The sequence below is a fragment of the Notamacropus eugenii genome, chromosome 1, assembly GCF_028372415.1.
Source record: "Notamacropus eugenii isolate mMacEug1 chromosome 1, mMacEug1.pri_v2, whole genome shotgun sequence".
Classification (NCBI taxonomy): domain Eukaryota; kingdom Metazoa; phylum Chordata; class Mammalia; order Diprotodontia; family Macropodidae; genus Notamacropus; species Notamacropus eugenii.
The window spans coordinates 542,832,875-543,085,705 of NC_092872.1; the positions used below are offsets into that span (position 1 = coordinate 542,832,875).

Sequence of the window (252,831 nt, forward strand, 5' to 3'; positions counted from 1 at the left end):
AACATTCATACCTGTGACCCAGAGATCCCACTGCTAAGCACATTACCTCAAAGATAGAGGGTACTCATATATACCAAAATATTCCTAGCGTCAAAGAATTAGGGGGAAAATGCACATGCCCTTCAACTGGGAAATGGTTAAACAAATTTTAATACATTAATGTAATGGAATGTTACTGTGCCATAAGAAATAATGAATATGAACAACTAGGAGAAGAACAACTAGGAAAAACATATGAACTGATGCAAAAGTTAAACAAACAGCACTAGGAAAACAATACACACATAACGATTAGAACAGTATAAATGGAAAGAATCACAAGAAACCAAACTAACCCTTAATGTCTCTTTGAATATAGAAACGGGGAGGGATAGACTTGAAAAGGAATATGATGCAAAACCAAAAAGAAACTTTAAAAATAAGAGATTGCATTTTTAAAGGTGGGAAACTGACTTGTAGAGACAAAAAGCAGTAGTTGCAGTAAGTAGGTATGAGGATGTCACTGATCTTTTAGACATAATGGGGCTGCTAGGAGCTAGCACACGCAAGCAGACAAACAGGGCTTCTACTGTTATATTCCTAACATTTGAGAAAGACATCTCCTGAAGGAAATGGAAGAGTTCAGAAGGTGCTGGCAAAGATGGCACCATCAATTGACCTTGGGACACAAAATGATCACTTCCTGTATTTGCGGCTGTGATTTTGATCTTGGGTTACTTGGTAGCAAGGCTCCCAATATAAGACCTCTGGAGGCCAATCCCAGCAGAGGTGAAGCACTCTGACAAATACACAGGGAAAGACGCCTAAGGACACCTCATTCCCACAGGTGGGCTGTTCTACTGTGATGCCCCACTCCAAGCAATTATTGGGTGCGACTGTGTGAGTCAATAGGGATATAAAGAAAATCAAAAACAATCTTTATCCTCAAGAAGCTCACATTTCAGTGGAGGAGACAACATATAAAAATCGGGTTACAGTCAAGGTATGTTCAGAACAGATGCAAAATTTCCTGTTACAAGGGAAGGCAGTAGTAATTGGGGGAGACCAGGAATGGACTCACATGAAAGGGATTTGAGCTGAGTCTTGAAAGAAATTATTATTTTACTACTACATTGATAACCAATGATTTGCTCCTCATTTGCTCTAAGTTTTGCTCCTCGGTTTCCTCATTAAGGCCCAGCTCTGGTTAAAATCAGTCTCTGAAGGACATGACTGATTGAGGAGATTGCCCCTAGTGCTCAAGGAACAAGCTCTTCAATCTTGGGTGGGACCCCATCCAACCAGGAGATCTAATTTCTGATTAGAGAATAAACAAAATTCAGTGTGGGCGTGTTCTTATGCTAGGGAAAGAAGCCCCTGTCCTTGTACTCCTCCATGAGAGTTTAGGGTGACCCAGCTGATGAAGGAGAAAACCAGCCAGAGTGGTCTGGCTGGAGATGGATAATCTAGTCCAGATTGCTGAAGGGAGCTGAGTATCATGATCAAGCCACATTCTCAGTAGGAGGAGCTGAAGACTTTTAGCCCACCTCCTCATTAAATGTCCACCAAGCAGGATTGAGCTTCACTTATCAGGGGAAGTCCCTGTCAGAAGGTATATGCCCTATTTAAGGTGTTTCAGAGCCTCCTGTTGAGTTTCTGGTAACTGAGAGAAACCATCAACCATCAATTTATTGATTGCTGCTAGCCTAATTAATGCATTGATTATTAATTACCTAGAAACTCTCTCTCTCAGGGTTTTTCATTCATCACAGTCTTGAAGCCAGTGATTTTAAGAGGCAGGAATTGAGGAGAGAGTATATTACCTCACCATTCCTGATCCTAATGGAGCTAGGTGGCACAGTGGAAAGCATGTGGGGCCTGGAGTCAGACAGACTATCTTTCTGAGTTCAAATCTGGCCTCATACATTTAATAGCTGTGTGACCCTGGGCAAGTCACTTAACCCTGTTTGACTCAACTTTCTCAGCTGTAAAATGAACTGGAGAAGAAAATGGCAAACTTCTCCAGTATCTTTGCCAAGAAAACCCCAAATGGGGTCATGAAGAGTTGGACATGACTGAACAGCAGCAAAACACTTAATATGTTCTTTTTCATTCATGAAGGCATGCAGACATTGACTCATTAATTTCAAGTGCTGCATGACTCAGTAAATGGAGCGGGGAGAGAATTTCTGGATAGGGCTTTGATCAAGTTAATAAGTGCTGACTCTAGGCAGCCCCAGTAAAGAAGAAAAGCTGGTGGTCTCCTCAGGACTACTGATCATCATGGTTGCCTTCTATCTATTATATTTTAACTGTGTGAATTCTTTGTGGTAAAAATCTCCTCAGATTCCCTTCATAAACTGTTTGCTCCTATTCTTTATTTCCTGCAGTCTTAAAAACTCCCTTGGATGGCCACTGTCCTAGGCATTGTGATAAGAAGACAGACTCAGAAAGAAGTATACAGGGACTTCTACTCTGAGGCCCCTGGACGCAACTGACAAGCCATGAGAGAGCTGGACTTTAAGTCAAAAGTTTTGAGTTCAAATCCTAGCTTCAATGTTTCTTAGACATGTGACCACCTATCTGAAGTTCAGTGGAGAAATAATATTAACGCATGTATACATTGTCTTTTTTTGAGAGAAAGCACTTTGTAAACCATAAAGAGCCGCTGAAGTGTGTGTGATTATATTGTTATCCTCCATGTTCTAGGATCACAAAATATTCTCAGGGAAGGATGCAGTGCTAGGTCCAAATGGCAGCAGGTATAAACAAAGACAGAGATGATTAATTTATCTCTCATATCTCTCACAAAATAAAGGGAGAAGTCCATTAGCAGGTGCCTTTAATAAGACAGAGATTACACCAATGAGCTCTTTGCCAAAGGCCTGAGAACTCATTCCTTATGCAAGGGGCCATGGATTAGGCTTTCCAGGATAAGAAACAGCTGAGGCAAGAAGTCTGGGAACCAGGTCTGGGTGGAGGCCAGAGAAAGCCAGGAGGAAGGGACTGAGGAAATTAAGATAGATGCCCCCTTGTTGGTTTTCCTTTTGGACAGCCCGGGGTTGACCCTTGTAGCTTCACCTTACTTATATTTATATATATCTCACATTTATATAACACTCTAGGTTTGTAAAGTTCTCAAGTTTATTTGAGATTTATAGCAAATATGGGAGATAGGAGTTATTACTATCCCATTTTTCAGATGAGAAAATCATGTTGAATGGGTCTATATTTACATTACACAGTCTCAACTAGGCCTTCACTGTGGCAAGACAATCCTTTTACATCTCCTTAATCAATTTTCGAATCCATTCACCAGTGGGATCCAAACTATTCATCCCTTCTCAAACCTCCAATAACTTCTCCTCTCCCCACCCTCTCAGCTAAGAATCTCGTCTCACATTTCAATCCATTCACCAAGAGCTCCCTTTTTTTCTCTCTTCTTTATCTTGCATCACTCAGAAACCTTCCACTAATATCTCCTCCCTCACCCCTGTCTCACAAAATAGCAATTAGCATTTATATTGTGTGCCTTAAAAATATACAAAACGCTTTGCAAACATCTCATTTTATCCTCACAACAACTTTGGGAGGTAGGTGCTATTATTATCCTCATATGTATTTCCTCAACTATAAAGCTGAGGAAACTAAGGCAAATAGGATCTAAGTCGCTTGCCCAGAGTTACATAGCTAGTAAATATCTGAGGTTGGATTTAAACCCAGGCCTTGGGTGATGCCAAGTTGAGCACTTGATCTGCTGTGCCACCTTGCTGCCTCACACAGAGAGATGGCCCAGCTCCTTGCCAAGGTAAATTCCTCTTCTCGTGATTTCATTCCATCCCATCTTCCCTAGCAGATTGCTTCCTCGATTAAACTCACTCTCACTAATCTTTAATCTTCCCCTGTCTGCTGTCTATTTCCCTACTGCCTACAAACATACTCATATCTTGCCCATCCTCAAAACCCCCCTCACTTGATCTGTCCATCCCTGCTACTCTCATTCTATATCTCTCCTCACTTAAATGACAAAACTCCTTGAGGTCATCTATAATAGGTAACCCCATTTTCTTCCCACTCTCAAGTCTCTTTAGTACAGTTTCTGACCTCATCATTCAACTGAAAACTGTCCTCTCCAAAATTACTAACAGTATTTTAATTGATAAATTGGCATCTCCTCAATCCCTCATCCGTCTTGACCTCTCAGCAGCCTTTGACGCTGTTGATCACTCTCTTCTCCTTGATACTCTCTCCTCTCTTGTTTTTCATTACACTTCTTCTGTTCTGGTTCTCCTCCTACCCTTTGGACTGCTCTTCAGTCTCCTTTGCTGGATCCTCATCTGGGTCATTCCTGTTAAACTTGGATGTCCCCCAAAGCTCTGTCCTGGGCCCTCTGGTATTCTCCAACTATACTATTTCATTCAACGATCTCATCAGTTCCCATGGATTCAATGATCATCTCTATGTTAATGTTTTTCAGATCCGTTTGTCTAGCCCCAAGTTCTCTCCTGACTAGTTTTGCATCTCCAACTGCTTATGGGACATTTCAAACTGAATTTCCTATGGACATCTCCAACTCAACATATCTAAAATCAAATTACTTCTCTCTCTCTGAAACATTCCCTTCTTCCTAACCTCTCTATGACTGGAAGGGTACCACCATCCTTCTAGTCATCCGGGCTTGCAACCTAAGTATCATCCTTGACTCTTCATTCTTTCTTACTTCCTATATCCAATCAGTTGTCAAGCCATGCTATTTATACCTTTGAAGTTCTATGACCCTTTCTTTCCTCTGATACTGCTGCCACCCTGCTTCTATCTCTATCTCATGCCTAAACTATTACCACAACCTGCTGCTTGGTTTCCTTGCCTCAAGTCTCTCCCCATTCCAGTATACTTTCTGCTTAGCTGTCAAAGTGATCTTTAAATGCAAGTTTGACCATGTCACTCCCCTAGTCAAAAAACTCCAGTGACTCGCTATTACCCCCAGGATCAAATAAAATCCTGTTTGGCTTTTAAAGACCTTCCTAACCTGAACCTTATTCCCCTCACATTTGCTGTGACCCAGTCACACTAGCCTCCTTAATCTTTTTCTCATCCAAAATTCTATTTCCCAACTCTGGGTATTTTCATTAACTCTTTCCTAAGCCTAGAACTCTCTTCCTCTTTATCTTAACGTCTTGACTTCCCTGACTTCCTTCAAGTGTCAACTAAAATCATTAAGAAACCTTGCCCAATCCTCCTTCATCTTAGTGCCTTCCTTCTGATACTGTCTCAAATCTATCTGGTATTATCTTGTCTGTACACAATTGTTTCAGTGTCGTCTCACTTGATTTCCCGGTGGGCGCCTTAAGAACAAGGGCCGTTTTTTGCCTTTCTTTGTATCCTTAGAGCTCACCATAGTGCCTGGCACATAGTAGGTGCTTAACAAATGCTTGTTGACTAACTGAGGCTAAGAAAGGCTAATACACTTTCCCAGGATAATGTCTCTAGTAGTAATTGCCCAGTGTAGTATTCAAACGTAGCTCTTCCTAATTCTCCATCCAGCATTCTATCTATTATGCTGTCTTGTCTCTCCAAATTATCACATTTGAGCCTCACAATATCCCTCTGAGGGAGGTACTAAAGGTATTATTATTTTACAAAAAACTTAAGTGGCCCAGCATACCGCAGCTCTTAAGTATCTGAGGCAGGATTTGAACCTTGCTCTCCTGGACTCTTAAGTTCAACATTCTACCCACTGTACTATAAAAGGAACTCCATCTGAAGATGCTCTCATATGTAATTGGTATCTAGAGCTGACACCTCTTCCTTTATCTTTTCTTCTCTCCATCCCTTCTGTTTCCTTCAGTCTTGAAGGAAGACTTTGTCTGAGAATGCCTCATTATTATCCCATACCTGCCACACCTGGAAGCTTGTAGTCAGATTATCTGAATTCGAGTCATAATTCCCAATGATTTTAGCCCATTAAACCACTGGCTCTGATAGAATGTTGATACTGAGTTAGCTGATTGATTGATGTAAATCCTTCTTACAAAGCTAACACATCAAACTGTGGGCTTCCTAACTAACTCAGACTATCACCACACTGTACCACCTGCTAACAAGGTTGGCTGAGTCCGACACCCATCCTAGCCTTTGGGAGAGTAGACTTCAAAGAAAAGATGGGCAAGATGGCAGGAGCTTAAAAAGAGTGTGAGAACTTGAAAATGTAATTCTGACAACAATGATTTTTTTATCAAATTGTAGATGACACAAAACTGGGAAGATGTGGTTTGATATTCTTCATATGAGTGATTCTGAACTTTTATCTTTTAATAGCTAACACATTAGATGACAGACTCAGGATCTAAGAAGATCTTAAATGGCTAAATTTAATAAGATCAAATCTAACAGGGATAAATATAAAGTGCTTTCTTGGGTTCAAAAACTTGGCTTTCAAAATACTTGGGTTAAAAAACCAAGTGTGTAAGTACACAATGGGAAGGTATGGGTAGAGTGCAGTTCATTTGAAAAATAGAGATTTTAGTAGACTGAAAACTCAGTTTGAGCCACCAGTGTGATATGGCAACCAAATACCTAATGGGATCTAAGGCTATACCAAGAGTGGTACATAATCCAGGACTAGGAATCATAGATTTAGAATTATTTAAAAAGACCTGCGGGTTTTAGTGGACTGCAAGTTCAATATCTAACAACATTGTAGTATAGAAGACAAAAAAAGTGAATGTCATGTGAAGTGGTTAGTAAAAGCATAAAGTTGATAAACAGATAGATGATAGCTCCACAGATCCGGCTTGAGTAAATCTGGAGTATGGTGTTTAGTCCTGGACCCTTCCTTAGTAAGAATGTGGGCAACCAAGGTGGTAAAGGGGAACTGGAGAGTACACCATACAGAACTAAGGAACTAAGGAATACACAACCCAGGAACTAAGAGTGTTTAGCCTAGAAAAGAAAGAAATGAGAGGAAATATCATAGCTGTGTTCAAGTATTTCAAGCTTTATAAGAGTGATGAATTTCTGGGTGAGGGGGAGAAATATGGTTTTGAGTTGGAGGTAGAGGAAGTGGAGGAAGGGGATAGGCCTGAGGGTAGAGAGCCAGAGAATGCCAAGTTAGTCTTGACCAGCTCAGGATAATGGGGTTTCATGGTGTGGGGGTGGGATGCCCTCTCCAGAAAACACCACCAAGTAGGGGATATGGGAAAAGTCAATGCTCAGAGGAGACAAGGCTGGGCTTGTCACTTAGTTTTCTCTATTGGAAAGATAATGCCCTGGAAAGGGGACGGGGGTAAAGATCACTCTTCCCCTTACCAGTAAAAGTGGCCTGGTATAACAAGATCAGGCTGTCCCCTAAAGCAGGGGGACTCAGGAAAGAGCAGTTTCTGGACATGGCCACAAGATGGTGCAGCCACTCTACAAACAAATGGTACTCAGCATCCTGGGGTCAGTTACGCTACCGGGGAGGAGCCAAATCTCAGACCTTTGGCAGGCCTTTAAAGAGCAGCTAGCTTGCTAGAGAACTGATGATAAAGCATGCTGCCCACCTCCTGACCCAGAGGGGTGATGGAATTAAATACACAGGAGACATACGTTTTTAGACATGGTCTAAAAACCGTGCCTGGTTGGGTTTATCTATTACAAAGATTTTGTTTTTCTTTTTTCCTTCTTGGTGTGGGAGGGGTATGAGGTAGGAAGAAGAAAAAATAAATGCCTGTTAATTGAAAAAAGTTAATTTAAAATAAAAAAATAGTTACCTATATAGGTAACTGAGCCCAAGAGCTGGTAGCTTGAAGGAGATTCTGAGAGATTCCTTGTGAACCCAATAATGTTTGCAGGCCTGATGGCAAAAAAGAAAGAAAAAAAGAAAAAAAGACAAATTCCCCTGCTTTTGTAGATATTAACTACATCCCCTGAGAGACAGCAGGATGGATTCAAGAAAGAACTAACCTCAGATTCAGGATGACCTGTGTCTCAGTCTTGCCTCTAACACATGCTGGCTGTGTGACCCTGGACAAGTCACTTAAGCTCAGTGTCCCCGGAAACCTCTCTAAGAGTGTGAGTTAAAGAACAGTTGTGGAATTAGTTCCTAATAGTTGTGGAGTTCTGCACTCAAAGAGAATCACAAGTACAATCTAAAACACATACATGCACACACAATGTCTCAGCACTGGAGAGTGGCAAAGATATCAACCTTGCTAGCCAGCCCTTGGTGAACTTGAAAGTAGGTATCCTGGGAAGAAGACATTAGGAAGGGATGAGGGGTGGGCGGGGGGGGGGGGTGGCATCTAGGGTCAGGGTAAGTCTCAGGGGAATCACTGAGCAAAAGAACACCCTGAGTAAGACCTGAGAAGAGATGGGCTGAACCTACCCTGACTGTGGCATCAGTGAGAGTTAGAAGGATGGAACAGGAAGAGGGGATTCAGAGCAGCTTCAGACCTGTTCCCAGAATGCCTGTGCCTTGGTCCAGCACTTCACTGGGTTATTGTTGTTGTGTTTGTCCGTTGTTCTCAAAGAGGACATTTCTTGTACCTGTTCCTCACGTATAATTTTCAATCTTCTTTTTGTGTCGTTGCACAGGCTTCTCCCACTTAAGCTCAGTGTCCCCGGAAACCTCTCTAAGAGTGTGAGTTAAAGAACAGTTGTGGAATTAGTTCCTAATAGTTGTGGAGTTCTGCACTCAAAGAGAATCACAAGGCCAATCTACCTAGACAGAATATATGAAAAGAACAGGAAATGATGTATAACCAGGCTTTAACTGTAGGTTGGAACCAGGTTGTAAGGGATTTTAGTTAGATCTGTATTTGATTCTGGAGTTAATAGGAAGCCATGGGAGTTGATTGAGCAGGAGAATTACATGTTAAGAACTGTGTGTTATAATCATCATTTTGGCAGCTATGAGGAGGATGGATTGGAGAGAAGAGAGATTTGAAGCTGTATGACCAATTAAAAGATTATTGCAATAATCTAAGCAAGAGATTAATTAGGATGGTAGTTAAATAAATAGAGAGAAGAGTCAAGAGGAACATAATGATTTTGCCCCAAGATCACACAGGTAGTAAGGAGCAAAACTCAGATTTAAACCCAGGCTCTTTGGCTAAATGCAGGGCTCCTCTCTATTCTCTAAGTAATAAAGGATGGGATGGGAGATTTATATACCAAAGTAGAAGACAAAAATCAAAGCAGTACAAGTACTAGGAATGATGAAGCAAATACTGGGTGGTCCCATGGTCCTTCTTATGATGAGGAAGGGGAGCACAGGATCAGTTTAAAAGGATAATTTCAACTCTCTTTTACCCCCTTGAATGTGTGTTTTGAACTCCCTCTCTCTGGAACTTCTGTTAAGGAGCAGAAATGGAATGCTTACCTATGGCTACTAGAGCAGGTACTCATCTGCGTGAGCCCCAGTTAGGATCTCCCAACCCTGCCCATCTCTTCCATTTTGTATTTCTTTACCTGAATATAGGTGACCAGATAGCAATCCCGAGATGAACGTTTCCAATCTTTGTGGCAACACTGTGTGTTTGAGAGACCAGCAGTCCTTGATTTCCTCAGTTGGTGTTAACTACACAACTGGCATGCAAAGAGATTTTGGTGAGTGCCAAGAAGGAACATAAGCTCTAATGGATCATACATAAGTCAGAAAATGTATTATGTACAGACATGAAAGTATATAGTTCCCCATCCCTTTCCTTCATATAGGCAAGCATAGGCAATGGTTCAGGTGTATGGTGGGATGAATCTTCCAGATGAGAGTCCCAAATTCTGGGTCTCTGTCCTTATATCTGCATTCTGTGGCTGGGCAGATTCATAGAGATCAAATAAGAAGAGAACCTTAGAGAGTAGTAGATCAGCAGGTGGCCCAACTGTGATCCGCTCCCTTATTGGAAAGTCTTGTGTACCTTATATAAATGAATCTGGTGAAACTCCTAATTAGGTACATAGGAACTTCCCAATACATAGGTCAGCTAGTGGTCAAACATGGAATTGTGTCCTTTAGGGCCTAGCAATATAGACCTAGCACCTGTAGGCCAACCCTCACAGGAGATGTCCCTGACAGCTAAACCAATACTTCTTAGAGAAGACAAGCACGAACAGGATATTCACAAACCATCTCTTTAACAATATATTCTAGGATTTTGTCAGGAAACCAAGTGAAGCCCGTTGGCTTATAGTTTGTAGACTCTACTTTTTCTTCCCATCTTTCAAAAAAAATGCCATCTATCTCTTCTCTCCTAGTGTGCTCCTGCTGTTATTTTCTGTGATTAATCAGACATTCCTATAGTGGTTCAGCAATCCTATCTGCTTGTTCTTTCAGCAACCTGGAATTGAGCTTTCTGCATCTGATAGCTTGAATCCATCCAGGGCAACCAGATGCTCTGCTATTCTCTTTCTACTTCTCTTGGTTTTTGACTCCCTATTAGTCATTTTTGATATGTCTTTTGCATTCCAAGAGTTAGCATCCTTGGCAAAGAAAAGAGAGTCAAAAGAGAGTCAAAATAAAAGTTGAAAGTCAAAATAAAAGCTCTTAAGTAGTTCTGTCCTTTCTCTGTCATCTGTTATTCCTTTTTAGATCCTCCTTTGCCCACGTTTAACCATATGCCCCTCCCCCTCATTAACCCTATTTTTGTCTTTAGCATTCCTTGATTGACTCAGATTATTCTGAACCTCAGTGCTTCTGACCCTATTTTGACTCCGAATTTTATTTTTATCCTCAGTTGCTTGTCCTTGCTTTTATCCTTTCTACGTGACTGTTAAAAAATCAAATTTGGCCAACAAGCTCCCTGCACCCACATCAGTCTTTTTAGACAACTCCCTATTTTCCTTCTCATCACAGTTATTTCTCTTTGAGATTTAAATCTTGAGAGCTTCTTATCCCTCTTAGATTGATCTTCTCTTTAGAATTTGAGTTCATGTGATGCTACCCACTCCTTCTGGGAGGGTTCTGAAATCAATTTCCCCAAATTGTACCTTCTCATCTTTGACTTTACTTGTGTGGTGGGGTGACCCTCCAAATCTAGAATATCCTGCTTTCTAACCTCTACCTCTTAGAACCTCTGCTTTCTTCAAGTCGAAGCTCAGGGATCCCAAAATAAGGTCTTCCTGTTGTCCCTAGTTATTACTTGTTTTCTTCTTGAAATTGCTTTGCATTGTGTGGCACATACTTTGTGTATACCACATATATATGGGGTAGCTAGGTGGCGCAGTGGATAGAGCACCATTGCAGGAGTCAAGAGGACCTGAGTTCAAATCTCACCTCAGACACTTGACACTCACTAGCTGTGTGACCTTGGGTAAGTCACTTAACCCCAGTTGCCTCATCCTGGGTCATCCTCAGTCATCCTGATGAACATCTGGTCACTGGATTCAGATGGCTCTGGAGGAGAAGTGAGGCTGGTGACCTGCACAGACCTCCCTCACTCAAAACAAAGTCAAGTGCAAGTCATGTCATCATTTCTCTGATGGCATGGTCTTCTTCAGCAAGGAAGGATGAACACACACACATAGACATATACTTTGTTGTATGGAGGATAGAGAGACAGCTTTGAGGACCGAAAGGTCTCTGTTCAAGTCTTTGACATACACTTACCATGTGATCCTTAACCTTTCAATGCCACAGGCAACTGTCTCACAATAAGTTGCCCCAAAAGTGTCAGTCTGCCTTGGTAGAGAAAGTTCCTCCCAGAAAACTCCCTGTAAACATGAAAGCACAGATCAAGTCTCATTCATCCTCTGTATCTATTTATCTATGTACATGTCAAATCCCTCAAGTAGAAAGTATGCCCGCTGAGAGGTAGTTTCTGTTTTATTTTTGCAATCCTATTATCTAGTTGAATACTTAGCTTGGGTACTTTGTAAATATTTGCTTAAATGAAAAAAAAAAACCAAATCCTAGGATCTGCGCCAGATTGTGCCTAGTTCTCTTTGATCACACGTTCTAGTATGTCTTGATAATATCAAGTATTGATATAGCACTTGAAAGTTTGCAAAGGGCCTTACAAATGTCCTCTCATTTTATCTTCACAACAACCATGGGAGGGAGGCACTATTATTATTCCCCTTTTACGGAGGAAACTGAGGAAGACAGAGATTAAGTGACTGGCCCAGGTTCACACAGCAAGTAAGAGGCTGGATTTGTATTTAGGTCTTCCTGACACGAGGTCCAGTGTTCTATCCACTGTGTCATCTAACTGTCTCTGTTTTACCCCAAGGTTCCTATCATTTCTATGTTGGTCAGAATCAGGTCCCTCCTTCCCACTGACCATCCCTCATTGATTCCCTCAAATTATCATTCAGGCAACTGTAGAAATTACTAGTTGCTTTGCTTTTGGAGAGGCAGAGCTCCAATAGATGTCTAGATAACTGAAGTTCTCTATCCCACTGGACTCACCTGGTATCCATTCAGTTTTGGTGGTTTCTTAATAATGATGATGCTTTGGATCATATCCCTATCAAGAGTTTTCCTGGGAACATGAGGATTTGAGTCCTTCTAGTTCTTATCTTGGTGTCCTCAGCTACCTTGCAAGCACCAAGTTAACAAGACATAGGCCACAGAAGATGTTTAAAGCAATAAAGAATGTTGAGGACTTCTACTTGATTCCATACATCAGAGGTTCTTAATGTGGAGTCAAATATTTTTGAAGCATATTTTGATAACTGCATTTCAATATATTTGGTTTCCTTTGTAATATTGTTTTATTTTAAAATATTGTCTGAGAGGGATTCCATAGGACCCCACAGGAACATCAAAGTAGTCCTTGGCACACAAAAAGGATAAAGAACTCCCGTCATTATTTGGTAAACTTTTTCCTTTTGTGGGTTCTACCTTTCCCAGGAACCTATACACTCAAACTTATAATACCATTCTGAAATTGAGAGCTCCCAAGTAAGGAAAGAACTTGGATCACTACAGGGTCAATTCCCTTCCTCTTCACCCACACAGTCCACATGACTCACAATACCAGTGGAAGGTGAGGCCCTGGTTTATTCTTCCTTCTCATGGCCCTATGTCTCATTGCTCTTTGGGTCTGGTCTATCCTCAGGTTAAGTCTGCAATCCCTGCTGTGCCAACATCTCTTCACCTTTCAGTGCTCCATCATTCTACTACCATGGCCTCTAGGTCTTTACAACATCTCTCTCTATATCTCTCCACTTCTAGCTTCACTATCACCTAGTTTCTCTTGCTTCCAATGGTGTTTGGATCTTTGCTACCACCACTGCCATTGCTGGGGCTACTGTCATTTTGTGCCCCCTCCTCCACCAGATGCCATCCATTTCACTTTCCTCATGAAAATGTTAGTGTTTTTACAACAAAACATTCACCGCCAGAGGAGTCAAACATGGAGCCTACAGGCATCCCCAGTCTCCTGAGCCATATTAAAATATAATTGAGAAATATTTAACAAAGTAAATGCAAATATAATAAAATATAGACAGTGTTACATTTAAAAATTAAGTCAATATTCTGCAGTCATATGTGGATTAGTGGCCTCATTTCTATTGGTCAGAGCCACTGTTCTATCATTTCTAGCCCTTTTGTTACTTAGATACCCAGCCAAAACCCTATGCCATGTGAGGTTTGAGTTTGAGGTTCTTCTAAGAAACATGCTCTCTCTGTCTCTCAGGTTGATTGTTCATCATCTTCTGCCTTCTTCAGGAGGGGGAAGGGTGCTATGGGGGGGTGGGGACCCAGAGAGGGGGCAGTTGAGACATGTCCTGTTTTGAGACTCTTGCTCTGCTCTCTTTTCTGACCACTTCTTGTTTTCTTTGGGGCCCAGGCAATGACCACAGCCTCTATCACAGCTATGGTCTGCTTAGTTTAGGCCAGACATGAGTTTTAATTGAAGAATCAGCCCTGAGCACTTGTCCTGAGGGTCTTGCAGGAAGTCAATACTTAAGAAGTATTAATAAGTAAAAAGGACAGGTGGGCTGGATGGAATGCAAGAGCCATGTATTGAATAGGGCCTGAAATCTCACAAGCACCAGCTTCTCATGGTTCCTTTTCTCCCATGGAACCAGTGAGCATCATTGAGGAGGTGACTTCTGCCTTAAGGCAGCTTGGGAAACAACTACTCTTCTTTTTTTTTTAGTCATTTAAAAACTCTCAACTTAACCATCAACGAAAGCAAATGTTAGGGGTTTTTTCAAACAATAAAAATCATATATAAAACCACAAATTAAACTCAAAACAATAAAAATGTTCACTTATGAAAAAAATTTAAAAACATTAAGAGTTTGCTTTTGTTTCCTTTCTATTTTTATTTTAGAATTTTATTTATTCATCAGCACAGTCAGAGAGCCCCACTATTTTGGGGGAGAGAAATGAAGATCTCATTGATGTGGTTCAGTCCCTTCCTTTGCACTGGCTTTATGTCCCCCATGACAGGCATGCACTTCCTCCTCACCTCTGTCTCTTGTAATCTGTGTTTCTATTCAAGGCAGTCTTCCAATATGAGGCCTTTCCTGATTCCTCCAGTGGTTAAAGGGAAAAAGAAGTGATATATACATTCAAATGAGACAAAATGTATAATTAAATATTAGCTATTATTATAATAATAACTTGAACAATGCTTAGTGCTTGACTCATAGTAAGTGTTTATTAAATAATTTTTGACCAATTTATTGATTGAACATCTTGATTATCATTCCATGCTCTTCTTGCAGTAGGTAATTTTAGATTAAGAAAATATGTTCTTTCTGATCAATCAACCAATCATTTTTTGAGTGCCTAATCAGGGTAATTCTGAGGCATGGACCAGAAAGATACCAAAGCAACAGAAAACATGAGTTCACAGTTTAGTAGGGCAGAAAACACTAAAGAACATGAAACAATGAAAGAGCAATTAAGGGTGTGTCCTACAAGGGTGTTTCATAGACATATGTGTTCTCTCTCAACTGGTGATGTGATAACCCTTTGGGATAGCAGGGAAAAAAAACAACTTTGCAACAAATTTCCTTGATAAAGTGGTATATCCAAGATATACAAGGTACTAATTGAAATTTGTAAAACAAAGAGCCCCATTCTTCAATAGAAAAATGGTCAAAGGATATGAACAAGCAGTTTTCAAAGGAAGAAGTCTGAGCTATTAACAACTATATGAAAAATGCTCAAAACCACTAATAATTTGAACAATGCAAATTAAAACAAATATCTCACGGCCATTAGACTGGAAAAAATGACAAAAGAGGAAAATGACAAATGTTTGTGAGACTGTGAGAAAACAGGCATATTAATGTACTGTTGGTCTAGCTGTGAATTGATCCAACCATTCAGGAAAGTAATTTGGATCTATTCCCCAAAGATTACTAAATGGTGGCCTATCCTTTTATACCACTGCAAGGCCTGTATTCCAGAGTTCAAAAAAGAAGGAAAGGCCCTTATGAACAAAAATACTTAAAGCAAAGCTTTTCCTAGTAGCCCCAAACTGAAAACTAAGGAACTGCTCTCAGATTGAGGAATGACTGAGAGACTAAGGTATATGAATGTAAGGAATTATTACTCTGCTATAAGAAATGATAAAACAGTTCTGGAGGAAACTGGGAAGACCCCTACGAACTGATGCAGAATTAAGTAAGCAGGACTAGGAGAACAATTTATGTAATAATAGCACTAAAGAGAAAAAATACAACTCTGAAGGACTTTGAGGACCTTAGAATTCTGATCAATGCAATGACAAGTCACTTAAAATCCAGAATATTGAAGATGAAACCTACCACTCACTTTTTGCCAAAGATGTGATGAACTTAAAAATACAGAGAGATGAACATATTTTCAGGTATGTCCGAGGTCTCTCACTCTCTTTATTTCTTTCTTTTCAATAGGGTGGGCAGTGAGAGGGACAGATCATAAATGTATAAAACATTAATTATTTTAAAATAATGTGGGAAAAATGCTCCTCATGTGTGCTTTGTGGGGGTGGTAGAGGAGGGAAGCATTTTTCCTCACATTATTTGCTGTGCTATTTAATTACCTTTTGTTTGAACTAATGGATCTTTCAGCTGACTGGTAAATGGAAACACATTGGTAGGGGCCCAAGAGTTATGACCTAAGTGAGGGCTGACCCCCAGAGTACCTAAAACCTGGGTAGTTTTTCTGGGGGAACCCATAGGTCAAAAGGGATGCCCCTAGAGGGGAGAGCAGAATGGGCAGTGTAGTTGGATGGTTAGGGTGGGGACTGATTATAAAGGAACTTGGATATTGGTAAAGTCTTTTACAACACAAAGAGTAAAGAAAATTTTTATGTAACCCCTCTCTATCATAACCAGGTTCAAAGCCCATAAAATGTTGAATGCTTTACTATTCGCTAGTTAGTTTTCTCAAAGACTATAATATATGTGTATTGGTTCATTCTTGTATGACTGTACTCACCAAATTGATTTCCTATATGGAGTGGATGTGAGTCTTCCTCTTCATAGATGGGGTGGATTTGCTTCTTGGCACTGATCAACAGTCCACCCTCCTCCCCAATTCTTCCTCTCACCCAGAAGGAATGTGACCTCAGGCAGACTCAGTTCCCTGACTCCCACTGCAGGGTGAGAGATGGGATCTCTGCCCAAGGTGTAAAACATGTTCTCTGGATCCCAGAACTTCTAATAGTGTAAAAATGAAATGTGCCATGTCAATACTTCTCTTCATTTTTTCTAGTTCTCTGACTCCTTTTCTCTACTCACACTGCCCCTATCTCAGTTCAGGTTCTTATTACCTCTCACCTCGATTATTTCAGTCAAATTTCTCCATAGTTCAGAGCATTCTCTATGTAACCCCTAAAATTATCTTACTAAAGTGCAAACCAGACCATGTCATCTCCTGCTCAACAAACTTCAATGGCTCTTTGCTGCCTCTAGGATAAAAAACAAACTTTACTTTGCCCTTTACAGCTGGCCTCAGCCTACTTTTCCAGCCTCACTATATATTATTCCTCCTCCTTCCCTCTACAGTTCAACCAAGCTGACTTTCTCTTTGTACCTTACCTATGATACTCCATTTCCCACCTCCTTGCCTTTGTACTGGCACACCTGGAATGAACTGCTTCTTCACTTTCTTTTCACGGAACCCACCTTTTCCTTTAAAATGAAGCTCAGGCATGAAGCCTTTCCTGATCCCCTCAACTGCAGGTGCCCTCCTTCCCAAAATACTTTGTAATAACTACTCTGTGCTTATTCTGTTTATATTTGTTCCATATATACTTATCCTCAAGTTAGAATGTAAGTTTTTTGAGAATAGGGACTGATTCATTCATTTTAATTTATATTTGTCTAGCACAGCGCCTGGAATACATCAGAAGTTTTGCTTGTTGCTTCCTTGCTTGAGGGCACATATTTCCCTGACACATACTGCCCATTCATGAAACCTTCTCTAAATACTTCCTCTCATACTCTCTCATTCTAAAACTGCACCGTTCATTTGTACACTGCATTTTTTTCCTTAGCATGCTCCCTTCTCCTGTGTTCCTGCCCTTGAAAGAGAATTTTAGGGATGAGCAACACAGGAGAATTTTATGGCACAGCATCGAGTTCTCTAGGAGTAGATGCTCTTTCCCAGACTCCTTTGTAAATATGTTCATAGGATTGCATTCTGTCATGCTTGGGATAGATTTGCTACAGTCTTTGTCTTTATTACAATCAAGGCACACAGAAACAGAGGGAGCATGTTTCTGTGCTGAATAACCCACAACCACACCCCAGCCCACTTTTCTAATGAAACACAGAGATCTCATCTCTGAGACTGAATAGGGGGATGCTTAAAAAATCCTAGAGAGGGAGAAAGGATGAGGAATTCTCATAATCATAAAGTTATAACTGACTTTGTAGATGATCTAGCCCTTATGGTTTTATAACAAAGGAAACTGGGGCCCAGAGAAGTGAAATGTGACTTGCCTACAGTTATATAAGGTAGTGAATGGTAGACCTGGGATGTACTAATATCAGGTAACGTCTGGGCATGGGCATGATGGCAGTTCAGGCCCTGAGACTCAGGTAGCCACTGGCACTATGGCAAGCGGAATTAGAAATGGCTACTGAGTTAGAAAGAGGTTATGGAAGACACAGGGAAGCTAGTATGTATGCAGTATACCACCCCCAAAAGCAGCTGGAGGGACTGAGAAGGACCTCAAGCTGATCCTTTCTATCACAATAGGTGAATGAGAGTTCTATCTATAAGGAGGACACCAGTGCTGGCAGCCCACATTGCCTTAATTATGGAGCAGTTGTCCCAGCAGCTAAACTCCTGAACCACTTGGATAGGTTCTCTTGAAAAATATTGTGGTGATTTCTTTCTTTCAATAAAGAAAAACCCTGACTCCTGCTCCTTATCCCATTTTGGGAGGCCATCAGCCTCTCATGATATGGAGGACTCCCTGGATGGAAACTCCTTCTACCAGTGAAAATCAACACCAGCTCTGCAATTCTTAATCTCAGAGAGTCATCTGGGGCCCTGAGACATCAAGGCACTTGCCCAGGGTCAGTTTGCCAATGTAGTGAGTACACTCTGGGCCACTATCCCCAAGGCAAGCAGGCTACATCATCCAATCAGGATGCTACAGGGTGACAAGTAGGACTTCTACCCAGAGTAGCATGTGTTCCCTACAGGCCAGACCTTCTGAGAGTAAAGAAATCAATGGTGCCATGTCAATACTTCTTATCTTTTCTACCTCTTCTCTCTACTCACATTGCCACCACTGGAGTTCTGGCTCTAATCACCTTACTTGGATCATTGCAGCAGCCTCAAGTGTTTCCATAGTCTGGTCCACTCTTCACCATCGCTAAAGTTATTTTCCCTAAAGTACAAATGAGACTGCATCATCCCCTATTCAATAAACACCTGTGGTTTTCTATTGACTTTATTGACTCTGCTTCACTTTTATAGCCATTCACAACTGACCTCAAACCTATCTTTTCAGCATCATTGTAAATTATTCTTACTCCTGCACTCCAGGGTTCTAGGGGAAAGTTGGAGTGAAAGGTGGTCTCTTCTCCAATGCTATTGGGTTGAGCTCCAAGTGGTTAGCTTCTCTTCCCTGTTAGCTGCCAGTGGGTAGGCCCCAATTCCATTTACCCAATTAGTGTCAATTAGCTTTTATCAAGGAACTTTGAAGACACAACAAGAACTAAAGTATAAACATTTCTGACCAGAACATCTTGGGCCTACACTCTATACCACTTCAGTCTCTGGGGACAGTGAACTCAGACTTAACTCAGTTATTATATGGTCTCGGTCCCACCAAATTCACACCCAAAGGTGGCATTCTGCCACATGAGCTCTTGTTCAGGTAGGTCCTTACTGAACGTGACTCCTTACTCCTCAGGGCATTAGTGCCAGTCTGGCTTTGAAACCTGGCATGGGCTTTAACTCTCCAAAGCCAGGAATCCTCTTTCTTGACTTTTCAAAACACACAAGTTCAGCCTCTCTAATACCTTCACCTAAAACAGGAAACAACGAGTACAGAGGCAAAGGACCAGGGCTCATTTCATGGGGCCATATGGCAGCCTCAGTGGGAAGGCCTCAGGCCTCTCTCCTTCAAGCATTACTTCTCTCTGGATGCTATCAACAAAGGAGTCAAACTGAGAGAGTGCAGCCAGAGAAAATGGCTAAGGCCTCTGTTGCTAATGCCTTTTTGGAGGCACCTTCAGTTCCAGCTATGAAATAAATCAAAGAGGCTGCCATTTGTCATGCGGTTAGCAGTCTGGAATCATTTACAGAATGTCTACACATACTCCAATGTTTCTCCTGGGGTCTTCCATTACATGTCATCACAATGCTCCCTGAAACGGGCTTTCTAGGCTCCCCACCAGTCTAGATGTACTCTAGGTATGTGCGAGGCCCCAGGTACATGAGTATGTGTCAGAAACAAGACTAGAACCCAGGGCTTCCTGGACTAGAGGACATTTTTCTATCCATATGCTATACTGCCTCACCCTATTCTTTAATTAAAAAAAAAAAAAAGGGCTTGAGGCAAGCACAGAGAACTCCATTTGATTGTAATTTAGAGAGCTGAAAACAGATGAGGGGATTCAAGTGCACTGTTTGTAACTTTCCATTTGATTGTGGATGGGATTCATTTTGAGCTCTTAAATCATTGCCTTTGAGTAATTGCTGAGGTAGCCAAATATGTACATGGGTGGGACTCGCTGACACTCTGTCTGGGGGTGGCTACAGCCTAAAACATGCCAGGGAAACATTGGTTTACTTTTAGGCATCTAATGAGTTGCCTTGGGATCATAGGATCATAGGTTTAGTCCTAAAAGGGACCTTACAAACCATCTAATCTAACCCCTGCAATTTGTAGATGAAGCTGCTGAGACCCAGGCGTTAAATTACTTGTCCAAAGGCACATAGATAATGAGGGAGAATCAGAAATTGAAGCAAGGTCCTCTGACTGAATTCAATGCTCCTTTCACCATACCATCACTGGAGATTTATCAACAAACATTGGGTGACCATTTTGTTGGACATGTTGAAGAGAGAGAATTCTTACATAGCTGGGATTATATTATATGACCTCTGATATCCCTTCTAATTCTGAGAGTCTAAAATTTTTCCAAATGCTGAGTGGCTTGAACTCCTTCCTCTCTTCTCTCCTCTGTGTGACTACCTCTTGCCTTACATCAATGGCAAGGCCACTGGACCACTACACTTTCTTTGCTCTCTGTAACTGTATCTAGGAGTGATCTGGCTCCTCTGGACTCCCTGGCTTCCTTCAGGTTACATCCCAGCATCGGACAAGGTGGCAAGAATGAGAGGTGACACCCAGAGTTTGCAGCTACCTTCAACCCTCTCTGGTACTAAGGTGATCACGAAGAGCAAGCAAAGGTGGAATGAACAGATGGTACTTCCCACCACTTTCATGCTGGAGAATCACTGGGCAGTGTATTGCCCTAAAGGATAGTATGGGTACCCAAATAATCCGTAGCAGCACTTTCTGTGGTAATAAAAGTTGGATACATAGTAGATGTCTATCGATTGGGAATTGGCTAAACAGTAGATGAATATAATTGAATATTATGGACCTTGAGAAATGATGAATATGAAAAATACAGAAAAGCATTCAAAGGCTCGTATGAACAAATGCAAAGTGAAGTAAGCAGAACCAGGAAAACAAGGTATAGACAGTCAAGTGGCAAAGTGGATACAGTGCTGGCCCTGGAGTCAGAAAGACTGTGTTCAGAGTTGGCCCAGATCCTTGCTAGCTGTATGACCTGGGAATAATAACAGCACCTACCTCAGTGGGTTGTTGTAAGGATCAAATGAAATTATATTTGTAAAGTACCTGGCACATAGTAGGTGCTTAATACTTATTTCTTCCCTCCCTATATCTGCCAGAATCGATGCTGAATCCTTGGGATATTATCCTTTCCAGATTATTAAGTAAGCTTCTTTTTTTTATTAAATGTTGATTGGTCCCCAAGTGTCTCATTTTATTCCAATTCTGAGCTTGAATCGCTGAACCAGCTCTGGTTTTCAAGATAGGAAGGCATAGAAATCATTAACTTTATTAAAGGTCTATTTATTTCTCCATAGGGTAATGCTCAGATTTTGAAGGTTCTTAGGCATAGGGTTTTTGTCTTCTAATTTTCCTTTCTCATATGTGTATTTTTTCTTTCTAGCTGCTTGCAATATTTTCTCCTTGACCTGGGAACTCTGGAATTTGGCCACAATGTTCCTAGGAGTTTCTCTTTTTTGGATCTCTTTCAGGCGGTGTTCTGTGGATTCCTTGAATATTTATTTTGCCCTCTGGTTCTAGAATCTCAGGGCAGTTTTCCTTGATAATTTCATGGAAGATGATGTCTAGGCTCTTCTTTTGATCATGGCTTTCAGGTAGTCCCAAAATTTTTAAATTGTCTCTCCTGAATCTATTTTCCAGGTCAGTTGTTTTTCCAATGAGATATTTCACATTATCTTCCATTTTTCCATTCTTCTCTCTTTGTACTGTGATATCATGCTTTCTCGCAAAGTCCTTAGCCTCCATCTGTGCCATTCTAGTTTTGAAAGAACTATTTTCTTCAGTGAGCTTTTGAATCTCCTTTTCCATTTGGCTAATTCTGCTTTTGAAAGCATTCTTCTCCTCATTGGCTTTTTGAGCCTCTTTTGCCAATTGAGTTAGGCTAGTTTTCAAGGTGTTAATTTCTTCAACATTTTTTTGGGTCTCCTTTAGCAGGGAGTTGATCTGCTTTTCATGCTTTTCTTTCATCTCTCTCGTTTCTCTTCCCAGTTTTTCCTCCACCTCTCTAACTTGATTTTCAAAATTCTTTTTGAGCTCTTCCATGGCCTGAGCCCATTGGGTGGGCTGGGACACAGAAGCCTTGATTTCTGTGTCTTTGCCTGATAGTAAGCATTGTTCTTCCTCATCAGAAAGGAAGGAAGGAAATGCCTGTTCTCCAAGAAAGTAGCCTTCAATAGTCTTATTTCTTTTCCCTTTTCTGGGCATTTTCCCAGCCAGTGACTTGACCTCTGAATATTCTCCTCACACCCACCTTGCCTCCTGATCCTCCCAGCCAGCGTTTGGGGTCTGAGATTCAAATGCTGCTTCCAGCCTTAGGGCTTTTGGCGGGGGTAGGGCTGCTATTCAGTGTGAGATTAAGATCAGGTAGTCAGGTTGGGGCAGGGCCGCCTCTCAGGCTCAGTTCCCTCAGGGGGTTTATGCACAGACCTTCCACAATGGATTCAGGCTCCCGCCCCCTTGGGGAACCCCTGTCTGCAGCCGCCTCTCAGCTTCTACCTCCCGGGGGGGAGGGGCCCAAATCATGGGGGCACCCCCCTCCCCTCTCTCACCGACCCCCGTCACCTGTGGGTGGAGGGGCTTGTGCGGCCGCTGGAGATCCCATTCCTGAAGCCTGTTTGGGTCTGCTTCTCTTGGTGCCGTGGCCGCAGCAGGTCTGGGCTGGGCTGGGCTCCGCGTCTGCAGTGCGACGGACCTTTTGCGAGAGGTTTGCAGGTCCCTCTGTGGGTGGAGGGACCCACGTGGCCGCTGGAGATCCTGTCCCCGAAGCCCGCTTGGATCTTTTCCTCTCGGTGCCGTGGCAGGGCTGCCCTCAGCTCCCAGTCCCGGCGCCCAGTCCACAGCATGAAGGACCCCCCGTTAGAGGTTTGCAGGTCCCTCTGGAACAGAAATCTCCCTCGTTCCAATATTCCGTGGCCTCTGGGTGCAGAATTCGCCGTGAGTTACTCCCCTGTAGCCATTCTGTGGATTGTGGATTCGGAGCTATGTGTATGTGCGTCTTTCTACTCCGCCATCTTGGCTCTGCCCCCATATGTGTATTTTTTAAAGAGTTTAATAACTCATTATCTGTCCCTTATTATCTATGATTTCATCAATTCAAGGAGAATCAATTGATCAGACCCCATCTAGTCCCACCTTTACCCAACATCCTGTTCCCTCCTGTGCTTTTGTAAAGACTGCCCCTATTTGGACAATGCCCTCTCTCTCTCTCATCACTTCTACGCTTGGAACCTCTAGGTCTCTTTAAGATTCAACTTTAGTCATCTCCTTGAAAAAATAAAAAAGCCTTTTCTGATTTCCCCAGTTTGTTAGTATCTCCCATCCCTGAGGATTTTCATCTTGCATTTATTTATCCCAGAATATATGACATCTTCCCTCCCCAAGTAGAATATAAGCTCCCTGAGGGCAGACTGTTTTGATGTGTATCTTCAAATCCTCAGCACCTAGTTAAGTACCTGACAAACAGTAGACATTTGATAAATGTTTATTGATTTGATAATGGAGATTGATTTAGGTTGGTCTATCCACATTCATTGGCCCTGTCCTCTTTGGGACCAATAATGCCCATTTTTCAGAATTCCTTTTCAATAGAATAGAATAGAATTGGCTTGGATGGCTTCATTATCACCACATATTAAAGATCTGTATTACTTGCAGGCACTGAGGAGAAGGATAACACAAGCATTTATGTTATGGGTAAGTGCTCTTTGAAGGAAAGGACAAAAGACAGAGCTATGGGGTGAGGTAACTGAGGGGTGGACAGAGATCATGAGATAGAAAATGAGGTGAGGAAAGTCATTAGTTCTCATTCTGTCTCTGTACCATTTCTAGTACAAGGTCTTGCCCGAGTAGATGATTAGTAAATGTTTATTGAATTTGCAGAAGGCTCACTAGTTCCTACTCAAGGGACAATTTGAATGACATTTTTGGTAAGCAGCTTTGGGAAGATGCCTTTGCTACATGCTTAAGCTTGGAAGAAAAACCAAAATCAGAGGCGGGATGACTATTTGGCATTTGGAAAAACCAGGATTTTGCCTCTCTGGCCTGTAGACCCAGAGAGCTGAGCCTGGATATGATGGCAGAGGAAGGCCTGCCTCTCAGTAAAGCAGAACAGTTCTACTTATATATTCTACTTCAGTTTCCAAATTCTACTTGAATTTACATTGGTTTCATTTTCAACTGGATCACTCCATCCTCTTCTCCTGGGAGAGTTAAATAAGTATAAAGAAGGGAAGTGGGAAGCAGGCTAGCAAAACCATCCTCAAAAGCCATCAAATGAGTCCGACACCATCTATAATGTTCCCAAACTACCATCCCCCTCCTTGGCAGATGAAGTGAGAGGGCCACATTTTCTCATCTTCAGGCCAAATTTGGTAATTATAATTACACAGCACTCATTTTCATTTTTATTTATCTTTTCCTTTCTATTGTAGCCACTGTATAAGGGGAATAATAATTTATTAAACACTTCCTATGCACCAAGCACTATGCTAAACACTTTAACAAAATTATCTCATTTAATCCTCACAGCTCTGGGAGGTAGGTGCTGTTGTTATCCCCGTTTGACAGTTGAGGAGCTAAGACAGACAAAAGTTAAGTGCCTTGCCCAGGATTACACAGCAAGAGAGTGTAGTAGGCTGGAAACTCAGGTCTTCCTAACTCTAGGAACAGCATTCTATGCCACCTAGATGCCTTATAATCACTCCGCTGAAATGCATCTAGTCAGAAGAGTATGTTGACTTTCATAACAGTAAGACAGCTTTCAAGTCTGAGGTGCACGAATTACTCATGGGCCTTAGACTGGTCTGTTCATAGCCTTGGCCCTAGAAGATGGGGTAAGCTGACTCAATAGTTTCGGTTGTAGATTCCCAGGAAAATGGAGTCAAATTTAAGTATATGGGGGCAACTACACCATATATAAGGATCCCTGCATGCATATTGACTTGGAAAATCACATATTAACATGACCTATGTTCTATTATATTTCTAATTTATTTTATTAACTATTTGCCAGTTGCATTTTAATATTGTTCAAGCACTACCTGGGAGTGTTCAGGGAGCAGCATGGTTGACATTTCTACCCTAGACTGGGCTTCAGGGACACTTCCCTGATTTTTAGAGAAAGTTAGGCAGGAATCTTAGTAGATATTGCTCCTGCCAAAGCAAGGTAAAATCTTTGCGATGTAAAAGGTAATAAGTTTTAGTAACTTGATTGAGCTAAATCATGATCAAAGGTTTACATCTTGAAAGGTCAAAAAGATACTATTGTCCCTCATTTCTAAAGTTCAATGAAAGAATAGAGAGATAGCCCTGGAGTCAAAGAAATTGGAAATTGGTCAATTTGAGAATCTAGGATTTGAGCCGCGTGGTGAAGGGTGACACTGGGCTTAGTAGGATTAGTTGTTTAAAGACTTTCTGGGGTATGTGGGTAATTTTTGCCATAATAGCAGTTAGACATTCCTTCTGAATCAATTGAGGAAAAGCTTGTTCATATCTTATAAAGGGATAACCCATCTGGCCAAAATTTTACAGCTACCATAGCATATCATTATCTGTCCTTTACGTTCTATAACTACATCAAGGAGGTTGAGAAAATCAGTTGGTCAAAAATCTCCTGCATGTATATAGAGGTTAACAGCAAGTTAGCTAGTGTGCCTGGAATATATAGTGTGTGAGGGAGAGAATGTGTCATCAGCCCTGAAAGAGAACCCAGGGCCAGACGGTGAAGGGCTTTAAATGCTAGCGGAGTTTGTATTTTAGTCTAGAAAAAATTATTATTATTCAAAAAGCTTATTCAAAAGCTCTATAAAATTTCTAAGCAGGGGTGAGACATGGTCACATATCAATTTGACAGCTGTGTGCATGACGGATGGGAAAGGGTAGAGGCCGGAGGCAAGGAGACCATTAGGAGGTTATTGGGTGATAGGTGTCAATGATGAAGTTAATGAGATTTCCAAGGACAAGGAAGACAGATGTGGAGAGAGAAAGGACATGACTTAGCCCCTGATGGGATGTTGGTAGGGGGAAATAAGAGAAATAAGGAAGTTAATAGGAGGTCTCAGTTTAGGGGGAAAGATGATTAGTTTTGTTTTGGATATGTTGATTTTGAAATGCCTATAGAATATCTAAGTGGAGATGTCCTGGAAGCAGCTGAAGATGCAGGACAGTAAGTCAAGAGAAAGCAGAAGGGAAGGGAAGGGAAGGAAATAAGCATTTATATAACACCTACTATTTGCCAGGCAATGTGCTAAACACTTTTTTTTTTTACAAATAATTATCTCATTTGATCCTTACAACAACTCTGAAAGTAGATGCTATTATTATCCCTATTTTACAGTTGAGGAAATTGAGGCAAACAGAAGTTAAGTCAAGGGTGGGGAACCACATGTGGCCTCCTAGGTCCTTGGGTGTGGCCTTTTGACTGAGTCCGAGTTTTACAGAACAAATCATTTTATTAAGGATATTTGTTTTGTGAAGTTTGGATTCAGTCAAAGGGTCACACTTGAGGACTTAGAGGACCACATATGACCTTGAGGCTGCAGGTTCCCCACAATTAGTAAATGTGTTAAGTTGGATTTGAACTCAGGACTTTCTGACTTTAGGACCAGCATTCTATCTCCTGTGCTATTAGTCACCTCTATAATAATTCTGGGATATGTAGATTTGAAAGTAATTTTGTTAAGATGAGAAGTTAGTCTATGGGAGTTGATGATATTAGAGATATAGGCAGAGAAACAGAGAGAATCAAAAAAAGAGTTAGGGAGAGGGGAGAGAGAGACAAAGAGACAGAGAGACAGTGACAGAGACAGAGAGAGAGAGAGAGAGAGAGAGAGAGAGAGAAGGGGGGAGATATATGGAGGAGAGAGACAAAGAGACAGAGAAACAGAGATAGAGTGTAGAGGATACAGAATGGAGCCCTGAGAATACATCCACATGTAGGGGGACAGAATTTGGATGATGATCATCTTTTGAAGGATGGACTGAGAAGGACTGGACAGAGGCAGGAGGTGAATCATTCTAGAGCAGAGAGAAAGGAAGAGCCAGATGGAGAGAGTGGTCAACAGTATTAAATGATGCAGAAAGGTAAAGGATGAACTTGAGAAAATACCATTGGATTTAGCCACAAAGAAATCATTGGTGACCCAGGAGAGAGTACTCTCGGTTGAGTGGTATTAAAAGCCAGGTGACAAAGAGTTGAGAAATGAGTGAGTCAGATTGCTTTTTTGTTTTGTTTTGTTTAGATTGAACCTCCCTATCTTATTAAGGCTGGAGGTGTAAGGGCCATTCACTGGTGCCCTCCCACTGCTGTTCATCATGGACACTTTGACCTTTTTTATTTCTCACCTGGGTCAGTGTAACCCTCCTTAGGTAGCCTGGTGGACTCTTCTCAAAGTCTCCCCCATAGTGGTACTAGATTTAGGGCAACTCAGAACTCATGAGTTCAAGCACTTAGTCATCCTCAGCCTCTTGAGGGTTAGAGACTTTCCATATCAGTCACCACACCTGATGTATAGATAGCTTTTTCTGAGTTTAGGTATGAAAGGGAGGATATAGGGTCTGAGCTTCAGGGAATAGTATGGTTAAATGAAGGGCTTCTTTTCTTTCTTTCTTTGTCCTTCTTTCTTTTTTAAGGAAATGTTTTCAGGCAGCAGGCAAGTAACTAGTGAATAAAGTAAGGTTAAAAACTGGTTAGAAGGGATGATGAAAGGGGCAAGATAATAGAGGAGATGGGATCAAGGGTACAAAGTAGGAGGGTTGATGTTATCAGGGAGAAAAGCTACCTCATCCTTCAAGATTTGAGCAAACAAGGAGAGAATGAAGGGTATGGGATGTGGGTGATGTTCATAGGATCAGAGATTTAGAACTTGAATAGACCTCGGAGGCCATCTGGGTCAACTCCCTCATTTTATAGATGAGAAAACTGAGGTTCAAGGAGGTCACATGGCTTGCCCAGTCATACCAGTGATTAAGGACAGAGACAAGATTTGAACACAGGTTCTTTGACTCTATATCCAATGCTTTTTTTAGACGAGTGACTCAGAGAGTCAAGGACTGGCTTTCAGCAAAGCAAAGTAGAAAGGCATAAGCTTGGGTGAGTCTGTGACAGCCATCTCATTGCTGAGAGCTCTGACTTCAGGGTATATAGTCAAAGAAAAGACTGGGAGTATTTGGTGGGAGGAGGGCAGAGAAAGGGCTACTGTCAAATCTGTGATTACATTAGTATAAGGAACTGATGGTGAGTAAATCCCCTCTTCTAATGCAGATCTGCTGCTGTTGCGTAATTAATAATTATAAGAGATTTTCTTGGAGGATACTGAGAGATTAAGTAATTTGCCCAGGATGTGCCATTATATGTCAAATGTGGGCCTGGAGCCTAGGCTGGGAGGCAGCCTGATATAGTGGAATGAATGATGGATTTTGAGGTAGACAGCCTGGGTTTTAATCCCTGCTTTGCCATTTGTGACCTGGAGCAACCTCTCTGGGCCTCAGTTTCTTTATCTGTAAAATGAGGAGGTTGGTATAAATGACCTCTGAGATTCCTTTCATCTTTAAATCTATAATTCTATGATTTAAGCCTAAAATTCTATCGACTCCCTGAATCCAAGGATAACACTCTTACTCTTTCTCTGACTCTCTGAATCTGAATCTCTCCAAGATTCTACAAGTTGGACTTCTACCAGCTATGAATGATGGAACCTATTCTTTACACACCACCAACAGCACTGGGTTTCATTGCTTTAAATTTTTTTTATACTTATTTAGGGTGTGAGGAAGTAGCTACTTCTCATATTTTGCACATACTTTAAAAAAATATATACTATAAACTTAGTATTAAACATAAAATAAAACCAATTCAATTTCCTTCACAACTTTTTACATTTCTATAAATGAATTCCAACACTTAAGATACCACAACTTTAAAATCATTTCCATTGTCTTCTTTAACATCATTTTTCCACTCATGCTTATTTACTTTTCCTTTTTTCTGGTCATAGTATATAGCCTGTTTGCTTAGCTCTGATTTTTAAAATTTATATTAATTCATAAAATTCTTTATCCTTTTCATCTTTCAGTTTACTCATAGGTCATCTTGACAACAGCCTTTCCTCCCAGATCACAAATGTTGCCCTGGAGTTTAAACCTTTTCCCCTCAGAAACCCCAGCCCTGGGACCCATTGTCTTGAGGTGAGTACCTCATCTGGCCTAAAAAATGTAGGCTAGCTCCAGACATGCTTCACTTTACTCCACAGCTGTTTTCTAACCAGCTATCTTGTTATACTCATCCCCCTCTCCCTGGACCAGTTTCCAGTTCTGGAACAGTAATTGAATTATTAATATCAATACTAATGGAAGGAATATATCAATCTATACCTCTATTGCTCCCTATAAATTTTCAAGTCAAAATAACCCTCTCTGGTCATCATTCCCCTATATCTATAGTCTCCCTCTATGAATATAAGCTTCTATATTATGTATTATATAATAATTACATTATATTATTATTTATAAAATATATTATACATAATTATATTAATATATAAGAACATAAGCTTCTACATTATATATAAATATATACATATATTCAGGGACTACCTTTGCTTTTATATTTATATTCCCAGAAATTTATACACCTTGTAATAGTGTCTAATAAATGCTTTTTAATTCATTCTTAAAACTTGTCTATCTTATTTGCTTATTTGTATTCTCATATTTGTGCATTAAGTTTTTCCAGTATGCTTCTTTGATATTCCAGATAGTAGAGAACTAACTCAAGTGTATAAGAACAAGAGTCATTCCCCAATAGATAAAGCATATGAGCAGGGCATTCTTAAAAGAAGAAATCAAGCTATCAATAACCAGATGAAAAAATTCTCCATATTTAATATGAGAAATTCAAATTAAAATAACTTGGACTCTACCTCATACCCACAAAGTTGACAAAGATGGTAAGTAAAGAAAATAACAATTAATGAAGAGGATGTGTTGAAATAGGCACTTTAACAAACTGGTGGTGGAGCTGTGAATTAGTCCAGCCTTTCTGGAAAGCAACTTGGAACTATATTGAAAAAGTCACTAAATTCTTTTGATGCAATCCTATCACTTTTAGGTGGCTAGCCCAAAAATAAATAAATAAAAGAAAGAGGGAAAGGGTCCATATAGACAAAAATATTCATAGTAACACTTTTTGTTGCGGCAAAGAACTGGAAACTGAAGGGTACCCATCAGCTAGGAAATAGTTGAACACAGTATGGTATGTGCATATCATGAAATATGATGTTACTATAAGAAATGATAAAAGGGATGAATTCATATTAACCTGGGGGAATTCCCATGAACTGATACAGAATGAAGTAAATTGAACCAGATGAACAATTTATACAATGACTATAATATTGTAAAGACAAACCATTCTGAAAAACTTGGGACCTCTGGTCCACAAAATATCCAAACAGGACTCCAGAGGATTAATGATGAATTAGGCTTCTACTTCCTGACAGAAAGGGGATGAGCTAGATATGCAGAATGGGAGATACATGTTCAATGTGTAGATTTGTTTTGTTTGATTATGTTAATTTGATACAAAGATAATTTTTATACTTTTTGGAGGGGAAGAATTGGGGTGGAAATGGAGTTAGTGATGAATAAAAAGAAGGAAAAAAACATCAATGAAGCAGTTTTAAAATATCCAGAAGAGAAAAGAAAGAGATTCAGAGGGAGACACAGAAAAGCAAGCCATCTTTGAAATCAAAGGGTTGATTTTATTATATATTTTTTAAAAAACAAGCTATACTAATAGATTTTTTTGTTTCATATACAGTCCTTTTTTTTTTACATTCTTTGTATGTGGAAATGATCAGGTTTGTTGGTGTATTTCATGTTCATAATAACAAAAATTAAAAGCAAGTAAAATGTATACTTTTTGTTAACACTTTTAGGGTACACTTCCAACAATGGAAAGATTGGGTGAAAAGGTATGATTATTTTTCAGAAATTTACTGTGAACTTCCAGACTAGTTTCCAAAAAGTTTCTACAGTTTTAAGTTCTATCAGCAATGAATGAATGAACCTGTTTTCTACACAACCGCACTAGCACTAGGTTTCATTATTTTAAATTATTTTTTACTTATATTGGTTTGAGGAGGTAGCTCAAAAGGGTGTTAATTTGCATCTCTTTTATCAGAAAGTTTGAGTAATTTTTCAAGCAATTATTATTATCAATTTATATTTCAAACTACATGCTTTTTTAAAAAAACTGCATGCATTTTAATTGGTGAATGTTAAAATAAATTGTGGCAAATGACTTTAATATGATATTATCTCACCCTAAGAAGCAATCAATGTGAAGAATTCAATCAATCAACAAGCATTTATTAAGCATCTTCTATGTGCCAGTCACTGTGACCTCTGAGAATATAAAGGCAAAAGTGAAGTAGTATCTGCATTTAAGGACTTTACATCTACAGGGAGAGATAACATGTACATATATGACTATATGCCAAATAAATAAAAGATAATGGGGGGTGCTTCTGGTGACTGGAAAGAAGCAGTAAAAACATAGAGGAGGCAGCGTTCATCTGAAATTTGGAAGAAATTAGGGATTTTATGACACTGAGGTGAGGAATGAGTACATTGTAGGTGTACAGCTTACACAAAATCACTGAGATGGGAGATGGAATATGATGTACGAGGAACACCGAAAAGGCTGCTTTAGTGGGACTAAAGAATACATGAAGGAAACGAAAATATAATAAAGCTAGAAAAGCAGGTTGGAGCCAGGTTGTGAAGGGTTTAGGTGCCAGAGGAGTTTGTATTTGATTGTCGAGATAATAGGGAACTTTTGGAGGAACATTCAGGGAGGCATGGGAAGATTTGCATGAATTGTTGCAGAGTGAAGTCAGTAGAAGTAGGAAAAGAATACACATGAGTGCAACAATTTAAATGGAATAAACCAAAAAAAATGAAATTAAATATTGTGTAAATATAATGATAATAGTTGACCCTTGAGAAAATCTTACTACTACGACTTACTTACTTACTACTACTACTACTACTACTACTACTACTACTACTACTACTACTACTACTACTACTACTACTACTACTACAGCAGAGATGCAGACTATGGGTGTGCAATATTCCATATACTGTCCAACAATATTATAGGGCAAGAGTTAAGCAGGTTCAAAATTTAAAATATATAAACACTTGTGGAACATAAAACACAAAGTCAACTTTACTAAGTATAACCATTGGTTTAAGGGTTGCATGGTAGTCTCTTCATTGGTGGAAATTAGTTCTTCAGTGCTCCCTGCGTGTGTGAGAAATGGAGTTGGTGAGAGTTTGAGAGAAGAGTGATTGTCTTCTGGCTTCCAGTTTCAAGAGAGAAATCATGTCATTTCAGACTCTGTTCAGGTCCTTGAAGGGAGATAAACACTGGGAATAGGCTGACATATAGAAGAGTCGACATTTCAATCATATCCCTATTCCTAGCTTACTACACTAGAGATACTTGGGGAAATTTCCCCTTAAGAGAAACCTGAGACACACCCAATGTCTCAGTTGAGTTATCTCATTCTCCATGGTCAAACTCATTCACTCTCTATATGGTCCAATACAAATTCTCCCATGTATACTTTCAAAAATTTCTATTTTATTATTGATTTGGATACATGGATTTATTTAGTACGTATGTTCATTATAGAGCTGGCATTTGGTGGTGTCATGTTTAAAAAGTTCAAGAGAAAGAATTGGTTATTAATAATCATTTCTTTCAGTGAGACAGGAGTCATCTCAGATATATAGTTTAGGTCCTTCCATTAAGGGATAGTGATCAGGAGTACAGCTTGAACCTAAAAATTACTTCCCATAGAATAACAATATTTAAAGGAGGAAATAGATATGTCTAGCCTGGTACCCCCCTTTCTCTGAAGAGAGTACAGCAATTAATCTCTAGCACCAACCTTCTGCTTTTCCTCTTTGCAAGAATCAAAGTCTCTTGAAGTCCAAAAATCCTTGGAGAAGGGTTGAGGGAGAAGACCAGAGAGATAGCTTGTCTTGCCTCTCAGTGAGCCATATTTACACAGACCCAGGTAGACACTCACTACTTACATGGGCAAAATAGTACTCATACCCACACATACACACCTCACATAAATAAGAAATAAAAGAACCAAATGAAAAGGATGTCAGTCATTGTTCAGTCAGGTTTGACTCTTTGTTACCCCATTTGGGGTTTTCTTGGCAAAGATACTAGAATAGTTTGTCATTTTCTTCTCCGGCTCATTTTACAGGTGAGGAAAATGGAGGCAAACAAAGTTAAATGACTTGCCCAAGGTCACACATCTAGGAAGTGTCTGAGGTCAGATTTGAACTCAGGACGATGAGTCTTCCTGACTCTGGAATGGGCTCTCTACTGTGCTACATAGGTCCTTTTAAACAGATACTAAGTCAAAAAAAAAAAAAATCACAGCTCCAGAAACCTTCCTCCTGGAGAATCCGTACAGAAAACAGTCAGGAAAACATTTCCCCGAGGGCAGTAAGAGAGGCTAGGTTAGGACTTCAAACCTTACTGGGCGGAGCCTTTTTTGCCTCAAGGAGCAAGGAAGTAAAACTGCCTCTTTATCCCCTCATATAAAACAGATGTCACTTCAGCCACAAATGTGTTTGTCAGTTTTACTGAGCAGTTTTTAAATCTTTTAAAATTTTTAATTTTATTATTTTTAATTTGCAAAAGTATGTTTTCTTTCCCTCCCAACTTCCTCCTCCATGGGAAAACCATAAAAGGAAAACAAACCTTTGTAACAAACATGCAGAGTCAAGCAAAACTAATGACCACACTGGCCATGTCTTTAAAAATATGTCTCCATCCGTATCCTGAATCCATCTGACAGGAGTTGGATAGTATCTTTCTTCTTGGGTTCTCTGGAAGAGTTGTGGGTTATTGCATTGATCAGAGTTCTTAAATCTTTGAAAATTGTTTCTCTTTACGATGTTGTCATTGTAAAAATGTTTCTATTCATTTCATTCTGGATCACTTCATGCAAGTGGTTCTAGGTTTCTCCAAATCCATTCCCTTTAATGTTTCTTACAGGACAATATTATTCTATTACAGTAGTTTTAAACTCTAAAAGAAATGGGACTACTAACTGATAAATAAGGATTCCTGTAGGCCATATATTGACTTAGTGGTAAAATGCTATATTATCTGTTTTTTACTGTTTATTTTGTTAAATATTTCCCAATCACATTTTAATCTGGTTTGGGCTGCATTAAGTGATGTATTTGACACCTCCGGTTTATTACATTTATTTACCATAATTTGTTCAGTTATTCCCAAATTGATTCCTTTTAGTTTCCAGTACTTTGCTACCATGAGAAGAGTTTCTATGGATATTTTCTGCATATGAATCTTTCCTCTTGTCCTTTGATCTTCTTGAGCTTTATGCCTAGCAATGGTATCACTAGATCAAAGTTTGTCCTTGGTTCTCTAAGAGGGTCAATGACATCACAAGAGTGATGACTTGCTCCCGAATTGCATTTAAGTTAGGCAGGGTTGGGCAAAGTCATCAGCCCCACTCTCTCCTCCAGAGTCATCAAAGTCCAAGGCAAAAGTCAAGACACAGTTTAGGAATTCTTTGGCCAGAGTTCCCAATTTGCTTTTTGGAATGGCAACTCAGTTCATCAAGGCATTTTCCTGTACTTCTTCCAATATTTGTCATTTTCTTTTTTCTTTTTTTCGTCAACTTTGCCAGTCAGATGGGTGCAAGATAGAAACTCAGAGTTTCTTTAATTTATATTTCTGTAATTATAAGTGAGTTGGAGCATGTTTACATATGACTATCTATAACCTGGATTTTTCCTCTGAACAATTCATGTTCCTATCCTTTGATCATTTTTCATTTGGTGAGTAGATTTTATTCTTATAAATTTAAATCAGTTCTCTAAATATCTTAGAAATGAAAAAAATACTAGAGAAACTTGCTGGAAAGATTTTTTAAAAAATCACTTACTTGTTTCCCTTCTGATTTTAAATGCATTGGTTTTGTTTGTGCTTTAACTTTAAATTGTTTTATAGTCTGCTTCTGCCTCTCCCCTGTTCCTATTTCTTTCCCTTGTTCAGAGCCAATCAGAGGTTCTTACAATTGCTTTCTTTCCTTTTAAACCCCTCTTCTTGATCTACCCTCTGTGACTGGAGTTTATTTTGCTTTTGATTAGTCCCTCCATAAATTGACCTTTCCTTTTATTTTCCCTTCTCTCTTTTGCCTCCTCTTGCACTGTTAAATGAAAGGTATTTCTGTATAGGCTATGTATATGCACATTCTTCCCTCCTTCAGTCTAGCTGAAATTGAAGTTCAAATGTCACCCATTCTCCCAAGCCCTTTTTCCTTGTGTGTGTAGTATTCTACTTGCCTGCTCTGTTTATATGAGATCATTTCTTCTACCCTTCCTAGATAACTTCACTCTCTCTTTTTTTTTACCCTAGTAAATTTCTTTCCCTCTTCCTTTCCTTTCTTCTTTTAAAGATTGTTAAAACATAACAAAACCATTCCTGGACTCTCTGACTTATTTGATTCCCTCAATAATACCTAAAGATAATAGAGTTTTGATGGAACACTTGCATCATCTCTTCCTATTAGAATGTAAATACTTCATCCTTGTTTGGTACCTTATGATTACTGCTCATAATTACTTTTTTATGTCTGTCTTGACTCCTGTATTTATATTTCAAAGTTTCTACTTAACACTCTTCTATCGGGCATCGTTGGAAGTCCTCTATTTCATTAAAGGATCATTTTCCCTCTGCAGGATTTTATTCAGTTTTCCTGGACAATTTGTTCTTGGTTGTAAATCTAAATCTTTTGCCATTTGGATATCATAGATCATTTTTAAAAAGTAGAAAAAAAGAAATTTACATTGTGACATACCTAACACATGTTGAGTTGAAGTCAGTCAATTAGAATTTAGTAAGTGGTCAGCATGTGCCAATCACTTGAACCACAAATCTCTGACCTCAAGGAGCTGGCATTCTAATGCAGGAAGATAACACATAAAAAGAAATTGTAAAGAGGAGAGACAAAGGTACCTAGCAAGGGAGCATGGTAGAGGAAGTTCTGAGCGCATCCAAGAGAGGAATGGGACATGGCTGGCTGAGCTGGACCTCTCCTCCTCTGGGAGGAGTGGATCCAATCAGAGGAAGAGACCCCCTCTGGCAAGGAGGTAGTGCCTGGAGTCAAGAAGACCTGAGTTCAAAATCATCCTGATACATTTACTACCTGGATGACCCTGGGCAAGTCATTTTAACCCCTGTTTGCCCCTGTTTCCCCATCTGTAAAATGAGAATAATAATAACACTTCCCTGCTCTCTCCCCCCCTCCCCAACCGTTGTGCAGATCAAATGAGATAATATGTGAAGCACTTAGCACAGTGCCTGGTACATCGTGTTTAATATAAATATTAGCTATTATGATTATGAATCCTTCCTCCACATGATGTCCCTGTGAATACTTGAAAGCAGCTGTTAACTTCTCCTGGAGTTTCTTCTTCTCTAGGCTAGCCACGCTACGTACCTCTAATGGATCTTCATATGCCGTTGACTCAAGACCCTTTACCTCATATTTGTCATTCTCTGGACACTGTCTAGTTTATCATTATTCTTCTTAAACCATGATATTCAGAATAGAACACGATTCTGATCATGTCTGACAAGAGAAGAGCACAGTGGGTGTATCACCCACTTATTCCTATAAGAATTACTTATTCCATAAGAAACCCCAAATTTAACACAACCAGAAATGAGGTTGTCAAGCCCCATCACCTCCAGATCAAAGAAAAAAAATAGTGTAAGAAACCAGAAATAGACAGTTAAGTTACCAAAGAATCCCAGTCAGGATCAAGAGATTGTAATCAATTGGTCTGGATATGATAATCTCTACATGCATAGGATTCCCCTGATCTACTGGGTTGGTATTCCTGTCAAAAAAGGAAAGACTATTATTCTACCATGACTTCTTCCTGATGAAGCCAGACTAGCCCTTTGTAATTGTTCCTACCCTTTCTAGATATCCACTGACCATCTCTTTAATGGTCTATTCTAGAATTTTCCAGGGATCAAAGTCAAGCTCCCTTTGATAGACTCTGTCTTTTTTCCTTTTTTTGAAAATTGGGGCAATTTTTGCTCTTCTCTCACCTTGTGATTCCTCTCATTCTCTTTCAAATATTTTTCCAGAATATTTTGACCTCTGTTATGTCATTTATCTCTTTGCATTTTATATTACAGTTATTTATGTACATGTCATATCACCTATGCCAGCTTCTTTGAGGGCACTATATCTAATAGTTCTTTCTGTCTGCCACTTCACCTGGCACAGGCCTTTATATATTGCTGTTGTTGTTGAGTTGTTTTCAGTTGTGTCCCACTCCTTGTGACCCAATTTGGGATTTTATTGGCAAAGACACCGAAGTGGTTTGATATTTCTTTCTCCAGCTCATTTTACCAATAAGGAAATTGAGGTAAACAGGGTTAAGTGACTTTTCTAGGGTCACACAGCTAAGAAGTGTCTGAGGTCAGATCTGAACTCACAAAGACAAGTCTTCCTGATTTCAGGCTGGTAACTTTAGCCACTGTGCCATCTAGCTATCCTTACTATTATACATATTAGGCTCTCCAAAAATATTTAGTAAATTCATTTACCAAACTAAAACTGAAATAGTTCCTGATCTCCAAGAATAGTGTAGTCTATGAATTAGGGGAGGGAGGACAATTATGTAGACATTAATGCAAAATATACATGGTCATTTTGGGAGAAGAGTGCAGAAATTCTTAAATGGATCAGGAAAGGTCTTTTTTGTAGGAAGTAACATCTGAGCTGAACATTGAAGGAAAGCAGGGATTAATTTAATTTTGAGAGTGAGTCCCTTCTCAGGATTTTTACTGGGGAAATTACCTGGAAAAAATTCAAGCTGATCTGATCTTAAGGTCCAAGACTGGCCCAGGGGGCAAAATGAACTTTCTCTTTCTGGACAAATTTGGAAAAAATGAAAGCTGAGCTTTGAGCCTTGGGTGACCCGATTTGTACAACTTTTAACTTAAAGATTGCCTAAGAGAAGCTGTATCCAGGTATATGTAAGATATTGGGGCTGGGAAAATTCAAGTCTTACTGTGATCAGGCATAAACTGAGTTGATGATGCAGAGGAAAAGGAAAGTGAGAACTTCAATTTGGTTGGTCAGTATCATGAGACAGAGTAGCTTGTGGATTTGCAGTTATCTTTTTTTTTTTTATGCTAAAATCTTGGCTGTACTTGTACAGGTATGTATCCTAAACTGTTTGCTGTTCCTAGTGCCTCTATGATTCCATCAATAGAGGCACTGTTTATAATACCAACAGAAGTGACCTTTAGAGTACCTCTGAAGGAGGAAATGGCTGGGGCTGATAGGTACATTTGTTTACAGACTACAGTACCATAAATGGTTATTTATTAAAATGCTAGTGACTCAAAACATAGTAAGGACATTGCTGTTTCTATGGTAAGAATTCCTGCATTCTATCCCATCACGTCTCATCCTTGGGTCACCTCTAACTTTGTTCGTTCAATCATTTCAGTTGTGTCCAACTCTCCATGATCCCATTTTAGGTTTTCTTGGCAGAGATACTGGAGTAATTTGCTATTTCCTTCTCCTGCTCCTTTTACAGATGAGGAACTGAGGTAAATAAGGTTAAATGACTTACCCAGGGTATCTAGAGGCATCCATAGGTTTTTGACCTTTTAGCAGGGTTCTAGCATGGAAAGAAAGTGGGGGGGCAGTGACCAAGGGTCTTTCTTGCCCCTCCATACTTATATTATCAATCTAGAGGTGGAAGGAATCTCAGAAATCATCTAGTTCACCTCCTCTATTTTACAGATAAGGAAACTGAGGCTCAGGAGGTTCAGTCTTGCTCCCAGTGTCACAGTTGTAGTGAAATTCAAAGGCAGAATTAGAAGCCAGTTCTTTTGACTCATGGGTTGGTGTTTTTTCTACAGTATCATGAGTCTGCTCATCTGTGCAATGAACTGGAGAAGGAAATGGCAAACCATTCCAGTATCTTTGTTCTAGTCAGCCCTCCAAGGTGGTAAGTTGCAGAATATTTGCTGATTTGAATTGGTAGAGGGAGTTCCTTTATCAGGAGTTTCCTATACTGGACTCCCCTCTCCAAAAAAAAAAAAAAAAAAAAAAGGAAAACCACAAGAGGCCAGGGTGTTACCTTAAAGAAGACACACATTTCTTGGCTATATTTTTGGTCATAGGTGTAAACTTGCTGGGGGAATATCGGTCACCAAAGTGCCCCCTCATCTTCTCTGTCCTGGGGCCAACACGATTACTTACAGGCACCATCTTCTAGCCAGCCCTCTCCTCTAGGGCCCAGTTTAGAATCTGGAGAACTTCAGCTTATGATTTCTGTCTGAATTTTATTATCCAGCCTCCTTTTCTCTCTACACCAGCAGATAATCCTCTTCTTCCTCTTAGGGAATCATAAGCACAGTCTCAGAATTTTTGGAATTGTTCACCTCTCCTTTGTTTCCTTCAGGAACAGGCTCTAGTCAAACCCAAAGTTTAGCCACTCCTGTGCCTGACTGTGCTAAGACTTTTGAAAGTCTCCAGGCAAATGATCTCTAACCGCTTTGTTCCTCACTCTCTCACCATCCTTCCCTTCCCCTCCCCAACTCAGCCCCCCCCCCCACCCCAGCCCTGCAGCTGTGACATCCCTCAGGGACTGAAGGAGATACTTCAGAAAGTCCTAGACTCTTTGAAAGACACCACATAAAGTCAAAATGCAAGAAAACTTTTTTGTTTAGCATAGTGATTGTAATTTTTGGAATTTCACAAGTCCCCTGTCAATTCCATGAGGCATGTGTGAGGATATGTAGCAAAACACCTGTAGGAGAGAGAAACAGAGAGAGAGAGAGAGACAGACAGACAGACAGAGAGAGACAGAGAGAGAGACAGAGAGAGACAGAGACACAGAGAGAGAGACAGAGAGAGACAGAGACAGAGACAGAGACAGAGAAAGGAACTGGGTTTTAGTGTCACATATATTTAGAGCTCTTTGACTTTCAGAGGAAAGAAATCATGTCAAGGCTTAAGGCTGAAAAGAGTTATCTAATCTAGTCCAGTACTCCCTTCTACAGATGAGGAACATGTATCAAAGAAGAACAGGACTTTCCCAAGGTTATACAAGTAATCACAACTATATCAGCTGACATTTATATAGGAATCTAAGGTTTGTAAAAGGTCTACGCACATGATCTGATTGGTGCCTCCAAATGACCTTGTGAGGGAAGTGCTGTGGAAGTATTATTATCCTTCAGTAACATAATCATCACATAAGTAGAACAGGCTACCTCTGGAGGTAGGGTGCTCTCCCTCATTGGAAGTCTTCAAGAAGAGGTTGGGTAATAACTTGGCAGCTATGCTATAGGGGAATTTGTTTTTCAAGTGTGTGTTGGGTTAGACGGCTTCTAAATTCCTTCCAATTCTAAAATTCTGAATCTTCAATTCCAATTTTACAGATGAAGAAACTGAGGGGCTAAGGTGTTGTTCCATCAACTTAGATCTTATGAGACCTCCAAAAGGCTCACTACCAGTTCAGCTCTCTCATTTTATAGTTCAGCAAACTGAGGCCCGGAGGAAGTTGGATGACTTCTTCAAATTCCTATAGGTACTACATAGCAAAATTGGGATTTCAATCCGAATCCTGATTCCAGATCTAAAAATTTCCCCCCTGCGCTAGACTTGAGCAAGGTTACTCAGCTAAGTTTGAAGACAGGGATAGTTTTGATTTCAAGTCCAAAGCTGTAGTTACTGTAGTTACCAGTTACTAGCTGTAGTAAAAGAGGAGAGATTAGAATCTTCTGTCTCCAGATCCAGGGCTCTTTACATGGCCACCCTGTCCCTTAAGGGATCCACTAAGGAGGGAAGTGGTCTAGAGGGTCCTCCCAATTTTGATATACTTTGACTCTTTGTGAGTTAGCACAGTGTTGGGACTATACATGTTATATCAAACTGAATTTTGGTTAAGGAAATGGTACTCTAAATCACTGTGAGAAGTTGGTTGTCAGTTTTATTTATCTATGTCTTTATAGAAGGGGCAGTTGGCCAACGTCAGGGGTCTTCAGATAGAGATGTAAGAGCACCTCTTAGTATCTAGGAATTGTGCTAAGCAAGGGTTGCAAAGGAAGACAAAATAAAACAAAAAGACAGTCCCTGCTTCCAAGGAGCTCACAGTTTATTGAGAGAGACCACATGCAAACAACTAGGTATAAACAAGCTACAGGACAAGTTGGGGGTGGTCTCAGAGGGAAGGCCCTAAGGTTGAGGAAAGGCTTCTTGCAGAAGATGGGACTTTAGCTGAGACTCAAGAAAGTCAGGGAAATTAGGAGGCAGAGATGAGGAAGGAGAGAGAACTCCAGGCAGTGGAAAAGCTCAGTCTGGAGATGAAGCATCCGGCCAAGGAGGCCAGTGGCATTGAGCTCGGCGGGGAAGGTAAGGTGTAAGAAGATTGGAAAGGCCCAGGAGGGGTGAGGAGGGCCATCTATCAAAAGCTTTGGGAGACAAATAGAGGATTTCATATGTGATCCTGGAGGTAACAGGGAGTCACTGGCGCCCAGAGTCTGCTTTGCAGAAACATTAGTAACCATAAAAAAGGAACTTTTGGGGGTGGGTGGGTGGGATGCCAAGGAGAACCCAGAGCCTGTGGCTGAGGGCTCCTTCTGGCTCCGCTTGGCCTTAATTCAAGGCTGGTCTGCCCGGAAGCTTCTGCAGCAGCCAACACCACCGAGCACCCCGCCCCGGGCTGGAGGAGGGAGGGCGGGTCTCCGGGGAGGCAGGGACCGGGCCGGGGCAAGGCCGGCCTGCAGGGAGGCGGGTGATCACGTGGAGGGCTGAGCTGGGAGCCTCAAGCAGAAGCAGAAGTTCAAACTGTTGAGTGAGGAAACGGCCCCTGTGGCAGGAGCCAGAGCGTCCTGGAGACCAACCGGGAAAGGGGCGGTAGCTGCAGCCACAACCCTGACGTGCAGGGGTCCTGGGGGGAGTCCTGGGCGGCAGGCTGGCCTCCCCAGCTCTGTCACTCACTCTGCACTCCTGCCCAGGGGCAGAGCACCCTGGTTACAGGTGGTGAGTTTGGCGACTGCCCCTGGGGAGGGGTTGGGTCTAGCGGAGTGTGAGCTGCCCGTCCTGGCTGGTGCCAGGAGGGCATGTTACGGATGCATGGAGGCATGCATGTGGGCATCCAAGTAGGGATGTGCGCGGAGTGGATGGGGGACTGCCGAAAGGAACGGACTCCCCCTTCCCCGTCAAGCATCCAAACTGAGTCAGGGGGTGCAGGATTTCGGGCTGTCGGTCTGGTCCCTGTGCCACCCTCCATATCTAGTGCGTGTGTCTGCTGCAGAGAAAGAGTGACTCTCGATCTGCTGCCACTCACTGCTTCACTGCCTGGACTCGGGCAGTTAGAATAAGCCGGGTATAGCTGGGTCCTGGGCACCCCCTGGGGGACAACCACTCCCTCTAGGGGCCGCAATTTGGGGGAAAGGGGGCGCGCCAGTCCTGTTGAGGCGCTACTTGCATTTCGCAAAAGAGGGGAAGGAAGCCGTGCAGCTGTGGGCTGGGTGCTGCTGGCCAGCTGCTCCCCTTCGCCTGTCCTGCTGCGAGGTGCTCCGGAGTGTGTGCGGTGGGAGGTGAGGGGCAGACATCTCGGGTCCCTCACTTTGTCTGACTTCCGTGATCCCTGGTTGGGGCTCAAGGATCACCTTCCCTTCTCTCCCCTTTAACCCTTGGACCTCCTGCGTTGGAATCTTCCAACCTCCTCTCCTGGGGTTCGCCCACCAAGGAGAGCCCCAAACACCTCGATCCATCCTGAACTCCCTGTGTGGTGCTCTCTGCTCTAGACAGACCTGTCTTCCTTTTTCTTTCACTTCTCTTTTGATTATTCCAGCTCACTTTTCTCACTGTTGTGTGTCCAAATTGTGGTCTTCCTCTCCTTTCAAAACTTGAATCTGTACTGTGTGTGGAGCATTGTCCTAGGCACTCTGGACATACAAAGTTTAGTTGCAAAGTCGAGGGAGGAGGGGCTGGAAAGCACAGCCTGTAGAGTCTGGGGCTGCCCCCTGGAGTGGTTTGATCAGGGGCTGGTGTGGACGGATCTCACTCTTCTGTGGCCGTGAAGACTCGTTAGAACAGAGGACTTGAGTTTCTACATTAGTAACACCACTTCACAGTTCGGTCCTGAGATCTCTGTAATAGGTTTCCTTTTCCTCTCTTGATGTTATAAGCAAATGAACAAACACAAAATGGTAAAGTCTTACACAGAATCTTTAACAAGGTGTAATCAAAGTAAGACACAAGGAAGGAAACTGCTTGTGTTCCAAGGACTCCTTCAGGTCCGTATGGAGCTTCGATCTCTTGGGTCTGACTGTCAGTGTCTGCGTCTCTGCTTGTCACTTGTCGGTGGGGGGAGGGGAGAAGGGAATAAGCATTTATGTATCGACTGCTATGTGTCAGGCACTCTGCTAAGCACTTTTTATAAGTATTATCTCATTTGATTTTTAAGGTGGTGCTATTATTGTCCCCACTTTACAGCTGTGAAAAAGGAGGCAGAGTTGTGAAGTGAGGTGCCCAGGGTCACACAGCTAGTAAGTGTGTGGGCTAGATTTTTAACACAGAGGTCTTTCATCTGTCCACTATGCCACCAGCTGTCTCTAGTCAATATGCAGAAAGATTTAGCTCTGCTAATTCCATTTTACATCATTTCCTAAAGTTCTTTCCATATTTCCTCATATGATTCATATTCATCATTTTTGATGGCAGAATAACATTCGGTTAAGGCCTCTGGCACTTTGGACGGGCGCTCTTTGGTGAAATTGTAGAAGGGCATGAACAGGAGTGGCATAGGATGGGGAAGGCATGTATTGTTGGAGGGAACATTCAAATTGCTGATATCACAGATCATTTTGGGTGTAATGTTCCATTATATCAGTATGCCATAATTGATTCAATCTTATTTATTCTTCAATTTTTAGACATAATGTTGTTTAAAATCTTTTTTTTTTTTTTGTTATTTCCAATGGAGCATATCTGACCGTTTTTTGTACAGCTAGGTCCATTCAGTTATTCTTGGGGTTGGGGGATTCCAAGAAATGGGATTGTTCCTGCATATTGTTCTCCAGAATGTTCGCAAGTTTTCAGTGGGGGTGAGGTGGGAGATCAGGAAATATGTATAAATAGGTTCTACCACATTAATGCTCAGAGATGTCTAAATTTCGGCTTTAGAAATAGACATTTTTTTTTCCCCGGAGGATATTATCATTTGACTTCCATAACTATATTCTGGGAGAGGAAAATACTTCAAAAACAACTTCTAGTATTAAAGTATCAGAAGTATTAAGCAACTAGAAAATCCCACCGTTTCTTCCATTTATATCTAGAGGAACTCCTTGTGTTTCATGTCTGTAGGGTTTCTTTAAAAGATGAGAGGAAGCACAGAGTAGTGGAGATATAGCACTTGTCTGGCTCCTGGCCCCTCCAAAGCTATGTGACCTTAAGACACGTAACTCTTCTGCTTTTCAGTTTCCTCATTTACAAAATGAGAATTGTAGAATCATCAATGCCAAGCTGGGAGGGCTGAGAGGTCATCTGCTTCAACCCTGTCATTTTTCAGTTGAGAAGACTGAGACCCAAACAAGAGAAGAGAAATATTCAGGAGTATATCCTTTGACCCAGCAGTACTGCTATTAGGCCCGTTTTCTAAGGTGATTAGACAAAAAGGAAAAGAACTTTTATGTTCTAAAATATTTATAGCAGCTCTCTTTGTGGTGACAAATAACTGAAAATTGAGGAGATGCCCATCTATCAGGGTTTGGCTGAACAAGCTGTAGTATATGATTGTGACAGAATACTACTGGCACTATAAGATATGATGAGCTGGTTCATTTTAGAAAAACATGAAAAGATTTCCATGTAATGATGAAAAGCAAAGTGAGCAGGACCAAGAGAACGCTGTATACGGTAACAGTAATATTGTTCAAAGAACCATTGTCAGCAACTAAGTTATTCTCAGTACTGTAAATACTCAGATCAACTATGAAGGACCTGTGAAGGAAGATGCTATCCCCTCCAGAGAAAGAATGGATAAATAGAAGTATGCATAGTATGGTTTTACACATATTTATAAGCTGCATCAAGTGGTGGCCTTCTCTACTGGGGCGGGGGGGAGCCAGGGAGGGAGGCAGTTCTGAACATAAAATGTAACAAAAATAACTAAAAGACACACTCAGGGGCTCACAGGAGTAAATGACAGATTTGAAGCCAGGTTTCTTGACTCCAAATCCCATATTCTTTGTCCTTCATCCTGTTCTTTACTGTATTCCCTATGGGACTGGGAGGAAAGTGTTTTGAAGCCTGTGGTTGTTAACCTGGCATCTGTGAATTTATTTAAGAAATATTTTGATAACTATTTCAGTAGAATTGGTTTCCCTTATAATCCTACATAATTTATTTTATGCACTTAAGGATATTTTTCTGAGAAGGGGTCCGTGGGTTTCACTAGACTGCTAAAGGGATCCATGACATTGAAAAGGTTCAGAACCCTCGCTTTAAGCATTAGAATCATGGGATTTAAAAGTGGAAGGGACTAACGCCTTTATTTTACATGTGAGAAAACAGGCCCAGATGAAGTGAATTGTCCAAGGTTTCATTGGTTGTAAGTATCAGAACAGAATTTGAATCTAAGTCCTTTGACTTCAAATCTGGCACTTTCCACTATACCGTCCTGTGAGGTGTTGTTATCATTATTGTTTCAAGAGTATGGTCTAATCTTCCGCTTGGACCATTGTCAGCTTTGCTGCTACGTATTGACACATGGTAGCAATGAACAATGAGCTTAGATAGACTTCAGGAGATAGTGGAGGATAGGAGGGCTTGGTGTGCAATGATCCATGGGATTATGAAGAATCCAACACGACTGAATTAATGGACAACATTGTCATATTATAATAGTAGAGAACAAGATCTTGTAAATTCAAATTTCTCCTCTTTTTAAAAAGACTAAAATGTTATGAAGACAGTTATTTCTTTGGAACCTTAAAAAAATCTTGCTACATAAAAGAGTCAGAGGGAATAGAACCTCAGTCTAATTTTCTTGCTATCTCTGGACAAGAGATGACAGTTAATTGCTTGTTTGTTGGGAAGAACATCTACTGTAGACTCCAAAATAAGAGGTAATGCCGAGTGCCTACAGATTTGTGTGCTTTGGATGGAGTCTGGGCTGGCTTCCTGGCAAAAACTAGAAGGAGAAGGCCTGTTCAGACTGGTTCCTCACCAAATAATGATTTGGTTTGCCATCAGACCAGACTTTGAGTATCATTAAAGAATTAGAGGGATTCCAAGGTAATCTGAACCTCATCTGCCAATTTCTGTCTGTCTTGTTTAAAAGGAGTTTTTAATGGTAGGTATTTTTATTTTCCACCTACTTCTGACACATACTTACTGTGTGACCTTGGGCAAATCACTTAAACACTTGGTGCTTTAGGAAGTTATAAATTGCAGAGAAGGTAGTGATCTCCTTAATTGAACATGGCTGTCGAGAACCAGTAGGCGAAGGTGGAGTCTACTGTTTTGTCCCTTTGCCCTAGCATGGATCTGGCTGGGGTCGGTGCTCTTTGGTAGTAATGACGATCTGAAGATCAGAGGGCAGGAAGGAATCTGGGAAAGTTTACAGGGACTAGACCTTTCAGTGTTCTTTGCACTACTTGATCTGGTTCATCCCCTCTTTGCCTTTGGATTAGAAAATGATAGAAATCTGTCATTTTTAAAAAATACTGAGTTTGCCTTGTTAACTGACAGTAACAATAAAAGTAATAATTGGTATTTTAAAACTGGTTTATACACATTTCCTCTTTTGGTTGGTATGGGCCATGGGCTACTGGAATCAGAGCACCTGGGTTCACATTTTGTTTCTGACACAACCTGAGTAGCCTCTGGCAAGCTACCTATGGTCCCTGGTTTTCAGTTTCCTCATCTGTGAAATGAAGTAATTGGACAAGACTAGTGATTCTTAACATTTTTTGGTGTGTCATGGACCTGTTTCTCAGAATAGTTTCTTAAGAGTATAAAATAAAATGTATAGGATTTCAAAGGAAACCAATTACATTGAAATATAGTCATTAAAACACTTAAACCAAGTACATGGACCCCTAACAAGCCTGGTATCCAGATAATCTTTCAGGTCTGTTCTGGATGTCAGAACTTTACAAGAATTTTGTAAAATCAAAGGTGTGTATGTGTTATTATCCCCATTTTACAGATGAAAAAACTGAGGCTCAGGTTAATTATCTTGGTCATGATGACATAGAAGAAACCTTTGGACTGTTTTACCTAGACTCCTTCTTGCTACTGTTAAACTTATCACCAGAGACATAGTTTGACATCCTTCATGTGTCAGAGAGTATTAAATCATTCTGTAGCCTCATGACTAAGACAGCCGGAGCCTTCTCTGTCTCCTTTAGTGGAGGTGACTTTTTTTATTGTTTTTGTTTTTGTTGTCGGCCTCTCTGTTGAGAGGCGTAGCTGACCTCACTTATCAAAGGGATTAAAAAAAAAAAAAGTACTGTGTAATAAGGTTATTGGCCAAACAGCGAGGAACAAGAGCCTCATATGAAACAAGGAGTAAAATAATAAATAAACTCCTACCATTTTTAGCAAAGAACCAAATGAATTAGGAGACAAGTTCCCCTCCCTACCTCGGAATTCTTTTGTTCTATACTCCTCACAGGTTGGTCTGTGGATATTCTCCCTAGGGCTTTTATCAAGGGTTTTCTTCTGAGACCTTGCTGGTGTCTGTGACTGGGAACCTAGGGAAGTGGAAGGAAGGAACCATTTGAGTTAATAAGTAGTAACTGAGTGCTCTCTATGTGAGCTCCAGAGCTGGGACTCAGAGTAATTGTGTGATGTGGTTCTTGCTCCCACAGAATTTTTCTTTCCAGTGGGAAGAGAAACATTGTACAAGGAGCAAATACTGTGATCAGGTGCCAAAGGGGCTAAGTATCAGGGAGATTGAATTAAACTAAATTAACTAATCAATAAAATAATTTAATATAATTATTAATTATAATTGTTGTAATTATAATTAGCTAATTAATAAAATAATTTGAAATAAAGTAATTAATAAAATGGAGGGCTGTGGCTTTGGGGTGATCCATAAATTTCCACAAGAACTACTTTTATGTTCTGGGAATGTTCATCCTTGGTGCCGAATGGCTTCCCTTGTAGGCTGTGACAGGTGCATCTCTTGGTTTTTCCCATTTGGAGTCTTTACTGTAACATGGGGTCTGGCTTTCTGAGCTCCCCACTTCTTGCCCTGTTTCTTCTCCAGTCCATCTTTGTTGTTTTTTTTTTTGTGATGGATTTTTACTCCCCCCTCCCTTTATAGTGGCATATTTCTATTTCTCCATGTTTCTCTCTTCTTTCTTTCTCATTTGGAAATGAACAAAGTGAACACAGATGGGATTAAATCAGTGATTACAGACAGGGGTATTCTGGTAAATGTTTAACAGCTGGATTGAGGGGTAGATGGATGTAGACACACACTTTTAGATTTAATCTGAATTATGAATACTTGTCAGGTATAGACAATTAGCAGAACAATAAATCGAGCCCTTCTTTGTGGCTTTCTGAGGTGTTAATACTCACACTGAAAATTTAACGATTTGCTTTAGAAAGGAAATGGGTTAGATTTGGCCCCAGAGTCATTTCAGTATGCTGAGGGAGAGATTAGGGACTAGACCTGTGATTTCCTTGGAACAGGGAACTCCCAGGTGAGGGGATTCGCTGTCCAAAATCAGGTCACTACTTTCTCTAGGGCACTGAGAATTTAAATGACTTACTCCTTCCTAAGTATGTGTCAGAGGTAGAATTTGAACCCAGGTCTTCTTGGCTTCAAGGCTAGCTCTAGTAGTCATTATGCCAACTTCTTTGAGGCCTGAAAAAAATTGCTCGAAGGAAAAATCCATTCAATTAATCCATCAGTCAACCAACAAACGCTTACTGGCTGCCACAATGCGCCAGCCACCGGACTAGGTGTGGAAGATACAAAGACAAAATAGAAAAGCTCCCATTGTCCCCAAGGAACTTACATTCTTCTGGGGAGACACCCCAAGTACAGTTACACATCTACACAATAATATGGGGAGGAAGACTATATTTAAGACTGAAATTTGGCTGGTTTTTGGTGAGGTTGCTTACTAGTTTTGGTGGGTCAAACAATTTCATTTTTATTGGGAACTCCCAAAGGAGAAATCTCTCTACCAATACAGATGGGCAACTCTGTTGCAACTTACACATTTAGAGAGACTTATGTGGGATTACTGAGAAGTTATGTCACTACCCAGAGGCCACAAAGCCAGTATAGAGCTGAGGCAGGTCTTACTGTCTCTGAGGGCAGTTCTCTTTCACTATGCCAAGTTGCTTTTGACAATTAAAATGAAGACACGTTAATTAATAAAGGAGAAATCCCCATGGTGACAGATTGTTGTATATCTCAATTTCCAAATACATTCTGCAGGTTTGTGATAATAAAATAATAAGTCAGTTCTTTCAGAGAGCAGTACCGCCCTTCCTGTAGGCTTGAGTGCTTTCGGTAGGCTGGTTGCTATAGAGAAGGTTTTTGAAGCATTTTCTTTTATATAATCAACCAACAAGCATTGGTTAGACACCTGTTGTATGCCACAGTTTTGGAGATTGGGGATGCAAAAACAAAAAGGGAAATGACCGTCATGCTCAAATTGTACAAATGCAAAATGATGGAAATAGCCCCTCTACCTTAGAAACAAACATAATTGTCCTAAGAAGTGGCTGGATTATAACGTTTTGTGGTTAACAGGGTTGCTTTGCTTACCCAAAGTTAGGAGATAATCTTTCTTTCATTGATGATTTTTACTGCTCCAACCAGCCTTCACTATGTTGCATTACCACCTTCTATCTCGCTGGTTAGTAACCCTTATTTACTCTGCTGAGAATTTGAACCCTGGAATCCTCCCCATCAGAGACGGTTGTCATCAGTCAAGTCAAGAAGCATTTATTTAGTGCCTGCTGAACCCTGGGTATACAAAGAAAGACAAAAGATAAGTTTCTGTTTTCAGGGAGCTCATAGTCTAATGGGGGAGACCACATACAGACAACTATATGTCCACATAAGATCTATCACAGGTTAACTGGAAATAATCAGGTATGAGGGTGAGATGTGGACTTTAGAGCCTTGGCCTTAAATCAGAGTAACCCATCTTGTCCCATTAATTTCCCACAAAATTGAGTCTGAGAAAAATTAGAGAACATAGCTTTATATAAGACAAGTCTTAGATCAATGACTATTTTCCCTCTTCTTTTTCTAGCCCATCAAAGAAGTAGCCTGGTTTCTCTTTTTCCTCATTTTGCTCGTCTTTTGAAGAGTTTTATTTAAAATGACCACCAAGATCAACTTAGACACACTTCCTGAATATGAGAAAAGTCAGATCAAGCGGACCCTGGAACTAGGAACTGTCATGACCCTGTTTAGCCTCAAGAAGTCTAACCCAGAGAGGAGGACCGTCCAGGTCATCACAGAGACCAGGCAGGTGGCCTGGAGCAAGACAGCTGACAAGATCGAAGGATTCTGTGAGTATCTGCCCAGGAGGGTGGTCAAATGGCATCTTGGAATAAGTCCCTCACTTCTTACCAGCTTTGGCTAGACAGCTTCCAGGCTCTTTGCTGTTTAGAAATGTGGCCTGAGTCAGAGAGAGAAGGAAACTCACCTTGCTGAATGCTTTTCTTTGTCCACTACGGGAGACATTTTAGTACTTTATTTGATTCTTCTAATCTGAAACAGGGGCTCATGGTAGAGGGTAAAAGTTCAGTTTGGACACCCCTACCTAATGCAAGAAACTTAAAGAATATTGGATGGCAGGCCATGTGAAATTTGGGTCAGTGAACCTTTTTCAGATGAAAGGAAGGTCTGTTTTGCTTCCTGAGTTGTAGTGCCAGTTCACATTTTCTTTAAGAAAACTTAGGTTAATGGATTTCACTTGATTGAACAAAGCAGTGACTCATAAAATGATAGGTTTACAGTCAGGATTAGAGGTCCAACTCCCCAGCGTTTTAAAGATGAAGAAACTGATGCCAAGAGAGGTGAAGTGACTGTGCTGTCATCATGTAGGTAGGACTACAGGATTGTAGGTTAAGAGCTAGAAGAGACCTTAGAGGTCATCATGTGACATTGAGACACAGTGGCAAGAGCATGGGCTCTGGAGGCCAATGATATAGGTTCAGATCCCACCTCTGATGGTAACTGCTTGTGTGACTTTGGGCAAGCCACTTAACCTTTTTGAACCTCAGTTTATCAATCTGTAAAATATGGGTGCTGGATGACTTTTGAGTTCCCTTCTTGCTCTAAGAGCTAGGATCCTAAATCCTACCCTCCCAGGTTAAGTGACTTGCCCAAGGTCACACAGGCAGAGAGTTGAGATTTGAATCCAGTCATTCCAACTCCAGTCAACATGCTTTCCACTGTACCTCTCTTCTAAAGAGACACATTTCTCAGTTTTCTTATTACAGTCCATTGTGAAAGGTTGTGAGTCCTTACCCTTAGTAGGAAGTGGAGCTTTGGGTGATGTTTTTGACCATCAGAGGTCATCCTCCTCCTCAGGCAGTACAGTGGGTGGATAGAGTGGTGGACCTGAAGTCAGCAAGTCCTGAGTGCAAATCTTCTCTCTGAAACTTACCTAGCTTTGTAACCCTGGGCAGCTCATTTAACCTTTCTGGGCCTTCGTTTTCCTCATCTGTAAAATGGCACCCACCTCACAGGGTTGTCGGAAGGATCAGATGCAGAACAATTAGATTGCATGTTAAGTGCTTTTCAAGCCTTTCAAGGACTTTCTAAATACTAGCTAGCTATCATTGTTAATACTATTACACTTGACATTTGGACTGGCAGCTGTTGTTATATTTCTGAGTGCCCTTTTGACAGGTTGCAATACTATGGGAACTAGTTTAATAGAGCAAGAGGCCTTAAGGGATTAATTCAGTCAATCAACAAGCCTTTATTAAGCATGTCTTGTGTGTCAGGGGTTTCCTTTTTATTTAGTTCCTCCTTGATGATCTGTGGGGTGCTGGGGTAGTCCCAGACATCTTAAAAGCAGAAGTTCTTTATCTTAAATGTCTGTGTGTGTGGCGGAAGGGGTTGGGGGACAGGCTGTGTGTGGTGACAGTTGATTTGCTACCTAATTTAGTTGATTTATGTCCCTGTTAGGGCATCTTATGGCCAGCTCTTAGGGCTGAGCTTCTTTGCACTGAGAGAGGCAGATGCTTGGGTAACAGACATGTGGGCCACCTCTAGGGTTGCCACAGCAACCTCTTCACCTTGGTGGTCCTCTTTCTAGCTTGCACTGTGTTTGCATGGGCTTGAGCTCACCTTCATGTCATGGTGAAGACACAGGGCAGGCCATCAACAGGAAGTCTCTTGGTTTTGGTTTTGGCTGCTATTGGCTTGCAATCTCTGGTTGCAAGGTGAGGTGTCCTGGGATCCTGGGAGGGGACATTCCGGACTGAGTAATGACTCTGGAGCCAGAGGACCAGGGTTCAAGTCCTACCTCTGACATCAACTACCCGTGTACCATTGAACAAGTCCCTTAACTGCCCTTGCCCTCAGTTTCCTCAACTGTAACAGTGAGTGGAATGGATGAGTAGTGACCCTGAGGCAGTGGTGTGCTGAGCCAATTGTAAACTCTTCAGCAGGAGTATTTATACCTTAGAAATCAGCAGATGCTACAAATCAGGCCTTGCTTTATTGTTTTGTCAATTTTTTTTATACTTAAGAAAGTGATAAAGAAATGTTAATAATGCAAATAAAACTTTAAGCAGTGTCTTGCTTCTCCTGAGAGTTAGTTCCTGAACATGTCCCAGCACACCCTGCTCTGAGTTCTTTGCCAGTGCTTAGGTCTATGAACCTGTGAAGCTGGGGTCTTCAGAAGGTGATACACTCTGTATTCTTGAAGGGTAATTATGGATACTGCTTATTATTTTATGGAAAGTTCTCTTTATTCCTATGTTCTCCAGTGTTTTTAGTAGGAATGGGTGTTGTATTTTGTCAAAAGCTTTTTCTGCATCTATTGAGATAATCATGTGGTTTTTGTTAGCTTTGTTGTTGATGTGATCGATAATGCTAATAGTTTTCCTAATATTGAACCAGCCCTGTAATCCTGGTATGAATCCTACCTGATCATAATGTATTAATCTCGTGATAAGATGCTGTATTCGTTTTGCTAAAATCTTATTTAAAATTTTTGCATCTATATTCATTAGGGAAATTGGTCTGTAATTTTCTTTCTCTGTTTTGTCTCTTCCTGGTTTGGGTATCAAAACCATATTTGTATCATAGAAAGAATTTGGGAGGACTCCTTCTTCCCCAATTTTCAAAAATAGTCTATATAGTATTGGAATTAACTGTTCTTTAAATGTTTGATAGACTTCACTTGTGAATTCATCTGGCCCTAGAGATTTTTTTACTAGGGAGTTCATTGATGGCTTGTTCAATTTCTTTTCCTGAGATGGGGTTGTTTAAGTGTTCAACTTCCTCTTCTGTTAATCTGGGCAATTTGTATTTTTTAAAATATTCATCCATCTTGTTTAGATTATCGAATTTGTGAGCATAAAGTTGGGCAAAGTAGTTTCTAATTATTGTTTTAATTTCCTCCTCATTGGAGGTGAGTTCACCCCTTGAAGGGTAATTATGCCAAGTCATCTGAGACTCATTTCATTAGGGCTTTGAGTCAGCTTTAGTACAGAAGCTCTATTGCTGAATGTAGGCCTCAGGCAAGCATTTATCGAGCACCTGGGGCATGCCAGTGTGTGAAAGCAAGGATTTCAGCCCTGGCTAAAGAAACATGAGACAATGAAGGACAGAGCCCAGGACCAGGAGTCAGGAAACCTGGGTTTGAGCCCCAGTAAATGACCCTACATGAATCTTGTAATCTCTTTGGGCTTCAGTTTCCTCATATGTAAAATGAAGTCCCTGAATTTGATGTACGCTAAGCTTCCTTCTAGTTCCGAATTTCTTAATGGGCGGTTGAGAAAAATGGAGTGGGAATTTTTTATCGGCTTGGCTAAAAATGAATCTCAGGCAGCCCAACCTGGGAAATCCAGCCAATTCTTTGAAAACAATGCTTTACAAAATTTTCTTGTTGTTTCACATTGACACCCTTCCTGTACAGTCCCTTAAACAGAACCCTACCTTGTAACAAAAAAGTATAGTTAGATCAAACAAACCAACACACAGACCATGTTTAGCAGTGCATGCCCCATTATGTACCTGTAGTCCACCACTTCCCTGCTGAGAGGAGGAAAGTAGGTTTTACTCTTAGTCCTCTGGAGTTGAGATTTTAGCACCTAAACCTGAGCGTACTGGTGGCTCTTGGAATTATTTTGTTTTCTTTCTCTAGTAATAACTCTTGGTTCCCTGTATAAGGTGGGAAATTTGGCAGGAATAGCATTATTAAAGCCACAGTTAAAAAGACTAAGAAAACTGCTCCTACATAGACTTCCCCCTTGTTTTTCTAGGGCTTTCAGATTGCTTTTGAGGCTGGTTTTCCTTCTCTGGAGTTGGGGTGCTGCACCTTGCTTTCCTGGGGCAGACTCCGGAACTTGCTACTTTCTCCATTATGAGACAAAGTATTTCTCTCCTTATGGAAGGAGAGCCACCGTTGCGTTAAGTGTGTGAGTGGGGGAGGGGAGATTTTGCTTCTGTATCTAAAACCCCACAGTTTGGGGTGGTGGGGTGGTGGAGAGGAAACATAACTTGTTGTTTTACTGCCTCTCACCTCTGTATCTGCAATAGATGGGCTCTAGCCAGGTTGACCATAAAGTGAAAATCCAAATATTGACCTCCATTTTCCATCTGATTCTCACCTGAAATGGGAGAGGTGTTACAATTCCCTGACTGTGTTCCAGCTGTGTGCCTCTTCCTCCTTCCTCCCCACCCCTCCAAAAGCTGGACCTGACAGATTAGAGCACCAGAGGCTTCTAAGGACAAGGCACAGTATTCTCTGATTGTGGGACCCGAAAGAATGGAGTGGGGCTGCCAGTTCAGCTGGCACTAATGTAAATGAACTTCCTCTGCAAACTGGCCTCCAATAGAATCAGACAGTTAAAGCTGGAAGGGACCTTAGAGGTCAATAAGTCTGATGCCTTTATCCTACAGACAAGGAGGCCCAGGCTCAAGAGAAGTTAAATGGCTTGCCCAAGGTTATAAGGCTAGGAAGTGTCAGAGGCAGGATTCAAACTCCAACTTTCTTGGTTTCAAGTCTGTCTAGCACAGACTCTAAATAATGCCTAATGACTGAGAGACTTTACCAGCCTGCCTTTGCCTTGTCCTGAGGCTCAGGTGGCCAGAGGTAACAAAGTCTTTTCTGTGCTCTGATTTTAGTCAGATGCAGTGTCTCTCATTCTCTCAGTGGATTGACACCACTTTAGTCTAGAGTCTGGCCTTCAAGTAGGAGAGGGAATTGTGGTTAAGGAGAAACAGAAGCAGGGTTTTGGTGCGTCTCATCTCCTGGACTGGATGAGACTAATACAGAAAGAAACACTGATGGACACCAATCACGAGATGACTCAGTTCATTATACGTGTCCATGTGTAACTAAGACAAGTAAACAGGTTCAGTGGGAACTTGCCAGAGCTGAGAGAACACATTTACATTTTATACAAAGCAGGTCCACAATAGTCTCTTTAGTGAGTGGGGACATTATAAATAATATTTTGTTTTTTCCCTAATTACATGTAAAAACATTTTTGAGCATTTTAAAAAAAGTTTTGAATTTCAAATTATATTCCTCTATCCTTCTCCTCTTCCCTTCATGAGATGGCAAGCAATCTGATATAGTTTGTACGTGTACAATCATGTAAAACATTTCCACATTAGTCATTTTGTGTGAGAAAACTTAAAAAAAGCAAGTGAAAGGTAGCATGCTTTGGTCTGTATTTGGTTGACATCAGGTCTTTCTCTGGATGTAGGTAGCATTTTTCCTCACAAGTTTTTGGGATTGTCTTAGATCACTGTATTGCTGAGAACAGCCAAGTCACTGGGCAATTCTTTATCGAATGGTGTTGCTGTTACTGTGTACAATGTTCTCTTGGTTCTGTTCACTTCACATCAGTTCTTCTAGGTCTGTCCAGTTTTTTTCTGAAATCATTCTGTTTGTCATTTCTTACAGCACAATAATATTACATTACAGTCTTATACCACAATTTTGTTCAGTCACATTCCTTCAATTTCCAATTCTTAATCATCACAAAAAGAGCTGCAATAAATATTTTTGTACAAATAGGTTGCTCCCCCACCTCCCCTTTTTATCTCTTTGGGATACAAACCTAGAAGTGGTAATCCTGGATCAAAGGGTATGTACAGCTTTATAGCCCTTTGGGCATGGTTCCAAATGTTCTCTGAGAGCTTTATTTGTCACAGAGAATATTAAATGATTTGTTCTTCCTGTAGCTTAGTTCAGTCTTGAGCTTTCCATGCATGCCACTGCTGATTGGGTTCATCCACGTTATATGTCTAAGCCAGGCTCCCAGATGCTAATGTTAGTTGAGGGTCATAATGAATAGATCATCAACATCTGTGGATAACCTGAACTTTTCCCCCTTCCTTTCCCTAGGCTGCAATCCTTTTTTGCTCAAAGGTATCAGTTCCTTACACCCTGTAGCAGTTTTGGCTGCAGGTTCTACAACTCATGTCCCATTCCCCTGTCACCAGAAATCTAAGCACCCCGCACCTTATCCTTCCAACCCCCACCTTCCCAGGACAGACTTGGAAAGGAAGTATTTGTGTCAGACAGTGATGAGACAGTGTGTGTAAATAGAGGCACCATGGGACAGTGGAGACCCCCTGGGTTGGATTCCAGCACTGTCCCTTCCTCTCTGAGTGAACTTGGGTAAGTTTTTAAATTTTCCTGGATCTCAGTTTCCTCGTCTGCAAAATGAAGAGTCAGACTAGATGACATCAGAGTTCCTTTCCAGCTCTGGCGCTGCTGTCTTTTAAGTTCCTGAGAGCATGATCTAGTGGTATTTGTGAAAGAAGATGAGAAAAGGTGAAAGGGAGAAATGAGAGGAAGAATTAGGGAATACAAGGGGAGTCTATGTTTTCAGTCAAAGGAAATGATCCTTCTGGGCACTGATCTTTATAAAAGAAAAATCTAGATCTCTTATCAAGGTGGGGGCTTTGGGTGTGCAACTCTCTACCCTGATACAGATTTCCATCTCTATGACTTATAGTCTTGGATTTGCTTGGAACATTAAGAGGCTAATCGACAGTATCATGCTAGTAAGTATGTGTCAGAGGCAGGATTGATCCCAAGTCTTCTTGACTCCTAGGCTGACTCTCTGATATGGTATGTCCATATGAGGCTGTAGGACCTCTCTGATCTTGTTAAAGGTGGAAAAATGTATTTCACATATGAACTGTGTACAAGCCAGGCAATAAATTTGCACTTATCTGAAATTGGTATTGGAGCATATGTTTGTGCTGGGACCCTGTTCAGCAGCTGTTGACATAGGCTAGTTTCTTAGTGAATATTTTTAACTTCTACTTAATTTTCACACCTTGTTTGGTTGTCAGGTTCACAAGGTAGGCTTTTCTTAGTAAATTTGTGGCTCATCTTGGTTTTTAGGTGGGTGATGTCTATAGTTAGGAATGGTTTTATGAACTTAGTGCGTTGAAGGAACGGTAGTTTTGGAATGGTAGAACCTTGGTTCTCCTCTCACCATATAATCTTTATGACCAGAGTGACCTTGAAAAAAATCTTATCCTGGACTTCAATGTCCTCATTAGGAAAATAAAGGAGTTGGATCTTTATCTTACAAATCTGAATCAGTTCCTTATGTGTCTTGGAAATTACATCTTTACTAGAGAAGCATGCTGCAAAGATTTTTTCCCCTAGTTAATTGTTTCCCCTTTATTCTGAAATTTAATAGATTTATTCATGCAAAAAATGTATATTTTATGTAACCCAAATTATCTGTTTAATCTTCAGTGATCCTCTTTATTCCTTGGTGGTCATAAAGTTTTCTTTTCTGTAGATTTAATGGGTAATTTTTTCCATGTTTCTCTAATTTGTTTGTGATGTGACCTTTTATATCTAGGTCATATGCCAACTGATCATTGATCATTGGTCGAAGGATATGAATAGACAGTTCTTAAGGGAAGAAATTCAGACTATATGTAGGTAAATGAAAAAAATTTCCCACATGAGTTCTAATTAAAGCATTTCTGACATTCTAGATCTTATCTATCAGAATGGCAAAGAAGACAAAAAAGGAAAGTGATAAATGTTAGAGGGTCTATGGGAAAATAGAAGCACTATTAGTAGACAACCATTATGGAAAGCAATTTGAAATCTTACACAAGAAGTTACTAATTGGTACATGCCCTTCGACCCAGCTATACATACACTGCTAGGTCTATACCTAAAAGAGATGAGAAAAGGAAAGCAAAAATATTTAGAGTAGCTCTTTTTGCGGTGGGAAAAAACTGGAAACTAAGGGGATACCCATCAATTGAGATATGGCTGCATGAGTTGTGTTGTATAAAAGTGAAGGAGCACTATTGTGTGGTAAGAAATGAGGAACTAGATGCTTTCAGAGAGATAAGGAAAGCCTTATGTGGACTGATGCAGTGTGAAATGAACAGAACCAAGAGAACTAAAATCAATATTATAAAAATGAACAATTTTGAGAACTTTCATAAACTGATGAAGGATGATATGAGCAGAGCCAAGAGAACACTTTATATAATAACAAGATTGTAAAAATAGTTTCGAAAACTGTAGTCAGTGCAATGACTATTCATTATTACAGAGGACTGATGATGAAGATGCTGTCTTTTACAGAGGAGTAATGAATTCATGCTACAGAATGATGTGTGTATGTGTATTTTATGTGGGTATATATTATATATATATCTATGTATATAAGATACTTACATATGTACACATAAATAGACATATGCATGTATTCAGCATCTGAGGGTATTTGTTTTACTTAATTATGTAATATTTCTTACAAAAATTTTTTTTCTTTTCCTTTTTTTTAATGGGTTGGGGGAAGGGGAGGAGAGAAAATAGTGTTCTGTTAATTTTTTTTTACAAAATAGAGAGGAGTGGGGGTTCTACAGATGGGAAATATGGCAGGCATTTTCAGATGAGGTCATGTATTATCATTGCTAGTCAGCTGTTTTACTTTGTTGCAAGGGGCCTCTCATGAAGGGGCAATTACGTGTAAATATTCGTAATGTAAAAACAAAGTATATCAGTAAAATTTAGAAGCAGAAATGAAGGGTGTAGTCTAGACAGCCTCTGGGGCCCTTTCAGGACCAGTTCCATGATCCTATAAAATGTGTCCATTACAGCCTCCTGGCTCTTTATTTGGAAAGTCTCTTTGACGTTTTCTTTTTTTAAGTTGTATCCATCCAAGGTGGGGGGTGGGCGGCAGAGTAGAGATTGGAAGACGTTTTCTAGCGTACCAACAGTTCTCATGGCCTTATGCTTTGTCCATGGTTTGAAGACTGATGGTCCACGAAGAGTGAATCAAACACTTGGATTCTATTTGACATTTTAATCAATGAATTGGGTGAAGGCAAAGATGGTGGCTTATCAAATTTGTAGATGACTTGAAGGTGGGAGGAGTAGCTAACATGTTGGATGACAGAATCAAGATGTAGAAAGATCCTAATGAGCTAGGACAGTACACTTAATTTAATCAGAATAAATATAAAGCTTTATATGTAGACTGAAAAGTCAACTCCACCAATATAGGATGGGGAAGAGGGTTGTAGTTAGACAAAGTTCTTGTAAAAAAAATTGCAAAGTTTTGCCCAGCCACCGAGAGCAGCTTTGAAAGACTGTGGAGAACAAGTAAAGTAAAGGTGGAGACGGGAAGTGTCCCAATTGTCCCCCCAAAAGAGAAGAGAACAGTTTGTAAGCTATAATAAGACCAATAAGCTTGACTTCAATTCTTGGTTGGGTTCTAGAAAATACCATCGAAGAGATAATTCATGAACATTCAGAAAAGGAATTGTTGATCACAAAGACTCAGTACAGCTTTATCAATAACGGGTCATGCCATATTAACTTTATTTCCTTTTTTTAAAAGGGTTACTGAACTGGTAGACTGGTGAATGCTAGACATATTACTAGCAAAGCATCTGATAAAATTTTATGCAATACAATTATGTAGTATAATTCGGGGGACTGAGAACTGTCCACCAAGTGTCTGGTCATTAATGGTTGGATGTCAGTTTGGCAGGATGTCTCCAGTAGAATGCCCCTGTGCTTGGCCCTGTGTTGTGTAACCTTTTTTTTAAAATCCATAATTTGACTCAAGGAATGGCTAGCATGCGTATCAGATTTACAGATGATACTAAATCAGAAGAGATAGTTGACAGGATAAAAAAAACTCAACAGCATTAAAATTTAGACTGATTCAAATAAGGTAAAATTTAATAGGGTTAAATCAAGTGTTCTACACTTGGATTCAAAAAAGTTTACAAATAGACATCTAGATGTGATTAGACATCAGTTGGTCTAGAAAAACATCTAGGGTTCTTTAGTGCAAGCTGGTTTATTTAGTATGAGTTAATACTGTGGTATAGAAGCCTAGAAAGATAATACAATATTGGGCATCATCAAGAGAGGGACATAGTTCATGGTGAAAGATCATAGGATTTTATATTTGGGTTCTTCTTGGTGAGTTTATCAGATTGACTAGGGCCACATGTATCCAGAGGTTATTATGAACAAGATCAGCCCCCATTACACTTCTCTTTGCATATTGTTTTTCCTTATAGTATAATGTAAACTCCTTGAAGATAGTGTCTGGTGTATATTAGGCACTTAATGAGTGCTTGATTGATTGATTTTGTCTTTACATATCAAACACCTAACACAGTGCCTAGTATGTTATAGGTTCTTAATAAGTGCTTTGTTAAATTGGAAGCAGCTGGTGGCACAGGGTATAGCGAGTGCTGAACCTGGAGTTAGGGAATCCTGAGTTCAAATCCAGTCTCAGACACTTACTAGTTATGTGACCTTAAACAAGTCACTTAACTTTTCTTTGCCTCAGTTAACACAATTGTAAAATGGGGATAAAAGCACCTACCTCCCAGGGTTATTTTAAGAATTCAATGAGATAATATTTGTAAAATCACTTAGCACAGTTCCTAGCAGATGGTAGGCACTTCATAATTAATCAATAAACATTTATTAAGTGCCTACTATGTGCCAGGCACTGTGTTGCTTATTCCCTTTTCCCCTCTTAAGTAGAGAAGAATAGACTGCCTTATGAGAGGATTAGTGTGAAAGTGATAGTAACTACCATTTTCATTTGCCTTAGGTAGACCACGTTTAGCTTGATGAAGGGCAGATGGGAAGAGGCAAGGTGGTTGTCTTGAAGAGCTGTCATAGAGAGGAAGGAGTTAGACTTAACCTGAGAGGGCAGAACTTAGGAGTATGGGTGGAAATTGCTTAGTGACAAATTTTGGCTTGATGTCCAGAAAAATTTTGTAGTGAATAGAGCTGTCCAAAATCAAGTGAACTGCTTTGGGAGGTAATATGACTGTCTTCAAACAAAGGTTGTATAACCACTTCTCAGATATGTTTGTAGAGGGAATTTTTTTCCCCAGTATGGATTGAACTTGAGGACCAGTGAGGTCCCTTTTAACTTTGAGATTCTTTGAATCTATGACTTTCCTAGGCACATACAATAAGAGAGGATGTATATATATATATATATGTATGTATGTATGTGTGTATGTGTGTGTATTACATGTAGGGTATTATTTATCCTGTGGCATAATATGATGAATGACTCTGTGTGGTGGGGTAGGGATACTTTGTAATAGATTGTTTTAACTGTGTTTTGGTTGGTCCTGAAATTTGTTTTTGGACCTAAGATATCCATATTTTATTTCTTGGCCACAGAGATTAGACAGTTTGAAAGCCTATTTACCGATTTAAATGTTTTCACAGAAGAACTCATGATTTCAAGCCATCGGATGCTATTTAAAATGTCTTAGTCTTGTTTCTAGACCTAAACTGAAATCCTTTCCATGAGCTATCTGGTCATGGTATCACAAATAATTGAATTTGTTCATAATAACCTCTGGATACATGTGGCCCTTTAGACCCTCAAGTATGGCCCTTGACTGAATCCAAACTTCACAGAACAAATCCCCTTAATCAAAGAATTTGTTCCCAGAGTCTGGGCTAATTGAATGGGAATTGCAAAGAGGGAAAGTAAGAGAAAACTTCTGCGTAGTTAGAACTACCCCAAGTGGAAAGGCCTGCCTTTAGAGGACAGTGAGCTCCCCACTCTTGGAGGTTTATTCAGAGGCTGGATGGCCACCTATTGTAGAATGGATTCTTTTTGTAGGTATGGGATGGGACCTGGGGTTTCTTTACAGCTCTGTGATTCTGTAAGTATTCTGGTGATTTAATTCTGTCCAGTTCAACAAGCATTTACCAAGCGTCTGTTACAAATCAGTTAATATGTTTGGGGTTGGAGATAAGGACAAAGATCAAAGTCCCTGCCTTAGTGTAAATCTGCCAGTGTAGACTGTACATTTATTTATTCACTCATTCAAACAATATTTATTGAGCATCTATCATGTACATGACCCTAGAGTCAGTTTTAGGGGAGGGGCAGGGAGAGAGGAAATAAAGATAAATGATCCTTGCCCTATACAAGATACAGAAGCAAATGGTTGTGACATTGCAGAAGAATGGGGTCATTTTAGGTTTTAGGAAACTTGAAATACTCCATGGAGGAGGGGGAATCTGGACTGGACCTTGAGGGATGAGTAGAATTCAGCTACAGAAAATGGAAAGTGGTGTTTCCAGTCATAGGAAATGGTATGAGAAAGGAACAGGGACAGAAAATCCAGGGCAGTTTTGGGAAATGGATGACAAGTTGTCCATTTTGGCTGGAAAACAGACCAACCAGAGGGCAGTAGTGGCAGGTAAGGTTGAGGTTTAAAGGATGAAAATGTGTCAAGCTATATGCCAGCAGAAGGATAATAAACAGTGACCTAATCTTTGCACCTGGGGAGAAACAAAGATGAAGTAAGAGGCATTCAGTGTCCCCAGGAGCTTACAGGCTAGCAGAGAAAGGTAAGCCTTGCTACAGATAACTGCTACAAGATAAAATGTGATAAGTGATGAAGTGTAATGAGAGTTCTACAGAGGAAAGGATCTCTTGTGGGAGGAGAAGGGAAATGAGCCTTGAAAGATAGATGGGGTGATCCTGGCAGTGTCTCCAAGTCATCATCACAAAAATCAGTTATTGTACTTTGGAAATAAAAAAAAAAATTCCTTTCTTTTGGTTTTTATACAAATATTTGAGGTTTTGGGGTTCTGGGCAAAGTGTAGTTTTCTGTAGATGAATTAAAAGAACAACAAAAAAATTGGATCTTGTTCCAAAGCTGCCTCTTTAAGTCACCACCTTATTTCCTGGACCAAACTGAGAAGCTTAGTTGCTCAAATTCTTTATAACCCGCAAATTTAAAAGACTAAGGCATCACTGCTGACAGACCTCTCTGACCTTCCCTTGGCGAATGCTGCTGTCTTGCTCCTTCATGTTTTGGTTCTTAGTATCCTGTAAGTTCCTGCTTTGAGGTGACCCAGCTGAAAGGCTAATTAATTACATTTTGGGAGAAGTGATTTCCAAGGTCTGAAGCCTGGGGAGAGATGAGAACTGCCCTGTCTCCTGATCAAGTAAACAAGGGGGGAGGAAAGAGGCCCCTCTGGAGAACTCCTTGGGTAAGGAGGTCCCTTATTATGAATATCATCATTAAGCTGCCAACTAGTTAAGATGTGGTACAGTGGAATGAGTGCTAGATTTTTGAGCTCAGAGGACCTGTTGAATCCCAGATCTAACCATTACTCTATGACTTTGGGCAAATTCCTTAACATCTTTGGGTCTCACTTTTCTCATTCACAAAATAAGGGGTATGTGTGTCACATTATATGAGCTTTAAAGTACCTACCTGTATTTTTATTTTTCTTTCCAGAGAATATTAGCCAGGACTCAGGGGATCAGGTGAGCCCCATATAGCTTCCATATCTCCTTTTCTGGTCCCCAAAGATCTTCAGACTGACTCTTTGGCTGTTCTGTTGGATCAGTGTTCACATGACATGCTACTCTCTCAGGTGGCCTTGATCCTGGTCAGGTCCCGTGGTGATTGGAAGGGAGGAGGAAGGATTTGTGAAGGAAATTGGTTTTTAGTGGAATGGAAAAGGATAATAAGGCTCTTGGATTTCTGAACTATGCTTGGAGAAACCCCTGCTCTAGGCTGTTTATTAGGGGCTCATCAGATGGTATCTGTGATGAAAGTATGCTGTAATACCAAGAGGTGGAGGGGACTCTGACTCCAAGATCACTTCTCTTCCTCCCTCATACATTAACAGACCTATGGTAGACAGGGTGCTAGAAATTGAGAAAAAGGAATTCTACTTCTAGTTTTACCACTAACTCACTGCAACTGTCCCTTCCCTTGTCTGAGCTTTACTTTCCTTCTTTGGAAAATGGGAGGTGGGGTGGGGTGAGGTGGACTAGAGCAACAGTTTTTAACCTGAGGTCTGTGATCTTGTTTAAAAAATTTTTTTTGATAACTGTTTTTCCATATGGTTTCCTTTATAATTCTGTGTATTTTATTTCTTGCATTTAAAAACATTACTGTGAGAGGGGACTCACTCACAGGCTTTACCAGATTGCCAGAGGAGTCCATGGTTCAAAAAAAAAAGGAACCTCTAGATAGGATGATTTACAAGTTGCCTCTGAGCTTGAGGATTCTGTGATTGTGAATGAATGATAGGTAACCCATCCCATGAGTGTCATTAGGACTTTGTATTGGAAGGTCCAAAGTTGCCTTAAACTTCCTGGCAGCTGAGGCCTGGTGTGGGGAAGGTAGCTACAGTTCTGTCTTTGGGGTCCAGTTGGACTACAGAAGCTACAGAAAAAGAATTAATGGGAAAGATTTAGATTCCATCAGAGAAGAAAGGTCACATAGTGCTTTTGACAATGTAATGGTGTCACCTGAATAGTTTTGACCGAAATCTCATGTATCACAATCCCACTGAGGGATCTTTAAAGATTTGGCAACTGTTTCTTTGGATCTGAAAATGGTAGCATATACACATACATACATATATACATACACATATATGTGTGTATAAATTTTACATATATATATATTTGCTGAATTGGTTTGGACAGGGCAGTGTCTGGTGAAAATAAGCTCTTAGGGGTTTGAAGGGCTTAAACCTGAGTGGGAAACGGGGGGGGAAAGGAGGGGTCACCACAGAAAGAGCCCTTTTAGAGAAGGAAAATTAGGAAAGGACACTTCAGAGAATTAATAACAAACCCAACGACTTTAATAACCATTTCATCTACACTATCAAGTACCTACTGTCTGTAAGACATTGCACTAGATCCTAAAAACAAACAACAAAAAAATGAAATGGTCTGTGCCGTGAAGAAGCTTGCATTCTCTTGGGGTGGGAGGATATAATATGTACACAGGTAAGTAAGGACAAGGTCATTTGAGGAAGGGAGGCTCATTCAGAGAACTGGGAGGAAAGAGTGTTAAAAACAGATCAGAGTGAGGAAAAAGGACTGGTGCTAGACACAGGAGGGGAAGGAAAGGAAAGGAGGGAAGGAAGAATTAACTTACGGACCACAGAGAAGGAAGAGGCCCTTTCCTAACCATTTAGGCCAGTTTGTGGTTGGTCCTTCCCTACTTTATTTTCTTCTAGGTCTTTTCTGGCCTGGCCACAATTCCCTTCCTAGTTTCTAACCTAATCCCTCGCCTATACCAGATTCTCTAGGGCTCCCCTTTAAACTCCTCCCCACCACTAGTCTTTACCCCCCAAATTATTCTCCCACCCCAATTTTGCTACTTCTGTCCTTCTAGGAAACTAAGCTTACTCTAGAGAGCCCTGAGAGAGTTGGTGTTCTCTTGAAGAAGTAGTCGATCCATCCTGTAAGGTTAATCACAGAAGAAGCCCTTTGGTTGTGACATCCTCCTACTTAAAAACCTCCAATAATTTCCCCCGCCTACAGAGCAAAGTTGAAGTTCTTTAAGTTCCAAAGTCTGTCTATAGACACTTCCTTCAGATTTCTCTTCCTCTCTTCTCTTTTACAAATCATCCATTTTAGCTGAACTATTAATTGCTTTTCTTAAACATACCATTTCCAGTACATCTCTATCTGCTTACCTTGGCTCACACCATTTCTTCTGTCATAAATACTCTTTTCCTCTCCTTTTTTCTAAGGCCAAGCTTTTATCCATCTATCAACCTAAGGCCAATTTTTTTAAAGCATTTTATTGATACTCTTTTTTTCCAACATCACTAATACTTTCTAACGGCAGCCTCCCCACAGTGGAATCTTCCCTTGGGACAGCCAAGCAAAGCAAATCCATATATTGGTCATAGTTGAAAATGTGTGCCTCTTTGCGTATTTGTTCTCCACCTTCTCTTTGCTGAAACGTCAGAGACATGTTGTGGCATCAAGTCTTCTGTAACTGAGGTTGGTCATTGTATTTGTCTAGTGTTCTGTAGTCTTTTCAATGTTGTTTCCCCTTTCTGTCCTTTATATTTTCATGATTGTGCTATTAAATCCTGCCTTTCTTTCAAGGTCTGCCTTTTCTATGAAGACTTTCCTGCCCATCCCACCCTCTATGACCATTTAGACCCCAAACTTTTCTAGTTCTTAGCCTCTGAACTATTCTACTTAGGCAATTTTCCTAAGCTACCATGTATTGTTATTTCTCTTTTTAGGTAATGCCTTTGTTTCCCTATCTAGATGGGAGGTGGCATAGGATAATGGAAAGAACAGTGGATTTGAAGTGGAGGAATTAGAATTAAATCCTGTCTCTCCCATCCTGAGTGACCTTGGGCAAGGCAATCAACTTCTTTGGGGTTCAGTTTTCTTAAAAAAACCCAAAGGGGTTGGTAGTGGTTTTTAAGGTCTCTTTTAACCCTAAATCAGTGTTCCTATGATTATAGCTTCCATCCATAGTGGGCAGTCACCAAATTTTATTGTCAACAATGGTGATTTTGTTGGCATTGGGAAACTATTGTGGGCTCTAAAGCAGAAGAATGACTTAGAAAGTTGGATTTTAATAGAATGAGTCAGTCACTGCCAACCTCAGGGTAATGTTGGATCACAGGTGACATAGTACAGGTCACAGTTATCTGGATTTCTCTTTGGATCCTATCTAGAGTTGTAAGGGACTTTAGAATATTTAGTCCAAACCTTTCCTTTTATAGATTAGGAAACTGAGGCCCAGAGAGGTTATGTGATTTGCTTAATCTCACACAGGTAAAGTGTGGCAGAGCTAAGATTAGAACTCATGACCTGTGACTTCAAGTTCATCAGTCTTCCTATTGCAGTGCAATTTTCCCACAGTTTTGACCTCAGAGAAGGGTGCGGTATAATGAGGGCCTTTTTATAAGCATACGAGGCCTAGGTGCTGTAGCTGCAAAGAAAAGTTGATTTAGCAACTATTCCCCAAGTTCATACTATGTACAAAGCACTGTGCTAGGCCCAGGGCAGAGAGGGGGAACCTTTGACCTTGAGGCCACATGTGGCCCTCTACGTCCTCAAGTGGGACCCTTTGACTAAATCCAAACTTTCATTAGTCCAACCATTTTATTTCACACATGAAGACGCTGAGGCCTGGGGAGGTTAAGTGATTGGCCCAAGGTCAAAGAGTTAGCAAATTAGAGGTAGAATTTGAAGCCAGATCTGCTGACTCTATAACTTGTGCTCTTTTCACTAAATAATAACGGGGGGAGAGAAGGATCAGGAAAAGAGGAGGAGGTAGCATCTGAGCCAGTCTTTAAAGTAGGAGTTGAAAGTCTAAAAGTGGAGATGGCATCGGGGGAAGGCCAGGGGAGTGTGGGAACAAAAGAGTAGAGTATATCTCAGGGTGAGAAGTTCAATTTGCCTGAAGAGTAGAATAAGAGACCACGCTGGAAGTCCCTGCCACACGTGATGTACTGCTTGGTTTGAGAGTATGCTTATTAGGAGGAAGCACACATTGTAAAGGGGAGGAGAAAGGCCTCTCCAGATATCAGTGGGAGCAAAGCAATGGAAATTTTAAGATTGTCTCAGAATTATTCTAAACTGAGATTAAGATGTTTATCGTATTCATTAAACCCTTTTGTCCTAGATACACCAAGATTTTAAAAGAAAATTATTTTTTTTCTACAAACAAAAATCAATTTTCAACTCTTATCCCCTTACCTTGCCTTACAGGTTTGAGAAGAGAGGAAAAATTAAAAAAAGCCTAACTCTTATAACAAATATGCGTAATCAAACAAAAATAAATTTCCACACTAGCCATGACCCCTCCCCCCACAAAAACCATCTCATTCCGTACTCAGAGGTCATCATCTCTCTTGTCAGGAGATATGGCATATTTCACCATGATTGACTTGTCCTTTAGAATTATAGTTAGAAATTCTGCACCAACAATTCAGGGGCAGAGAATACAGGACTGTGGTCCCTGGATGGAGGAAACTTATCTCTAATTAAACTTGTCCAAGGAGGCCCTGAGTGCCTTTGTGGGGGTTTGAGTGCATGACAAGGTCAATATGAGTCAACACTTTGATATAGTTGCTGGGAAAGCTAATGCAATCTTAGCTGATGTTGAGAAACTGTATAAGGAACAACCCTTCTGTCCTCTGCCCCAGGGAGAGCATATCTAGAATATTCTACATTTTGGAAAGGATATTATAACATCAGAGAAGGTAGTTGGAGAAGGACTCTTAGGATGGTGAAGGACCCAGAGACCTTACTATTTAAGAATCATTTAAATGAACTCCAGATTTTTAGGTTGGAGAAGACTGGGACTGAGGGTGGGGGTGGATAGGATGGCTTTATTCTATTATTTAATGATCCCCCCCATGTCGAAGGAGGCTTAAACATGTTCTGTTTGGTCAAAGAGAACAGAACCAGGATCACTGGGTAGAAATTTCAAAAAGGCAGATTTAGGTTTGGTGTAAGGAAAAATTAAGATCTATCCCAAAGTAGAATGAACTGCTTGTGGAGGTAGTGAGTTGTCCCTCACTGGCCATCTTGATGCATATAGGCTGGATAGGTAGATTTTTAACATAAAAAGTAGAATGGAATTCTTGTTTAGAAGAATTACGTTGCCCTAGATGCCTTCTGCGGTCTTTTCTAATGTTGAGTTTCTAGGAGCAATGTGACTTGTTCTTTAGGCCTGCTGCTCTCATTTTGTGTGAAATATTCAGTTCTGTCCATTAATCAAGTATTTAAAGTCTACTGTGTCTCAGGCATTGTGCCCTGTGGATTTGAAGACAGAAACAGTATAGATTCTGCCTTCAAGGAACTTATATTCTATCAACTAACATTTATTAACCCTGGATAGGGCAATTGTTATTTTTCTCTTCCATATTCCACCCTCTTTACAATTCCTGCATATGCCACCACTGGGAAAGCTGGTGGTCTGTGTCATGAGAGGTGTTCGTTCCTCTTTTTGGTCTCTATAAATGTTCACTTGGAACTGGGCCTAGTTTGAAGCACAAATGGGCAGAGAATGAGTGTTGAACTGCTAGGCTGTCTACAGTGTGATCAGAGATGAATCACCACTGGGTACAACACCTTGGGGTTGCTGGGAAACACTCTGCCATTGTCCCAAGAGGAAGTAGGTATTTGGAATGAAAATATCCTTTATGAGACTAGTGCTGGCACTGTTTTGTTGTGGTCAGGGAGGGTTGTCTAAACCTAGCTGTGTTGGGTAGGGGAGGTCCCCTCTTCATGCTAGAGGCTTCTCTGGTACAGACTCAGGTTTTCCTGTGCTGAAGGGATTTGGGCCATGCCCCTCTGCTTTTCACTGTAAGGGAATCTCAGCTCTTTAAGTTTCTTTACAGACCTGCGCAGTTTGCTGCGTTAGGGAAACAGATAGGAAGCCCCAAAGGACTAAGAATTAGTTTTCTGTTTTCTTGAAGTTACTTGGCTTCAAGCCCTACATAACTTGTTTTTTTCCAGTTTAAATGGGCATTTTTGAATTCTAATCTAGGAAACCTCTGATAAACAGTTCTGGTGGTTCCCCATTAGTCCATGCCATCTACCCTCAGTCTCTACATAGCAGTGTGCCCAAAACCACACAAGTAAAGTGTCTGTGTTATGTGTAGATATAGAGCACACTTTATAATCCAGTCGGTTTCTTGCATACAACGTTCTCTTTTGGTTCCTGTGCCTTCTTGCTAGCTTTTTCACATAGCAGGAGTGAATCCCTGCTAACCTCTGCCTCAGAGCAAGGACCCAGAAGCAGGGAGCGTGAGACCATACAGATTCCCCCAGCTCCTGGTGCCTTCCCTCCAATACTGCATTGTATTTAATGACTACATATATGCATACGTATCTATCTATATGCACATGTACATATACATACACATGTATATTTGTTTTTTATCCATTTTATGCCATATGTACTTATATGTGCATTTCTTGCACGTGCAAGAATGTAAGCTCTTTCCCAGTAAGGATTGTTTAATTCTTTGTAATTGTACCTCCCGGGACCGTGGTTTCTGCGCCTAATTATGGTGCTTAATAAATACTCAATGCTTGCTTGCTATCTGTGAAGGGGCTCCTTGACCCTGGAGGGCTCTGTGGCTGGAGAAGTCTGGGTAGTGAAGATCATTTCCCTGCAAGATCAAGTACCTCTTTGAGGGTAGAAAGTTTCTAGTTCTTTGTTATACAAGAGGAGTCCCTTCAGGTACACTTTATAAATAAGCAGCATTGAAAAGACCTGTTTCTTAAGATACTAAAAGAAGGGACTTTTTTCATTCTGCTCAACTATCATGAAATTTAATTTAAACTTTGTTTTGCTACTTACTAGCTGCATGGCCTTGGATGAGTGAATTCTCTTTTTTGACCTTTATTTCCTCCTCTGTAAAATGAGTGTTAGGTGAGGTGGTCTTTGAGGACCCTGTGTTCTTAGGTCTCTCCCAGCTCTGACATTCTATGTTCTGTCTTCTAAATCAGAGAGTCTTAACTTGGGGTCTGTGATCTTGGGTTTTTTTTGACAACTGTATTTCAATATAATTGATTTCCTTATTTATATTATAATATATTAATATAATTTTATTATATCAGTGTATAATTTATTAATTATAATAATTAATACAATTATATTAATTATATTTCTATATTTAAAACATTTTTTTTCCTGAGATGGGTTCCATAAGCGTCACCAGACTGCCAAAAATAAAAGGGTGAGAAGCCAAGATCTAGATATTTTGAAGCCATTTGCAAAGGTGACCTTCCGTGTTCTGTGACTTCTCTTTCAGCTGTGATATGCTATAAATTCTGCATGGTGTCTGGTGGTAAACTCTGTTTTATCAACAATGTCTTTGATGAGTTAACAAAACAAGAGAAAACAAAAAACCCACTAGGTATATAAAAGAGGTGAAAGCAGGTCATAGGACAAGTTTCCTTCTTTTCCGGCCAGGCCTGAGTTATGATGTGAGCTAAGTTAGTTGAGGGTTTCAGTTTAGATAATTCGTATTTAACTCAACTTTTACCATAATGTAGGCTGTCCCTTAAAATCTTGCGCTACCTCCTTTTCTTCTTTACAGGGATGGGGGAACTCTGGTTACCCAGTGTTGGGTAGACTGCTAGATGTGAGTGAGGTGTTCATTGGTTCTGCTCAACTGCTTTCCCCTCTTTTTTTAAATTCTTGGCGTCAAGGATGTCTCCATGGCTGTGGGACGTTGGAAGGGCCATGAATGTGACGTAAAAAACAAAAGGTATAAAAAAAGGATAAAATTTAAAGGAAAAAGAAAACAAAAATACTATCCTCTACTTAGAGGGAAAACACTTCAGATATTTACTGCAGTGTTTCAAGTAGTCTGTGCCAAGGAGCTCACTAAACTTCGTATTATTTTGTGTAATGAAAAGGATGTTTGAATCTGCTGAAAAAGGAAACATGGCTGTCCTCTCAACTCAATATTTGCTTAACTGAAAATGAGGCTGTTGATAGAAAAAGTACCTTTACCCAGATATAGCCAGGACCCAGAAACAGGGAGGAAGTACCTAACAGAAAGGAAATGACCTCCCCAGAGGATAGTATCCCAAGGCCAGTGATGTAGGGGCCTCCTCCCCACTTCGTAAATTCTGTCGTGTCCTCTGGGGTACTCATTGGCTTTTGGATTCTGCAGCTAGTTTGATTGTCTTAGTTCTGAATAAACTCTGGGGAGAAGAGAGCTAGAAGACTGTGAGATCCCCAAAGAACATGTACCAAGAGAGTTTTCTTCTCTGGGGACACTGTTGTCACAAAGTGAGTGCAATGCAGGACAAGAGCACTTTCTGTTATTCATCTCCTGCTGTGTGCAGAGCAGTGGTTCTAGGTACTAGGAGACATGGAATACTTAGACGAGAAAGGTCCTTGACCTCAAAAAGCATGCAGTGTTGTAGGGGGCTATCTATCTAGTAGGTGGATGGTTGTTTTTCAGAGGCAGTTTGAACTTGGGAAATGTGTCTGGCTCACTTTTGGGTGGAGGAGGTTCCCCTTTCATGCGGTACAGGGTCACATTCTTCTTTGCTAAAAGAATTTGAGCTATTTTCCAGTTTGGCAAAGAGGATACCCCAGTTTAGGTGGGCATTAGAAATACCTGCTTATTATCTCTTGAGGTATGGCATTAAGCCCTGTTCAGAGCTAAGTCATGAGGGAAGTCCTTGACATCTGAGAATATGGGTTGCAGAGGACTCCTAAATTTTGGATTTTAGGGAGCTCACATAAAGGAGAGGTAGCATCTCTTGACCTAATGTTTTACAGAGGAAATCAACCTATACTTAGAGGCAGGATTTTTATAGACTGACTCAGTGCTGTGGTTTAATTGCTGTTCACTTTCTCCTAACTCTACGCTCTGGAGAGGAGGTTTGGCATCTGCTACTATGGTATTCTCAGCTAAGTAACTGGAATGGTCTCCCCTTTCCCCTAGCCTACATTTCTCCCTACCAGTGACAGCCTAAAAAGTAAAGCATTTTCCCTGGCTTGCCATCCCCACTCAGCAAGCAAGAAGTTGAGAGCTTCCAAGGTTGGTGCTTTGTAGCAATCTGAAATGTGATGCCACCCTAGCCGAGCATGGATTAGGGAACTGACAGGAAGGGAGCTGGGGGGTAAGTGGGCAAACTTATTCAGAATTCTGCTCAGTTCATTCTGGAGTTGGTCTTCCTATCAGACTAAATGATGATGCCTCCCTATGAGTCTGTAAATTTTCCCATCGTCTGTTTGACAAGACCTAACAGGCTAAGCTATGAGAAGGTTATGAACAGTGTTTGATATAAACATAGAAATATTTGTGTATCTGACTTACTAGCCTCCTTCTACACAGCAGCTGAAGCAGGGGTAGGGAACCTGCGGTCGAGGCCACATGTGACCTCTAGGTCCTCAAGTGCAGCCACTTGGATTCAGTTAAAGGGCTGCACTTGAGGACTTAGAGGGCCACACAGGTTCCCCACCCCTGGGCTAAAATAATGACATGGAGGGCTCTTCCTAAAGCCTTTTTGTGCGTTAAATTTTAATAATTCAGGTTGTAGGAATGGTGGAAATGGTTTGTATGAGATACAAATTGATGGACTTGATGATTGTCACATTAGACCTCTCCAATCAGATTCTGTGACCAACACATCCGGCAGACACATAGATCTAGCTTGTGATATCCAAATGTGGTTAATTGAAAGTTGGGACTTCAGAAGAGAGAGGCAAATATGGTGTAATAGAGAAATCAGCTGAGTACTATGGACAGTGATGAACCCTGAGTTAGGAAAGCCCAGATCCTCTCTCTGGCATTTATGATCTCTCTGACCTTATTAGGTAAGTTTCTTAAATTTCCCTAAACTTCATTTTGTTCATCTGTGAAATGGACATAACACTTCTAAGGGCTGTTTTGAGGATCAGATCAGATAATGTATGTAAAGTACTTCAAAGCACAATTATGATGAACAAAGTTAATGAAAGTTAATATAATTAGCAAAGTTAACAAAGATACTTATTATTAGACAGAAATTGAAAACTTGGTGAAATGAGATTGGGATTTCTACTTGAAGGAATAATAGGGTTTTCCAAAATGAATTTTATTTATTTAATGAAGGTTAAGAGGAATATATTTACCAGGAAACCTGGGAATTCTAGTAAATATAGATAATAGAGAAGGGAGAAATAAATTTTCTGAGCCAGATCCTATCCCAGTGAATGGCAGGTACAATATAGGGGAAAATATCCCTGAAAAGGCCAAAGAATTTGCATATTTAAGAAGGGGGGGCAATGGTAATAGCACATAGGGTCTCAGATATCTATACACAGATATGTTGGGGGTAGTAAACAAAATGAACTAGAGATGCAAGGAAGTAGTTCAACCTTATAGCTGTTCCTGAGACTCAGTAGGAAGTGATTTGACTAATGACTAGAATAGGGTTAGGGAAAGGAGTGGGGTAAGGGAAGGAAATAGGCATCTCTGATGAATTCTTGACTTCCTTTGTTGAGGGAGGCAATGTGGCAGAGTGGAAAAAGTGCTAGATTTGGAGTAAAAAAATTGAATCTCACCTCAGCCAGGTATTACCTGTGTGACTTTGAGGAAGTGGTTTAAGCTTTCTGGTGGCCTCAGTTTCCTCATTTACAAAATGAGAGAGGGTTGGACTAGATGACTTTGTCTAGTTTCGCTCCAAGTCTCTGTCCCTATGGAAATGTGTTTTTTTTCATTCCTCAAAGGATGAAGAAGGTGATGAGGACAGCTATTTGTCTGTATGTGATTCTGTTCAATAAGGAGGAACTGCTTGGTGATATGGAGATGATGAAAAGTTTGAAAGTCACCATGTCAGCTTAGTCTGATAAGATCACCCTAGATTTTTTAGGAAAGTTAATTTCCAGAGTGTTTAAAGAAAGGATGGATAGAATTCAAAGACCTTTTTAATAGAAGAAATTAGCCCCAAAAGAATGGGTATTTTGATGGAATGAAAATGAGGAACGATCTAAAGAGACTGATACCGCTTCTCTGGAAGTTTGTTGACCAATTCAAGCTAAAATCATATATGTACCTAAGATAGAATTTTGAGTAGATATTGGAGAATAAACTGAGGTTTATTATAAATACTAAGGAAAAAAATCAAGTCTGGGCCAAATTTATCCCTAGATTGCTAAAAAGAATGATCAGATATGATTACTGTCTGTGATCCTTGAAAACTTGGGAAGAATGGGAGAGGTGCTACTGGACTGAAGATAGGTAAATTCATGAAGGGGAAGATGAAATCCTTAAGCAATAGGGCTATAGCTTTGAATCCATTTTCTGACAAAATTCTAGAAGGCATTATTAAAAGGATGGTTCATGTGTACTTAGAAAGGCAAGCAGTGCTCATTTCAAGCCTAGAAGGGTTAGTTAATTATCAATGGCAGAATAACATTGTTTCCTTTTTTTGGACACAGTTACTGGACTGGTTGTGGGGTGAGGTGAGGAAAGTAATGTCTCTTATCCATAGTATAGATGGAATTGAAGGCACTTGACAGAGGCTCTCAGAGTATTGTTGCATATAAGATAGAGAGATGAGGTCCAGAACTGGTTCAATGATTAGAACCAGAGTAGTGGTTAATGGACAGATGTTAACCTAGAGGTAGATCTCTAATGGAATGTTAACTTAAAGAATGAAATCAGAAGCAAGATTATACTAAATATACAGAGAAAAATTATATTAGAGATGACACAGTTTTGAAAGCATTGAGGGATCAATTTTCTACACATTTGGAGAGGAAAATACTTAATAACTGGAAAAACTAATGAATGACATTATTACTAAAAGGGTGATCTGGAGGATGTCAGTAAATATTGACCCACATGCCTACTTTTTCATCTCTATAAAATTTTTAATAGAATGCTTTACAGATGTATTGAGAGTAGCTTTGATGAAAATATGGTAAAAGAATAGTAAAACTGTCATATAGAATTTTTTTTCTAAAATGACATGTTCCCTATAAATATGTTAAGATTCTAATCTGACAATTTTAACTACAGAGATCTCCTAATGATCAGTTTTATGTTGAACATAAAACAAAGTGTTTACCACTACCATGGAAGATGTCAGTCTCTGAGTCCAAATGGAAGAGGGATTTCCCATAGATAGTAAGGTGCTCCAGATTCTCCTGTTTATGGGTTTCCTTGCTATGGTTTCATCAGACCCAGGATATTAGAGTTTCTAATATGAGATCTATGACCACTAAGAGATTGACTTAGCAAGTCATAGAGAAAAAAAAAAAGGATGAAGAATGCCTATTTCCAGACTAGCAATTCTCAAAGTGTGGTCTGAAGTTCCTGACCTTTTCTACAAGATCAAAACTATTTTCATAGTAATGCTAAGATGCTGCTTATGGTGGGTTCTTAATAAATGCTTATAAATTGGTTTATGGCTTCAATAAAGGCATATATGGCCTGCTTACTACATTTGCAGATAATAAGCTTGGAAATAAGAGCTAACAAGTTGGGGGACAAATTTAGGATTTAAAGAGATTTTGACAGGTGAGGACAGGCTAATTAATTGAGAAAGAGCAGACAATATAAATATTTATGTATATCTATATGTATCAGTATGTATATATGTGTATGTATATATACATTTATATGTGTGTATGTAGATCTCTGTGGGTATATGTATATATACACACATACATACATATAGACACATATATATGTATTTGTATATGTATATCTGCCATGGACCTGTCATTTCAACATACCCTTTGTCCTCTTATGATAAGAATACTCCCTTCACTAGTGCAGGTTAGTATTTCTTCTGTAACTTCTAGTTGTAGAGAGTTTTCTGGGGTCACTGACAGGCGAAGTGATTTGTCTAAGGTTAGGTCTTCTTTACTCCAAGGCCCTTTATCCACTACACTGAGCAGCTAGGTAGCACAGTAGATAGTGCTGGACCCGGAGTCAGGAAGACCTGAGTTCAGATATGACCTCAGACGCTTCCTAGCCATGTGGCCCTTCGTAAATTACTTAACCTCTCTTTTTTTTTTTTCTCTCAGTTTTATCTGTAAAATGGGAATAATGATAGTGCCTACCTCTCAGGGTTGTTATAAGGATCAAGTGAGGACATAATTGTGAAACACTGGCACATAGTTAGTAAGCACTCTATAAATGTTATCTACTATTATCACATGGATGGAATTCATTTCTTTCTAATTTCATTTTTCTTTTATTATAAGCTTGATAAGTATCAATAAACATGAACATTTCCAAATATAAAAAAAGAGGATGGTATATGAAATAGTGAATTTCTATTATATATTGCTTGTTCTCATTTTTAATATCTGTATTAAACTTAACAGACTCTTAGCTCTGCCTTTCTTGTCTGAGGCCTCTTCTGAATTCCATTCTCCTCTCTTCTTTTGTGTTTTAAAAAATGCTTCATAGATGTTCTTTTTGATATATTCCTCCTTTTCTCCCATGCTGGTGCAATTGAACATGCAAATGTATTGTCCTAAAAAAAAAAAAAGGAACTGTGTAAGTGTCCAAGGAGGAAGGCCCGGCTAGATTTTCATTCAGGCGCAAAGGCCTGGAGGTTGTAGCAAACTTCTCTGTCACTGTGAATCAGCTACCTCAGTGGTAGCCACCAAGGCTAATGTGATGTGACGCTGCATTAACAGAGACATGCTGTCCAGAATGGATGGGGTGACAGTCCTGGTGTACGCTGTTTTGGTTTCCTTATCAGTAATATCACCAGATTGCAGTTATAGAAGAAGGAATTAGTCATGAGAACGAATTTTATCCTCAAAATCCTATTTAGGAATGTGAAGCAAATTTTATTGCCAACTTTGTGCTGTCACACACAAAGAAATGTGTGATCCCCATTTTACAGGTTTGGAAACCAGTGCCAGGAGAAGTTCACTGACTTTGTCCAGAGTCAGACTTCAGGTCCCTAGATGCCTGGACTGATGCCTTTTATTTGACCACGTTGCACCAGGGGAAGTCAGTAGAGACCATGAGATTTAACTTTCAAACTGTGAAAGAACATGGTTTTCTTGTAGATAGAAGTGTTAGGTTGGGGGTCCTTCCTTCCCTCCAGTAAACTGAGGGGCAGGATAGTATAATGGAAAGTGAGTTGTCTTTACAGTCAGGAGGACCTAGGTTCATCTACTGCTTCTGAGGAATACTACTGTCTTTCTTTCTATCCCAGAGCTTAACATAGGTTCTGGCACAAAGTAAGAGCTTAAAAAATGCTTATTGACTGAGTGACATACTGTCTTGTGACTCTGGACAAATCCCCAAATGTCTCAGTGTCTTCAGCAACTCCCTTAAGGCTATCAGCCTAAAATCAGTTGCTAATCTACATTGGCAAGGGAGCTTTCTCACTGGGTTTTCCTGTAACCAAAGAATTCACCCCTCACCAAAATCTGAATAATCTTGTGTCAGTCCAACCTGCCCAACAGGACAGAAGTAGTTCTTGGTGCCTATAAGTTCCCTCCTTAACTCACATTTTTATAAGAAAGTAAAAGTTTTGCTGAGGAACCATAATGCGTGTGAAGGCCAGAAATTACCCTCAGTAGAGAATGGTACTTCCGTGCTTCCGGACCCACCCACTCCTCCTTGGATTATGTTGGCAGCCCAGCAGCTCCTCCCATTTCTCTCTGTGGTCACTAAGCTGGCCTTTTGAGCCACAGAGTTGAATTACCCTCCCTTGAGGAAGTGACTTGTGCTGTTTCTGGGCCACAGCCAGTGTAGAGTAGACAGGTCACATGTCTCAAGCCAGGGTCAGTTGTTAGCAGACCATTGGAGTCCAGGCACCCCCAACGGAGATTTCTCCCCATTGTTGCAGAGTGTGGAGGAGAGAGGGATTAACAAAGATTTTTTCCTAATTTCGTGAGTTAATGAGCTTACTATTTATCAAGAAACCTTTTTGGCATTTACTCTTAAAACAACCCCCAATAAGACCAGGATTTGTTAGATTAAACTTGACTTCACTGTTTTGTGTAGAGCTTGGGGACCTCCTTTTGTCTTCTGCTTCCTTAGCTTTGTGCCAACCCGTCATAGGAGATATAATATTTAGAACTGAAAAGAGACCTCATGTATCATCTGGCTTAATTCTTTCCTCTCACATTTGAGGAAAATGAGGTTCACGGAAGTTAAATGACTTCTCCAAGACCACCCAAGTAGTAAGTGACAGATCCAGGATTTGAATCCTACCCCTTTGACTCAAAATTCAGTGAATGTTGACTAAGCAGATGCTTCTCAAACGTATTTTCCTGCTCGCAGACTGGCCTAAAGCACTAAAGAGAGATTTGAATGGCCTCCTGGTTGAACTGGCTTAGAAGCCTATTTTTCTTGTCTTTCCTCCTTAGCTGGTGGGGCCTATTTTAGCCTTGCCCCCTGGGACTCTGTGGTGCCCTGGTCCAACTCCCTTTTTTGGCCTGGTATTCAGAGATTGGTTTCTGTGGTCAGGTGCCGAGATGAACACATGTGTCCTTTCTAACTGCTTCACTGAAGGCTTCCTCTCTTTAGTAGGAACAAAGAGCAGAGGAACCACTCATTTACCAGGGCCAGATTTCCTGTTCTGGCCATTTCTGAAACAATACTGGGCTTTTTTAGGTTGGGGGTGGTGGAGAGGAGGCGGGTAGCATTGTGATGTGTGTGTGTGTGTGTGTGTGTGTGTGTGTGTGTGTGTGTGTGCGCGCCGCACACCCATGTGCATGTGTTTAGGGCGTGAAGTATCTGCAGTTTTTCTGTCCCATTTTTCCAAGACCTGCCTAAATCAGTTAAGTGTGGTTTTTATTTTGATATTGGAATGTGAGACCATCTCCCTAGAGTAGAGGCCTTTGTGTGATAAGAGTGATTATGGCCTGATTATGTACCCTGCCTCTTGATCCACAGTTTGTGTAACTCTGGAGGAATTATATGGAGGATCTTAGAGATGGAAGAGACTTTGGAGACCATTTGGACCAATCTATAAAGGAACAAGAGTCACCACTACAACATAGCCCACAAGTGGCCATCTAGACCTTTGCTCTAAGGCCTCCAAGGGAGGGGGAATACACCTCTCAGAGGGGAAACCCATTCTTCTTTGTGGACAGCCCTGATTGTTAGGAAGTTTTCCTTTACATCACATTTATTTCTTGGGAGGCAACTGGGGTTAAGTGACTTAACCAGGGTCACATAGCTAGTATTCAAGGTCAAATTTGAACTCAGGTCTTCCTGATTCTAGGGCTCTATCCACTGTACCAGCTAGCATCCCCTCTTTACATCACATTTAAACCTATCCTCCTATAATTTCTATCTTTCATCCCTTCTCCTAGTTTTTTCTTTTGGGGCCAAGTCTAATTCTTTTTCATAGGACACCTCTTCAAATAATTGAACACAGCTATCACATACTCTTCCTAAGTATTTTTATAGTTTCATAATGATAAAAACTCAAGGAGATTTCCAGCCGGGACCTCTACTTAGCTATTCTCTTCATTACCTACTTTCTCTCCCTTTTCAGTCTGCACAATAATTACCCCACCAAGAGGCAAGTGCATCTTCTAATACAGGTCAGGTTTGGGTCTAACCTAGGCCTAGATCTCTGCCTTCACTGTTGATGTGGTCAGAAAAATAGGACCTTTTCTACTGCTTCTTTGGTCTGTATGCATTTAGCTTTTACCACAAAAGAGGCTGGCCCTCAAGGAGGAGTGAAGAGCCCTTCCGGCAGTGTACCTCACTTCTCCCCCCTGACCCCAGGTTGTAAGACTGCCTTAGCAGCACAGGGCTTAGGCCTGCCTCTTCCTCTTTGGAAGGTGGGGGTAGGCATGACACTGTCGGTCACTGTGATGGTTCCCTCTGTACATTTGCAGAAGCCACCCTCCATCCTTGGAACGTCCTTCCTTATCATTTCTGCTCATCAAAATCCTCATCTTCCTTCAAGGCTCAGCTCAGGGGCTTCCAGGAATCCTTCTCTCAACCTCCCAGTTGTTAGTACTCTCTCAACTCACCTTCTGTCATACTTATTTGTCTAGATATTGAACAGGGCAGAGATGCTTTGTCTTTGTGTACTCTATGTCTAGCATGTTCAAACATTTAGTAAATGTTAATTGAATTTAATAAGAGAATAGGATATTACCAGATTGTGGCGAGTCATTAATGTCAGACAAGAAAGTCTTAATCTTACTCAAGAGGCAGAAGATTTTTGAGCAGATTAGTGACGCTAACAGGTCAAAGTATAGAGTAGATTATTATGGCAATATTTTATAAGGGATGGTTTGGAGTTGGGAGAGAGTGGAAGCAGGAAGACCTATTAAGAGGGTAGTACAGTAGTCCAAGGTAGGAGATAATGAGGGCATGTATAGTATAACTAGGAGTAAAGGAATAAAGGGGTGAATTTGATAAATGACAGGATAAGAAAGGAGATAGAGAGGGAAAACTCTAAGCTGACCCCAAGATTATGAACATGGGGGACAGAGTGAATGATGCCAGAGGTAGAAATAGTGAAGCTGTCAGAAGAATTAGGCAGGTTTAATGGGAATGCTGGGTTTGAAGTGCTAATGGGACACCCCTGGGCAGTTGTCCTGTAGGCAAAGGGAAGTACATTTTTGAGTGCAGAAGAGAGGTTAGGGATAGAGATGTAGATGTGGGACTCAACTGTACAGAGAGGAGAGCTGAAAAAATGGGAATAAATTAGATTGCCAAGGAAGAGGACAGAGAATAGAGGAAGCCCAAAGAGAGAACTCTGGAGAATGCTTACATTAAGTAGTTAGGAAGAAAAAGATGAGATACACAAAAGGCATGGTTGAAGAGGTAGGAGAATCACCAGGAGAATGCTGAGTCTCTGAAGCCAAGGGAAGAGCGTGTTTGGTGGTGGTGGTGGGTAATCTACAGTGTCAAAAGTTGCTTTTGTCAAGGATGACTGAAAAGGGCCATTGCATTTGGTAATTAGGAGGTTGCATATGACCTCAGTGGGAGGGGGAGTCAGATTGCAGAAGGTTGAAGGTTGTTAGGAAGTAGAGCCATCAGGTTAGAAAACTTTTTCAAATTTGGTAGGAAGGTGGAGGAAAAAGATGATAGGCTAGAAGGATCAAAGAGGATCACAGGAGGATAGATACTCAGCTTCAAGAGCTCTTAGAGTATGTAGTCCTACTCCTTCATTATACAGGTGAGGAAAATGAGGCTCAGAGGGGTTAAGTGTATTGCCTGAGGTCACAGAGCTAGTGTGTGAAAGAGGCAAGATTTGAACTCAGATTCTCTTGGCTCCAGGTCTAGCACTCTATCCACTCTATCTACTAGCTACTTCATGTGGCCAGTTCACTTGCATGAAGGGGTGCAGATTCAGGTGAACACTGCCCTTTCTTACTGAGCAGAAAACAGCTCAACCTTGTTTCATATCAATTTGACAAATATTTATCAGGTATCTGCTATGTTCTAGGCTCTGTGCTAGGGACTGGGGGTACAGATAGAAAGAATGAAGCATTCCCTATTCTTACAGAACTGTCTTTCACATACTGGAAGCTATTTCTACCGTTTCCCAGTAGGTTTTCTCTTCTTTATGTTCAATTTCCTCAGATCTCTCAGTCATTCCCTTCCACGGCTTTCCCCTCTCCCCATCTTAACTGCCCTCTTCTGGTCTCCATTCCAGTTTGTATGTGTCCTTCAAATGTGGTAGCCAGACTTCAGCTCAGTATTCCCAATTTGGTCTCCCCAGAGCAGAATTATTTTGGATTCAAGCTAATTGAAGTCAGTTTGTATTCTCTGAGCTCGTAGCAGCCAAAGAGGAGAGAGAGGAGCTTCAAGTGCTTTGGGTATCTGAGAAGAACCTGCATGTTTATAGCAGGTCAGATAGTGTGTAGGTTGCTTTTAAAAGCCCTTTCCTGTCAGTTCTGGTTGATGACCCACATGCAGGTGATGGAGAGTTGATGCCATCATGAACTCTTCAAAAGAGAAGAGATTAGGAGAGCTCCTTTCTCCATCCTCACTAGGGCTTTTCCTGAATTCCTCTTTGGGAGTCAGTAAATTCTGACTTTTCATGATGTGCACCCCACTCCTCCCTCCTTGTAACCTTGAATAAGTCACTTTCCCCTGTCTGAGGCTCAGTTTCCTCCTTTCAAAAATAAAAGGGTTGGGATGAACTTCTCAAGTCCTTTCCAGCTCTGACATTCCATAGTTCTCAGATTTGAAAAAACATAAATGAGCCATTGTAAAACCTAGGGACCATCAGGAGAACAGAGAAAAAGTTCCCAAGTGAAGAAGCCTTTCATTTGGTTTTGCAAATGTTCTTCCCTGTGGTTAGTGAGACAATGCTTCATTTCCCCAGAGCAAATAGTGCTTTGCAAACTGACAGGGTGGGCAAGAGGGGACCTCCCACAGTTCCTGTTAAAGTGGGTTCAAAGGTGAGGTACTTCCTTCCTTGAAGAGTAGCTAGAGGTCCAAACCTGCAAGCCCATCTGAGCCTTATTTTTAAGGAGGCAATATGGTATAGAGATGAGCCATTCAGGAAAACTGAGTTACAGGCCTGGGGCCAAGGTCTAGTAGTCCCTTTTCCACCTGACAACCCTTCAAATATTTGAACATACCTATCATGTTCCTTCAAATTCTTCTCTGAATGTCCCCAGTACTTGCCAGCTTTGTGATCTTGAACAAGTCACTTCTCCCTTCTGGGGCTTGGTTTTCTTCCATGTCTAAATCAATTACCTGTCATGGTGTTGGACCAACTCATCTACAAGGTTCCTTCCTATTTTAAATTCTGTTACTTTGAACTCTTAAATTCCAAATTCCTGTGAACTGGACATCAAGTTAGTCTTGACTTTTCAATCACACTTCTCAGAAATCCAGGGTCTTGGTTTTCTCCTGAGGAGTTGAACCCCAAGGTCTCATCTGGCTCTTGAGTTTCTGCTCTCTGATTATGTGTTTAAAAGAGTGGGAGTTATTTTAGGATGATTGGCAGCAGAAAGGAAGTGCAAGGAAAGGGAGAGGTTAATTAAGATTGCATCTTGAAGACTATTTCCAGTAGTAAAGGCAACTTCAATTGGCAGAAGGCTGAAGAATTTCTAACAGTCTTTTATTAAAAGAACGCTGGAATGGGAGTTTCTAGTGGTTCCTTTTCAGTGGTTTTTTTTACTCAGTGGTAAGTGGCAGTGCCTTTTATAAGAGAACTCTTCATGTTGAGGGATCTTAGCATCATATTTCCCTAGAAATATGAGACTTAAGCACAGAGGAAACATTACTTTAACTGAACTGGTCTGGGTTTCAGGTTATAGAAAGGCTGGCTAGTTGGTTTCTCCTAACCTTGGGGACTGATGGAGAGGGACCTGCTTTGATGCTTTTCTTTTGAGTGTCAGTGTTCTTAGGATCATAAATTCACAAGATTTAGAACTGGAGGGGGCTATACAGATCAGCTGGCCTAACCTCCTCATTTAACAGTTGAGGACAAACTTGCCCAAGGTCACCTGGAGAGTAAGTAGCAGATCCGGTATCGGAGTCCAGACCTTCTGTCTAGGAATTCTTAACCTAGGGCCCATGAACTTGTTTTAAAACATATTTTGACAACTGCCTTTCAATATAATTTGGCAGCTACATGGCACAGTGGATAGAACTGGGCCTGAAATCAGGAAGACCTAAATTCAAATCCTTCCTCAGGTAGGAATTGTTGTATGATTTTGGGCAAGCCCCTTAATCTCTGTTTGTCCTAGTTCTTCAACTATAAAATGGAGATCTTAATAGCACCTGTCTTCCACAGTTGTGCTATAAAATGAGATATCATTTTTAAAGAGCCTAACTCTGTGCCTAGTACATAGTAGGTTCTCTATAAATGTTAGTTATTAAGATTGTTTTTTGTCATCCTAAGTATTTTATTTTATGCATTTAAAAATTATTCAGAAAAGGGTCCCATAGGCTTTACGAAACTGCCTAAGTGGTCTTCTAATACAAGAGCTTAAGAACATCTGATCTCCACTTTAAATCTGACGCTCTTTGATGAAAACATTTAGAAATTTTCTTTGTCTCACAGGTAAATTTTAAGTAGTGTTCTCCTTAACCTTATGGCTGCTATTTCTCTGGAAAATGTATGCATGCAGCTAGGGGTGGCAGTTAGATCACTGAGTCTGGAGTCAGGACTCTTGCTTCACAGACTCATTTTCCTTGTCTATAAAAAAGGGATTGTGAGACCTCTGCCTCACAAAGCTGTTGTAAAGATCAACTGGGATCATGTATACAAGTGAGATCTTTTATGCAAAGTGTTTTTAATTCTTTGCAAACATTAAAGTGCTGTATAAATATGAGAGATGATGACACGATTAGTTGGTGTTTGTCATAGGGAAGACAAAATCTTTGAGTTGTTTTAGATGCTCATTGAGCTGTTAATTCCTAAAAACCACTTGCAAAGTTATTTTTTTCAATATCTTTCATTATTTACTCTTTGATCCTTCAAAATGTTCAGGATCATAAATGCAGTCTAGTTTATGACCTGAATGGATAGAAGCTACTTCCTTAGTTTTTCAATGATTGGCTTATCATAAGGGTACATATGGTCATTCCTATTTTTGTGTTGCCCAGAAATAGCAGGGATGTCCTCAGAGCCTGCTGAGTGGAGGGCAGGTTGTGGACTGTACAATATCATTATTCTTTACTGAGATGGTATTTACTGAAGCTGTGCTGTATCACTGTTATTTATTAAGACCAGGGTCCTTAGAGTCATGAGGAAAAGGGGCAGATGCAGTGACCTTTTCCAAAAGGAGGTACCAACTTTCCTTTTGGGAGTTTTAAGAGCTACAATTTGACACTATTTTTTGAGTAATACTTTATTTTCCCCCAATTACATGTAAAAACAATTTTTAACATTCATTTAGAAAATTTGAGTTCCAAATTCTCTCTCTCCCTCCTCTCTCCCTTCCCTGAGAGGGTAAGTAGATTATATATTACTATTAACTCTTAAAATCAATCAGAAGTGAAAAATTTTCTAGAGCTAGGCTACAGGACTCTGACCCTGGCCATTCTCTATTCCATATTTTTATCAGTGACTAGGGTAGAAGTGTTGATGTCAGGCTTAGCAGATTTGCAGATGACATTAAACTGGGGACAGTTAACACATCAAGCAATAGTCTTAGGATCACAACTGTTCTTGAGAGATTGGAGTAATGGTCTGAATCTACATGGATTTAAATTTAACACATTAAATTTACGTATTACATTTGGGTTAAAATCAGTCACACAAGTACAGAATTGAGGAGCCATGGCTAAAGAGCAGTTTATGTGAAAATAAAACAAACCAGGAAGTTTTAATGGACTGAAGCTTCAGAATTAGTTAATTGCATAATATGGCAGACGAAAATGTTAATGCTGGTTTGAGAGGTATAGCTAGATAGTCCCACTAGACTCTGCCCTAGTCTTATTCCATCTGGAGTATTGTGTTTAATTCTGGCCACTGTATTCTGGAGAGGGCTTGACAAGCAGCTTATATTCAGAAGGCAGTGACTAAGATGATGAGGGGACTTGAAACAGTGCCAGATGAGAATTGGTTGGGGGAACAAGATATGTCTATCTTGGAAAAGTGAAGAGTTGGTGTATGTATTGAGGGGGTGATGTAGGGAAGATGGCACTATAGATGCCTTGAAGGAATGGTCTTTAAAGAAAGATTAGGCTTCTTCTTGGTCCCAGAGGGCAGAGTTAGTGGGCAATGAGTAGAGATTGCAAAAAGGCAGGTTTTGACTTAGAATGAAGAAAAACTTCCTAATAATCAGAGCTGTCAGACAGTGGAATGGATTCCCTTGGGAGGTAGTAAGTTCCTTGTCACTGGAAAACACATATGATGAACATTTATTAAGCACCTACTGAGTACAGACTAATGCTATGTAATGAATACTTATTAAACATCTATTGTATGTAGGATAATGGAGAAAAATAACCAAGTTTAGAAAAGGCATGGTTCCTACTTTCAAGAACCCAGCCTTCTAGTAAGTGGAGAAGATATATATGGATAATTATACTACAAAATATTGTCATAGAGAGGTACAAAGTGTTATGAAGGTCTGAAGAAGGCTAGAGTCTTTAAAAAATTCACTTTTATTATTATGAATTTGACAAATACTAACAAGTATGAACATTTCTATATAAAAAAAAAGAATAAGAAAAGAAAACACTCAATGAGATGATGACTTCATTACATGAAATCTGCTTTTTAAAAAGTCTATTTCGCATTTGCCATGGTAATTCTAACACTATCCTGTTTGTGCCTCCTTCTGAACTTCCTTCTGCCCTCTTCTATGTATTTTTTAAATGATTCATTGGTGAGCTTTTTTCCCTTCTTAGTGCTTTTAATGTCACTATCAGTACCCCACCAAAAAAAAAAAAAAGCCAGGAAGTCTTCAAGGAGAGACTGGATGATCATTTTTAAGGGATGTTACAGGAGGAATTTAGGCTTCAGGTGTGAATTGGACTAGATGCCCTCTGAGGTCGCTTCCAATACTCTGATGCTATGTTTCCATACCTTCTTGATCAAGAAAATGAGCAGGAGTTAAATGAGGTTTTAATGATTCATGCCTTTTCCCTTCTGAATCCTTCTATTGTGTTTCTGCAGTGGTGAAATAGACATTTAATTTCCTTGGGAAATTTTTGCACTGGTGCTCTTGGGTATGAGCTGGCTAAAATGAGCTGGGTCTAGTGGACAGGATGTTGGAGGCTGTGCCAGGAATGGAGAGCAGCATGAAGAAAAGATCCAAAGTAAAATGTGGGAGGAGAGAGGAAATGGGAGTCGAAAGAGTAAAGTCATGGGAACGCATCAGTGAAGAGGCGGTAGGGAGGAGGAAATGAAAGCAGAGATGTAGGTGGGGGCTAATGGGCACAGTCTTCTGCATGAATTCAGAATTGGGAGATGTGACCAAAGAGGTTTTTGTTAAGAAAGGAAATTGGAAGCAAGGGTGGATGGAGGTTGAACTTGGCTCCCAAACAGACCCTGAAAGCATTGGTATAGAGAGGCAGCTGGCATTATTTAAAACAAAAAAAGAGGTGAGATTATCCTAGGAAAGACTAGAGACATTACAGCACCAGTCATATTTTCTGCAGCTGAGCTACCTTACTTTTAAAAACAGGAAACATGCTTCTATTATAGCACAGTCCATGTGAAGAGTTTAAAATATTAACTTCAAGCTCCACCATCCTTTTAAGGCCTCTACTGTGAGTCCTGCCATCTCTCTTACCACTAATGTGTAAGAGGAACCCTTCCTTACAGAGCAGCTTCCAGGATCCAGAGGGCAGAAGGTTCTCTGGATGAGCTGGGTGCTCAACGCTGGGGACCTAAAGCTACTTAAATCCTTTGATTTGAGGCACTATTTGATGCACTCTTATCAGTGCAGCGGTTCTTAACTTGAGGTCCACGAACTTGCTTTTTGGATAACTGTATTCCAATATAATTGATTTCCACTGTAATACTTTATATTTTATTTTATGGGTTTAAAAAACGGTACCCTGAGAAAGGGACCCATAGTTTTCATTAGCCTGCCAAAGAGGTCCATAGTACAAAAAAGATTAGGGACTCCTGTATTGGTGAGAGAGACAATGTAGTGTGAAGTTCAAATTCTAGACCCCTAAATAACATTTTATGAAAGGGTCTCCTTTGGTAATTGTAAAAAAAAAAAAAATTTCCCAAAGGAGAGGGAGTACCAATTCAAAAACAAAGGTTGTTGATAGAATAGCAAGGCAAGAGAAATAATACTAAATATTTCCTCCATAAGCTTGTGTCAGATTATCCTACAAATAAACACACATACATAAGCCTTAGGAAGAGGAGACACATTATAAGGAACATACGTGGAAACAGACACATATAGAGTATATGCCTGTCCAGGACATGTATATGGAAGGGTACAACCACGATGAACACACGTGATCAGAATATACATGTGGAAGGACAACACATAACATCCTACAAGGATACTGATGTCTTCTGGAAAGATCATGGAATTGCCCTTTCCAGATCCCCCTGCTGGTCTCTGCTGGGTATGTTGTTTCTGTCAACCTGTTGTTTCTGTTGAATGCTACTGGCTGCGTAGTCTCAGTTGGACATGGCAAGGCACAGCTCCTGTTGGGTACATGGCCGAAAAACTGTCTGTTTCCAACTTTTTTTTAACAGCCTTCCCGAAATGCAGACAATGGATAGAGTGCTGAGCCTGGAGTCATGAAGGCCTGAGTTCAAATCTGGTCTCAGATATCTATTACTTGTTTGTTCCTGAACAAGTCCTTGAACCTCTAATTGCCTCAGTTTCCTCATCTGCAAAATGGGGATAATAATAACACCTATCTTCTAGGGCTGTTGTGAGGATCAAATGAGATAATATTTGCAAAATACTTAGCATTGTGCTGGCGCGTAGTAGGTGCTTAAATTCTTTTTCCTGTCTCTTCTACTTTCATTACTTCTTCCCTGGATGTGCTCTTCACAATTATCTTCCTCTTCCTTAGAATGTGCTGATATAATTACAGTAGTCCTTTACTAATGTAAGGGACTGTTTCATTCTTTGTACTTGTATTCTAGCTTCTTTTGGTACATAGTAGCTAGAACTCCAGTTAGATAGACTAGTTGTAGGCAAAAGCTGACTAGTTCAGTTTCACTAGGAAGTATAGTTCATATACGATATAGTATATGAAAGTATAGTTCATATACAATAAGGTTGGAAAGGTAGGTAGAAACCAAACTCTGGAGGGCTTTAAACACCAGATTGAAGAGTTTTTAATTTTATCCTAGAGGCAGTGGGGATCCACTGAAGGTTTTTGAGCAGGGGAACGACATTCTCATATCCATGTCTTTGGTAAGGTTATTTTGGCAGGTAGACTAGAGAGAGGGAAGACTGGAAGCAGAGAGACTAATTAGGAACCTATTAATGCAATCCAGGCAGGAAGTGAATTAGTATGGTGACCATACTGAGAAGGGGAAGAAACTCAAGAGATGTCATGGAGGCAAAATTGACAGTAGACACTTGATTGGGCATTGAGGGTGAGAGAGAAGGAAGAGTCAGGTATAACTCCAAGGTGGCAAAACTGGATGACTGGGTGGTTCGTGATACCTTCAACAGAAGCAGGGAAGTTTAGAGGACAGGCAGGTTTTGGAGTGAAGATAATGAACTCATTATAGACATACTGAATTTGACATCCCTAAGGGACATCCCAGAGCAGTTATTAGGAAGCAGTTGATGGCTTGACTGAAGTTCAAGAGAGAGATTAGGAGTTGTATATACAAATGTGGGAATTGCTGATGTTGAGATGATTGAATTTATGGAAGCAGATGAGCCCTTCATGAAAATGTTTGTAGGGAGAAAGAAAAGATGTTTTAGGATAGAGCCCTAGGGAACACTCATATTAAGAAGTCAGAGACTGGAAAAAGATCTAGAAAAGGAGAATGAAGAGTGGTCAGATAGGTAGGGAGAGAATCCAGAGAAGACAAGTAGCCTGGATGCCAAGGAGAATGAGATTACCCAGGAGGAATACAGCCAACAGTAGTAAAAGCTGCTGAGGAGTCATGAAGGAGAGGATGAGGACCAAGAAAAGGCCATGGTTTACCAGTTAAGTCATCTTTGGTATCCTTGGAGAGAATGATTTCAGCAGAATGGTTGGGTTAGAAATCAGATTGCAAGGGATTGAGAAGTGATTGAATGGTGATGAAGTGAAGTCAACAAGGGAAGATGATTCTTCCCAGGAGGGCACTCAAACTTCCTTCCGTTAGATTGGAAACTTTTTGAGAACAGGGCCTGTTGTCATATCAGTCTTTGTGTTGTCATGGTCAAGGACAGTATCTTGTACACAATAGGTGCTTAATTAATATTTGTTGAATGATTAAATGAATGTTGATCAAGCTCTGCTTTGAGCTACCAGGAACACTGTTGGGTTGAACATGAAGTGATAACAGGAGAAGTTAGTGAGGATTTGTGTGTGCTGAGACCTCTGGAAAATGAGTAGATAAGAAGATGAGACCGTATTATATTTGGTGACATTAATAAGACTGACAGTGTCCTGAGAAGATTATGCTCCGTGACTGACTGACCTATAGCTAAAGAAGTTTGAATTCCACCTTGGGTGCTTACTAACTGTAACTATGGTCAATTTACTTACTTCAGCTTCCTCACTTAGCAAATCGGGATGATAATGTTATATCTACTTCACAGGAATGTTTTGAGGATCAAATAAGGTCATACTATATATATCATGTGCTTTGTAAATCTCAAAGTATTATCTGTACAATGGCACAGTCAAAGGTGTATGCCAGGTGCTAGCTGCCATGTTTTAGGAAAGGGACTGGCAAATTGGAGTATGTCCAAAGCAGGATGGTTAGGATGGTGAGGAGACCAGTGAACCTTTCATGTGAGAATTAGTTGAAAAAACTAGGGATGTTTAATCTGGAGAAAAGAAGATTTAGGAGGGATATGTTAGCTGTTGTCTGGATTTATGGAATTACCATGCAGAAGATAGATTAAATCCATTTGGCCCCAGAAGTCAAAACCAGGAACAATGGTTAGAAGGCTAAATAAAAGGAAAACTTTCTAAACAGAACTGTGCAACAATGGAATGAACTTAAGTTGAATTCAGAGAGGTATGTATCTTCAATGAAAGAGTGGATAATATTTATATTCTGTCCTGGGCAGGTTACATTTGGAAGTTTTGAAGTTCTCTTTCACTGGAGGTCTTCAACAGGAGGATGGATGGGTGATCACTTGTTGGGAATGCTGTGGAAGAGATTACTGTTGGATGGATGAGACCACCTCTTAGGTGATTTTGTGAAAATGAAAACTTATACAACAGTGTGTTATGATGGAAAAAGCAATGCACCTAGAATTAGGATCAAATGAGATATCATATATAAAGCATTTTGAAAACCTTAAAGCACTTTATAAGTGCAACTATTATATCCCAGTTCTCTTACTTATCAGCCAGATAAACTCAGCAAGTCAGTACTTCAAGTTTCCTCATCTGTAAAATGGAGACATGTACAATTGTTATTATATATGCTACATAATAATATTTAGCGGTCATACAATACTTCAAGGTTTACAAAGTGCTTTACAAATATTATCTCATTTGATCCTATCACAGCTCTAGGCAGAAGGTTATTTTATAGTTGAGGAAACTGAGGCAGATGATAGTCATGAAGTGACTTGCCCATGGCCACAAGCCTAGTAAGTATCTGAGGCTGGATTTGAATTCTTGTCTTCCTGACTCTAGGTCCATTGACCTTTCCATCATGAGGAAGAGTGTGTGTGTTCGTCCTCCATTGCCTAAGAAGACCATGCCATCAGAGAAATGATGACATGACTTGCACTTGACTTTGTTTTGAGTGAGTAAGGGCTGTGCAGGTCACCAGCCTCACTTCTCCTCCAGAGCCATCTGAATCCAGTGACCAGATATTCATCAGGATTACTGGAGATGACCCAGGATGAGGCAATTGGGGTTAAGTGACTTACCCAAGGTCACACAGCTAGTGAGTGTCAAGTGTCTGAGGTGAGATTTGAACTCAGGTCCTCCTGACTCCTGCACTAATGCTCTATCCATTGCACCACGTAGCTGCCCCTGAGAGGAAGAGTAGCACAGTGGATAGTAACCCAACCTCAGAATCAGACAGGTCTGATTGTGTGACCCTGAGCAAGTCACTCTGTCTTTTATTGCCTTTGAGAAATCTCAGGCAGTCAGTTGCAGAGCAGGTGCTCATCTCAACTGGTAGAGGGAGTGTCCTCATTGGGAGTTCCCTATTCCAATAAAATCACAGGTCCAGTTTGAGAAAAAGAAAATACATGTTGCTGCTGACCTCAGAGGCTTTTTGTGAGCATCAAATGAGATGATGGGTATAGAACACTGTATAAATGTTAGCTACTTTTATTAGGGTTATTATCATTGTGTTATGTCAGGCAGCTGAAAGCCACTGCTGTGTAACCTGTGGGTTGTTGGTCCAGACAACTGTGCCATCTTGGCAGTTACTTGCCAGCAGTAGTTTGGCACAATTACTTCTGCGCAACTCTCCAGTCAATCAACACACACTTATTAAGTGCTTTCTATGTACCCTGCAGGCACGGTGTTAGTGAGCACTGGAAATTTAAAATTAAATAAAATAAAAAAATAGGTCAAAGCAGTCTCTGTCCTCAAAGAAGCTTACATTCTGTTAGAGAGATATAAATAGGTATATATAAGATGATGGTGATGATGATGATGATGATAGCAGCTAACATTTATATAGTGCTTCCTTTGGGCACATACAGAGTAGGTGGGAGGTAACCTAAAGTCAGTCCATAAACATTTATTAAAGTGCCTACTATGTGCCAGGCACTCTGCTAAGTACTGGGAATAGAAAAAAGTAAAACCCCCACCTTCAAGGAACTTATATACGAATGAGGGAGACATAAACGGGTACATAAAATTTACACGCAGAGTAGTTGGGAGGCACTGGCAGCTGGTAGGACTGGGAAATGCTACCTGTAGCAGGTAAGCATTGGAGTTGAATCTTGAATCCAGCTAGGAATTCAGTCTAAAGGCAGAGGTGAGGAGGGGAAGCATCCCAGACCCAAAGCATGGCCAGTGCAGAGGAGGGGAAATGAGAATTGTTTGTGCTTTGGGTATCTCTACAGCTGAAAATGGTTAAGCTAATACCTCAAGTTAAAGAATGAAAATGGCTCCTGTCCTTGACTCCTGCTGCAGGGACTATGTGAAGAGGCAGTACAGTGTGTGAGCTGAGAATCAGCAAAGCCTGCATTTTGCCCCTGGCTAACTGTGTAACTTTCAATAAGTTATGGAATCTTAAGATTCCAGAACTGAAAGAAACCTTGGAGAGTTTCTCATTCTGCTTATACCTGCTCAATAATCCCTGCTACCACATATCTAAAAAGTGGAATAACTTCAGTGGTCTTCTAGTCTAACCCAAGCAGTAATGTCCTCTGTAGCATTCTTAGTGGTTCATTAGGCCTTCCCTTGAAAATCTCCAGAGGCAGACCTTTGACTTGTGACTTTTGGATGATGGTAATTATTAGGGAGTTTTTTTTCACATCACACTGAATTCTGATCTCCCAGCTTTCCTTCATTGTTCCCATTTCTCTTTTCTAGGGCTACCTAGAACAAGTCTGATCCCTCTTCCATCTGACAGTCCTTTGGATATATGAAGGCAGCCATCATGTCCCCTAAGTATCCTCTTCTTTAGGAAGAAATAATTTCCCAGTTCCTTCAATCTATCCTTATATAGAATAGTCCTCCTAAAGTGTACGTGGGTGTGACCAAGGCAGAATACAATGCAATTACCACCTCTATCATTCTTGACTCAGTAGAGACAGCAATTGACAGATCGTTCTTTAAAGTTTGTAAAATGACACTTAATTCACAACAACCCTGCGAGGTAAGTACTGTAGATATTATTACACCCATCTTACAGATGATGCAGCTGAGGCTCAGAGAGGTAATATGGTTGTAGCTAGTAAGAATCAGAGTTAGGACTTGAACCCTGGTCTTATTGATTCTAGGTCCTAGACACAATGCCACTCTAATTTGACTTCAGGTCTGACTTTTTTGGTTTCCCTGCTATATTTTTGATTTGCATGGAGCTTGCAATCTACTAAAACCCCACAGTCTCATCTTCATGAATCCCTGTCTAATCATGCCTATCTTGTCTTTTACTTGTGTAATTGATTTTTTGAGCCAAAATAGAAAACTTTACATTTACCTCTATAACATTAATTAGATTAAAAAAAGAAACCCTATCAATTTGACATAGTAAACTCAAAGATGCAAAATATGGAATTAAACCCAAACTTGAATTATAGGATATGAAGTGTATATATTTTGATTTTAAAAGAAAGGGGATATTATATAATAAAATTTAACAGAAGGCTAAGAAAAGCAGTTTATGTTCCCTTCTGATCTTTTTTCTGTGTATTCATGAAGTTTACTACTATTGTCTTTATGATTTATACAAAATCGTAGTGAATGTGTGTTATTCTAATTCTACTCTCTTGATTTTGCATGCTATTTAATTAATTTTTCCATTTTTACTATTTATCCTTATTTATTGTATGATGATATTCCATCATTGTTATGTGGCAAATTTTTCCAGACATTTTCCATTTGTTCGATATGTAGATTATGCCCCATTAAGTTTCATGTCATTTGTTTCAGTCTGTAGTTCTACCTGTCAAGGTCTTTTTTTGGTGGTGGTGGTGGGGTGATCCTCTGGTGTTAGCCATTCTCAGCTTTGCCTCATTTGCAAATCTGATAAGTATAGCTTTTATATCTTCATTTAAGTTATTGATAAAAAAGTTGCTTACAGTACAGGACCAAGAGCCTACCCATGGAGCATCCTAGGAAGACTTTCTTCCAGTTTATTGAACCATTAACGTAACAACCACTACTACTATATGGTGTCTCCATGTTGACCTTGGTTTTTGCTTTTCAAACTTATCATCTATCACTATCATCTTTAAGAAGTCTTGTTCTCCCCAACTGCTAGTCCCTCCCTGGTATTTAACTCCTTGTGTGTAATTGTATTAAGTCACTTTATAGTTATTCTCTGTACATTTAAATATAGATTTATGGTCTTCCCCATTAGAATGTAAGTTCTTCAGAAGTAGGAATTATTTCATTTTATTTTGTACTTGTATCTCTAGTGCCCACCACATTGTAGGTGCTTAATGGATGCATACTGATTGATTAATTATTATCTAATTCTCCCTTCTGGCAGGTGATAGGTAGAATATTCCTACTCCACAAAATTGTTTCTGTCACTTTCTTCCCTGGTTTTCATGCTCATCTTTCAAATTGTCTTGATAGGCAATGCTGTTTCACTGCCCCTTTTATATTATCTCAGCTTTATAGGAGGGCTTAAAGATTAGAGATCATGAAAGGTCACCTAGTCTAGTCCCTTCATTTTACAGATGAAGCAGTTGAGGCCCACCAAAGGGAAGTTATTTGCTTATCATCACAGATAGTAAAGGACCAGAGCTAGGAATCTGAAACCAGGTCCCTTGACTTCAAACACTTTTCCATGACAGTAGGCCATATTCTCCTCTCACATTTTCACATTGCAATCATAAATCACATCTCACCAAATCTCGTGCTCCCTATGAAATTGAATTTATTTCTTTGACTCTCTGAGCCTCATTTTCCTCATTTGTAAAATGGTAATTTGGAATAATATTATCTGCTTGGCATAACTCACAGGGTTGTACTTTATAAATCCTAAAATGCCAGACAGATATGAATTATTTGTTGTTTAGTCATGTCCAACCATAGCACACCTATATTGTCCTCAGGGTTTTCTTGGCAAAGATAGTGGACTGGTTTGCTATTTCACATTATCTTCCATTTTTCCAATCTTCTCGCTATGTTCTGTGATATCGTGCTTTCTCACAAAGTCCTTAGCGTCCGTCTGTGCCATTCTAGTTTTGAAAGAACTATTTTCTTCAGTGAGCTTTTGAATCTCCTTTTCCATTTGGCTAATTCTGCTTTTGAAAGCATTCTTCTCCTCACTGGCTTTTTGAACCTCTTTTGCCAATTGAGTTAGGCTAGTTTTCAAGGTGTTAATTTCTTCAACATTTTTTTGGTTCTCCTTTAGCAGGGAGCTGATCTGCTTTTCATGCTTTTCTTTCATCTCTCTCATTTCTCTTCCCAGTTTTTCCTCCACCTCTCTAACTTGATTTTCAAAATTCTTTTTGAGCTCTTCCATGGCCTGAGCCCATTGGGTGGGCTGGGACACAGAAGCCTTGATTTCTGTGTCTTTGCCTGATGGTAAGCATTGTTCTTCCTCATCAGAAAGGGAGGGAGGAAATGTCTGTTCTCCAAGAAAGTAGCCTTCAATAGTCTTATTTCTTTTCCCTTTTCTGGGCATTTTCCCCAGCCAGTGACTTGACCTCTGAATATTCTCCTCACACCCACCTCACCTCCTGATCCTCCCAGCCAGCGTTTGGGGACTGAGATTCAAATGCTGCTTCCCGCCTTAGGGCTTTTGGTGGGGGCAGGGCTGCTATTCAGTGTGAGAATTAAGTTCAGGTGGTCAGGTCGGGGCAGGGCCGCCTCTCAGGCTCAGTTCCCTCAGGGGGCTTATGCACAGACCTTCCACAATGGATCCAGGCTCCCGCCTGCTTGGGGAGCCCCTGTCTGCAGCCGCCTCTCAGCTTCTACCTCCCCGGGGGGCCCGAATCATGGGGGCACCCCACTCCCCTCTCGACCCGCCAAAGAGACTCTCTCACCGACCCCCATCACCTGTGGGCGGAGGAACTTGTGCGCCGCTGGAGATCCCATCCCTGAAGCCTGCTCGGGTCTGTTTCTCTTGGTGCCGTGGCTGCAGCAGGTCTGGGCTGGGCTGGGCTCCGCGTCTGCAGCACGATGGACCTTTTGCGAGAGGTTTGCAGGTCCCTCTGTGGGTGGAGGGACCCACGTGGCCGCTGGAGATCCCGTCCCCCGCTCGGATCTTTCCCTCTCGGTGCCGTGGCCACTGCAGGGCTGCCCTCTGCTCCCAGTCCTGGCGCCCAGTTCGCAGCGCGAAGGACCCCCCGCGAGAGGTTTGCAGGTCTCCCCGGAACAGAAATCTCCCTCGCTCCAATATTCCGTGGCCTCTGGGTGCAGAATTCACCGTGAGTTGCTCCCCTGTAGCCGATCTGTGGGTTGTGGGTTCGGAGCTATGTGTATGTGTGTCTTTCTACTCCGCCATCTTGGCTCCACCCCGCCTGGTTTGCTATTTCCTTCTTCAGTGGATAAAGCCAAAAGAGAGGTTAAGTGACTTGCCCAGTATTACAAAGCTAGTAAGAATCTGAGGCCAGATTTGATCTCAAGTTTTCCTGACTCTGGGCCCAGCACTGTGTCAGCTGTACCATCTAGCTACCTCATAATGATATGAAAGTGTCCTTTTTTTCTTTGAATGATAATAATGGTGATAGCTAGCATTTCCATAGCATTGTAAGATTTGTGAAATGTTTTATATATACTATCTTATTTGATCCTCATAATAATCCTGTTTGTCTCCATTTTATATACAAGGAAACTGAGGGTGAGAGGTTAAGAGACTTGTCCACGGTCATAGAGCTAATACGTGTCTGAGGCAGGATTTGAAACCAGGTCTTCCTGACTCCAAGCCTAGCACTGTATCCATTGCACCACCTAGCTGTGCCTGTCATGGTACAGTTGTGGGTTTTTCTGACATTTCTTTTTACTGAGTTTTGTTGTTTCTCTTTTAGTGGACTTAATGGAGATAAAGGAAATCCGTCCAGGGAAAAACTCAAAGGACTTTGAACGTGGGAAAGCCAGTCGCCAGAAAGAAGATTGCTGCTTTACTATATTTTACGGCACCCAGTTTGTCCTCAACACTCTGAGTTTAGCAGGTACGTTGACTTTCTTTCTCTAGCCTTGTCTCCCTTGATCCCACTTTTCATATTTTCCTGGGCTAACCTTCAGTGCTGGGAGGGGAGAAAGAAGTTCTCTAGACAAGTGAATCAGGAAGGTACAGGATTTTCTCTCATCCTGAAGCAGATAATACAAACAATTAGTATTTACTAGAAGGAAAGTGCTTTAAAATCCTCTTTGCTATTACTATCTCCCTTAAAGTCCCAACCTGAGGCCTCATCATGGCATAGAAGATGACTTTCCATTCTAGAAACCAGTACCAAGGAAGAAACAACTCTGGCGTGTTCTACCACCTTGAAAGGCTCCAAATTTGTTCCTAGTGTCTATAGTCAGAGGGACAACCTTGCCAGGTATGGAGAATGGATGACATCAAGGTCATCTACTGTACCCTGGGCCATCACTGGTTGTCTTGATTTTTGTCTTGCCACTGGACTTTGAGCACTCTAGAAGAGAGAGTGAGGCTGATGGCTTTGTACAACTGTGTCTCACTTAAATCCATTTCACATACAAGTCAGGACATCATCCCATGATGTCATTGTCCTTTTTGAAAATGAAAGACAAACAACAACTGACTAGTTGAGTAATTAGGTAAAGAATTTTTTGGTCAAGACAGCCCATGAAATAGATAAAAATACAAGCTGGCCATCAGTCCTTTGTAACACTTTTTGAATCTTTAGTTGCAGAAAGAAGGAGAATCATAGATCTTTAGCTGGAAGGGACCTTGGAAATCATTTAGTTCAACCTCATTTTACAGATGAGGAAACTGAGATCCAGAGAGCTTTGTTAAATGATTTGCTGAAGGTTACAGAGGATGTAGGTAGTAGAGCTGGGATTCGAACTTAGATCCTGTGATTTCCAAGTTCAGTATTTTCTCTATTGTTCCTTACTTTACCACCTCCCTATAAGGGAGGGATTCAAGGATGTCAAGAATCACAGGTTTTAGACAGTCTACAAAGATGTTCTCAAATATGAAATTTTAATCCAATAACACGAATTAATATACCATTGGAAAAACCATGCTATGTCCACATTGACATTGTTGCTAAAAAATGCAGAAGAGTAGACAAAGAAGCTTAATAAAGTCATGGCACATGAGTCTCCTTAGTGAAATGAAAAAACAATTGGGATGAGTTGGTTTTGTTGGGGGCCCAAGACCATCATTTCCTGGGGCATTTAGTCTTCTTGGCTTGTAGTGCCCAAGATGAGCACTAGCAAAGAGACCACCCTGAAGATAATTGCAGTTTCTGGTCTGTAGCATCTGTTCCAGAGGATGATGAATGTCAAGAAATTCTACAGAGAGCAAGGGTCCAAAGAGCAAGTCATCATAAATCTCAGTACTTGTTAACTTGTGTTTGAAAATAGGCACAGTGGATGGGAGAATGGCAAGAAATACACTGGAAAAATATGGTTTAAGATGAAGACATTAAAGAGGACTCCTTTCTCCAATTTATCTTTTGCTAAGTTACCCAATGATTTTTCTAAATCACAGGTTTGACCATGTCACTGTTTTGCTCAAAATCCTTCAGTGTTTCTCTATTGCATGCAGGATAAAATATAAACTCCTCAGTGGTATTTAAGACCCCTACAGTCTGGTGTCAGTTTACTTTTTTGGCCTTAGTTTACTTTTTTCCTTGTATCACCAAGGCAATGAATATGCCAGTATAGTTTTGAATTCCAAAGTATAACAGACTCTCCAAATAGAAGGCAGAAGAAAAATATTTATTCAGACACCAGAAAACCAAATCCCAACACCAGAGAGTCAAATCCGTCATAGTGACCAAGAAGTTGTTCCCTTTCTGTGCTCTGGGCTCTAGCTAAACTGGATTCATCACTGTGTCACCATGTGTCCATGTCATCTTCCTAGGAGATGTCACCAGGACATCTCCCCATGTACTTATGGAGGCTGTCCCCCATGAATAAGTGAATGAAAAAGCACTTGTTAAATACTTACTTTATGCAAAGCACTGTGTTAGGCACTGTAAGATTATAGAATGAAAAACAAGGCATGGAATCCCTCTTCATCTCTGCCCTTCATATTCCTGATATGCCCTGAAGGTTCAACTCAGATGCCACCTTGTCCATGGTGCTTTCCTTAAGGGACCAACGGAGCACTTTGATCTATCCTTTGCCCCCTTTGCTTTCTACCATGTAGACTTATCATTGTACATGTCAAGTATCCCAAGAGAATATAAGTTCTTTGAGGCCAGAGACTTCTTAATTTTTGTCTTTGTAATCCCAGGGCAGCTAGGTGGCATTGTGGATAGAGTTCCTGGTTTGGAAGACTCATCTTCATGAGTTCAAATCCAGCCTCAGACACTTACTAGCTGTGTGACCCTGGGCAAGTTACTTAACCCTACTTCTCTCTATCTCCTCATCTATAAAATGAGCTGCAGAAGAAAATGGCAAGCCATGTCAGTGTCTTTGCTAAGAAAAACTCAAATGGGTCATATAGCATCAAACATGACAAACAACAAAAATTCTCATTGCCTACCATGGTTCTTGCACATAGTAGGTTCATTATAAATGCCTGTTGATTTGAATAGAAGCCAGAGACTTGTGGATTAATCAGAAACTTCATTCATCCTTGTATATCACTAATGCTTCTTTTAAGAAAAAAGTTAGAATGGGCTGAATATGATGAACACTGTAACATGAAAAAAATGAAGTCTATTATATTTGAACCAATTAGAAATTAATAGAGGTTATGAAAGTGTGGACTGTTTCAGAATTAGTGACCTGCATGCAGTCAACTTGTTAGAGTAAAGGTTAAAATAACACCAAATCCAAAGAGAGTGTAGAGACGAGAAGATGACAGGCACTGTGTGTACTTACAATGGCTCTAAGCCAATCTAGTTAACTAATTTATTGATTCTGACAAAAGGAAAATGAATAAAAGTGAACTTATTGAATCATATTATGACAATTTCTTGTAACCAATGAAAATAATCACCACAGTGAAGAGGTGAAAAGAGTCCAGAAGCCACATTGGCAAGCAAATAGTAGATCTTCTTGCCAAGGGGAGAGACATGACAAGTAAAGACAACATTGCTTAGAATAGAAACTTATTTGAAAAAACATTACTGAATACTATAATGGAAGATTGACTTTCAAAACAGAAAAAAGAAGCAGAGTAGAAAATCAGTCTGAAGAAAGGTTCTCATGAGATCCAGCTAAACCAGATCATTCCTAGGACTATTTCAGACAAACCTTTAAGGGGGAAAATCAACATTCAATGGAAGAGAACTGTGAGCCTTTCTTTAATGATCTATTCTTGCAGCCAGTGACAATGGAGTCACCACATTTAGGCTCAGTTACCAGATGTACTCTTTGAGGAAATGGAAATGGCAGTCAAGAAAATGAAGAAAGAAAGAACATCTGGGTCTGGCTAAATACTTAAAGAAAAAAAATCTGTCCTGTAGGCAACACAATTATAAAGACCCTCAGGGATTGAATTTCAAGAACTCTTAAAGGGAAGATCTAAAAAGAATGGAAAAGATCATTTATGGCACTATATATACATATTTTTTAAAAAAAGTACTTGGGAAGACCAGACTCATGACTCAAATGCCTATTTTCTCATCAGTCATTTCAGTTGTGTCCAAATTTTTGTGACCCCATTTGGGATTTTCTTTGTAGAGATACTGGAGTGATTTGCCTTTTTCCTTCTCTAGCTCATTTTATAGATGAGAAAAGTGGGGCAAATAGGGTTAAGTGATTTGCCCAGGGTCGCACAGCTAGTAAGTGTTTGAGGCTAGATTTGAACTTAGGCCTGGTGTTGTATTCACTGTGCCACCTAGCTGCTCCTTTCTCATGTCTAAGAAGCTTTTAAATATTGTCCTTGTATGTATCAAGTATATCTTTGATAAAATATGCAAAAAAATCCCATTCACAATAACTGAAACGCACAACATCAAGGAGTTATTCACCAAGACAAATTTGAGACCTATGTCAATACAATGGCAAAACACTTTTTATAGAAATAAAGGAAGACTTAAATAATTGGAAAAATTCTCATTGCTTATGAATGGATCACAATACAATAAAAATAGAGATAATGCCTGAATTAATTTGCAGATTTTGTGCAGTACAAATGAAATTACCCCGGGACTGCCATATGGAACTAGTTAGAATAATAACAAAATTCATTTGGAGGAAAAAAATCCAAAATCTCAAGGGAAATAATGAAAAAAGTGGGAATAAAGGGGAAATAGCAGTTCCAGAACACCAACTATCATCTAAATCATTAGCTACCAAGACTATCTGGCAATAGTTAAGGACTAAAAAATAGATCAGTAGAACAAAGAATCAGAAATTATTAAACTCAGTAACCCAGTATTAAATAAACCCTGGAATGTAAACTACTTGAGGAAGACTCCTTTTTCAACAAGACTTGTTAGAAGAACTGGAAGGCTGTTTGGCAAGAATTAAGTTTAATATAGCATTTTATATCATATACCATGATAATTTTCAAATGGCCATTTGATATAAAAGGTCACATAAAATTCGAAAAAATGGTTGGGAAAACTTTTCACATTTATGACCAGGAGAGAATTCTTAACCTTATAAAAGTAAATAGCAAGATTCAATAACAAAATTTGAAAAATAAAAGCTTTAGCATGAACAAAATTGATGTAACCGAGATGACAAGGAAAAATGTCAGTTGGGGAAAAAATTTGTCTCAAATACTTTAGATAAAAGTCTGATATCTAAGATAAATAAAGAATGAAACAAACGTATAAGGCTAGAAACCATTCTCTAATAGATGAGTGGTGAAATAGTATGAGCAAATAGTTCTTTAAAGAAGAATTGGAAACCATTAACAGTCATAGGAAAGACTGCTTAAAATCACTGGTAATGAAGGAAATGCAAAACAAAAGCAACTCTGATGTTTTACTTCACACCTTTCAAACTGGCAGATAGCAAAAGGCAGAAACAGACAATGTTGGAGGGGACTAGAGGAAGAGAGGCACACTGAAACATTGTTGGTGAAACAGTGAATTGATCGCTCCATCCTGAAAAATGGTTTAAAATTATGTGGGAAAAAAATGACTATGCTATTCATATTCTGACTCAGAGATTCCACTGTTAAGCATATGTCCCAAGAAGGTCAAAGATAGAAACATAGGTCACATATATACCAAAATATTCATAGCAGTTTTTTTCCCCCTTTTTTTTTGGTGTGTGTGTGTGTGTGTGTGTGTGTGTGTGTGTGTGTGTGTGTGTGTGTGTGGTTGTAAAGAATAGGAAACAAAGTGGGTGTTCATCTACAGCTAAAAAACTGTGCCCATGAATGTAATGGAATATTATTACCTCATGAGAAATTGCATATACAAAGAATTCAGAGAAACATGGGAAGACTTATAAGAACTGATACAGAGTGGAGTAGACTGAACTTAGAAAATAATGTATACAGTGATTCCAAAACTGTAAATGACAGATCCTAGATATGTTGTTTGCCTTTGTTGAATTATTTAAATTTTTTTTGTTATGAGGAAAATTTTGCTGGCTGAGGGAGATTGGAGGGAGTTTATTTAGGAATGCCTATGAAGTAAGAACAAAAGGCAAAAATAAAACTAAAGAAGAGAAAATAGGAGAAAAGAGAAACTTTCTAAGGTGATTTTCTACAGCAGCCTTTTTTAACAGCACAGCTGAATTGAAAGGCATTGAGGATACAGTGCTAAAGTCTGCATTTGTTAATTTTTTTTAAAAGACCGTTGATAATGCGTGTTAGAGTGTGTGGTCCTATAATCTTGACTACTAAGGATGCTGAGGCCTGTGGATCACTTGAACTCTGGTATTCTGCCCTAAGTCTGGCAGCAATATGGTGAGTCCTTGAGACCAGTGGGCCACTGGGCAGCCCAAAGAGGAGGGAACTATCCCAGGTTAGAAACAGAGCAGGTTAAAGTTTATATGCTAAGTAGTGGGATTGTGAGTGGCTGCTGTACTTCTGTACTAGGCAAGATAGGGAGGCTGTCTCAAACAAATCTAAAGAGCCAAACAAAAAACATTTGACTTCTTAGAGCAAAGTGAAGCCTCAGTGGTTCTCCTTGAAAGATTCAAATGGAGAAAACTTCTTTCTGTGGTTTCCTAAGTGTCAATATCAAGGAAGGGATGAAACTAGGGGAGACACACCCAAGATGTTTGCTATTCTTGTAGAGTTTGTCTTCCACAAAGTTCAGATAGAAGGATTCTCTACAGATGTTGAGTTTCTCTAGATTTTCCTGTTGGAAGATATTGTTGGTTGCATTAAACCCTATTCATTACAAGGCCTCATTGATGAGATTCATTAACATTGAAAAGATATCTTACTAAGTTGCAGAAGGCCCATTTGAATGGATAAAGATTTCCAGTTACCTAGATTAAAAAATGAAGTTGGATGAGCAGACCCATTGAACTAGGCTATATATCTTGCATAGTCATTGCAAATGGATAGCAAGATGGGTCCTAGGGTTAAACAGATGGAGGAATGTGGGGGTAGCTTGTTTAGGGACAATTGTGCAGTGATTTCATTGATCTCAGTTTTCTCTTTGTTGCCAAAGCTGACCTTTATAGCACTAATATTCTTCTATCAATCCTTTATGGTTGTGAATCTTGAAGCACCATGAACTCTCTAAGTAATCAAAACTGTAAATGACTCAAAGGTCAGGGAAAAGCTGCATGTTGTAAGTCAGCTGTAGCACTTTCCCAATGAGGATTCAAATGTGAGAAGGGATACAAAATGTGTCCTTCATCACAGATGTAGATGAGCAGAAGAAAAAAAGCTGGACTGATCATTTTGCAAGAGTGAGAGACAATAGCAGATGGATAGCCTGAGCATTTTATCCATGACATGGGGCAGCTAGGTTGCACAGTAGATGGAATGCTGTGTCTGAAGTCAGGAAGACTCATCTTTCTGAGTTCAAATCTGGCCTCAGAAACTCTTACTAGCTATGTGACTCTGGGCAAGAAACTTAACCCTGTTTGCCTCAGTTTCCTCATCTGTAAAATGAGTTGGAGAAAGAAATGGCAAACTATTCTAGTATCTTTGCCAAGAAAACCCCAAATGGGGTCATGAAGAGTCAGATATGACTGAACAATAAAAACAGCAACAAAATCTATGAAATATTAAAAAATTTAGAAGTCCTCCAACTGATAAGAAGAATGTACCAAAATATACCAAAATATTTATAACAGCACTTTTGATAGCAAAAAATTTAGAAACAGAGAGGATTCTGGGAAGATGGCAGAGTAGGTCAGAAAACTTTTGACTCTCCAAATTTCTACCACAAAAAAAGACAGAACATCACCCCAGAGCAGCAGAAATAAATGAGAGGTAAAGCAGTTGTTCTCCTAAGACAACTTGAAAAGACATCAGGAAAGATGGGATCTCTAGGGACTGAAGATCCTCCAGAATGAGGTGCAAACACCTCCAGGCTGACTCTGCAGAATTGATTAACGTAAACCCTGGGGGCAGCTGGATTGAGAGGCAGCCTCAGCCTTAGAAACTTTTGTCTTGAAAACAGTGTGGAATTCTGATGACTGAACAGGAAAAAATTGAAGGACCTTCTACTGTCAAAGGACACCAAGCACAGTTGTGCTGACCAGACGCATCCTGGGCTGTGGCTGCAGGGAGAAGGAGCTAACAGTAGCAGAGGAGCAGGGACCCTGTTGGCTGTGGGCAGTTATAGGAGTGCAGAGACCCTGGTTTCAGTTCTGGTACAGAGACGACAGCTGGAGCCACTGGAGGGACTGCTGGGAACAAGATCATTTGTGGAACAGTGTGGCTGGGAGCCTTAGCAGTGTCTTAGGAGTAGAGTGGAGAGCCCAAGGCTGGGTCTGTAATAGACCTCAGAAAATAGCAATATGAAGAACCAGCATACCTTGGGACTGCAACTTGATTACACTAATAGCTACTAAAAACAAAATAAAATGATAATTAAGTGAATAAGCAAAGGAGAAAGGACCTAACCATAGAAAGTTACCATAGGGACAGAGAAGACTGCGGTTCATATTCAGAGAAAGATAATGGAACTAAATAAGGCATCCCCTTTTCAATGAGAAACACCAAATGGTCATGGAAGAACTTAAAAAGGATTTTAAAAATCAAGTAAGAGAGATTGAGGGAAAATTAGAAAAAAATCAGAGCAATCCAAGAAAAATGAAGAAAATTATGAAAAGAAAGTCAATCCCCTGGAATACAGAATCAAAAACTTAAGGAAGAACGTAATTCCTTGAAAACTAGAATTGGGCAAGGGGAAGCTAATAATGTACCAAGACACCAAGACATCATAAAACAAAATCAAAAGAGTGAAAAATTGGAAGAAAATGTGAAACATCTCATTGGAAAAACAACCGATCTGGAGAACAGATTGGGGAGAAAATAATATAAGGATGGTTAGACTACCTAAAAATTACAATTAAAAAAGATTCTTGATACAATGTTATAAGAAATTATCACGGAAAATTGCCCTGAAGTTCTAGAACAAGAAGGCAAAGTAGAAATAGAAAACATTCCACCGATTACCACCTGAAAGAGATCCCAGGAGGAAAACTTATAGGAATATCATAGCCAGTTTCAAAACTTCCAGCTTAAGGAGAAAATATTAGAAACAACAAGAAAAAAAATTTAAATATCATGGAGCTACAATAGGGATGACAGAAGACCTAGTAACGACTACATTGAAGGACTGTAGGTCTTGGAATACTGTATTCCTCAGAGCAAAAGAGCTGGGGTTACAACCAAGGATAACTTACCCAGCAAAGTTAAGTATGATCCTGAATGAAAAAAAAAGGTGGACATTTAACGAACTCAAAGACTTTCAGGTTTCTGTGACAAAAACCCCAGAGCTTAATGGAAAGTTCGACATATAATATCCAGGAGAAACACAAGGTAAATATTAAAGATCAATTATAAGGGACTCCGTAAGTCAAATTCTTTACTGCATATATGTAAAAACGATTGTCATCATTGTTTGGATAGTTTGAAAGAAAGATGTGGACTGAATTGAGTATAATGGGGTGATTCTAAAAAAAATAAAACCTTAGGAAGATTAAAAAGGAGTCATGATCTCATATAAATGAGGCATAAAAGGAAAAAATACTGCAGAAGAAGCTCATAGTGGGGGAAGGTGGCAGGTAGTGCTGGAGCCTTACTCTATTTGGAAATAGGTTAAAAAGAGAAAAACATGTATCTTGAAGGGTATAATAGGTAAAAAAAGCAGTGATCTCAGACAAAGTTAAAATTAAAATCAAAATACATTTATTGAATCTAATTTAAAAATTAAATTAAAAAATTAAAATAGATTTAATCAAAAGTGAAAACCGAGAAACAACATTGTATCAGCAATATTATTCAGTTTTCTTTTAGACCACTTAAAATACTTAGCATAAAATACCTGAGCATATATTTGCCCAAAGAGACAGAGGAACTATATGAATATAAACATAAAATACTTTTTATTCAAATAAATTCAGATCTAAATAATTTGTTATATTTATTGTTTATGGAAAGGTAAAGCCAATATAATTTTTAAAATGACAGTTTTACTTAACTAATCTATGTATTCAGTGACATCCCAATTAAATTTTTACTGAGTTAGAAAAAAATAAAAAAGTTCATTTGGAAAAACAAAATCAGGAACTTCAAAGAAATCGGGAAAAGATGTAAAGGAGATTGATTTAGCAGTTTCAGATCTTTAGCTATGTTATAAGACGAGAACATTGTTGAAGTGTAAAAAGGATAATTTTGATTCTTTTAAATTAAAATTTTCTTGTATAAATAAAACCTATGTAGCCAAGAACAGAAGGAATGCAGAAAATTTGGGAAAAAAACTTTCAGAGACAATTTCTCAGATAGGATGTGATTGAGTTGGAATGTTGCTGTGGGAAATGATGAGCTTGTTGATTTAGAAAAAACCATGGAAAGACTTGGACTTATAAAGGAAGATGCTGTCCATCTTCAGAGAAATAGATGATAGGAGGAAATAAGCATAATATGGTCTTATATATATGTGTATGAGTGTATACGTGTGTATATGTGTATGTTGATAGATATCTATGTATATATGTCCATGCTTAATTTTAGCTTTCTTGGGGAGGGGAGAGGGTCAAAAAAATAAAGTAAAAAGTGCAGAGAACAGCAGAGAACGACAACAACAAAAATCCTAACAAGGAAGAAAAGCTGGAGTTTTGAAAACAATGTATAGTATTTGTTATATAGGTTTTCTTGAAATGGAAATTTATTGTCTTATGTTGAATCCTCTCATGCTTTGTTGTGTACATGGCCATTCCTTTTCTAATTTTGTGTTTAAATTTAAAATAAAAAAATACCAAAAAAACCAAAAAAAATTGGAAACAAAGTAGATACTCCTTGATTAGGGAAGGGTTAACCAAAATTATGGTACATGAATGTAAGGGAATATTACTGTGCTTGTAGAAATGATGAATGTGCTGAATATAGAGAAATGTGGAATAATTTAAATGAAATGATGCAGAGTGCAAAGTCAAGAAAGCTGTATCCTGTAACATAATTGGATAGAGCTACCAAAAAAAAAAACCCAATCAAAAGTGAATGTTGCAAAATTACAAAGAACAAGCATGGCTTCAAAGAAGAGATAGGAGAAGATATCCCCACCTCACTCCTTTGCAGAGGTGTGAGAAGTCCATGAGTGTGGAACATTGTACAGACTTTCAGAATTTTTTTTAAATGCAGCTATTCTGATTTTTCTTTTCTTTTTCTTTAAAAATAGTATTTGTTATATGTGGTGACTCTCTGGGAGATGAGAGGGGAAAGGTACTGAGAAAATTTCAGTAATATAAAATAAGATATAAATAAAATTTTATTTAAAAATGGCCTCCAGCATGCTGGGTAGATTCTCTATGGAGGATATACATATGCAAGGACATGGACAAGAATTACATAGAAGGAGGAGATTTGGATAGGTTATGATCTTTATTGGTGGAAGAAGTACCCACAATGGTGGAATCAAGGTTCTGTCAAAGTATTCAAGTGTCAAAGTATTGCTATCACAGGTGCTAAGAGTCTGTAGTAATGACACATTTAACTGGAAGTCAGAATGCTAGCAACCTTGAGTCTGTGGAACATAGTTGACTCCAGAAGAAAATGAAAAGGGCCTCTCTGGAGCAAGAAAAATAGGTGTCACAAAGCACATGTACCTTATTCCATGGAAGGCACTCACTCCAGTATACTCATCTAGAATTTTAACTTTGTTATTTTGTTAGTGCCTTTTAATTTTTATATATTTATATATGAATACACTCTCTCACCTCCATCACTTAATGAGCCTTCTCTTGAGCAAAGATTAAAAAGTACTTAAAATAAAATGTTCCCCCACCCCAGATATTGACTGTATCTGCCAGTACTCTACCATGCAGTATCACATACACATAGTTCTTCCTTTTCCTGGCCTCCTTACTCCTTCAGTAAAGGAGTGAAGCACTTTTTTTCATTTATTCTCCAGGGGCAAGTTTGGTTGTTTTACTTACATAACATTTAATTTTGTTTTATTGGTCTTTGCTTTTGTATTGTTGCATCACTTCATGTAAATCTTCCCATGTTTCTTTGAATTCATCATTTTTGTAGTTTTTATGTCACAGTATATACACTGTTATATTCATGGACCACAATAACTCTTCCTTAACCATAAGATTATAGATCAAGATTTGGAAGGGACTTTAGAAGTCATTGAGACCAACATTCCCATTTTAGAGATGAAGATGAGGCCCAGAGAGGTGCCAAGGCCACATAAGTAGTAAGTGGTAGATACAGGTGATACAGATCCCATGATACAGGTGATCCCATGACTCCGAGTTAAATGATTTTTCTACTGGATAAAGTTGTCTCAGTTGATGTATCCTCACTTTGTTTCCAGTTATTTGCTGCTACAAAAAGGAAACATTTTGGGATCTTTGTTTCTGTCTTTGCCTTCCTTGGTTGATGTGCCTAGTTGTGGGATCTCTAGATCAAAGGATATCCACATTTTTTCTCACTTTTTTTTTGCATCTGATCTCAAAGTGAGGGAAAATAAGGTAACAAATTACAAACAGGGAGGATATATCAACAACATAAAAGAACTAAAGGTACACTCTGAATAAGTATGAGCTCTTGGATGCCATTTATCTGCTATAGTGTTAATACGACATTCCAGGAAACTGCTTAGTAAATCTTAAAGAACTATTGAAATGTGAGTCATTAATGGGCAATATTAAATTTTATAACCAGCTTCTCCTCACGCCCCACCCGGGTTGTGAAATCCTGCTGCCCGTTTATAGCTGTCCTTTTGGAATGAGCCGTCCTCTGAAGGATCATTTCACCCAACATTGTGTTCTCACATTACTTCTTAATAGTAGGACTTCTAACACACAAAGTGTTAAAATTTTTTAAAAGATCTTTGAATGTTTAAAGGCAGCTTTGAGTTATCTAGGAAACACAGATATGTGAAGCAACCTCTTTTCCAGAATAAAATATATTCAAGTTTGATGCTAGCTTGTGTTATTGATCTTGGAAATAAGGAGTATCTGACATATTAATGAATAACTATAAATTAGCCCTTTGCTCTCTTGCCTCTATTGCACTAATACTTAGCTGAATAATAGCAGAAAGACCCCTAGATATAGAGAACAAAGACGTCAGTCTTAGTCCCATCTCTGCCTCTGACTGACCATATGGCTCTGGATAAGTCACATGCCCTCCCTGATCCTCAGTTTATTCATTTGTAAAATGCATCTAGGTGGTGGATTGAGTGCTGGGCCTGTAGTCAGGAAGGCTTATCTTCCTGAGTTAAATCTGGCCTCAGATACTAGCTGTGTGATCCTGGGCAAGGCACTTCATCCTGTTTTCCTCAGTTTCCTAATCTGTAAAATGAGCTGGAGAAGGAGATAGCAGACCACTCCATTATCTCTGCCACCCCATGGAGTCATGAAGAATCAGACATGACTGAAACAACTGAAGAGCAGTAAAATTGAGGATTAGACAGGATAATTCCTAAGGCCTTTCCCAGTACTGACTGGCAAACTTGGTGCTACCTCACTTCTAATGACTGAATCTTTTTTGTCTCAGTGATTCAAAATATCTGTGATTTAGTAGGTGTGAATATTCCTTCCACAGATGTAAATTAATTGTAGTAGAACGGTATATTAATAGTATTGTGAGTTTCTGTGGTGCCAAAATTCATTACCTAGTCACCAAACCCAGTTTTCCAATGTTTGGTTTTTCTCCTCTCTTTGTATTGTTACTTAAAACTTTTCCAGAAGAAAACGGGCCTAATTTGCACAAGAGTGTAGTTATCTGTCTTTACTTTTGGTGGATGAGATGCTAGAGACTTGATAGCCATTAAGAGAAAAGAGAGAAATGTACTGCTCTGAGCTTTGGTTCCTGGGAAGCCCTTGTTGGTTATGGGTATGCAACTTCTCTTAGCCTCAGTGTCTTCCTGTGTGAAAAGAGGATAATAATAAATTAGGCTCTTACTTTCTTGGTTTGTTGAGAGCTAGTGACATGTGCATGAATGATTTCCTGGTGCCATAATGTGACTGTTCTACAACAGATACCAAAGTAAACGGGAGAAGGTAGTTTGCTGGAGGCTGGGATGGGGGACCCTGTCTTAGACTTGACCAGGGTCACACAGTAGTTTGTGGCACAGCATGGATGAGAACCCATGTCTCCTGACTCCAAATTCACTGCCTTTCCAACAATGGTGTTTGGTTCGCTTTCATGCCATCTGCCGAATCTCTAGCCCTTTACTGTATGTTTTCATGGGATGGGGTAACATAGTTTGAAATATCTTGGTGACTTCAGGAGACCCTTTTCCCTAGATCTGTCAGGAAAGAGACCCAGGGAACTAAGAACAGAAACACCTGAACAGGGCCACTATCAGGCATTCCATGTAACAGTTCCTCTCCTTGTCTTTTCAGCGGACTCCAAGGAAGATGCTACTAAGTGGCTTTGTGGCTTGACAATTTTGCACCAAGAAGCCCAGAGTGCTTCAACGCCAGCTATTATTGAGAGGTACTTGGTCTTTTCCTTTTCTTTCTCTTCCACTTATTTTGGGATACTTGAGGAAGCTGTCATGTAGAGAGAGATTCAAACCCATCTACATGAGTCCAGAGGGGGCACTTAATAATGATTGCTCTTTAATTATATACAACAGTTGTATTTTATCCTCAGGCTGTTGTGCTCAATTTGCTTCTTTGTGGATCCAGACCCTTGATTTCATTGGTTAAAAAACTTCAAAAGAGGAAACTGTTTGTCAGTGTAGATCAGTGTCCACCCTGTAACTTAAGACTCTTAGAAAGTCATCTCCAAGCAACTGAGGACTTAAGTCAGTCACACAGCCAGTATTTGTCTAGGTCAAGACTTGGATCCAGATCTTCCTGAGACCAAGGATAGCTCTCTATCCCTTGCATTAAATGGCCTCATGTATTATGATCAGTAATCACTAAAATTGGGAAAGAACAAAACACTTGAATTATATAAAATGAAAAAAAGTGGTGATTCAATACAGGATTAGTCTAAGAGTTGAAATGACAGCATTGTCCAGTAAGGAATCAAGTCCCCTTGGTCCTGAGGGTGAGGTTCTCCATGATGTCGTTTTGTAAGGGCTGATAAAGGTCTGGGACTTTCAGTCTTTAAACTCAATGTTTGTGTGTAAAGATGTAAAAAAATGTTAATCTGAAGCACTTAAATTTATACCATCTTTTAATCAGATTTTTGAACTTAACTTTGTTAGAGTGATTCATAGAAGCCTAGAGTGGGAAGGGACCTCAAAAGTCATCTAGTTCAGGCTTGTAACCTGTAGCATCTCATTCAGGTTATCATCCTGTTACTTTTTGAATACCCCTAGGAAAGAAGAGCTTACTCTTTCGTGAGGCAACCTGTTTTGTCATTGGACAGCAGTAATTGTTAGGAAATGCCTGCTTAGTTTGACCCAGAATGTGTCTCCCTGTACCTTCCATCCATTTCTTCTAGATCTTCCCTCTGGAGCTACACAGAATGTCTTCTCTCCCATGAGAATCTGTCAGATGCTTGAAGTCAGTTATAAATCTTTTTCTAAGCCTTTTCTTCTCCAGATTAAAAATCCTCAGTTCCTTTAACCAATCCTCATAGAGCCTGTTCTTTTGTCCTCCCCCTCTTCTGGTCAGATTCCTCTGGACATATTGTCTAAAATGTCTTTCCTAAAACATGTTTTCCAGAACTGAACATGAAGACTCCAGGTGGGGTCTGACTAGGGCAGAAGACAATAGGCCTATCATTTTCTTTATTTCAGATGCTAAGCATCTCTTAAGATAGCCCCAAACTGTGAAAAGATGTTTGTAGTTAAAAGGTCCTTGGAGGAAGTATAATTCAGTAGAAAGGTCCCTGGTCTGGGAGTGACAGAATTAGCTTCCTGTTCTAACGTGAGTGTAGATGAGTTTTGCTGTTTTCCTAATTTTTTGTTTCCCTTTTTCTCTTCTAGCTGGCTAAGAAAGCAAATTTATTCTGTAGATCAAACTCGGAGAAATAGGTAAGAATGTTTTACAGTTTGTTTTCTGGGTCATTGGAATTCTCATTCTCATTCCGTATATTAGAGAATAAAAACATATTTTATGGAGAGGAGAATATTAGGTAGTTCTAGGAATGCATCATCACCAGACATGGAAAGAGCCTGAGGATGTTTACTGTTTCTTAAGACTCTTCTTCACTGATGTCTTTCTTTAAGATTTAATGGATGGAGGCTTGGAAATGACTCTGAGTCGTTGAAGGCTCTGTCAGGGGCCCACAAAATCTCCTTGGTTTTATCGACTTGGACAAAAGCAAGCTTTAGATACAGGCTTGGTGTTGGTCATTGTATCTGTCCAGACTCCTAGCAAAGATGGTGGTGTGTGAGGTTCTAGCCAAATCCAGCTCTCTTTCAAACCACCTCAAGAATAATAAAAATTCTGCTAAATAATGCAGGATATTAGCAAATAGAAGAGCTGAAGGAAAGAAAAATTTAGTAAGATAATCCCCATTAAAAACACACACACCCAACTGAGCTCAGAAACACAGCTCGTCAAATGTTTAAAGACCAGTGAATGGATTTTTTGGTTACAACATTAGTTGTCTGCCAAAATCTATAGGGCCTGTGGCCTTTGTCAGTAGAAGGAGTATCCCACACCAAATGGTAGATATTTTGAAATACTACAATTAAAGAATAGAGTGGCAAGCATATGTGCTCTGGATTCAGATCTTACCGCTGATGTTTACTACTTGTGTAAATTTGAAGAAGTCACTTAATTTTCCTTGGCCTTCGTTTCCTTAGATTGCAGCTGAAGCTCCTTCTGACTTTAGAGCTATGATTCTTATAACTCTATGGTTCAGGGGACCCATTTATAATGGAAAGACTTAGTTTGTTTTGACCTAGCCTAGATGCCAGTATCCTACTGCTCATAACAAGAGGATTTTTGTTGTAATGGAGTTTACATTGTAATTGTGTTTCTAGGGTCCAAGTATCTTCCTTTGGGGACTCAGGGTCTCCTTAAGTAATCTTTGGCTCCTTGGTATCCTGGAGCTGGTCCTCCTCACTGGTACACCCTGGGAGGGAGTCTGGGGGTATCAGGCCTCACTTCTGCTCTGTAGTCAGCCTGTTTTAAGCTGGACCACCTGGGAGAAATTTGGAGGGGTCTGGAGGAAAGCAACTGTTGTTTTTCATGGTGGGGTATTGCTTTGATTTTCCCAGTATTAGGAAGATGGTCAGTTTGTTTTTCAAGTTTTATTTCTTGCTGATTATAAGAGAACATTGACTTGTTCAAATTATTTGGAAACATCAAGGAATTTATAAGTTCAGTTGGCAACCCCACCTCTGAGGTCAAAGATGTATTCCATGATTGTCTTATCTGTGTAGGTGACTTGTGAGCTGTGAGCAAAACTGGAAGATTCTGGTATCTGGGGCACATTTTTTCTCAGTCTTGGGTGACCCAGGATTGTGATTTGGAATTGTTTGCTTTGGCATTCCCATGCTGGCACCATGACATAGGCTCTTCTCCAGTGTTAAACCTCTGGAGATACTTCTCTATTCTGTGTCTTGCTTTCTTTTTTTCAGGGCTGGGTCAGTGTTCCTCTGGTGCCACCTCTGAGCCCTTATCATCTAAAACATCTCATTTTTTAATCTCTTACCTTTTCTTTAAGGCGAAGCTCAAACGTCACCTTCATTCAATCACCTTTGATTGCCATCTCTACCCTAATCAGCAGTAATACCTCTATCCCTGAGCTGTCATGAAACTTATTACTCTTCCTACCTTACCAGTGTTTTTCCACCTCACTCCTCTCCATGTCCTCTCCATTCCTGTGACACTAGCCTTCTTGCATTTCTTCCTACACAAAATTCCATATTCTATGTCTTTTCCCATTCCCGGAGGGCTTTCCCACCTCATCTCTGCCTCTTGGCTTCCTTTAAATCTCAACTAAAATCCTATCTTCAGCAAGAAGCCTTTCCCAGTTCCCCTTAATGCTAATGCCTTCCCTCTGAGATTACCTTCAATTTATTCTGTGTGTGTGTGTGTGTGTGTGTGCGTGTGTGTGCGTGTGTGTGTGTGTGTGTGTGTGTGTGTGTGTGTGTGTGTGTATTCTGTATGTGGTTTTTTTGCATGACTCCTCCATCAGACTGTGGGCTCCCTGAAACCAGGCACTGTTTCCACCTTTGTTTGCATGCCTAACCCTTAGCACAGTGCCTGGCATGTAGTAGGTGTTTGTCACTGTGGTTATTCATCCTTCCTTCTTGAAGAGGATCAAAGACATGCATCACAAGGGTGATGTCTTGACTTGTTCATAAATTGGATTTAAATGAGACAGAGCTGTGCAAAGTCATCATCCTCACTTGCCCCACTACAGTCATCAAAGTCCAGTGGCAAGGTGAAAGTCACGATGACTGGGGATGGCCCCACATGCAGTGGGTGACCTTGGCCTTTCTCAATTCAGATCTTTCTCAGGTTTCAGTTTGTCTGAGGCCACACGCATTCAGTGTTTAGTAGAAGATTGTTGACTTGACTTGACTAGATCAAGAAGCACAGGGCTTTGTAGTGCTAGGCTCTCAGTGGAATCATATGAATTTGATGAAAAGCTTTTATAGGCTGTCAAGTAGTGCACAAAGAGACCCATTTTATCTGGACTATTCCTGTGATTTCAGTGATTTGAGGAGCCCCCACTGAGGAGCCCTCTACTGCTGCAGCTCTGCTCCTGTCCTGCCCCTTAGTCTAAGCTGCCTGTGGCATTAGGAGGTTAAGTGACTTTCTTGTGTTGTAGAATTAAAAAAAATACTTGCGCATTTAGCATCTTAGTTGTCTTCTAATTGACTCAGGAACCTAAGTCAAGAACTTGGTGTTTCTGGAATAATTTCCTTAGAGTTTTATTTTTATAGGTCTCTATATTTATAGGTCTGTATATTTGTATTTACAGGTCTCAAACTCTGAGAAGTTGAGTAGGGGAGGGACCTGGTCTGCCTTCTGCTGTGGAGTGTGGTTTGGAGTGGGTAGAGACTTGAGGCAGAGTCCACTTAGGAGACTATTGTAATAATCCAAGCAGGAGTCGTTAATGAGAGCCCAAACTGGAGTCATGGCTGTTAGTGGAGACAGGATATGTTTCTGCATTTCTTCTGTTCATTCTGTTCCAAAGATGATTGTAAGTTGGGAGCCCTCACTTTTTCTCCACCCAGTAACAAAAATGAATATTCAGAGTTGCATTAAGGCTGGGTGTTTTCTGAGGAAATGACAAATGACATTTGTCAACATTTCATTTCATGGGGGCAACTGATTGGTTTGGAAGCTAGGAAAGAGCGGTTCAGGAAAAGAAGAGTTCTCAGATCCCAGGGTCTATTAAAAACTCACTGTGAAATGGGAGAAACAAAGAACCTTGGGAGCAGCTGCTTCATGTCTTGCAGCTGTTCTCAGGCAGAGTGTGATAAGGAATCCCAATGGAAATGAAATCCCAGTGGAGGAGGACATATGTCTTCTTGGTTAATGAGGCAGGGTGGGGTCATCAATGGACCTTTGGACTAGTGTTAGAGGGACCTGGGCCCACCTCAGACACTTATAATTTGTGTGACCTTGGGTAAATCACTCTCCCTTATGCTCAGTATCTTCATCAATAACATGGGGTTAACTAATACCATCCGTCTCACATGCAAATGGGATAAAATATATGGATCTAATATGTTTTGAAAATTTTAAAGCTAGAATCTTTATGTGATGCTAGAATTTTATGATTTCCTTCCTGTTCCTGTCTGTAGTAATACAAATGATTTCTTGAAGAGGGAAGACAAACTGAATTGGGTTTCACTGTTTTGTTACCCAGATCACCTCCCTCCTTTCCTCCAGGACCTGGTGGTTGGCACCCCTGTGGGAAATATTTTAGTTATTTGAGTTTTAAAAGATTTATACTTTATTTCAAAGTCTCCAGATATGTTTGATAGTAAAACACTAGCGCCTTAAGCTTGGTTGCTCCGCAGCCAGTCAGAAGGAAAGGCCAACTCAAATGACCCCCTCTAGTTGGAGTTATATTCTTTCATTCCGTAGCTGAAGTGGGTCATGTTGTCAGAAGTGCAGAGAAAAAAATGGATGGATGTACAATAATGAGCCAAGGAGAAAAATAATGATAATTTTTAAAAAGCTGAATACTGGTAGGTAAAATGTGATTGGAATCAAAACATTTCTGCTGAGAAGCAGAAGAAAAATCCAATTTTCTGAAGAACAGAGGCTCTTTTTCTCCTTGGTGTATGTTAGGAACAGATGCGAGTAGTGACTTTTTCATGTGAGATTTGGAAGAAGGCTGGGGCTCCAGACAGATGTGACTGTCTGGTAACCTCCTCCCCCCAACCTCCCATTTGCTCACAAGCTCGGTATATATGCCAGAAGGGTGATCCTGCCTGGCAGCCAGTGCTGTCTTAGACTGCGTTAGAAGAGGCACAGAATCTAGAATGAAGGAAATTATGGGATGGCTTCATCCTGTCAGACTCTGGGCAACATACTTTTAGAAGACTGTTGACCAGCTAGAGAACATTCAGAGAATGGTGACCAGGACATTGAGGACCCTTGCTGTGATAATAATGGAGATATGTCTGCCTTTTTGATACTGAGCAAGTCATGTAACTTCCCTAAGTCTCAGTTTCCTCAAGTGTAACAATGTGTGGTTTAGACTAGATGGAGTACTTAAGGTACTGGACATGGGCTCAGGAAGATCTGAGTTTGAATTAGGCTTCAGATACTAGCTATGTGACTCTGGGCAAGGTACTTAACTTGTCTACCTCAGTTTCCTCATCTGCAAAGTGGGAAAAATTTTAGCACCTACCTCCTAGAGTTGTAGGGGGGTTAGATGAGATAATATTTGTAAAGTGCTTTGCAAGCATTAAAGCTCCATATACATGGAAACAATTTATTAACATTATTATTATATAACCTCTGAGGCCCCTTCTGGCTCTAAATCTGGGATGCCACGTCGGGGCGGAAGTTAGTTATAAATAAGGAAACAGAGCATTGGATGTGTTTAATTTCCAGACTAGTTTAAGCTTAAGGTTCTTTCAAAAAAAGTTAAATTAATCTTTATCAATACTTTTTGTTTCTCCATTATAGTATTTTTGAATATGTAGCTTCCTGACCATGAGTCCCTCCCTTACAACAAAGAAAAATAGCTAAATGAAACAGTGTATGTAGCATTCTGTCTAAACTCACAGTCCCTTATTCCCTACCAAAAGGAGTCTCATCGCTGAGACTAAGATTAATCGTTAAGATTCTAACTGTGCCTTCCTAGGACTGTCTTTGGTGTATAGTAAAGAGGGCACTGAAGTTGGAGGGAGAAGATCTGAGTTTGATCTTTGGTTCTGTTACTAAGTACTTCTTTGGCGAGCTTGGGGTCTTCAAGGCTTTGGGTCTTCATCTACTCTTCTGGAAAATGAGAAGCTTGGATTAGATGTTCTGTAGGGTCTCTTTCTGTTTTAAATCCTAGAATCCTGTCATCCTCACTGTCTAGGCTTCCTCCGGGGTTCTGCCTGAGGCTTTCATGTTGGCTTTCTACCTAGAGCTGTGAGACCTCAGAGCTGGACCTCATAGAAGAGGACATTTCACTGAACCACTTATGCCCTGGGGATTCCCTCTGGTTGTATCTCTGAGAAATGATCATCCAGCTTCAGTGTGAATATCACTGACAATGCAGTATTTACCATGTCATGAAAGAGCCCATTTTTATTTTTCTACTTTTGGACAACTGAGATTTTTAAGAAAGGTTTTCTTTCTGTTGAGCTCAAATCTACCTCCTTGTAATTTTTACCTGTTGATTCTGCCCTCTAGAGCAGTAATCCCAAACTCCTAAAAACAGGGTCTGCTAATCCATACACAAAGATCCCTGCAGTTACATTCTGACTTAAGTTTTAAGTGCATTGTCATCTGTGTTTCATTGAATTTTTATTCATTCTATGAAATATTTTCCCAACTGGATTTTAATCTGGTTGGGGGAGTACTCAGGAGTGTTGTGGGCCATAGTGTGGCCCCTGGATGTGACTGACATTCTCATATTAATGCTTCAGATAAGTATCTGTCTTATTTTTGGACCAAGTACTTTTATATCCTCATCCTGTTCTGCTGCTGGCCCTGACCTGTTTGGAGGATAGATGGACACAACCCTCGATAAGACTGAATTAATTTCATTAAGGTAGAGCAAACTTGTGCTTTCTAGGTAAGAGACTCCCTTCTCTTGGGGCACTTTTTTTCTTCTTTTTAAGAGTTTTATTGATGCCTTTTAAAAAAAATACTGGTCATTTAAAAATATTCCCTTAATGTTCCCCCATAACAAACCCTCCCTTATAGCAAAGAAAAAGGGTCAAGAAAAACCAATTGACAGGACAGGTGTTCATTTACATGGCTTGTTAATCCATTAATTAACAAACATTTATTATGTGCCTACTCTGGTCTCCTGGATATACAAAAGCAAAATTAAATGTCCCAAACTTCAGGGAATTTATTTTGTATTCTAAAGATGAAACGTGATATCCTGGATAGCTGAGCCAATTCACAGCTCTACCAATACTGTATTAGTGTGCCTGTTACCCCTCAATCCCTTACTGAACAAGGGAAGAGGCAGTTGTGGAGAGAACTGACTTGTTTTTCGTTCAGTTGTTTTTTAGTCATATCCTACTTTTCATGATCTCATGTGGGGTTTTCTTGGCAAAGATATTAGAGTGATTAAAACTGAGGCAAACAGGGTTAAGTGACTTGCTCAGAGTCACACAGCTAGTAAATGTGTTGAGTCTTCCTGACTTCAGCTCTGGCACTCCGTCTACTGTGCCTTCTAGCTCTGCCTCCCTTTTATAAAGATAATGGATGCTGGAGTAATGTAGGGTGAATTATATAGAAACTCTGAGGGCTGCTTCCTTCCACTGCTGCCTTGTAGTTGGGAATATGACTTACTTCAGCAGATGCCCTGGACTGAGTGGGATATGCTTACTTGGAAGGTGAGGACCTGATCCATTCCAGGAATTCAGAACCAGCCCTTCCGTGTTCTTGTCCCTATCTCTTGCCTCCTAACCATTCTCCATCTTTCCACCTTTTTCTGGCCAAATGGTTTGAGTTACTTCAACCATTCTTTGCGTGACATTGTTTTCAGTTGCTGTATTTTTGTAGTTACTCTGCCCTGGAAATGAGTTCCAATTTGTTGATAATCCACCTCCACCCCTACCCCCAGTATGATACCCAGAACTGAATACAGCACTTTGGGTATGTTCTGGACTTGTTTCTTATAACTGTAGAATCTTAAGAGTTATAAGAAACTGTTGGGGCTCTCTAGTCATGTGACTGCACAAGAACCCATGTAACTCCAGTGGTTTTCTAACTTTAGTTAATAGCTTTTGGTGAAGGGAAAGTCACTATCCTGTCTAAGGTGTTGAATTTTATTTTTGCACATTTTTAATCCCTAAGTTTTCCCCAAAATCTGCATCTGTCATGTCTACCCATTTTACCTAGTTCCCCCCTTTAAGGCCAAGAAGAATGAGTCTAATCCCACTTCTATATAATAGCCCTTCATATACTTGGAGACAACTATCTTAATCTCTCTGTTTCCTGCCTCAAGTCCATGCTGGAATTTCCCAGTAACTCTTCATGTGACTTCTATTGTAGCACAGTACTCTTGAATTTGAGGCTCAGGTTCATCTCTCCAACTTCAAATATAGCTACCCCTATCCTTATGATCTGTAATGATCCAAACTGTGCCTACTGGGTCTTACCCTTTGTCCCATTTTAAGCCCTATGAGTTGTCTCTGCCTTCTAGGACTCCATTACTACACTAGCTTCTAGGGCCATCTTGATCTCCTTCTTCTTATAGGTGGTAATAAACCTGTTTTTCTTAGTAGTTTCATCCATACAAGGTTAGAGCTTTTCAGAAGGAACTTAACTAGATAAGCTATGAGTAGGCCCCCAGCCTTCCTTTGCCTGTTTTCTTTCCTGTTCCTGTGGACAGTGACTAATGGGGTACGATGCTAAGCACTTTACAAATGTTATGTTATTTGATCCTAAGAGCAGGTACCATACTGTGTGTCTTCTTATATTCCTTACCTTGCCCACCATGTGTTGGTACTTGGTAAAAGTTTATGGACTGATTTTTTTCCTTCATGGAGAAGGCTCAAACCTGTCTAACCTGTCTTGTCTTATAGGGACAAGGATCACAGAATATTGAAAATATTGAGGAAGTAAGTTTTATGGAGCACAGGTCTTTGATCCAAATTTATTTCAAGCCCAACTCACAGCAGGTTTGCTTCATACAATTTAGGGGCACCCCAGTCGTGGTTGCCATGACTTAGAGAGATAAGGTCATGGTAATTCTTGGTCATTAAATATAGTAGTTTTGTCATAATCTATCTAACATCTCTTGGGTTGTTGTTAAAACTGCCTTTTTGCATCTCCTCCCTCATTTCTGCCAGTCATCTTTCATGCCCAGCACACAGCTCAGAAGGAGAGCCAACAGTTTGTCTTATGAATGCTGCCATCAACCACCGGAGTGCCAGCTGACTGTGAGCTCCTTGAGATCAGAGATTGTTTTGGCTTTTCTTTGTATCCCCAGCACTTAGTATAACACTTGGCACATGGTAGGCCTTTAATAAATACTTACTGAATAAATCCTTGTTGACTGATAAAGAAACCAAGGCTGACCATGTGTGCTACGTTTTACACCTTTAGTACCTCACCTTTCTATGAAGAGGAAGGATGTGCATTTCATCAGTTGTTCCAAGGGACCAAGGTTTTCCATTTCAGTTAATCTGAATTTCGCTGTTTTTATTGTTATTTTCATATATGCCATTGTCATTGTGTGTATTGTTCTCTTGGTTTTGGTTTCTTTGCTGTGTTTATCCTCAGCAACTGATAGAGCAGTGCTATTACTGGACATATACCCACTCCACAAAGCCAATGATAAAAAGTTCCCATATATAATCCACTTTTCATAGAAGTGTTCTTAGTGGTGACAAAACTGGAAACAAAGCAATTTTACAACAGTTGGGGAATGCCTGAACATACTGTGGTATATGAATGTGAAGGAACAGCATTTACCATAAGAAATCACTCCATGACATGCTAATGTGACACATGAAGTCCTGCAGATAGTTGGAGATGTAGGTCAAGAGCTCAAGGCAGATTCTGGCTAGAAACAATTGCATTCAATGGATATTTGAATCCCTGGGGCCAAATCAGATCACTAGGGGAAAGAGTGCATCAAGAAACAAAGTCCAGGCTGGAGATTTGAGAAATCCATACGGATTATGAAAAAAATGACAAACCATCCAAGGAGATGGAGAAATAGCTGTCAAGTAGGAGAATCATATGATGCCTTGGAATCTGAGGGAGATAAGAGATGATCAAGGGGGAGGTCGGGTCAATTGTGCTATGCTACAGATGAATCCTAGGAGAAATGGACTGAGAATAGGTGATTGACTTTGACACTGAAGAGATCATTGGTCACCATGAAGAGAGTGGTTCTCCATAGAGTGGTAGGCTCTGGAGCTAAAATGAATGTGTGCTGAGGAAGCTGAAGAAGTGAATATAATCTGTTCTTTCTAGAAGTTTATCCATGAAGTTTTTTTAGGGTAGTGGAGACTTGAATATAACAACAACAACAGTTTACATTTATATAGTGCCTACTATGTGCCAGGCACAATATTAGCATTTTACAAATATTATTTCACTTCATTCTGAGGGCAGGGACTTCACCCTGTGTCATTTTGCATCCCTTCCCATGCCCAGCCTGTGGTCGGTACTTGGTGAAAGTTTATTGACTGACTTTTCCTTCCTGGAGAAGGCTCAAACACAGTGGATATATAAAGACCTAACCTGGCTGTTTGACTGTATTAGTAGTGAAATATTGCCCTTGGAGATGGGGACCGGGAAGCTTACAAAAGTACTTTCCTCTGTTTCCTTTCAGTATCAGCTTCAGAGAATTGAAGACCATTCTTCCCTTAGTAAACTTCAAAGTTAGCAGTGCCAAGTTCCTGAAAGACAAATTCCTGGTAAGTTGTGGAGCTGCCTTCCCAATTTGCTCAACTTGAGGTGAGTGCTTTGCCTGGGGTTGAGCCTCCTGCTTCTGCTTCCAGAGGTCTCTGTTCAGCACTTATACTCAGAATGTTTGTAAAGCAAAATAAAAGGCCTCTTTAATTCTTGATTTACTGTCTGTCTCTGCCCTCAGAGAAATTTCAGTGTTGGGTAATTTGCTTTGAGGGCACAGTGGTCACTGGGCTGATTTGACCTGGACTTCTCAAACAGGGTCTGTTTCCCCCATTCCCGGTCTATTCTGGCCAGCATTCCAGACCTGATTTGCTTTACCCTTTGCAAAAACATTCTTTTGAAAGCAATGAAATAATGATGAAAACATTGCTATACCTGTGCAGTCATGAGGGCAATGCAGCCAGCGAGACTGAGCTCTCTCATCTAATTCTTCCAAGCACCGGTGTCAGGGCTGATCTCAATTTATTATTATTATTATAATTATTATTATTTTTAGCAACATGAGCTGAGCCATGGAGGTTCTGTCACACGTTAGAGCAACTGAGTAGCCTCCTGCATCCACTCTCTCCTCTCTCAAGTTCATTCTTCAGTCTGTTGCCTAATTAATATTCCTAAAGCACAGATCTACCTGTATCATTCCTGTGCTCAGGAATCTTCAGTGGCCTATTGCTGATAGGATAAAATACAACCATCTTTCTTTCTGGCTTTGAAAACTCTGTATAATTAGGCTCCAGCCTCTCTTTCCTGGTGATTACACAATATTGATTCTCATATCAAACACTACTGGCCAGCACACTGGCCTGCTCTTGTCTTTCATACATGGTATTCCATTTTCCATGTCCATGATTTTGTCCCATTTCCTCTGCCTGGAATGCTGCCCTTTCCCTCATCTCCTTTTGAAGGTTGTCTAAAATGCTACTTCCTGTACCAGCCCCTTCCTAACTTTCATTCTCCTCCTTTCATCAAATTATTTTGTGTCTATTTTAAATATGCTTAGCATTTACTTCTCTGTGCTCACCTTACCTCCTCACCCGAGTAAGCTCATTGTGGGTAGGGACTGTTTCATTTGTCTTTATACCCCCAGTGTCTAGTCTAGTGCCTGGCATGTAGTAGATATCTTATCAATACATGATAATTGAATTAAAATCAAGTTGATCAAGATCCCAGGTACATTTTCCTCTCTCAGACTGGAGAGATGTACCTCCTGATAACAGATGTTATCAGCTTTCTAAGCTGTGGGTGCTGAAGAGGCCACGTAGTGAATGTAACCCCTCCTCAGAGACTCCCTCCAGGAGTAATTGGCAGTTTCTTTCCCGTTCATTAATGCCAGGGGCAGGTCTAGCACAGGTAGACTGTTTAGTGTGACTGTTGTCACTGACGCACTGTAAGCTAACCTTTGCTGTCAGGGTATGGGGGAATTGTGTTTGAAGTGGAATCTGGACTAAGGATTTCTATTGTTTTTCCTTTACAGGAAATAGGTGCTTACAAGGATGAACTCAGCTTTGAACAGTTCCACTTATTCTACAAAAAGATGATGTTTGACCAACAGAAATCAGTAAGAGCAGTCATTATCTACATGATCGTATTACATTTTCCTTTAATTCTCATTTTAGATTATCTATTGTTTTTCCCCTCATCCTTCTTCTTTGAAAGTGTGGAAGAAGGCCCAAGTTGGGGCAGGATGTTCTGGGCTTAGTGCTACAGAGAGAGGCTGAACAAAGAGACTCGAGTGACCTGAGGCTCCTTTATGTGCTTGGTGAAACTTTATTTCCCCAGATTGATGATGGAATATTAGCATTGTACCGGTCAGTTATGAGAGATACAGGCCTGTTGAGCTTAGTAAAAGGCTGATGGAAACTGTTTGTAAACATAGTAGTTGGCTCTGTTTAAGAAAGTTTATATGTATGTGTATCTGCACATGTGATATATGTTATGTAGACAAGTATACAGCTAAATGTGTTTACAGGAGAGGCTGTGTGGCCTAATGGTTAAAGGGCTTGCTTTGGAGTCACTCCTGCCTTGGACACTCTGTGTGACCAAGGCCAAATCACTTCTCTTCCCAGGATTAAGTTTGTAGTGGATCCATTCAGAACAGTGTCATGATTTCTTTAGTTTCATTAGGCAGCATATGAAGAGAAACTAAGAGAATGGATAGTGGCAATGATCCTAGGCTGGGATTTAGTAGGGTGAGATCATCAATAGGATAAGGGGTGCAGGATTGAAGAGAAGGGTACATTGTAGAATTGAAATGGTTCACCAAGAGGTCATAATTGGGCAAAAAGTAGAGTGTAGCCAGTGTAGGAGAGATGGCCTGGGGTTGAGGAACTGGAGGTCATAGTGAGGATGAACAGCAGGGTTTGGGTTTCTGAGGGAGAGGGAGAGGTGGGATGTTATAATGTGTGATCGTTTAAGGAAATTTCAGAGTTTATGAATGTGCATTTGTGGTTGATAGCAAGATCAATGCAAGGTCCTATTACTATCGCTATGTGTAGTAAATCTGAGGTAGAGCAGTAGGTCATGGAAAATGAATAAACAGAGGAACTAGAAGTTAAGAGTGTTCAAGGGAATATTCATATGCATGTTGAAGTCTCCTAATATGAAGGCTGGAGGAGTTAGGGAGGAGAAAAAGACTGTGAACCAGGCACTGAACTCACTGAGGAAAGAAGAAGAGTATCCTAAAGATCAGAAGAAAACAACTCCAAGAATTTTGATTGGGTGGTAGATATAGATTAAATGATCCTCTGAGGAGGAAAGGCCATGGTGGTAGAGGATGGACTTAGAAGTAACAATGGGGAGCAAGGTGTATTCTGACTCACCCACCTCAACCAGGGAGGTGAGGGACAAGGAGAGTACTGCTGGAAAGGGAAGCCAGAGAGATTGGGTCATCTGGAGGAAACCAACTCTCAGTGAGAGTCACAAGATGAAAAAAAAAAGATTTAACACGAAAGCTAGTTTGTTACATATGGAACAAGCGTTCTAGAGAGCACAGTGAAAGGTATAGATAGGGTGGGGGTTCTTTTTTGTGCCTTTTGGTAATCAGTCTGGTAAAGCCTATGAACCCTTTTTCAGGATAATTTTTTTAAATCTATAAAATAAAATCTATAGGATTACAAAGAAGCCAGTATGTTGGAGTACAGTTATAAATATATATATATATGTATGCATATATGTATGAATATAAATATATATACATATGAAGTTTATGGAACCCAGGTTAAGAATTACTGAATCACCTGGTCTTCTAAGGTCCTTAAAACAACTATGCAGAACCATGTATAAACAAGATATATGTAGGATAAATTGGAGAGTTGTCCATGTGTCGCTGAGTTCCTGGTTAATGAAAAAATGAGAATGATTTATCATTGTAAATCATGAAAGCAACCACTTAGGTGAAACTGTTCTCTGTTCACATCCTTTGTCTGGAAAAGGACACTTGGTAGGTAAATATCCTTCTCCTATCTGTTGATAGATTTAGTTACTTAACACATTTCTCTCTCTCTCTCTCTCCCAAAGGATAGAGTAAAGGCAAACTTAGGAATCACAGAGTTGGAAGGATAACCTCAGAGATGATTTAGTTCAACCTGGACCTGAACTGGAGTTTGCCCTACTACAGTGGTGTCAAACTCAAATAGAAATGGGGCCACTAAACCATACCTCAGGATCTCTGCAAGCTGAATATTGACTTATAAAAATGACCTATTAACATTATCTACATTCTACTGTATTTTTTATTTATTTTGTTAAATATTTCTCAGTTATATTCTAATCTGACTTGGGTCATATGCTGGAGTATGTTGTGCAGCAATGGGGCATCTTTGCCCTATAATGTCATGCCAAGTGATCATCAAGTCTTTGGTTGAAGACTTGCAGTGAGGGGCTATTTTCTTTTAAACATAATTTTATTTTGTTATTTTTAAATTTTATTTTTAATTCATGAAATAAAATGAACATTTCTATAATGTAGCACACTAAAAAAAGGCAATTGTACATGAAACTGAAAATCTACCATGAACACCTTAGTATTCCTTTCAAATATGCAATAAAATTATCACGTAAATTTTTTTCTTTTTTCTTCCCTTTCCCTAGATGGCTAGATGGCTACCATTAAACACAAATAAGTGTGTATATATGTGTATATATATATACATATATACACACACATATACATATATACATGTATGTGTGTATATATGTAATTATTGTATACTCATTACTTTCTTTCTTTTTAGTTTTTAAAAGTTTATTTATTTATAGTTTTCAACATTCATTTCCACAAGATTTTGAGTTCCAAATTTTCTCCCCATCTCTCACCTCCTCCCACCCCAAAACACCATGCATTCTGATTAGCCCTTCCCCCAATCTGCCCTCCCTTCTATTACACCCTTCCCTTCCCTTATCCCCACCTTCTCTCTTTTCTTGTAGGGCAAGATAGATTTCTGTACCCCATTAACTGTATTTCTTATTTCCCAGTTGCATGTAAAAACAGTTCTCAACATTCGTTCCTAAAACTTTGAGTTCCAACTTCTCTTCCTTCCTTGCTCCTGACCCATTCCCACTGAGACGACAAGCAATTCAATATAGGCTATATATGTGTAGCTTTGCAGAAGACTTCCATAACAGTCATGTTATGAAAGACTAACTATATTTCTCTCCATCCTGTTCTGCCACCTTTTATTCTGTTCTCTCTTTTGACTTTGTCCCTCCCCTAAAGTGTTTACTTCTAATTACTCCCTCTTCCCATTTGCCCTCCCTTCTATCATCCTACCACCCCACTTATCCCCTTCTTCCTTACTTTTCTGTAGTATAAGATAGATTTTCATACCAAATTGAGTGTGCATGTTGTTCCCTCCTTAAGACAAATGTGATGAGAGTAAGCTTCACTTTTCCCCTCTCACCTCCCCTGTCTTCCCTTCCACTGAAAAAGCTTTTTCTTGCCTCTTTTATGTGAGGTAATTTGCCCCTTTTTATTTTTCCCTTTCTGCTCCCAATATATTCCTCTCTCACCCCATAATTTTATTTTTTTAAATATCATCCCTTCCTATTCAACTCACCCTGTGAATTGAATGTCTATATGTATATAATCTCTCCAACTACCCAAATACTAAGAAAAAGTTTCAAGAGTTACAAATATTCTTGCCATGTAGGTATGTAAACAGTTCAACTTTAGTAAATTCCTTATGATTTCTCTTTCCTGTTTACCTTTTCATGCTTCTCTTGATTCTTGTGTTTGAAAGTCAGATTTTCTATTCAGCTCTGGTCTTTTCATCAAGAATACTTGAAAGTCCTCTATTTCATTGAATGGCCATTTTTTCCCCTGAAGTATTATACTCAGTTTTGCTGGGTAGGTGATTTTTGGTTTTAATCCTAGTTCCTTTGACTTCTGGAATATCATATTCCAAGCCCTTCGATCCCTTAATGTAGAAGCTGCTACATCTTGTGTTATCCTGATTGTATCTCCACAATACTCAAATTGTTTCTTTCTGGCTGTTTGCAATAGTTTCTCCTTGACCTGGGAACTCTGGAATTTGGCACAATATTTCTAGGAATTTTTCTTTTCAGATCTCTTTCAGGAGATAATCAGTGGATTCTTTCAATATTTATTTTACCCTCTGGTTCTAGAATACCAGGGCAGTTTTCCTTGACAATTTCATGAAAGATGATGTCTAGGCTCTTTTTTTGATCATGGCTTTCAGGTTGTCCCATAATTTTTCAATTGTGTCTCCTGGATCTATTTTCCAGGTCAGTTGTTTTTCTAATGAGATATTTTACCTTATCTTCTATTTTTTCATTCTGTTGGTTTTGTTTTGTAATTTCTTGGTTTCTCATAAAGTCATTAGATTCCATCTGCTCCATTTTAATTTTTAAAGAACTGTTTTCTTCAGTGAGCTTTTGAACCTCTTTTCCATTTGGCTAATTCTATCTTTTAATGCATTCTTCTCCTCATTGACTTTTTGGACCTCTTTTGCCATTTGAGTTAGTCTATTTTTTAAAGATGTTATTTTCTTCTGTATATTTTTTGGGTCTCCTTTAGCAAGCCGTTTACTTGCTTTTCATGATTTTCTTGCATCGCTCCCATTTCTCTTCCCAATTTTTCCCCCACCTCTCTTACTTGATTTTCAAAATCCTTTTTGAGCTTCTTCCATGGCCTCAGACTACTGCATATGTATTTTGGAGGTTTTGGATGCAGAAGCTTGACTTTTATGTCTTCCTCTGATGGTGTGCATTGTTCTTCCTCATCTAAAAGGATGGAAGAAAATGCCTGTTCACTGAGAAAGTAACCTTCTATAGTCTTATTTTTCCCCCCTTTTTTGGGCATTTTCCCAGCCAGTTACTTGACTTTTGAGTCCTTTGTCAAAAGGAGGGTATACTCTAGGGACTTGTAAGTTCTCAGTTCCTCTGAAGTGGCATAATCAAGGGAGAGGAGTTTACTCCTCTCCTGGCCTGTACTGTGGTCTGGGAGCAACCACAAGCTTTTCTGCCTAGGATCTGCAAGTAGAATTCCCTCTCCAGAGCCTCTACCAGCTCCACTGGTCAGTGCTCCTCCTCACCCCAGTACCGCCACTCAGGGCTGAGATCCAGATCAGCTGCTCAATTTCCCCAGGGTCTTTAGGCTGAGGGCTCCAAAAATGGGCAGTGTGCCACTTGGGGCCACCTGAAGCTGGGGCTAGTGCAGGACCCTGCTCCTTTCTCACCCAGGTAAAAGAGCTTTCTCACTGAATTGTGAAACTGTCTTTGGTGTTTATGAGAGTCTGGGAACTGCAGCTACTGCCCAGGATTCCATGCCCCAGCCTGCTCCAGTACTGTGCCTGCTGCCCCACATGGCCAAGGCTAGGCTACACTCTGTGGACTGTGCTCTGCTCTGAACCCGGTGTGATAGACCTTTTCTTTTGGCCTTCCAGGCTGTCTTGGGCAGGAAATCTCTTTCACTCTGTTGTGTTGTGGCTTCTGCTGCTTTAGAATTTGTTTAGTGTCATTTTTTACAGGTATTTTATGGGCTGTGGGGAGAGAGCTTCCACAGGTCCATCCTACTTTGCCATTTTGGCTCTACCCCCTTCACTAGTTTCTAAAACAGCCCATTCCACTGGTGCATAGCACAGCTCTAATGGTTAGACTACTTCACTTTATCTTCTACTCATTGGCCCTATGGGGCCAAACAAAACAAGTCTAATACCTCAGATTGAGTAGTCGTCCTTCATATACTTGAGTATAGATATCATGTTATTAATTGTCTTCTGCTCCCAGGCACATCTTTTCTAGTTTAAGCAGTCCTAATTCTCTCAGCTGATCCTCATATAGCATGGTCTCAGGGTCCTTCACTTCACCATCCCGGTTGTCCTCTTTCCTAATATGTGTCTGATCAGGGCAACCTAGTCCAGGTCCAGGTAATTATAACCATGGAGGTTCAGTATGGTTTCTTTAGTGAGATGTAGTGGAAGGAAAAGCATAGGTAATTAAAGTTTTGCAATATTTGAACACCAAAATTTAGTGGATAGTTTCATCCTTTTTTCCTTTTAAATCTCTAACCTCAGTGTTTGCATGTCCTAGCCTCATCATGCCTATCCCTCTTCCTGTGGAGTTGCTAGCAAGCTAGGAAAGAGCTTAGTTGGCTCTGCAACTTGTCTACCTCAACTTTTCGTGGAGTATAACAGTGGGAGCTATCCTGAAACATCTGGGCCAGCCTTGACTTTTTTTGTCAGGGCCCCACAGGTTAGCAGATCAGAACCATAAACCCCAAAACATATTGATTTGAAGTGTGTATGAGTGTGCTGAGGAGTGATGCTGAGCTTCAGTTGAATTTTGAAGAAACCAGGGGAAAGAGAAAGATTTGGCCAGGTAATTGGCCCTGCCTCACATCCTCCCGCTTGACTGAGCAGGTCACAGCAGTGGGATTCAGGAATCTACATTTGAATTTCCTGGAGATGTTTCTCTAATGTAACCTAACAGTAAAACCCTCAATTTCAAAAGACTGGGAGAAAGGTTGCAGTGACTTAATGAGAAACCTGATGGAAGAGGGCTTTTTAAAGAAATGTTTGATTACTTACAAACAAGATCTAAAGTAAGATCTAAGTGGGTACTTGTAAGCAACTAGAGGCAAGGTCATGAAAAACATTGCAATTTGCATTCAACCCACATTCCACAATACTGTGTCACAGGCTTTGGGGAAAAATAACTAACATACTACAGGAATTAATTGCTAGCTACCCAAATTTTAGAAACCTGGAAGGAACCTAATTCTTTGAGCCTTAAATAGGACAAGTTTGCTGATATTTTAGACTAGGTCCCTTTTACTTAGACCAGGAAAACTCAGAAGAAAGGAGGCTTTTGTATTGTAAATGGTTATTTAAGTGGGCTGTGAATTAATGAGGTTTTATTGTGATGTGATACTGGCCTATCCCTTCCCAACAGTCCCAGAAGCAGATGCTCACAAGGTTTCTGCTACTCTTTATGTAACTTAATCTCCTCTGGAAGCTTCATTAATCCCTGAAGGGCCCCTCTAGTGCCTTTGAAAGCCTGGTGCCCAAATTCAAATAGAGATTCAATTCTTATGTATTTATTGAAGATGGTTACACTTTGCCTGTGCCTTCTAGAGTGAAGTGGAAAGAAGTTTTCGGTTCAGTGGCAGAAATCTCCCCTCAAAGTATTTGTGAGAGCTTCCAGCTGGGACTAACTTATTTCCAAAGCACAATTTAACCATTAGGAGAGGCAGTTGGAACATAGTAAGAAGGTTACTGGGTTTGGAGTGAGAAGACCTGGTTTAAAGTCCAGCTCTGCTGCTCATTAGCTATGTGACTGAGCGCTACTTTACTTCTCTGGGCCTCAGTTTGTTTATCTGTAAAATAATAATAGTAATAATAGCAATATATTTCTTAACTTCACAGAACTCTGGCAAGGAAGAGCATTGCCAATGGTGAAGTGTTAACGGAAATGGGAACTCCTATTTGTTATTATTAGGAATTATAAGATAGGCCAACCTTTGAATTTTACAGATTGGAAACCTCAGGCCCACAAAGGGTAAAGGATTGGCTGAAGGTTACATAGAAAGTAGAGCTGGCATATAAACCCAGGTCTTTGTACTGTAAGGCTAATGCGTTTTCTGCTGTAGCATACAGCCTCTGTCATTACTGGTGTGTTTTTCTGTATTTCCTGCGGTGTTATAGTCGCATTTGTGAAACAGCTGTGTCCGGGCCATCCCATTGCCCTAAGAATGTTTTAGGCATCTCTGTTTTGCTTCTGGCTTCATATTGTTCACTTCAAGCAAACTTAGAAATAAGCCAGAGCCGTGAACAGTGTAGTGTGTTGGCTCATTTTTTTTTTCTATATGCCAATCATTGAACTGTAGATCTGGGAAAAGACCTTAGGGATTTTCTGATCCAAACCTCTCATCTTACAGAAAAGAAAATAAAAGTCCAGGGTTAGGAAGTGATAATAGCAGAGCTGGAATTAGAGCCTTGGCCTCCTGACCAGGCCTCATACTGCCTCTTAGCTTTGGAGCCTTCCCATTGTTTATCACCTTCACTCCAACAGACATGCTGCTGAGCAAAGCTGGAGAAAATCATACGTCTGCTTTGACCAGTTCCACTACAAATTTATGTTGCACAGCCGTAACTGGGCCCTCATTGCTACTAAGCTACCTGTCTTACCAAATCGCTATTCCATTCTCCACAGTGGCTCTTCCAAAACTTTTTATCCCTCCTCAAACTTTCCATGGCTTCCCCTTCCTTCCATTCTTTCAGATGAGATCCTTGAATCATTTCGCATTCTATTCTCTGTGAGCTCCCTCTTCTTACCTCTTCCTCACCTCCAGTGCCTTCTGCCACCTTCTCTTCCTTCACTCCTGTGTCACACGATGAAGTAGCGATACTCCTTCCCCAAACTAACCCTCTACCTCTAAATCCTCTACCTGTTCAAGTGATCCCATTCCATCTTATCTCCTCCAATAAATTGTCCCCCTTGTCATCCCAACTCTGTCATTTATCTTTAATTTTTCCCTCTCTACTGACTCATTCCCTACTGCCTACAAACATACACATATCTCCACCATTTTGAAAAATCCCCACTGGATCCTTCCATTTCTGCTATATGTTGTCCTATATTTCTTCTACCCTTTATAACTAAACTCCTTGAAAAGGCCATCTGCAATAGGGGCCTCCATTTTCTCTCCTCTTATGACTTTGGACCTTATCATTACACTGAAACTGCTTTCTCCAACGTTACCAACGATCTCTTAACTGCCAAGTCCAGTGACTTTTTCCAGTCCTCATTCTTCTTGATCTTTCTGTAGCCTTTGATACTGTTTGTCACTCTTTTCTCTTTGATGCTGTCTTCTCTCTAGGTTTTGGGGACACCGCTTGCTGTCTCTTGATTCTTCTCCTGCCTACTTTCTCATTCTCCTTTGTTGGATCCTCTTCCAGGTCATGCTCACTAACCATGGGTATCCCACAGAGCTCTGTCCTGGGCTGTTTTCTTGTCTCTCTTTATACTGCTTCACTTGGTGATCTCATCAACTCTCATGAATTTAATTATCATCTCTATGCTTATGATTCTCACATCTCCCTATCCTACTCTAACCTTTCTGCAGACCTACAGTCTTGCATTTTAGATGTCTCTAACTACATGTCCTGTAGACATCTTAAACTCAAAATGTCCCAAACTGAACTCATTATCTTTCCCTCTAAATCCTCCTCCCCACCAGACTTCCTTACTACTGTTGGAGGCATTCAGTTAATCTGGAAACATTTATTAAATACCTTCTAGTGCCAGGGGACAGCTAGGTGGCACAGTGGATATAGAGTACTAGGGGGAGTCAGGAAGACTCATCTTCCTGAGTTCAAATCCAGCTTGACACTTACTAGCTATGTGACCCTGGGCAAGTTACTTCACCCTGTTTCCCTCATCTGTAAAATGAGCTAGAGAAGGAAATGGCTAAACACTTCAGTATTTTGGCCAAAAAACCCCAAATGGGGTTACAAAGAGTCAGACGCAACTGAAAATTGCCAAGCCTAGAGGCCTGTATTGGGCTACCTGAGTCTTTCTTACCTCACCTCCCGAGGTCTTTGGCTGGCCACGCCGGATGCACGTATGAGAGAAAGGACGTTCCAGAGTCAAACAGGGGTTGAGCTTTATTACAGGGTTTCGGTTACAAGTGCAGGGGGTCTTCCTTAGGAGGAAGAGGGGGAGATTTCCTAAGGAGGCTAAGCTTAAGGGATTGGAAGTAGAAGTACAAGCGGGGAGAGAGGGGGAGGGGAGAGAGGAAAGAAAAGAAGCGGAGCCCTACTTTTCTCTTTGGCTCCACACGTGCTAAGAGCTTTTAGGCTTCCTCAATCCTACTTAATCTTCAGCCACACAGTTTGCATCTCAATACCGTGCTGTTAGGTAACTAGGTGTGCTCCAATCAGGGACGACCTCGAGGGCAGGGAGACTCCACCCATCAGGTATCTCCGGGGGAGAGGCGGAAATACCCGAGCTAGCCGAGCTAGCTCAGTCTGACCTTCTCGAACCCCCGCTGTTCATGGAGGGCCTCGTAAGACTCTAAGATTTAGAAGTCCCACTTTTACCTGCCCGAGACTGTCCACACGGAATTGAGCTTCCAGTCCCAACAAAAAATGACTGAGCAAAACTTGTGCCAGGCACTGTGCTAGTAAGTTCTTGGGATAAAAAAAAAAGACACTACCATCTTCCCAATTCCCCAGTCTTATAACCTAGGTGCCATCCTCAATTACTCTTCTCCACTCCCCCTTCCATATATATAATCTGTTGGCAAAGGCTGTTGATTTTACCTTTGTAACACTTTTTAAATATACCCCTTCTCTCCTAACACTACCACAACTCTATTTCAGGCCCTCACACTTCAATTATTGAATAGCCTTCTGAAAAGTCTTCCTGCCTCAAGTCTCTCCCCACTCTAATGTATCCTCCATTCAGCCACCAAAGCGATTTTCCTAAAATGCAAGTCCTACCATGTTATTCTTCTACTCAGTAAATTTTGGTCTCTTCACACAGGATCAAATGCAAAATCCTCTGTTTGGCACCCAAGGTCCCACATAACCTAGGCCTCTCTGCCCTTCCATTTGCCCCCCACCCTATCTTCATACATCTTATTCCCTGCCATGTACTCTTGGATCTAGTGACACTGGCCTCCTGGTCATTCCATGAACAAGACTACAAGATACTCCATTTCTGTCTGTCTCCCATACCTTGAAAACTCTTCCTCCTCATCTTCAGCTACCTACTGGCTTCCTTGACCTCCTTCTAGTTTCAGCTAAAATCCTATCTTCTGCAGGAAGCCTTTTCCAAGCCCTCTTAATTCTAGTGCCTTCCCTCTTTTAATTATTTCCTATATATAACTTGTTTCTATATATTTGTTTGCCCGTTGTCTCCCTGTTAGATTGTGAGTTTCCTGAAGGCAGGGGCTGTCTTTTGCCTTTTTTGTATCCCAAGTACTTAGCACAATACTGACAACACCCAGTACTTAATGAATGTTTATTGAGTAACTGAGCTTGGATCATATAAAAGAACATTCCACAATGTATTTTTAGCATTACCTCGTGGATTTTGACCTTGAATCAGATGTAACCTTTCTGAAGAACGGTCTTCATTTGCTTGCGTGTAGATTATGCTTATGGGAGGCAAAGCTCCATATTTTCTTAACTAATCAAGCTCTAAATCAAACTGTGAATTTAAACAATGCTGCTTTCTTTCCAGAGTATTGTTTGATCCTCCAGCTCTGGTCCCAGATCCCCGGCAGGGTCAGGAGCAGGAGGGAAATGAGTTGTCTGAGAAGCAAATCAATTGGTCTGCTATCTGTTCTTTTGCATTGTGTGTGTTTCTACCTTTGTTTCGGGCATGAATTATTCCTTTACTTATCTAAGAGAGCAGTGGATATCACTTCCTTTGTTTCTCCCCCAAAGCACCAAACACTAGGCCTCCCATTAATCTGGAGGAGATGGGGGGGCAGCTAGGAATGGGACTTGAGGAGGGAGGTGTTAAATGCGCACTGTAGGCACTCCGTCAGCATTTGTTGGTTTGATTGGATTCCAATAAGAACTGCTGGATTTAGGGGGTCCTTGGTCCCTGATGGAGCACGAGTTAATCTAACATATCAAAACTGTATGCTATTAGGTTGTGAAAAGACAGGAAGGACAGTTGTCAGAAGTTTATTTTCTCTTCAGTTTTGATGTTAGAAATGAGCCGGTTAAAATATTTAGAAATCAATGAAAATGTAAATGATCATTGGCTAGCACTCATTTTTTAATGTAGCCCTTACTTTCCCTCTTCTTTCTTTTATTTTTCAGATTCTTGATGAGTTCAAAAAAGATTCGTCTGTGTTTATTCTGGGGTGAGGCTTCTCTCTAACCTTTGTTCAGGTCTGTCAGGTTTACAGCTGTGCTGGGTATGCCACTTCCCCCGCCACCCCTAGTTCCACCCTCCAGTTCTGCCCTGCAGAGACTCATCTCCCTCCATTGGGATGCTCTCACTTCAAGGAAGGTAAAGGCCCCAGTGTGAGCTGTGGCCATTTATGTGATGAGAGAAAACTACTGTTAGCCTTTCCTCGTCATCAGAGGGACCGATTGTGTTATTGGTGAGAATAAACCTAACTCTTCTATGGACATTTGGAATGTTTCTAAGTACAGTTCATGCCCAAGGAAACTCTTAACCAATTGAAACTGGTAGGTATGTTCTGGAATGAATGTCTCCAGCACTTTTAAGTTACAAACTCCAACCCTACAAAATCTGTTTTTCTACCATTCCATTGTAATGAAGTTGCCAGTATTACCAAATCAAAATAATTAGCAACAAAATTAACTGATAAAGAAAGTAAGTCCTTTGGCTGATTAAATACTTTAATTAGAAGGTAGGAAATAAGAATTTAAGTGCCTACTGTGTGCAAGGTATTGTGCTAAATGCTTTACAAACAATATTTCATTTGAACCTCACAACAACCCTAGGAGGTAGGTTTTAATATTATTCTCATTTTCCCATTAAGGAAACTGAGGTAGGCAGCAGTTAAGTGACTTCACAGATATTAAGTGTCTGAGACCTAATTTGAACTCTGGTCTTCCTGACTTCAAGCCTACCATTCTATCCATAGCATCCCTTAAATACATTTTTGTTTATTCTAATTTGTTAATAAAGGGGAAATATAAGGAGGCACTGGCAAATTCTTCCATCAGTATTCAAACAGAAAAGACCCTCCCCCATGCAAATCTTAAGGAAAATTGTTTATTTACAACTTTCTTGTGAAATTTTCCTCATTCTCTAAGAATATTCATTCCATAATGCCAGATTTTTGTTGTATAAATGATGTTCAGGTCCAGCCTTGTTTCTGTGAAATCTGCTCCCAGGAGATCTCCTCCTTCATTTAATTGGCAGTTACATGCATTCGCAGCCTGGGATGAAATTGGGTTATAACCTATTGATCTAAATAGCAGTTTTCCCTTTTGGCAAATGAAAGGTTTCTGTTTTTGATATGCAGAAAGAATAGTCCCACTAAGCCACCTGCTTGCTGGGCAGGGAGTTAACTTTCAGCCTTGTGCTTGGACAGTTTCCTCACCAAGATCTTAAGTCCCTACTTGATGGCATCTATTGCTTTTGGACTCTGTGGGAAGGAGTCTGTCCCTAAGCATCATGTCTCTCTTTTTCTGCTGCTAGAAATACAGACCGGCCAGATGCATCTGCCGTTCACCTGCATGACTTCCAGAGGTTTCTGCTGCATGAACAGCAGGTAAGAAGAGAAAAAAGGGCTCTGGATGAGCCTGGGGTGAGGAATCACACAATGAAATCACATTTACAGAGGGCTTTTCACAACTCTGGCTCCAAGGAGCTGAGTGTTGAATTAAAATGAAGCAGGTCATGGTGGAAAGAACTGAGAACCAGAAGCCAGAGATGTGACCTTGGGCAGATTATCTCATCAGTATCACCTCAGTGCTGAATGGCAGTTAACTCAGTTTGTCTTGGATTGACACCCTATCACCTTTCTAATGGAGGGTATTTTGAACCTCCTCCAGTCTCTCCAGGTATACTCCAATACCATCTCCACCCCTTTCTCCTCTAGCATACGGTCTCACCTCCTACATTATGGAGAAGGTCAATAATCATGATCCCATTTTCCAGGACCCCAAAAGCTGTTTCTTTACCTGTCAGCTATCCTTTAGTGTCAGACTCAGAGGATGAAGTAACCCTTCTTTTGGCAAAGTTAATCTCTCTATTTTGTGCCCGTGATCCCACCCCATCCTATCTCCTAAGGGAATTTGCTTTATCAGTTACTTCTTCTCATCTATTAGTCTCTCTATTCTGGTTCCTTCCCTTCTGCTTGTAAACATGCTCACATCTCCCTCTTATTTTTCTTTCTTTTTAATTTAATATTTTATCCCAATTGCACATAAAAACAATTTTTGACATTCTTTTTTTTTTTTGAGTTCTATATTATTTCCTTGTCCCCCTCTCTCCCTCCTTTGTTATTGAGAAGGCAATCAATTTGATAGAGGTTATAGATGTGCAGTTATGCAAAACATATTTCCATACTAATCATGTTGTGAAAGAAAACACAGACCAAAAATAAATAAAATAAGGAACAGTATGCTTCACTTGCATTCAGACACCATCAGTTTTTTTCCTCTGAAGATGCATAGTATTTTTCATCTTAAGTCCTTTGGAATTGTCTTAGATCATTGTATTTCTGAGAATAGCTAAGTCATTCACAGTTATCATCATACAGTATTGCTGTTACTATGTACAATGTTCTGGTTCTGCTCATTTCATTTTGCATCACTTCATTTAAGTCTTCCTAGGTTTTCTGAGAGCATCCAGCTCATCATTTCTTATAGTACAATAGTCTTCCATCACAATAATGTATTGCAACTTGTTCAGCCATTCCCCAGTTGATGGGTATCCCCTCAATTTCCAATTCTTTGCCACCACTAAAAGAGGTATCATAAATTTCTGTATACATATATAGGTCCTTTTCCCTTTTGTTTTTTATCTCTTCAGGATAAAGATCTAGTAGTATCTGGGTCAAAGGGCACATATGCATGATTTTATAGCCCTTTGGGCTTAGATCCAAATTGCTCTCCTGAATGGCTGAATTAGTTCACAACTCCACCAATAGTGTATTAGTGTCTCAGTTTTCCTACATCCTCTCCAACACTTGTCATTTTCCTATTAGCCAGTCTGATAGGTGTGAACTAATACCTCAGAGTTATTTTTATTTGCATTTCTCTAATCAGTAATGATGTAGAGCATTTTTTGGATGACTACAAATAGTTTTGATTACTTTGTCTGAGAACTTTGATCATTTATCAATTGGGGAATGCCTTTTTAAAAAAAATAAATTCAGTTCAGTTCTCTGTGTGTTTCAGAAATAAGGCCTGTATCAGAGAAAATTCCTGTAAAATTTTTTTCACAGTTACAGTTAATAACTCTGTCCTATTTCCCTCCCTTTAATCCTACTCTCTCTCTCCTTTCACCTTGTCCCTCTTCAATAGTGTATTGCCTCTTTCAATATGCTCTCCTTTCACTACCACCTCTCCCAATACACTCTCCCTTCTCTACCACCTCTGCAAATATACTCTACCTTCTATCAGCACTATTCCCCCCTGCCTTTTCTATCCTCTTTTCCTCTGTCTTTCCTATAGCATAGGATAGATTTCTACACCCTGAGTGTGTACATCACCTCTTTGAACCAATTCCAATGAAAGTAACTACTTAAAAATGATTTCTCCCTCTTTTAAATCCTAGGGCTTCCTGAGTTCTCTTAGGTACCTGTCATATACATCCTGTATTATGGTTACTGGTGTTCAGGTTTCAACTTAGATTTCAAATTCCTTCAAGGGCAAGAGCCATGCCATTTTTTCCTTTTCCTTTTTATATACCTAGCTTTCAGCATGGGAACCTGTATATAATAGGTATAGAATAAATATATGATGAATTGATGTGAATAGATGAGATTAGAGGTGGAAGGGACTTTGGCAATTTGCTGGTCCAGCTTCTTTGGGTTTCAATTTCCTATGAAGAATGAAGAGAACTGGGTTAGATGGTCACTCAGGGCCTCTTAGCTCTAACATTTGCCAACTCTAATGTTTAATTTTTCTAAACTGTCTACCTTGTAGGATTGTCATGAGGAAAATGCTTTGGACAATATTAACTGCCATAACAATGTGAGTTAGGATATAGTATATCATCCCTACAGAGAGGCAGCGTAGCATAGGTAATAGAGAGCTAACTTTGAAGTCCGCAGGCCCTGGGTTCAAGTCCTACCTTTGACATATCCACAGATATTTATTAAGTGCTGTGCCTGGCAACAGGGGATGTCCTCTCAAAAATCAGCTCTTTTCAATAAGAAGCCAGCTTTCTAATATGAGAGATAGCATGTATATAAATTGATATGTACCAAATATATGTCATGTGTGTGTTTGTCCTTCATTGCTGAAGAAGACCATGCCATCAGAGAAATGATGACATGACTTGCACTTGACTTCGTTTTGAGTAAGGGAGGGCTGTGCAGGTCACCAGCCTCACTTCTCCTCCAGAGCCATCTGAATCCCTAACCAGATATTCATCAGGATGACTGGAGATGACCCAGGATGAGGCAATTGGGGTTAAGTGACTTGCCCAAGGCCACACAGGTAGTGAGTGTCAAGTGTCTGAGATGAGATTTGAACTCAGGTCCTCCTGACCCCTGCACCACTGCACTGCCTAGCCATGCCTATGTGCTAGATATGTATAGTTGGAAGGTAACTGTAGAAGTTAGGTACAGGCACTGGGAAAGCCCCCTTGTAGAAGGCAGCATATGAACTGAGTCTTGAAGGAAGCCTGTGTGATTCTGGACATGTAACCCAACCTTTCTGAGACTAACTTGTAGGATGGTTGGTGATCTACTTTGGTAGAGGGAGTTTTATAGATTCATAGAATCACAGAATTTGATAGCTTCTGGGGATATCAATGATCACCATATCTTCCCCACAAATGAAAGGAATCCTGACTGTAATATACCCAACAAGTGGTCATATAACCTCTTCTTGAAGACCTCTGAGCAGGGACAATGTAGAACAATGAAATAATAAGTTCTGTCCAAAAACATTATCTTTGCACGGCATGAGTCAGAGGATTGGGGTTTAAATTCTGGCTTCCATAGGGTTTTGGGCAAATCATTGAATTTCAGCTTCCTCATCTGTAAATCGAGGTGTTAGACTTGATGGAGCTCTTTGAAAGCAAGATGTTGGTCTCAGTGCCCTTCCAGGCAGCATAGTGAGTGCAGGATTTGGAGTCACAACCAGGTCTCACTTTGCATATTAGATCAGGCAATTATTTGCCGTGTGACTACTACCCATTCACTTAAGCTTCTGGGCCTCAGTTTCCTCATCTGGAAATTGGAGATTTAAAAGAAAAAAAACCAACCCATGGAAGTTATTTCATATGCATTTTGTGAGGATTGAATGAGATGATGTTTGTAAAGTGCTATAGAAATGTTAGTTTTTGTTAACATCATTATTATAATTCTAGGTCTAAATTCTACTATCTAGTTTTATAAGCATTCTTGATTGTGCTTACCTAGTGCCACCTTGTGGCAGAAAATACTACAGTAGATTCAAAGCATGGGTGAGTAGAAATGCCTCCTGGTTGTTGAGAGTCCCAGGCTCAGAACTTGGGCTCTCAATGAACCTTCAAGGGTACACAGGTTATTTACAGGTACAACTTTTGGGAAGATCCCATGTGGCTATAAATACCTTAACTACTGCATGGATGAATCTCGCGAAAAATCGTCCAACTTCCAGTAACAATAGTTTTACATTTATATTAGATTATATTAGCCCAATATAATTTATTATTACATATATATTATATGACATTTAAAAAGAATTTTGCATATGTAGTGAGGCCCTTACTTGTGGGGACTCTCTCCCACATGGAGCATGAGTCCTTGTGTGGCTTGAAGGAAGGTAGAATAGACATCTCTAGTCTCCTCTCCCCCCCATTCTCCAAGAGAGACTTTGATTCCTAGCAGGAGGGGAAGCAGGGAATTGGAGGCCAAAGGTAGGTCCTGCTGCTTTCCTCAGAAAAAGGGGATACTGGGCTAGAGTTATATCTATCTCTTCCCTTAAATATGATTAGCCCAGAGAATGTTGTTTTCAGGTTTAATCTAACATCTGCTTGCTGTTTCATTAAATGGGAAAAACAGCTTTCTATCAAAGGCTTGACTCCCCCTACCCCCAACCAAATGCCAGTTTCACAAAGAAAACACTAAATACTTAGGCAAGAAAACCCTTTATCCAATTTGATAGCCAAATAGAAATCAGAGGAAGTCTACATATATACCAAATAGTACAGAGTGAAGGAGGTCTCCTCTTGGAAACAACGTAACTCAGTGACAGTAGTAATGAGAGAGAGGAGAGAGAGAGAGAGAGAGAGAGAGAGAGAGAGAGAGAGAGAGAGAGAGACAGAGACAGACAGAGACAGAGACAGAGAGAGACAGAGAGAGACAGAGAGAGAGACAGAGAGAGAGAGAGACAGAGACAGAGACAGAGAGAGAGAAAGAGAGCCCAAGAGAGACAGAGAGTGAGACAGAGAGAGACAGAGAGACAGAGAGAGAGAGACAGAGACAGAGACTGGGGATAGGGACATGATGGAGACTGCCCCACCTCTTATACTGGCTGCTTTTCAAAGTCTTTTCCTTCAGCAACTTCAAATGGAATTGACATCTTCTGTTTTCTCTCGAGCCTGGAAACCAGAAGTGCTTGAAGTAGCTTGAAGAAAGCACAAAGAAGACTAAAGAGTTGTCTTCTCTCTTGATCTCTTCAGCTCCATTGCTCAGTTGTTGTGTGTAACTCTTCCTGACCTCATTTGGATTTTTCTTGGCAAAGATACTGGAGTGGTTTGTCATTTCCTCCAAATCATTTTAGAGATGAGGAAACTGAGGCAAACAGGTTAAGTGACTTGTCCAGAGTTAGACAGCTAAGAAGTGTCTGAGGATGGATTTGGACTCAGGAAGATGAGTCTTCCTGACTCTAGGCCTGGCACTCTATACACTGTGCCCCCTTGCCAACTCCACTTTACCTTTTTCACAGGTGTAGGGTATTGATCTATACCAATGAGGAGAGAGTCCCATACCAATGGGCTTTGGGACTGAGGTTATACATACAACATCTCACTTCATACTAATAATAATTTTGTAAGATAGGCAGGTCAATTATTATTATTTCCATTTTATAGATAATGGGACTGAGGTGCAGAGATAGGACAATGGGGTACTAATGGGTCAGATATTTGAGTCTATGTATGGGGTACTGTCCTATTCTTTAAGAGATCCAAGGAATTTTTAAGATCTAGTCACTGTCCTTAAGGAAGATAGAGCATAACTGGGGGAATATAAGTTCTTAAATAGTTAATTCAAGATCGCAGGCATTATAGATAATTTCCTTATGAATTATAACAGCATAAAGTGACAAAGGAATTTGGGGGACTCTAGTATGGGTATTAGAAGGTCACAGAGCAATGAGTAGGATTTTCATAGACAGAAGTGACAGTTTTGGGCGTTCTGGATGATATGTTATAGAAGCATAGATTTAGACTTAGAAGCTACCTTATAGATCATCTCATCTGACCCCTTCATTTTATAGATGAGGAAACGGAGACCTAGAAGGCGAAAGATGACCATGAAGAATAATAGTATGAGCAAAGACACTAAATAGTAAAGGGCCAACTGTATTTGGGAGAATATGAAGAGACCCATTTGACATAAACCCAGGGTGCTCCCTTCAGAAATTGAGTCCTGGGCTAGAAGGATCGAAGGGATGATTTTATGGGGCAGTTCCTGTGTTTTTATCAATTTGAAATCCTCATCCAAACCTAGCAAGGCTGAAGATCCTAGGATTTTAGAGATGAAAGGGACTTCACTCATTTAATCCATTGCTTTCAGTTTAATAGTAATAATAATACTCCCATTTATATAGTACTTCAAGATTTTCTAAATGCTTTACATACATTATTTCATTTGAATCTCACAACTCTATGAAGTTATTATTACTATTATTAATTTTATAAATGAGGCAACTGAGAAGTTAAGTGGTCTTCCCAGCATTTCCCAGCTATTAAGTTTCTAAAACAGGGTTTGTACTTGTTCTTCCTGATGTGAGTCCAGTGTTCCATCTGCCCTCTACACCTGCCCTCTAGTGTGGCCAGAACCACAGGAAAATGCAGTTGGGAAAATTTAGTAAAATAAATAAAAATACTTTAGATGTAGATGATGTTAACATACGGTTCTCTAAATGAACATGCCACCACAAGGACCCTTATGTGTGGTTTGTTTGAGTTTGATGCCACTGTCCTTCACCACCTGACTGTAGCTAAAGCCTAGGGAAGCAAGTGACATAGCCAAGGTCACACTTGTGTTGTTTACAGAGAACATTAGCTTGGGTACCTCACAGATGGCATCAGAGTTTAATGTTACCGTTCTTAGGAGGCTTTCAGTGGTGACTCATTTCCATCAATGGGCCAGTGACCAAGAAAAACCCAAGGGGATAATTTGTACATCTTGGTGTGTTAGACTTCTCAGCACTGAGATTATCATATTCCCTAATGCAATTAGTATATTTGCTGACACCTGGTACAATTTCTAGCTAGTGTTAAATAAACACATAAGTCTGTTTTTTTGCGGGGGGGGTGGGGGGTGGTGTGTGGGGGAAAGGTGGGCAGGAATGGTGAATTATAGCTTAGAAGGGATGGCCATGGATTTCCAAAGCCCTGACTGAAGCCTGGCCAAATTTTTACATATTGTCCTCCAGTATACAAAGACTTTATTGCTAGTGCATCCAAATGAAAGGATTATTACATAGAAGCAGCTGATTTGCCTTAATAATCAGTATACATTTGCAAAAGCAAGTAGAAGGGGGCATTGTTCTCTTCCATCACCAGTCAGCTTAATGTTGCCTTGTATGTATCTGTCCTTGTCTTTTTCTCCTTGACAGATTTATTCATCCATCCATTATACCCAGTCATAAAGACTCCTGGCCACAAATTGTTTTTCATTTAAATAAAGACAAAGAGAAGCTTCGGTATCTCTAAAACCAGGAAGAATTAGGAAAAGTTGACATCCCTTGTTGTACTACAACATTGGTGAAATGCTGTACAAATGTTAGAGAACTTGGGGCTTAGCAAGGGAAACGGTAGAGTCGTGTTTTTCATCACATCTGCTTGTTTCTGAAATAGTTTTGAATGTTTCCAATGACTTTATAATGTTTACAAGACCTAGTGATTTTCTCTTGCAGTTTTTGTTAGTATTCAGTAAGCTTTGGTCTCATGGATGTGGGCATTTCTTCCAACGATGGAGACCACAATTTGTGAATCCCTGCCCATTCTGTGTAGCCCATCCTTGTCCAAGTCTTCTCTTAACTGTGATACAGAGGGTTCACCCAGAGGCCTTCTTTGATTTCTTTTGATATCAGAAGATCTACCTATCTTTCTTTTTTATTATACAAAAGACTTTATGAATTTAATGACTTCATGCCACTCTGTATATAGATGCATAGCTGGTTTCCTCCAAACTACGGTAGAAAATTCACATCTTCGCTTTGTCACCTTTTGGTGATAGTTCTTTCCTTTTTTGTGTTTTTTTTGTGTTTTAAGGAATCCTGGGCACAGGATCTAAGTAAAGTAAGAGAGCGGATGACAAAATTTATAGATGACACTATGAGAGAAACAGCTGAGCCGTTCCTGTTTGTCGATGAGGTTAGTGAATGAGTGCCTTTCATACTGGTGTGAAATGGCATTGTCTTGTATGTAGTTTGTAACTCTCTAAAGATGACTTTTCAGTTATATTTAAAGTGATTTCAATACACAAATCATTTAATGACTTGGAACTTCTATTGATATAGACTGTCTTGTTTGTATCTTAATACACACTCTTTCTCTCATTGCCTTCTACTTTTCTTGAGGCTTACTAATACTTTTCATAGAGAAATGGTAAGGAGAAAGAAAGAAGGAGAAAGCTTGCTTAGATGCTCTAACTGGGAGAAGAGGCTGAAATCACTGGGGATTGTTGACCCTCTGTGGATAAATCTTCTCATTACATTCTCATTGATGTTCAGTTTCTGTATTTGTTGCCTTTGTTTTTTCTTGTTTGTTTTTTATTCTGCTTTATTTTTTAGTTCCTCACTTACTTGTTTTCGAAAGAAAATAGCATTTGGGATGATAAATATGACTCTGTTGACATGCAAGACATGAATAACCCCTTGTCTCATTACTGGATTTCTTCATCTCATAACACGTAAGTTTCCTACTAGCTCAGCATGCAATATTAATAACAAGTATGCAAAATATAGTTTTTGAAGGCATTTAATTGACCAGTGAAATAAGGTAGACTGAAGTTTCTCTAACTGGGGTCTAAAAAGATTTCCTTGAGGCTGGGGCTGGTTGGGGTAAGATATTGGACATTTTCCAATAACATTGAAATATTCTCTCTACTTGCATCAAAAGAATTAAGAAGTTGTATTTATGCTATGTACATGTGGATCATCCCTCAGCAGTATCACAGAAATGAATGAAGAAGTTATTAGGGGCAATTTGCTTACTTTATAAGGTAAACTAGAGATCACCAGAACCTATGATCATAGAAATGTGGGAAGTTCTAGATTAGGATTTCTACCTTTGCTGCTTGTTTGGGTTCTGTCTTGCATGTAAGCCTATCATGATCAACATTTAAATTAAGCTGACCAATGAAGTTTGTAGATTACGGAGTAGTTAGTGTAGACAGATGTCTCTATAACAGAAAGACTCAAGGCTATTGTTAAGAATGCTGGACCCAGTTCTTTATATTGTCTGTTCATCTGGCCCTGTGGTCATTCTCAGCTCTCCATGGTGAGGTGGAAAAGACACTGGCCTAGGAATTAGAAAACCTGGGTTCTGGTCCAGACTCTGCTCCTAACTTACTCACTTTGTGACCTTGGACCAATTGCCTCCCCTCTCTGGGTCTCAGATAATTCTTCTTGATAGCATGAACTCTAAGGTTCCTTGTAGCCTGAATGCTCTGTGGTCCTCTGAACCTCTGTCAGGGTTGTGCCCTGCTTCCAGATGCTGAGCCTCTGTTACTCAGTGTCCCTGCAGGTACTAGATGGAATCTTTGGCCTTAAAGGGTCCTGACGGTCCATCTCAGGTGTCACTGAATCATGTCACTGAAACAAAAACCATTGTGTGTCTTCTGTGAGCTGAGCCTAATCTGACTTTGTCAGCCTTGCTACCATCCTAGACCAGTAAGGATTTACCCTGGGGCTAATGGTATTAATGCAGGTTCAGGCACTGTATTTTATTCCCAGATATCTTTCTAAGGAGTAGCCTTGCTGGGGAGGAAGATTCATGGATAAGCTCAGTCTGTATTTTTAAAAGGAGGTTTTGATAGTAGTGAGATCTGAAGTGTCAGGTTTGGGAGTCAATCTTCTATATGAAACTGCTTATGCAACTAGTGTAATTTCCATCTACTCTAGAAATTTCTTGGGAGTTTTTCAGAGCCTCTCTGGTAGCACTTGCCATGTCCTCTCAGCTACTCCTTTGTCTGCACAGATCTTCTCTCTCAGATCCCCTCTCTCTGACCTGACTCTCAGCTTTGGGAAAAGGAACATTAGGGATTTGGGAAGCAGCAGACCTAGGTTCTGCTCCTATCTCAGCCACTAATTCTCTGTGGGATCTTGGAACCTAGAATCATTGATCTAGACCTGTCAGAGACCTTAGAGGCAACTTAGAATCCAAACCTTTCATTGTAGAGGTGAGCAAACAGAGGCCAAGAAAGGAGAAGTGAATGACTTTTCCAAGGACATGCAAGGGATCAGGATTTGAATTCAGGTCTTTTGATTCCAAACCTATCACTCTGGGCCTTAGTTTCTCCACCTGTAAAGTGAGGGGTCTGGACTAGATGGTCTCTGAGGAACCTTTGGCTCTAAATCTATGATCATGTGGTCTTAAACTTGGGAGGGTCTTTTGTCTAGCTGTAGCAATGTAGGTGAGACCTTGGTCTCCCTTTCAGGTTCCTGAGGCTGGGACACACAGTAATCCCATAGGATACTAGATTGAATGATTTGCCTTAAACTACTCAGAATAATAGGTGATCATCCCAACTGATTGCATTACGCTGGTCCTGCCATTTCAGTTGGTCAATGGATAACACTGGTCTATCCTATTGTGAATATCACTCTACTGGACAAATATTTATTAAGCCCCTATCATGCGAAAAACACAATCTTAGGTACGGATTGTAAAGGAACAACTAGCATTTATGTAGGCCTTTATGGTTTAAAAAGCACATTTTTAAAATGTGAAAGTGAAAAAGTGAATGCGAAGTGAAAGCACGAGCATTTGATCCTCTCAACAACCCTGTGGAATAGGCATTGTTATTATCCACATTTTATAGATGGGGAAATGGAGGCTGATAGAGGTTAAGTGATTTGCCCAAGGTCATATGGCTAATAAGTGTCTGGGTCAGAATCTGATCTCAGAGCTCCCTGACTCCAGGCCCAATGCTCTATCTATGGAGCCACCTAACTGCCAAACATCTCAGGTCAAGGAGGCTCAATTGGGCAATATTGTGAAGTCACTCCACTTCAGAGGGACAGGTTGGGGAGGGGGAAGTGGGGGGGTCAGTTTTCTTCTCTGTAAAATTGTGGCTTTGTACTCTGTGGCTTCCAGTGCTAAATCCTGTAGTCATTTGACCGCTCTGGTGTTCTCCAGAATGGCCATTTCAGAAGGCAGAGACACTATTGTGTGTTCTTTTTTCCCCCTTTATCCTCTTTTTTCCTTCCAGTCTGTTTCTTAACCCATTTCTGAATCATCATAGTGCTTACTACTTGCAGCTATGACTGATTGTCACCGTGAGGTTGGCTCGTAGCTCCTGTGAGTTGTGAGCAAGGCTGCTATCTGTGCTTCATTTCTGAAACTTATGGGTATGTGGGCGGGTTGCTTGCCCACTAGATTTATAGGCTAGCTGGCTCTCTTCTTGTCATTTTCTGACACACAACAGGGGCTTGGTCAAACTTATTCCCATGTTTGTGGCAATTTCTTCACTTTGGTATTAGATAGTGATAGCTACGATAGAGGAGGATGATGATGAAAATAACGACAGCCAGCATTTATACAGCACTTTGTTTGCAAAGCATTTTGTAAATATTGTCTTGTTTGATCCTTATGGTAACCCTGGGAAGCAGATGCTATTGGTACCATCCTCATTTTACAAGTGAGGAAACAGAGGCATAAAGAGGCTAAGTAATTTTGCCAAGGTTATACAGATAGTAAGTGTCTGAGGTCGATTTGAACTTAGACCTTCCAGATTCCTAGTAGATCACTGTGTACTCCAGACTCAGTTTCCCTTCTACCTGATGAACTGTCTGCATGTGGACTAATAGATGCAAACTTGTTCAATTTAATGAAATCCTCTTGGTGTGAATGAGTTTACTTGATTTGTTTTAATTGTGAAATAGAGTTATTTCTGGTTTCAAGGGAAGAGGAGCAAATTAATAAGACAGAAGCTTTAATGTTCAGAAGATTCTAATGACATTATCTTATAACCTCTTTGACATGGCTGGTTCTGCTCTGTTCATTCAGATACCTCACTGGGGACCAACTTCGAAGTGAATCTTCTACTGAATCATACATTCGATGTCTTCGAATGGGTTGCCGGTGTATAGAGTGTAAGTTGTCATGGAGAAAGGCAGCTAACACACAGATGCTTATTCATTCAGTCAATATTTACTGAGCATCTACCACTACCATGTGTAATTTCTGATGCTCAATGTGGTGGGATGGACAAACTTTATTTATAGATGTTATTTTAAGACTAAAAGACATAGCCCCTGCCTTCACTGAGTTCTCACAATCTCTTAGACTTTTTAGAATTCTTCCTTAGGAAAATTTTCTTGCAGATAGAATCTTTCTGAAAGAGGAAGAAATGTTCCATGCTATTCCTTTGTGTAGAGTTTTTCAGGAAAGTCAGACTCTTGTCCTGTTTTTAATAAATGCTAAGGAGTCACATAGATCACTTGTCTTTCCCTGTGCATTGGGACACTTTAGTGAATACTTAGGGAATCTTTGATACATCTCAGGTTCTCTTCCTTCTGCTTTGCCAAATTTTGATTTGAGATAGAGGATGTTGACTGTGGGAGAGAGGGGAAGCAGGATGCCTAGTATGGATTTGTGCTTACATACATACTCACACATTCACACACATGTATATAAAAATAAACATGGTTGGGGTTACATATGAATAGTGTTCCTTATTCCTTTCCTGTGGTATCCCAATGAGCTCATGGCGTGTGTTGACTGAAAAAAGTTTGGGGGGCATGAATTTTGGCTTGAACTAGCCCATATAATCAAGTTTTATTCCCTTCCTCTCAATTTTTTATTAGGGACTATTGATAACCTTTAGAAAGGCAAGGATTTCTTGCCTTTCTGTATTATGGCTTCATCACATGACAGGCTTTTATTTTTTTCTTAAGACCACCGAACAGACATATCCCTTCCTCTAATGTAAAATTGTCCTACCTGAAATCTAAGGATTTACTGACGCTGTGGTGATTCCTTTGTGGGTTATCTGTGTGCTTTCTAACCTGTAATTCTGATTGCATAAATGTAAAAAAACACATGACTAGCATGGTAAAAATGATGTGTTTTCTTCCATCAGTGGATTGCTGGGATGGGCCTGATGGGAAGCCCATCATCTATCATGGCTGGACGCGGACGACGAAAATCAAGTTTGATGATGTGGTGCAGGCCATCAGAGACCACGCTTTCATCTCCTCACAGTAGGCCTGACGTTTTGCTAGCTTTGACGTGGGGGTAGGGGCCCCATTTGGAAGAAGAGAGATCTCAAGTGTAGCCAGATGCTTACAAAGGCATCTGCATTTTTATTCCTTACTTTTCCTTCAGTGTCTCCAGGTCATGGTGATTACATATAGGGTCAGTTTTCGTTTCTGGAGAGCCTTAAGTCTTCTAAGTCATTTTCTTCACATCAGCTCTGGGAGATGTAGTGAAAGGAGGCAGATGATACATCTGGCCAAGTCTGGAACTGAGAGTTTCTGGATCAGAAGCAATTTTGTATTTATCATAGTTTATCCGTACCCACTACCGCATTCTCATCCCAGCTCTTCCTTGCAAACTTAGCATAGGAAAGGACCTTTTTTAAAGTTACTCACCCCAAAATCCCACCTTGCTTCTCAGTCCTCCATTCCTCTTCATTCTGGTTTATGGGCATATTTATACTAGTGGGACCTAAAGTTTACCTACTTTTAAAACAGTAAAATATTTACAGAAAATATTTAAAATACCTACACTCATTGCTTCCCAGACACTGGAGATGCAGGAGACCAAACTGTTTTCACCCAACCTTTGATCCCATAAGATGGAACCTGGTGATCAGGGTCCCATCTATGTAAAAAGTTCTTTCTCTACACTCTCCCCCTTGATGGTCTCATTAATCCCCATGGAGTTTTGTGATCTTTTTGCAGATGAATACCAGATCTATTTATTCAATCCAAGTTTCTTGTCTAAGCCCTGTTTTCAGCCTTGGGTCCCAAGGGCTAGTCCCTCCTTAAGCCTTACCCAAAGCAATAGGGGCAGCTAGGTGGTACAATGGATAGGGTGTCAGGCCTGGAGTCAGGAAGGCTCATCTCCCTGAGTTCAAATCCAGCCTCAGCCACTAGCTGTGTGACTCTGACAAGTCACTTCACTCTGTTTACCTCAGTTTCCTTCATCTGTAAAAGGAGCTGGAGAAAAACTACTGCATTATCTTTGCCAAGAAAACTCCTAATAGGGTCACAAAGAGTGGGACATAAATAAAGTGACTGAACAACAACAAAAAGTAGTCTCAAAATTTACATTTAATGGCCATATTTTCTAACTAGACAAGGAACCCTAGCGGAGGTCCCAGAAAGCAAACTTCTGTCTTTATCTATTCCAGATGGTCTGTTGTTTGTCCTAGAAGCTTCTCCTACTTAGCTAATGAAAGATGGCAACTACCCAGAATTTTCAGGACAGGCCACAAGGAATTTTGAACATTTTTCCTGTTTCCTCTCATCCTTTTGTGGAAGGGAACTGATAGTCTACTCTCTTTGTTTGCCTTTTCTCCCCCAGGTTCCCTGTGATCCTCTCCATTGAAGAGCACTGCTGTGTAGAACAGCAGCGCCATATGGCCAGGGTGTTTAAGGAAGTGTTTGGGGACCTCCTCCTTACAAAGCCCACTGAAGCCAGTGCCGACCAGCTGCCATCCCCTGCCCAGCTGAAAGAAAAGATTGTCATCAAGGTATGTCCCATTCATCAGCATTTAGTGTCACTTAGTAAATGAAAAAACTTTGGATTAAGAACCTTTGGATCTCCAAGGTCCCTCCCAGCTGGAACGTTCTGTGGCTCACACAAGACACAGAGGCTTAGCAGGGCTGCAGATCTCTACCTATGAGATCCTAGATTCATTGAAATAGCAGAAAAAAATAATCAGGGTGCGTTTTGGTAAAGGAGGAGGACTATATTTGATGGGCTCTTTTTCTAGTCCTTATCCTTTTTGACTTCTGTAGAATTTGACATGATTGATCACTGCCTCCTCCTTGAGAGTCTCTCCTCCCTTAGCTTTTCATGACATAAGCTTTTCCTGGTTTTTCTCTTATCTTTCTGGTTGTTTTTGTGTCAGTGTTCTTTACCACATCATCATCCATGGCCTGCTCTCTAACTATCAGTGTCTTGCAAAGCCCTGTCCTGGTTGAAAAATCTTTCTTTTCCTTGCACTTTTTCTCCTGATGATCTCATCTGCTTTCACAGACTCACTTGTCATCTCTATGCAAATAAATCCCAGATCTCTATATCTAGCTCTAGTTCCTCTTTAAGCCTAAGTCCTGTATTGCTTATGGGCATATTGGGTATTTTGGCCTGAATGTCGCACAGGCATCTCAAACTCAACATGACCCAAACAGACCTCATTATCTTTCCTCCCAAATTCAGCCTTCTTTGACACAAAAAGTAGTCATTAATGGGTCAGTGTCATGCTTGCCCCCTGTATCTAGTCAGAGTCATAACTTCTTGCCTCCATCCCTTTTTCTCCACTCACACGGCCACCAATCCAGTTCAGATCCTCATTACCTCTTATCTGGACTATTGGAGTTGCTTCATAATTGATCTTCCTATATCTAGTCTGTGCCTTCTCTGGTCCAGCTTTTACATAGTTATCAAATTAATATTCCTAAAATACAGGCCTGAGTACATCACCCCACTACACAATATCTGCCTATGGCCTCCTGTTGCCTGAAGGATCAGCTAAATGTTTGGAATTTAAAGCTGTTCACTGTTGGTTCCAAACTATATTTCCAGACAGTTTTCATATTGTTTCCCCTCAGACACTGTATATTTCAGCCAAATTGCCTTATTTACTCTTATTTACCCTTTTTTTATACAATATTTTATCTCTCACTTCTATACCTTCGGTAAATCTGTCCATACCTAGGAAGTATTATTTCTTCACCTTTGCCTCTTAGAATCTTTAGCTTTGTTCAAGCTTCGGCTCAAAGGCTATCTTCTCCATGAGGCCTTGGCTCATTTACTGAAATTACTTGCATATATTTTGATTAAACTTATCTGTGAACGTGTCGTTTCCTTCCATTAGAACATAAACCCCTTGAGAGCAGAGACTGTTTCCTTAGGACGTAGCATGTTGTTTGGTGTGTAGTAGGTGCTTGATAAAATGCCTGTTGGAGGAAGCGAATGATTGAGTAGAGGGTCACTGATGTCCCTTTCAACTCTGAAATTGGAAGCATGAATATGCATCATAATTCTGTTCCTCAAAAGGTGGTAGAAGGAGAACCATGATTTTGGACCAGGATGCTAGCTAAAAATGCTGAACTGGTTACTGAAATTGGATAGGACCTTTGGGAGGTATGATAATTTCATCTTAGAATTTATTCTATGAAGAGACAGACATCATCTGACACAATATGAGAAGCTAACACTTATCTATGGCCTTAAGATTTGTAAAACACTTTACATACATTATTTCATTTAATCTGAGATCAGTGTTATGAGTAATATTATCTCCATTTTACAGATGAGAAAAATAAGGCTTATCAAGGTTAAGTAACATGCTAGCTGTGGTCACATAGCTAGTAACTGTCAGAGGTATTGAGTCTTTTATAATGTCAATTCCACTGCTTTTTTCCTTTGGACCATAATATACCCTAAAGTTTGTGAGAGTAGGTTTCAGAGGTCCAAAGAAGAGGCAGGTAGAATCTGAAATTCTTTTTGTCATTCTGTGCCTCTTCTTCTTCCTCCCTCTCTTTCCTCCCTCTTCATTGACATAGGGAACCCTTAGCAAGGCAATTCTCTTGACCAGTGCAGATCTGCTCCTATTTGGTGACCTACTACATCAGAGTTGCTTGGGATCCGACACTTGCACAGGATTATACAAATAGGATGTGTTTCAGGCTAGAACCAGGTCTTCCTGACCTTGAGACTGGCTTCTCTTTCTCTAGTATGCCATCATGCCCCTCAGGTAGATAAGCTCCCACACTTAAAAAATGCTTTTTGTTCCTTTTTTAAAATAAAAAAAATTATTGATCTCTTTGCTTTCTACAATGCTTAGATTTTCCCCTTGATTCTTTTCCCTCTGAGACATCCATCCCTTATAACAAATAATTTTTCAGAAAAAAAGGAGATAAAAAATTCAGTGAGATTGATCAAAACATCAAAAAAACAAAAAACCCAACCCAATCCCTGATGTATATGTAGTGTTGTGTACCTGCAGCTAATATGCCCCAGGGTAGTCAGCCCAGGAGAAATTTGAACACCCAGGAATGAAACTGTAAAGACCCAAAGGGAAACAGTTCCTGTGAAGAACAGAGAGGGCTGTCTAAAGAGACTGATGTAGATATGCAGCAAGCACACTGACCAATGTAGATTTAAAAAGACAGAAGATGGAAACAAAGACAAGTGTTGGAAGGTGATTACAAAGGTGACTTAGTCCTGTAAAAATAGTGTCAGGAGCACTAAAGCTTAGAGTGAACTGAGGCTGGCAAAGACTGTTAAGTAAAACAAAGGAGAACAAAAGGTTTTAAAAGCAATTTTAGGGGGAAAGAAAGTCAAATAAGAAATATGGACAAAGGTCAATCAATTAGTCAATCAGCAGGCTTTTGTAAAGCACCTACAGTGTCAGGCCCTGTGCTGGGTACTTAAATAATAAAGACAAAAATGAAGCAGATTCCACCCTCAAGGAACTTATTTTCTACTGGTGGAAAATTACACATAAAGACATAAATGACGATACAGACAGCTTGGGAGAGAGAAGTGCAGGGATCTAGGAGGTGGATGGCACAGTGATAATAGGAAGCAGAACTGTTCAACTCCTATATTGCTTCTGTTTTCTTTACTGAAAATGATCTTTGAACCAAAAGGGAGTGCACAAAAATGGTTACTAGGAGACTGAAAACCAAAATATATAAAGAAATAGTAAGAGAGCATCTTGTAGTCTTCTATGAATTTGTCCCCAGGGAAGAGGAACTACATCCCAGTGCACTGAAACATATTACTAAAAGAATGGAGTAAGCCGTATGAAAAAATGCTCTAAATCATTAATAACTGAAGACCTGTAAATTAAGCATCTCTGAGGTTCTACCTCACATCCATCAAACTGTAAAGATGACAAGAAGGGAAGATGATAATTGTTGGAAGGACTGTGAGAAAACAGGCACACTAATGCATTGTTGGTGGAGTGGTGAATCAGTCCAGCCATTCTGCAACATAATTCCTATGGGAATTATGCCCCCAGCAATACTACCAGTAAGCCTATATCTTCAAGATTTCAATGAAAGAAGAAAGAACTTATATGTACAAAAATATGGATAGCAGCTCTTCTTGTAGTGTCAAAGAGCTGGAAACAAAGGAGGTATCCATCAACTGGGGAAATAGCTAAACAAATTATGGTATATGAATGTAGTGGAATATTATTGAGCTATAGGAAATAATAAAAGAGGTGGTTTCAGAAAAACATTTTTTAGTTGATGTGGACTGAAGTAAGCAAAACCAAGAGAACTATTTACAGAATAAATCAGTCATTATTTATTAAGCATCTACTGTGTGCCAGGCACAGTGGGGATATAAGTATAAAGAGTGAAAACAATTTTTGCTTTTAATGAGCTTACAGTCTAATGGGGGAGGTACAATAAGTACATATAAAGATATATGCAATATAAATAGGAAGTTTCTCTCTGTATATCTAAATATATAGATATCTGTCATACATATTATATATCTAAATAGATATCTAGATATCTATAACTTCATATCTGGATATCTATAACTATGTATGTATAGATATCTATGTGTGTATGTATGTATATACGTATGTATCTTGTTGCTCTTAAATTGTGTCTGACTCTGTATGACCCCATGGACTATACTGTCTGTGAGGTTTTCTTGGCTAGAATGGATTGTCATTTCCTTCTTCTGTGTATTAAGGCAAACAGAGGCCAAGTGACTTGCTCAGGGTCACACAGTAAGTGTCTGAGATTGAATTTGAACTCAGGTCTTCCTGACTCCAAGCCCAGCACTCTATTCACTGAGCTACCCAGCTACCTGCTAGGCAAAAAGAGTCAAGTAACTTGCCCAGGATCACACAGCTAATAAGTGTTTGAGGCCAGATTTGAACTCAGGAAGAGTGAAGGAGTAGGGAGTTAAAGAGGTTGGGGAAATGGGAGAGAAGGGAGTTTGGGGGAAAATCTATATGGATATTAAAGTTCTCTAGTATAAAGACAGGAGTTGGGTTAGAGAGGAAGATGGTCAACCAGGTGTTGAAGACCTTGAAAAAGGAGAGAGAATATTTCCTCTGAGTGTGAGAATACTGAATTAATTGGGTAAACTTCAAAGAGGAATGGTTACTAAGTGAAAGAAGCAAAGAGAATCTAGAAGTGATAATGAGGAACAAGGAGTATTTTGACCCCCCCTCTAAAACCAGTATGACTATGTTTGTTAAAAAAGAAAAAAAAGGTCTGATTTGTAAACATTTATATAAGGAAATTTTGATCAAGAACAGCTCATGCCAAACTAACTTCACTCTTGTTTTTTTTTTTTTTTTTTTGCTAAATAGTTGATACACTAGTGGATAAGGATAATGCTGTAGCTCTAGCTTATCTAGACTTCAGCAATGTCGAACACAGACTCTATCTTACTTTTCTTGGGGACCAGATAGAGAGAGATGGGAATGGTAGATTCAGAACTGGCTAGTTGATCGGATGCAGAGTTGCCATTAATGCATCAGTGTCAATTTGGAAAGAGAACATTAGTTAGGGGGGTATATTCTTGGCTCTGAATAGTTTATAATTTTTGTCCATGAGTCAGATTAAGGCATAGAAGCCCTGCAAGTTCAGTTTGTAGATGAAACAAAACTGAGAAGGATAGTTAGCGTGCTGGATAATGACAGTATTTATATAGTCTTTTAAGGTTTGCAAAGTGCTTTATATATTTTATCTCATTTGATCCTCACTATGATTTTGTGAGGTAGGTGCTATTATTATCCCCCCTTTTACCGATGAGAAAACTAAGACCGAGAGGTTAAGTGACTTACCAAGAGTTACAAGCCAGTGAATATCTGAGGCAAGATTTAAACTCAAGTCTCCCCACTGCACCACTATCTGCCTTATAACCACTAGGTCATAAGATGACGGAGTCTTTAGGATCCAAAAAGATCTAGTCATATTAGATCTATGGACTACATGTAGTATATTGTTCCTCCTAGAGCCCAATGGGGAGGAGCACTACAGTAGTAAGGTGAAATTTAACCTAGGTTAATGTAAGCCTTATGTTCACATTAAAAAAATAAGCTTTTTATGTGCAAGTTGTCCAGGGCTGTTGGATAGAAGTTCACCTGAAAAGGATGCCATTGTTTTAGTGGATTGCCAAGTAATGGGAGTTAGTAGTGTGTCCTAAGCCAAAAAAAGTAAAGTAACCTGAGGATGCATTAAAAGCAGTACAATGTCCTGGACTAGTCAGGTAATGATTCCACCGAATCCTGCCTGTCCTAGTCTGTTGACATCTAGAGTACTGTGTTTAATATGTGTTGATATTTTCCTTTGCTTTGGTTTTTATGTTGCTTCATGGATGTTGTGGGGTAGAGTGGGGAAGGGGTTGGTTTGGTAGTCTTCCCAAGCATTTTGTGTGCTCCCGTTGGGCTGCAGAGGCTCAAGAAATGTTTGTTCTTCTTGCATTTCTCTTAGCATCCAAAAGAGTCTGCACTTGGCAACTTGAGGGTAATTGTTTACTTACTGGCTGATAGGGAAGAGAGGTTCAAAGGGAGAAACCTTCATTGTATTTCATTTTAGCATAAGAAGCTGGGTCCCAGAGGAGATGTGGACATCAACATTGAAGACAAGAAGGAGGAAAAAAAACAGCAAGGGGAATTGTACATGTGGGACACCATTGATCAGGTAAGACCCAGTCGTGCAAGTCTGAATGCCACTCCCCATGGTGCTAAAAATTTTATTGGCAGGCCCAAGCAGGAGGGCTTTAAGATGAAAAGAACGAATGGGATACCATTGATCAGGTAAGACCCAGTCATGCAAGTCTGAATGCTGCTCCCCATGGTGCTGAAAATGTTATTGGCAGGCTCAAGCAGGAGGGCTTTAGAACAAAAAGAAATAAAATAAAAACCTCCCTTCCTTTTCCATAACTATGCATTGTTTTCATTATGGTTGTTACCAACATGAAGGAAGAGCAGAAGTCTGAGAGCTGTGCAGGGCAGGGGCATCCAGTCAGGGTGCAGGAAGCATCTGGAGAAAAGGATTATGCCCATGTTATAGTCAGAATAGGAGGGAATGGGCTGATTAGGATGGGGAAATGAGAACATTTGCTTCTTCAGATACAACAATTTTAGGAAAAAATTTGTGGAAGATATTTTCTGTGAGAGTAGTGTCCATGGAAGAGGTTCCCAGCTGCTGTTGCCATATGTCTTGGGTTTCTCACTTAAGAAGGCTAACTAACTCTGGTCTTGCGTTGCAGAAGTGGTATCGCCACTATTGTGCCATAGCCGATGAGAAGCTGTCCTTCAGTGATGTTATAGAGCAGAATGCAGAGGAGGATTCAGTAAAGGTACGGGAGATGGGCAGGTTTTCCTATAAACCTGAGTAAGAAAGGGGGCTCTCCTTCCCAGTTCTCTCTCTGCCCCTTCTTTGTTCTGTCTGGGCAGTTTGGTGACACAGTGGATAGAGCTCTGCTCCTGGAGTCAAGAAGAGACTAGTTAAAATTTGGCCTCAAAAACTTATTAATTGTATGACCCTGGGCAAGTCACTTAACCTCTGTTTGCCTTAGTTTCCTCATCTGTAAAATGGGATAATGGCACCTACCTCCCAGGGTTGTTGTGAAGGTTAAATGAGATAAAAATTGTAAAGCACTTAGCACAGTGCCTGGTATATAGTAAGCACTATATAAGTGTTAGCTGTCATCATCATCATCATCATCGTTATCATTATTTCTGTGTTCCTTGAGGTCAGCCACAATAGATTTCTGAGTGTTAAAGCAGAGGAACTCAGCATCACAAGGGATGGACAGGGAGAGCTAAATCACTTCTGTATCATTAAAGAGACCCAGCAGCTTTTAGGACAATATCACCGCCCTTATCTTTCTTACCGTTTCATAGCCTTTTCAAACAAAACCAGACATTCTTGTTTTTATGCTCGAGATCTGAATAGCCTTTCTCCCGCTTTGCTGGACTTCCCATTGTTGTCACTAGGTGGGGGTGTCTTCATGGTGAATTAAGTAAAGCACTCTGCTTATGCTCACTTACTGCAGTCCTCATTCTTCCCAGCTCAGGTGATTGTGGTAGCTGAGTCACTGTTTATGCCCCAGGTTTTTGTTCTATGAGCTTCCAACCTCATAACAAGGGACTTGACCATGTACTATGGGAGAGCCCCAAAGTCCTGCTTCTTTAGGCAGAATCCTAGCCAGGTGCCAAGAGAGGATTCAGCCCCAGGGCCTGATAAAGTGAGCCCAGCTTGTATTTGTTGATTTACTTTGACTCTTAATTGAAAATAGTACATTGAGTCAAGAGATTACAGGTAGCAATAGCTCTGGGGCAGAGGTTGGCTTGTTTGTCAGGCTGTATTCCTAGAGCCAGACAGCACAGAAAAAGCAAAAACAAGCATATTTGTGTCCAGGCTGCATTAGCTACATGGGCCGTAAGGAAGGCAGCTGGACCCTAGCCATTAGGTGATAGACAGGCTTACCAGGCATTTTGTTAACTTAGACAACAAAAGGTGCTAAGCACAGCACCTTTCCAAGGTAACGCAAGAGAGACAACCACCATGTTCTCCTGTTGGAGCAGCATAAAAAGTTCTCTGCCCTGGCAGCCACCATAACTTGACCTCCCTTTGTGATCTAGGATGTATCCCAGACTGACCTGCATTTTGGTGAGAAGTGGTTTCATAAGAGGATGGAGAAGAGGACAAGTGCTGAGAAACTGTTGCAGGAATACTGTGCTGAAACTGGGGGCAAGGATGGCACCTTCTTAGTCCGTGAAAGTGAGACCTTCCCCAATGACTACACACTATCCTTCTGGTAATTTCATTCACTTTATTCATTTAGCTGGTCTTTGAACATTTTCTCAGTGCTATGCCAAACTTGGGCTAGGACCTGCTGGGGCAGAGAGATGAATAGGAGGTGCTTTCTGACCTCCAGGAACTTAAAATATAGTTGAATTTATTTTCTTTAGGAATTTGTATAATTGGTGGCCTATGATTATCCTATAAAGTAGCACATATGGTGAGTAGTCGGTGAGGATTGAGGTTCTAGTCTCCTACCTGACACATACTGTCTTTGTGACTCTGGGGAAGTCACTTCCTCTCTCAGGACTCAGGCAATTTTCTTATTCTCTAAGGAGCAGAGCAGTTGGAGTTGTTCATTGGTAGAGGAAATTTCCTCAGTGGGAATTTCCTGTGCCCATGAAATCACAGGTCCAGTTAAACAAAACAAAACAAAACAACCACATTTTTCAGCTCTGTCTTTCAAGGGACCGCTGGTTCATCAATACCAAATAAAGTTCTTGAAGTCACTTTCCTTGTTTGTCATCTTTACATTTCCTACCAGTGTCCCAACCAACAGTCAGAATAACAGTATCCACTTAGTCAAGGTGTTATTTCCTGAAAGTCTCCTCCTAGTTGTAGTCTTGAGGAATGAACATACTGTATCGAAAAGTGAGGGTTTGCTATACTCCCCTGACCAAAGCTATGGAGACAAAAAGGGGAATTTTGTTTTTGTACACAAGTTAAATTTCCTTTGATCATAAGATCACATATCTTTGAATTTTGCAGAATTATTTGAGTCATTTCAGCAAACATTTATTAAAATCCTACTATACGTATGGCACTGGGGTAGTTGACACTACAAAAACAAAACATTTTAGAAGTTCCTGCTGTTACTGTCTCTTGGAGGATGTGACATGTCCACAGATAAAGTAAATGTGAGGTACTCTGAGAAGGGAGAGAGCCTGCTCAGAAAGCCTAGTATCTAATCAGGTGGAAGTCTGGATCAGGTGGAATGCCCTTGGATGTTGGTTTTGGATCTGGAAGACAAGATCTGGTCTGCAGAGGACAGATTGCATCCCTTTGGTTGGTAGTTAAAATGATGGGGCTGTTGTCTGACCTGTGTCTTGCCACTGGACTCCAGTGACCCCAGAGGATAGAGTGAGGCTGGTGACTTTGCACAGTCCTGCCTCACTTATATCCAGTTCACATGCACATCAAGACATCACCCCCCTGATGTCATTGGTCCTCTTCGAGAATGAAGGATGAATAAAGACAAAATGAGGAGTAGGTAGAAATGCCAGGACAGTTAACATAGGTGTGTTAGGCTCCATTGTTTTCACTGTTGTGTGGTTTTGTCTCACCTAATATGAATATGAATCCAACTACAAAGAAAGATTTTTATTCATTCTTACATGTATTATTTTTTCCTTATTCATTCATTTATCTTAGGACCCAACCTATGATTTCATTGGTTTAGGAAATTCTCAGTGAGGAGATATCCTCTCCCAAGGCAAGTTAGCGCCTGCTTTGCAACTTACAATCTAGGAGAGCTGCTGATGCAGTTATGTGTGAGTAGCTAGATACATACATCTATACATACATATAAATACATATATAATCAGGATGTTTCACTTTTTGAGTTTGGTGAAGCTGAAGAGCCTGTTCTCAGAATAATATTGAATGCATAAAATAAAATACATAGGGAACAAATTATATTTAAACATAGTTATCAAAATATTTTGAAAAGTCTATGGGTCCTAGGTTAAGAACTCTGAGTGTATGTGCATATCTATATGTGTACATATATGTGTGTTCTATGTAATTGTATGTATGAGGCATCTAGGTGACTTAGTGGATAGAGCAGGGTCTGGAGACAGGAAGATCTGAGTTTAAATCTGGCCTCAGGTGCTTACTATCTGTGCGACCCCAAACGAGTACTCAACTGTGTTTGCCTCAGTTTCCTCATCTGTACAATGAGCTGGAGAAGGAAATGGCAAACCACTTCAGTATCTTTGCCAGAAAAACCCCAAATGAGGTAACGAAGAGTTGGACATAACTGAAATGACTACACAACAATAAATGTAGATGTGTAGGTATATCTGTATACATATACACAAACATCAGAAGCAGCGTGGCATGTAAAACAGAATGCCTTGAAGTCAAGAAGATCTGGGTTCAAATTCCATCTTACTAGCCTTGTGACCCTGAGCAAGTCATTTAGCCAGTATGTACCTTAGCTAACTGCATAATTAAGTTACTAAGTTATAGATGAATTAAGATTTTCTTTGGGGAAGGGAGTTTGCACACTAGGAGTTTTCCCTAGGTGATGAAAGCACAGCCTTGTAGGTTCATGCAGTCCATCAACAAGCATTTGTTTAAGCACTTATGTGCCAGGTACTCATTTTCTCAGGGGAGTCAATATGTACAAATAGATGTCTATATAAAATATATATGTCTGTGTATATATACACACACATGCACATATACACATTCACATACACATACATATTACACACACACACACATGCATGCACACACAGAAGGTGGCATAGGGACAAAAAGTGATTACATTTGGAGGGGTCAGAAAAGCCTGATTATACATGCACCCAAGCATAGATGTACAGAAACATCCTGTGGTACCACTTCTGGGGAGTGCTCAGAGCTTTGTCTTTTTACCTATTATGTACCATACCTATATTTGTTTGGGTAGAATTAATTCATTTGGAGTCTCCTTGTTTAATTTTTTCAAAGGTAAGTTTTCTGTTGTAGATGGAAGGGCAGGCTGGAAAGTAAGGTGTTCTGACAGATGTCCCCCTTCTCTTTTCAGGAGATCAGGCAGAGTCCAGCACTGTCGAATACGGTCGACTCTTGAGGGAGGGGCCATGAAGTATTATTTGACTGACAATCTCATGTTCAACAGCATCTATGACTTGATTCAACACTACCGAGAAGCCCACCTGAGATGTGCCGAATTTGAGCTTCGTCTGACAGACCCTGTGCCCAACCCTAATCCTCATGAATCAAAAGCGTATGTCTAGCTATATGCTCTAGAGCGGGTGTGCTCTGTGCAGTTTCCATGTTGGGCTTAGTTACAGCCTCCTGGGATGGCAGAGGTCCAGAAATGTTGGCATGCAGATATCTCATCCTATCAATAAACATGTGCGGGGTGTGGAAGGAAGCACATAGAGCAGTAAGGCAAATGTTGATGGAGCTAGGAAGACTCAATACTGGGTCTGCTCAAGAACCTTTGTTGCTCCTTTAAACTCATGCATTTATATATGCTCTCATAGCATCCACCTAATGGTTTCCAAACGCTTTACTTTTCTCTCATACAGATGAAACAACATGGGTTTTGGTTTCCAGAGGTTAATTATGGCGTGGAAACATTTCCTCTTAACAGAGTTCTTTGCTTTTCAACTCTGAAAATGAAAAATTCAGTCTTTCCCTTAGTTTTTATCCATACATTGAACCAAAGATTGGTCCTGCCTTCTGATGTTAAGAATGGAGGAAAATAAACCTCAAACAAAGAGTCATTACTCTGCTAAAATTCAGGTTACCAAGCAGCTCATGTTGGATAATCCCTCTTGTTTAAAAAAAAAAAACTATTCCTGCATTCCCTTGTGGGTTCTTTCTTTCTTTCTTTTTTGCCTTGCTTTGCTTTCTTTCTTTAAGTGCACACACACCCACACACCCACCCACCCACACACACACACACACACACACACACACACACACACACGAAAATAACCAAATCCTTCCGGCTGTGCCCTTTGCCTCACGTTTTTCAGGACAGAAGCTGCAGCTAATGTGCCATTCTGTGATAACCAGCATGGCAGTTCTGGGCTGTATTGTTTTGTAACGATAAGCTGATTTATTCTGTGTTGCTTTAAGCAGACAAGCCATGCTGATGTTTTACCCAAGAATTTGATATGTTGCTGCATTCTTTTCCCTAAACTGCTGTCATGTGAGGCAAGATGGGGAAATCTAATACATAATTTATATGGTAATTTCTGAGACTATAATTTAGGAAACACCGCCACCAGTTACTCTGGCTGACTGGCAAGTTGACAAGCTTTAGAATCTCTCGTCTATCTTTCTCCCCCACCCGCCCCCAATGCCATGCTGCAGTTGGTACTATGATAGCCTGAGCAGAGGAGAAGCTGAAGACATGTTGATGAGAATTCCCCGAGATGGAGCCTTCCTGATAAGGAAAAGAGAAGGGGGAGATGCATATGCTATTACTTTCAGGTAAGTGTATGAACTAACCCATATATAGGGAACAGCTCATTGGGAGGTTAAGTGAGCAAAAATCCTGGAGTCTTCTATCTGTCATTAAATAGGACTCATATCTTCAGTGGATTCCCCTTGGCTTACTTGGACACTTTATGAAAAGAGTGAATCCTTCTGAAGTTTTGTCCATGAAAAACCACAAAACTTTTTGGATGATTTTCCCCATAATTCTTAGAGAACAGAGAATCTTTCTTGCCCATTGGTATTCTCTAACTTATGTTGGAGAAAAGGAATGAGTTTTAAGCTTATCTGGCCTCTGACTGTCAAGATCTCTCAATCTCTGGCACAGGCATGTCTCAGAAAATAGGGAAGGGTTCAGAAGCTGTTGTGGCCATCACTGACTAACCCTTTGGTACAGTGTACTATCCACGTAAAATCTCAAGCTGCTTGTGACACAGCTATTATGCTTAATATTTTACTTAAGGGGAACACAAAACATGGGTAAAGACAAAAACAGACACTGAGAACGAGCCACTTTTGTAACAGGAGTCTCCAAAATGCATATACCTCTTCCCCAGAGTGATCTCACCTGACTCTTTTGCTTTCTCTTCACATACCACATTACATGAGTCACCCTAGTACTAGCCCAAAGGTTTGACTTCTCCCTGTTTTTCTCTGTTGCCTATAGGGAACTTCAGAGTGAGAGAGAAGCTGGTTCCTTCCTTAAGGCCATTAACAGTTAGCTGCTGCTTTCGTAAGAAACTGATAATAAAGATTAGAAGAGGGATGTGAAGATAGTTTGATAATGTACAATTGCATCTTTGTTATCTAGAAGCTGGCTGTTCAAGCTCAATCAAAAGTGAGATCCGTAATGGTAACTCCAAGGCCTGATATGTAACTGCAGTGCCTCCTTTATCCTCAAGAAAATCATCATTGTCTCAGTATACTTTATTGTATTCTGATTCTCTAGAAACGAGGGACATGTATGCATATGGCCTTTGTTGTGAGTCCTTATTGTCCTGCAACTTCCCATTTCCCATTAGTGTAGGGGAGCTGAGCTCATTGGCCTTTCAGGGACTGTTTGGATGTATCTGTTCAGGGTCTTTGGTTAGGTCCTTTTGAGTTTTCTGGAGGCTTGGAAAGAGGAGGTGTTACAAAAGTGGATCTTGTCTTATAGGCACTCTACACACACACACACACACACACACACACACACACACACACACATATTTGTTTGTTTGTTTTTTACTATGTGTGATGTTAGGAATGTGGTCATCTCTACAACTGCACACACTGCAGTTCATCCGTTCCTTTGTATCCTGTAATCCATGGTTGCCGATTATACATTTTCCTGATCAATATAATTTGTGTAGTTCATTGGAATATGCTATAGCTTGCTTATGCCCATTACGCTCTGATTTTTCAGAGATTGTAGTGATCCATGGTTTTTAACTATATTTGAACATACTGGAATCTAAAAGATGGGTTTTTGCATTAGAAATCTCTGCCTGAGATTATTGAAATCACTATATGATTTCTTATATGAAATCCACTGTCTTCCTTCTGTCTATTACTACCATCATCTAATAATACTACCTTATATATCATAGAATTTCAGAGTTGGAGGGTATCTCAGAGGTCTCTTAGTCGAGTGCATACCTGAAAAGAATTCTCAACTATTACACGCTGGACAAATGGTTATGCTACCTTCGTATATAGACCTCCAGGGGAGGGGAAACTCACTACCTCTTGAGGCACCCAGTTTATAATTAGAAAACACTTTCACATCCACTGTCTCTCATTGGATACTCACAGTGACCTTTTGACAAAGGCAGGACAAGTGTCATTATTCCTTTCATTTTACAGACAAGGAAACTTGGGTTGTTAGAGGTGAGGTAATTTGCCTAATGGTGACCCAGCTGGAGAATGAGCTGGTGAGAGGAAAAGAAACAGGAAGGAAACCAGACACTCCAGGATAGTCTCACCTTTCTTTTCTCCCTGTTGCTCTGAAGAGCTATTCATTCAGGTTTCTTGGTCTTTGACAAAGTGAACAGTGATCCTCCTCTATGTAAGACCTAGAGAATTAGTCCTTTGTAGTACTGTTTTCTATTTTTGAGGCTATTTATTTTTCCCCTTTTTGTCTCAGTGATATTGGGTAAAGGAACTTGGGGGAAATTAAGTTTGGAAGAAGTTATGATTGGTAGTTTGAGATCTCATTTCAGGGAAAGTATCGTCCAATATTAATGCCTATTGGCTTGATGAAATTCTGAGATCTGATGACTTCAGAGACATAGTATGGTATATTGCAAAGAGCCTGGAGTCTGAAGATGATCTGCTGGGATCCTGGCTCTGACACTTCTTAGCTGGGGGGCTAGGGGCAAGTCTTTAACATTTTCTTGGTCCCTTAATCTGTAAAAGGGATTAATAATACTAACACTATCATTTAACATTTATATCTTGCCTCATTACAACTACCATTATTTGGCAATTCCCTCACATGGATCAAGAATATTTGTAATGAAACTTTTACTTTATTTTTAAAGGAAATTGGTGGTTATGATTAGATCTCTTTGGAGTTAATTCACTACTTTGATAGATCACAGATCTTAGGTGTAGAACCCTAGGGGACTTAATAGATCATCTGGTCACCCAGAGACTTGCCCAGTGTCATACAGTTTAAATGGTATAGTTGGGATTTGAACTCCCAATCCAACCTTCTTTTCCATGCCCCATGCTGCCTCTCATAGTTTTACTAGTTGTTGGGAAGCATTCTGAGAAAGTCCCAGGAATACGCTTCCTTTTTCTGGGGTCTGGTCTCTTTGTGCTGACTCTTTTCTTGCCCTGGGCTATGTTCTGGAACTACTGATTGATGGTGAAACTCCAAGTCTCAAAGCTCTGGTGGGGGGGAAGAGAGGATGCTCTCGTTGTGGAAGTTATAAGTATGTTTGCCTCCCTGTGAAATCCTGTCTCTCCAGAGCCAAGGGAAAAGTGAAACATTGCCGGATTAACAAAGATGGGCACCACTTTGTGCTGGGGACTTCTGCTTACTTTGAAAGTTTGGTGGAATTGGTCAGCTACTATGAAAAGCATGCACTCTACAGGAAAATGAGACTGCGCTATCCCGTGACTCCAGAGCTGCTGGAGCGCTACAACACTGTGAGTGATTTTCTTTTCTGGGAATGAGTACAAGAAAAATGTTGTCATCTAGTCAAATCTGATAGACTCATTTTGGGTGAGAAGTTGGTGCTGTACGTCTTTGAAGTGTTAGAGCCTAAAGCCTACGATTGCCAGGTCTCAAGTCTGGCATGAAGGTTACTATCAAATTGCTTTGTGTTGCCATCTGCCCACTGCCTTCGCAAGGGATCACAGATTCAGAGGAGGAAGGGACCTTAGAGGCTGTCTAGACCAGAGGTGTTAAACTCACAGTCCCCAACACTCTCAAGTGAGGCTAGACCCAGCTGAAAGTGTCATAGGGAAATGTTTAACAAAATAAATGAAAATACATTAAGACACGGATAAAGTGAATTGTTGGTGGTTTTCTCAGTCAATATGCAGCCTACCAGGAATCCATTGCTATTTGAATTTGATACCACTGATCTAGACCACTCCCCTAATTTTACATATAAGGAAACTGAGGCCCAAGACATTTCCCAAGTCAGGTCAAGAAGACTTGGAGTTCAAATTCAGTCTCCAAAGCTTACTGGTTGTGTGAGCCTCTCCAAGTTACTTACCCTCTGTCTGCTTTAATGCCCTCATTAATAAAATGGGGGTCATAAAACAAGCCTCTCCCGGTATTCAAACCCAGTCTGTTCTGACTCCAAATCCAGCCTTCCGCCTCTCTGACATGTTGCCTGCTCATATATGCCCAAATTTATGTGTCATGGGGGTTATAGGAGTAACACGGCAGACTGTGCTACCTGAGGCTCTGCTGTTATGTAGGTAACAAGTGCCCTCCTTTCTCTGTCTCTTCTCTTTGCTTAATAGCCAATGAAGTAACGGATAATAATAATAACTCACATGGAACTATCAGTTTTGCAAAGAGCTTTATATATTTTACATTATTAAGCTACACAACAGTGCTGTAAGGAAGGTACTGTAGGAATATTATGATGAACATATTATAATGAATTTCAGCCTTCCACCAGAGGTTAGAGAGTGTGCAGAGTATGGAGGGATTAGGAGACAGCATAACATAGTGGATAGAGGGCTGGCTGGCTTCAGAGTTGAAAGACCTGAGTTCAGGTCTTGCTTCTGCTGCATACTAACTGGGGGACCCTGGTCACAGTCTCAGGACTGGAGACATCTCTCTAAGGCTGTTAATACTAGAGCAGGTACTGATCTTAAGAGATAGAGGAAGTTCATCACCAGGAGCTCCCTCTAACTGATGAAATAAAAGTTGATATAAAAAAAAGTGTGTGTGCATGTTTGTGTGTGTGTGTGTGTGCACATGAACATATAAGCACGTGTATGTATATGTAGATAGTGATAGATAGATAAAGGTAAAATTGTTATTTGACCTACAGGAATGGGCCAAAGAAGATTGGCACTCCTAGAAATAAAATTTTCTATAGCAGTTCATACTGGCATATAGCATAAAGCTTCAGTAAATGGGAGAAGTGTGCAATGGGAGAAAAGAACGCTATGGCCCCCTATGCCAATTTGGCCTGCCCTTCCCCTGTGCTTGATGACAAAGGGAGGCAATTGAAGTCAAGACTTTTCTTAGCATTGATCCAATTGTTGGGTGTGATGGACAAACCTAGAAACAGGCAACCTTAAATTTGTGAGTCAGGACCATTTAACTGCTTGAAAATTAAATACTTGCTGGCTAAGGAAAGCCACACATATGGTCCTTTTCCTGGTTCCCTCCCCTTCTTCTCTTCACCATCCCCTCTATGGCTTTTTTCTCATCACTTCTTCCTCCCTTAGCTCCCTAGCCCTGATTCAATCTAGCTCTGGCTGTAAATGTATGTTTTTTTCATTATTCCTTATACCCCGCCCCCCTTCCTCCTCTTCTGTGTCCCCTTTTTCTGCTTAATAGGACCTTGTTCTTCTCTACTCTGAAGGGCGAATGAATTGTTTTCAGATTTCCTCCTGGTATTTTTTACCTTCTTTCACCTCTCAAAATGTTAGGCAGTATGTTTTGTGCACATCTTTCCTGTGTAAGTCTCCCCTCTAATAATGAATGTTAGGACCTCCTGATTTCTGTAGCTCAGAATTCAGCTGGGGAACTAGATCCCAATCCATATAAGAGTGGTTAAAAATCAACAGGTTTGTGAAATGTGCTCTTCATAGTAAATCTGTGAGGTAAATAGTATTAGCATTTTCACTTGAGGTGGAGCAATGGATAAAATGCTAGACCTGGAGTCAGGAAGACCTGAGTTCAAATCTAATCTCGAAAGCTTACTAACCGTGTGATCCTTTCCAAGTTATTTAACCTCTCTCTGCCTCAGTTTCCTCATTTATAAAATGAAGATGATAAAAAAACTACCTCCCAGGGTTATTGTGAGGATCAAATGAGATAATATTACCAAAGCTCTTTGTAAACCGTAAAGCACAATATAAAAGCTGTTACAGTAATGGCAATAATGGTAGCTAACATTCATCTGGCACTTGCTGTGTGCCAGACACTATACAAAGCACTTCAGAAATGTAAAGTCTATTTTGCAGTTCAGTTGTTTCAGTCATGTCTGACTCTTCATGACCTCAATGGGGTTATCTTGGCAAAGATGCCAGAGTAGTTTGCCATTTCTTTCTTCAGGTGATTTTACAGATAAGGAAGCTGAGGCAAACGGTGAAATGACTTGCTCAGGGTCACACAGCTAGCAGGTGTCCAAGCGGCTGGATTTGAACTTGGGTCTTTCCAACTCTAGGCCTGGTGCTCTATCCACTGCACCACCTCGCTGCCCCAAACTCTGTATCATCATTTTCATTTTAAAAATGAGGATGTTAAGGCTAGCATCATACAACTTGCCTAGTTACCTCACTAATAAGCATTAGTCTATATTTGAAGCTTGAGGCAGATTATAGGTTTCCCCTCTATTGTGGTTTTCTAGGTTTGATGACCATTAGTCATGCGTGTTTGTAGAAGGCATGATAGCATTCTTTTATCCAAATGCACACCTCCCCCATTTACTAAAGTTTTATGCCATTTTGTGTGACTTGTTGTAGAAAATTCTACTTGTAGAAGTGCTTTTCTATCTTCTTTGGCCCATTCCTATAGGTCAAATAACAACTGTACCTTTATTGATGGGTTGTATTAGAAGGTTCTTCAAGGTCCTTCTCACTCTGAAATTCTGTGTTACACTACACCTCTTCATAGAGGCATGGAAGTCTTATATATTTGAAGGTCCTAGTTTCCAGTCTTCCAGAGAGAGAGAGAGAGTGTGTGTGTGTGTGTGTGTGTGTGTGTGTGTGTATGTTCAGGTAAGTTTGTGATCATCACTGAATTCCACACATAACCTTTCTCTGAACTGTATTGTTTTTCATGAAATACTACAAGATTTTCACATGGTCTGCCAGCTCCAAGAACATCTGTGATTCTCCTCTTGTTTCCACCCATGACTACCTCCTGTGGGTCATTAACTCCCTTGCCAGATTCTATATATCCCTTCTGTGTTCTCCCAAAGGAGAAGGTACCAGATGCTAATTGCCATCGCATTTTATGCAAAGAATACCAGGAGAGCATAGTATATCTTTTCATTTTAAAATATTTTCTTGATTTCTTCTTTTCCAGGAAAGGGACATAAATTCACTCTATGATGTCAGGATGTATGTGGATCCCAGTGAAATTAACCCCTCAACGGTATAGTGTTTACTTTTCTTTAACTTAAAAAAAATTGTCCCTTCTTTAGAATGTTTGTGGAGAAAAATAAACATGGGAGAAATGAAAATCAAATTTTTCCCAGAAATGAGATGTCAGACTGTCAGACATATACAATCCCAGTGCAGCTTTGGTTTGCTGAAACCCCAAGGTTTGATTGAGAAAGTTTAGGTAAAATTATTTATGGTTAAGTCTTTATAATTTGGATATACTAGTTGTATTGGCTGAAGATATTCATTAAATTCTCTGGTTCTCTGATCTCCTAACCCCCAATGAGAAAACTCTTGTTCCCATGTCCATTTTGTCACGTAGGGTCACACCCCAGCAACTGCTGGCCACCATTTTTGCCTTGACCTGACCAGTCTGCCTCCTGCCCCATCTCTCATGTAGACAAAGTTTACAGAGGAATTTTTGTTGTTATTTTCATCTTGGCATCTAGCACATGGTGTGTTCTCAGTAAGTGATCATCAACATTCTGAGATAGTACATTTAAAATACAGTGATATTATGTGCAAGGAATGAATTCCGAAGAACTGCGTTTAAATTGAGTGACATATGAAGTGTTCTCTAGAGGGTTTCTTCTTTGAAGGATCTTAATGGTTTCTCCAGAGGTTGGGACTAGGAGAAATGGGTACAGATGGCAAAGGGGAAAAGCTAGGTTTAATGTCAGGATAAATCTTCCTAAGAGCAGTGATTTGGGCTGCTCTGGAAAGGGTAGCAGGTTTCTTCTCATGAAGGTCTTCAGGCAAAGGCTGAATGACCACTTATTGAGTGTGTTCAAGAAGAGTTTCCTTTTGGCAGAGAGTTGAGACTAACTGGTCTCTGAGTCCCCTCTCACTTAGAAATTCTGTGATTCTGAATCATTTCTTAAGAAATGAATACCCTTTTTCTAAGCAGAGGGAGTCACCTCTCCCTCCTTCCTCCTCAGTTTTGGTAGTTCAGATTTAATTATGCTGAGTTGTTTAAAACCAAGAAGATCTATTAGTATATTTTGTATTTATATTGTACCTTTCCTTCTGAAATCTCAGAGTGTATTGATGTGGGCTCAATTTTCATCAAGATGCTCAGAGCACATAGCACTAGGCCCTTTCAAGTCTATTTCTATGACTTTTTGGGGGTTCTTTATATTGGCCCCCAACCTTGGAGAATGAGAACTGAGAAAAATCTCTTAGAGGAAGACTATGGGAGTTGGGGCCATCGTAATGAACTCATTCTTGAGTTCCCTGCTTGTCTTTGTTGTGCACTGATTATACTCAACAGTAACCCAGGAAGTCTGCAGTAGGAATTCATAGTGTATTATGGGAGAATCTTGTTTTTCTTCTCTTTGCCTCCCAGTCATCCTTTGAGAAAAGGAGAAATTGCTGGAATGCTGCCCATATTACATGGGTGCAGATAAGCTGCTTGACTAACTTGAGTAAAAGAATTTAAAAGGCATGAATTAAGTGAAGGAACTGTTGCATTGCCAGAAAATGCAGTTTCTTTGAGAGTTTCCCAAGTCCTACCACTGCCAGCAGGGATATGGAGCTGACTTGACCATTTCTGTGCTGTGTCTTTCCCTTTATGCATGTATTGGGAAAAGAGATGATGACAGCTGCTAAATCTGCTGCTGCTAGTGTTTAGATGAATGTTCTGAGTCCTAGCAGCTCAGCATCCACACAAGGAAGTATTTAGGCAGCATTGGCCCATGCTCTCATGCCAATAGATGTCACTCCATAGCCTTGAAGCAAAGCCTTTTCAGTCTTCATGAGAAGGAAGTCAAATGGCTCAAGAAGCTGGAGTTATCGATTGGGACCTAACCAGCCTCCCCCTCCATTCCCTTTGTCTCTCCCTGCCTCCCCTTCCCCATCTCATTGATTTTTTTTTCTTTTCATTAAAAGCCCCAGAGAACTGTGAAGGCTTTATATGACTACAAAGCCAAGCGTGGCGATGAGCTTAGCTTCTGTCGGGGGGCCCTCATCCACAATGTCTCCAAGGAGCCTGGTGGTTGGTAAGACTGTGCCCCACATAGGCTCCCCCATTTCAGAGTTTTGCTAAAGGCTCCTTTGGCTCCTAGGACTGTGTCAGGCCCGGGGCTGGGCTTCCTGTACCTTCCCTCTGTAGGGTGTCCCTCTGTAGGGTGTTCCTGGGGAACTAGCAAAGTAGGGTGTGTTCTATTACATAGGTTCTAGCTCAAGGGTGGTTGACCAGCTCTGACCGAACACTACCCTTTGGCCTCTCACATAGTGCATATTGGTCCTGGTGACCTTGCAGGCCAAAAAGTACTGGGAATGCCCATCCCAAGTGAACCTCTCTGAAAATGGGGGAGGGGGAGAGAAAGCCACTGCTTATCTTTTAACCATTTGGGGTTTAGGGATGACTAGGGTCCCTTCTGTTATAGCTTTTTTCCCTTTCTTTAAAAAAAAAATCACATTTTTGTTATGTTTTGCTCATATATCAACTTAATATCTAAATATAGCCTTTCCTCCTCTTTAGCAAGCTATTCCTTATAACCAGAATTTAAAAAGAAAGGAAAAAATCAGTTCTGAAAACCAGTCAATATATAAATCATATCAGACATGATTATACACCATATACATACATATACAAATATGCAGACATATTGCATAACATGTATATATGTATGAATGTAATGGAATATTATGGCACATAACGAATGAAGTATTAAGAGAAGCATAGGAAGATTTACATGAACTGATACAGAGAAAAGAGCAGAACCAGGAAAACAAGATAGCTGATATCCACGGCAGTGTAAATGCTAAGAACAACACAAGTGCATGCGGTGCAGTGAGAGTGATCAAGCCTGGCCTCCCAGAACTGAGAAAGTGTACCTCCTTCCCCTCTTCACAAAACAGGGGAACTAAATATGGAACAGTAGGTGTGTGTACATGTGCGTATATATACACAAATATACTTATGTAGGTTTATATTTGTATATGCATATATTTGTATATTTATATGTATGTGTAAATTGGTATTTGCATGCATACACACACACATATTTACTCTCCATACCTAGTTCCCCCATTCTGCAAAGAGAGGCAGGAGGTACATTTTGTCAATTCTGTGAGGTCAGGCTTGATCATTCTAATTACATAGCATGCAGTTTTGTTGTTATTAGCATTTACCCTGATCTGATCATCAGCTTTATTGTTTTCCTGGTTCTGCTTTCTTTTCTCTGTATCAGTTCATATAAGCTTTCCTATGCTTCTCCTATTCCTTATGTGCAATAACAGTCCATTACACTTATGTACCTCAGTTTGTTAAAGGATGTCCTAAGAGTTCTTTATTCAATAGTGAGCTTCTTAAGAGAGGGGTGGGTAGTATCACAAGGCAATTATTAAGTGCCTACTATGTGCAAGGAACCATGCTAGGCACTGAGGATACAAAGATGGAAAAAACACAGTACCTGTCCTCAAAGGAGCTAACAACCTAATGGGATGTATAGGGCATATATGCTAATAAGCCTGATACCTATATTGAGTGTGATGGGTTAAAGGAGAGATCCCTATAAAACACTTTAGGAAAAGCTGAGGAGTAAGAGAACACTTTTAGAGAAGGGATGGGGCACCTCTTGTTCCCCTTAAGCATCTCCAGCTCCCATCCTTTGGCCCAAGACTTGCTCAGCGGTGAATAGTGGTTCTGCTAGTGATGCTAACCATCTCAGACCTTTGGCTCTCTCTTCTGAAGTATTTAGGGGGTTTCTCTCCAGCCAGATACAGCAATAGGGCAAGGGCTGGGGGAGAAAAAAGAGTGATCTTCAGTCCCTGAAGCCACATTTCCCTTTGGAAATCGTCATCTCTAGTGAGCTCTGGCTGCCTTTGACTGGGTAACCAGCTGCAGCTTTTATCTCACCAGGGAACCAGCACAACAGCTGGGGAAGTAAATGGCTATGCAGGGATCATTAATACCCTTCACACAAAGGCTTAATAGTCCTGTGCTTTATTTAGGTGGAAGGGTGATTATGGAGGAAGGATTCAGCAATATTTTCCATCTAATTATGTGGAGGACATATCTACAGTTGATTTTGAAGAGCTGGAAAAACAGGTGAGCCTGGATAATGGTCCCAAGGAAGTTGCATGTCCCCTTTCATGAATGGTACAAAAAGATCAATTTAACTTGAGCTGCCATGTTGGCCTGGCAGAGATTCAACATGATCAAAATATAGTTCAGTGAATTCATTATTTCATTCTATCTCCAAGCATATATTAAGTGCCAAGCACTGTTAGACTTTAAAGATACAGAGACAAAAGGGAACAATCCTTGCCCCCAAGGAACTTCATTCTACTATGGGGATATGACGTGAAGATACATGTAAAATAAATACAAGGTAATTTGGGGAGTAGGGGGCTGCTAACCCAGGAGGAATCAGTAAGGGTATCTTACTGGATGTGGCACTTGAGTTATGCCTTAAAGAAAGGGAGATGGGAGAAATGATGAAAGAAAGATTCTAGGCATGGAGGATATTCTATACAAAGGCATCAAGGCAAGAGATGGGATATTGTATGTGGAGGTTTCCAAACAGGCCAATTTGACTGGAATATGAAAGGTAGTAATATGTAGTCAGTCCGCAAAGACAGGTTAGATCCAGATTGTGAAGGACTTTAAATAGAAAAAAAAGAGTTTGAGTTTTAACCAAGAGATAATAAGGAGCCATTGAAGTTTCTTGAGCATGGGACTTACGGAGCTAGATCTGTGCATTAGGAATATCATTTTTGGAGCTGTGTAGAGGATGGATTAGAGAGGGGAGAGACTTGAGGCAGGGAAACCAATTAAAAGGCTGTTACAGTAGTCCAAGTGAGAGGTGAAAAGGGCTTAGATTTTTCTGGGGTCATTGCAGCCAATGAATTTTGTTTTAATCATGTTGTCCTGGAAGATTTTGAGTGGACAGGATAGTTTCCTTCAGATGGAAAATGACCATGGTAGGACCCTGTCCCCTGCTTAAAGTAATCTTATAGATTAAATGATTCTACCTCAGTTGTTCCAGTATTAAGTATACCCTGAGAGTAATTAAAGTAGCAAGTAGAACTGAGAGGTGAATAAGGTCTGAGGTGGATTAAACTTTAATGTAAGGACTCCTCTATGGTCCAGCATTCTTTTGCCTGGAAGGTCCCCATGACCAGAGCTCCTGAGTTTTACCACACAGTATAAATACTACAGTGGAAAGAGTTCTGGGTGTGGAGTCAACAGATCTGAATTTAAACCCTGATTCCATTACTTGCTACCTTAATGACCCTGGACAAGGTACTTAGCCTCTCTGAGCTTCAGTTTCCTATTTTGCTAAACAAGGAGCTGGACCAGATGATCTGTAAGATTGTTTACAGGTCTAAATCTAGGATCCTATGAACAATCATTGATATTTATAATGATGACCCTTGTCCCCTGCAGGGCTGAAGTGGTGTCCTGAACAATCAGAGGAAGGCTAAATTAAGCTGCATATTATTCTAAGTATAGTCTCTTGTGCTCTAATTCTTTGAAGATTGGGAACCCATATCTTATGCATATAGAGACTGCAAATTAACCAAGATGCCCCATTCCGTAGTCAGGGAGGATGACAGAGAAGTTGGAAAGAGCAGGCTGGATGAAATGGCTCCAGATTTCCTTTAAAGTTCATGATGCATATTTTTGCAAGCTGAAAAGTGACCCACTGTGAAGATTTCAGGTCTCTGCTAGCAACAAGGTCACTGCAAGCTCTGTGCCTCATTCCTTTTCCATCTCCCTATGGACATATTTATCCTGTAATGAGGATGAATTTTAAAAAGGGCCGTGGGCAGTGTCTCAGTTCAGTGGTATGATTTTGAATCTGGTTGTGTTTTTAGCATTTTAGTTAGGAATAATGTGAATTGTTCTCCAGGTTTCTTGAAACTACTCTCGTTTTTCCACAGATTATTGAAGATAACCCTTTAGGATCTCTGTGCAGAGGAATCTTGGATCTTAACACCTATAACGTTGGTGGGTGATCACCACAGTCCCAATTTTCATTGTTAATTCCCATACAGCCTTAGGATACTTCTTGAGAGGAACCTGACAACTTTTGTGATTCCTAAATTTCATGACTTATTTTGCCTTCCTGTGCTTTTCTAGAAAGTGACCAAATGGACTGGGGAATTGGTGTGAAGGGCAAGATATCATCTGTTGGGTACAGTAGTGCAGGGGCAGCATCATCAGTGGGTATGGAGAATGAACATTGCATTAGGAGGTGGGAGAGCTGGGTTCTAGCTTCTGTTGCCTTCCCCTTAAAGTTTTGTGATTCCTGGTCTAGTGCTTTTCCTATGGCCACTGTTCCCTTAATAGACATTCTCTTAGGTGGATTTCATTTTCTTTCAGATGGAATTTCATTCTTTTCTAAGGTTTGAGGCAAGCCAGTTCATTTCAATCTTGGGAAAGGGTTTTTTTTTTTGAGTTATTGTAAATTAATGCCTATTTTCACTTTAAGCATAAAATACTTTGAATGAACTATTTTTTAGGGCTGTATTTCTCAATCCAAACTATATTGCAGATTTACTAAATAAAATATATTACATATATAATATATAAATGTATACATGTTTGTATATGTGCATGTATATATACACATACATAAACATGTTATACACACCTCCATATACACATACATATTTTACTACGAGGCAGAAATGTGTCCTCCATAGTCCTAAGAGTGGACAGAGAAAAGGAAGGCTCTGGGAATGTTAGGGGTTGAAGTCCAGGAGAAGGAATCAGCTTTTTAAAGATTTAAGTTTTAACAAGTAATGAACTATGGTAGTAAAAGTTTGGCAGACTGCTGTTTGTTCACCACTGTGACCTGGTGATTGAGTAACACACTTAAAGGGATACATCCACTACTTCTGTTCTGCTATGGGACTACATCTTTTATGGATGCCCCCCACTCACTTCAACCATACAGGCATATTTTCATACATGTCCTTCTTTGGGTGGATGACAATTGATGGTATCCATGTTCTTGAGTAACCATGTACTATAAGGAGTGCTGCCCCTTGGGAAGGTGACTTAGAGATTGAAATAGGCTTGGTTGCTATGGGTGCCCCTGACTTCTGAAACACTGTTGTTTTTGTTCTCTCCAAGTGAAAGTACCACATGGAAAAAATCAGAAGTCATTTGTCTTCATCCTGGAACCCAAGAAACCAAATGATCCTCCCATAGAGTTTGCGACTGACAAAGTGGAAGAGCTCTTTGAGTGGTACCAGAGCATCAGGGAAATCACGTGGAAGAATGCAACAGTGGTATTGAGCTTTATTATTTGCATTCTGTTTGTAGGGGTCTAGAATAGTGGAATTGTGCCCTCAATTCTTGCTATTCCTGCTAGCATTCAGAGGGAAGCCTCCTAGCTTTGGGTTAGACCCATGTGGGGAGCAACTGTAGATATTGGTGAGCACTAGACTGTCAGTTGGAGGGATGGCTTTCCAGAGTCTCACTGCTTTCATGAGACTGAGAGGGCAAGGGTAGGGAGGCCTGTCCACCATGGTCCACTAGGTGGTCCATAATTCCGTCTATGTTGGTCAACCCATCTATATTAAAACAGGCTGCCACCTTAATTTTATAGCGTCCTAGGTTCTAAACATTTTGACAGAACATGATAATTAGATGGGCCCAGTTAGAAATCATGAGTGTTCAATCGACTGATTATGTATCCAGAGATGTTTGGAACATATTAAAGATCATTGTCTCATATAGAGTATGGTAGTAGATTTTTAGCTATTTGACGTCTCTTCTCCCTGCCATATAAATGTAGAGGAACTGTTTGAAAAATGGCTATTTTCAGAAATGTTGACCATTAAGTATATTTGGAATAGTAGAAGGATAAGTAATTTCTTAGGTCCAGGTAAGTACAAAAAACCAAAGCAGTACTTTGATGGAACTTTGAGAGCCCTATTTCATCACTGAGGATTTTTCATTATTACTGTATTGTTTTTTATAATAAATTTATTGATGCCTCTGATCCTAGACAGAACTTCACCTTAGATGGTCTTAAAGGACCACTTACTGTTCTTAAGCTGCAGTGGATGAATTTCTAGTAATAAAGCAGAGTCATAGGATTATAAATTTAAAGTTGAAAAGGACCTTAGAGACTCTGTGGTACAGTTCTCCTATTTTACACTTGAGGAAAGTGAGTCACCGAGAGTTTAAGTGACTTGTCCAACAAACATCATGCAGATAGTAAATAGCAGAGCTGGGATTTAATCCTAATCCCTTTGACTTCAAATCCATTGTCCTTTCTGTTACAGCTATCTTCTTGTACACCATCTATCTTCCACCTCTGTGTTGAATGGGACAGTTCCTTAAATACCAGCATGTTTTGTGCTTCCATTTTGGACTTGTCCATGGGCAATCAAAGAGAGCACCCTTTGAGAACCATGGCCATAAGGCACTCTAGTGAGTTTTCCTCATTCAGGCCTCTCTGGAGGTGATGCTTTGATAGTCACCTTGGAGATGTGGTCAAATGTCTTTCAAGCCTTGGAGTCAGACTCAAAGGCTTTCACACTGACCTCTTGCTTCACAAGCTGAGAAACAATATTAGGCATGAAGTGGCAGGGCTGTTCATTGCAAATCTGCCAATCTTCATGACTCATTGGATCATTATCTGTCCAACCCTCTTATTTAACAGATGACGAAACTGACACCTACAGAGGTCACATAGCTATTGAGTGGGAGAGCTGCCCTAGTTTCAACTGGAATTGAGCCTAGTTTCTCTGACTTGAAATCTAGAGGTATACTTTCTCTTAGGATAGTAACGATACACCTTAAGAGTCATTGGTACTTTAGGGATCCTTTCAACAGTGTTCTCTAGAGATCATTTTCAAGGACCTTATCACTCTTTTTCTCTCCATGTTTTAATAGTTATTAGTCATAGGAATACAAGTATATCTTTAATAGACTGAGCTGTTCCTTTCCCAGGCTCATATTCTATTAGAGATGATTGAAACCATTTCTGCAGGAACTGGGTATGATACTAGAGTATGGAAACTTCAGAGGGAATCAGCTAAAGGTAGTAGACACTTAAAACACATTTCCATTTTGCCCAAAGTCTTGCTCTAAAAATGGGGCCAAATGTAAGATGCAGAGAATCTTAGACAATTTTTTAAAATCATTTTTTTTTTGTTGTCTCCTCTGGCTTTCTGCAGTTCTGTTGATGGGATAAAGGGTAATTTCCTTGGAAAGTTCTTTTTTTCCCCTACTGCTTAATAACCTGAAATCATCCTAACCACTTAAGCTAGGCATGTTCTCTTTGATCTAAACTACTCCTTAATTGGATTTTACATTTATGTGAACATTAAAAAAAATAACCTCATGCTATTATACTTGAGAGCAAAAAATGGGTCACCAGTGTTAACCATGTACCCACTGTGACCAAAGCTGCTTAGGACTGAAGGTTGTTAGGAGAAGTGGGAAGACATTTGGAAAAAAGGTCTGCTTCTTGTGCTAGATCTGGGTAAACTAGATGTGACTAAAGAAGCAGAGCTAGAAGTGACCCTACAATCACTTCATCTGATTCCCTTATTTTCACCCTCTAGGAAACTCAGGACGTTTCTAATATCATATCATAGCTGCTGGCAGAATTGGGGTACAGAACCCAGATTTCTTTGTTCCTAGTAAAGGGACTCTTTCCACTACACCCCAGGCTACCTCTCAGCCAGGACTTCCTCCTGTATTTCCATTTCAGTTTTACCTCTCTCTCAAAGAATGGTTTCTAGCCTATTTTTTATTTTTTTTGTTTCTTTTTTGAGACCAAGTCTCTCTACCTCACCCAGGCTGGAAGGGCAGAGGCTACTCCTAGGATATCCTGCTTCTAATCAGCACAGATTTCCAACCTGGGCTGTTTCACTTTTCCTTAGGCAGCCTGGTGTCCTCCCTTCCCACTTCCCCAGGGGCTCACATGTTGGTGCTAAACTTAGTGTGGATACCCAATTGAGTATGGCCCTATTGCTACTCAGAACTCTGGAGTTCAAGTAATCTACTAGCCTGAGCCTCAGTAGCAGGGCAGCCTCAGTCTTCTTTAATTCTACCAATTTGCAGTGATCCCAACATGTCCAATTATGTGATCAGAGAGGTTTGAGAATTTACTGGCCTCCAAAGATCCACAGAAAGCCAAGCACTGTGGTTGTTGAAGGCAGTGAGTTTCCTAAACTTGAATATATTAAATTAAAATAGATAAAGAATTTATTAGGTAATTTCTCTGTGCCTGGCATTGTGCTAAGTGGAAGCAGAACAGTCCTGACTTCAAGGAGTTTACGTGCTGACAGAGGATGACTACACTTGAAGGGGAGAGATGTCCAGGATGTTAGTCACTCACCATTTTATTAGGTGCTTAAGAAAAACAGCACCTGCGTTCCTGGAGCTTACATCCTAAATGGGGGAGATGACATGCAAACAGCTATGGGCACACAAAATATTTACAGCGTAAAAAGAAGGTCACATCAGAGGGAAGACATTAGTAGTGGGCAGGGAGAGCCAGGAAAGGTCTCTTGGAGATGGTGGAATGTGAGACGAATCTTAAAGGAAGCTAGAGATGCCAGGGAGGTGGAGATGAGGAGTGAGAAAATTCTAGGCCTGGGGGACAACCTGTTGCAGTCACGAGATGGGAGTGTCATGTATGAGAAAAGCAATAAGGTTAATGATGCTGAATTTCAAGGAACAGAGAGGGGAGTAAAATGTGAGAAGTCTAGAAAGGCAGGAAAGGCTGTAAAGGCTAAATGGAGGATTTTGTATTGAATCCTAGAGGTAGTAAGAGTCTACTAGAGATTACTGAGTAGAAAGTAGCATGACCAGACCTATGCTTTAGGCCACAATCACTTTGGCAGATAAATGGAGGCTGGAATGGAATGGGGTAGAGGCTCGAGGTAGGGAGGCCATTCAGCAGACTATTGCAATTGTCAAGACTTGAACTGATGAAGAGCTATGGAGGTCTAGAATTGAGCAAAAATAGGCCAAAGCTGGCCTATCAAAGTCCTCAGTGGTTCCAAGGACAGAGTCCAATTTCTGGTGGGGAAGGAGTAGAGGTGATGACTCTAATGGGCATATCTAGGCAGTAATAGATAAAATGAATTTCTTTCCTTTGTCAACTGGAACGAGAGGGGCTTTTTGCCACAAGATTGGAGCACTCATCCTTAGAGGATTTGCGGAAGCTATTGGAGCTTCATCTCAGAGTCATAACTTCTCCCTTTTAACAAGAACGAGGTGAAGCTTCATTAGTTTGTATATGAGTGAGGTTGGAAGGCAATGATTAGTCACAGGTTGGGCATAGGGAGCAGGAGTGGGGGTGGTGGTGCTCATTTAAAGGATACTTTAATTCGGAAATATGAGTTATATTCTCATGGAATTTTGCCCTTTCCACATGCAGTTGCATACTGAAAGAAGAGTGTCCTGAGAATAAAGCCCATTAGTGTGGACTGGTAGGTGTGGAGCCTGAAGGAAATTAGCTAGGGCCTTAAAAGAGTTCAGACCAGGAGGGAAGAGATGAACTTTTTTTTTTTCTAAGTAAAATTTGAAAATGAAAAATCTGAGTCCCTGGACCGTCATTGAGACACAACATGGCGAGAAGGAATACGTGGTGAAATTTGTGTTGATCATGAAAATTGGTTACTGGGATGTCTTTATTCCAAACAGGAGACCAACATGAAGTACTGGGAGAAGAATCAATCAATTGCCATAGAACTCTCCGACTTAGTTGTCTACTGTAAGCCAACAAGTAAAACCAAGGATAATTTAGGTAATCCATTCATTTTATCATCTCAGTTCACTCCTGGGTAGCTGCTCTTATTTAAGTCTGGTGAAGAACAATATTATAGCATTTGGGATTTCTCCAGATGGACTCCAGATGGAAACGATGCTCTAGGCAGAATGACAGTTCCTCCCACATATGGCCACATCTTGCACTGGTTCACAGGGAAAATGGGGATAAGGGACAGGGACCATGTGACTCCTGCCTGTCATGTTCACCCAGTAGGCAGTATGGTACAGTATAGCATATAAGTATATACATATATGTATATATTTATATGTGTATACACACATACACATACATACATATATGGTATAGTATATGGTATACTGGTCTTGAAGTCAGACTACTTGGTTTCAAGACTTGATTCTGCTCTTTGCCTACCATATGGCCCTGGGCAAGTCCCTTCCTCTGTGAGCCTTAGTAAAGCTTTTTCTTATCTGTAAAATGGGACTAGTAATCCTTACATTACTCACTTCACAGGGTTGCTAGGAAGATCAAATGAGATCATGTCTACAAAATACTGTGTAAATATTAGCCATTATTATCATTAATTTCCTTTCAGGGACCAGCAAGATGGAGCAGGGCTGAATGTGGGTTAAGGGACAAAGGGTGGGTAAGAGCATGACCATTCCTCTCCCAGAGCAGGTGCTCCTGCCAGATGGTCAATAGAGCCAAAGCAGAGGCAGTCTGTGTCCCAGAGTAGCCTGCTCATTTATTCATCAAACATCTGTTGGGTGCCTACAAGGAAAGCACTTTTTAAACCTCACAGTGCTATATAAATGTGAGTGATTATTATCTCTGTGCACAGGGCTCAGGATTATGTCACTTGTTCATTGAGCCCGTTCCAGTCACAGGCAGGTTTTTTGTGGTAAACTGGAATTCTACTTTAGAGGGAACTTTAATAGTACAGAAAAACTCCCTGTATTTCTATGGCACTTCATGGTTACAAAGGTCTCTTCCATGCATGATCTCATTGATCCTCAGAACAGCCCTGTGATATAGGTAGTACAATTATTATTTACCTTCTTCTATTGATGATGAAACTGAGGCACGGAGAAGTAAGGACATACAGCTAGCAGGTGGTAGAGTTAAATTCGAACCCAGTGCTTCCTGCTGTCCTATGCTATCTCTTGTAACTTATCAAGATTATTTCAAGGCTACTCTTACCTCAGGAGAGAATGTAATTCAGTGAAACAGAGTGGTCTTCCAACAAGCAAGTGGGACAGATAGCAATGGCAGTCATGAGGGTTTTCTGTGGCCTGCTTTTCCTTCTATATTTCACATGTGGAATGAAGTTGACTTAGTTGCTCTAAAACGCAGGGACAGTCTTCTTGGCAACATCATATGGCCAGGCTACAGGGAAACAGTGTTCCAACAAGATCGCTGGTATTTCTTTTTTTTTTTTAATTTACTTATTTATTTTTAGTTTTCAACATTCACTTCCATAAGACTTTGAGTTTCAAATTTTCTCCCCTTCCCTCTCCTCCCTCCTCCCCTCTGATATGAGATCGTTAGTATTTCCAGTAATAGACTGACTGGAAAGGTTTCGCTAAGAACTTTTATACTAGGATCTCTGTAATAGCAAGGCCTGCCCTTTCCCCTCTTCCCATCTCCCCTTTGCCTGAAAGTATCCTACCTTTGTAGCAGGCATTTAATTTTTCAAAATGCTCGCCTAGCTTTGAAGTCCTGAGAGTGTGGGGCAACGGCCTTGGGGTATGGTAACTAATGTCTATGGTTACAAAATGGGATGGCACTGGTATGCCTGAGGCAATAGTCTTGCCAGATTGCTGGGGTTTATCTTTGAGACCCAGCATCCAGTTCTTGCACGGTGAGTTAGGACTTAGCTGTGATTGTGACTGTGTCACACTCCTGAAGATAAATGTCAATTTCCTTTCCTTTTCTATATGTCTGTGCAGAAAATCCTGATTTCAGAGAAATTCGCTCTTTCGTGGAGACCAAGGCCGACAGTATCGTTAGGCAGAAGCCAATTGAACTCTTGAAGTACAATCAAAAGGGACTGACTCGGGTCTATCCAAAAGGTCAAAGGGTGGACTCATCAAATTATGATCCTTTTCGACTTTGGCTTTGTGGCTCTCAGATGGTTGCTCTGAATTTCCAGACAGCAGGTAAGGGGTCTCCAAGGATGGTGTTGTTTTTTCAATCTGAGTGTGGCTTGCTCAGTACTCTGTGAAAGTTGTGTCACTGCTGAGCCTGTACCACCTCCTGAAGTCAGACAGAACAGTGGCCAGGGGTGTAGTACTGCTATTCAGAAAGAAATAGTCATCAAGCTAGCCTTAATTACCAACTGGAGATAAGAATAAATTTTGGCCTGTTAAATTATCTTCTGACCAATCTAGCATGTTGCATATTAGCAAGCAAACCCTTAGGGGTTGCTAAGCACCTCTTCAGTTTTTTTGGAATAACAGTGGAAGAGAGGCATTAGGGACGGGGAGAATGTTGGAGTGACTGGGGAGGATAGAATGGCGTAGGGAAGAGCATATGGGATTGGTGAGTCTGCTGGTAGAATGCATTGATGCTAGGGGTATGGGCGTAGAATCCTAAGACTATTAAATGGGAAAGGGTCTTTGAGATCATCTAGCCTAACGCCCTTGTTCATTCATTCATTCATTCATTCACTCAAACATTAACGTTGGGTAAATTTAAACATAGTTTAACTCATTTGCATGAGGCATAGTCCCTGCCCTAATAGCATTTGAGGTTTAGAAGGGACCAAAGAAGACAGATCAAAGAGTTTACAGCCTTTAGGATTTACATAAGATGTTCTGCTTAACTTCATAGTGTGTATGGTCTAGTAAAGGGATACGACTCGCAGAGAGATACCTCTAATAAACACAGTTACATGATAATGCATTTCACAGAGTGGAAGGGTGACTTTACAGAATCTTAGAGGTTGAAAAGACTTTGGGGCCTATCTGGTCCAATGAACATGTGGCCTAGAACTTCCTCTATACCACCTCTGATAAGTGCTTGTCTACTCTTAGCTTGAAAACTTACAGTTTGAGGGAACCTGATACCTCTCAAAGCTCCCCATTACATTCAGGGATATTTTGTTAGGAGGTGTTTCCTTATATCAAGCCTAAAGCTGCCTCTTTACAGTTCCCTCCTGTTACTCCAGACTCTTCCTTCTAGAGTTAAGGAGAATGAAATCAAATGCCTCGTCCATACAATGACTGTTCCAGATTAAACTTCCCTAGTTCCTACACTCCTTCTTCTGTGGCATGAACTTGAGACCCTTCACCATTTGGATTATCTTCCTCCACCATATGCTCCCCATGTCATCAATGTCTTTGCTCATGTGTGATATTCCAAACTGAAAACAATACTCTGGATGTGCTCTGTCTAGGGCAGAATACACTATATGCTAGTATAGCCATTCTCATCCTGTAGATTCTACCCTTCTTAATGTAAGCTAAGATCAGATGAATTTTTTCACCTTCTGTTTTGTACTTGACTCATATTGTGCTTGCAATCCAATTAAATTTTATTCTATTAGAATTGGCCCATTGTTCTGGCCTCCAGTGATCTTTTTGCTTTCTCATTCTCTTAATTGCCAAATGTTAACTACTCCTCCCAGCTTTGAGTCATTTGCAAATCCAATAAGGGTACCAGTTATACATCTAAGTCATTTGAAAACATGTTAAACAGGATAGAGCCAAGTACAAAATTCTGTGTCATTCCACTGGAGAACTCTCCTTAAGCTGGCATAGACCTATTAATAATTATTCTTTTGGTCCAGCCTTTCAGCCAGTTCTGAATCTACCTAACTGTATTATCATCAAGCCAATATCTCTCCCTCCTGACCACAAGAATTGTATGAGAGATGTTAAGTGTTTCACTAAGATGTTGATAAATTATGCCTCCAGTATTCTCTGGATCAAGCAGTTGAATAACTCTCGTAAAAAGGAAATGCAGTGAGTCTAGTATAGTCACCTCTTGATGAAGGCATGCCCAAGGTCACATACTTAGCTAGTGGCAGAGCTAGGTTTAGAATCCAGGTCTCTTGAGGTATGTATACACACACAGTTATACACACACATATATGTATTGTACATACATATATGTATATGCAGTACATATATAGTCTAGTGCTCTTTTCAGGATATCACACTGACTTGATTGAGGGGTAGGACCACTTATTCCATTGAGTAAAAAAGGAAGATACCTAAAGCCTACTAGAGTACGTCCTGGATCACTCAGGTACCATTCTGAGGATTGTCTGATGCTCCACTGTTTCCCTTACTTCTCCCACCCAGTCCCCCCTATGATAACTGCCTGAAGTAATAATACTGGTAACTAGCATTTGTATAGCACTTTAAGGTTTGCAAAGCATTTTACATGTGGTATTTCACCTGATCCTCATAATAATCCTGTAATATGGATGTTATTATTATCCCCATTTTACAGATGAAGAAATGGAGGCTGACAGGCTAAATAATTTGCCCAGGCCATGCTGCTAGTAAGTGTCTGAGACAGGAATTTGAATTTAGGCCTTCCTGGGTCCAAGGATAGTGTTTTATGCTTTGTGCCCTATAGCTGCCTCTAAGGCCATGCTCTTAGGGTAGAAGTGACAGGTTTCTTAGCTTTCACATTTCCCAGGACATCCTAAGTGACTTCCCTTGGATCCTTTTTCATTTATTAGAAGAAGCTTGTGGGGAACACTGGGAGATATTAAAGGGAAAGATTGCTGTGCTGCCTCTAGAAGAGCTGGGTATCTGCTCAGGGTAGGAACTCCCCCTTGGGCTGGTAGGGGCTCAGGTTTATAAGACTGTGCTTAGTTATTCATATCCATGAAAACATCTTCCTTTTCTCTTTAAGATAATAAACTGAATTGCTGAGCCCTTGACAGGGCTAGCTCCTGAATAGCTCCCCCAGTGAACCTGTGGATAAAATGACCCAAGCCCCTGTCCATGTGCTGCCCTTGCTGAGGAGGCACTAAAGCACACAGTGCAGCCTCCCATCCATCTATGCCCCTTTGGACAGCCCAGCTACTTCCTTTCCTGACTGAACGAGTTTCATGACTTAAGACAAGGGGAGCTGAGCAGTGGCAGTGAGGCCCTGGCTTCACCTCCTTGCCTGCATATGAGGAGAGGTGAAGGGGAAAATGAAGCCCTTCTGGTTGACGTGAATGTCACTGATACTTCACTTGAGAGCAAAGGTTCTTAACTTGGGATCCGTGGATAGATTTCACAGGCTCTGTGGGTTTTTAAAAAGATTTTGATAACTGTACCTTGATATAATTGGTTTCCTTTGTCCTCCTATTTTATTTTGTGCATTAAAAAAAATTATTCTGAGGAGTTCACAGGCTTCATCAGACTCCACCAGAGGGTTCTATTTCTCAGAAAAGGTAAGAAGCACTGCTCTAGAGGCTGGAGAGAACCTGGCTGCGTCCTAGAACTGCAGGCTAAAATGAAGTATTTCTGACCATTGAAACAGGACCCTGCCCATCCCTCCCCTTCACTGGGCAAACTGCAGGGCCCGTGTGGGCTCGTTTGATTTTTTAACAGAATGCTCTTTTCTCTTGTTTTCATTTGCACCACCTTCATTTCTTCCCCAGATAAATATATGCAGCTGAATCATGCTCTATTTGCACTTAATGGCCGGACTGGCTATGTCCTGCAGCCTGAGAGCATGAGGAGTGAGAACTATGATCCAACACCCCCGGAGTCACAGAGGAAGATCCTGATGACCCTGACAGTGAAGGTAAAACCAGCCCTTCCCTCTTGGCCATCGAAGACGATACAGCAGGACAGAGCCGCAGGGTCAGGGAGCCCATTTGCTAGGACAGTGGGAAGGTTTGCCTTTGATGGGGAAATCACCACTTCTTGGTATGTAACTATTGGATTCTCTGCTGAAATGCATTTCCTTCCTTATTTCAACAATATGTAGTTCTGGAAAAAAACATTCCTTCTCTCTGTGACTTGTACAGTGGCTTTGGGGGAAACACATTCAGCAACCAAGAGCCTGAACTGTGTATGCCTTGTTCCCGTTAGAGAAGGTGAATTATGGGCTGGCTTTGATTGGCAGTGGCTCGGAAAGCTCAGCAGGTCTGCCTGCCATAGGACAGAAATGTGTTTGACTTCTGAGGAAATGCTGGCAAAGCAAGACATCAAAACAAAACTAACAAACAGAAACGAAAAATCAAATCCCACCCATTTTTTCTAAAGATTAAAAAAAATCCAGTCATACTCTTTCTGGAGCTCCTGGTTGGAGTTTATCATGGAAACATGTTATAGTTTATGGTGGTATCAGACTTTTTCTTTTCACCTATGGTTTGTGAGCACATTGGCTTCATATGAATTTTTTTTCTCTTCTACTGTGAGAGGAATAAAATATCTGCATTGATTTTCTCACAAGATTTGAGGAAGTCCAGAAGTCAAGCTCATGTAACAAAAGGGGTCAATTTTGTAAAAACCAATCTATCTTTTGTTTTGGCATCACCTACATTTTCCAGTGTATCTCTCCCACCATCCCCTTCCCCTCCCAGGGAGCCACCCCTCTTAACAAAGAATAAAAAAGGGGGAAAAAAGTTCAGCCAAACATCAACAAACATACGTGGAGTTTGTTGTTATTTAGTCACTTTTTCAGTCATGTCCAACTTTTTATGACCCCATTCTTGGCAAAGATACTGGAGTGGCCTCTTATTTCTTCCTCCAGTCCATTTTACAGGTAAGGAAACTGAGGCAAACAGGATTAAGTGACTTGTCCAGGGTCACACAACTGTTAACTGTATGAGGCCAGGTTTGAACTCAAGAAGATGAGTCTTCCTGACTTCAGGTCCAACTGTACCACCTAACTGCCTCTACATCCTTGCACCACAACTTATTTGGCCATTATCCAATTGATAGGCATCTACTTTATTTACAATTCTTTGCTCATAAATTTGCAGCTATAAGTATTTTGGCATATATATGACCTTTTATGTTATATCTCACTTTCCCGGAGTACACAGACTCCTTAGAGAGGGATTTCTGAGTCAAAGGGTATGGACATTTTAGTCACTTTCTTAGGAGAGGAGGGGAATAAACATTTATATGGTACCTGCTATGTACCAGGCACTGTACTAAATGGTTTTTTAAAGAATATTATCTCATTTGATCTTTCCAACAGCTGTGGGAGGTAGCTGTTATTAGTATCCCCATTTTTCAGTTGAGGAAACTGAGGCAAAAAGAGGTTTGTCTTTCCAAGAACCATAAAACTAGCAGGTGTCTGAGCCTAGATTTGAACTCAGATCTTCCTGATGCCAGGACCAGCACTATACCCACTATATCACCTAGCTGCCTCTAAGGCAAACAGAAATTAAGTGATTCGCCTAGGATCACACAGCTAGTGTCTGAGGCCGGATTTGAACTCAGGTCTTCTCTGACTCCAGGCCTGGAGCTCTATCCACTTTCCCACCAGCTGTCTTCTTAGCCTAATTCCAGCTTGTTTCTCAGAATGGTTGGATCATTTCACAGCAGCCCCAATAGTGCAAAAGTGTGCCTGGTTTTCCACAGCCGGTCCAACATAGTCCCGTCCTAACAAAGGCCTTTGATAAAGACCAAATACAGAAAAAATGCTACATCCCTCCCATTCTGTCCTTGAATCTGTGGCACTCCGGAGTGACTGAGCATATGCATATATTCATATATTCACCTTCCTACAAGGAGAATGAGCAATGGGACTCTGAAGTGTCTCTGGAGACAAGACATGGACAGCAGATAAATGGAGGAGCCATTTCACACCTGCCAGCCTCATACCTTGGACACACGCTCCTTTTGTCCTTTTCCTCCCTTCATAAATACAAATGCCTAGTAACAACTTGGGGAGCTAGGTGGCACAGTAGAGAGAGTGCTGGGCCTGGAGTCAGTATGACCTGAGTTCAGATGTGACCTCAGACACTTACTAGCTGTGTGACTCTGGGCAAGTCACTTCACTCTCTGCCTCAGTTTCCTCATTTGTAAAATGAGCCCAAGAAGGAAATGGCAAACCACTCCAGTATTTCTGCCAAGAATATCCCAAGTGGGGTCATGAAGAGTTGAATAGGTCTGAAACAACTGAACAGCAAAAGTAAAACTTGCCAGCACCCAGGAATGTTTCCTGGCCACCTTCCTCACAGACAGAAGCACAAGAAATAAGCCATTGAGAGCAGTCTGGCACCTGTGTGGATGCGCCAAAGCTGAAGGGCCATCCAAGGCAACAGGTAGCTGCCGCAACAGAGATGGGATTGTTGGGAGGAATAGATTCAGTGGAAAGTCCATGGCGCCTTAGAAACAGATGAAGTCACCTCATTGTTCCCATACATAAAAGAGAAGAGTAGCCTCTCTGGGTGTGGCAGAGTTCATTCATATGTGGAATGCCATCTAGGAATGACGGATGTCCTTTGTGTCCTAGGTCCTGGGGGCTCGCCATCTACCAAAGCTTGGCCGGAGCATTGCCTGTCCATTTATAGAGGTGGAAATTTGTGGGACTGAGTATGATAATAACAAATTCAAGACGACTGTAGTGAGTAAGTGTGCTAAGAACCTTCCTTTCTTTTAAATCATCTTGCTGTTGGGTTGTTTTAGTCATATACAACTCTTTGTGAATGCATTGGGGTTTTCATGGCAAAGATGTTGGAATGGTTTGCCTTTTCCTTCTCCAGCTCATTTTACAGATGAGGAAATTGAGGCAAACAGGGTTTAGTGATTTGCCCAGGGCCACCCATATAGGAAGTGTCTGAGACCAGAGTTGAACTCATGAAGATAAATCTTCCTGATTCCAAGCCCAGGGCTCTATCCACTGTACCACCTGTATCCTTTTAAATCATCCAAAACAGATGCCAGTGATTGCTAGGTGTGTACACGCCAACTTTCTGAGTTTGCGCATAGGAGGAAAAATGGGTATTTCACTATCATCATATGACACATTACTTCTGGGCTTCAAACTCTGAATATTCAATTTGCATTCTGACCGTACCTACTGACTGAGGCCAGCAATGGCCTCATCACCTCAATCAGGCCAGATCATCCCAGAGAAAGTCTCTGAGGAAAGTGGGCTCATTCTGGTCTGAGATTTTCTTTTTTTAATGTTCACAGCTGTAATGAACAGACTTTGTTCAAGACAGACCTGAGGACCTGGCATATAGCCAGTCAGTCAGTCAACAAGTATTGATCAAGTGCCTGTGGTATGCCAGGCCCTGTGCTAAACTCTGGTGATACAAAGAAAGGCAAAAATAATGGGTCTCTGCTCCCAGCAGATCACTGGATCTGCTGGTTGGCAATTTCTTTCTGCTGTGGATCTTTGAAGCACTTAAAAAATATGTTTTTGATTGAGGCGTCACACTTACTTAACATGAGATAAACCTGAGCAGCTAATAATGATGGCACACATTTAGTTAGCACTTTAAGATTCACATATATTACTTCATTACTTACATTCAAAACAGCCTCACGAGGTAGATGCTTCTGTTATTCCCATTTTCAGATGAGGAAACAGGCTGAGAGAGGTTGAGTGACTGTCCCAGAGTCATATATTTTGAGCCCGTATATGTTCCTGACCCCACATCCAGCACTTTTGTCACTATTAACATGTTGTACTGAGTGACATCCTCCTTTATTGTGATAATTAGCAAGTATATCAGCACCTGACCTGATAGGAAGTCTGGTGATCTCAGTTCTGTGTCTCTGGCTCTCTGGCCCAAAAAACCATTCAGAAATTGTGATATTGTCTCATGGGACTTTCCTGATTGGTAGACTGGGCACTTACCTCTACAAGAGAGGGCTAAATACTGCCTGTAGTCTGGAGGATATGGGCCTGCCGTGCCAGGGCCTACAGTACATGGACCTTCAATGCCTGGATCTCTGCTGTGAGACATTCCTTCCTCCTGTGCAAATTCCTTTGTAGCCAGCAGTCCCATCCATGTCTTTAACCTGAGGCAGTACCCAGAGTCACACAGGTTAAGTGAACTCTGTAGAAAACTGTTGTCTCCATAGGGTTTCCCTGATGAATGTAGCCTTTAATCTTGGGCAGCTCAAGAGACAAACCTTGGAGCCTTTGAGGAACTTGACTTAATTAGGGCAAATCTCCTGAGGTTCACAGATCATCCCTGTTCATCTAGGAGCCTCAACATCAGGTCGGGAGGGAGAATTGTATCTTCTGAGCAGATGTGGGGCTTAAACAAGGGTTTGGTCCCCTGCAGATTCTTTTGAGGACATTCTTTTCCCCTCATGAGCCTAGTAATTGTTCTAGGGGAAATGAAAGGACCAGTTGAGCAGCAGGGACCCTGACAATGGGTATTAAAACCAACATTTCTTCCTGGCTTAGTTTTATACTTGAATTGCTTTTAGGTGTGCCTTGCCAGTTAGGGTGGTATATAATTGACTCTGGGCTCAGGTGGTTTTCATTATTACTATTAGTAATAATCATAATAATGATGATGGTAGCGGGTAGCATTTATACAGCACTTTTTGTTTTGCAGAATGCTTTATCTGTTAACTCACTTGACCTTCACAACAACCCTGTGAAGTTATTGCTGAGTCGTTTCAGTCATGCCTGACTCTAAGAGGGCCCTTTTTTGGGGAGGTTTTCTTGGCAAAGATATTGGGGTGGTTTGCCATTTCCTTCTCCAACTCACTTTACAGATGAGGGACCTGAGGCAAACAGGATTAAGTGACTTGCCCAGGCTCACACAGTTAGTATGTGTCTGAGGCCAGATCTGAAGTCAGGTCTCCCTAACTCCAGACCTGGCACTCCATCCACTGAGCCACCTAGATGCCCGAAGTACGTACTGTTATTATCTTCATTTTACAGATGAGGAAACTGAGTCAAAAAAGGGGTTAAATGAATTACTCAGGATCACCCAGCTAGTGAATGTCTGAGGAAGATTTTAAACTCAGAACTTCTTTACTCCAAGCCCTTTTGTTCTATCTAAAACAACACCTATTATAAGTTTGCAATATTAACTAAAATCAACTTATTTATTGACCATCTCCTTATGCTTGACAGTGTGGAGGATACGGTGAATCCCAAACCCAGCTACTGCCTTTACAAACCTCACAGTCTAGTTGGGGAAATCAGATACTAATATATGAAAAGTTAAATAACAAGATTGAAATGACAGGATGAAGGAATAGTAGCAGAGATGTTAGAAGACACTCTGTTATTAATTGCCACATGAATGGTACAGACCAATTATTTTCAGAGTGAAAAGGAGAGATTTCATGCCAAGCTGCTTAAAGAAGGAGGAAGGATGACTCCTTTCTGACCTGCAGGACAGTGAATCATGCTCATTATTCCAACCATGCTCACACAGTAATACAACCTTCTTCAACCTTCTGAACTTGCCATGGTACCCACTTGAAATGTTCATTGGGTCCTCAAAGGATTATAAAATTTTAGAGCTAGAAGGGGCCTCAGATATCATCCAATTTAGTCCTCTCATTTAAAAGACAAGGTGGTGAAAAAACTTTTTCAGCAGCTCATGGCTCTGTAAGCTGTAGAGCTGATATTTGAACTTGGGTCCCCAGATTTAAACTCCAGGGCTCTTTCTGCCATCCTTCCTATTTGTTTATTCAAATCTCGTTTATCCTTTGAGGCTGATTTCAAATCCCACCTCCTTCCAAAAAGATGTGAATGAAGGGGAAAAGGAGGCAAGCCTTTTGGGTGGGTATAATCATGAGTAGAAGAAGGAGCATGGATTGTGGGTCCTGAGTAAACATAACTGAAATATGAAACTCAATTCTTTAGTCTTTAGGTGGGAAAGGATATTTGCATAAATGCAGTGATGAGATCCCTCCCAGAGTTTATTGTGGTTGGGGAATGAGAAGAAAAAAAACCCAGGTAAAGCTGAGCACTTCTGTTCTGATCCCACATTGTTCCTGTCTGAGACACAATGCAGCGTAGGGTGGCCCAGAGGGCCATTTTGTCCAGGTGGGGGTGGGGACTGGGTCGACTATGTGTCCTCCCAGGGATTTTCCAGACCCATTTAGAAATCCCCAAACTCTGTTCCCACAATTAGAGTGTGAACACCCTGAGAGCAGTTACTGTTTCACATTTTTCTTGGTAAATCTAGCCTTTGGCATAGTGTTTGATACATAGTAATTGCTTAAGTGCTTTTTCATTCATTCATTTATTTATTCATTCAGTTGTTCCACCAACTTATCTTCATTGTCTCTTTCTTATGTCCTTGTCTCTTAACACATCCAGACTTGTTGTCCCCAATCTTCTCCATCCTTTTTCCCCCTTAATCTTCCATTCACTCCTGGCAGGTACAGTAGACAGTAATGCTAAGGGAGTTAGGTGTACATGGAGGTACGTTCATCCCTGTAGCTGCTGGGGTCAAAGGAGGGGAAGGAGGAAGGGGGGAAGGACTTTTTCTTTCCTTCAAGGCTCGGTTCAGATGGCTACCTCCTTCATCAAACAAGGAGGGGAATAAACATTTGTTAAACTCCTACTCTGTGCAGGCACTGTAAAATAAGCACTTTTACAAATGTCTCATTTGATCCTCACTTTATGAGGTAGGTGCTTTTATTATTCCCATTTTACAGTTGAGGAAACTGAAACAAATAGGTTAAGTGACTTGATTGGGGTCACATAGCTAGGCAGCTAGGTGATGCAGTGGATAGAGCTGTGGGCCTGGAATCAGGAAGACCTAAGTTGAAATCTGGCCTCAGACACTGACCAGCTGTGTGAGATCCTGATCAAGTCACAACCTCTGTTTGCCTCAGTTTCAGCATCTGTAAAGTGGTCGAATAAGAGCACCTGTCTCCCAGGGTTGTTGTGAAGATCAAATGAGATAATTTTGTCGGGTGCTTAGCATAGTACCTGGCACATAGTAAGCCGCTGTTGTTGTTATTGTGAAGTGTCTGATGGCAGATTTGAATTCATCTCCCTAACTCCTGGAATAGCGCTCTCTCCACTGTGCTACCTACCTTGCCCTGATGCAGTCCAACTAGGTGCCCTTTCTGGAGCCTCTCTTGATTCGTTGGTTCTCTCCAAAGCCCTTGTAACTTAATTTAGTAACGTGTATTTACCTCATTCCCTCTATTGTATTAAAAGCTCCTTTGGGGCAAGGACTGCGTCTTACTTTATCTTTGTTTTCTACATGCCAAGGATAATTAATACTTTGTATGTAGTGGGAGCTTGATTCTAATCAATTTAACATGTATTTATTTATTGAGAGTCTACTATGTGCCAAGCTCTAAGTTAGGGGCTGGGATACAAAGAAAAAGAGAAAAGTCTCCTTCCTCAAGGAACTTACAAGGGGGAAGGCTGTCATAGCACAGATACACCATGTATCTGTTGTCTTGCGCTGAAGATGTGAGGCACTGAGAACTGATACATTTCCTCACCTGGGAAAATCTTGTTCCTTGGTTTAGATCTAGGGCAAGGAAAGAGGGAAAATCCAATGCTTTATGAGTTCTGGAAGTCCTAGAAGTGTAGGGTCTTTGTGGAGTTCTAAGCTTAATTATATTGCTTTAAACCTGTAGTGCCTCCTGTGAGTATCAAGGTATTTTTCAAAGCATCTAAATAGAAAACTTTTGTGGAATGAATGTCTTGGCCAGATGGGTGTGGAAATACAATCTCTCTTATGAACTTTGTTTCTATTCCAGATGATAATGGCCTGAGTCCAGTCTGGGCGTCTACTCAGGAAAAAGTGACATTTGAAATTTATGACCCAAATCTTGCCTTTCTACGTTTTGTTGTTTATGAGGAGGATATGTTCAGCGATCCCAACTTTCTGGCACATGCCACTTATCCCATTAAAGGAATCAAATCAGGTAAAAGTTAATTTGATTAAACAGCTAAATAAGGGCTCTCATCAGACCTTTTATCTCACTTTGGACATAGATCAGCACGTCTTTCTGTTAGTTTGAATTTCTGCCTTAGAGGCTCAATGTAGAGTTATTTTGCTTCCTGACTCCTGGAACCTTTTAACATCTTCTTCCTAATAAGGAGCATTATTGCAAGTCCTTTTATTAGAACATTCACCTCTCTTCCTCACCCTACCCACAAACCCTTTTCCAGGAGAAAGCAAGTGGAATATTTTGCAGGGAATTTCTATAAGCAAGTGGAATATTTTGCAGGGAATTTCTATAACTGGGTAATTGCTGGCTTGGCATCATTTATTCAACAATCATTTTAATTTTAATTTGATTTTATTTTTAACTTGTGGAATAAAACAAGCATTTCCATAACATAGTATGATAAACTTTGAACACATTTAAAATTTTTTTTAAACGTTGAATAATCAGTTTTAAGTCTCTGCTATGTACCAAGCACAGGGAGCAAAGACAAACTTACTAATGCCTGTCCTCAAGTTTACATTCTGTAGGGAGAGGGGAACAATAGATAAGGAAATGCAAACATATTGAAAGCAGGAGGCCCGTAGCACCTGGAAGAATAAAGATGGGCCTCATGTGGGTTCCACCTCACCTCAAAAGAAGCTAGAGATCCTTCAAATCAGAAGTGAGGAGCACATGTTCCCAGGCATAGGGGTGAGGGTAGGAAGGGAAGTCAGCCTGTGCTCAGGCATTGAGATTGGAAATGGATAGTAAGTCAATATGGAGTTCAAAAAGGAAAGTAATATGTGGTAAAGCCTGGAAAAGCTGGCAGAAGAATGTGAAAATCTGTCCATGCCAAACATTGCAGTTTCTTCTGTATCCAAGAAGCAAGAGGGAACCACTAGAACTTTTTGGGTGACATATTCAGACCATCATGATTACGTTTGTTTTACTATAAAAAATTTGGAGCAATTTTTCTGTACTTCCCTCTTTGCCTTCCTGGGCCAATAGACAGTTAAACTCTATTCTGATCCTTTTTTGCAATTGTGTTTGCTAAACTTTGCTGTCTTGCTGATATTCAGCTCAGGTACCACTCCAACACAAGAACCCTTCCATAATTCCCCCAGGTTTTAGTGCTTCCACATTGTCACTCAATTCCTTTGTATTTACATTTTACATATTTTGTGTTTACCCTTCTGGATATATGCTATATAAATACTCAGTAGAATGTAATCTCCTTGAAAGCAGGGAATGTTTCTTTTTATCCTTCTATCCCTAGTGCTTTGGCACGCAATAAATGTTGATTGAGTGTTGAATGAATGTCTGGTGTTAACGGGGCCATATGGAGCAAGCTATGTCAACAGACAACCTATGCTTAGATGTAATATAGGAATTCTCTGTGAGGTTGGTATCCTACTGCCCTCTCTCAGCTTACTGTATGTTCAAGAGAAAAACCATAGACTGACTTTATTACACTCTGCTTCCACAAAGACTGGAATTATATCTCTGAAGGTTATGGGAGATTCCTGGCACAGCAAAGGTTTGGTTTGGTTTGGGTCTTGGTTTCTATGTGTTTCTCATGTAATAAAGCTCCAGTGTTGTCTAAACTCCTTTTCTAAATAAACAATGGATTCAAATTCAAACCTTTTAGGGAATTTCTCTTAAATTAGTTGTAGGCTTGACTAAGGTTTTCCTACTGTACTATCTGTGAGAAGAATTTCCCAAGCAAATTAATAATATAACAAGATTTCATGGCCAATGCTTAGGCTTTTTGCTGTTTTTTCAACACATTAAAAGTTTCTGTTTATTTATGTTCTAATTAAAAATCACTTCACTGTCCATGAGTAGGGTAAGTCCCAAAGAACCTCTACTTGGCAACAACCCCTGGTTAGCTTCAGTCATCTGACTATGTACTTGAAAGTAATAAAATGGCATTTAAAACAATTCCTGTAATTGAAACGTTTTTCTGATCCAGATTGGCCTTCTCCCCAGTTAGTCCAAATCAATGAGGCTTGACTTTGGAAGCACTTTTCATTTCCCTTTTAGCAACAGTATGTACTGTAGTCTTTCTTGCCAGGACATCTGTGCCAGAAGCAGATTCTTCTGTGTGACGGTGCCTCTCATTGGCTAGATGCCTTTACACAGGATTACTGTAGACTGGACCAACTACATTTATGTCATTTCTTCTAAAAAGCAGACAATGCCTCCTCACCTTTGGTATTATGGCTCAGTAGTTACGCAAAATAGTCCTTGGCTAGGCTGTCTATTTTTAATGAAGAGTTGTTTCTCGTGAATTTCATGCATGTTGGCCCATCATTATTTTTCATTATTGAATATTTCCATTTTGACTTTTTGGGCAAAGTAAGATAAGACCCTCAAGAGGATTCAGAGATGAGTCACCAAAATTATTTCAGGATTGAAGAGGAAGACAAGTGAGAAAAGGTTAATATAGGAACTTCTATTATTTTACTTAGAGATAATTACTCTGGAAAAATAGTCATTTTTGTCTCCTCTGCTTTGAATGGAATGCACTAAGTCATTTAATAGCTGATGCCCTCTGGGCTTCAGTGAACCTGGGCTACATGTCTTCAGGGGTATGTCTACACACTTTTACAGCCAGACTTCAGGCGTGTTTCCCACAACTTCCAGAGATGGAGGTGTTGACACTGAATTAAAAGCATTTGAAAAATTCTCTTGCATGGGGCCCTTACCTAGTTGTCCCCTATTCTTGGTCTCTAAGCTTAAGGGGAAATAAGTTTAAATAGAGAAATAATAAGACCTAGACTTTTGTATAGCAACTTTAGGAATCATCTAGTCTAAGCTACTTATTTAACAAATGAGGAAACTAAAGCCAAGTAAGGTTAAAAAACTTGCTCAGAGACAGGTAGTAAGTAGCAGAAACTTGCTTCACATATATTACTTCATCATAAGTTCTCTGAAGACATGGTTGGTCACTGCTTTGATTTGAATTAAGTCTTTCAACTTTTTTTTTTTTGAGGCAATTGAAGTTAAATAACTAATAAGTATCTGAGGCCAGATTTGAACTCTGGTCCTCCTAACTCCAGGGTTTAGTGCTGTATCCACTGTACCACATGGGTCCCCCAACTTTTTTTTTTTAAATGTTGCTGCTATCATTGATATAAAGTGTTCTCCTGGTTCTTCTCATCTCACTCGAGATCATTTCAAATCACCCAGGATTCTCTGAAATCATTTCTTTTGTAATTTCCTAATACTATAATATTCCACTACATCCATATACCACAGTTTGTTTAGCTAAATTCCAGTTGTGTAAGAAGCAATGTTAGACATCCCTTTAGATCCCAATTTCCCCCTCTTTTTGCTCTTCCCTTCCCAGTATTATTCTCTCACTTAATGCCTCCCCCACCTCAAATACCCATTTCTTTCCCTTTTGAATCTGATATATTTCGACACCAAAAGGTGTCTATGTGTGTATGTGCATGTGTATGCAGGTTTTCAGCCCTCCCTTGTCCATTCAGATAAGACCAAGGTTCATCTTCCACTCCCCTATCCCTTCCTCCATATTTGCTTTTTCTTCTCACACACCCCAGTTATGAGAATTAGTTACTCCATTCATCCTTTCTAAACTAGTGTATTCCTTTTACTCTCCCTTCTATTTTTCTCAGATCGGAAATTATCTACCTCCAGGAATTTTTTCTTATTTCTTTGCACTGCCTTATGTGAAACAGAATTTGAGCAGGAAAGATTTAGCTTGAACATAAGAAGAAAATTTTCAACAATCTCGGTCAGCTGTAATTTCCCTTCCCATGGGAATCTTTAAAAATAAGAGAGAAACTCCCTTGTCCTTTGGGATATAGTAGTCCTGCCTAAAGGCTGGGTCTTTCACTGTCTCTTTAAATCTGCTGACAGAAGCAGTGTAGACGGAACTAAAAAAAAGAAAAAACCCTCCCACCTCTACTGTTCTTTATAATTAAATTTGTAATATTCCATAACCATTACATTCTTCTTTTTTTTTTTAGTTCTTAGTTTTTAGTCTCTCAATTAACTGATATTTTCCTATCTTTCTGCTATGCAAGGATGCCAACAAAGGCACATTTTCCCAGCCTTTATTCCTTGAAGTATCATGATAATAGGAAGTATGTTTGAACTGAATCTGTTGTATTTTAAAAAGGGAAAGAAGGTCTCTCATGCAGGGACCACACAGAAGACACCGAACCCCCCTGTTCTTGTGCAAACTCTTGATTGTTCTCCAGAACAAAGGTTCTTAACTTCCATATTCTTTTGTATTTGTTTTATTCTTGTACCCCAGGGTTTAGATCAGTTCCTCTTAAAAATGGTTACAGTGAAGATATTGAACTGGCTTCCCTTCTGGTTTTCTGTGAGATGCGTCCTGTCTTGGTAAGTATTGGGAAAGCAAAGATGGTCCTATTTGGTTCTTTCTCTATGGGTGGTTCGGAGCTTAGAAGCAGAATAACTTGGGCCCTTTGCTCTACTCCATCATTCTTTGGTAATCTTTATTGACTCAAGGGATTTGAAGCAGCGAAGGAAGAGTTGGGTCTCCTAAAAAATACAGAACTGGGCATCTTTAGCTATAGGTTGATTGACAGGTCCTTGGACTTCTTCCTTCTTTCAGCCTTCTTAGTTAGTATATTCTACTAGGAGTCTAGTAGGAGGAGGAAAAAAACCCCTGAAAGGCCATAGATCATATTTTCTTCTTGGATCCTTCCCAAGAGCCTTTAAAGATGAGCAGTTGGACTGCTAGGTAACTGCTGCTGTCCCTTCCAGTTCTAAATCCTACAGTTTTACTCAGCTGGTTACAGCAACTGGTTTATGTTATAAGGTGATATCATATATAAAGCTATTTGTAAACTGTAAAGAGCTATGTGTCAGCTATTACAGAAACACCTCATATTTCTGCAAATTATATGCACAACCATTGGTGTCAAATTCAAATAGAAACAGAGACCACTAATCCAGATGAAGATCCTTGTGGGCCACATGCTGATTTGGTTTGAAAATGCAGTATTATCTATGTTTAATTGGATTTTTATTTATTCTGTTAAATATTTCCCAATTAGATTTTAACCTGGTTCAAGCTACACTCAAGAATACTGTGCACCACATGAAACTCACAGGCTGCATATTTAACACTTTTGATCTAGAACACAGCCAAGAACAGGAAGGATGTTCTAAAAAAAAAGGCCTTTGAGCAATTAAATGGGCTGTCAAAGTCTATGCCAGGACCTCTTAACCTGGGAATTTGTTTTAAAAAACAATTGATAAACTTTATTTCAACGTGGTTTCCTTTGTAATCCTGTGTATTTTAGGCATTTAAAAGCATTATTCTGAGAAGGGATTTACCAGAAAAGCTTTACCAGAAAGCCAGAATAACCCTGGTCTATGCATTAAACTCAGAGCCTATTTATTTTTACTTTAAACATAATTCTGACCAGCTTTGTTATCTGACTTCTCAGGCCAAAGAAGATTAGACATAACAAATTAGATGAGGCAAGAAGTGAGAGTGTGGGTTGTGCTAAGAGCAGACACAGTGACTGGGTTACAAAAAAAGAGAGCAAATTCAGAAACAAGAGCTGAATAATCTCAGGAACCTAGGGCTATTTAGCAAGGGGAAGCAGGGAGGAATGCGGGTGGGAGAAGCAGTATATACTTCATCAAACTAAGGACCTCTTATTATAGAAGCTGAGGACAGTAACTAATATTCATAATGATGACTCCTAATGTCATCAGGAAAAGTTTATGTTATGTTTAGCATTCTTTGTTTAAGGAGACAGAAGAGAATGTAACAGAAGTATTTCCATTTAAAAATACTGTTTTTAAAAAACAAAACAAAACAGTCTGTACTTAAAGGGGTATGCTTCAATTATGTGGTAAATGAATTTATATACGACATTCCTCACAGTGGCAGATTCAGTGTTACTCTGCTGTGATTATAGCTGGGATCCCCTTACTAACTCTGCAGTGGGACTAAACAGGAAAAGGGAAAGGGGGAAATTCCAGGCTTGGGGAACAGGATGAGCAAAAACAGAGAGGAAGGAAAGGATAAGGTGTCTAGGTTGGGCAGAGGGTGGGCTGTCCACTTTGGGTTGAGCAACAGAATGAAGATGTGGGAGGAGAGTGTTTTGAAATATGGCTGGGGAGGTCAGGTGTAAGACAGAATTGTGAAGGGCCTTGAGTGCTGGTTGAGTGAGGATTTGGCTATATGAGAGTACTGTAACTACTAGGAAAAATTATAAGACATTTAAATGATGAGGTATCAATCAGTTAAGCACTTGCTATGTGCTAGGCATGGTGTTTGACAGTGAGGACACAAAGTAGTCTGTGCCCTCGAGGGGAAACAATGTGTCTCATGCAAGTAAATATGAAATGCGTACCAAGTAAACACAGAACAAGGTAATTTCAGAGTTTAGAAGGCACTAGCAGTTGGGGGGAATCAGGAAATTCTCTCGTAGAAGATGGCCCTTGGGCTGAATTCTGAAGGAAGTAAAGGATTCTAAGATGCAAAGGTAAGGAATGAATGCATTCCAGCAATGGGAAAAAGCATGTATAAAGGCAGAGAGATGACAATGGAATATTATGTATAGGGAACAGCAAGGAGGCCAACTGGGCTGGAATATAGAGTTGGTGAAGAAGAATAACATAATAAGACTGGAAAAGTAGACTGAGTCATTGTGCAGGCTTTAAATGCCCATCGAGTAATGTAGATGGCAGAAAAGATAAAAATATTTGGGAGAAAACTGATTACTTCTTGATGAGGGAAGCTAAGAACCTTAGATATTAACGGAGTATTGGCTTGGCTGGGTTAGTATGGTTGCTAAAGACTTGCTAATATGATCTTAAGCTACAGCATAGTACCTGGATCAAACATAATACCTTAAGTAAGGGCACAGTACCTGCATCAAAGGAGGTATCTTTTCTTTCTGTCTTCTGTGTGTTCAGATCTGGGCAGTATCTTTTAATAAGGACATTGAGGAGCTAGAGCAATCCCAGAAAAATCCTCACACTCACAATTAATAGTTGATATAATATAAAAACTTATCCTTTAGAACAAACAAGCCTGTTCAGTTCAAATTATGTGTGCTGAGTAATCAAATAACTGAGCAGACTTAATATTCAGACACAGACAGATGTCGATTTGGCATTAATTTGGCATTAATTAATTTGCCTCCCAATGAATATCTTTACCATAGCCTTGTTGCTTTAGCACACAAGGAGGTGGGGAGACACTGAAATCCATCTTATGAGGACAGTTAAAGGAAATGGGGTTGTTTAAGCTACAGAAGAGAGATGATAACTGTCTTAAGATATTTGAAGGGATCTAATTTGAAATAGATCAGTAGAGCCAGAATGGGTCTTAGAGATCAGCTTGTCTGATCCATCACTTTATTGATGAAGGAACTGAGGTGTGAGAGGTTGCAGTGACTTGCCCAAAGTCACATAACTAGTTGGTAGGAGAGTCAGAATGAGAGCCTGTGTCTTCTGATACTTACTCAAGTGGGCTTAAAGAGCTTAATAACAAATACAACTGTATGTTCACAAATATTATGGTTTCATAATAACAATGACAGCCGACATATGATACTTTAAAGTTTAAATGCTTAACATGCATTATCTCATTTGGTTCTCACCATAAGCTTGTGAGGTAAATACTATAGGTATTAAGGATAAGGAAGCTGAAGCTCTCATGCAACTTAAATGACTTTACCCTGGCCACAGATATGTCAGAGGCAGGATTGGAGCCCAGGTTTCTCGACTCCAAGTCAGGTGTTTGGTTATCACGCTGCCTCCATGACATTCCATTATAGAGGGTATCCCTGGTTCTTAGGGTGAGTGCCCTTAGTCGCTGTTAGAATGAACTCTTTCTGCAACATTGAAGGACAGAGTTGGAATTTTCTCCTCTCTTCCTTGCTGTCTCAGATAGAGTTTCTTTTTTCCCCTTTCTGGATTTTACTTCTCATGTGAAAGATTAAGATTGTTCTGCTGTACATTTCCAGTCCTGAGTAGTGTTGAATAAACACTTCTGCTTTTTTCTAAAGAGTCTTATGTTTTGAGATTATATATGAGTATTATATTAATAATGATAATAACTAACTTTATGTAATTCTTTAAGGTTTGCAAAACATTTTTTACAAGAAACTCATTTCATTCCCACAACAATCCCAAAAGACAAGTGCTACTATTATCCCTATTTTGCAGATGAGGAAACTTTAATAGAGGTTAAGTGATGTGATCAGAATGTTTGAGATGGGATTTGAATTTAGGTCTTCCAGGTTCAGTGCTCTATCCACTGAGCCATCTGGTGGCCTAGCATTAAAGAAACTGTATTACATTTTGATCTTGTGCAGTGTACCTCGCTGTTTTTAATTCCTTTGTCCCTGTCACCTACTTGGGATGACGGGTGCTGAAGAAGGGGCATTTATCTAGCTGACCAAATATAATACATACAGTATGGCTGTGCTTTCTAGCCTTGTTGACAGGCAAATTGCTGAAAGGGCCCAATCTTTAGTTTCTTGGGAGTTAAGGGAGAATATTTCACCAGGGTCATGTGTCTTTATTTTGTATCTTATTTATTAAGACACTCTTGACTTGGGATTAATAATGATCTGTGCAGAGGCTGGGCTAAAGTTTACCTTTGTATAGCATCTATAAAGAAACATTTCTTAAATAAATTAATTATGATAACCTGATGATGTTTAAACTGCTAACAAGAACAAATATTTTTAAAGTACTTTATAAGCTCTTATTTACCTATGATTGACATAATGAGAATTAACTATGTTATAAGGGGCCATTTCAGCAATGTACAAAAAAACCAGAAACCTGATTAGCCTTTTTCTAAGTCATTGCACATAAACTATGGTTGTTTAAAAATCACCAGCAATTTAACCTTGTCATGAATTCATGTTGCCTGGGTCCCCAAATGATCTGAATTGGTGAAGATTTTTATAAATTGTTATTTTATAAAATGATTCAATCTGCTTGTTGGTCATTTTGATTAGAAAGTAGAGGTCAGAAATAGACCCTCTGTAATCTAAATTGGAAATAACCCTGGTCTGCAAGTGAAGAAGACTTGGATTCTAGATCTAGCCCTGCTACTACACAGTTGGGTGATCTTGGACAAATCAGCTTTTCTTTTCTGAGCCTTAGCTTCCTCCTCTTTAAAATGAAGGGGTGGGACCAATTGAGTTCTAAGATCCTTTCCAGTTTTGATACTCCATAGATGACTATGAGCCTGAGTCTTCATTGTCTACTGGTCATCATCTTACTTTTCAGGAGAGTGAAGAGGAGCTGTATTCTTCTTGTCGTCAACTTCGAAGGCGGCAAGAGGAGCTGAATAACCAGCTGTTCCTGTATGACACTCATCAGAACTTACGTAATGCCAACAGAGATGCCCTGGTGAATGAATTCAATGTCAATGAAAATCAGTTGCAGCTGTATCAGGAAAAGTGCAACCGGAGGTAAGGCAGCACAGACCTCCCACTGCCAACTTGAGGAATTCAGTTATGCCGGGGCTCCCAGGACCTTGAAGGCTGGGTAGGCTTTTCCGGTTATCGCCTTTCACCTCTGCCCCTGGTCTCTGCTCATTTGTCCCTCAGAACAAACTGACTTTGTCAACAAACTTCCAGAAATACCTTTCATTCATATCTTTTCCAAGTGTAAACATGACCTCCAGAGAGAAAGTTAGGCTTTAATGAACAATATAACTTCTTATTTAGTGGATGAATATTTCAGTATTCAGTTTGTGTCTCTGTCACCTCATTATACAGATTTTTAAGTCTAATTCCTGACTTTGGTTTATTTTCTTTAAGATTAAGGGAGAAGAGAGTCAGTAACAGCAAATTCTACTCCTAGAAGAAGCCTGCAATTTGGGGACTCTGTGTGCGTGTGTGTGTGTGTGTGTGTGTGCGCGTGTACAAGAGAGATAAACAGAGAGTACTTTACTAAGATCTTCAGAAGATGCAAGTCTGTGAAGGCATCACTCCTGAAGAGCTGTCTCTCATCCTCTGAAGTTTCTTCAGAAGAACCAATCAGGATTCACCATGGTGACTTTCTGTTCTCTCTCCTCCATTTGATATCTCTTTTTAACTTATATTCTGTACAAATTATACATAAGATACCTGGCTTGTTTTTTGTGTCCAGTACCACAGTCCTCCCTGAATAAAAAAAAGCTCCCTAAGTTGGCCTTCTGTATTTGCTGAGCAAGGATAGCTTCTCTGCCAAAACACCTTGATTTTCACTGAACCAGATAATTGATGATTTTGGTGGCAGATGAGCAAGAATCATCATGTGGCTAACTTGGTAGAATGTGAGGATTTTTATTTGAAAAGAAACATCATTTTTCCTTACCTCATGTATGGCTACTTCCGTGAGGAGTCGGAAAGGAAGTTTTCCTTCTTGTCTCGGTCTGTTAGTGGTCTCAGCCTTGCCATTCCCTTTTTGCAACAGCTCCTACTCCTGTTAGTCAGCTTGCCCTTATACATCTGTCAGTAGACATTTAACATGGCAGCTTAGGATAATTGTTTGATTTACTGAATCACTTTACATGTGAATACAAGTTTTACATGCTTTTAATATTACAGGGACTGGCCTTCTGACAATCTAAACTGTCAGGAAGTTTTGAAGTCTCTCTCTCCCTTTTTAAAAGTGATTGTTGACTGACAAGATGATCAAACAAATTAATGCTTCCCTTTAAGGCCTCTAGGAAAGCATGTTTTTTTTAAAGTTATTTGTGTGTCTATAGTTTTATAACCCTCCAAACTTCAAGGCCAAGAGTATGCCTGGTGATGGAACAAGGCCAGCTGAGCTGTAGCATACAGCATGGTGTAGATCTCTGTCCTTGCTTGAAGGCAGTGGCCTAAGATAGGCTCTTCCTTGCATAAGAAGCTAAATCACTGCTAAAGTCTTCAGTCTGGTTATTTTCTGGTCCTTTTGTTCATTTCAAGAGACAATTAGGAGATGGTTATTTCTTAAGAGCATTCCTTACCAGCCTTTTTGAACATTTGTTGAGTAACATGAGGAAGGTGAGAAGATAGGAGAGGCACATGAAAACATTACAGAAACCTTAAGGAAGAGAGAAGAATCCTGTGTGCCTTCTTACAAAGCTCAGATTGAAAATACTTGTACATAGTCACTGCAGATTTTTGTGCTGAGGGAAATTCATGATTAAGCTCTTTTAATATTGTTTGGGACTTCAAAATGTATATATTTAATTCATACTCTGTTTGGCCAATGTTTAACCTTACTTTTTATTGTTATTTCATTGGCATAGGGAACTCTTTGGTGTGGAAACCTCCCTTCACTAATGCAAATCATCAACTTCTCTGAAATTTATAGTCTTAGAGAGTTGCCATGGGACTCAGATGTTAAGTGACTTGTTCAGGATTACACAGCCATGTGAGAGGTAGGACCTGAACCCAGGTCTTTCTGATTCCAAGACTGATCCTCTATACCTTATACAATGCTGCCTCTCCCTCTTACACTGGTGCCTTTTGCATACTTCCTCTTAAACTTTGCAAATGATAGTTCGTAATAAGCTATTTTAGGAAAGGATGATGTTTGGGAATTCTTATAGTCAGGACTTATTGGTAAGTTGCCATTCAGAGGCAATTGAGGGAACTGAGCACAGGCTTAGAAGAAAAGGTTTTTTGTTTGTTTGTTTTTATCACCCAGCCCATTTCACTGCTGCCAGCCCATTTCACTGTCATGAAATGGGTCTGAGGAGGAACACAACTATGAACACACAAGTAGAAATGTTAGTCACATTTGTGTGGAATTGGGGATGTGGGAAGGGCTGAAAAGCCTCTTCTTCCTTTAACCAGAGAACACTTTTGGTAAGATGCACTTTTGAAAGTAGAGCCTTACATTATGGTAAAACTATGACACAGAACCAAGCTGCTGAAAGCCTCACCCCCACCCCTTCAGTACTTCCTTTAAAGAGTTGTAACCTAATTTTTTCTAAAACTGTGAACTTTCAGATTTATCCATTGTAAACCAGTTTGAATGGATTTATACGGCTTGATTACTTGTTAAACATTTACTGGGGTGGAGGAGGATGGTTAATTAAGTAAATATATTTAATTCTACAGATTACTGAGCAAAGAATATTTCATATGGTTTAAAAGGCTAGCCCAAGAGGAAGCATCATTCAGGAATTGTTCCCAACTTCCTGTTATGCCCATCACGTTTATATGTGTCAAGTCTTCCTTTCTTCCTTTCCTTGTCACATTTTCCTCTTAGCTTAATTACTCCTTGGTTGGTGATATCACCTTTTCTTTAGCCTAGCAATAGATGGTAGGTTTAGGAATTGACTTTTGAACCAAATCACTGTTACTCCCTTCTCCCAGAACAGTACCCAGGCTCCCAAAGTCTCCCTTCAGTCTGGTCCTTTACATCAGTCTGACTACTATTCAGTGCTAACACAGATAGCAGAGGAGCTCAAGCCCAGATCCTCCCAAATGAGATATTTGCAGTATAGCTTCATTATTATTTTGAAGTTTTGTGAATTTAAGATCCAATAAACACACACATAAATATGACTGGCATGTTTTTGTGACGTTCAGTTTTTGAAAGGCACCAGGAAGACTCAGCTGCCCCAAATTCCACCGTTAGATTTATTCCTTTGCACCCTTATTTCTGTGATTCCTTAAAAAAAAAAATCTCCCTGAAAAGGTAACACATTACTTTTATTCATATTAAGTTATTAGTAACTAATCGGATTATTTTTCTCTGGAAGAAGGTAGTTGGGAAGGTGATGGATTCACAATTATCTTCAGAGCTAGCCTTGCCTCTCTATTAAAATTAAAGGATTAAAACACTCCCAAGTCAATGATTTTGCATTATCCAGATAGTTCTTCAGTTCCAATGAATGCTAATAATTTACAGTGTTTTATTGCCATAATTGAGGGAATGGTTCAAGTATCAGAACCCTGTAAAGATCAGTATGTGCGTGCGCATGTGCATGCGCGCACACACACACACACACCAACCCTGTGGCAGTTCTAAAGGACTCAGACAAATCAAATTAAATCCATTGCACAAAAATTCCTTCTGCCATGGAAAGGCAATATCCAAATGGCATCTAAGGGAACTTCTTAATCTTGAACCATAAAATAGAGAGAGATTGCTTTCATTTTTACTTCATTTCCATCTTGGGACCCCTGAAAGCATGTTTTGATCAACAGGAATGATAATTAGATTTAGAACAGCCAGAATTTCTGAGGAATTTGAACATCCAGACATTTGTTAGCTGATCAATTGCAATTTGGCTCAAGACCGCTTCTTTTCGAGATTATGCCCCATTTGCTAAATTCCACTGCTGCCTTGCTTTCAGCACCCAGAAATCTGTCTAGGATTTTGAAGAGAAATTCCATCGTGCCTGCTTTTCTTTAGATTCTGAGCTGCTGTATTTGTAAACTTGTGTGTTATTAAAGCTTAATTTATTTTTTATATAAATATTAAGTGCCTATGTATATATAACAAAGAATATGTAGATATCTCCCTGACAGGGGGCTGATTTTAATGCTGTGATGGATTAAATCACTCAATTGGATTTTAAGAAAAGTTTTGTGTGATGATTAATGCTGATCTAGATTTTCTGATGTTTAATTTTATTTTGAGAGAGAATGAAACTAAAGGTGAAAGATTTCAAGAGGGAAATGGGAATGGTCATTTTCTTAAAAACCTCTAACATCCCATGTAGTATTCAAAGCCTATTACTATAGGGCTACTATAGAAAATTAATGTATGAAAATCCAAGATGTACAAAGCATAAAACTAGAAGATGGTTATTCACCTTAGCAATGGTTTCTTCCCCTTTAAATAGTGAGCGCCCCCAATGTTCTTCAGTCATCAACAAATATTCAGGAAAGCCATCTTACTGCAGCAAGGGACTGACACATACTTATAACATACTTAGAATCAGACATTTCTTCAGTGTTTATTATGTGCCAGGAATATAATATGCTAAGCATTAGGGATACAAAGAGAATAAAAATAGTCTCTGATCTCTCTAGTGGGGGAGACAACATACATGTAAATGAGCACATAAAATGATAATTACAGAATATGGAAGATAACGCAAGAGGGAAAGTCACTATCAAGGGTTGTGGTGGTAGAAACAGGAAAGGCCTTTTGGAAGATATAGCACTTGGGCTGACTCTTGAAGGAAGCTAGAGACTGATACAGACACAAGTTAGGAGGGAGAGCATTCCAGAGATGGGGGACAGCCTATGCAAAGGCTTGGAGACAAAAGACAAAGCATATGTGAGGCACAGCAAGTACGCTAGTGTGCCTAGATTGTAGAAACCATAGAAGGTGAGACTGTAAAGATGGGAAGGGGCTGGTTGTAAAGAGCTTGAAATACTTAACAGAGTTGATATTTGATCCTTTAGGTAATAAGGAGCCATTGGAGTTTACTGAGCAGGGAGGTAATACAGTCACTTTGGCATCTGAGTGGAGGATGGATTGGAGTGAGGAGAGCCTTGAGATAGGAAGTCCAATTAGGTGGCTATAGAAATAGTCCAGGTGAGAAGTGATGAGGGCTTGAACTAGGATGGTGACTGTGTGAATGGAGAGGAGGTGATGTATCCAAGCTAATGTTGTTTAGTCATTTTTCAGTTGAGTCTGACTTCATGACCCCATTGGGGGGTTTTCTTGGCAAAGATACTGGAGTGGTTTGTCATTTCCCTCTCCAGGTCAAAATGAGACAGATGTGAAAACCAAGGCAAACAGAATTATGTGACTTGCCCAGGGTCACACAGCTAATCTAAGGCCAGATTTGAGCTATGAAGAAGAGTCTTCCTGACTCCAGGCCCAGTACTCTATCCACTGTGCCACCTAGTTGTCCCACCTAAGATATAGCAGAAAGATAAATATGTTAAAGATTTAGTAACTGATTGGATAGATTGAGTTAGTGAGAGATAAGTTCTGTTTTGGACATATTGAGTATGAAATGTGTATAAGATATCCAGGTCAAGATGTTTAATAGGCATTTGGTGATAGGAAGTCAGAGCTCAGGCAAGAGACCAAGGGCTGGATATATAGATCTGGGAGTATTCTGGGGAAGGAGGGAATAAGCTTTTATACTATACCTACTATATTTTAGGTAGGGCAGCTAGGTGGTGCAGTGGATAGAGCACCAGTGCAGGAGTTAGCAGCACCTGAGTTCAAATCTCACCTCAGATACTTGACACTCACTAGCTGCGTAACCTTGGGCAAGTCACTTAACCCCAATTGCCTCATCCTGGGTCATCTCCAGTCATCTTGATGAATATCTGGTCACTGGTTTCAGATGGCTCTGGAGGAGAAGTGAGGCTGGTGACCTGCACAGCCCTCCCTCACTCAAAACAAAGTCAAGTGCAAGTCATGTCATTATTTCTCTGATGGCATGGTCTTCTTTGGCAATGAAGGACAAACACACTATGTTTTAGGTATTGTTCTAAGTACTTTACAGATATCTCATTTGATCCTCAAAACTCTGTGAGGTAGGTGCTGTTCTTATCTCCATTTTACAGTTGAGGAAACTGAGGCAGAGCCTGAGGTCTACTCTACTATTCCTATTACACCACATTAAATTTTGTCCCCACTCCTTTTGCAACTGAGGCACACAGGCAAGATGGGAATTGTTTCTGTTTAAGGTACCACATGGGACACAAGTGGCATGAACTGAGAATAGACTTCATGGACCTAGAAGCAGAGGGAGGGCAGACAGGAATCTGCCATAGTCACCTAAACCTGTTTCTTTTAAGATTTAACTCAAATCCCCCCTTCTGCAGGAGATTTTCCCCTTTGAAGTTGCTTTCCATCTACTTTGGATGTATCTCGTACATACCTAGTTATCAACATTATCTCCTAGAATGTGAAATCCTTGAGGATGGGGGCAGTTTTTGTTTATCTGGTTCTTTGCACCACTTCGCAAAGCATTTCTAGTATCTTTGCCAAGAAGACCCCAAATGGGGTTTTGAAGAGTCAGACACAACTGAAATGACTGAATAATAACAAAGCGGCACTTAGACAGTTCCTGGTACACAATAAGCACTTAATAAATGCTTTTTGACTTAGAACTCATGCATCCATATGACAGACTTCTTAGGCTGTTGTTCTTCATACTATTCCAAGACCAAAATGACATCATGATGTCAGGGTCAAAGAACAATGTATCTGACTATGGTTGATTTGACTGATATAAGCTTGAAAGGCTCTATCACAGGCCAGGCATAAATAGTATACTTGAACATTTGGGATGGAGATGTCTCTAAACCTGTGCATCTCACATTTCTTTTGAGCTACTGCAATTCTGCTTTGCTCATTGAACATAGGCACCTTCTTTGATGAGAGTATGCCATGCTGGGCGGTCCTGTGCCAGTGTCTCCCGTATCTCCCAATCAATACCAAAGTTTTTCAGAGAGACCTTGAGAGTGATATGCAACAGAGTATGGATCACTTCTCTGCTACTTGTGCTAATTTTGGCCTGACAATTAGAGAGGCAGGAATTGATGGACACGACAAGTTCCATACAGATCAAGAGAAAAGTCTGCCTGATCTCCAAAGAAGCCCATGCTAGTTAATGCTGTTAGCTGACTAAAAAGCATTGGAGCACCAAAGTGGGAAAAATTGGTGTGGCAGAGAACCACAGAACTAAGAAACAGAAGGAGCTGAGCTGAGGACTGAATGAGGTTCAGAGCCGAGAAATGGAGGAGAAAAAATCTGAATCTTTCCTTTTGATGGTACTGATTCAAAGGGAGTATATAGGTCCAAGCAGGAGAGAAGTCAACTTGCTAGGAAGCCCAAGTCACAAAAGGTAGTGCTGTAAGTTAGGATTGTCTAGCTCCTTATGGGAAGGGAGAATTTTCTTGTCTGTGGTCTGAGGTATAAGGCTTCTTTGCTTTATAAATAAAACTTGTACTGTGTTATTACTCTTGTTAGCCTGAATGCTTATAGAGGTGCTAGAGGACCTAAACCTTGGAAGAGGAATATGAGCCAGATACTGAAGATTCCAGAGTGTCACTGGATGGGAGCAGAAGAAAGATTTTGTGAAAAGCAGCCCTCTGTGCCCAAACATCGCCCCCAACTGGGATCACAGAGTGGGACTAGAACGTTTCTTTTATAGCCAAAATACTATGAAATGGACCTTTTCCATTATCTAAGCTGGGCAAAACTGTGATGGTGATACTGCTTTGCTGAAGCTTGCTGTTTTCTGAAAGAATCTAAAACAAAGCAAATCATTTTGAACCAAACTTGTGACAACCATTTGAATATATACTTTCTGGAACTGTTATTGAATTTTCACATATATCTATCTATATCTATATCTATATATCTTATCTCCTCAGGTTATAACCTGCTCAAGGACATGGATCTAGTCTTGTATATAATGGGCACATGTGAGTGCTCAACAGTTGTTCCCTAATTGGAAAATTCCCATCTTTCTCTTCTCATTATGTAAAGGAGGCCAAGTACGTTGAAGGAAATAAATCCAGAGTGGGAACACTGACTTCTATCCTAGGTCCCCAGGGGAATGAACATAACTGCTGGAATCTTCTGAGCAAGATCATGTCCTTATCTTCTTTTGTTACTAACAAGAGGATCACTGCTGGCATTACAGGGGGTGCCCACTCCTCTTTAAACGTAGGATGCTATTTTCATCCCTATATCTAGGCAAAAATACCCCCAAAGCCCTCAAACCATCAAGGGGAAATGAATTAACAGGGCCAGCAGGAACCTGGCAGAAAGCATTCAACAAGAGAGTACAATGGAATAACTTTAGGTCTCCGTTAAATCTGCTTATTTTTTTCCTTCAAATTGTTATTTAAGATTGCTTTGTTTTTGATAAAAAAGTGGTTCTAGGGAATTTTTGGTAATTAAATCAGTTTGTAAAAAGTGCCATTTGTTGGGAATAACCATTATTTCTAAGATAAGGTATTATATATAAAAATAGTGTGGTGTTATGGAAAGAACATTTGCCTAGAAGTCTGTGATCTCACCTATTTTATGTACCCTCCAAACAATACAGATTACAGATTATCTCAAATTATCCTGTATATACTTTGTTTATGGCTGTTTGCCTGTTTTCTTCCCCTTAGACTGCAGATCCCTTGAGAGCAAGGATCGGTTTGTCTTTTCTTTTTCCCTTTTCTTGCCTTTCTTTGTGTCCCCAGCACTTAGCACAGTACCAGGCACATATTAGGCACTTAATTAATGCTTATTGACTGCAATGTTTGTTGACTGACTGACCAATTCATATATATTCCTTGAGGGGAGGGAGTGTTTTGTTTTTCTTTGAATTCCAGTATTTAGCATAATATTTTGTACATATTACATGCTTTAATGTTTATTGACCAAATGAGATAATGTATATAAAACAACTTAAAAGTGTTATAGAAATGCCAGCTATTTTTATTTAGAGTGTGACCTTAGGTAAGTCACACTTTAGAGGTATAAGAGATGTTAGAGATCATTTACTCCAGTGGTTCTCAAACTTTTTGGTCCTAGGACCTCTTTATACTCTTAAATCCCAAAGACCTTTTGTTTATGTGGGTTTTATCTATCAGTATTTATCATGTTAAAAATTAGAACATTTTAGTATTAATGTGAAAATAGATTTGACCTTGATGACCCCCCCTGAAAGAGACTCAGAAACATCTATGGGTCCCCAGACCACATTTTGAGAATCACTGATCTAGTCCAAGCCCTTCATTTTATTGTTGAATAAATTAAGGCAGAGATAAAGGAAGTAAAGTCAAAACATGGATTTACACTGAAGTTTCCCAACTTAAAGATAAGTACTTTAAAAGTGTGCTCTAAGACTAATTTCTCTAATTTGAATAGTGAAGTTTTAGTTCTGATTTTTTTTAAAAGAAAAGTGGAGTTGAAAAACATGTAATCTTTTCTCTTAGTCAGTGTTTCCTGTGGCTGAAACAGCTGTTCAGACCACAAGATTATCTCCATGATATCATTATTTATCTGGTAGCTACTGCTCTGTTATAGGCAAAATACCTAAAAGGAAATAAATTCTTCAGTATTGCATTTAAAAACTAAAAATCTATAGGAGATGGGATTATAAACTAATGGGACTTCTTTTCAATGAATAGTCCAGAATGTATACGTTTGCCTAAGGGTTGTCCTTGAAATTGTCCCTATGGTAGGCTACACCTATTCCAGCAATGAATCCAGTGTTTAAAACATGTTTGGATGCCTCTTTTAGTGGTTGTCTCTAGAATCAGTTTATAACCATACAACAAAATCAGTCATGAGTTATGTGATTTTGATCAAAAAGAAAAGTCCACACCTTGATCTTTTATCCTCTTTATGAACTCTGTTTGGTATGATTTTTGTTTATCTCTAAAAATCAGATCTAACTGCCTCAGAAAACAGATGGATGACCATTGAACAGATTAAAAAGTTGTTTTACAGGCTTTCAGTTTTACTTAAGAAACAACTATTATCTACTAAGTATAAGGCACTGTGAGGGATACATAGATAAGTAAGGCACAAAAGCTGCTAATCTCAAAGGATTTGCAGATTAGTAGGGGAAAATAGTTCAATAAACTCTAAAAATGTTGACCTGAGGACATAGAAGCTATTAGATAACAAACAATAAGATCTTGAGGCCTCAGAAGAGCAATAAGTGGAAATTATAGAGACATATTTTGGTTGGCAATAGAAATGTTTTTTAATGATTAGAAATGTTCAAATATGGAATCAGGGAATTTGTTACCAAAGGAGCTGTTTAAGCACAGCATGATAGGGCTGTTAGGGATAATGCAAAGGGTATTCTTGATCTGGGTAGATGAGCTTGTACTAGATGACATCTAAGATTTCTTTCAACTCCATGATTCTATCGGTGCCCACCACCTGTTTAGAAAAGTATCTAGCCTGAAATCGTACTGAAAAGTTATAATATTATTTTAAGCTCTTCTTATAAGTGTTTAGTCACTGCAGACCTAATATGATGCCTGTTCATGTTTTTAATTCATTTTAAATAAAATGTGTTATCTAGTTCTGGAATATGCCATGAGAGAAAAACGCACAATTGCTTTGGGAGAAATTCAAGGAAAAGCTGCCCCCATACACAGATTTTGAAATGACTGTATTTCCCCTAAGCCATAGCCTCAAAAGAAGTAATGAAAACAAAACAAAATTTCAAACTTGTCCTTCATTTTTTTCTTCTATCAGACATCATTCTGAGTTAGGAGAAATAATTGAAGACTAGAAAGAATCTAATCTATAAAAGGCTATTCTTGAGCAGTTCTTGGAGAGTCATAAATTTGGCCACTTGTGCATTCTAGAGTCTGCTTATGAAATAAAAGTACTGGGCTATGCGTGGAAATTTCTTATTCCCCATAAAATAATTTTCAAAATAAATCTTTCAAACTGACATTACCATAGTCATCGGAAAACCATGTGAGAACTGCAATAGCTAGGAGGAAAACCAAAATGCCACTCCAAATGAGATGCTTCAAGGTATAGTTTTGGAATTTTCTACCATGACCCTCAGCTTTAAACCAATCTACCACTTCCTTGAAGTCAAATGACTGTGGTTCATAACCCAGTTCCTTCTTAGCCTTCTCCATGCTGAAATAGTGTGTCACCCCAGTTTTATAGACTTCTGCTCGGGTGAGGAAAGGCTGGAAATTATAAAACCTGCCCAAGAGGAAGTAGACCATCTCTGTCATGAAAGCAATGAAATAAATGACGCTTAATGGTAGGCGTATAGTTGGGAATGGATAACCCAGCCCTTCAACTAAAGGCCTGAAGAATTCAAAATTGTTCACTGGTCTTCCATCAGAGATAAAATAAGGCTGCCCAGAGGCAATGTGTTTTTTGTCAGCTTTTAATGCCTCTGAGGCCAGGATGTGGGCTTGTACCAAGTTATCCACATGGACAAAATCTACCAAGCTTTTGGGATCTCCATACACAAATCTGAAGAGGCCCTTTTCTATATATCTTACTATCCTGGGAAGATGCCTTTGTTCTCCAGGCCCATAGATACCAGCTGATCTCAAAACACAGGTTCTCAAGATGCCAACTCCCCTTTCCAAGGCTGTACCATTTGCCTCCAGCACTTTTTTCTCTGCAACAGATTTGGTGCGGGAATAGTGATCTGGATGAAGGTGAAGAGGTAGGTAGGGCAGAGATTCATCCCCATTCATTATAACTTGGCCTCCAAACACCACGTTATAAGTACTAGTATAAACCAATCTTGGCACTCCTTTCCTTCTGCAAGCCTGGAGTACGTTTTCTGTGCCTTTTACATTGACATCTTCAATACGCTTATGATTCAATTGTTCCTTTCCAGACATGCCAAAGGAAGCAATATGGAAAACACAAGTAACATTGTGCAAAGCTTTCTCTAAATCAGTGACACAGCAAATATCTCCACATATGAACTTCATCCTCTTGGGAAGATCTTGAAAAGGAACGTTGACATCAAATAGAATCACACTGATACCCTTCTTGCATAGTGTACAACCCAAACTAAAATGAGGAGAAAACATCACAAATATTAATTACTATGCTATCTCTAGTACAACTAACAAATAAATGATTAATGTCTGAAATGTGAATTAAATTTTCTTGGAATTACAGATTACCTAATTTACATATTGAATTTGTTCTTGAAAAGTAATACGTAATTCCTAAATTTATCTATATCATTAGTTAATTTAGTGACTAGAGTCACAGAATCACCTTTCAAGTGGTCTTCCCTAGGTAATGGCTCTTTAAAGTTTTCGTTCCCATCTTCTCTTTTCTTCAGTGCCCTACCCATTCTCTCTTAGTTTAAAAAATAAAAATTAAAAGCTAATATGGTAGCTGTTTTTTTTTAAAGATCCTTCTTTAACGTCAGCAAGTACTCTTAATTCTATTTACATTGTTAATTGGATTTTCAAATACTGATTTTTTTTTTGGAAGTGGGACACACATGTATTAACTGATTTGAGTCCAAGAGATCTATGTAGTTAGCTCACATATGGGATCAGCATTATGATACCATAAGTGATAGTCTATATTACAAAAGTATTACAACTCCTAGCTATACTTTTTCCAATCGTCCACTAAAGCAACAACTTAAGAAAGAAATGAATGAATATTTTTCCCCTCATAGGTACTGACCGGAAACCAAAGTAACCACCTCCTCCTGTAATAAGTACTGTTTCCATAGGAGATTTTTGAAGGTCCATGTCTGTGTACTAAGGCAATTTAGGTGAACCTGAAAGAAAATAAATGCTTTAAGAAAAATGTCATATTATTCTTTTCTACATGGACATTTGATTTATCAATGTTTGGAGTTAATGATAAAAATTCTTTGGTCATTAATAAGGCTTTTTCCTAGGAAATTTATAGCATTTTCCGTAGAATCTCAGCATCTCAGTGACAAAGACAGAAACAACTTTAACCCCTGTGAAGAGTGGAAATAAATATACAGTGTTTTAAGAGAAACAGCAACATCTTATAGAATATACTTGAGGGTTTTTTAAGCTCCCGTTATAAAAAAGAAAGAGCAGCAAATATAAGGAAGAATATGTGCATTTAGTAAACATCTGTTTTAAGACACTTTTACTCATAGGTTATGCCCTCAGCTTCTCAAATAGAAACTCATCCCAGAATCCCAATAAAAACCAGACTTGGGTTCAGTGTCACTGGCACTCCCTCTTCTCCTACTCCCACTTTTGCTGCTATTCACATGCTGCCCAACGAAGTTAGAGGAAATCAGGAAACCATGTAGGCCCCCTATAAATGTCTGTCACAATCTCGATTGGGCCTTCGTTGTCACAAAGCAATCCTTTTACACTTTCCTAATCAATTTGCTCTAGAAGCTGTTCTAAACCTTTTCATCCCATCTCAGGCTTTTCCTTCTCTCATCTTAGCTGAGGACCTCATCTCATATTTTATAGAGAAAACCAAAGACATTCCACAAGATCTTTCTTCTCCTTTATTCTTTAACTCAAATTACTCATGTTGCCCTTGAAGAAGTGGCCCCATTCCTTGCCAAGGTAACCACCTCTCCATGTACCCTTAATTCTATCCCACACTATCTTCCTCAACAGATTATTCTCTCTATCATCCCTACTCTCTGTAACCTTCAGTATTTCCCTTTATCCTTCTTCCTTCCATATCTCCCCCTCATCCTTAAAAAACAAAATGAAACCAAATCCTTCACTTGATCCTACTATCTCTACTACCTATTGTCCTATACATCTCTCAGCTAGACTTTTTGAGGAAGTTGTTTACATTCAAGCTTTCACTTCTCTTCTCTCACTCTATTCTAAATCCTTCTGACCTTATTTTTCAACTGAAATTACTCTCTCTAAAATTGCCAGTGGTCTCTTAATTGCAAAACAGAACTGCCTTTTCTCAATCCTCATCCCTTTGGACTGCTCTGCAACTTCTGACACTGACACTCCTGGATATTTTTCTCCTCTCTACATTTTCATGATCCTGCTTTTTCCTGGTTCTCCTCTAATGTGTCTGACTGCTCCTCAGTTTCCCTTGCTAGGGCTTCATCTAAGTCACTGCTACTAAGCACTGGTGTTCCTCAAAACTCCATCCTGGGACTTCTCCCTTTTTACTTCTCCTTTGATGTTCAGCTCCCATGGGTTCCATTATCATCTCTATGCGGCTGATTTTCGGATCTCCGTATTCAGCTCTAATATTTCTTCTGACTTCTGGTGTCATATCACCAACTGCCTTTTGGATAACTTGAACTGGATGTCCTGTAGGCATCTCAGATTTAACATGTCCAAAACAGAATGGGAGTTTACTGAGTTTGTGCCAGAGATGGAGAGAGGGGGTGGTGAGTGGCATGGTCAGATTTGTATTTTAGGGAGGCCACTTTGGTGTGGAGGTCAGATTGGAGTGGGGAAAGATGCCTGAGACTGGGAAATCATATTGAAGCTATTGAAAAAGGTCACTTGAGAGGCAATGCAGGCTTGAACTTGGGGGTGACTGTATGAGGGGAGAGAAGAGGATGTATTTAAGAGAGGTTATGGAGGTAAAAAAAGATTTTGACAAGAATTGACAAGAATACTCAGAATGAGTGAGATTGAGAAGTAGAGAATGGTACAAATGTTTTAAACCTGGATTTAAAACCTGGATTTTAATTGAATGGATCATCCAATGCCCTCAACAGAAATGGGGAAGTTTGGAAAGATAATGAGCTTTGTTTTGGGAATACTCGGTTAAAGATGCCTTTGGAACATTCAACTTGAAATGTCTGATAGGCATTTGGTGATGGGGGACTAGAGCTCAGGAAAAAGACTAGGATTTATACATACATACATATATATTCATATGTACACACATATCTGTATCTACATTACTTAGAGTCATCTGCATAGAGATAAATTTTAAGGCTTCAGGTTCCTGTTGGTTTGTGAAATTCAAACATTGTGGTCAGGAAAATAGGTAGAATAAATTCTACTATTTAATATAGCCCTTGAATGAAGTATTCTGTTTAAGAAACCAGATATTACACATCCTTTATGAATTTCCAAAGACTTATAATACAATAAAACAAACTAAATACTAAAATGGAATGCTGCATATTTCATCTTTCTTTGATGACTTTTTTTGAGGGCATATCAAGATTTTGTATGGTCTCAGGGTTATTTTGTGAATATTACTTATTTTGCTGACAAAGCCAAAAAGTCCTGTGAATAGGTTTATGATTGATTGAATGTCATGTGACAAAACTTACTATAATTGTGTTTAAGTTATATTAACTAAACGTAGAGTCATATTGTTGTAAGATATTATTAGGAATGCATACTCACTGCTTCTAAGAAGAAACATTTTTTAAAATGACTCAGGAAGAAACTTAACCTGATTTTTAATTAATATTTTTTTAAGATTACCTTATCATCATTAGAACAACAGATCATTTATAGCTAATGTGAGTACTAATGCCAAAAATGTATATTTTCAAATTAATATAAAGCACTTTCCAGTCATTTTCAAACTATTTTTTCATTACTCATCACCCCATTGCTTACTTAGATTGTTATCTGACTCAAGAGCTTATATAACCAGATTATATGAGTCAGATGGAAAGGAGGTTGTGAATAGACAAAATCAATACAGCAGGGTCATTTACATTTGCTCATGGTAAACACACTTAGTTTTTTAAAAAATATTATCTATTTTTAAACTTTTTTCTTTTTAAATTTTGAGTTCCAGATTCTCTTCCTCCCTCCCAACCCTTCCCCTACCCTCTGAGAAGGCAAACAATATGATATCAATTATACATGTGAAATCATGCTAAACATACTAAACATATTTCCATGTTAGCCATACTGGCAAACCAAATCAAAACAGTTCATCAGTTTTCTCTCTGGAGGTGGATAGCATTTTTTCATTATGAGTCCTTTGGATCACTGTATTGATCAGAGTAGCCAAGTCCTTCACAGATGATCATTATTACTTGCTGTTACTGTGTAAAATGATCTCTCAGCTTTCACTTCATTTTACATCAGTTCATATAGGATTTGCCATGTTTTCTTCTGAAGTCACTCCTTTTGTCATTTCTTACAGGACAATAGTACTTCCTCACAATCTCACGCTACAATGTGTTTAGCCATTCCCCAATTAATGAGCCTCCCCTCAATTTCCAATTCTTTGCCACTGCAAAAACAAGCTACTATACATATTTTTGTACAAATAAGTCCTTTTCCTTTTTCCTTGATCTCTTTGGGGTATTGCTGAATCAAAGAGTATGTACAGTTTTATAGCCTTTTGGATGTAGTTTCAAATTATTCCCCAGACTGTTTGGACCAATTCACAACTCTATCATTAGTAGTGTGAGTTAGTATACCTACTTTCCCTCACACCCTCCAGCATTAGTCATTTCTGATGGGTTTCAGGTGTGTTGGGTGTCTGGTGGTACTTTAGAGTTATTTTAACTTGCTTTTCTCTAATTGATAAAATTTACAGCATTTTTTTCATAAGACTATAGATACCTTTGATTTCTTCTGAAAACTGCCTATTCATATCCTTTTATCAATTGGGAAATGGCTCTTATTTTTATAAATTTGACTCACTTCCCTATGTATTTGAGATATGAAGCCTTTATCAGAGAAGCTTGCTCTAGAATGTTTTGATATTACTTCATTGTCTGTGGTATGTTTTAGAGAAATGCAGTTTCCTTGATTATCACTTTAAATTAGATCTATTTTTACTTTTGCTTTGTCAGAGATCATGACCACTGCTCCTGCTTTTTTAACTTCAGCTAAAGTATAATAGATTCTGCTCCAGCCCTTTATTTCAATGCGGTGCCTCTTTATGTTTCAGTTGTAACTCCTGTATACAACATACTGCTGGATTTTGGTTTCGAATTCATCTGCTGTCTGCTTCCATTTTATGGGTTAGTTCATCCCATTCACATTCATAGTTATGATTACTGTTTATCTCCCTTCATCCTATTTTCTCCTGTTTATTCTTCTTTCTCTTCATTTTGTCCCTCAGAGTTTTGCTTCTGACCACTGCCTCCTGTAATCTACCCTCTCTTTTATCATTTCTTCCCTGACCCCATGCCCCATCTCTTATCCCTTTTCCCTCTTATTTCCCTATTGGGTAAGACATATTTCTACACCCAACTGATACACATACACATACACACAGGTATATATATTCCTCCTGTTTAAATGCACTTAGTTCTTCATATATTCTCATGAATGACAAGCCAAGTAGGAACAGAAAAAGGAGGTAATCTCTCCTTGACCTGTTGCCTAATTTTCATGAGCTCATCACTTTTGTTTCTATTAGGCAGTTTCTCACTATTGTCCCCAGCAATCTGGAGCCCTCAGCACCCAAACTACTTGCTTTAATCATGGCTATGCTAAGATCTATGACTCTGCTTCTTCCTGGGGATAGTGGATGCTTTTCTGATGAGTCAGATCTCAAACTCAAGCACTTTATTTGCCATAACGCAGATAAAATATAAAATTAAGCTTATAATTAAATATGTAAAGTATGAATTATGAATTTTAATAATTTAGGATAAAATAAAGCTCAAAATCTGCTTACTTTCTTGATAAAAATATACATATTTTGGGAGGAAGAGCCAGAATAGCAGGAAGACATACAGCAAGCCTCACTACCCTTCACTCTTCCTAACAGATCTAGAAAATATACCAGACTGAATCCTGATGGAGAAATCCAAGAAAAATGTCCCAGTGAGTTCATTTTTTCTGACTTGGGTATGTATAGAGAGGCAGCCAGAGATGTGTGAGAAGGGACACAAGGGAAGCACCTGACCAGGAGTATACCCTGAGAAACACTCTTGTACAGGGAGATAGTACACCAGGGCAAGAAGAGGTAACAGGTTCATAAAGGGCACTGGGGTTTATGAACTGGTGCTAACTGGCAGCTTTGTCATTAAGTCAAAGATCCGTGGTGGACTGAGGCAGAGATCTGTGGCCAGAGGTGGTGTCCCAGGGTAAGGAGGCCCTAGGCTGTGTATCAAGAGCAAACTCGGCAAGTAGTGTGTCTTAGACGCCCAGGAGCAGAGCGGGGTTTCAATTCCTACTTCTATCCCAGTCTGAAGCCTATAGAGAAATAACTGGGCTAGGAGTCCTAGACTAAAGAGAAGCTTGCTATTCTTTGGCTCTGAACTAGAGCAGCTTACCAGCTGGCTGAAACTGGCTGAGTCCGGCAGCAGTAGGACCTCTTGCTCAGACCCAAACCTAGGGTAAGGCACTTGGAGAGCTCAGGTCAGGGGGTCAGCGATCAGACTCTGCCTTGGATCAGACAACTTTGAGACCACTGATAGCTTGAATGTTTCCAGCCTGAGCTATCTCTGAGATCCTACATACAACATTCAATACTCCTAAGAAAGCAAGAGTAGGAGCAGCCTGGACCTTCCCTACAGAAGGGTGCAGAGTTTGGCCAGTCTGAAGTTAAAAAGTAGTCTAGAAAAATGAGCAAAGAAGAAAAGAATCCCACCACAAAAAGCTATTATGGTGACAAGATGCTTAAGATACAAACCCAGAAAAGTATGACTCCAAGACATCTACCAGCAAAACCTTTAAGAAAAATGGCTTTGGGAACAAATTCAACTAGGACTCCTGGAAGAGATGAAGCAAAAATTTTCTTAGAGTTGAAAATTATTTTTATAAATGAAATCAGAATGCTTGAGAGATGAAATGGAAAAGAAATGACAGCTATAGAAAGAAAGAATTGGAAAGGGAATCAACAGATTTGTGCAAGGGTTATAAAACTTTACTCAAGCAACAAAGTGAAAATCAGGATGGATCAAACTGAAGTCAATAGATAAGAAATATTAAAACAAAGTCAAAAGAGCAAAAAAAGAGAAGAAAATACAAAATATTTTATAGCAAAAACAACTGACCTGGAAACCTGGCTGAGAATAAAATTAAAAATCATTGGACTACCTGAAAGCCATGATGACAAAAAGGGCCTAGATATTATATTTCAATAAATCCATAAAGAAAACTATCCATATCTCTTAAAAACAGAAAACAAAGTCAAAATAGAAAGAATCTAAAAGTAATCTCTTGAAAGAAACCTAAACTCTCCCAGGAACATTATAGTCAAAATTTATAGCTTCCACATCAAAGAAAAAATACTTCAAGCAGCCAGAAAGAAAGAATTCAAGGACCTAGGAGCCACAGTCAGCACCAACACATGATTTATAGTCACCACTACAAAAGAGTGGAGGACTTGTAATACAAAACTCCAGAAGGCAAAGGATATAGGCTTACAGGAACGAATAATTTATGCAGTAAAACTGAGTATAATTAATTATGCACAGGGGAAAATGGACTTTTAATGAAATAGATAATAGAGGACTTTCAACCATTTCTGATGGAAAGATCAGAGCTGTGTAGAAACTTTGAAATTTAAACACAGGAGTGAAGAGAAGCATAGAATGGTAAACATAAACAATCACAAGAAACTAGACAAGGATACTCTGCTTACATTTTAATATGGGGAGATGGTTGGGGCAGTTAGGTGGTACAGTGGATAGAGCACCAGTGCAGGAGTCAGGAGGACCTGAGTTCAAATCTCACCTCAGACACTTGACACTCACTACCTGTGTGACCTTGGGCAAGTCACTTAACTCCAATTGCCTCAACCTGGGTCATCTCCAGTAATCCTGATGAATATCTGGTCACTGGATTCAGATGGCTCTGGAGGAGAAGTGAGGCTGGTGACCTGCACAGCCCTCCCTCCCTCAAAACAAAGTCAAGTGCAAGTCATGTCATCATTTCTCTGATGGCATGGTCTTCTTTGGCAACAAAGGACAAACGCACATGGGGAGATGGTACAGGTATCTCCTCCAAACCCCTATCATCATCAACAGTCATAGAGAATCTAATTAGACAGAATTGGAGGTGGTTATATTATGTCTTGAAAATCTTAAAAGAAGAACAGAAAGAGAAGAGGAAAGAAATACAATAGATGGGAAGGGAAAGGAAGGTTAGGGAAAACAATCTCATAATTAGGATGAGTGAGTAGAAATCTATACAGAGAAGTGGGGGAGCTGCGGATACTTGAATCTTATTCAATCTCTAATTGGTATTTGTAGACAAAACTGTATTAAAACCAGTCGAAGTGCAGGATAGGTCATTCACATATGCATAGATGGTACATAAATACATTTCATTCAATAGGGAAATAGGAGAGAAAAGGGAGTTAGAGGGAGGTCAGATTGAGGGAGGTAAAGATTAATTCTAAACAAAACAAATGCTAACTAAGGCTATGCAAAAATATTTATAGCTTTTTGAGAAGACAGAAATGGAATCTGAGTGGGGGTGGGTATGAACTAGGGAATGGCTGAACAATATGGTATATAGGTGAGAAAGTATTTTGATGTAAGAAATGATAAAGGGGATAGTTTCAAAGAAACCTGGGAGGACTTGTATGAATTGATGCAATGAACAGAATCAGCAGAACAATTTAGACAGTGACCATACTGTAAGGACAAGCAACTTTAGAAATTCTGAGCAACTACAATTCCAGAAAGATTTAGGAACTCTGATCAGTGTAATGACCCACCACAATTTCAGAGGATTAATGATGAAACATGATAGGGAGGTAAAAAGACTCAGAGTAGAGAATGACACACATAAGTGTTTATATATGTACATACACATACATATGTATATACACACACACACACATATATGTATATATATTTCATAGCAGTAGTTGTTTAGTAGTTTTAGTCGTGTCTGATTCTTCATGACCCCATTTAGGGTTTTCTTGGCAAAGATACAGAAGTGGTTTGTATTTCCTTTTCCAGCTCCATCTGTAAAATTACAGATGAGGAAACTGAGGCAAGCAGGGGTAAGTCACTTTCCCAAAGTCACACTGCTAGTAAGTGTTTGATGCCAGATTTGAACTCAGGAAGGTGAGTCTTCCTGACCCAGGCCTGGCCCTCTATTCACTGAGCCTCCTAGCTGCCGTATGTATGTATATACATATTTTTCCTTTAGACAGGGCTAATGTGGAAATCTGTTTTGGTCAGTTGGGTCAATGGGGTCAGTTGGCTGTCTGAGGCCAGTAAGTAGTCATTCCTCTTTTAGTCAGGAAATCACTCCTAGTGGGTCAGTCATTAACCATCTCCTTTCTTTTTTTCAGATTAGGTCTGCCTACACTGTAGGTATACCAGCCTAACCTTTATTCCCTTTTATATGCTGAATAGATAAATGTTTGTGTCCTGGACCAGATCTATATATAGACACAGTAGCAAGAACAATAGATACAAGGATGAATCATGTCCCCATTCCATGAAGCACAGGAATTCAGGAGATTCTTGCTGGTGGAGTGATGCTGTTGGGTTTACTGACTAATTGACCAGCCAACTGGATGAGCTGAAAGACTGACCAACCAACAGACTGAGGGGATAGCTGAATGAGTGACTGTAATTGATCAAGTCACTGGTCACTGAAAGCTGACTAACCCACTAAAGACTGACTGACTCACCAAGTGATTGTTGAAAGACAGTCTGATGGACTGGACTGATGGCCAACTGACACATTCACTAAGGGCTGTGTGATTAGAGCTGTCTGATGGATGGTCAATGAGATGTCAAGTGACTTGTTCAGGGTTACAAAGAATGAAAGGCAGAGCTGGTAGCATCTAGGTCTCTGGAATCCAAACCCTGTGGTCTTTTCCTGTAGAAAAAGCCTTTTTTTAAAAAAAAATTAGGTATGCCTGACAGGCTCAGTGATCAACCTAGTGAGGAACCCATGGATGAGCTAGCCAGGGATGCCTGACTGACTCACTTGAGTTTGAATGACCAACTAATCAACTGATTGCTGACCTTTTGGTTTGGGGAGGCCGGAAGATTAGTTGACTCAATAAGAGTTCTTTCTTGACTGAAGAAATGACTGTTCACTGACCAACCCATTGATGGTCCCCACTGATGAAATGACCAGGGCTGACTTGATGGATGGTCTCAACAACTAGTTGACTAACGAGAGTTTGACTGACTAACTCACCTATGAACTGCTGACTGGTTGTGGGGGAGGGGACAGCCTAACTCACTAAGAATGACTTTCTGAGGGAGGGGGAAATGAATAAAAGACCCTGACTGCGGACTGACAAGGTTCTACTGGAGAAATAACTGGGTTCTGCCTGACCGATCCTCTGATCGACTGCAGACTGGCCTCTAACTGATCAGTTGACTGGTCCCATTGACCCAACTGAACGACCAAGGCCAACTTAGTAGGGTGTGACTGACCAAACCACCATCCGACTGACCAGCTGAGGGAAATGATTGACACACCGAGTGATTTACTGACTGAGAATCGTGGACCACTAGGGTCAGACTGAACCGACCCACTCACTGACCACGACTGACCGACCAAGGGACCTTCGGATTGGACCACATGCCGGGGGCTGAGTGACTGACCCACGGAGCGGTGAATGGCCGTGGACAACCCCAAGCGCTGACAGACACTTACCTACGAGCCAGCCAAACGGACCGAGCGCCTGGCTGCGGGATGGAGCCGAGAGTCCTGCTCTGGGAAAGGAGCCCCGGCGCTCTCCCGTTCATTCACACCCAATCACACCACCCGGGAAGGACGTCCAGAGGAGGGGGGAGGCGGGGCTGAGGAGCAGGAGAGGGGCGTGTCCTGGGAGACCCACGCCCCACCCGCCTGCTCCCAGCCAATGGAGCTCGGGATGAGGGGAGTCAGGGCACCTGGGGAAAGGCAGCGGGGCGGGGACACGAGCTGTGATTGTTAGGCTCTTCTAGGACATTCGGAGGCCTCCATCTCTATGATTCCTATCCCGACCCAATCAACCGGGGGTGGGGTTGGGGTGGTAGCCAGGGAATCCCTGGGATGGAGGCGGGGCTTGTGGGACGGGCTGTAGTTAGGGGCGGGGCCTAGCGAGAGTGGGCGAGTTTCAAGGTAGATTTTTGCCTGCTAGTGGCAAAGGTCGCAAGCTGTGGCACCTCACAGTAAGTGCTGTGCTTTCCTGCTCCCCGGTGCTTTGGCCAGGACAAGCCCGTTCTTTGAAAGCCTTAAGATTACAGCATTTAGGGAGAGAGAAGAGACTTTAGAGACCATAACCTGCGGGAGAGGCCCTTAATCAGTTTTTTAGATTTCATACTGATTTTCCTGAAGCCCAGCGCTGGCCGGGTCACACTCCTTAAACTGCAGTCGTGCCCTCCTGTAGAATTAAATGTCTCTGTTTGACACTGAAAGCACTGCACGTAGTGGTTTCTTCTGACGATCTTAGGTCAGTTAGGTGGCACAGGGGCTAAGGTGCTGAGCCTGGAGTCCGGAAGAGTTCCATGAGTTCAAACCTGACCTCAGTCACTGACTGGCTGTGTGATCCTGGGCAAGTCACTCAACCCTGTTTGCCTCAGTTTCCTCGCCTGTCACATGAGCTGGAGAAGGAAATGGCAAACCAGTCCGGTATTTTTGCCAAGAAAACTCCAAACGGGATCACAGAGTCCAACGGGATGAAAAAACGATTAAAACAACGGCTGGTCTTTTCAGTCCTCTTACACCTTACTCGTTACAGTATACTCTGTACTCCTTGCTGTTTCTCCTCTATGACACTATGTATCCTAACTCTGGGCATTTTTACTGCATGTCTGTCTCCTATACTTGGAGCACTCTGCTCATCTCTCTGCCTCCTTTTCTTTCTTAAAGTTCCAGAAAAATGCCACCTTTTACAAGAAGCCTTGCCTGGTCCCCCTTAATGCTAGTACTTTCCTTCTGTTGATTGCTTCCAGTTATCCCAGATGTATCTTGTTTGCACATAATTATTTGCAAGTTGACTCCTCCTTTAGACTGTACAGTCCTTGAGAACAGGAAATGTTTTTTTTTCTTTTTCCTTAATAAAGTGCGTGGCATATAGGAGGTATTTAATAAGTGCTTGTTGACTAAAGACTAGGAAACAACCCTGATTTTGTCCAAGTTCTCAAGAAGAGGTGGGGTTTGAATTTAGGTTCTTTAAATTCAGTCCTGGAGCTCTTTGCAAAGTATGAAGCAAGATCACCAAATTTCAGAGTGGGAAGGGACCTCTGAGGTAATCTAGTCCATCTCATACCTGACCAAGGATCAACACAGCACAATTACAACACAAATGGTCATTTGGCTTCTACTTGAAGACCACCACCTCCAAAAGCAGCCCACTGCACTTTTGGAGGGCTTTAGTTGTTGGAAAATTTTTCCTTAAGTCTAAATTTACCTTAATTCAGCTTTCATGTCTTGTTCCTAGTCATGCTCTCTGAGACCAAACACAACAAAACTAATTGCTCTTTCATGTGATAGTCAAATACATGTCCTTAAATCCCTTTTCCAGGCTAAACCTAACCAATTGCTTCAAATAATCCTCATAGGTCATTGTGTCTAGTGCTCACACCAACCCATTTCTCTTCATGTTAATGTGTCTCTTCTCTATGAGTATCTTAAAATGTGATATCCAGAATTGTACCTAGTTGATGACTGGATCAGAGTATAATTGAAACTCTTATCTTCTTTATTCTGGTCACTACTGTGCCTTTTTTTTTTTTGGTGATTATTGATTACTACTGAAATTTCAGTTCATTAAATCATTCGTGTCTTTCTCAAGCTTTATCCACAACACCTCCAATCTCTACTTGTAAAGTGCATTTTTGAAATCAAGGATAGAATTTTAAAGATTTCCCTATTAAATATATTCTTTTTCAGTTTGACCCATTGTCCAACTAGGTAATAACAGTCTCTTTTAGATAATGATTCTGTCATCCAGTGTATTGGCTATCTCTCAAAGCTTCATATCATTTTCAAATATACAAAACATACTTTTTGTGCCTTCATAGAAATTATTAATAAGAATGTTGAATAGCACAGGCTGAAGGGGAGATCCAGGCAACCCACCAGAGACTTCTTTCTAAGTTTGACAGATTTACTAATGACTACTTTTTGGATATGAAGAGTTAGTGGTTTCAAATCCGTTAAGTGTACTCTTCTTTAGCCCACATCTCTCAATCTTTTCTGCAAAGGTAGTAGAGGGGACTTTGCCAAAGGTTTTACTGAAACCTAAGTAAACCTATGTAAAATACAGCATTCTCCTTTTCTAACTATCTAGTCACCCAGTCAAAAAAGGAAATGATTTGTGTTTGATGAAGCCATGCTGGGTCTTTGTGATCACTGCATTCCCCTATAAAAGCTTACCAATCTATTTACTATCTGTTTAATAATATGTTGTAGAATTTTTTTAAAAATAGGAATATACCTTACTGGATAGTGGATAGACACCACCCTCTCCCAATTTTTGGAAACCAAAGACAATATTTGCCCTTTCTGAGAGCTGACAAAATTTGTCAAATACTTTTTCTCAGCCATTATATCTACCAGTTTTTTCAGTACCTTAGAATGTACTTCATCCAGGTGTGGCAACTTGAACTCATTGAGAGCAGTTAGGTGCTCTCTTTTCCTCTTCTCACTAATCTTGAGTTTCTGTTCTCTATTAACCACTTTCATTCTATCCCTCCCATTTTCCTTGTTAGAGAAAGCAGAAGCAAAATAAGAGTTGAGTCCTTTAGTTTTCTCTCCTTTCCATCCACTCCAATTGCCTTGAACTACATCCTGATCTCTTCATTGACCCTTTTATTCATTCACAGATATCTATATTACATCAAGGAAAGTTCACTAGAACTAGCTATACCTGTTGGACCACAGAGAAGAGGAGAAGAAAAAGGAAAGGGTGACCTTTGGCCCTTTTCCTCAAAACATATCCCAACCCAGAGACTAGACTGCCACTTCCTTTGGCCCCATGAATAACCCTCTTCATTATATCCACTCTCTCAGACTCCTTTAGGGATCATTACCTCCTTCTGAAGGTAAATCAGAATTCACTGATAGTCCTTTCTCTGTCACTTCCCCTGAGGATGCCAACCTTTGAAAATACTACCCTGGAACATGCATATTCAAAGAAAGCTTTCCTAGAATAGCTAGCTCTCTCTCCCCTAATAGAGATAGCTTGGTATAGTTGCAAGGGAATTGTGCTTGGCATCAAAAGTCTCAATTATGACTCCTAATCTTGCTACTTACTATATGACCTTGAAACAGATCTTTTCCTTTCTCTGGGCTTCAGTTACCTCCTTTGTAAAATTAAGTATTTGGACTAGGTAATCTTCAGGGTTCCTTCTAGCTCTAAACCCTTTGACTCTGTAAAAGACTGTCAGAGTGGCCATGGATGACTGCAAATACACAGAGAGCTTGTCATTTTTTCAGAAAACCTATGCTACTTCTATCAGGGCTTTCTTCCCTTCTAGGATCCATATCTAGCTCCTGGGGATTTGTCTGTCACTTGCTTTTCAAGGGGGAAAAAAAGAGAAAAAAACTTATGGAACAGTGGGAAGAACATTGGAGCTATTTTCAAAAGACCTGCATTTGAATCCCATCTCAGCTACTTATTGCTTATGTGACCAAGTATTGCATTTGAAAATTAAGGTAAACTGAAAGACAGGGTTCCAAGCATTATCCTTTATCAGTTAGACTGGTAGTAAACAACATATTGGATCAATGGCCTTTCAGTGATCATAGACCCTGAGTGAAGTCTGACAAGGTTTTTTATAATTAGCAAGATGACAGAGCAAAATCTTGAGCAACACAGATGTGCCCTTTTCTGATTGATTTTTAGTAGTCAGAATTGAGATTACATCATTTGGACCTCCCCTTCCAAAACCCTCTTAACCACAGCTAAGACATGTGGCAATGGGAGTAACCTTCAGGTGATGGGAGTTACTGTAATAGTTTAAATCAGAGGTTCTCAAATTTATTTGGCTTACTACCCCATTTAAAAAAATTACTCAGTGGCCCCCCTGGAAATCTTTAACCCTTTAAATTTTTTGAAATTTGCATCATTTCAAAAAAATATAAAATTTTTTTAAAATGACACCTTAAATTTAATAATTTGTTGTAAATTTGTGGGTTATTTTTCCTGCACTGAAATTTTGATGACACAATATTACATCATTTAATGTATCATATTGTAGACAAGTCATTACATGCCCTAATGCATGCTGGACTTCCTGATAATATGGGAAATACTTGCCTGCCAACACTTGCTTGTTAAGACCTGTCAGCAAACTTGACCACTGATCAGTTATAACTTGCATTTTGTGTGTTTGTTTGGAAGATAGTGTAATCATTATGACTTTAACTCTGTTGTATAACACATGAAGCATGTATGAATGTTTTTCAAAATTTTCTTCTTTCCTTATGCTTCTACCACCCCTGTATTTTTTATTAAATTCCCCCCAATTGCTCCTGAGGCTACTACCCACCCCAATTAATTCCAGTGTTCCCCAGGGAGTGGTATTGCCCATTTTGGGAACCTCTGGAAATCATTGAGATTTGACCTTTAGGTTAACCAGCTATCTCTGGAAAGTATGTTATGGGTGGAGTGATAAAGGTAGAGGTAATTACTAGGCAAGTTTCTCTTAGATGTGGGTTGTGGGTGTTGCAATGGTGGTGTCACAATACAAAAATTACAATGCAATAGAAGTGACAATAGAGAATTGTGAGACAAGTTATCTGAGTAAACATACAGTAAAGGGGAGTATTAAATTTAGCTTGACTAAGCCTAAAAAATAGAATTCAATCCATTTTCAATTTTACATAAGTTGTGTGTCTTTTCTGGATCTCAGTTTCCTGATCTATAAAATCAATATACTGGACTAGATAACATTTGACATTGCTTCCAGCTCTAACTCTGTGCCTCTATGAAGAGAGTTAAAATGGTGGAAAGAGTTAGATCTGAATTGTGACTAGTTTTCAGTTAGCACTGAGAACTGGGAGGTATGCTCATGATCATAGCCAAATACTTCACCCTTCTTCTGCTGTCACTGTTAATGTTCTCTTCAATCAGATCCCCTTTCATCTTTCCAGTGATTTTCTATCAATATTTGGTGGGTATTTGTTACACTTGTGTGACTACCCCAGGTGACACCATGAAATATTTATTGTGTATTCACAGTGCAAAAAGTGAACTAATTTTCATTTTCCTCTTTAATCCTTGGACTGTAAGACACACTCTGATAGTATCCATCCTCAAAGGATGTGCACACATATTCCTTTCATTGTGGTGCTTTAATTATTCACATATTTCAGCAAATTGCTACCAGCAAAGCACTGTCATTCCACTATAGAAATTGCCTTACTTATTTCAAACAAACTGAAACAGGCTGGAATTTTTCAAATAAAGATTTGTAGGCTCCAAATGACATAAAAATTTTCTAATCAGTAATGGATGAGTGAATGAATAATGCATTTAATAAGCTCTTACCACATGCAAATAGAGAAGTAAGACAGTTCCTGTTCTCAAGAAATTCATGTTCTAAAGGAGATATGCATTTATTTAGGACCTACTATGTGTAAGGTATTATGCCAGGTACTACAGTCAAAAAGAAAACTTGAAAAGCATGCCCTTCTCTTAAGGAGATTACATTCTACTGGAGTCAGGTACAGGAAAGAAAGTTAAAATATACTGGGTATGTTGTATTTTCTAGCATCCTTTGGAAGACCACTAATGACTTACTTGCCAAATCCAATGGCCTCTCCCTTAGTGTAGTGCTTTGTATATGGTGTAGGCTTAATAAATGTCTTCACAGCTTATTTCTTTTCCACTGTCTCAGCTGAGCTCCTTTCCTAACACTGAGACCATCTGTTGTAACCTCTTCTTTTCTCATCATTTCAAAGCCTCTGGATCTAACCCCCTTACTCTTCATTCTTTTCCTCCAATCTTTTATATTAAGGCGCTCTTTCTCCTTGCCAAGTCCAAATCCTGTGGTCTTGATCTCATCCCCCTCCTATTTTCTAGCCATTATATGTCACCAGCAGATTGTTCCAGCAATCATACCCCCATCTTGATAATTTTCAACCTTCCCCCTATTTACTTCTCTGACTTCAAACATATCCAATTCTTCTGATATTCTTAAAAAAAACCTTTCCATAGACCATACCATTCCTCTAAGCTATTGCCTCTATATCCTGCATATCTTTCTGGACCAACTCCCTGAAAAAGCTAGCTATACTTATTGTCTCCACTTCTCCACTCATTCTTCTTTACAATCTGACTTCCAACCTCAGCACTCAACTGAAATGGTTCTCCAGAGTTATGAATGATCTGTTTGCCAGACCTAATAGCCTTTTCCCAATCCTCACTATTTTCTTTTTCTGCTGCATTTGATATTGTTGACCTTTTCTCCTGAATAACCTCTCATCTCTGGCTTTTTATGACGCTATAGTTCTCTTTCTATCTTTCTGACCTCTTAAGAGTGTTTCTGGTTCACCATCCATATAATACCCTCTAACTGCAGTTGTTTTCTAAGGTTCTGATCTGGGCCCTCTTTTCTTCTCCTCTTATGCTTTTTTCCCTCAGTAACCTCATCAAGAAGGAAAGCAGGAAGAATGGAAGTAGGAAGAAAAGAAGGAGGGAAACTAAGAAGGAAGAAATTAAGTGCCTGCTATGTGTCAGGCACTGTGCTAAGTGCTTTACAAATATTATCTTATAGGTGTTATTAATTCCATTTTATAGGGGAAGAAACTGAGGCAATGACTTGCCAAAGGTCACCTAGCTAGTAAGTACCTGAAACCAGATTTGATCTCCAGGAATAGCACTCTTTTCACTTTGCTGCTTAACTTCCTTATCAGTTCCTATGAGTTTAATTATTACCTCTATGCAGATAATTCACAGATACATATGAGAGCATATTTATTGTATGTACTTATATATTTGAGTCATCTACACACATGAGCACAATGTATTATGTATTGATATGTGTGAATACATACATATATTATATATATGTAGGTCTATATGTATGTGTGTGTGTGTATATATGCATATCCATCTCCAGTCTCTCTCCTGAGCTTTATGTAGCTTCAGTCTCTTGTCAGCAATTGCTTATTGGACATTTCAAATTATATGTCCCATAGACATCTCAAAGTCAACATGACCCAAACAAATTTCATTACTTTTCCTCTCAAAACTATCCCTCTTTCAAACTTCCCTATTTCTTCCAATGGTACCACAATCTTTCTGCTTTCTCAAGTTCCTAACTTTGTTGTTATCCTTAACTTATCTTCTTCCTGTAACCCACATATTGCCAAACACACAATTGCTGTATTTTGCTGTTTTTACTTCCATAACACCTTTTGCCCTCAACTGATTCTATTATGACCTTAGTTCAGGTCCTTATCATTTCTTGCCTATGATGTTGTAATGGCCTTCAAATTAGTCTCCCTGACGCGTCTCTTGCTATCCCAAACCATCTTCCACACAGCAGCCAAAATGATTTTCCTGAAACATAGATCTCACCATGTCACTCTCTGACTCAACAAACTCTAATGCCTCTCAGACTGGTCTTATTACTGTTCCTTATATGCTGTACACTTTCCCTCTTTTCCTCTGCACTGACTGTACTCCACAATGATAATACATTCCCTCCTCATCTTTTTAGAATTTCTCTCTTCCTTCCTGGTACCTCTCAAGTGCTACCTTCTACATGAAGCTTTTCTTGCTCTCTCAATTGCTGGTGCCTTCCCTCCTTAACTAACTTATACTTAACCATCTGACATTTAATTTGTAGGTATAGATATAGACACACACGCAGACATGTTGTTTGTTCCATTAGATTGTAAGCCTCTTGAGAGTGGGGGTTGTTTTATTCTATGCATCTTCATCCCCAGCCCCTGCACAGTGCTTTGCTCATAGGAGATACTTCATGCATACTTGTTGATGAGCTGGAATCAATTATCCTTAACCTCTCTTCACTTAACTCTGTTAACTCTTTCTTCCTTTTCAAAACTCCTTTTAGCTTCTAGGAGGGCACTGTACTCTTCTGGTTCTCCCACTATTTCCTTCCTCCCAACTTCTGTCTCATTTACTTTCTTCTTTCCTCTCTTCCTTGTAGGCTTTCCCCAAATCTGTCGTCTCCTTCTGTGCTTTCTCCCTTGGAGAACTCATTTGTTCTGCTGGCTTAATTTGTCACCTCCATTTTGAGAACTCTATTACACCTCTGTAAACTATATCACTCTATGGTTCAGATATTCTGTTGTCACCTCAAATTGAACAGGTCTGAATGTGAATTCCTAATTCTCCTCACCTGCTCCTTGTCCAGAGTAATCATCTGCCCATTCCCTCCATTTCTGACTATGGCATTATAACTTTCTTAAAGGCTGTTTTGCTTTCTTCCCTTCATCTCCTTCATCCAATAAATTATTCCCATATTCATTCAGTCAAATTTTCATTTAAAAATTTTCTTGGATTAACCCTTTCCTCACTATTTTCATCTGGTCCTCATGACCCTCTCCCTAAATTCTTGCTATAGCCTCCTAACTAGCCTAGTTTCTTCCTTACTGTTTTGTTATTGCCTTTTTGTTCCTATATGACTTTGTTTATCCAGATTTCCTTTTATAGAATCACAGACTTTTGGAGTTGGAAAAAATCTTAAGAGGGCATTGAGTTCATTTTGTACTTGAGTAGATAAGCCTGCTTAATTATAAAGCTCTTTAACGTTTGCCGAGTGCTTTCCCGCACATATATACTTTATCTCATTTGATCCTCACAAAAATCCTGTGCTGTAGGTGCTATTATTACTCCCATTTTGCAAATGTGGAAACTGAGACTCAGAGAGGTTAAATATCTTGCCCAGAATCACACAGCTAGAAAGTGTCTTAGGCAATCTTTGAATCCAGACTCTCTGAATCTAAGTCCAGTGTTGTATCTACTACCCCACACTGCCTCCTTTACAATATTCCTAACAAGTTTATTCATTCTTTTCTGGAACACTTTCAGTGACAGGGAACCTACTGTCTCCTGAGGCAGTCACTTTTGAGCAGCTCATATCTCTAGGAAATTTTTTCTCACATTCAACTGAAATTTGTTTCCATTCATTGCCCCTTGCTCTGTCCCCTGAGGCTAAGTAGATCCAGCTCAATCCTTTCTCAAGACAGTCTTTCTAATACATAAAGACAAGTATCATGATCGCTGCAATTCTTCTTCTCTCCAGGCTAAACATCCCTGGTTCTTTTCATTTTGTTCTTAAATGTTAAATTCTAGTTTTTGTACTTCAGATGATTACGATCTTTTGTTTTGATATCCTCTTCGTTTCCTCACATATTTCTCCCTTTTCTTGGATTTAGAGAACCATCTCTTATAACGAAGAATTAAAAAAAAGGGAGGGGGAAGGAAGTTCAGCAAAACTGATTGTCACATCAAACTAGTCTGAGTCTATTTTGTATTCTATACCCAAAAGGGTATAGAATTCTCTTATCTTTTCTTCCCCATAAATCTTGGTCATTAAAATTACACAGCATTCAATTTTGATTTGTCACTTTTCTTTCTGTATATATGGTTGTAGTCATTGTGGACATATTTTTCTTGGTTCTGTTGACTTAACTTTGTTTCAATTTATGTCTCCCCATGCCTCCCTGTATTCTTAATATTTATTGTTTCTTTCTGTTTAGTAATATTGGATCACATTCCTGTATTTGTTTAGCTGTGATCATCAGTGAGCATCTACTTTGTTTCCACTTCTTTGACACCACAAAAAGTATTGCTATAAATATTTTGATGAATATGAATATTTTGAAAATATGATTTTTTGGTGCAAACAATATTTTTTCTCTTTTTTTTGGAGGCAGTTGGGGTTAAGTGACTTGCTCAAGGTCACACAGCTGGTAACTGTCTGTGACCAGATTTGAATTACTGTGCCACCTAGCTCTCCTTTTTTTATTTTTACTTTTCCTTTTTTTTAATGAAGTCTTTTTTTTTTTTTAAATAATTTTTTACCTCAATCTCCAGTTCTTCTGAATGGTCAGTTGAAACACTCAATGTTTTGTCAGTTTCTTTCTAAGTGTAAGAGTCAGGTCTATCTATGTGGAGAGAATGTATACCTTTCACACAATTAATCAAGAGATCCTAGGTTCTATCTCCCAAATTTCAGTAGCCCTCCAAATCCATCAGTTTTTCTAGCTGGCATTGGTCTGAATTGCCCAGTAACTAGTCAAGGCTTGGTGCCAATTAATTGTTTATTAGTAGAGGAATAAGAAAATATTTTAATATTTCTCATTAGAGGAGAGCAGGCTATATCATAAAGGGAGAGGAGGATACAGGGACTTGTTAGTAAGTTTGGGCACCTAAATACCCAATATTATATTAGCTACTTCAGACTTCTTAGAAGAGCAATATTACACACATTTAAAAAACTAAGGACTATGATTCCCTCATAGCAAAGAATGTGGCAAATGCTGCCATCTCATTTACCCAGGTAAGGTAAGTGGAAATTAAATGAGAAGTCAAAGAATTTTCCAGATGTTTCATGTTCCATATCAAATGAGTTTCGGTTAGGCCTTTGTCACTTTTAACCTCTACTAATCTGTGTCTTCCAAGCCTAGGACACAAACTGGGTGCACTAAACTCCTGTCCTGCTTTCTAACCTAATAGCTGTTTTCTTTTTAGATCCTCAATTGAACCTTGACAATAGCACAGTCTATCCAGTTTAACTTGCTTATCCCACTGAGCTGCATTTTATGCATCAACATGTCTCTTTTCTACCAAGATCTTATTGTTAAACCTTGGATTTTTTTTTCTGGCTATGCACTTGGAATTCTTCCTGGCCTGAGAATCTCACTCAGAGTTTCTGCTGATCAAGAATAAAGCCGTTTACTAAAGTTGCAATTTCTACCTGAGCTCTGTCTCTGAATTCCTGGTAATAACCATTTCATTTTCACTTCCAGATATGTTATTGTATAAAGAATAATGAAAGAAAAGTTTTTTAGGGCATTTGATGGGAAGATTAAAGGTGGAAGGAAATTTATTAAAATGTCTTACATCTGTCGCAGTGGATAGAACACTGGGCCTGGAATCAGGAAGACTTGGGTATAAATCCAGCTGTAGGTACTTAGTAGCTGTATAACCTTGGACAAGTCATTTAACTTCTGTCTGCCTTAGTTTCCTTAACTATAAAATGGGGATAATAATAGTACCTATCTCCAGGATTGTTATGAGGACCAAATGAGATAATATTTGTAAATTACCTGGCCGTACCTAGTATATAGTAGGCTTTTAATAAATACTGCCTTCCTTCCTTCTTTTCTTCCTTCTCCTGAGGACAGAAATAGAAAAACTGGGCTTAAGTTGAAGCCAAATTAGGCATAGGAAATGACTGTATGGGCTGTATTAAATGTTGGTAGAGGTAAATAGTCATTTAGATAGTTATGAGAAAGAACTGTGTTGGAGTTCACTAGCCTCCTAGTGTTAGCTCAGTTAAAGGTGTTGTCTTTAAAGAGCTTTTGAAGACTTGGCCATAGAGAATATGAGAAAGGGGCTCCTATTTTCCTGAAGGAAAAGGAAGAAAGGGGAGTCAAGAAATATTCCTTTCATCAGTAGGGAGGCATATTTAAGTCCTTATTTTTCCCAGATAGTGTCTCCTGTGTCCCTTCCAGGAGTGAGTGGGATGCTGGAGCTGAGGCAATGGCAACCTTTGTCAGCAGAAGCAAAAACAAGAACTCCTTTTAAGAGGGTTACCTAGGTCTCCTTGTTTGCTCGTCCTTTAGAATAATTATTTCTGTCCTGTGTTTCCATCTCAGCTATTAGGTTGCCATTGGACATGAGGAAAGTGAGGGAGTATATAATGCCTATATGAAGAAGGGACCTCAATCCTATCTAGGTCTTACATCTGTGATTTTAGAAACTGGATTACTAAGATTTTAGAATCCAAGTGCTTTGGGGGAGGAGAGAGGAGCCATCTTTAAAATGGGTCAGTGCTTGAAGTCTATTGGAAAAGATCAATAAGATAGTTTAGGTTAGTAAATTTTTTTATTTTTATTTTTTAAAATTTATTTATTTTCAGTGTTCCAGAATCACTGCCATACAACCTAGATGTTTTCTTTCCCTCCCTCCCTGCCTCCTCCCTGAGATGGCATACAATTTTATATATGTTCTACTATTTTTTTATTTTTATACATCAGATCCAGTAAAGCTCATGTGCCTACAGAAGGGTAGTTCCAAATTCCTCAGAGTGCCCTCCCTTCCCACCTCTCCTGTGATAATACAAATAATTCTCAACCCCTCTCCTACAAATTGGGAAAAAAAAAGATTAAGACCTCCAAGTGAAAGGTACAAGTTTGGCTTCCATTACAAAGTGCTAGAATTGTTTAAAACTGCTTAGAAGGTCTCAAGATAGCATTCTTCTCCCTTTTCTCCACTTTCCCACTTAGACTCCAGCATTGTAAAGAAGTACAAAATCTCACAGTTGAATAATGATTCCTTTCCCATTTGATTCTCTTGTAGCTAAACAGAGATGATTTATTTTTCGAGTGTCAGCTTTTCCCCCAACTTTGACATCATCTACAAAGTTGATGAGCATAATATCTATACCTTTATCCAAATCATTGATGGAAATGTTGAACCTCACAGAACGAAGCACAGATCCCAGGGAATATTCCAGTGAATACCTCCTGCAAAATTAATCATGAACCATTAACAACCACCTTTATTTATGGCCAGTCCAACCAGTTCTGAAACCATCAGATCTTATTGTTATCTAATCAATATCTCTTCAACTTCTTCAAAAGAATAACATGAGATACTTTATCAAAAGCTTTGTTAAAATCTAAATGAACTATAGTCAGAGCTTCTATGACTCCCTCATCTATTGGTTTGATAATCCTAACAAAAAGGGAAATGAGGTTCCTCTGGTATGACCTTCTTCTTAACAAAGCCATACTAGCTCTTTGGAACGACCCTTTCCTTTTCTAGATATTTGGGAAAAAAATCTTTTCAATGATCAGTTCTAGAATCTTCCTATTAATCAAAGTCAAGTTTAATGGCCTGTAGTTTATAGAATACGTTCTCTAACCTTTTTGCTTTTTAAATCAGGACATTTGCCCTTCTCTTATTTTGTGGAATTTTCCCTCTTTTCCATTATTTTTCTATTTTTTAAAAAAAATACATTTTATTAACATCTTTTGTTTTTTACATTGCTTAAATTTCCCCTCTATTCCTCTCCTTTTCTCTTATGAGAGTCATACCTTATAACAAATACTTTTGATAAAGGAAGAGAAAAAAATCAGCAAAATTGATCAGTACATAAAAACAAAATCCAACAATATATGCAATGTTCTAACCCTGTGTGTCTCCTGTCTCAATTCTGCAAAGGTGATGAGAGAGATGTTCTCTTATTTAAGGTTGTTATTCTTTCCATTTATATTGTTGTAGTCATCGACTATGTTTCAAATATCCCTAATAGTGGCTTAACAAAATCACAATTATCAGTTCTTTCAGTATCCAAGAATGTAGTTCATTTGGGTCAGGTGACTTGAATTCAGCAACGACAATTTGGTGCTCTCATACTAGCTCCTAACTTAAATTGGGCACCAGCTTCCTGTTAGTCATTTTAGTTCTATCATTTTGAGGGCAAAAGTCATTCTTGGCAGAGAAGACAGAAGCAATGTAAGAACTGAACAATTCGGTTTTCTCTTTGCTCTGCTATTATCCCATCTAGCTCAAGTAAAGATCCTATTTCTTCTCTGTCTCTCCCTTTTCTCCCAATATAACTAAAAAAAAAGGTCCTTTTGTGTTGTTCTTGGCTTCCCTCACCAGACTTAGCTTTAGCTGTGCTTTAGAACTCCTGACATTTTTTCTTTTTAGGATTGTACCACACTCTTACATTTATTCCGTTACCTGAACTTGCTTCCTTATTCTGTGCAGCTTAAAAATCTAAGTTAGGTGGCAAGTTCCCTATGTATTGGTCATTTCAAACAAATTCTATTTTTGCTCCTCATAAGAATTGTTTTCCTTTACATCTGCAGAATTTTATTCTTCAGCACTTCCCATCCGTTCTGCAGTAACTGTAATGTTAATGTAAGATTGATGGTGGGTGGGGGGGAAGAGTTAAAGATCTTCCCCACTCATTAATTAATACCTTTTGTTAATTTCTATTGAGGCACTAGGTCAGAGGGTCATGCCCTCTGGCTCTAAAAAGTGTATAAATACTCTCCTGTGAACTTTTACTTTGGGCTTTACTCATTAGAAGTGTTTGTTTGGCCAGATGAGACTCTGGGTGACCCCTTAGGAGCCCCCTGGCTTTGAAAATCCAGATGTTGGTGCTTCTCTCTCTGGTTACTAAGTATATAGATAATGGTCAGACAGTTGAATCTGTCTGTTGATCTGTGATGTATATATTGCTTATAGTCAGATAGTTGGGAGCCCTGTCTGTTGGTTCCTTATTTCTCTCCTTGTATTTTCCCTGTTGGAATATGTGTTTGATTAAAGAGACTGTTGACCCCTCAAAAGTTGCTTTCCTTTTAGAAAAGCAGATCTAAGTACTTGTACAGCAGGCTCTCCTGTGTATGCTGGGTTCTTTGCTGTTACAGGGACTTCCTTTATAACATTTTAGTTCAAAGAATCTTACTTATCTTTCCTCTGAACCTTTTAAAATCTGCTTTCCCAAAGTCTAGGGGGCATGTCAAACTATGCCCAGATTTCCTCTTGTTTTCTTTCACAAACTCTAGAAATGAATAGTCATATCCCCCAGGGTTTCCTTCATTTTCACCTCAGCACCTAATAACAATCCTTGACTATTAGTGAGAATCAGATCAATCAATCAGTTACCTACTATGTGCTAGGTACTGTGCTTGTTTTACTAGAGACACCAAAAGAGGCAAAGGACAGTCTCTGCCCTCAAGGAGCTCACAATCTTTTTTTTTTTTCTCCTCCAAATTTATTTATTTGTTTTCAGGAGAGGAGCCAAGATGGTGGAGTAGAAAGAAGCACATACGTTTAGCTCTTACCCCGCAGCCCATAAAATACCTGTAAAGAAGAACTCTCAACAAATTCTAGAGCAGCAGAAGCCACAGAACAATGGAGTGGAGGACATTTCTGTCCCAGAGAGACCTGAAAGACTGATGGGAAAGGTCTGTAGCACACTGGACGTGGAGCAGAGCCCAACCCTGCCTTGGCCACGTGGCACTGAGAGAAGCAGATCTGAGCAGGCTTCACGGACAGAATCTTCAGTGGCAGCGCAGGTCCCTCAACCCACAGGTGCCAAAAGTCAGTGAGAGGGTCTTTTCGGCTGGCTGAGAGGTGAGCGGGGTGTCCCCATAACTCAGGCCTCCTCAGGTGGCAGCAGTAGAGGCAGCAGCAGACAGGGCTCCCAAAGTAGGCAGTAGCCTACATCCATTGTTGAAGGTCTCATCAGAAAGCCCCTGAGGGAACTGAACCCTGTGTGGTGGCCCTGCCCCCACCTGAGCAGCTGATCTTAATCTCACCCTGAATAGCAGCCCTGCCCCTGATGAAAGTGCCTGAGGCTTGGGAGCAGCTCATTTGAATCTCAGCCCCCAAGTGCTGGCTTGGTGGAACTGGAGGCAAGGTGGTTGTGGAGAGGAAACTCAGAAGTCAAGTAATTGGCTGGGAAAATGCCCCAAAAAGGGAAAAAAAATAAGACCATAGAAGGTTACTTTCTTGGGGAACAGGTGTCTTCCCCCATACTTTCTGATGAGGAAGAACAAGGCATACTGTCAGAGGAAGTCAAGGCCCTTGCCTCCAAAGGGAACTTAAACTGGGCTCAGGCAATAGAAGACCTTGAAAAACAAGTTAGCAGCTTACTAAAGGAGAACCAAAAAAATGCTGAGGAAAATCACAGCTTTAAAAAGAGGCTAACTCAATTGGAAAAAGAGGTTCAAAAAGCCAATAAGGAGAAGGAGGTTTTAAAAAGCAGAATTAGCCAAATGGAGGAGAAGTTCAAAAGCTCACTGAACAAAATAATTCCTTGAAAGAGAGAATTGAGTTTAGGGAAACGAATGACTATGAGTTAAACCAAGAAGTTAGTAAACAAAACCAAAAATTTGAAAAAATAGAAGATAAGGTGCAATAACTCATTGAAAAAACAACTGACCTGGAAAATAGATCCAGGAGAAATAATTTAAAAGTTATTGGACTGCCTGAAAGCCATGATCAAAGAAAGAGCCTAGACATTATCTTCCATGAAATTATCAAGGAAAACTGCCCTGATGTCCTAGAATCAGAAAGCAAAATGGATATTGAAAGAATTCATCGATTACCTCCTGAAAGAAACCCGAACAGAGAAAATCCTAGGAATATTGTGGCCAAATTTTAGAGTTCCCAGATCAAGGAGAAAATACTGCAAGCAGCTAGAAAGAAACAATTTGAGTACTGTGGAAATACAATCAGGATAACACAGGATCTGGCAGTTTCAACATTAAGGGATCAAAGGGTTTGGAATGAGATATTTCTGAAATCAAAAGAACTGGGATTGAAACCAAGAATCACCTACCCAGCAAATCTGAGCATAATACTTCAAGGGAAAAAATGGTCGTTCAATGACATACACGACTTTCAATCATTCTTGTTGAGGAAAAGACCAGATCTGTGTAGAAAAATTTGACTTCCCAGGATAAGAATCAAAAGCAGCATGTTACAGTAAATAGGAAAGAAAAATCATAAAAGACTCTCTAAAGCTGAACTGTTTACATTATTACATGAAAAGAAAATATTTTTAACTTTTGAATCTTTTCTCAGTATTTGGGTAGATGGAGAGATTGTACACACACACACACACACACACACACACACACACACACACACACACATACACATAGATAGAGAGTACAGGGTATGTTATATCAGAAGAGATGATAACCACACACAAAAAAATAAAAAAAAATAAAAAAAATTAAGGGGTAAAGGAGGAAAATTCTGGGAAAAGAAAGGGAGAAATGGAATGGGGCAGGCTACAACTCATAAAAGAGATAAGAAAAATCTTATTCAATGGAGGAGATAAGGGAGAAAGGGGGGGGGGAATAAAGCTACTCTGTCCACATGTGGCTGAAGGAGGGAATAACATGCTTACTAAATTTGATAAGAAAATTTATATCACACCACAGGAAAGAAGGAGAAGAGGTGACAAGTGGGGTGAGGGGATTGTTAGAAGGGAGGGCAAAGGGAGAAGGGAGTCACTAGAAATAAACACTTTTGAGAAGGGACAAGGTCAATGTGCGGGAAAAATAAGGGGGAATAGAATAGGACAGAGGGCAATATAATTAGTACTACACAACATGATTATTATGAAACTCTTTTGCAAAAGAACACATATTTAGTATGTATTGAATTACTTCCCTTCTCAGTGGGGCTGGGGAGGGAGGGGGTGAGGGAGAGAAGTTGGAATTCAAAGTATTTGTTTTCAGTTTTCAACATTCACTTCCATAAGTTTTAAATTTTCTCCCCCTCCCTACTCCCCCCTCCAAGATGATATGCAATCTATATGGGCTCTACAGATACATTCTTATTAAATACATTTTCATATTAGTCATGTTGCCTAGAAGAATTAAAATGAATGGGAGAAAACATGAGTAAAACTAAATAAAACCAAACACAACAAAGGAGAAAATAGTCTGCTTCATTCTGTGTTATGACTCCATAGTTCTTTCTGTGGATGAAGATGGCATTTTGCATCATGAGTCCTTTGAAAATGTTTTAGGTTCTTGCATTTCTGAGAAGGGCTAAGTCTATCAAAAACAGTTCTCGCGCACTGTGGCTGTCACTGTATAATACTCCCCTAGTTCTGCTCACTTCACTCAGCATCAGTTCATAAAAGTCTATCCAGATATTTCTGAAGTTTGCCTGTTCATCCTTTCTTATAGTACAATAGTATTCCATTATATTCATATCCCACAACTTGCTCAGCTATTCTCCAACTGATGGACATTCTCTCGATTTCCAGTTCTTGACTGCCACAGAAAGAACTACTATAAATATTTTTGTACATGTAGGTCCTTTTCACATTTTTATGATCTCTTTGGCATACAATTGTAGAAGCAGTAATGCTGAGTCAAAGAGAATGCACATTTTTATAGACCTTTGGGCATAATTCCAAATTGCTCTCCAGAATGATGGAATCAGCTCACAACTCCATCAACAATGAATTAGTGTTCCAACTCTCCCACATATTCTCCAACACTTCTCATTTTCCTGTTTTGTAATGTTGGCCAATCTGATAGGTGTGATGTGGTACCTCAGAGTTGTTTTGAGTTGCATTTTTCTAATCAATAGTGATTTAGAACATTTTTTCATATGTCTATAGATAGCTTTAATTTCTTTATCTGAAAACTGCCTGTTTATATTCTTTGACCATTTATCAATTGGGGAATGACTTGTATTCCTGTAAATTTGACTCAGTTCTCTACATATTTTAGAAATGAGTCCTTTATTATAGATACTAGTTGTAAAAATTCTTTCCCAGTTTTCTACTTCCCTCCTAATCTTAATTGCATTGGGTTTGTTTGTGCAAAGATTTTTCAATTTAATGTAATTAAAATTATCCATTTTGCATTTCATAATGTTCTCTATCTTTGTTTGGTCATAAATTCTTCCATTCTCCAAAAATCTGACAAATAAACTATTCCTTGTTCCCCTAATTTGTTTATAGTATTAGCTTTGATACCTAGATCATGTACCCATTTGGACTTTATTCTGGTATACGGTGTCAGGTATTGGTCTATGCCCAGGTTCTGCCACTATTTTCCAGTTTCCCAGCAGGTTTTGTCAAACAGTGAGTTCTTATCCCAGAAGCTAGGGTCCCTGGGTTTATCAAACAGTAGACCGCTATCATCATTGACTACTGTGTCTTGTGTATTCAACCTATTCCACTGATTTGTCCCTCTATTTCTTAGCCAGTACCAAGTAGTTTTGATGATTGCTGCTTTATAATACAATTTGAGATCTAGCATTTCTTTTCATTAATTCCCTTGATATTCTGGACCTTTTGTTCTTCTAGATGAATTTTGATATTATTTTTTCTAGCTCTAGAAAATAGTAGTTTGATTGGTATGGCACTGAATAAGTAAACTAATTTAGGTAGAATTGTCATTTTTATTATATTATCTTAGCCTACCCACGAGCAACTGATGTCTTCCCATTTATTTATTTATTCACTTATTTTTTATTTCTTTTTTTGTAGGGGGAAAGTTAAGGGAGTTGGGTTTAAGTGACTCGTTCAAGGTTATACAGCTAGTAAGTGCCAAGTGTGTGAGGTCGAATTTGAACTCAGGTCCTCCTGACTCCAGAGCCAGTGCTCTATTCACTGTGCCAACCAGCTGCCACTTTTCTAATTATTTAGATCTGACTTTATTTGTGCAAAAAGTGTTTTGTAATTGTGTTCATATAGTCCCCGGGTTTGCTGTGGCAGGTAGACTCCCAAAATACTTTATAGTGTCTACAGTAACTTTAAATAGGATTTCTCTTTCTAACTCTTGCTGTTGGGCTTTGTTAGTAATATATAGAAATTCAGATGATTTATGTGGGTTAATTTTGTGTCCTGCAACTTTGCCAAAGTTGTTTATTATTGCAAGTAGTTTTTTAAGGAGCTCACAATCTAATAGAGGAGATAACATGCAAAGAAATAGATACAAATAAAATACATATATATTTGTACAAACATTACATATTTATTCAACTAGGAAATACTTAACAGAAGGAAAGCACCAGAATTAATAGGAGTTGAGAAAGGTTTTCTACAAAAGACGAGATTTAAGATTCCAAATAGTATTTTCCCTTATTGATTTCTCCATCTTTTGAAGAATGAAATTATCTCTAAGGTAAGTTGAGAAATAGAGAGAAGGAGGAGAAAATACGAGGAGTGAGAGTAAGGGAGAGGAGGGAGAGAGAACTGGAGGGAGGGGTTGAGAAAGACAGAGGCAGAGAAATTCAGAGAAAAGATGGATGCAGAGAGATGCAGAAAAAGAGAGGTGCAAGGTACCAATTGGTGGTTGCTGTACTACGGCCTGTAAGCCTGTGTAAGCCTTTGCTGGTGCAGAAATTATAATCTCTTGCTTTGTTTTGATGCATACTCCCTCTATTGGTAACCATACTGTTGTGCATGGAGGTATCAGGAAATTCCCTAGGCTTCTAATTAATTTTGACTGTATGGCACCAACTTGAGTGTCTGGTACTTCTTCCTGAATTAGAAAGTGGCCTGTGGGATCCTCTCTGCGTCCTCCCAGTAGCCCCTCCTTTTCTCCTGGGCTGGAGGGACGCCCGTCTGCATGTTTAAATATTGAGCACTACCCTTGAGAGGGGCGAATGACCTACACTCTGAAGCCCAATGTCCTGTTTTCTTACATTTTGGACAGGGTGTGGTTGGCCTACTCTTAAATGGCGTTCTGTTCCCTTGGTTCTGGAGTCCCTTTCTTGGGACCATGTTGGGCGCCAAGTTGCTATGGTATTGGCATAGCACACCGAGAGGAACAAGTCTTATGCCTGACCAGCAGGCTGCTCGTCCTCCTGTGGAGCTCGCGAGTAAAAGAATGAGGTGGGAGAGTGGGTCATGAAGCAACTCCAATTTATTCAAAGCAAGCACTCTGATTATATAGTCTCTGCCAGCCAGCCCAATGAACCATGATAACACACACAAACAAACCTGAAGCTATAGTAATGAACACAAGCTGGAACCATAGTGACAAAAACAAACCAGGGGTGGGGCCATCCCTTCCAGTGCCATCTTGTTCACCCTTCCCTGCACCGGACTCAGTTTACCTGATGTCCGTCAGTGCGGCGTCCCAGATGGTGTGGCGGTCAGCGCCCCTTACAGAGAGGAACACAGAAAGAGAGAGATGGGGAGAGAGAGAGAGAGTTAAATAGGGAGGGAGAAAAAGAGAGAGGGAAAGAAAAAGAGAGAAGAAAAGGGAGAGAGAGAAAAAATGAGAATATGTATTAGACAATTGAAGGCCCTCAACACTGTTGTATAGCCTCTTCCGTTACTTGTTTTTGCCCAGGTGATCCATATGTCCAAAGTTACTTGCTTTTCTCTCCATTGACTGTTACCCAATTGCTTTTTAACCCCGTTTTTCTCCTCTTTCTTCTTCCCCATTTTTTGGATTTCCTTATATAAAAAGGTAATACTACACTCCCCTACCCCCTTTTATTTATCTTGTTTCTTTTGAATAAGTTCTGAAAGAAGGATTACGGACTCAAGGTGTAGAATGAGATACACATTTTGAGAGATGGCAAATGTGTAAATTTATTTTGGTAGACTATGCCTATTTGTATTACAATTTTTAATTTAATTTTATTTATAGTTTATTGTGTTTTTACTATTTCATTTGGGAGCAGATTTGGAGAGGAGAAAGTAGGCTAGATGCACTATGGACAAAGGAAAAAGAAGAAGAGAAAGAAGCTTATTTTTAAAAATGCACAGAAAAGAACACAAGAAAATTTAAAAGGAAACAGAGAGCAGGACAGCTTTGAAAATAACATATTGAATTTATTATATGCCTAAAAGCCCCAAGTTGCACCTAATGGAGAGTTGGGGTTTCACATATAGTCTTTTTTTTTCTATTCTACTTTGTACATGGAAATATTTGTTTGTGAAGTTCAGAATAAAAAAGAAATTAAAAAAAGGAAAATACATCAATCCATATCGTGGCACAATCACATGTTTCATTCCACTAAGTCTTAGTGACACCTATGCGGTCCAATTGGTCCTTGCATTAATATCTCTTGTTCTCCTTATTTGCTTACTAAATTGGGGCATTTACATATAGACATTTGTATATGACACTGTTATTACTCTTGGCATTTTTTCTTGAATCTTTCTCTCCTATTCACTTCTAGTTGTCTCAACTGCTCTTCTCCCTTCTTTGTAACTACTTTCTATGGTATTTAACTTCATAGGCATACATTAGTAGTCTTCTACCTCTTCCGTTCTTTTTGATTGTAGACACTGTATTGACTTAGAAAAACAAGATTTAACATTATCTACATTTTATTGTATTTCTATTTATTTTGTTAAACATTTCCCAATTACATTTTAATCTGGTTCAGGACCAATTTGTTTAACTCTTCTAGTTTAAACTTCCTTGATTATCTTTACAAGATACCTGGCAAACACATTCTTACCAGTGGTTGTGGGGTATATTCCATCTTTGGCCAGGAATTTGTATTTTAAGCTGTGGTCCAGAAATTGACATTTTATTCACAGATACTATCTTTTTCTAGACAGCTCTTCACTTTCTAAATTAATCTCTCTTCCTTTCCTTGTCTTTAATAGATAAGAATGAGAAAAACAAACCTGTGTTTCCCATAGTCTTACTTTTCCCCCCTAAGATTTAAAAATTATGGTTCCTTTTGGTAGCTTCATTTGTGATGACATGAATCATCAAAGGGTGATAATTATTATCTATT

At 40.0% G+C, this 252,831-nt stretch overlaps 2 protein-coding genes across 3 annotated transcripts; one reads left to right on the plus strand and one right to left on the minus strand.

The window, feature by feature from the left end:
* Window positions 1–42,118: 42,118 nt before the first annotated feature.
* On the plus strand, window positions 42,119–210,698 carry PLCG2 (phospholipase C gamma 2). 2 transcript variants are annotated; one of them, XM_072634199.1, is made up of 33 exons: window positions 42,119–42,340; window positions 50,605–50,866; window positions 98,457–98,600; window positions 112,531–112,624; window positions 114,072–114,119; window positions 124,025–124,109; window positions 125,576–125,659; window positions 137,397–137,440; window positions 138,754–138,826; window positions 146,722–146,823; window positions 147,243–147,361; window positions 150,682–150,767; window positions 151,757–151,877; window positions 153,205–153,373; window positions 159,423–159,527; window positions 160,099–160,188; window positions 161,477–161,652; window positions 164,446–164,646; window positions 165,747–165,866; window positions 168,824–169,004; window positions 172,582–172,650; window positions 174,546–174,655; window positions 176,616–176,712; window positions 178,551–178,617; window positions 179,749–179,906; window positions 184,288–184,390; window positions 186,322–186,531; window positions 189,981–190,126; window positions 192,797–192,911; window positions 197,995–198,162; window positions 202,454–202,542; window positions 207,436–207,620; window positions 207,972–210,698. In XM_072634199.1, the coding sequence occupies exons 2-33, from the start codon at window positions 50,674–50,676 to the stop codon at window positions 208,012–208,014; spliced, it is 3,795 nt and encodes a 1,264-aa protein (XP_072490300.1). In that variant the 5' UTR covers window positions 42,119–42,340; window positions 50,605–50,673; the 3' UTR covers window positions 208,015–210,698. The 2 variants fall into 2 exon arrangements, with proteins under 2 accessions (XP_072490300.1, XP_072490301.1); XM_072634200.1 differs by lacking the exon at window positions 42,119–42,340 and adding an exon at window positions 42,813–42,900.
* A 6,750-nt stretch (window positions 210,699–217,448) lies between these two features.
* Window positions 217,449–230,341, minus strand: SDR42E1 (short chain dehydrogenase/reductase family 42E, member 1). Its single transcript, XM_072634201.1, has 3 exons — window positions 230,088–230,341; window positions 220,273–220,369; window positions 217,449–219,636 (listed from the first exon to the last, which is right to left on the minus strand). Exons 2-3 carry the CDS (start codon window positions 220,338–220,340, stop codon window positions 218,514–218,516), a joined length of 1,191 nt encoding a protein of 396 aa, XP_072490302.1. The 5' UTR covers window positions 220,341–220,369; window positions 230,088–230,341; the 3' UTR covers window positions 217,449–218,513.
* Window positions 230,342–252,831: the final 22,490 nt, after the last annotated feature.

Excerpts from the sequence above, each read along its gene's own strand:
- PLCG2 (XM_072634199.1), top strand. The coding sequence starts at position 50,674 with ATGACCACCAAGATCAACTTAGACACACTTCCTGAATATGAGAAAAGT. Across the intron at positions 50,867-98,456 it reads TGACAAGATCGAAGGATTCT|TGGACTTAATGGAGATAAAG; the intron begins GTGAGTATCTGC and ends TTTCTCTTTTAG. Across the intron at positions 153,374-159,422 it reads AAGAAAAGATTGTCATCAAG|CATAAGAAGCTGGGTCCCAG; the intron begins GTATGTCCCATT and ends ATTTCATTTTAG.
- SDR42E1 (XM_072634201.1), bottom strand. The coding sequence starts at position 220,340 with ATGGACCTTCAAAAATCTCCTATGGAAACAGTACTTATTACAGGAGGA. Across the intron at positions 219,637-220,272 it reads GGTGGTTACTTTGGTTTCCG|TTTGGGTTGTACACTATGCA; the intron begins GTCAGTACCTAT and ends TCCTCATTTTAG.